General features: G+C 47.7%; 13 protein-coding genes and 1 long non-coding RNA gene across 44 annotated transcripts; 7 read left to right on the forward strand and 7 right to left on the reverse strand.

Moving 5' to 3' along the window:
* The first annotated feature begins 15,928 nt into the window (after window positions 1-15,928).
* Window positions 15,929-31,751, forward strand: MRPS18A (mitochondrial ribosomal protein S18A). The gene is made up of 6 exons (XM_027601451.2): window positions 15,929-16,067; window positions 23,019-23,050; window positions 25,438-25,545; window positions 27,955-28,078; window positions 28,307-28,376; window positions 31,345-31,751. Exons 1-6 carry the CDS (start codon window positions 15,953-15,955, stop codon window positions 31,487-31,489), a joined length of 594 nt encoding a protein of 197 aa, XP_027457252.2. The 5' UTR covers window positions 15,929-15,952; the 3' UTR covers window positions 31,490-31,751.
* Window positions 31,752-32,164: 413 nt separating this feature from the next.
* On the reverse strand, window positions 32,165-45,004 carry RSPH9 (radial spoke head component 9). 2 transcript variants are annotated; one of them, XM_027601448.1, is made up of 5 exons: window positions 44,591-44,859; window positions 41,373-41,538; window positions 39,228-39,357; window positions 38,618-38,764; window positions 32,165-32,373 (listed from the first exon to the last, which is right to left on the reverse strand). In XM_027601448.1, exons 1-5 carry the CDS (start codon window positions 44,815-44,817, stop codon window positions 32,213-32,215), a joined length of 831 nt encoding a protein of 276 aa, XP_027457249.1. In that variant the 5' UTR covers window positions 44,818-44,859; the 3' UTR covers window positions 32,165-32,212. The 2 variants fall into 2 exon arrangements, with proteins under 2 accessions (XP_027457249.1, XP_027457250.1); XM_027601449.1 differs by lacking the exon at window positions 41,373-41,538 and having other exon boundaries at window positions 44,591-45,004.
* A 2,760-nt stretch (window positions 45,005-47,764) lies between these two features.
* Window positions 47,765-51,215, reverse strand: LOC113926492 (MAD2L1 binding protein). The gene is made up of 3 exons (XM_027601450.1): window positions 51,101-51,215; window positions 50,326-50,591; window positions 47,765-48,277 (listed from the first exon to the last, which is right to left on the reverse strand). Exons 1-3 carry the CDS (start codon window positions 51,144-51,146, stop codon window positions 47,765-47,767), a joined length of 825 nt encoding a protein of 274 aa, XP_027457251.1. The 5' UTR covers window positions 51,147-51,215.
* Window positions 51,216-56,607: 5,392 nt separating this feature from the next.
* On the forward strand, window positions 56,608-64,270 carry GTPBP2 (GTP binding protein 2). Of its 5 annotated transcripts, XM_027601003.2 has the most exons (13): window positions 56,693-56,826; window positions 57,401-57,504; window positions 58,544-58,570; window positions 58,856-59,040; window positions 59,392-59,500; window positions 59,681-59,878; window positions 60,181-60,355; window positions 60,507-60,726; window positions 61,156-61,291; window positions 61,429-61,487; window positions 62,035-62,206; window positions 62,605-62,769; window positions 63,004-64,262. In XM_027601003.2, the coding sequence occupies exons 2-13, from the start codon at window positions 57,454-57,456 to the stop codon at window positions 63,178-63,180; spliced, it is 1,674 nt and encodes a 557-aa protein (XP_027456804.1). In that variant the 5' UTR covers window positions 56,693-56,826; window positions 57,401-57,453; the 3' UTR covers window positions 63,181-64,262. The 5 variants fall into 5 exon arrangements, with proteins under 5 accessions (XP_027456803.1, XP_027456802.1, XP_027456805.1 ...); XM_027601002.2 differs by lacking the exon at window positions 57,401-57,504 and having other exon boundaries at window positions 56,608-56,826; window positions 63,278-64,268; XM_027601001.2 differs by lacking the exon at window positions 57,401-57,504 and having other exon boundaries at window positions 56,608-56,826; window positions 63,004-64,265.
* A 1,470-nt stretch (window positions 64,271-65,740) lies between these two features.
* Window positions 65,741-102,704, reverse strand: POLH (DNA polymerase eta). Of its 2 annotated transcripts, XM_027600999.1 has the most exons (11): window positions 102,416-102,704; window positions 94,440-94,580; window positions 94,071-94,205; window positions 90,855-91,072; window positions 77,887-78,056; window positions 76,314-76,417; window positions 74,417-74,536; window positions 73,726-73,849; window positions 73,145-73,210; window positions 70,810-70,979; window positions 65,756-68,843 (listed from the first exon to the last, which is right to left on the reverse strand). In XM_027600999.1, the coding sequence occupies exons 2-11, from the start codon at window positions 94,574-94,576 to the stop codon at window positions 67,949-67,951; spliced, it is 2,139 nt and encodes a 712-aa protein (XP_027456800.1). In that variant the 5' UTR covers window positions 94,577-94,580; window positions 102,416-102,704; the 3' UTR covers window positions 65,756-67,948. The 2 variants fall into 2 exon arrangements, with proteins under 2 accessions (XP_027456801.1, XP_027456800.1); XM_027601000.1 differs by lacking the exons at window positions 90,855-91,072; window positions 94,440-94,580; window positions 102,416-102,704 and having other exon boundaries at window positions 65,741-68,843; window positions 94,071-94,188.
* Window positions 102,705-102,781: 77 nt separating this feature from the next.
* On the forward strand, window positions 102,782-155,172 carry XPO5 (exportin 5). Of its 3 annotated transcripts, XM_027600996.1 has the most exons (32): window positions 102,782-103,102; window positions 104,540-104,661; window positions 105,554-105,626; window positions 106,567-106,704; window positions 106,843-107,025; window positions 110,511-110,537; window positions 110,937-111,122; window positions 111,758-111,834; window positions 115,188-115,287; window positions 116,495-116,578; window positions 117,309-117,434; window positions 119,267-119,357; window positions 120,766-120,894; window positions 122,214-122,332; window positions 126,156-126,311; window positions 127,688-127,729; window positions 128,058-128,147; window positions 128,885-129,084; window positions 129,681-129,780; window positions 130,621-130,802; window positions 144,700-144,800; window positions 146,775-146,871; window positions 147,632-147,768; window positions 148,848-148,945; window positions 149,521-149,567; window positions 149,945-150,042; window positions 150,885-150,947; window positions 151,703-151,785; window positions 152,225-152,332; window positions 152,466-152,603; window positions 152,792-152,956; window positions 153,316-155,172. In XM_027600996.1, the coding sequence occupies exons 1-32, from the start codon at window positions 102,998-103,000 to the stop codon at window positions 153,451-153,453; spliced, it is 3,603 nt and encodes a 1,200-aa protein (XP_027456797.1). In that variant the 5' UTR covers window positions 102,782-102,997; the 3' UTR covers window positions 153,454-155,172. The 3 variants fall into 3 exon arrangements, with proteins under 3 accessions (XP_027456797.1, XP_027456798.1, XP_027456799.1); XM_027600997.1 differs by lacking the exon at window positions 110,511-110,537 and having other exon boundaries at window positions 153,316-153,453; XM_027600998.1 differs by lacking the exons at window positions 102,782-103,102; window positions 104,540-104,661; window positions 105,554-105,626; window positions 106,567-106,704; window positions 106,843-107,025 and adding an exon at window positions 107,107-107,213 and having other exon boundaries at window positions 153,316-153,453.
* A 512-nt stretch (window positions 155,173-155,684) lies between these two features.
* Window positions 155,685-159,653, reverse strand: POLR1C (RNA polymerase I and III subunit C). 3 transcript variants are annotated; one of them, XM_027601025.1, is made up of 9 exons: window positions 159,513-159,651; window positions 159,328-159,399; window positions 157,765-157,872; window positions 157,392-157,524; window positions 156,978-157,097; window positions 156,749-156,901; window positions 156,421-156,570; window positions 156,207-156,304; window positions 155,685-156,049 (listed from the first exon to the last, which is right to left on the reverse strand). In XM_027601025.1, exons 1-9 carry the CDS (start codon window positions 159,579-159,581, stop codon window positions 156,008-156,010), a joined length of 945 nt encoding a protein of 314 aa, XP_027456826.1. In that variant the 5' UTR covers window positions 159,582-159,651; the 3' UTR covers window positions 155,685-156,007. The 3 variants fall into 3 exon arrangements, with proteins under 3 accessions (XP_027456826.1, XP_027456827.1, XP_027456825.1); XM_027601024.1 differs by having other exon boundaries at window positions 155,687-156,049; window positions 156,188-156,304; window positions 159,513-159,653; XM_027601026.1 differs by lacking the exon at window positions 156,207-156,304.
* A 98-nt stretch (window positions 159,654-159,751) lies between these two features.
* On the forward strand, window positions 159,752-164,138 carry YIPF3 (Yip1 domain family member 3). The gene is made up of 9 exons (XM_027601023.1): window positions 159,752-159,974; window positions 160,575-160,772; window positions 160,976-161,082; window positions 162,372-162,417; window positions 162,557-162,649; window positions 162,802-162,933; window positions 163,149-163,262; window positions 163,438-163,561; window positions 163,656-164,138. The coding sequence occupies exons 1-9, from the start codon at window positions 159,894-159,896 to the stop codon at window positions 163,802-163,804; spliced, it is 1,044 nt and encodes a 347-aa protein (XP_027456824.1). The 5' UTR covers window positions 159,752-159,893; the 3' UTR covers window positions 163,805-164,138.
* On the reverse strand, window positions 162,581-165,598 carry LOC113926325 (translation initiation factor IF-2-like). Of its 2 annotated transcripts, XM_027601030.1 has the most exons (4): window positions 165,436-165,598; window positions 165,089-165,303; window positions 162,889-162,971; window positions 162,581-162,696 (listed from the first exon to the last, which is right to left on the reverse strand). In XM_027601030.1, exons 1-4 carry the CDS (start codon window positions 165,575-165,577, stop codon window positions 162,690-162,692), a joined length of 447 nt encoding a protein of 148 aa, XP_027456831.1. In that variant the 5' UTR covers window positions 165,578-165,598; the 3' UTR covers window positions 162,581-162,689. The 2 variants fall into 2 exon arrangements, 1 of the variants encoding a protein (XP_027456831.1); XR_003521277.1 differs by lacking the exon at window positions 165,089-165,303 and having other exon boundaries at window positions 165,436-165,541.
* A 428-nt stretch (window positions 165,599-166,026) lies between these two features.
* Window positions 166,027-168,968, forward strand: LRRC73 (leucine rich repeat containing 73). 2 transcript variants are annotated; one of them, XM_027601027.1, is made up of 6 exons: window positions 166,027-166,429; window positions 167,036-167,196; window positions 167,522-167,644; window positions 168,036-168,136; window positions 168,281-168,491; window positions 168,636-168,968. In XM_027601027.1, the coding sequence occupies exons 1-6, from the start codon at window positions 166,158-166,160 to the stop codon at window positions 168,704-168,706; spliced, it is 939 nt and encodes a 312-aa protein (XP_027456828.1). In that variant the 5' UTR covers window positions 166,027-166,157; the 3' UTR covers window positions 168,707-168,968. The 2 variants fall into 2 exon arrangements, with proteins under 2 accessions (XP_027456828.1, XP_027456830.1); XM_027601029.1 differs by lacking the exon at window positions 167,522-167,644.
* Window positions 168,969-169,407: 439 nt separating this feature from the next.
* Window positions 169,408-194,208, reverse strand: TJAP1 (tight junction associated protein 1). 15 transcript variants are annotated; one of them, XM_027601009.2, is made up of 14 exons: window positions 194,147-194,168; window positions 192,859-192,986; window positions 185,225-185,319; window positions 184,452-184,562; window positions 184,231-184,359; window positions 177,164-177,260; window positions 176,309-176,434; window positions 174,456-174,484; window positions 173,538-173,699; window positions 173,228-173,294; window positions 172,934-172,963; window positions 172,073-172,180; window positions 171,886-171,969; window positions 169,408-171,146 (listed from the first exon to the last, which is right to left on the reverse strand). In XM_027601009.2, the coding sequence occupies exons 7-14, from the start codon at window positions 176,405-176,407 to the stop codon at window positions 170,052-170,054; spliced, it is 1,674 nt and encodes a 557-aa protein (XP_027456810.1). In that variant the 5' UTR covers window positions 176,408-176,434; window positions 177,164-177,260; window positions 184,231-184,359; window positions 184,452-184,562; window positions 185,225-185,319; window positions 192,859-192,986; window positions 194,147-194,168; the 3' UTR covers window positions 169,408-170,051. The 15 variants fall into 15 exon arrangements, with proteins under 15 accessions (XP_027456810.1, XP_027456808.1, XP_027456817.1 ...); XM_027601007.2 differs by lacking the exon at window positions 192,859-192,986 and having other exon boundaries at window positions 194,147-194,175; XM_027601016.2 differs by lacking the exons at window positions 184,452-184,562; window positions 192,859-192,986 and having other exon boundaries at window positions 176,309-176,431; window positions 194,147-194,191.
* A 12,471-nt stretch (window positions 194,209-206,679) lies between these two features.
* On the forward strand, window positions 206,680-208,101 carry LOC113926352. The gene is made up of 3 exons (XR_003521290.1): window positions 206,680-206,809; window positions 207,488-207,557; window positions 207,985-208,101. It is a non-coding gene; the product is annotated as an uncharacterized LOC113926352 (long non-coding RNA).
* A 3,646-nt stretch (window positions 208,102-211,747) lies between these two features.
* DLK2 (delta like non-canonical Notch ligand 2) lies at window positions 211,748-216,637 on the forward strand. Its single transcript, XM_027603085.1, has 6 exons — window positions 211,748-211,768; window positions 212,963-213,093; window positions 213,365-213,428; window positions 214,437-214,567; window positions 215,011-215,155; window positions 215,873-216,637. Exons 2-6 carry the CDS (start codon window positions 213,018-213,020, stop codon window positions 216,606-216,608), a joined length of 1,152 nt encoding a protein of 383 aa, XP_027458886.1. The 5' UTR covers window positions 211,748-211,768; window positions 212,963-213,017; the 3' UTR covers window positions 216,609-216,637.
* Window positions 216,638-216,706: 69 nt separating this feature from the next.
* On the reverse strand, window positions 216,707-236,669 carry ABCC10 (ATP binding cassette subfamily C member 10). Of its 5 annotated transcripts, none has more exons than XR_003521583.2 (22): window positions 236,467-236,669; window positions 235,929-236,100; window positions 232,681-233,899; window positions 230,947-231,174; window positions 230,201-230,357; window positions 229,818-229,927; window positions 228,460-228,539; window positions 227,430-227,601; window positions 226,189-226,287; window positions 225,609-225,798; window positions 224,786-224,863; window positions 224,455-224,649; window positions 223,867-224,020; window positions 223,478-223,667; window positions 220,822-221,165; window positions 220,357-220,526; window positions 219,703-219,863; window positions 219,247-219,394; window positions 218,044-218,189; window positions 217,849-217,946; window positions 217,505-217,617; window positions 216,707-217,200 (listed from the first exon to the last, which is right to left on the reverse strand). XR_003521583.2 is itself a non-coding variant. In XM_027603081.2 (22 exons), exons 2-22 carry the CDS (start codon window positions 236,087-236,089, stop codon window positions 217,047-217,049), a joined length of 4,473 nt encoding a protein of 1,490 aa, XP_027458882.2. In that variant the 5' UTR covers window positions 236,090-236,100; window positions 236,467-236,668; the 3' UTR covers window positions 216,710-217,046. The 5 variants fall into 5 exon arrangements, 3 of the variants coding, with proteins under 3 accessions (XP_027458882.2, XP_027458884.2, XP_027458883.2); XR_003521582.2 differs by having other exon boundaries at window positions 218,044-218,164; window positions 219,141-219,394; XM_027603081.2 differs by having other exon boundaries at window positions 216,710-217,200; window positions 219,141-219,394; window positions 236,467-236,668.
* Window positions 236,670-279,076: the final 42,407 nt, after the last annotated feature.

The following is a 279,076-nucleotide window of genomic DNA, read 5'->3' on the forward strand; positions in this document are numbered from 1 at the left end:
CCCTCTGCTTCTCTCTCTCTCTCTCTCTCTGTCTCTCATGAATAAATAAATAAAATCTTTAAAAAAAAAAAAATAAAAATAAAAATCCTGATGCTCAGGCCACAAACTACGCCAAATAAATCAGCATCTCTGAGGCTGAAAACAAGTCAAGAGTAGTTTTTAAAGCTCTCCGAAGGATTTTAAAGGGCAGCTGAGTTTGAGAACCAGTGATGTGGACCAAGCCCTTTATAACCCAGGGAGGAGAACTGCCCAAGGTCACCCAGCGAGGCAGCAGCTAACCTGTGTTGCAGGGCCCAGGGCAGGCCCCCACCTGCCGGGCCCCAGCCCCCACCTGCCGGGCCCCAGCCCCCACCTGCCGGGCCCCAGCCCCCACCCTGCATGTTGCCGTGGGAACTGAGCTAAACCACTGCTACTCCCACAGGGACCTTGGAGTTCTTGGCTCAAGGCTGGCTCAGAGGAAGGAATCCAGGACAAGCTGACAGAGCCCAGAGCCCCCTCACCCCAATGTGCTCTCCTACAAGCAGCCCCTGAGGCTGGATACCTTAGGGTAGAGCCCAGCCTGGAAATTCTCTAGCCCGGGATACCAGCCTGGATTTCACGGGCCCTCAGGGAGACTGCGGGGGGGGGGGGGGGGGGGGGGGTGATGGGTGGGACTTGGGGCAGGGACAGCAAGGAGAGACGTGCTATAGTCACAGGGGAGAGCTGGGGGTGGGGATGGATGACGACTGCCCTGACCCCACCCTGTGGGGCCCCAGGACTCCCCACTCCCTCCACTCCCCACCCTCCTAATGATGCACTGACCCATGCCCTCCACCTCACTGCCCTCACCCTTGGTGGGGAGGCGGCAACAGAAATGCCAGCAGCCTGAAGGCTATCAGATACTGTTTCATTCTGGGGTCTGCCTGGGCTTCATAGGTCCATCTAGGGCCCCACAGGGTCCTGTGTCCAGGCTGCCCTGTCTGGGGGGCACACACAGACAGGAGGATGGACCCTCTCACTGGGAAAAGGGTCGGGGACAGAGTCTGTCCTTCATGGGGCTGCAGGACTGGTAGTATACCCTGATACTCCTTCTTCAAGTCCATTATCAACATAGTGCAGTGAAAGGCCATGGCTAGAAGCATGGACAGTTGCTGGTCCTTGCTCCTCCTTTCCCTGCCTTGAGCAAATTGGCTTCTCAGAACCTCAATTTCTTCATCCATAAAACAGAATATTTGCTACCTGGCAAGTACTTGTGATAATTAAGTGATTAAGTCTGCACACTCCTGAGTGTATAGCAAGCAGGCAATACAAGGTAGCCTTTTATCATTGAAAAATCAAAGCCGATTTGTACACCTGTGTTCATAGCAGCATTAGTCACAACAGTTAAAACATGGGAGCAACCCCAATGTCTGTGATGGATGAATGGAGGAGCAAAATGTGGTCCTTACACACAACGGAATATTACTCAGCCTTCCAAAGGAAGGAAATCCTAACTTACACCGCAACATGGATGAACCTTGCGGACATTATGCTAAGGGGAATAAGCCAGGCACAAAAAGACAAATTGTACTGTGTGACTCCTCTCATATGAGGTACTTGGAGTAATCAACATCATAGAGACAGAAAGTAGAACATACTCACCAGGGACGGAGAGGAAAACAGAATGGGGAATTAGTATTTATAGGGAGAGAGTTTGAGTTTTACAAGATGAAAAGATTTCTGGGGATGGATGGTGGTGATGGTTGCACAGTATCAAGAATGTATTTGATACAGCTGAGCTTTACACTCAGATGTGAAATTTTATGTTATGCATACTTTACCACAATAAAACAAAACATGGGGGAAAACATTCCAAGTCAAACTTGGTGATACAGCTGACTACAGGCCTGAGGGAGGCTGCTCCCAGGGAAGAGCAGACACGCGGCCCTCTCTTTGGGCCTCCCCTTCTGAGATAGATACAGCAGGACAGATGCACAATGAATGAACCCAGGATTTACACCACTAATAAACAGGAAATAATAGATGGGTTTAAATATTTACACGGCATGCAGGCTTCTGGGTGAGGACATGATCAGGGAGGGCAGAGAAGAAGATGGGGAGGAAGGGGTAGGAGCCAGAAGGACAATGTAAGGCTCGGTAAAAAATGGGGGTTGAAGTTGCCCACCAGTGTTTCAAGCACACCCAGGAAAAGAGGGACAGCGACAGGAGGGGAAATGCCTGTCCAGGCTCAGGGGAGTGTGACAGAGGTCTGGGTCCTGCTGCCCCTTCCCTCCACGGAGAACCTTGTTTACTCTGCGAGGCTGGAAGAGAATGTAATCAAATTATGACTCGTTATTCTAAATTACTGTCTCTAGTAGGGAAGGCAGGCAGGCAGGGTGCCTGGAAAAGGCGAAACAAGTTGTTTTCCAGGACACTGTTTGCTCACTCTCCGGCTCCCTCTGTCCCCAAGCCCTTTCCCTCCCTTTCTGCCTCCCCACCCCCCCAATCCTGGCCGCTCCCTCCCTCCTTCCTGGGCTGTACTCCCTATGCCCCCAGCTCCTGGGCAGACTCAGGCAAGGAAGGGAAGCTCAGCCGGTACCCACGGGAATATCCCGTACCCCAGGACTACCTGACCAGCCAATCAGAATTTTTCCAGCCCCACCCCCACCCCACCCCACCCCCGCCTCTCAACCAGAGAGAAAAAATACAATCTATTTCTAGATGGCAGGTCACTGGATTGACTAGGACTCTAACTCTAACTGGCTACTAGGCACTTTAAGCAAGTCATTTGTCCTATCTAGGGCTGGGAGGTCATTCCAGAAAGGGGAACACCCTCTGCTGCCACTTCCTGCCTCCCAGGCCTGGGATGAGACAAGGGGGGACTCCACCATCAGAGACCCTGGGAGCCTGGGAGCCTGAGGTGCATGATACACACAGGCCTTCAAGGGCAAGGGCAGGGGGAGCCGGGGGTCATAGAATGGGCCCGTACCCCTCCCCCGACCCCAGACCCCAGGAACAAGCTGGCCTGGAAGGCGTGAGTTCCATGCCGCAACCCCCCCCCCCCCCCCCGCCCCCAGGGAGAATCCCATCTATCTCCCTCCTCTGCTCAGGGCAAAGGAGAGGAGGGGAGCAGGACACAGGTCCCACTGAAAGGTCAGATGGGCTAGAAAGGGAAAAGGAAAGAAAGCAGTCTCCCTCTCCCTCTCCCTCTAATCGCTGACTTCAGCCACCCAGAGGAGCGAGCAGAGAGTTTGGCTCCACTTCCTCCGCTGGGTTCTCACGTTCCAAGGTTGGCAGCTGTATGGTGATAAATACAACCAAAAATCTTCTCAGGGGTCAAAAGGAAACTGTGAGCAAAGGGGAAAAGTGGCATTTTTTTCCAAACATCAAGTTATATTTTTTGAAGATTTTATTTATTTGTCAGAGAGAGCGAGCCAGCACAAGCAGGGGGAGTGGCAGGAAGAGGGAGAAGCAGACTCCCCGCGGAGCAAGGAGCCCGATATGGGACTGGATCCTGGGACCAGGGATCATGACCTGAGCCGAAAGCAGACACTTAACCAACTGAGCCACCCAGGCGTCCCCCAAACATCAAGTTATGACAGACGTCCCTCTTTCATTCTCTTTCTCTTCATCACACACACACACACACACACACACACACACACACACACACACACACACACACACACACACACATACCAGCCATGCACAGGGCACATACCACGTGGTTATGAGTATCCGTGTCACAGATAGAGTCTAGTTTATATTCTTTTATTATTAATACCCTTAACTTTAATAAATTCACCCTGAAAGCTCACCCAGAAGTTGCCACAAGCCAGGAAGGACGATACTGAGGGAGGGTTGTGACCCTGGGTCCCGCAGTCTTCTCATCTCCCACACCACCCTCCCACCCCACCCCTACCCACCTCCACCTGAAGACAGCCTTCCCGGAAAGGCTTCTGCAGGAACAGCAGGGCCGGAGTGCAGGAAAATAAGCTTGCTCCGCTGGCTCCCAGTCTCTCCCCTCTGCCCATCCTAGCCCCAGCGGACAGAAGAGCAATGGAAGGACATTAGCTCTCGAGTGATGGAACCACAAAGTTAGAGATGAGCTCAGAGACTTTCTACCTGACCTCATTCTTTAAAAAAAAAAAAAAAAGATTGTATTTATTTATTTGAGAGAGAGACAGAGGGAGCATGAGAGGGGGGAGGGTCAGAGGGAGAAGCAGGTTCCCCACTGAACAGGGAGCCCGATGTTAGACTCGATCCCAGGACTCCAGGATCACGACCTGAGCTGAAGGCAATCGCTTTACCAACTGAGCTACCTAAGCACCCTACCTGACCTCATTCTTCAGAGGAGGTCACTGGAGTCAACAGTGGTCCAGGGACACGCCCCAGGTCACACAGCCAGTGAGGGGCAGACCTATCACGGAGACTCAGGTCTCCTGACTCTACTCCTCAGTGGTGACCCCCAGGGGTTCTCCAGCCGCTTCTTTCCTCCCCTCCCACCACCAGGGTCCTCGTCAGCTCGGCCTGCTGCTGGGTGGGTTCACACGCAGACATTCCTTTCTCACAGTTCTGGGAGCTGGGAAGCCCAAGATCAAGGTGCCAACAGATTCGGCTCTTGGTGAGGGTCTGCTTCCTGACTTGCAGATAGTCTCATTCTCACCAGGTCTTCCCAAGGCAGAGGGAGGAAGCTCTGGTGTCTCTTCCTCTTCTTATAAGGGCACTAACCTGAACATTGGGGCTCCACATTCCTGACTCATCTAAACCTAATCACCTTCCAAAGGCCCCTAATACCATCATACTGGGGGTTAGCGCTCCAACATACAAATTGGGAGGGAGAAGGGGGGAATACAAAATTTCGGTCCCAGACAACCGCTCTGTGACTTTTGTCCCCTGCCAGGCCTTTCCAGAACTCTGAGGAAAACCATTCCAAATAGTAGAGCTCCCCAGGGGCCCCTGCCAGCTGGTCCCTCAGGCAGTCCCCCTCTCATCTCGATGCGCATCCCTGGCCTGGGACCCTAGTGACCTCCTGGCCCTCAGATTATGCCCACAGTAAACCAAAGAAAGTCTGAGATTAGGGGAGGGCATGGGAATCACCTCTGGATTCAGAGCAGGCCTTTTAGGCAGAGTTCTGACCACAGCTGGAACCGGGCCCACCCTCAGCCCATCGCACCTGCTGACACCCCAGACATCATTTTTTTATGAGAGGAGAAACTGAGCCTCAGCAAGGTGAAAGGACTGGTCCGGGCTGACCCAGTTGGTCAGCTGCAGTTCTAGAGCCCCCAGCTCTTCCATTCTGGGGTAGATGCCATGAGGCCCTGTTCAGACCCCATTTCAAGATAAAGGACCTATTTTTCCAGCTGCTTAGAGGGCAGCAGGCCGAAAGCCCTGAGCTAGACATTCTCCTGTGGAGAATGTCTAGCGGAAAGGGACCTACATTCAATGCCTCATCATCATTCAAATACAAAGACCTGGCCATCTTGGGGCGCCTGGGTGGCTCAGTCAGTTGAGTGTCTGACTTTGGCTTGGGTCATGATCTCAGGGTCTTGGGATCGGGGCCCCACATCGGGCTCTGTGCTCAGTGGGGAGTCTGCTCCCCCTCTCCCTCTCAACCTCTCTCTCTAATAAAATAAATACAATCTTAAAAAAAAAAAAAAGACCTGGCCCTCTTGTCCCTACTTGAGACAATCCTGAAGGGTCATCCCAGCTTCAGAGCTCGCTGTGGGAGGCTGGGACATTTCACTGAGACCTCATTACAGCTTGCCTCCTTCCTCTGTCCGATCCTCCTTCCTTCCCTCCCTTTAGCAAACATTGGTCCTAAGAGCACTCCCTAAAAAACCCATTGCATGCTAACCTCCGCCTCAGAGTCCACTTCTAAGAAGCCCAATCTGCAACATACTCTGAAGTCAGGTTGCTTTCCATTGTACTGAGAGACCTTGCACCTTACTTAGGAAAATAACCTTACCCAAAGAAAGACAAAAAATAAACAGCTCCATGGGAACATGAAAGATGGCTCCTAACCCTGGCAGAAGTCAGAAGGAAAAGCAAATCCACCAGGTGACAGTCAAGGTATTAAGTGAAGGCTCCAGACACTTGTAAAGACCTGCTGCGGGCTCAGCCGGCCGGGGGAGCAGAGTGTGGAACGCGAGCATTTTGGCAGCATGATGACCACATGAGGGTAAGCGTGAAGTTAGTCGGCAATTAGCCCACCAGACATGAGATTCCACATTCTCCCTCAATCTTGGGCACATTAACAGATGTAGGGTGTTGAGATGGGGGTACCAAAAGCCCAATTATATCCTCTACAGGTCACAGAACATCTGGGGCACTGAGCCCCGCTGAAGGATCCACATTTTTAAGGATGATACTGACCAGCCTCAGCTGCACACCAGGGTCTGGAACTTATGAGAGAAGAACAGGATTTAAGTGTGATAGGACCAAAACTGACTTGGGTGCCAGTGTTGTCTTATAAAAATGTAAATACTATAGTGTAGAAAAGAGTTAGAGGGCATAGGGAGAACCGGCATGTATAAATCACAGCTGGGTGGATGTGGGCTGTCCGAAAATGGAGCCGGTCACCTTGCCTAGCAGTGTGTTCCCCATGGGCTGGAAATGCCCCCTTGAAGCACCTCAGGGATTATGGTCACGGCACAGGCTAGTTGTCCAAGATCCATCCCACCCTTCTTCCTCAGCGTGTAAGAGCACCTCTGATTTTTAGCTGTGCAGGTGGCTGCCCAGAACTAAGGCATCTCTCAGAAGTTCTCACAGCTAAGTACAGCCATAGAACTAAGTTCTGGCAATACAAGGGATATAAGCTGAAGAGTGTGCAACTTCCAGAAGCATCTTTAAAGGATAGCAAGTCGGGCCATTCTTCATTCATTTCTCCTTTCTGCTCCCTAGACTGCATGGGCAGAGTGGCTGGCGCTCAAGCAGTCTTCTAGAACTACAAGATGGCAGAGCAACAAGCTAGACAAAGCCTGGGTCTCTCTCTCCAGAGTCCTTTGCATCTTATTTAAGTCACTGCTCTTGGGGGTTTTCCTCATGCATAGCTGACCCGAATCCTAACTAACACAGTTACTGTGACAAATGGGTGACCATTGACTAATTTTTCTGTCCAGCATTTTCCCTTTATCTTGAAACAGTACTCCCCCTTCTTTGGAGAAACATATCTTCTTTTGCCTTTTCTGCAGCTTCTCCATAGCATTCCCCTGGGGCCTGCCAATCTTAGGATCTCCACCCTGTCTCAAGCCTAGGAACCACCAGCAGCCTTACAGAGAGAAGGAATGAATAATGGCACAATGCAGAGAGAAATAGAGACATGAGAGAAGGAGAGGATGGGCCCCGTGTTTCTGAGTTTCTGGCTCCAGTTGCCCCGAGGCCCCACTGAACCCTGTCTGTCCTGGGTTGGTTATAAGAGGTAGCAAATGGGGGCGCCTGGGTGGCTCAGTTGGTTAAGCAACTGCCTTCGGCTCAGGTCATGATCCTGGAGTCCCGGGATCGAGTCCCTCATCGGGCTCCCTGCTCAGCAGGGAGTCTGCTTCCCCCTCTGACCCTCTTCCCTCTCGTGCTCTCTATCTCTCATTCTCGCTCTCTCAAATAAATAAAATCTTAAAAAAAAAAGAAGTAAAAAAAAAGTGTCTGCCTTCGGCTCAGGTCATGATCCCAGGGTCCTGGGATCGAGTCCCACATGGGGCTCCCTGCTCAGTGGGGAGCCTCTGTCCCTCCCCATGCTTGTGCTTGCTCTCTCCCTCTTTCTCTCTCTGTATCAAATAAATAAATAAAATCTTAAAAAAAAAAAAAGGTAGCAAATGTCCTCCTGTAAGTTTGATGACTCACAGCCCAGAGAGTCCTGGCTCGTGTAGACTAGCCTGGAATCAAGTCACCAGAGGTAGGAGCAGCCTAGCACTGGAGAGGCAGGTAGGCAAGAGAGAATACCCAGAAAGCTCAGATACAGGAAATCCAGGGAGGAAGGAAGGGAGAAGTGGGCTGGGCCTTGAAAGAAGAGAAGGCACCCCTGAAGAGGAACATAGTGAGAGTAAGGGGGCTGGGGGGGGGAATGGGCACAGGGGAGGCTTTGAGAGTCCCTGTGGCAGAAGAGAGGGAAGGGGGAGAGGGAGTGCCACCTCGTGGAAGGCCCCATGTGTGAAGCTGGGACTTTACTTCCCTTGGTCAGCAATTCTCAGATGTTAGTATTCCAGGACTTCTTTAAAAATGCAGATTCAGAAGCCAGTTGCTGGTGACAAGATGCCATCAAGCTGGGAAGAGACCAGGCGTGTTTGGGAAAATTAGACGGGACAGTCAAGTAGATTGGAAAGGGAGGCACAGGGCAAGGAGCAAGGCAAATGGAGGTACTGGAAAAATGACAGAAATGGAGATGGTGAGGAACAGGAGAAATCAGGAGGTAACTTTGAAATGTGCAAAAAGTGTGGAAACTTTGGCGATTGGATGGGGACAGTAGATGGTGACTCTGTGTGCCACAGGGAGACTGACAGAAGTGCTGATAGTTATCAGGAAGGTGGCAGTGGCCTTACTTAGACATGGTGCACATTTATGCTCCTTCAGAAGAACCAAATAGAAATCTCTGTAGAGAGTTGGAGACAGGCTGGAACTCAGGCTGGATCAGGGCTATGGATTTCGGACTTACTGGCATCAGGGTGAGAGCCGAAGGGTCAAAGTGAGTGAGATCTCTGAGTGGGAGCAGAAAGGGAAGGAGGAAGCTAAAGACCAGACTCTCTCACTTTGTGTCTTTATGGAATCCGAATTTTAAAACCAGATGGGACTCCTTACTGAGGGGGAAACGGAGGCTCAGAGAGCATCACTGACTTAAGGTGGCCAGTGGGTAGAGCAGAGCCTCATTTTCAGGCTGCAGCCCTTCCATTTTGCTTTTGTATGTGTCCCCCATGTACAAGCAGGGGACAACATCTGCCCAGGGTGCCATTTTGTCCCTATTCACAAAAATATGCCAATAGTTCCAAAGCGCTCTAAGAGGTAAAAATCTACCCCCCCCCCGCCATGTAAGAATTGGATTCAGGCACCCAGAGAAAGCAATCTGACGAGTTCCTCAACCTGACAGGAATGTGAAGACCCTTTCCGAAGGGGCATCCAGCCCTCTGCACAAAGGTCTAGCCACAGCCAGGATGACTTAATTTGCGAGGACACGGAGTTGAGCAGGTAGCACTGACCCCAACCATTGGCTGAAGCTAGAGTGAGGCTAATGCCAGGTGAGCTCTGGGGGTCCCTACCAGGGTGCACTCACTTGGAGAGGATTCTGGCCTGTGCCCGGGGAATACACACAAAGGGCACGGCAGCCTTTCTCTCCTTCAGCAGTTTTGTCTGGGGCCTCCCTTCCTCTGGCCTCACTCTCCTGAAAGGTTTTGAAGTCCCCTAAAGCCACCTCTCACCAATTTCACTTCTTTCATATATCTCCCCTCCCTCCAGCCGTTGTTCAGGCAGCAGCATGCCCTAGTGATCCAGCATAGAAACGAATCCATTTTGCCTTGTAATTAATCCCTTGTATGTTACGTTGAAGTTACATGATTTTTCTGAACATATTTTATTTTACTAATAAAAAAATGCTTTTTAAAAAGCAGGGGAGGAAGCAAATAGATCCCAGGGCAACTGTCCAGTTCACATAATGTTTTTTTGTCAGACAAGAGCTTCCACCCCTTGAGAGTCTCCCCTGGCGCATGTAATCATTTGTTTGCAAAAGGCACACAGTAGCTGCTCAGTGGATACTTGCTGGCCCAGTGAATCCATGAACAAATAAGGGGATAAGACAAATAACTTGGACAGAATAAAAGTCCCAGCGAAGAAGAGGAGCAACTCTGAAAAACCGATGGAAAACCCTGAATTGCCCAAGACTCTAGACATAGCCTAGTTGTTTCTAGGCCCACTGAGTCAAACAGGGCATGCCTGTAGAGAGGCCACCACCAAGCAAGGGGTTCTTTGCCCAAGGTCTCCTCACCCACCCCCATTCATACCTGTTTGGAGGCAGCAGCCCTGCCAGACCAGCAAGAAACTGCCCCTTTTTTAAAGGTCACAGGAAACACAGGTGAGCAGCCAGGCGAGCCCAAAGCAAGCAGTCCCTGGCCGTCCCCTGCAACCTCTCACGCTCTCCGTTGAGGTATTGTCCCTTCCCTCAACGGCACAAAGCCAGTTGGGGAGGAGGGGCAGCTGCTGCAGATGAAACCAGACCCTTCTTGGGAGGCTTACAGCCTGGGCTCCTGGCCTGGGCAGGGCAGGCCACGTGTTGTTATGGTTGAGTCAACCAGCTGGTTATCAGCAGGGGTTTGTAAGGAAACCACATTAATTAGGAGAAAGCAAACATGACAGTCATTCACTCTGTCAGCCTTTTCCCCTGGCTTCTCTTGCAGCCCCCTCCCACCTTGGTCTCTAGCAGATCAGCTCCCTCCACCTTCCCGCGCCTTTTCACCGCCTCTGTCATTCACAGGGAACATCTGTGTGGCTCTTGGCTCTGACCCATTCTTCCTGGGTGAGGTGGGAGGAAGGCTGGAAGAGCATCTTCATCCACAGCTGGGACCAGAACTTCCTCAGCCCTGAAGCCATAGACAGGCTGACCCACCCACGGTTTCCCAGTTTCTTGTCTTTGCTCTGGCCCCAGCTGGCTGGCCTGGTGGCTGGGAGCAAGTCTCTAGACCAGACTGTTTCTGCTGCTAGTTTAAGTTTCTCTTGGCAAAATGAGCATTTCTGGTCTCATCCCTTGTGAATGTTTCCCCAAACATCTTCATTAGGACAGTTTACTGGGGATGTGAGCTATCTCCAGACTTAAGATATAGGATCCAGGATAAGTAATGGACAAAAGAAGGAAGATTTCCCTGGCAAATGGGGTGGAAGCAAGGGGGCTGGGCTCCTCAGAAGAAGGGATGGATGGGAAATTTTATCAAGCTAAGGAGTGGCTGGTTCAGCATCTCCATGTATCCCAGGGTCACTGCTGCTCTTCAGGGTCCAGAACTGCTAATGTAGATGCAAATAGCTCGCCCCAGGCACCAGAGTGACTCTGCCAACAGCCCCAGAGACGCTGGCTCTTGAAAAAGACCCTTCCTTTGCATAGCAGCCATCATTCAGCAGCCCCCAGAGAAGGGACCTCACTCCCTCTTATTCCACAGCACGGTTTTACTTTAAAAAAAAAAAAAAAAATCCAGGGGCGCCTGGGTGGCTCAGTCGTTAAGCGTCTGCCTTCGGCTCAGGTCATGATCCCAAGGTCCCGGGGTCGAGCCCCGCATCGGGCTCCCTGCTCAGTGGGGAGTCTGCTTCTCCCTCTCTTACTCCCCCTGCTTGTGTTCCCTCTCTCGCTGTGTCTCTCTCTGTCAAATAAATGAATAAAATCTTTAAAAAATAAAAAATTAAAATTAAAAAAAAATCCACGGCGCCTGGGTAGCTCAGTCAGTTAAGCATCCAACTCCTGGTTTTGGCTCAGGTCATGATCTCAGGGTCATGGGATCAAGCCTTGAGTCTGGCTCCATGCTCAGCACAGAGTCTGCTTGAGATTCTCTCTCTCCCTCCCTCCCTCTCCCTCCTCCTCCACCCCTCCTTGAGCTCTCTCTCTCTCAAATAAATAAATAAATAAAATCTTAAAAAAAATTCCACAACACACCCAACTGGGAACAGGGTATGTAAGACTCACTGATGAAATAGAAAATGCTATTTTTGGAATAGGGAGATAGGTCTTAGAAAATATGTTTGAAGTAAAAGCAACTTAAATTCCTAGCAACTGGGGATATGACACTTCCAGACAATGAAATAGTATACAGCCATTTAAAATAATGCTGAGGGACAGAAAAAAAGACCAAATAGAAACTCCAGAAACAGATCTAGACCAGATAAAATGCAATGAGGGAATGTGTGATGCTTTTAATAAATGGTGCCAGGTCAGTTAAATATTCGGAATAAAAATGAAATCTTAATCCCAATCTCAGATCATATAATAAAACAATTCTAGGTGAGTTTTGATCTAATTAAAAGGTAAAACAATACAGTTTTGGGGGAAAAAACATAGAACATCTTCATGATTTTGAAAAGGAAAAAATTTAAATAAGAAACCAAAGGGGCACCTGCTGGCTCAGTTGTTAGTGTGTGACTCTTGATCTCTGGGTCATGAGTTCGAGCCCCAAGTAGGCATGGAGCCTACTTAAAATACCAAAAATGCCAACCACAAAAGAAAAGACTGATAAATTACACTATATTAAACAATTTAAGGGGTGCCTGGGTGGCTCAGCTGGTTAAGTGTCTGCCTTCGGCTCAGGTCATGATCCCAGGGTCCTGGGATCAAGCCCCACATGGGGGTCCCTGCTCAGCAGGGAGTCTGCTTCTCCCTCTGCCCCTCCCCACTGCTCATGCTCTCTCACTCACTCTCTCTCTCAAATAAATAAATAAAATCTTTAAAAAATTTTTAAATACTGCTCACCAAAACAATATCCTACAGAAGCAACTCAGCAAGGAAGGTGACATTTGCTGTACTTATATCCAACAAAGGACAAGTATCCAGAATATATAAAGAACTTCTACAAATCAATAAGAAAAACATAGGCAGGGATGCCTGGGTGGCTCAGTCGGCTAAGCATCTGCCTTCGGCTCAGGTCACGATCTCAGGGTTGTGGGATCAAGTTCTGCATTGGGCTCCTTGCTCAGCAGGGAGCCTGCTCCTCCCTCTTCCTGCTGTTCCTCCTGTATACACCCTCTCCCTCTCTCTCTCTCTCTGTTACAAATAAATAAAAAAATCTTGAAAAAAAATCACTTCATTGAAAAAAAAAATAGAGGCAACCCAATATAAAATGGGCCAAAGACTTGAACAGACATTTTACAAAAGAAAGTATCTAAAATGACATAAACATATGAAAAATGATTCATCTTCATTAGGCATCAGAGAAATGTAAATTAAATACACAATGAAGTCCTATGACATACTCACCAGAATGACCAAGATGAAAAGCACAAAAAATATCAAATATTGATAAGGATGTGGAGCAACAAGAAGTCTTATACACGGGCGCCTGGGTGGCTCAGTTGGTTAAGCGACTGCCTTCGGCTCAGGTCATGATCCTGGAGTCCCAGGATCGAGTCCCGCATTGGGCTCACTGCTCAGCAGGGAGTCTGTTTCTCCCTCTGACCCTCCCCCATCTCATGTGCTTTCTCTCTCATTCTCTCTCTCAAGTAAATAAATAAAATCTTTTTAAAAAAAAAAAAAAGAACTCTTATACACAACTGGTACCAAATAAACTGTTTGGCAGTACCTACTATCTAGTATCTAAGTACATATATACCCTATGATCCAACAGTTCCACTACTATATATATTCCTGAGGGACGTTTGTTCTTGTGTTCACCAAAAATCATACAGAAGAGTGTTCATCGCAGCAAAATTTATAGTAGTCCCAGCTGGAAACTATCCAAATCCTATTAACAAGAGAAAGGATAAATTGTAGTATAACCACAGTGGAACATTATATAGCAATGAGAATGCATAAATAACAAGTATACATAACAATATGGGTGAATCCCACTCATGTGTTGATGAGTAGATGAAAGCAGACACAAAAGAGCACATGCTATGTAGATTCTATTTATACAAAGTTCAAATGCAGGAAAAAGTAAATTATGATGCCAAAAATTAGGATAATGATTACCCTTGAAGAGGGGATAATGTCTGGAAGGGGACACCAGGGGGTCTTCTGAGATGCTATTAATGTTCTACTTGGTGGTGTGGATAGTGTATTTCCTTTGTGAAAATTCACACTGTGAAAAGCACACTGATAATTTGTGTACTTTCTTATACAGGTTATTCTTTATTTAAAATTTTTTTTATTTTTTTTAAGGTTTTTATTTATTTGACAGAGAGATAGAGAGCACAGGTAGGCTGAGCGGCAGGTAGAGGGAGAGGGAGAAGCAGGCTCTCCGCTGAGCAGGGATCCTGATGCAGGGCTCAATCCCAGGACCCTGGGATCATGACCTGAGCTGAAGGCAGCTGCTTAACCGACTGAGCCACCCAGGCGCCCCTAAAAAAAATTTTTTTAAAGCTAGTCACCTGAGCAAAGTCTGGTCTCAAATAATTTTTTTCATGTAGGGACTAATAATAAATAGGTTAAGAAAAATAAGATATTGCAAAGTATTATTTCAGTATTATTTCATTTTGCTAAATATAAATAATGTTTAACTCTGGATTATGGATGATATATATTTTCTTTTTACTTTACTGTTTTATTTTTTCTACAGTAATCACATTATGTCATTGTATAAACTACAAGTTGTTTTCTAAAATAAATTTGATTATAATAAGTCAGGATAAGATAATGAAGAGAGGGTTGGCACTCAAATACTTTAGCTCATTGTGTCCAAAATAAGCTCTTGGTGGAGGCTCTCTTACTGCCCTCGTTGCTACTGGATCATCAGAAGCTGGGGACTTGTAGAGAAACAAGGGATATGGTACAAGCAAGAAGGGCTCAAGGTCATCATACAGAAGGAAAGTGGAAGCTATAGGAAAAGCCAAGCTTTCCTGATCCTGGCCAGGACATCTTGAAAAATACCCCACCAAAACCCTCTCCACGACTCCTAATTCATGTGTCTGTCTCATTCTCCCAGACTGATCTTTCTCTCCAGGATCTGCCTTTGCTGAATGTGATGTTTTAGGATAACCCAATGCCATATTTCTACTGTTTTCCTTGTCTATGGCGATATCACTCAAGCTCCCCATAGAGCAGCCGTTCTGCATCTCCTTAGTCCACCAGGGTGACAGTCCCAACTGGAAGATGGGCTCCTTCCCTCCCCTTTATCAGGAAACATTTAATACTCTGCCATTTAATGAGCCTGATTTTTCCATCTATGAGTCAGGGTAGGATAACTAGAAAATCCCCTTTCAGGTTTATTTTGGAGGGTGGAAAAGAATATCCTATTCACCAAGTGGAAGAATTGAGCTGTGTATATTTCTTATGTAGCTCTAGGGGAGCATCCTATATATCCTGCAAATCCAAAAGAGGGCAAACTGGGCAGTTGTGTTTTCTTTATAGTACTACAAGCTTCTCATTATGAAAGCACATCAAACTTATGAAAAGTACCTAGCACGAGGGCCATCTCAGTAATTGCCTTATTAATTAGCTTTTGTTTATTGAGCACTTAGGTCTTATCTAATCTTCACAACCCTATGAGATAGATTCTACTCATTTGTTGCACTTATTGTGTTTCAGCACTGCATTAATTGCTGAAGATATAAGTCAACAAAAAAAAAAACAGTATCTCTGCCTTCATGGAGTTTACAGTCTGGTGAAGAGACACATATTATACAAATAGAGGTAAAACCCCATTATGCCAAGTACTAAAATGGAGAGTTACCTGGTGCTGAGAGCCAGTAACAGGGAGGTTAAGGAAGACTCTAATGTGGAAGTGAATTTTGACCTGAGCTCTGGGAAATAAGGAGTTTACCAGGTGGCCAAAGAGCAGGTAGAGGAAATAGCTATGCAAAGGCCCTGGGGCCAAAGGTGTTAGGTATAGGAGAATGAAAGACAAGTGTGTTTTTAGGGGGCGCGCGGTGGGGGGGGGGAGACAGAGTGGAGAAGTTAGGAATTAATTCTATCCCAGGTCGGCCTGATACCTGACGTTCCAGAACTAGAGTCCTAACAATCTCAAACTCTACTGTACAGGTCTAGCCTTAGCCATAAGAAGCAGAAAATCCACATCTGACTTGAAGAAAAAGCTTTTAAGTAAATAGGGGTGGTGTAAGCCTGTGAGGGTACGAAAGCGACCTGACACTTCGAGGACCGGCAGACGGGAGCCAGAACACCTGTCCTAGACCCTCCGAACGAAGTACAGGCTTAACACAGAAATCTCTAGGTTTAGCCCTCCGTAGGACAGACTAGGGAAAAGGAAGTGCGAGAGCATCCGAGCGAGAAGCCCACAGCCACACACTTCCTGCTCACCACTGCGGCTGCGCGCGCGCCGTTCCGGAAGCGGAAGTGCACAAGAGGTCACCGTTGGTTTTCAAGATGGCGGCCCTCAATGTGCTGGTGTACAACTGTAGACGGCTGCTCCGTGGGGGCTTTCTGGCTGGCCCGATCGCGACCAGCTGGGCTCGGCTTCCAGCTCGCGGGTTCAGGGAAGGTGAGTCCTGGGTCCCGGTTATCTCCCAAGGTTGAGGAAAAGATCAGTGGAGTTTGCTTTCTCCAGCCCCCGTGGGCTCCCCTCCCTCCCTTTCCTTAGCGCGGTTCTGAAACCCCGGAGATGCTGGCGCTCCGGGGGTGCTTGAAAGCCCTTTCCAGACCTTGACGCTATTATCTTGACCTCCCACGGCTCGCGAGTGTTCTCACTGGTGGGGGCGGGGAGGGACGGAAAGAAAACCTTGCTTAGTTAGCAGGGGCAGGAAGAAACCTGGCCCGGGATTCAGAAAAGTTTTCGGTAGAGGTTAGCGTGTTGGTTTTGCTTTCTGCATTCTCTCAGCCGCCACCTCCTTTGTTAAAATCCCTGGACCATGAGAGAAGGACATGTGGCTGTCCTCCCCAGGGCCTCCCTTTCCAGTTTCTCATCTGAAAATGCTGTGCTCTGATGGCGTCTTTTTCTGCCCCGGCCCCTAGTCTCCCAGAGAGGTGGAAGCTAAGGTGGAAAAGCCTTCGAACAGCTGAAACAGAGACAAATGCTGGATGGTGGTTCTCCTTTTCATTAATCTTAAGCCTTGAAAGGCAGTCTGATTCTAGCCTTGAACTGGGAACTTACAGAAGGCCAAATACTGTACTTCAGACTGTCAAGGGATTCTGAAAAAAGAGAAAATTCAGCTCTTTCCTGAGAAGTTGGGTTCTTTTTTTTTTTTTTTTTTTGAGAAGTTGGGTTCTAAAAAGATGATATGTATACTCTCTAATAAATGCAAGTTAGGTATTTACATGATTAACTACAGGGAGATTTGGTTACCAGAAACAGAAACCCAATTGGAAGTTTTAATGAGGGGAAAGTGTCTTGAACAGGCTTTTAAAAGGATGGAATCTCGCAAAGAGTGAAAAGGTCTGTCAGGACGCAAGCCTTCCTTTGTACACTGCTGGAAGCCAGAATTGATGAATGATGTGCAAAAGAAGTGATGTGGGTTTGTTTGTTTTTAAGATTCTGGCATAGTATTGGCCAGGGTATCCTTTAAAGTTGAGAGGTGCCGAGAGGAAAAGAGGGATCATTGTCAGAGGGAGGAAAAAGATTTTGCTCATTGGATTTGTCTCAGAAAGAAAGCTATTTTAGCTTTCAAACAGCAGTGGCAGACAGGGCTCCTTGTAGGCCCAGGCCCAGCCCAACCAGCTGGACTCGGCCTCATCTGGCAGATTCAGGGGAAGGGAGGGCTGGGTCCCAGTTTGGGGAAATCAAAGAGATATTTCATGAAGAAATGAAAATAGGTATGTTAGAAGAATTTAGCTATGAAAGGAAGATGGAACATATAGTAGAAAGAACAATAAAATCCAGATACTGCCTGGTTAATATTAGATAAACTAATCCATTAATAAAGAAAGGTACCAAAGAGATCATGCTGATGATAGGAAGGACATGGGAAGATGTTTCATCTATACCCTACTGCAAAATAAGCATATACCCGTAACATTTTTGAGGGTATCTATGAAGTGTCAAGCTCTAATAGCTGTAATTTATATATCCATTGTGAAATTCAGAGTTGAAAACAGTTCTTTGCTATGTTCCCAGAGAATGGGGAAGAGGAATAGTTTTTTTGTCTGTTTGTTTACAAAAGAATATTTGAGATTGGAATTTTTTTCAGTTGGAGATTTTGTGAAATGATGGACTGTATAATCAGATGGGTCTTTATTGAACTTCATTCCATAAATACCCGGGGTTGGTAACTCTTCTGCTACTTGCTGTCAGACTAAAAGCTAAATAATTGAATTGATGTGATCTTACATAAAGGCACTACCATATTCTTTATTCTGCTTGAGAACCACCTGTCTTCAAAGCCTTTAAATGAAAAAACTTTGTCTTGGGCGCCTGCGTGGCTCAGTTGGTTAAGCGACTGCCTTCGGCTCAGGTCATGATCCTGGAGTCTCGGGATCGAGTCCCACATCGGGCTCCCTGCTGAGCAGGGAGTCTGCTTCTCCCTCTGACCCTCTTCCCTCTCGTGCTCTCATTCTCTCTCTCAAATAAATAAATAAATCTTTAAAAAAAAAAGAAAGAAAAAACTTTGTCTTGATATATACCTTTTATGTGTAAGGTGTAAAAATATTAAATATGTAGTTAATTTTGACTGCCCAGTCCCAGCTGGTATATTGACACCCAAACAATATTGTACACACAATTTAAAGTTGTGGGCAGGCAGCTGGATGTTTGCTGAAAATTTTCAAGAGCATCAAATAGCATTACTTAATTTTAGTCAGAGTTTATGAGCACCCAGCATTCCGTGCTCTTGCTGTAGAGGACTCTCAGGCTAAAGCAGTGGTTCTCAGTTGGGGGGCAGTTTGTCCCCTAGGGAACATCAGGCAATGTCTAGAAGCATTTTGGGTTGTCACAACTGGTACTCTGGCATCTGGTGGGTAGAGGCCAGGGATGCTGCTCAACTCTTAGAGTGCCCAGGACGTTTCCCCCCCCCCCGCCCCCCGCACCCAAACAAAGGACCACCTGGCCTGAAATGTCAGTTGTGCTGCTATTGAGAAAGCCTGGTTGAAAGTTTGATAAGAGGGACGCACAAAGGCAAGAAGGATAGTGGAAGGAACAAAAGTGAAGGAAGACAAAAAATGGAAATTGGGGGTTTAGTCTGTGCCTGCTGCAAGCACTGTGCTAGGTTTTCCACATACATTTATTCCGTCTTCTCGACAGTCTTTAAAGGCAGATATTACTGACATATTACTGAGGAAATCTGGCCCAGAGGAGTTCAGTAGCTGCCCCGGATCACCCAGCTAGTAAGTGGTGGCATTGGAAGCAGAACCAGCACTCCTCCCTCTCCACCATTAAGACTGCCATGGTCACCATGGGAGGGCTGTCTGTGGTTCTCCCACCTGCAAGCTCTCATCAGTTAATTTGCAGAAGACGGTGTTGTGCTTTTTATGGGAAAGATTGTGTTAGATCTCATTCCTGCCTTCTCACTCTTGGGAGGAAATCTATTTAAACAAAAACACATGTGACTCTCTGAATTAACAGGACTCATCTATCGGAAACTAGTGCAGAGCGTGTTGAAATGAGTAAAGGCTGAAGGGAGTTTTCTTCATCTTTTCCAGTTAGCTGAGGGGCTTTCTGGAGGACCTAGCATTTCAGACAAGGACGCACCTGGCAGGATGGGCAGCCCTGTAGCTAAAAGCTTTGAGAGGGGAGTGTGTGAGTTGGGGGCTTCAAAGACTTCAAGGGACATAGTCCAGAGGAACCTGCTAGTGGAAAAAGCCTAGTGCAGAGGGACATTCCCTCAGAGGTCCCGGGGAAAGAACGGGGTAGGTGATTAGAGAATCAGAAAACTTGAGTAGTAGAATTAAAGATGAACAGAGGGAAGTGGGGAAGGAGTTTGAGAAAAGTAGTCAATGGCCGGAAGTGCAGCCACATGTCCCAAACACACACTCCACTCTCTGGCCCTCCGCCAAGACTTGTGAGTGGCGCCTTTTAGCCATCAGTGACTCCGTTCTGTCATACTCTGCTTGGTACTTGGTTTCCATGGATCCTTTCCAAGAAGGACTTGGTTTCTGGGCACTTCCTGTAGCAGCGCCCTCCACATCATTCATGAGTCCTCCCTTCCTCCTTCACTAAACAGTTGGGTCTTGATACTGCTGCATTTCACTGTGTCTGTGTTTATGTGGCCATCGAGGTCTTTCTGCGTTCACTACAACCTCAGCCCAGCACTGTTTGCTCTAGACTGTTACAATTCAGTTATCTTGGACTCCATCCTAAGCGAGTATTTATTGAAGTACTCAAAGAACCTCTTTACGAGGCATAGACTTTTATTGTACTGAAGTTCCCATACTTGGTTTCGTTCCCTTTTCTCCTCTAAAGACTGTCTTCCTATTCTGTTGTAGCCCTCCACAGTAGGTGGAGGGGGGCTGTACTCCCTGGGGGCTCAGCAAATGTGTTGTCTCACGTGGGACGGGTTATTTGATGTGTATGAGAGAAGTGCCGGTCTTAGAAGATTTGGCCCCTAACTCCAGTTTAGAAACTCCAGTTTCATGTTTTTCCTTGGTTTACATCATAATAGCCATATCTCAGAGCACAAGGGTGATTCCACCTTTTTCTAAACAAATTGTCAGTACCTAAATCTCTTAGTCCAGTTTTTCATGGTTACCCCCATCTTGAGTGGTGAGGAGGCCAGGGGTTTTGACCTGTTTTTGTATGCACACTGGAAAGCAATACTATTTTGATTCCTACCTCCTGTTTTCAGAGGCTTAAAATCTAGGGGCTTCTTGAGGTTCCACCCAGGCCTCCTGCCCCTGCACTGAGACACCGCCCTGATCACTCTCAATCTTGTACGAGTTCTCAGGTCATTCTTTCTGGTTTGACAAATTGTCTGTAGTAGATAAGCATCTGCCTATTGTTTTACCCACTGGCATATAGTTAAGATGATTCACTGGCTCAGGGTTGCTGTGTGGGGAGCTGGCAAACAGTGAAGCTGGCCATAGGCTTTGATCTCTTTTCCAGGGGCCAGTGGAATGACTTCAGGGTTTGGTTCTTTGCCGGGAGTGATGTGTGTTTTGTTAGATTTGTTTACCTCATGGTTAGGACCCAAGTGCCTCCACAGAGAGGGGAACCACATGTTTATCCGCTTTTTGTTTCAGGCCACCTTCTCCTGCTGGCTCGAGTGGTACCAGGAATGTGTCTCTCCTTTTGTTTCCTCCCAGGATTCTTAGAAACCTCCCCCTCACCTGTTGCTGCTTAGATTTGGTTGCCTTCCATCCCTCTCCCAGGTTGGTTTTTTGCGAAGTTTCCGGGGTGCCTGGAAGCCCTGCTTCTGCTCCCCCATGTCTATAGGTTGACATATTCCAGTGACTGTCCCCCCACAACTGTGCTGGCCTCCCGACTGAACACCAGGCTGAGTCTCACCCACATCCCATTTAGGCTGGTCTGTGTTCTGAACAAGTAGATCCGTGTGTGGGGTGACGCATTTTCTTTTACAGGGAGAAAACTAGTTTGTCTTTGAATTGATTAGTTAACTACAGTGTTCTGGAGAAAGCCTTGGGGCCTTTCTGGCCATCGTGGCTTCTTTGTGTGTATCTGGAGTGGAACACTGAGGGGCTCTCAGGTTGGTTGTTTTAGGAGTAATGAGGCTTTATGAATGGCCTTGCGCAGAAAACAAATGGGGGACAATTCCAGGCAGTCCTGTGACCAATTAGGTGTTGGTCACAGAGCTCAGTGATCACAGATGCTGTCGAGGGCCTCCGGTTGGGTTAGAGTTGCCTCACTTTTTTCTTAGACATTCGTTCTCTTTTCTCTCTTTTACTGTTTATTTTTTATTGCAGAAGCAGTACATGTTTATTTTAAAAAACTTCAGAAAATCCAGGCAGGCATAAAGAACAAAGTAAAGATCACGTACCGCCACCACCAAAAGAAAACCAGCATTACCATTTAGGTACACATGTCTGTGTGTGTGCTTATGAGTAGGTTTCCAGGAAAAGTTCCATTACTTTCACTAGATTCTTAACATTAAGAATCTTAGGCTCTTTCTTTTTTTCCTTTCTTTTTTAAAGATTTGTTTATTTTTAGAGAAGAGAGCGCAGGGGGAGGGGCAGAGGGAGAGAGAGAATCTCAAGCAGATTCCCCGGCCGAGCACAGAGCCAGCCGCAGGGCTCGATCTCTACGACCCCGAGATCATGACCTGAGCCAAAACCAAGAGTCCGATGCTCCACCAACTGAGCCACCCAGGCGCCCACTCCCCTCCCCAGAACCTTAGGCTCTTTCTAAGCTGCACTACTTCTTGCCTCACTGAAGCTGAGTAAAACTACTTGTGGGAGCCCGGCTGCTGTTTCGATACGGTGTTTGTATGTAAGGAGACAGTTTGCAGTCTAGCTCTGCCGACCCAGGTTTTGTGTAGCAGTGATTAGCAGTCAGAAGGGGGCCGTGACGACCGTTCCGTGGTCTTGGTGCTAGCTAGCATTGACTGAGCATCTGCTGCGTGCCGGTTCCCACGCTAACCGCAGTGGCTCCGCTCTTTCTAAAGACACTGGAGAACAAGGGGGAATCTCCAAGAGCTTTGTTTGATTATGTTGGCCAAACGTGCGCCATTGGCTTGGTTCTTCCTTGGAATATTCTTAAAGTTACCATTCTTCATCCTGGTGAAGTAAGCTAGGAAATACATACAGCCTGAGGGATGTGTGCAACTTACTGTCCTGCCCTCGTACTCCTCTGGGCAGAGCGCTGAGGGAGCCCCCCTCCGTTTGCACTTGCAGCGTTCTCCTGAGAACTCATCCCGGGCCGGCATCTGCAGGCCCCCTCCCCCCCACCCCGCCCCTACCTGCTCCCGCGTACATGCGTAGCACGGTGCAACCCTGCACGAGCCGCGTGCAGAAGGGCAGAGGATTTAACTCACACAGCTGCCTCTTAGAGCTCTAGCATGGCTCCCCGAGCCGAGTTCTGCGGGTGAGCTGCTCTCACTCCTTATCTGCCCTGGGGCCGCTGGAGCAGCCTTAGTTCAGGCCTGTGTTGGAGACTGCACATTCTTCAGGGTCAGAAGCCATGTTTGTGTGATTCTCGTCATGAAAGGACACACGCAATGGGTACTTTTGAAGGTCTTTTGGATGCTTCCACTTCCACCCAGCTTAACTTTGAGGTCATTATTGCTAGCCACGGGAGGGCAGGATCTTGCCAATTCCCTTCGTTTAGAACCAAGATGAATCTTGGCTTAGAAAGACAAAAACAGCGTAGAGACCCTTAATCCCAGAGAGATGGTATTACCTGGGCATCTAGGCTTGCCCCCACCCAGCCTCGAGGGCAGAGAGCCTTGGCACTTGGAGATGAACCCTGCACGCTTCCTTTCCCAGGTGGGGACCGTGGGAGAGTGCAGACCGAAGGCTCCAATTTTCTGCATGTGTAGAATTTGAGCTGTTATTTGAAACTCCCTGTTCCTTATTAAATGGCTGACCTGATTTTTCCCCTTTATCTCTGTAGTGGTGGAGATCCAAGAAGGGAAGACGACTACAGTAAGTATCATCAAATTGGCCACTTACAACCTCTTTAACTCTTGGAGCTGCTGGGGGGGAGGGGGGAGGAGGGAGGCCAACCCAGACTGGACTCCTGGCATCAGGAGCAACTCCCTCTGTCACCATAAATCCCACAGTCTGACGTTTTTCAAGCTGTGTGCTGTCATGTGGTTGAATCAGGAACAGTCATCATGCCTGGACTGAGGCATCCGTTGTTTGATTAAAGTGGCCTTCTGTATGATAAGGTCTCAGAGGTCTTTGGTGGGGATAAATCAGTTTTCCAAAGAGGAAACCAAGGCAGTGGTGAGACTAGAGAGCCCAAGTAAGTTGACCCATGTCCGGGAGCCTGGACCGAGCTACTCCTTAATGTGATGCCATTAAAAGGTGACACTCTCTGGGCCCTGGGCTCACTGGCTGGCACCCTGGCTTGTCTGTTGGTTAAAAAGCTAGAATGATTCTTCATCCACTTACTCCCCCCTTTCCCTTGTTGGGCCCATCTCACCTCCCTTCCTCGGGGAGTCATGGGGCCTAGATTATCCTATAATCCCTGAAAGACAATGTTGTTTTCACATGGCCTTCCATGCTTCCAGGAAATCTCAGCCACTCCACAGAGCTCCCAGAAGCCTCCGTAACTTCCATGTCAACCAGGGATTTAACCCTTCTGGCAGCCAGCCAAGCTCGGTCCTCCCCCAAAGCAGTCTTAACCCCAGGACGAGCCCTTAGGGTTCCCTCTTTGGGTCTTCCCCAGAATACTCCTCACCTTTTCACTGCTTAGCCTCAAAATGGTTCTTTTCAGGGGGCCCCCACCCCTTTTGGGCACCTCTTTTGGTTCCCTTATTCAAAGCCAAAACAAGCATTCACCCTAGGAACTCCATGCTGGTGGAGAAAAATATATCTGGTCTTTGAGTATGGAGTGTTTCTCATGTGAGGAGGCGTTAGTCTATTTGCAAAATGAACATGGAGACATCGTGGCACCGTGAGACCCACTGGGGGAGGGAAGGCCATCCGTGCCTCCGGGGAGAGCTACCGCTGCGGCTAACCGGGCATTGCTCACTCTCTGGGGTCTCACTTTCTTCATCCATAACATAAGATCATGAATCCTCCTTCACGAGGTCTTGGGGGTGAAATGAGGTGATACGTTTGAACCGTTATTAGCACAGAGCCAGGCATGCAATGGGGAGTCAATAAATGTTAGCCCTGTCCCCCGCCAGGCCCACCGTAACCCCCTCCCAAGACCCAGCGTGCACCTCCACACTTTTTTCCCTAGTGCACTTCGTTTCTGGCATGGCTATGGTGGCCTTGGCAGAAAGTTGGGTCGCAGGACCCTGCACAGCCCCCTTTCCCTTTTGCCAGTTTCTCCCCCAGGAGACAGTATTACTCCCATCCCAAAGCCTCAGACCTGTCCCAACTTCCCTCTCATAATCCATGGCCTCAATCAGCAAGGCTTTCTAAACTCCCCCTCTTGTAATCAGAGCCGCCTCCCAGATCATTGGCTTCTTGCACTTGGTAATTCCAAGGCTGTGTCACAGGATACAGAGCAATGGCGGAGGTCACTACACACGTGGCCTCAGCAGGATTTGAAAGGTGGCATCCAAAATGATAAAAGTGAGGAGGCAGGCAAATATATCTTTCCATGTGTGTTTCTAAAAGAGCAAGCAAAGAAGCAGGCATGCACACAGTACCTGCTTGGAAAGGCGTAGAGCGGGCTCTCTCAGTCTTTGGGGCTGGCTAGGGCTTTGTCGTAGGGGGGCAGCATGGTTAGCAGCTTCCCCGCTGGTTGCCCGGCACACCCCATCCCCTAGCCATGACAGTCAGAAATGTCTTCGACATTGTCCAGTGTCCGCCAGTGGGGGGAGGGGGGAAGGTGGCAAAATCCTGCCTGGTTGGGAACCACTGATACAGACTGGCCTCTGTCAGGTGAAGCTGGAAAGGGCAGTTTCCTCTGAGAAGGACATGGTATGTGGGATGGGAGGGAGACTTCCTTTTCACTGTGTATCCCTGCATCGATGGAAAGTTTCTACCTTGTGCAGGTATTACTTTTTCCCAGAGCGGGAAGCATAATGTTCTGGTGTTTTGTTTTGTTTTGTTTTTGAGGAAGGTAAGGTAGCATTCAGCTGATAGAACAAACCCCTGCCTCTTGCTACCAGCATTGTCTAATTGCCGCGATGCTCGCGTGCCACCAGGTCACGTCTCTATGGCCACCCCGAGGTCCGGTATGCAGTAGCTGCAGAACCACCGCCGCAGGGGAGACGGAGAGACCTATTAGCCACTCCCACAAAGGCCCCCAGAGATTAACTCTCCCGGCATCTCATCATTTGGGGGGTTGCTCAAGGATCTGAGGCTCCACATGCCCTCTCCCTCACTGGCTCGCTTTCTCTTCCTCCTAGATTGAAGGCCGGTTAACAGGGACTCCCAAGGAAAGCCCAAAGCCCCCGAACCCCTCTGGCCAGTGCCCCATCTGCCGGTGGAACCTGAAGCACAAGTATGGCTATGAGGTGAGCTGCATGTCGTGGAGGTTGCCGTCCCTGTCTCACTTCAGCGGCTTCCCCACCCCCCAGCCACTGCTGCATCTCCTGGAACCACCAAAGGCAGAAGCATTTTGTCCAGTGGCTCTCAACCCCGGCTGCCCCAGGGAGCTTTAAAATGCTACTTGGGCCCCACCCGCAGACATTGACTGCGCTTGGTCTGGGTGGAGTCTGGCCATCGTTCATTTTTAAAGCTCCCCAGGTGATTCTACAGTGCTGCCAGGGTCAAGAGTCACTAATCCAGATCATGGCGCTGGTTGCATGCAGTTCAGAGCACCAGGGCCCTGTAACCCCGTCTTGCAGGGTGTGTTCCCCACGGAATGGAATCAGCTCTGGATTGGCTTTCCTCCTTTTATAAGGAGGGGGTATATTTGGAGAGTCCTCACTGTGACCTGGGGACACGTACTGTCTCCTTCCATACCGGAGCGCCAAAGACTCCTGTTTGCTCCAGCTCCTGTAGAGATGTTCCTCTCTCCACGGAAATATGCTGATGGTGACTAAGAATGGGAACCCCCACAGTGCGGGCCTCTGTGTCAGGCACTGTGGTACGCATTTACAGGGCCCTCATTCACTTGGTTTTCACAATATCCCTATGAAGTAGGTACTGTTTTCATCCTTGATTTCCAGACGAGGAACTTCGAGGCATGGGAAGGGTTGATGGACTTGCCTCAGATCACCCAGCTAATATCAGAGCCAGGCTATAAACTCCAGGGGTACAAAACCCAGGCAGAGCCTACTACCCTGACGACTGCTCTCCATCCTCACTAGAAACAGGGCGGGCTTGGGGGAAGGACGCAGCCCTAGAGAAATCCATACTTGTCCTTCAGGGTTCTATTGGTGACATTAAGCACCCTATTTTTAGGTTTCAGGTGATTCAGGCTCTTGGGCCAGTTTGACCTGCAAGTTGTCCCTGTACCGCTCTGTGGAATGGGATGACTAAAGGCAGAGGTCCCGGTCCAGGTGGTGGGAGCAGGAGCGGCCACATGCCCATGGGATCCGAACAGAATGACCCAACTAATCTCCTGGCTGGGAGCCTTGGCTCTGGGCCACCGGGCAGGGAGGGGGTGCTCCTTTCACTCTGCTCCTGGCCCTTCTGCTCATGGCTGCCCGGACTAATAGGAAACCTACAGGCCCCGGGACAGTGTTCACAGCTTCTTGTGACGTAGAAGTTAGTGGGGTCGTGGCCGCACTTAGAATCCCAGCTGAAGATGGGAAGTGAAGTCCACACCTGCCTAACCCACCGTGGTTAGGCACTCTTTCTACCAGCCATTTCCAGGAAATGGACTTGGCTCTATTTATCCAACAGACGAAATCCAATCCCCCCGCACCCCGAGGTAAAGGCTAAAGTTGTTTTCCTTTACCCCTTTCCACTCAGGACAACCGTTAGCCTGAGCTGCACAAAGCTGTCAGCTTGCTTGGCAGCCTACGGTGGGGGGCTGGGGGCTACGGGCCCAGTTTATTAGGTCCTGGATAATCCAATCCAAGTTCTTTTCACCAGATTCTAAAGATTACAGGGGTGGAATTGGGGGCCCCGGGTCCCTCAGGAGCTGTCCAGTGATTAAAACAAATCTGGTAGTTATACAGCGAGGCGCCTGCCAGGGCAGCAGATCAGTTTGTGGGACAGGACTGCGAAGACGGGCATGGCGGCCCCTCGGTGGGCGGGGCGCCTCTCTCCTTGGGGAAGCTGTGGCTTTTGTTTTAACCCCCTCATCCACCGTGAAAGTTGGAAGGGGAAGTGGTCTCTTGGCTTGATTTTGGCTGTGTTTATCCTTGTGCCTTGACTCATCCAAAGCAGTCTGATGGTCCAAAGGAAGCCCCGAGAATCCATTCACATCTGGCCACAGGGGCTTAGAAGATGTGCTCTTAACTTCACCACCCGGATCCTCTCCTCCCCAGCTCGTGTGCTGCCTGGCGCTTGCAGGGGAACTGCAGAGGTGGAGGGGCTGTCTGTGTGGATTCTGGCTTGTAGGCTCTAGGGGTAGAAACCGTAGTGGTTTTTTCCCCCCTTGTGTGGAAATCTATGACACGCCCCCTACCTCGCCCAAGGAGAATAACAGGCCTTTCATTACCAGGAGAGATGCTGCCCATGCTCAAAAGATGAACACTTTTTGAAGAGTTTCTGTTCTGTAATCTCTCAAAGATTCTCATGGAGATGCTGGAAGCCCTTGGGGTTGGAAAATCTACCAACTTGGGATTTAGGTTTTGTTAGGGTAAAAATAGACCTCTGTGTAGAGGGTGTGGTCCCCGGTTGGTTCCCGAGGGAGACGTCAACCCCTCGGGGTGCTGGGGTAGGACGGCCTCCCCTGTAGGCCATGAGGCCCTGGTGCCCCGTTTCAGACGCCCACCGGCTGGCTGACTGCAGTTTTCCGTTTCCCCTAGGACGTTCTGCTACTCAGTCAGTTCCTCCGGCCTTGTGGAGGCATGCTGCCTCGAAGGATCACAGGCCTGTGCCAGGAAGAACACCGTAAGATTGAGGAGTGCGTGAAGATGGCCCACCGAGCAGGTAGAAGGCCCTCTTGGGGCAGAGGGCTACAGGCGCCGTCCCCCCATCCCACCCCTTGCCGGCTGCCCCCTGGTCCAGCCCCTCCTGGAAGAGATAGGAACATCAGAGTCTTTGCCGTACTCACCCCCCCAGTGCCAGCCTCCCACCCCCCTTGGGCTTTCCGTCTACCCCCAAGAGCTGCAGAGAGAGCTGCAAGACCATCCCATACATGCTCTTGTCTCTCCTCAGGTCTCTTCCCAAATCACAGCCTCAGCTTCCTGAAAGGATTTGTTCCGAAGAGCAAACCCCAACTCAACCGGTAAGCAAAGCTGGGTATCGCCACCCGGAGCTTGCTGCAGGCCCTCAGCTCTCACTCTCTGGAGCTCGTCCCACAGCCCAGGAAAGCTAGAGTGCTCCCTTGGCTGTCTGTTCCGTCCCTCCCCGCGTGAGCACCCACCCCCTTCAGCCCCAGCACTGCTGGGTGGATCCTGTGCACACTTCCGTGCGTCTCCCCTGCTGGCCTCAGACTCTCTCCTCTCCCCTTCCCAGCTGGGCACTTAGCACGGGGGCACGAAGGGTAAGGTCTGCCGGTTTTGGGGCACTAGAATGTGCTAATCCCCGGTTTATGACATCACACTGGGTTGCTATGGGAATGTCAGAGCACTCCTACAAACTTTTCAGTATCCCGGCACTGGGGGTTTATTAAGGGCAAAATGAGGCCTTAGAAAGGGGAGGGCTCTTTGGGGTAGGGCCACCACATATAGCTGTGCCCGTCACGCACTGCAGAACTGCAGCCTCCATAGCGTTCCCTAGGGTCGTGCGGTTAACCTGCACAGCTGCCCTAGAGCGGGCTGGGAGGTCCTGGGCTTTTGTAGAGTGGAGGAACGCCCCCAGACCCTGGAATCAGTTGGGCTGCCTTCCAGCCAAAGCAGGGGGGCCCCCTCTGGTGTAGGAGCAGATTCCCATCTCACCCTCAAACAGCCATCCTGCCGTGAGCATCCTGTCCGCCCCCGGCCCCGACAAGACCACACTCACGTCCTCCTGGATCTGCAGTAGCCCCTGCTCGAGAGTAGATCCACGTCTATAGAATTGATTCTGGTCGTGTCCTCTCACTCGCCCTGTCAGCGGCCCCTCCCCTCTTCGGTCTGTCCAGCTGCCACTGTAACTGCTCTCTCTAGGGGACCCAAGATGGCTGAAGCAGGGCAAGACAGCGCCTCCACAGCCAACCTCCAAGGCTGATCCCCAACAAAAATGCAGGCACGGAGGGTGGGGGGCCAGGCAAGTCCAGCTCCGGGTGGCTGGACTGGGGTGCAGGGGCCAGAGTTGGGTCTTCACTGACACCTCACGAGCACCCTGGCCCATGCCCCATCTCCACCTGAACCTCCCACATGCTAGCTGGGCCGTCTGCCAGCAACCTGGGGGAGCAGTGACATATTAACCTCTTCCTGTCTTTCCCGCTTGTGCCCTGACCATTTGGAAGTTGAGCCCACCCTCCCGTCTGACTTGTAAAGAGACAGCAGCAGGCCTAAGGACATAATCCATCCTGCCCTCAGGCCTTTGAAGCAAGGCCAGGCTCCCTCCCATATATCCGGTGTCCTTTAACGTGACACAGGATTGATGATGTGTGGGGGCTCTTGGGTTGCAAAAGGCCACTCTAGGGGGGAGGGGGAGTCCTGGCTACGAAGGAGTGTGATTCTCTTGCATCAAGGGACTTTATGATTCCATCCAGAGGTCCTTGAGCTGCTGTGGACTGGCCCAGGCTCTGCTGGGCCCTAGGGAGCCACACTTCCTCCTTCCTCTGCCCCTTCAGGAGAGGTACGAAGGAGCCTTGGTTCTTCCTAGAGCTGGAGTGTTGCCCCGAGAGCTAACTGGCGACCACTAACCACCGCCCCCCTCCCCCGCAGCTGGCTGTTCCGGGTGGCACAGGCATCAGGCCCAGGGCTAGCTGAAGCCCAGCTTCCCTCCGCTCTCTCCAGGGCAGGGGGAAAACAGCCTGAGGGCAGCAGCTTTGGACAAGCTGGTCAGCCTCGGGCTCTCCCGGGGTCCTTGATCCCACTGCGCGTTCCTTTTAGGGAGCCTGCTCCCACTCTCTGTTTCTTACCCCACCCCCTCTGAAAACTGGGAGATGCCAGCTCGGGGGCCTGCCAGGTGCTCCCCTCACTTCACCTTCACACTTGTTAGCCCGGCACCACCATAGAGAAGCCAGCCGTCGGCCCCACCCACTGCACAGAGGCCTCCCTGTTAGGGGGCATTGACATTGACAGTACACGTGGAGAGTACCCCCCTCCCTGCCCACCTCATACTTGGAGTGTAGGCCAGCACTTCCCACAGCTTTTTACTTCCTCGCAGAGCTGTTCCCTTTGCTCAGGACTGAGAGCAGGAAACCAAGGTCCAGGGAAGGGGAGCTCAGTTGAAATACGTAAATCAGTAGTCATTTTTTTTTTTAGTTTTATCTAAAAATTCTCAACCAAGGTGATTAATTTTTTAAATGAAAAAGTCTTTCATGCGAGGGTCTTTAGTGGCAGCTGGGTTGAGCCCCGGCCTAGAGTGGAGGCAGGAGAGGAGCCTGGCTTTGCCATGGCTGAGCTTTGAGGACGAAGGGTGGGCCTCTCTGGACAGGATCCAAGCTGCATTCTGGATGGAGTAAACCCCAGTCCCAGCCGGCATGAGCCACTTTTCCGGGAACTGTCAGGGCCCTGGCCATCCCCAAAGGAGGCCAAAGGACTGTGGGCGGCAGCCATCTTTCTCCACCCCCCTCCTACTTACAGGAACCTTCCTGGGCTAGGTCTGTACCACGGGCCCTCACCCTTGGCTCCCATTATGAGGGTGAGGGGCAGGGGTCCTACACCAGTGATGGCCGCCCAGGGGAGCTCCTGGAAGGCTGGGGTGACAGAGTGAGCCAAGTGGGGAAGAGGGAAGGATCTCTCCAGGCCTTACATCAGCCTCCTCTCCCCATGACTGAGGCCAGAGAGGAATGATCTGCTTTCTGGGCAGCCTCTTCCTCTGCCTCCTCCCCCAGCAAGTATACACACAAACATTGACAACTCATAAAGATCAAGGGAGCGCGTGGCCCTGGGCTGCCTGACCCTGGCCACACACGCTTGCGGCAGCAAGAGCCCAGCCCATCTGTTTACGGCATGCTTAGCCATTGCTCCCAGGAAAAGCCCCTGCTCCTCGAGAAGGGAAACTGGTGAAAGGCTTTGGCCCGAGGAGACACAACCCATTGTCCCAGCTCCAGCATGCGCCCACCCCCCCAGCCCTCACAGCCACCTCCCTGCCCTCTACAGGTACCTGACCCGCTGGTCTCCACGCTCTGTCAAGCCCATCTATAATAAAGGCCATCGCTGGAACAAAGTGCGCATGGCCGTGGGGTCACCCCTCCTGAAAGACAACGTCTCCTACTCAAGAAAGCCTCTGATGCTGTATCACTGACTGGGAGCAGGGCTCCCTGAGAACGTGACCAGAGCACCCGCACTCCAGCCCCATCCCGCCACGGCGGCCCAGCTCCCCCGGCAGGTGCGAGAGGCGGTGGGGACCGACTTCAGTGCCCCCAGCCCGCCTGGCAACGGCACCGGGACGATGGTCGGGTCCCTGAGCAGCAGCGGTGGTCTCGTGACCGCCGTGGGCCATGCTTAGTGCTGGGGAACAGGAGTTCTCCCCAAAGGAATGTCATCAACCAGGCTCTTAGACTCTGCCACTGGGTGTGTGCTTACTGCCTGGGAAGTGCAGGGGGCTTTAGCCCATTCTAGCCAGTTCTTGAGCACTGAGTCACTCATCTCTTGTGATAGGCCACATGAATGCCAGCAGAGGAAGTTTCCGGGCCAAGTGGGTTCCCATGCCCTGTGTTGACAAGCCCTCAGCTCTTCAGCTTGAGGGCTGTGAGGAGGTGGGTTGGGCTGCCTTCCTCCGAGGGCTCCTGGCCGCCCCCGCCTCCCCAGCCCTTTCCACCCACCATCACCTCTCTCATGAGCACATTCCAGCCTTCCGCCGCTTGCTCTAGAGCTGGGTCTCCCAGCACAATGGCCTGTCATCAGAGCCTGGACACCAGATGGGGGCAGAGGTGTGGACAAGCGGCGGGACAGAACAAACCAAATTCACAGCCATTTATGAAAGTAATGTTTAGACTCTAATACACTCCCCCCAGCTGGCCCCCTCCTACAGCATGAAGGGGAGGTCTATGTTCTTCTCGCCGGTGCCCACGTAGATGTAGCCACAGTTCTTGGTGCGGGGAGCATGGAAGAAGGTGAGGCCTGGCCAGAGCAGGCTGCGCAGCACCACCAGAGTGTTGCCCCTCTCCATCTGGATGCTCCAGGACCCTGGGAGGAGGCGGGCAGGAGGGGAGGCCTAGATGCTGGGGAGCCAGAGCTCTGCCCTCTGCAGAGGCGCCCCAGCCCCTTGGGCAGCCTGGCCCGGGTGCTACGGTTCCACTGGGAAAGGGAAGACAATTTAATTATCCGGCGCTTTACCCCTCCCGATTGCCTTTTAGCCATTTCACTGCTCATTAAAACCACTTCCAGAGGGAGGGCAAAGGAAATGAAAAGAGGTGAAGCACACCCCGCTTCATTTCGTTCCTGTCAGCAAGTCTAGTTAAAGGTTGAATGGGGGAGGAAGCTGAGTCCACAGGCGGGGGAGATGGGGCCCGGCTAGGAGAGGCTCTCCAGGCTTCCCCACTCAATACGAGGGGCAGCCCGTCACCGGTGACCTGCAGTCCTGACGCAGTTTGCCCTTCTTGCCCCTTTGCTCTCTCGTCCCCAGTCCCAGAAGCCTCTGCTCCGAGATGGGATTAGACCTGACCAGGGGCGCACAGAAGTTATGCTGTTTCAGGCCTCCCAGCTCAATAGCCCGACCTGGCAGCTGGCGGACTGGGAGCCATGCTTGGCGGGAGGGGACTTGAGCTGCAGCTAATGAGCCTTTGTCCATGCTGGGTTCTGCCCTGGATTTTTGCTCCCCAGACAGGAGCAGCCCAGCCCGGGGCTGAGTTGTGCAGCCATGAGGACTTGGCGGGAAGGGCCTGATCCAGCTCCAGAACCAAGGGAGGGAGCCCCTGTGTGGGAGGAAGGAGCCTGGGAAAATCGCCTCTGGATGCAGATCTGGAGCTTCTATTCCCCTGCGCACTGAGGCCTCTCCCTGGCCCAGCCGCAGCTCTGCTCCAGGCCCTGCCAGAAAGGCAAATGCTTTGAAGGTTTTGGTGTTGGAACAGCCAGTGATGCGCTGAGGCCTTCATCAGCTGCCAGCTCAGCCCGGCTGCTTGGCTCCCACCACCCCAGCTTCCCACAGGCCTCCTCCCACCATGGCCCACCCTGGTCACTCCACACCCAACAGCCTCACAGCTCCATCCCCACCCACCAGGGGCCACCCTGCATCTGAGAGACCTGACCCCCAGGCGCCCTGGGGCCCCATAGCAGCCCAGTCCTGCTCAGGGTGCCACCACCTGCCCGGGTCAAAGCCAGAGCTTTCCAGGTGCATGTAGGTCAGCCGGCACCAAGTGCCACCACCACCTGTTCAGGAGAAGGTGCAGTGGAAGCCACAGCGTGGCCTTCATCCCACCCCCCAGGCCCACACAGTGCCAGCCAGATGGCATCGAGAAGAGGGCCCCTGGGTTAGCAGAGCTCTGGCTGGGACACTGGGAGGAGGGGCCCTTTCCTGGCCAGAGAAGAGGGCAGTGTTTCCCCTGGCTCCTACAGCATTCCTCTCTGAGCACCTGAGGTCCTCCACTTCCTAGACCTGCCCTCAGAGTTGTAGAGGCCCTACCCCACTGCTTTCCCAGTCGCTCATTACAGAAAACGGATTGCCTGGCGGGGGGAATGGGAGTGAGGGTGTGACAGAACAAAGTGTCCCTGGTGCATGGCATTCAGCTTTTGGCCAGAAGAACAGACCCCAGGACAGTACATTCCCAACCTCCCTACCACCATCCAGTCATCCCCACCAGTGCCCAGAGCTCATCTGGGGACAGTCCCTACCCTCAGAGCCCATAGCCACAACAGCTCTCTTGAACGGAAAGCAGGTCAGGCTCTGCCTCACTTCTCTCCGCCCACCCAGGAAGGCAGCTTGCAACCTGCCTGGGCCCAAATGCCCTGAAAGAAATGAAACCCTGGAGGCCTCGCTCTCGAGTTCACAGTCACCAGCACCTTGGCACACCCTGGCAAGGTCTGACCTTCCCTCGCACAACCTTGGCCACCTCCTACCTCCTGCCTCCAGTAGATGAAGGGGCCCAGGCTCAGCAGGGCACCCCCAGCCCCCACTGAGAGCAAGGGGGAGCTGGCAGGGATGCCAGAGAGAAATGCAGTACCCCCACTGGGGCAAGGGGGCAGCGCCAAGCAAGCTGAAGGAAGTGCCTTCCTTCACTGGTGGTGGCACTTGATGCTGGCTGACCTACATGCACCTGGAAAGCTCTGGCTTTGACCCGGGCAGGTGGTGGCACCCTGAGCTGGCGGCGAACAGAAGTGGCATGTGAGGGGCCAGCCAGCCAACAGTACTGCCTCCCTCCCTCCCTCCCTTGCATTCCTGTCACACTCCTGTCCTCTCCTTGTCCGTGGCTCAGCTGGTCGCCCAGGAAACACACTCGCGCACAGACTCTCAACGTGCCAGGAGTCACGTAGCGTCTACCTGGAGAGCCCGGCACTCGCTGTCACCTTCACCCACTTGTATTGCAATTGCTGGAAAGGCCGGGCCCAGCCACTGCCACCACCTCCTCTCAGACAGGGGAAGCAGCCTCCTGTGGCCCTAGTCTCCCCAAAACTTACCTCCTGCCCTCTGGCAGCCACTCTTCTCTAATGAGCTGTGTTTTGAGGATGTGGTGGGGGGCAAGCAGGTAAATCAGGGATGGAGCCTCTTGGCAGGAAGTCCTCCTGGGTTGCATGGGCCCCAGGGGTCTCATCGGGCTAGTGGAAGCCTCAGGCTAGCCTCAGGCAGGCATGCGCATCATGATTACATTCGCGTGCCCTCCCGGAAGAAAGGCAGCAAAGCTCTGAGATGGCGTTTGGGGGAGAGAGCAAGCCAGACTGGGGATCAGGGCTCTCCAGCCACAGCAGATGGTTTTACACTTTCTCTTCAGACCAGCCCCACACAACTGGTCACACACACAGAAATGGCCATGGGTCACTTCTCAGAGCGGTCACTCCCCCCCTCCACACACACGAGGGCCACAAATTATGGTCAAATCCCCTGACGGAAGAGTGCTCCACTCGATGGGCAAGGCCAGGCCTCCTGGTCCAGAAGGCTAAGCACCTGTCAGCCAGGCTTCCAGGGGGCTGGGTGGGAGGAGCCACCTGCACACACCCCCAAGAGAAAGCTGATCCGCCACCGTGTCCCCCCCCCCCCCCCCCCCCCCCCCCCCCGTCTCCAGTGTTCCTGACTGCCCCATCGCCCTCCTCCTCCTCACCAGGCCTGCAGGCAGGCCCCATGCTGCCCTCTGCTGCCTGAACTGGGCATTGCCGCCTGGCTCCCGAATACTGCAGCCCCGCAGCCCCGGGGTGGGCGGCTCCCGAGATCCGTGGGCTCCAGCCCCTGAGTAGAGTAAGGAGAGAGCCTCTGCCCTCCACCCCACCCCCCACCCGGCTCTGCTTCCCGGGACACCAGTGACGTTGTTCGTGAGACACCTTCTATTTCACATTTCCACTTCCCATCCTGTTTCATGTGACCTTCCCAAACCTCTGTGAGGCAAGGGCAGTGTCTGGTCCGCGAGGGCATCCAGCTACCTGCTCGCTGGCTACCTGCTGAGGAGCACTGAGTGGAGTGCTACCTGGAAGTCTGGCCTGACCTGGTGCTCCCTCTGCCTCACCTGACTGCAGACAGGCTCAGAGAACTCCCGGCTGGCCCTTCGTCCACCAGGATGATGGTTCTGCCCCCAAAGCTACCCACGCTCACAGAACTCTGCAGACCCCAGGGCAAGGCAGGATGGCTCAGGAAGGCATTGGTGGCACCAGGCAACATCCCTCGCCATTCTGTCTGCAACCATGGCTGGTCCAGGAACAAGCTGCTGAGCTGGTCTACCTCCATGGGCACAGAAAACAGAAGTCCCCAGGGCAGGCCCAACCTAAACCATCCCTGCTAACAGGTGAACAAAGTCCCCCTGAACACTTGCCTTCATCCCAGAAAGGAAACATCCTACCCAGGCAGAAAACGACTGTCAAATTCCACTCCTCCAGCCAGTGCTGGTTTTGGCCCCACTTCCGCAGCCACGCCCACTGAGGCTGCTTTGTGCCTTGCAGGCAGCCTCCCAGCAGCTCTTTCTCCTCCTTTACTGGCAGGTAAGGAAGGGAGTCCCGGAGCAAAAATCTGAGTGTGCGCTCTTCCCTGGACCACCCACACTTCCACCACCACCCCCCAACACCACAGCCCCAACCAAGTCATCATGAGGAAAAGCTGGGCCTGACTGCCTGGAGGTTTTCTAATGGTGGCTCTGGGAGGCAGGGAGCTGGAGGCCCAGAAGCTGTGATATTCCCTGAGGCCAGGAGCATCCCCCCTCAGGCCCACACACACAGATGCCAGGAGCCCTCAGCCACCAAGTCTCCAGCACTGAAGGCAAAGTCACACGCCAGGGCAGACTGAACCATCAATTGATCCTTCAGCCATGAGGCCTGCCATATGGGCAGGATGTCTAGGGCCTCAGGCCACTGCAGCTCACCTAGCTCCCAGGCCCAGGTTCTTACCTCCTGATGAATTCACTTGCCGACTAGACACACATCAGGGTGGCCCCAGCATCCTTTCGGAAGATCCCCCAAAGTTCTATAGCTTACAACCCCAGCTGCAGGGAGAGATAGCTACCTCCTGTGCCCCCTTTATCCAAAATGAAAGGGCAGACAGGGTTGCTGGATTCCCTTAGGTAGACTTTGCTGGGTCCCTACACCCCATCTAGCTGGCTTTGGTCTTGGTCCAAAGGCCCTAGCACCCCCCTCCCTGCTCCCACCGCAGAGGTTGAAGCTCCAAAGGTGAGGAGGCACTCTTGGGTCAGTCGCCTACTCAGTCAGCACTGCGGAGGGAGTGCAGCATCCCTGGGCCCTGGAGCATCCGGCTGCAGGTGAGCCCCGGAGCAGGGCTTTCCATCCATGCCCAGATTCAGGGGAGCAGGGCTACAGCCCCCAGATTAGCGGTATGAAGAGAACTTTTCTCAGCCCGCCCCTCAGACCCTGGTGCTGCGTCCCACCACCACAGTGTTGCTGGCTTCCTGTATCCACCAGGGATGTGCAGGCCACTCTGGCTTCTGGCCAGGCTGGGAGCACAGAGTTGGGGGAGATAACGGGAGTCCGGAAAGCGTGTCTTATGGGGGAGAAGTGGCCCAGCCCCTACCAACCTTCTTTATCTCCCCCGCAGGTCCAGGAGCCCCGTTCTATGCTCAGGGAGGTTTGACTTGGGACCCCCACATGGCAGAGGCCAGAGTGGCCATTCCTTGCTGGCAGCCCTTACCCCCTTGGGACCATCGCCCGGCCCCTGAGACACTGCAGGAGCCATGATATGGCCTCCAGATCCCTACCTGGCCCCATTCCATCCTTCTGTGCACCTTATTGTCACAGATCCCACCACCTTGCTGTAGGCCTCCTACCCCTTGGCCTCCTCGGTCCTCTTGGCCTGCCCTGACTCCCCTCTAAGGCCTTTTTGCCACTAAAAACACTAGTAATAATGACTAATTTTCATTTGAGTCCTTACTATGTGGTAGGCCCTGCTAGAAACATCTAAAATACCGTTATTCCCTTTTAGGAATGAGGGAATGGAGGCACAAGGAAAGTGGGGGGTCTGCCCTGGGATCACACAGCTAGTGAGTGGCAGATTTGGGATCCCAGCCACAGCAGGTCCCTGCAGTGCTCAGAAACCCCAAACGTGGGGAGGGAACGAGACAGGGGCACTGTGTTAGCACCCAGGGCCTCGCCCCCACTTGCCCAGAGCCTGGCACCTGTCCTGGCAGACATCCTCCAAGCAAGAGCGTCTTCCCAGGACACACACTTCTCTACTGGCACAGCTCGGGGGAAGGAAATGGGGTCCCTGTGCCCCCACCCCCAACTGCTGGGGGTGTGCCTGGGCCGGCTGGGCCCTGAAAGACCTCTGAGGCTGTACATTTTAAGATTAAAACCTACCATGCACACAGCGGGAAGCAAATGTACAGAACTCATTTCCTTAGCAGGTGGTTTGCCCTTCAGTCGCTCAGCACCCACTCACCAAGCACCGGCTACGTGCCAAGCACTGGATCTATGCCCAAAACTGACAGTTGGGATAGACGTGTGGCTAGTATTTTCCGGGAGGTTTTCAGCGATCTTTGGGAGAGGATCCCCAGCCTGCCTCCTTCAAGACTGGTATGGAAATCAAGAGAGGCACTGAGAGACTTCCTGTGTGTGGAATCACATGGAAGGCAGTGCCTCCTTTTGTCTGCAGACATGAACTGACTGTTTATTATGAGCCGAGCCCTGGATTGGGCCCTGGGGAAGCCCCCACCCTCAGGGAACCCCAGTGAACCACCAGTTCGCACTCAGGCCCTTGGTTCCAATCTCAGAGGAGAATGGCAGGTGGCATGACCCACTGCTCTGACCTAGAGGCAGGTCCAATGTCCTCCAAGTCATAGGCTATTACCTTTGGGGATGTCATGCTCTAAGGAGTCCATGAAGTCCAGGGAGGGGTCCAGGTCAGCCTTCTCAAGCAAGGTCTTGTTCTTCAGCTCAACAGGCTCCCTGAAGTGGAAGTAGGAACTAAGCTTCTTGGCTTCAGACAAGGACAGTCCTAAAAAGAGGAGGTAGGTAGGAAGGAATGGTCGTCCCTAAACCCCACAGCCTCCCTTTCTCCATGCATGAGGACCACATGGAGAGGCCTACAAAGGAGTCAGTCGGATACTGACAGAACTAAAGGGAGAAAAAGGAGTTGTGTTTTGTCGGCCCAGCCTTGCTCCAGACCCTGCGATGAGAAGACACCAAAGAGGAAGAAGGTGGGAAAGGCAGGGAGCCCAGATGGCAAAGCCCTGGCCAAATGCTCTCCTACCCTTAGGCAGAAAAGAGGGTCCAGTGACTGGGCAGCCCATACCAACCACCAATGCCAGGCCATGGAGCACATCCTCCCAAGTGATATGGCCACGGCTGGTCTTTCTCTGAGGAAGTGGGACAGGTTCCCCAGGACTCCCAGAAATGTGTCCGACTATGCTTGGGAAGAGATGCCCTCCTGCCCTTGAGAGGGGCCCTGGAGACCTCACCTTCAAAGGTCCGATTGACATGGATAGGTCCAAAAGGGGTCTTAAAAAGGGCTCCTCGGGGGATGACCGCCACAGCCTTGTCAATCTGGTCAATGACAGACACCAAGCGGGTCTCTTCCTTGATCTGGACCTGAGGAGACAGGAGACAAGCCAACCTGCCAGAGTGCTGTGCCCACTCACCCCTGGTGCAAGAGCCCTCTGCATGACCACCTGACCTGGATCACCACCACGTAGATGCCAAGTCCATGGAAAATCATGTTGGGCAAGCCCTCACCTTTCCTCCTCTCAAGATTCCCTCCCTCCCTCCCTCCCTTCCTTCTCTTCCTTCATTCCTCTGTCTCTCTTTTAAATTGGTAACACATACTGATGGTGCAATATTTAAAACTACAAAAAAAAAAAAAAAAAAAGCAGTCTCTCTCACCCCATCCCTGACCCTCCAACTGCCCTCACTGGAGGCAACCACTGTTAATAGTTTTTTATGTAGTCTTCCAGAAACATACCATCCTATCATCATATGTAAATGTTGCTTACTTTGCCTTTTTAAAATATAAACGTAATCCTGATCACTGTAGAATATTTAGGTAATATAGAAATAGTTCATAATACACTCCACAAAGAATTAAAACCATTCATCATCCACCTTCTAAAGATAATCACTAATAACATATTGGCATACTTCCTTCTATTCTCTTTTCTGTGCATATATTTAAAACAAGAGTCTCAGTTCATATAGTTTCAGATCCTATGCTTTGACTTAACGTCTCTCAAGCACCGCCCCATATTATAACATTTTCATGCAGATGAAATTGGTTACAATCAATATCAAGGGCAACCCTGAATAAAAGGACTTCGCAACAGTGTCTGGAGAAAAGCAGCACTTGACAGGGAAAACGTGTCACCAGGGGCCCTGAGAGTCACTCCGCCACCTATTTCCCAGGAGCTGCCAACTGGAATTTTTACACATTAGATGGAAACGAATGCTTTACACATGCCTAGCCCAGGGCCTTCACATAGGTTGCTTCATTTAACCTGTACAAGATTACGAAGTAGATATAATTATCCCACCATTTCAGAAAATACACCTCAGGGAGGTCGAGTTTGTCAGGTGGGGTGGGGGAGAGGGGTGGAGATGGCAGTTGAGGCATCATAGGCCTCGACTGAGACTTTTGGCCTCACCCAGGTTCAAGTGCACAGGCTGTGTTTTGAACTCCAGGTTTGTCTAGTTTCAAAATTTGCACTCCGTATTTTTTAACCCAACAGTTCCATTTCTAGGAACTGAAACTTCAGAGAGCATACATACGTTGGAAGTGACACCACATACAAGGTCATTCGTTGTGGCACCGCCTGTCAGAGCTACAACTCAGAGACGTCGTGCATTTCCACGACGAAGACACTGGTCTGACTGTGGGACGTTCACACACAGTAAAAACAACAGGGGAGGCTGTTTAGGGTACTGACATTGAAAGAGCTCCAAAAAATATTAGGTGAGAAAAGCAAGATGCAGAACTGTGTGCATAACATCTGCCATTTGTTTTGTCTTAAGATCAAAAGAGACTATGGAGAGGTCAGGTATTTGCTGAGGCTTGTATTTGTATCAAATATCTCCGGAAGTAGAGCTTCTGAAACTTTAATGTGTATTCGAATCCCCTGGGACTATGTTAAAAACTCCGATCCCGATACCAGCTGGAGAGTGTGCATTTCTAACTCCCAGGCCGTGATGATGCTTCTGATCCAGACAGCATTTGCGTAGCAAGACGTGGGCATGCACACATGCGCAAAATGGGTTATGTTAATGTCCCCCAGAAAGAGGACCTGGGGGACTGGCAGACAGGGATGAGAGGGACACTTTGCTAAATTCTTCTCTGTACCTTCAAATTGCAAATCACGTGGATATATTATCCAGTAAAATAAAAATTGATATAAAGACACGAGAGCCTGTGCACATCCCATTACCCCATAGTGCAACACAGACCCCCCTCCCCCAGCCCCCGCCCAGAGCCAGGCTCCCGACAGAGCGGCCCGTCCACTCTCTACCCTGTGGCACAGGAGCTGTGTGGCTTTATGCTATTGCCACCGTAATTTCTATTGGGCTGGGCTCTGGATGGCCCAGGCTCTCTCTGTCCTCCTGCTCTCGTCTTCACTCACCACTACTTCTTCTTCAAAGACCTTTTCGCCCTCACTCATCTTCTGCAGCTCAGTGTGTTCATATTCATGCGAGGGGTCCCCCATGAAGCGGCCCTTCACCACAGATGTCTGTACCACCATATCCTCCGTGGCGGGGGGCAAGAGGCTCCACTCCATGCAGTTCAGGCTGCCAATGACATCCCCATGATCCTGGTTTCCAGGCTTCCTGCCACCACCCCTTCTCTTGAGGATGAAGCCCAAGAAAAATGTTGGGAGTCACACCTCTCCCCTTCCAAGGCCTAAGTGCCTACGGTGCACCCTACCCCCGTGTGTGAGGCAAATTCAAATTTATTCATAAAAGGTCAAGGCCCCAAAAGCTTTGTGCATACCAAAATTCCAAAAGCTTTTTCCTAGATAACTGCACTGTGAGATTCCTGATGAGCTTCTAGAAGCTGAACCTTCCTCAATTACAAGCGCCCCTGTTTTGGTAGGCCCCAAATTCATGCTCCGCCTGCCTACTGAGCCAACAGCACGGCCACAGTTCCCCATTTCTCAGGAAAGCCGGTCCCAGGCTCCAGGACCTGTCTGTCCTCTGAGGTCTCCAGCACTGACCAGCCCAGACCCTTCTTCCCCACTCCTGCCAGGAGAGGGCGTCCTCCCACTCCTCTCTAACCCACTCGGCCTGTTGGGGTAGGCCTGCTCATCTTTCCACCCTTCTAGAACTCTCCACTGGCTCCTTTCTCAACATCAAAACTTCTCAGCTTTCTAAAACAACAGCCCTCAAAGCCATGCCCTGCTAGAAAATAGTCTTTTCCCGTCCCTCACTCCTCTCCTCCAGCTCTGAACAATAATCTCAGAACAACTGGCCCCGTGGAAGCCTTTCCTCCCCTCACCTTCACTCTGCCCACTACACGGTCACTTCTGCCCCTGCCACCCCACAAAACTGCTTAGGAGGACATCCTCAGGACCTAAAAACCAACAAATGCATCTCCCTTCTCTCTCCTCCACTGCCCTAAGCATTCCCAGGGATCTATTCTCACCCCTCTTTTCTCTCTGCAGGTTGGCCCACCCGACTCCCAAGGCCCTAGCTACTGCCTAGTTGGTATCCAGAACCCAACCACCTCTCACCACTTCCACTGTCCCCCGGTGGTCCAAGCCCCTATCTACTCGTACCTAGATACTACGGTAACCTCCTAACTGGTCTCCCCAAATCCATACCTGCTCCCCTTTCAGTCTAGTTCCCACCCAGCTGCCAGATCATGTCTCTGTGTGGAAGCTTCCAAAGACTTCCCATTAAGCCAAGTCCTTGCAATGCCCCACAAAGCCCTCTGGTCCCTTACCTCTCTGACCTCATGTCCTCCAATGTTCCCTCCTCTCCAGCCACACTAGACTCTATGGGTTTCGACCAACACTAAGTACACATCTGCCTCAGGGCCTTTGCGCTTGCCTGGAATTCTCTTCCCTCAGATAAACACAGAGCTCACTCAGTTGCTTCAGGTCTCTTCACATATGTTACCTTATCAGAGAGACTATCTCTGACCGCCCTATTTAAAACAGTACCACATCCTGTATTCTCTAGATCTGCGATCTTTGTGTTTCTTTATTGTCTTCCCTCCCCCCCCACCCCCACACACTATAATAGAGACTCCATGAAGATAAGGACTTTGTCTCATATACCACTGAATTCCTGGTGCCTGGATCAATGGCTGGCACATAGTAGGTGCTGAAGAAATAAAAACTTATAGAATAAAATGAGTCCCAAATCTCTATCTTCAGTCCAGATGTTTTGTCTGGACTCTGGGTTTGTACTTTAATATGCCTCCTTATGACCCTGCCCCGCCCCCCCCCCAAGTCCCCTCATACCAAGTTCAATGGGGCTTTCCTAGTCCTGCTTCCTGAATTCTGTCCAGTGGGTGGCACTAGGACTAACCCAGCCACCTTAGCTTCTCCACCTCCCCCATTCAGGCCCAAGTCTGGCCAGTGCCACCGCTTACATCTTTCCAACCCATCCCCTGACCTACATTCCCTCAGCTACCTCTCCCTTGCAGTCTCCTTCATCTGGATACTGCAACAGTCTCCTGGATGCTCACCCACTTCAGGCCGGCCTGAGCAGGCTCTTCTTGCTTAAGGCCCCTGAATGGCTCTCCAGCTCTCCATAGCCTCTGAACAAATCCCCAGACTCTCCATCCAGTCTATGTAACACCCTGGCCTGCCACTGTCAGGTTTACCTACCTGCTGTTCTCCCAGACACTCCAAGCCTACTCCAGCCAAATTTGCAGAACTTTTCCCTCTAACTGGCATCCTTTCCCCCACACTTTCCTGGGGAACTCCGGATCAGCTTTCAGATCTCTCTTAGCAATTTTTATTTCATTGCTCTCTAGAAGGCCCCCCTCGGTCCCCCCTTGCATACCCCTCTATCCTGGGATTAACACTTTGCTTTAATGGCTGGGTTACATATCCGCCTTCCTTCCTAGGATGTGAATAACTTGGAGACAGGTGAGTCTTAGCCATCTTTATAACCCCAAGTCTACAAAGAATGCCTCCAATCAATGTTGGATTGATGCATGGACAGATAAATGAAGTCTCCAACTCCCTGCGGCCTGAATGGCTTGTTTTGTAAGGTGGTGAACTTCCCAACGTCGCTGGGGGTAGTCAAGAAAGAGGCGGGGTGGCCTTGCAGAGAAGGTAGCGTCTGGGGAATTTCCCCCAGTTCTAAATCCCTCCTCTCCCTTTCTGCATTCGTTCTCTACTTCCTAGAGCGCCTCCTTTTGTGAGCCAACTCCTCCACCGAAGATACTTCTGGACCCGCTTCCAAACAGCACCTCATTACCCTTCAGGGCTTCTGACCCTTCTCCAAGCTGTACTCTTCAGAATGCCAGGCCTGCACCCGGCGTCTACTCCAGGTCCGCATTCTCCGGGACCTTTCACCTTGCTCCGCCTCCGTTCTTGACCCTGCCTGTATTATAAACCCACCTACGTCCAAATTTCTCTCCCCCCGCCCCTGCTCCGCGATGTTCTCAGGGCCCGGCCCCTTAATCCTCACCAGCTTAGTTGCGGCCCCGGCCCCGCCCCCTGGGCCCTTCTCCAGTTGGGTCTCCCCAGACCCGGTCCACCCGCTGCCCGGAGCCCGTCGGCCCCACCCCTTTCGAGTCCTACCACGCCCACCCCTTCCCAGCCGCCCGGTGGCGCCCCCTTCAGGAGCCGGGGACCGCCGCGGCCTGGTAGGCCGTCGCCTCAACCTGTAGAGAGTCTTTCGTGGCGCGAGCTGGTCCTCGCTCAGGCCCTGCGCGATGTAGTAATCGGCGACGAGGCCGAGGATGCGGCCCCAGAAGAGGACCCGATCGTAGCGGTAGTCGCGCTTCAGCAGCGTAAGGGAGGTGAGCAGCGAGGCCCGACGATCGGGGCTGAGGCCCTGCCCGCTGCCGGACGCGAGCTCCAGCGACAGCAGGAGGCTCTCCGCGTCCATTGCGCCCACGGCTCTGATCAACGCCCGCCAGGTTGCTAGGAGAAGCTGTCTCCATGGAGACCTAAAGCTCTGCCCTTCCGTCGGGCAGGAAAGAGTCCACCCACCCGGCCGCCCCCGGCCCCGCCCTCTCGGAACCTCAGGCCGGCCCTACTCCCGACACAACCCTTCTTCCCCCAAGTCTGAGCACACGCGGGCTCCTGTCCTCGGTCCTTCTCGCGTTGGGGACCGCACGTGTTCTGCTGTCACGGTAACGGCGTGGTTTCCCCTAACATAGGTAGCCTACCGTGTGGGATTGAAGGTCCCCAGTTCCATGGATATTTTTGCCTTTTCTGAAAAGCCTTTCCAACAGTTGAATAATTTGAGTCCTCACCGTATATGCAATGAGGGCTTGGGAAGAAAAATAACACAACAGTAACTTTAACTGTATTATTTCACTCCGGTTGTGTCCCTTCTTGGCCTCAGAATTGTGTGAAGAAAAGAATTTGAGATCTTGGCTCTAAGAGTCTAGGAATCTAAGACAATTAACCCCCACCCCAAGCCAGGTCCTACAGAGAGGGGGGGTCCATCGTTCCATTCTCCTCAGTCTTCATGAGATGTCTCTATTCACCCCTTCCATAGGACTATTCCACCCAAGTGACAAATGGAGAACACGGCACTGGGGCAAGGCCCACACCTTGGGGGAGCAGGGTGTGAAGAGAAGTAGAAAAAGGATGACATCACCTGCCACCTACATTTAGCTACCTCGGGCCCCACAACTGTTGCTTTTAGGCCCAAATGGTAGCAACATAGAAAAGGCCAGAACCCTACTGCAGCTGGGGGTCTTCACTCCCTGGTTTAGAGACTACTTCACATCCACCTCCGGAGTCCCCAGCCAAGGTCACACATGTGAACAGATGCCTCAGCAAGCCTGTTGTCAAGGAAAGAGATGGGATGTGTTGATTTTTTTTAAGATTTTATTTATTTGAGAGAGGGAGAGAGAGAAACAGAGAGAGGGCATGAGCAGGGGGGGAGAGGGAGAGAGAAGCAGACTCCCTGCTGAGCAGGGAGCCCAACAGCCTGTCCTTAATATTAACTGACCTTTTCATTTCCGGATTCCTTTGGAGAGGACTCACGCAATCAGAATGACGTGGTCCCCCGTGCCAAGCCAAGAGAGAAATAAGTGTCTAAATTACCCAGATAATTACTTTGTTTTGATTATCTGGGCATTGCTTATGAAGGCTTTTACAATTTGAGGGAGCTGACTTGGCCTAAGGTGTTTTCCATCTCAAAACAATCTGTAACTCCTTTGTCCAAAACTCTTCCTCCGCGTAGAGCCCTCACTCTGTCCATTCCCAAGTAGGATATGGCCCAGTTCCTCTTTTGTAACGCAGTATCCTCAGACCAAAAACCAGCTGAAATTCTAACTGCTGGAATATGCTTCAAGTGGTCACAGTGCCAAAAATCACCCAAACCTTTTGTCCTCACTGATTCCAGATTACCGGCAGCTTCCTTCTCAGGAACCATGGTCTGAAGCCAGAGAAGGGAGTCCTGCAGCTTTCCAATGCTACCACCTTTGGCAGAGTGAGCCTGCTTATTTCAGAGGAAAACCACACAGGCCATACAGCACAATGTACAGTACTCAGCCTCTGGAGCCGGGTGGACTGGGTCAGAATCCAGGTTTCACCACATAGGCAAGTTATTCTATTTCCCAACCCTCATCTGTAAGATGGGAACAACACATACTGTGGAAGGTTGTTACATAAGATAATGTATGTAAAGTGCTTAAAACGCAGTGTAAAATTTAAACATGTTTTATGTTTTCTTAAAACATTCTTCTTAAAACATAAAAAATAGTACATATTTATACTGTCCCCATTTACACACACACACAAACCTGCCGATCTCCAACACCAGCAGGGTAAGGACTCTGTCTTCAACTTGTTTCCAAGAAATAAGCAGGTGTTCTCAGGGACAAAGAGCATCAATGCTTAGCAGTCAGGATGGCAACAAGCCAGAGAGAAGAGCAAGGATCAGGCGGCCAAGTCAGAGGCGCAGCTGAGGGGAAGTGCCGCAGGTGGGAGAGTGCGGTGTGCCTAAGGACAGTGTGACCAACAGGGACTGCCCGCGGCCACCAGACGACGGCAATGCAGACAGGCTAGGCAAAACCCCCGAAGGGGCAGCTGGCCTCAGGAGCTGTTCCCGCAGGTTTGCAGCTTTGCAAAGGCCCTCTCAGTTTTCCTTTCTCAGCCCAATCTCTCAGCCCCTTTTCCTGTGTGACCTTTGGCACACATACCGTAATGATCACAAAAACCCCTATGTGGCAAGGAAAGGAGGTCAAGCTAGCAGGTAGCTGATGAGGACTCTAGTCCCAACTCTGACATCAGAGTGTTACAGAACTTTGGCCAAGTCCCTTCACTTCCCAAATGGGCCTAGGGCTGATGAAGAGAAAGAACCATCAGTAAAAAAAAAAAAAAAATCCTAGAAGCCCTGAAGCATAAGAGGCCAAGGAGAAAGACAAAATACTCTAGTCTTAACCCTGGAAATCTTGAAGCCAAGAGTTACAGGATAATTTAATGCAAATCCATTCATTTTTTTGTATCTAACTTCATTATGTCCCCAGTAAAAATTCTGAAAGGCCACAGCAAAAAGCGTAATAGGGCCACTTCCATAAGAGTGTCTGTCTATGGGCCCACATTTGCTTTCCAACCCAAGCAGAAATGCCTGACCCAGCACCTTCTGGGAAAACCAACCTTTGATTCAAAGAGATGTGTTCAGTGATAATTATGACAGCCACAGCCACAAAACCAGCCCACCAGGAAGTCTGAGGAGGGGAGGCAGGCAGCTGGAAGGACAGAACATTCCTCTCACCAGGAAGCAACTCTATCTCCAAGCAAGAGATGGGTGACTTGATGCCACAGGGGCAAAGATCATTTAAGCCATTGTGTTCACAATGAAGAAGCACCCCCATTCACTCATGGAAGCCTTTAAGTGTCACTGGTGCCTGGAACCAAATGTAATCCTCCCAGGCCGTGGCTGGGATAGAGGGTCTGCCACAGGACAGGGTCACAGTCAGTTTGTGGCCCCGGGTGGGCACTCGGTAGTTGAGCTTGGGTCGAAACCAATCTTCTCCACAGTCCCGGTGCCCCTGTGCCATGACAATGGTGCCCATGAGCGGAGGAGCCTGGAGCTCACTGAAGGCATCAGCCATGAAAATGGCTCGGAATAGACGGCGCAAACAAGCTGCTGTGCTCAGGCTCTGGTCCATGTTGTTGGGGGCCAAGCGGGACAAGTCAAGCTCGTAGAACTCCTTGGGACTTAAGGCACTGCCACCAAGGAGGATAAGCACGCGGGGTACTAATGTCCGAGCAAAGAAACCCTCTAGGTGGCTGAGGACACTCTCCAGTTCTGCCAGGGCTTGTTGACATTTCCTGCTGCTCACCTCAGCGGTGGCCCGAGCTTTCTTCTTCATCGCATCCTCAGCCTGTGAGGACAAAGACCGGTGAAAGGGAAGGACGAGATGGCGGAGGCTAATGCCCTTTGAAGAACCCTGCTGGGATGCAGTATACTTCTGGGACTGGGTTTCCATGGCCATGACACTGGGTTTTTATCAGAGGGCAATATATTTAAAAAGGAAAATGCATTCTTTGTACAAAACCATACTTTTCCCATGCTCAGAACAGCTAAGACGGTACTCTGAAGCAGGAGGGCATCCAGAAATAAGCAACTAAAATAGTCAAGGAGATTTGGTGGCATGGCAGGTGGCAAACTTTGCTGTGCCATGAGTGACAACAGGAAATGAGGATAATCTGGCTTAATAAAGGTGATTTTGGAGTTGGTCTTCCAGTTAAATGTGGAAAATTAAACACATGCTTACTTGTGGTCCCATCTAAAATACTACTAAATGAGATAAAAAGGAAGGGAGAGAGGGGAGAAAGAAAGGGAACTCCTAAGGGCAAAGAGAACTGGGAAGCAGACAAAGGTAACCACAATTTTTGGAAAACAGAAGGCAGATGGAAGAATTCAAGGGAGCTGAATACCAAGTGCTAAAAGAGGGAACCCCCCTTGAAAAGCAAACCAATTCACACTGCAGAACCCCAGAAGGGCTCAGGAATTGACAATTTAAGTACCACAGAAGAATGAACAGAGAGGAACTGAGTGAAAACCCATGTGAGGACCCTTAGATCATCTCCCAATTTCCTCCACCCAGTCTTCTCCAGAGAGAAGACTTTCCATACTGATGTTTCGGGAGTCCTCCAAAGAGACCACTAGGTTCCTACCCAATATCCTCAGAGTGAAGTCTACAGCTCACAAGGCCCAGCCATACACACAGAGCTTTCATTAGTTTATTCTTAAATATTCATCAGACACAGAATAAAAGCCTCTAACATGAAAGTCAGAGACCAAAACAAATAGGAAAAGGAATCCAGAAAAAACTGAGAAACTGAAAAAGAACAGAGTAAAACTTCAAAAATACAATAATTAATATCCTCAAGTAAGAGAAGATCATATAGACATGAAACAACAGGATGGTATAAAAAAGAAACATGGAAAAAATAAGAAAGAGCTCTTAAGACTATGATCACAGGGACGCCTGGGTGACTCAGTTAAGTGTCTGCCTTTGGCTCAGGTCAGGATCCCAGGGTTCTGGGACTGAGCCCCATGTCAGGATCCCTGCTCAGCGGGGGTCTGCTTCTCCCTCTGCCCCTCCCCCTCCCTGACTCATTCTCTGTCTCAAATAATAATTTTTTTTTTTGAAGATTTTATTTACTTATTTGACAAAGAGAGACAGGGAGAGCAGGAACACAAGCAGGGGGAGTGGGAGAGGGAGGAGCAGGCCCCCGCTGAGCAGGGAGCCCGATGCGGGGCTGATAGGACCCTGGGATCACAACCCAAGCCAAAGGCAGACGCTTAATGACTGAGCCACCCAGGCACCCCATAAATAAAAAATCTTAAAAAAAAAAAAAAGACTATGATTGCCAAAGGAAACTATAGAAGTGTTAGAATATAAAGTCAAGGAAGTCCCCTAGTAAGTAAAACATAAAAATAAAGATGGGGGGTGCCTGGGTGGCTCAGTCAGTTAAGCGTCTCCCTTGGGCTCAGGTCATGATTCCAGGGTCCTGGGATCAAGCCCTGCACAGGGCTCCCTGCTCAGCGGGAGGCCTGTTTCTCCCTCTGCCTGCCACTCCCCCTGCTTGTGCTCTATCAAATAAATAAAATCTTTAAAAAAAATTTAAAAAAAAAGACAAAGGGCTGAACATCTGGGGAGAAAAGACATTAAAATTAAAAGGTCAGTTCATCAAGTCCAAATGCAACACAATAGCGGTTTCAGAAAAAGAAAATGAGAAAATGCTGGAGGGTTAGACTATCAAAGACTAGGGTAGGGAGAAACTAAAGCCATGCGGCTGAAACACATTCCTTACAGCTGTTGAGGCTGACAGGGCCTGAAGATTCCTCAGAACCCCTTTTCACCTGCCTACCGTGTACAGTCACAGTCTCCCCACCAGCTTTCTCCCAAAGCCTGTGCCTTACCTGGGTAGAAGGTTTTCGGTAGAAGTGCTTAAGCTGTTCATAGGGCAGAGGCAGTTGTTGGCGCTGGTACATGATATGCTTTAGAAGTTCACAAGTAAACCGACAGCAGCCTTCCTGGCTCACAGGCCCGGGAAACACCACTGGCACCATGCAGTCTCTGGGGCGAAAGGGCTCCGAAAGGTTGGGAGGTTCTTGAGTAGAGGTAGTCTCAAGTAGTTCTATCTGGGGGGCGTGGGTTTCCTCTGACTTCTCATACCATTCCAAATCTAGTAAGTGCGCAGAGGGACAAGAGAGAGACAAAAAATTTTAAAGCCAGTCAGTCTCCTCATTCCCTTGTACTGGGGAGGGGACAGCCCGACACATTCCCTCCGCAAACTCCTTGAGGGTGGTGGCGGGGAGATTCCAGACCCCAGTCGCCTAAGATGATTTAAGTGACGGCGGGATGGGAATGGGGGAGGGAGAACTTCGGACGCCGTGACTAGGGCTCCGCTCAGAAAGTGGAGGCCCTAACCCGGGGAAATTCGTTTACACTAAGTGTAATCAAGCGGGATCCAGAACGCCGCGGAGAGGAAGACAGAGTGGGGACGAACCAATGGGATCCAGGACCGAGGGGGCGATGGAGTCCCTGGAGCCGAGGGGGAGCCAGGAGCGATGCCGGCAAATGGGGGCAAGGAAGACGGGCCAGAGAAAGGGTCATGAGCTAAAAGACTGGATAGCGGAGGTAGGGAAGAAACAGGTCCCCAAGTCTCCCCGACCTCCGGAGCCCAGGCCTTACCAGGTACTGCAGCCCGGCACAGCACTTCCGGCTCCGGAGCCGCCATCACGACCTCCTCCGGCTTCTCCGTGCAGTTTGAATAGGCGCCTCGCGGGGTATCATGGGAAGCCCTTGCCTCCACTTCCGGCTCGACTGGGACGAATGGGAGCGCGGCGCCGCCGCAGTGGTGGAAGCTGGGCAGGGTTGGGATTTGAGCCGGGTGCTCCCTCCGAACACTCCTGCACGGGTTCCGCCGAGCCCTTCCCCCACAGGGACCCCACGCTCTCTCAGCCACTGAGGTCTGCCTTCCAGAGGACACTCGCCCTCACGCACCCATTCTCTCCTGCGTTCCCTCTTCACTGTGCACCTACTTCGTGCCAGGCCCTGTCCTAGGTGCTGGAGCCTCTGGCAAACAAGCAGAAGGCAGTTGCTGTCCTAAGGGGTTTGCTGCCTAGAAATACGATACCATGTGATGAATTATATACCGTGGGGTGTGCACGGGCTGTGGATAGAAGAACCGGCCACCTAAGCTAGAGGGTGTGGAAGCAAGGGGTGATCCCAGAGGAAATGTGCCCAGGAAACTGTGACCTATAGGATGAGTAAAAGTAAAGAGGAGGGCTTAGGTATCCTGGAGACCTTGAGAGACAAGAGCATCCTCCATTCAAGGAATGAAAAGAGTTCAAGGGTGCCTGGGTGGCTCAGTCGGTTGAGTGAGGGACTCTTGTTTTGGGCTCAGGTCATGATCTCAGGGTCAGGACATTAAGTCTGCAAGGGGCTCTGCGCTCAGTGCCAGAGTCTGCTTGAGATTCTCTCTCTCCCTCTCCCCCTGCTCCTCACCCACTCACGCTCTCTCTCTAAATAAATAAAAATTTTTTAAAAAAAGAAAGAAAAGAGTTCAAATTATAAAGAGTTAAGGCTGTGGCAGACAAACAGGATCCAGATCATGGTAAAGCTTTACAAGCCGTGTTAAAAAGTTTGAACTTGATTCCCGTAGGGGGATGGGCAAGCTTTGAAAGCTATCAGTAGGGGAGTGACATGATTAAATTTATAAATTTAATCTCTACACTGGCTGCAGTGTAGAGATTACATTACAAGGAGGATGAGAGAGGAGGCAGGGATTACCAATTAGAGCTGCAGTTTTCCAAGTGTATTGGTGAAAGAGACCTGAACTCTGGTAGTCACGGTGGGGTGGAAAGAAATTGGTGAACCCTAGAGATATTTAGAAGGTCCAATGAGCATGACTTGGTGGTTGATCCCAGGAAGAGGAAAAGGGATAAAGACTACCAAGAAGACAAGCAGGTTTTTTGAGTTTAGCAACTAGATGGCCAGTTGTGCCATTCAATGAAGGAGGGAACACTACAGGAAGACCAGGTTTATTGGTGTGTGGGTATGGAAAAAAGATGAATTCAGTTTTTGACAGGTTGAGTTTGCTGTTCCACTGGACAGTGAAGAGGTATTTAGGAACACCATTAGGAATAGAAATGTGTTTGAGAGTCATTGGTGTAGGAGTGTATAAGATCAGCCAGGGAGGGCACGTAGAATGAGGATGAGCTGGGATCCTAAAGACACTAATGTTTAGGGGATGAATACAGAAAGAGCCTAGGTACTGAGGAGTACCTAGAGAGGTATAAAGAAGAATAGACAAGTGTCAGGTCATGGAGGCCAAGAGGGGTGTGTCTCAGGAGGTAGGGAGCAGAGACCAAACATACTGTAAAAGTACAATGACTAAAATACTGTGGTGTTGGTTCAGGAATGAGCAAATAATGAAATAGGAGAGAGTCCAGAAACAGATCCATGTATATGTAGATCTCAGTATATGATGAGGGTGACTTTCAAAGCAAGTAACTTGAGACAGCTCCTTATGCATTTAAAATAAAAAACATCAAATTAGTTCCTACCGCACATCTTACATAAAGATAAATTCCAAATGAATTGAAGATCTAGGGGCACCTGGGTGGCGCAGTCGGTTAAGTGGCTGCTTCTCAGTTTTGGCTCAGGTCATGATCTCAGGGTCCTGGGATGGAGCCCTGTGTCTGGCCCCAGGCTCAGCAAGGAGTCGGCTTCAGGATTCTCTCTCTCCCTCTGCCCCTCCCCCCGCTCTTGTTCATGCTCCCTCTCTCTCTCTCTAAAGTGAATAAACAAATCTTTTTTTTAAAGATTTTATTTATTTATTTATTTGACAGAGAGAGACTGCAAGAAAGGGACCACAAACAGGGGGAGTGGGAAAGGGAGAAGCAGGCTTCCCGCTGAGCAGGGAGCCCAGGACCCTGGGATCAGGACCTGAGCCGAAGGCAGACGCCTAACAACTGAGCCACTCAGGTGCCCCAAATAAATCTTTTTTGAAAATGGATTGAAGGGGTGCCTGGGTGGTTCAGTCGGTTAAGTGTCTGCCTTTGGCTCAGGTCCTGATCCCAGGATCCTGGGGTCAAGCCCTGAGTCAGGCTCTCTGCTCAGCAGGGAGCCTGCTTCTCCCTCTCCCTTTGTGCCTCCCCTCCACTTGTGCTCACTCTATCTCACTCTCTTTCTCAAATAAATAAGTAAAATCTTTTAAAAAATAAAATGGAGTGGGTCACCTGGGTGGCTCAGTTCATTAAGCGACTGCCTTCAGCTGGGGTCATGATCCTGGAGTCCCAGGATCGAGTCCTGCGTCAGGCTCCCTGCTCGGCAGGGAGTCTGCTTCTCCCTCTGACCCTCCCCCCCCCTTTTTTTAAAGACTGTATTTATTTATTTGACAGAGAGAGACACAGTGAGAGAGGGAACACAAGCAGGGGGAGTGGGAGAGGGAGAAGCAGGCTTCCCGCCAAGCAGGGAGCCCGATGTGGGGCTCGATCCCAGGACCCTGGGATCATGACCGGAGCCGAAGGCAGACACTAAATGACTGAGCCACCCAGGTGCCCCTGACCCTCCCCCCTTTTGTGCTCTCTCTCTTAAATAAATAAATTTAAAAAAATAATAAAATGGATTAAAGATCTAAACATAAAAATAAACCTCCAAACTCCTTGAAGAAAATGCTGGGGAATAATTCATAATCTAGCAGTGGGGTTACCCTAGGCATGACACAAAACCAAGAAAGTATAAATGGAAAGATTGCTACTTTGAATTTATTTTTAAATTTTTTTATTTTTTTATTTCATTATTTATTTGTCAGAGAGAGAGAGAGAACAAGCAGGTGGTGTGGCAGGCAGGGGGATTGGCAGGCAGAGGGAGAAGCAGGCTCCCTGCTGAGCAAGAAGCCCAACTCGGGACTCGATCCCAGGACCCTGAGATCATGACCCAAACCGAAGGCAGACGCTTAACCGAGCCACCCACGTGTCCCTGAATTTAAAACTTATCTAAAGGTACTCTATGCAAAGAATGAATGACTAACTATATACCAGGAAAAATTGTGTGTGTGTGTCTGTGTGTGTATGTGTGTGTGTGTGTGTGTGTGTGTGTGTAATCCCATAGTCAAACACCTCGTAAGCAACTCCTCCAGGAAACCAAACACATCTACCTTCCATCTCCCAGGACCCTGATCTCCTCCTAGACAGTCATCCCTGTTTAGTCTACTCCTCTGCCAGCCTTCACTCCTGTCTGTGGTAAGCTAGGTTGTTCGAGAATGGGATATCAGAATAGGTTATCCCCTCCCATCTCAGAAGAAATTCTCCACTTAGGAGACAAGAGGATTGGGACCGAAGTAAAATTGCATATGTTGGGTGACTGAAAGACACAGGGAGATGAGAGGATGAGTGTTATCAGGCAAGTGCAGCAGGCCCTGGTTATCAAGGGAACACAGAGTTGGTGGTGGTGAGAATGTTGGGGGAATAGTCTTGGCTCTCCTTTCCAACTTCCATCCTTCTTGAGATCTCTTACTGAGTTCCTCAGTCTCAGCCTCTAAGTAGCAGTTTTCCTGGCTGGGTCGTGCCCCTGGCTGGAGTTGACCTCTGCAGCATTACGTTCCTTTCGCTGAATAGGGTGGAAAAGAGAGAAGTCACGTGTGCTTTCAACCACTGAAGACCGCAAAATTGTCTGGATCTGCTGGGCCCTTTTGCAGATTTTGGTCCTTCTGCTTCCACGGCTTTGGGTAGTTATGCCTTGTGGAGAGCAACTGAATGATAAGTAACCCACCCCGCTCCTTGTAGTCTTGAGGGGAAGCCATGGACTCCACCAGGTCTGAACCCCTGAAAGGATCACCAGAGGTAAGTCACTGTTGCTGCTTCTAGTTTTTGGAAGAAAACTGAGACCTGGAGGGAAGGGTCGTTTTATTTCTTGGCTGTATGAGGGCATCTCGATGTTTGCGAAAGAGGGGAAGTGGACATAGGGTGAGTGGTGAATCATGAGACAGCCATGGGGCTAGGAATCGAACCCTGGCGTCCTGACTCCCAGCCCTGCAACACTAACTGCTTCTCCACTCTGCCTTTCCAGTGTCTTGTGCACTGGTTTTCTGTCGCTGAGTGTTTATTCTTTGCCGACTGCAAGAGCCCTAAAAAGCAAGAGAGGCGGCTTGGCGAGAAAGTCAAAAGTCAGTAATCCCCTGGGCCCTTGGCCAAGTTTCTATTGCCGGCCACTTCCCCAGCCACAGCCCTAGCAGTGGCTGACGTAACCCGAGCCCCGGCCCCGCCCCAAGTAGGGGCCAGGCGCCTCCTACCGGCCTGGCTATTTTAAAACTACACTCGCTGTGCCGGGATTGGTTCGGCTTCAAAACAAAGGGGAGGGGTAATACTCGCTACGGGCATCCTTGTAGCCCTCGGGCTGCAAGGCTGGTTTATAGGTTCGGCCCTCGTGTCGGTGGCACCGCGGTGTCTCGGGTTGCTAAAACCAGCCCCCGGAGGGTACCAGCCTGGTAATAAAGTAGTGACTACTGGGTAAAGGTGGCATAATCATGGCAACAATAACAGCCGTAATTAGGCTAACCACCATCTGCCTCCGCCCTGGCATTCGCCCTGACTCACCCCGACGGCACGCCAGCTGTCGGGGAAGAAACTGAGGGAGGGGCGGAGCCAGCCGGCTGGAGGGACCAGTCGCCCTGAACTTTGCAGCTCTCCAAGTCCAAAACCTGTTGTCTGGGATCTCGCTAAGGGGCCAAACCAAGGAGCGCCCACAAAGCTTGATTCTGATGTAAGCTCTCCGCCTCGGGTGACTGCCCCACCCCAGGCCGCGGGTCCCTAAACTTCTCCCGCAAGGAGGCCCTAGGAAAAGACCGGCTCAGAGCAAGGAGATTGGGAGTCAGACTACAGCTCCCCTAGGCCTTTGCGCTCAAAGGCGCACTCCTTGCCTACGCCCCGAAGCCACGCCGCGGCCCCTTGAGCTGCAATGCCTCCTGGGAATTGTAGGGCATGGGGCAGCTCATTTAGGGGAGGTCCCAGGCTTGAGGACTCTATCTCCCGTGGTGCCCCGCGGCTGTTTCTGACGCGACCCCGGGCCAGAGAAGGGCGGGGGCGTGGCCTGCGCAGGGCCCCACCCCGCTCTCCTCTGGCTGGCCGGACGCGGCGGTGGCAGTAGGGGCGGCGGCGGCGGCGGCGGCGGCAGCGGCGGTGGCGGTGGGGGGGAGGGGCCGGGCGGGGGGCTGGTGGCAGCGGCGGATGGACTCGCGGGTATCGGAGCTGTTCGGCGGCTGCTGCCGGCCCGGAGGGGGCCCGGCCGTGGGCGGAACCCTTAAGGCTAGGGGGGCCGGCGGCAGCAGCGGCTGCGGGGGCCCAAAGGGGAAAAAGAAGAACGGAAGGAACAGAGGGGGCAAAGCCAACAACCCTCCGTACTTGCCCCCCGAGGTGAGCCCCATGAGAAGTGGCGGGTGAGGAGAAGAAACCACTCTTTCCGGTCCCGGGACTCCAGGGAGGCGGGGCAGAGGGAATTGATACCCCCTTCCGGTGTCAGAACACTGGGGGGAAGAGGACAACCCTCCCTTCCGGTCCCAGGACCCCTGGGAGGACTTTCCTTCTGGTGTCAGGACCCCAGGGAGGAAGATTGGGGAGGGAGGATTTCCCCCCCATTCTGAACCAGTAACCCCAGGAGGAGAAGTGGCGAAAGGGTATCCCACTCTCATCCCCTTGGAGAGAGCAAAGTAGAATGCCGTGGCTTCATCCTTCTGCAATAGAAGGGAGACTGCATCCTGGGATGAGAAGGCAGCAGTTTTCTAAACTTGTTCCACAGGGGAGGAGGGGAGTACTGGGGAAAAGAGCAATATGTTCTGCCTCGGTCCCTGAGTACACATATACACACACATAAAAACAGATAACAGTCAGGCTTAAGTCCTCTTGCCCTTTGTCCTATGAGGAAGTGGGGATGGCTTCCTGCCCCATTTATCCCTAAGGCAGAGAATAACTGCTGTTTTGTCCCTCTTAGGAAAGGAGGACCGAGGGGGAAGAGCCTAAGCCAGTGGTTATCAAACCCTTAGCATGTATCAGAATCACCTGGATTGCTGCCTCACCCCTGGAGTTTCTGATTCAGTAGGTCAGAGGTGGGCCTGATACTCTGCATTTCTTACAAGTTCCCAGGCAGTGCTAATGCTACTGGTCCTGGGATCACACTTTGAGAACCATTGGCCTAGACCGTCATCCTTGTACCACTTTTCTGAAGCCACCCATCCTAATTCTTCACCTTTAGCAACACGATAAAAAGGAAGGTCTTTGTTAATGGGAAAAGATCTCCCTTTTACTCCATGGGGTAGAGATTGTGGGTGAAGATCTGTTAGAGCCTGGAAGTCAGAGGGCCTTGAAGAGATGGAATGATGACAGGAAGGAAAAAAGAAAAATGGCCAGGGAGGAGGAGTGCCAAAATGCAGGACAGGCAGAACAAGCAAATCTCTTATCCTGTTGCACCCTAGAGGGGAAGGCTCAGGCAACAGGTTGCTTCTGTTGTGGGTCACCTGATAGAGGGAAGATATAGAGGAGGTTGTGTGGGTGGATTCAGGATTTCACCTCAACTGAGGCATGTGAATCTGGTTTCTTCTCTTCATCTCAGCCCCAACTTTGGAGCCCTGCCCCTCATTTTACCTGGGCTAGTCTCTCATCAGGCTTATAGTGACCAGCGCTGAGTTCACCCTTTGGCCCTGGTCCAGAACCTCTTGCAGCCTCTTACTCTTGGTGACATCAGCTAAGAGGGGTGGGCCGGAAAGAAATGGTGTCTCCCAGACCAGTGGCAAAGAATGACCTCAGCAACCCGAACACAGAGGAAATCTGGACCTCTGGGGGCAACAGTTTGAGGCCCCAGGGAGAAGGAAGCGGTGATCTTGCATCTAGGAAGAGTATACCACCAGTAATCAAAGACAGGAGGGACTAGATTTTTGTTTCTGGCTTACACGGGTGACTCACTATATTCTTAGAGGCCTTCAGAGAGGTCCATTGGGAATGAGTAGAGGGTTTGTGTCTAAGCAGGTGCCACTGAGGTTCCTGCTCTCTCAAGGTAGCTGCCTGGGCCCCAGCAGGAATCAGGGAAGTAGAAGTTGGTCAGGACAGTGTGTCAAAACTGCTTTCTGTTTCTTTTCAGGCTGAAGATGGAAACATCGAATATAAAGTGAGTCTTAGGCTGGGGAGGGGCAGGTTGTCCTTGCTGGTACGGGGTGATTTTTTCTGAGATCCTTCCAACCCCATGATGTATAGCAATTTAGGGATATGATTCAGGGTAAAGGCTCTATACCTCATTCTGTTGGAGGGGGACTCACTGTTTGAGGAGACCAGGGATGAGGGGCTTTAAGTGGGAAGGAAAGGTCCTGGTCCTTACAGCAGGACAGGTGGAGCATGTGGGTTTAGGAGGAGCATCTCTGACTTGATTTTCTTATGACACCTCACCTGTCCTAAGCTGAAGCTGGTGAATCCATCCCAGTACCGCTTTGAGCACCTGGTGACACAGATGAAGTGGCGGCTCCAGGAGGGCCGCGGTGAGGCTGTCTACCAGATTGGGGTAGAGGACAATGGGCTGCTGGTGGGGCTGGCTGAGGAGGAGATGCGGGCGTCCCTCAAGACCCTGCACCGGATGGCAGAGAAGTATGCTTCCCAATCCCCATTCTCTTTACCTAACTGGAGCAGACCTGTGAATACCCAGTCACCTTGGGCCTGAGGGGCCAACGAGGGACTTCCCTTCTGCTGCCTGCTCTTGACAAAGGGCTGAAGTGGGGAGGGCTAGTGTTCTGGCTTCCTCCATATTGGACCGAGGCTTTTTTACTCCTTGATTTAAGATTTGTTTGTTTAAAAGGATGTGGAATAGGCTGGAGGGTGGTAGGAAGCGAAGTCGGGTGTTGGGAGGTGTGGGAAGGCCATTTGGTCCAGAGCCAGGTTGGAAGGTGGGGGGCGGGGGAGTACAGGTGAGATGTGGCAGCCGTGGCCTTGCTGTGACAGGGTCGGGGCAGATATCACTGTTCTGCGGGAGCGGGAAGTGGATTATGACAGCGACATGCCCCGGAAGATTACCGAAGTGCTGGTACGAAAAGTCCCTGACAACCAACAGGTGAGCATACACCCTTCCCTTACCTCTCACACCCTTGCTCCCCAGGAGGGTCACTGGCCCAAGAACCTGGGGGTGTCCAGGTCATTATTTGGTTCCCAGGGAGTGTCACTGCCCTTAACCCACCCGTGCGTGGAGAGATGTAAGGGATCGGAGCCCTTACCTCTCGCAATTCATCCACAGTTCCTAGACCTCCGTGTGGCCGTCCTGGGCAATGTGGACTCAGGGAAGTCGACTCTGCTTGGAGTCCTGACCCAGGGAGAGCTGGACAATGGGCGGGGCCGGGCTCGGCTCAACCTTTTCCGCCACCTGCATGAGATTCAGTCTGGCCGAACCTCCAGCATCAGCTTCGAGATCCTGGGCTTTAACAGCAAGGGAGAGGTGCATGCAATCAGCGGGACCCAGTGGGGCCAGACTCTGAGGATGGGATGGTAGTGGTGAAGGACGGAGCCCGAGGACAGAGCCCAAGGGCAGACTTTTTGGAGTAGTGTAGAAGAAGACCCTGAGGGCAGGGAACAAGCTCTGTCTCCTTAGAAAAGAAATGGGGAATCAGCTGAGTTAAATCAGATATGGGGCTCAGGGGTAGAAGGCAGGGTCACCCAGTGACTGGTTTAGGTCCTGGCGACTCTTAAAGGGTTGGGGAGGCTGACAGGGGGCACTGAGAGCCCTGGGCTCTGGGCCAGGTGGTGAATTACAGTGACTCACGGACGGCAGAAGAGATCTGTGAAAGCAGCTCCAAGATGATCACCTTCATCGACCTGGCAGGCCACCACAAGTACCTACACACTACCATCTTCGGCCTCACCTCCTACTGCCCCGACTGCGCCCTGCTGCTCGTCAGTGCTAACACTGGGATTGGTACGGGGCAGGGACGGGGCTGGTGGGGGGTGCTGACTCTCCTACCCTGAGTCTCCTCGAGTCTGGGGGTCAGACGAACTCTCCTGTCCCCCCCTGCGCCCTCCCACGTTCTCACCCCTCTCCTGCTGCCCGCCTTCCTTCTCTGAGGCAGCTGGCACCACAAGGGAGCATCTGGGGCTGGCCTTGGCCCTGAAAGTGCCCTTCTTCATCGTGGTCAGCAAGGTGGACCTGTGTGCCAAGACCACAGTGGAGAGGACAGTACGCCAGCTAGAGCGGGTACTCAAGCAGCCTGGCTGCCACAAAGTCCCCATGCTGGTCACCTCCGAGGATGACGCTGTCACTGCAGCTCAGCAGTTCGCCCAGTCACCCAAGTAAGCCTTCCTCACCCCAGAGCCCTGATCCATGGGGGAGGCTGCCGCGTGGCGTCCCACCCCGGGACAAGACCAGTTCTGGCTCAGTTCTGTGGTTTTTCCGGTTGGGATTGTGGGAGGGAGTTTGTGCTAGCCAGCCTGGAGGATTGCTGGTGCCTGGGACCCAGGAGACAAAGTGCTATGCCAGGCATTCGCTGTCTCCCTTGGGCTCCGGGATGAGCCTTGTGAGCCACATTCCTTGACTGGCTCACAGAGAAAGGACTCAGAGCTCCTGACAAGGTCAGCAGATAGGAGAGAGGTGCCCCTGCCCACTCCCCGCCCGTCCCCCCCGCCGCCGCCCCAGAAGCTCCCCGTTGCATGCAGGGAGCTCTAGCCTCTGCTTCCTATTAGAAGCTTCCTCATCTGTCCATTCCATGCCTCCCTCTACAGCGTCACTCCTATCTTCACGCTCTCCAGCGTGTCTGGAGAGAGTCTGGACCTGCTTAAAGTCTTTCTGAATATCTTGCCACCACTCACCAACAGCAAAGAGCAGGAGGAACTCATGCAGCAGCTGACGGAATTCCAGGTAATTGGCCGCCTAAACGGGCAGTGAGTTGGAGAACTGGGAGGGACTAATTCTGACCGAGGCCTGGGCCTGTTTAGAGATTTTGGACTTGCCAGCCCTACTTGGCTGGCTGTTGATAGCGTTTTCTTTGGCTTCAGGTGGATGAAATCTACACAGTACCAGAGGTGGGGACGGTTGTTGGAGGGACACTTTCCAGGTGAGTTGCTTTGCTTGCTCCCCACCCCCTTCAGCCCTCACACAGCCATACACTCCATCATGGCCTTAAGGAGACCTTGGAGTTGTACAGAGCCATCTAAATGACGTGCTTGTTTCCGGATTGGGCTTTCACCATGAGAAGAGCTGGAGAAAGCTAGTCTGTTGACTCAGGAGGGAAGAAATAGTATTGCCGCTAACTAGAAATCTCCAGGCTCCGGAGGGAGAAGTGTGGGTCTTGAACCTCAGTTGTATGCACCTGACATCACTTCCACATAGGGAAATGAGAGATCCCTTAAGACTTTTTTCAAAGCAGAGGGTGTGTTTAGTGTCAAAGCTGCAACTACCTCTCACCGTCACTACTGGCCTTTCCAGGTATCAGCCATTAGAGTCTGAAGCTTGAACTGGGGCCTCCTCCCCTGCCCCCCCTTCCCCCAACCGAGGGAGTCCGCTTAGAAGGGAAAGAATGTTCTGGGTGACCCTCGCAGAGAAGCAGGCTGTGGGGGGGGGGTGCTAAACTGACACCATGCCACCTGCCCTCTGGGCCGCAGTGGGATTTGCCGTGAGGGGGACCAGCTGGTGGTGGGCCCCACGGACGACGGCTGCTTCCTGGAGCTGAGAGTGTGCAGCATCCAGCGCAACCGCTCTGCCTGTCGTGTGCTGCGAGCTGGTCAGGCTGCTACGTTGGCCCTCGGGGACTTTGACCGTGCACTTCTTCGCAAGGTAAGGTGGGAGGATGGGTTGGAGAGGGAACCCAAAGAGAAGTGCCTGGGAGACTGGCTGCTTGAATGAGAAGCACCTAAGATGCTTCAGAGGAACTCAAAGGAAATAGTCTCTAGCCCAAGAAGCTGGTTACATAGACTGTATGAAAAAGGCTTGGAATACTGAGAGTACTTAAATATGGATCGTTGCCCAGGAGCCTAGAAATACTAAGCATTAGAAGAAGGATTAGAGGGATAAGGAAGGGTTCTAAGTGGAGGGTTTTGAATATTGTCTTCTGAGGTCTTTGTGTTTGAAGTCCTAGAGGAAGAGGTTCAGGAGCTGAAGAGGGTGTGACGGTGGTGGGGGAGGGAGAGATTAATGCAAGGTCTGCCCTTGGTCTGGGGGCTGTGCCTCCGCAGGGCATGGTGATGGTGAGCCCCGAGATGAATCCCACCATCTGCTCAGTGTTCGAGGCAGAGATAGTCCTCCTGTTCCATGCCACCACGTTCCGGCGAGGCTTCCAGGTGACAGTACACGTGGGCAACGTACGTCAGACAGCAGTGGTGGAAAAGATCCATGCCAAGGTGAGAGGGACCCAGCCATGCCGTTTTTCCAGGGAAAAGTTAGAATTCTTCTGCCTCCAGAAAGGAAGGAGGCCTGGCCCAGACTCACAGAGAACTCCCTGATCCCACAAAGGGGACAGAGCCCCACTCTGGGTGGGTAGAAGGCTGATAGGCCCCTGAGGGTGGAGAGCCAAGGCTGGCAGAGAATGGGATGGGAGGCACTGTCCAGGACGAGTGACGGCGTATCTGCTGCAGGACAAGCTGCGGACAGGGGAGAAGGCAGTGGTACGTTTCCGCTTCCTGAAACACCCAGAGTACCTGAAGGTGGGCGCCAAGCTGCTGTTCCGGGAGGGTGTCACCAAGGGCATCGGCCATGTCACCGATGTACAAGCCATTGCAGCAGGAGAGGCCCAGGCCAACATGGGCTTCTGAACTCCTCCAGGCAGGCACAGCTCCATTCCTGTCCCTACAATACATAAGGTGACTTCTGGCCATGCTGCCCACTGTTGGCGGCTCTGTGTGTTAATAGGCAAGGGAGAGACCGGTGCTCTCTGCCCCATGCTCCCTGCCACCTTTCTGGAGAGGTGCCAAGCTCGGTGTGGCCAGGGAGGGGCGGTCCTGAGGGAGAAGACAGGAGAATTCAGGGCAGTGCTCAGCAGCTGTGTGCCCACCTGGTTGGCTCATCAACCCTGGCAACCCCATGGCCTGTCTACTGGAGGGAGCTGACCACCGCCACCTTGGCCCCACTGTCGAGACTGGGCATGATTCGCCGGTGTGGTCCCTGCACTTCAGGAATTGTCTCAACAACTGGGGGTGGTCCTCGAAAGCACTCCTTTTTCTATACCTCTTCTCAAGGCCATGTAAGTTGCCCATCTCTACTTGACTGTGGACAAAAGACATTTGCTCCTGGCCATCTGGTGGCCTAGGGTCTGAAGAAATGGCACAGGGACAGAGCTCCCACCTTGTGCTGAGACATGAGGTCTGTTCCTCAGCTGTGTCTCCTTTCCCTTTTTCACTCAAGGGCCATTTCCCATTTCTCTGCTCATAGGCCCCACAGGTGCTATTTGTCGTGCTGGCCCAGGCGTGGGGCTGCCAAGCTCAGGTTTGGCATACCGAAGGTCAGCTGCATGTCAATCGGTCTTGTCCCCTCCTCTGCAGTGATTTGTTGGTTTTAATAATGGATCAGTGTTTTACTTTCCCAGACGAGTGACTGGGGACCTGACCCACAGCTCCTCATCCTGCCACCCTTTTCCCCCACTTCCTGCTCCCATGTAAGTCCTCCCTCTGTTGCAGGGAACCTGGAGGAAAGGGAAAGATGTTGCCATATTTCCTACTCTTTTAGGGCATGGACTCCCTCCTTTCCCTTTGTTAATGTCCTGGGTTCCCCGGACTCAGGGATTTGTTGGTTCAGGTTTCTCTGCATATATGTGTGTGTGTGTGTGTGTGTGTGTGTGTACACACACACACACACACACATCTATACATCCACACACACAGATATATACATATATATTTAAATACACACGTATATATTGTACAGAATAAAAAATGTTTTATTGAATACACTGTGCTTATGCTTAAGATACGGGCTCAGCTTCCAGAGCTAGATTCCTCTTCAGGATCAGACAAGTGAAACCCTAACACTGCTGAGTCCTGAATGGGGAAAGAACCCATCTGGTGTCTCACTCACCATTTTTCCTTTCCTCTCCTTCCCATGCGATCAGTGTTCTGGTATTGTGACCTGGCTATTCTGGCCTATTTGCATAGTTCTAGGAGTGAGCAGAATAGAAAGTGGAACTGCCGTCTTTTCAGCTGAGATAGGTAACCACCCCACCTTTGAGGAGGTGGCCCCCTGCTGTGGTCACAGTGGTGAGGAGACCGCTCCTGTGCCTGTCAGAGATTTGGAGATTAGCATGCCAGCTACTTAATGATGAAGAATGGATTTTAGAGTCATGGTAATCTGGCCCTCAGCCTTTCCCTAGCAATGCAAAATAGCCTGAAGTGAAGTTTACATAGCCTAAACTGGCTTCTTGGAGCTCTGAGGGCCACCCAGCAAAACCTTAGTCCTTTCTTCCTGTTTGTGTTCGGAGTACCTGTCATGTTTTATGGGACTGCGTTCTGAGTACTGATCCTTACCAAAGAAACTTGATGATAAATGTGGCCCAAGGTCCCATGAGGCATTCTGTCTCCAGGGTTTTTTTTGTTTGTTTGTTTTTAAGAGGGAGAGTGCGAGCCAGCGAGCAGCCGGGTTGGTTGTTGGGCAGGGGGGCGGACGGAGAGAGAAGAAAATCTCCCAAGCTGGGCCTGACACAGGGCTTGATCTCAAGACCCCAAGATGATGACGTGAGCTGAAATCAAGAGTGGGAAGCTGAACCGACTGAGCCACCCAGGCGCCCCCATCTCCAGGGTTTTAAAGTAGTAGCTTCTCTAACTATCCAAGCTCTGCTGTTTTTAAAAAAATGTCACTGGCTTAACTTGCTACTGTAGAAGCCTGTGGTTGAAGAACTTCCCCTTCCTCCTGTGTTGGGGACTAAGAGCTCTTTACTTCCTTCTGTGCCGTTGCTGATAAACAGCCATGAGAGTAGGTTGTATTCAGCAAAAAGGTACTATAGCTTTTCACCCAACACTGACTTTTGCATGTCCGTCTGCTGTCCCCTCCACAGGCTAACTGTCAGTATGCTGGGGCAGGGTTGGCATTTCCAAGAAAACAGAAGGCGTGCTGCTGGTATTGTCGTGACTAGTTACCCATTCCCCCCGTCTTGGCCTCTAGAAGTCCAATGAAACCAGAGTTTCTACCACATTGCTTTTCTATATGACTCTTTCCAATCAAAGTGTTCAAATTTGTTCCACTTAATCTGTATAGTAACCGAAGGAGAGTATTGCTTCATTTTAGGTTTTTGGTTTTTTTTTTTTTTTTTTTACTTTTCACTGGATTAAGAAAGGAAATTTTAGAAAATTATCTCAGTACTTATTTTTTTAAAGATTTTATTCATTTATTTGTCAGAGAGCACACACAAGTTGGGGGCGGGGGGCAGGCAGAGAGAGCAGCAGGCGAGACTCGATCCCAGGACTGAGGGATCATGACCTGAGCTGAAGGCAGGCGCTTTTACCGACTGAGCCACGCAGGTGTCCCATGATACCAGTATTTAGTAAGACATCTTCAGGAACCAGTGAGTTATACCTTGATACATTAATGGAACATTTAGGAGGATAGAAAGATGTATAAAGCAGCCCCCCTAGCACCACACCAGTGGCATGTACATTTTTACTCCCAGTTCCAGTAATCCATCTAAAATTATTTACTACATATGTTTCATCCAGTGAATCTCAAGCACCTATTATGTGCAAGGCACTGTGAAGAATTCTTGCCCTCAAGAAACTACAAATCTACTAGTAGGAAAGGGCCAGGTACACGGTATTCAACTGCTACAAGAGGAAAATATTTTTGAATGAAGAAGTAATTTTCTGCTACACTCAGCATTCTTCAAATGCTGCCCCCTTCTTCAAACCAAATACAGACCCCACAATTTATAAATAAGTTTGAAAAGCAGTTGGTTTGTGTATTATGTATGAGAGGAGGGATACGTACACCATTCTTCTACTCACTTCCCCCAACACCACCTAGTTCAATTCATCTTCAGTTGAGTTCTCTGTGTAACACAAGGTTTCCCATATCAAAAAAGCTGATTTTCCACATAGAAGAATGCAGATTAAGAACACAGTACTATAAACACGGACAAGTGCAGAAAGCTACAATAAACCCTAAGCTAAATATTCAGACATCAGAAGGGAAGAGAGGAACATGCCAGTGACCCTGAAAGCCAAGCACTACCTCTTAAGTTTGTACTTTAGGGTTTAAGTAAATGTCATTGCCCTCTACAAACCTGGCTGGCCACGGCATCTTCTAGATCAGTATTTCTCAAACACCCTGGAGAATCCTGTTAAAATACAGATTCTGATTCAGTAGGAATGGGGGTAAGGCTGGGACTTTTTTTTTTTTTTTAAAGATTTTATTTATTCGACAGAGACAGCGAGAGAGGGAACACAAGCAGGGGGAGTGGGAGAGCGAGAAGCAGGCTTCCCGCAGAGCAGGGAGCCCAATGCGGGGCTCGATCCCAGGACCCCAGCACCCCAGCACCCCAGCTGGGATTGCGACCTGAGCCGAAGGCAGACGCCTAACGATTGAGCCACCCAGGCGCCCCAAGGCTAAGACAATTTCTAACAAGTTCCCTGATGACCCTGATGCTGCTGTTCTTCAAAATCACACTCAGCCTAGGAAGATTCTAGAGATGATCTAGTTCTGAGCATGACTTACCCAATCTAAACAGAGTTCCTGAACTGGTCCATTAACAATCTCATTCTACACTAGACCAAATGCAAGAGGTAGAAGGGCCAGTGGCTAAAACTGTGGCCATAACAGGATTTACTTGTATGAAATGCAGTATTTATTGAGTAGCTTCTGTGTACAGAGCCCTACCCTAAACTAGTTATCACTTTAGGGTTTCAGGTCTTCACCTCATGTTCTCAAACCTCACATTTTGGTCAAAGCATTACCTGAACTGCCCCCGTCACAAAGCTTGGGGAAAATTTCAAAAAAAAAACGTTTTTTTTCTTAGTTCCTATTTTGTGCCATCTTTAAGCCACGCACTTTAAATACACTGTCCTTAATCTCCCATAATCTGTAAGGTTTATCAGTTGAGGAAAGTGCCTCTCCTAGGCTTCGAGGCCCACACATTTGTACTCTGACACCGCCTCCCTAAACTCTGATGATTAAAAACTCAAAGCAGGGGTGCCTGGGTGGCTCAGTTGGTTAAGTGACTGCCTTCGGCTCAGATCATGATCCTGGAGTCTCAGGATTGGGTCCCACATCAGGCTCCCTGCTCAGCGGGGAGTCTGCTTCTCCCTCTGACCCTCCCTGCTCTCATGCTCTCTCTCTCTCTCATTCTCTCTAATAAATAAAATCTTAAAAAACTCAAAGCAGTGATAATCTGCAAGATAAGTTAGTTTTTACATCTCTGTCGGCAATGGAATTGGGATCCATGCATGTGAAGAGATGGGAGTTTCAACTCCGCATCTAACTGGATTATTTCTCTTACTAAAAATTTCATAAAGTTACAGATTTCCTTGCGAAGTGAGCATATTTCCACCTCCTAGTTTACAGGTAAACTATTAAAACCCTGCAACAAGCCTGAGGGCAGCACTAGTGTGTTAATGGCTTAAAAAATGATTCCAATGTCTGCATGCCCTCAGGCCTAGGGCGTTTATTACTGGAGGCTGAAGGGCTCTTGGGATTTCTTTTGCTTTGAGGAGAACTGGCAGGAACAGCCTGTGAGTTTGAGGAGTGGGGCTGCAAAAAGGATTTCTGCAACTCCAATGCAAAATGATAGTCCATATGTTCTGGCATCTCCCATACAGGTACCAGAGAGCCACACTTCTCACAGGGCACTTGGTCCTCAGCTGCCATAGGAATTGGGGTAGTAGTTGATTTCTGAGCCACCTCCAGAGCAGAGCTGGAAGTTAAAGAAGCAAGCCTGCTTGGGCTGTTCTGGGCCAAATCTATCTCTGTAGGAGTTGTTTTAGAGGATCCTAGCTTCAATGCTGCTTGACAGACAGGGGTGCAGTCTGGACACTCCGCTGGAAGACAGTTTGTTAACTCTTTACAGCTGGACTGTGGATTTTGTGGAGTGAAGAAAACTGAAGGATTATTAGGCTGTTTCTGTGTTAGAAGTAGACTCTTCAGCTTAAAGAAGGGCTCAGTTCCCGTAATACGACTGGTTTGGAAAGGTAAGGAGGGCTTGGATGGTGAATTGCTCATGGGGGCCTGGGTAGTGGCAGTAAGAGATGACAGTGAAGCTTCTTTGACTTTCTGCTTTTCTGCAGCTTTTTGGAAGAATGATTCCAGAGAAGTGGTTGCTTTCTTAGTGGCTGTCACTGCTGGGCCACATCCCTGGGTCTTAGCTTCTGGACTGGTAACTGGCACCTTTGGCAGAGAACTTGGGTCGTTGCTCAAGAAGGTGGTGATGTCTGTGCAAGATGAAGGGGCAGGGGCAGAGAATTTGGTAGCACAGAGGAAGAGCATTGTGAGGGGAGGGGACCTGTATAGAAAGTAAAGGAACAAGATTAGCACTAGGTCATATACGTAGTTTGTAAATGACTTGGGATTATGATTCTGCCACAAGAGGAAACTATTACTGCAGTGTTCTTAAATATTAGGGCATCAGATTAGTACAGATTCAGTAGACCTGGAATAGGCAGAGAATATGCCTTCCTAACAAGTTCCTAGGTGATGCTGATGTTGCTGGCTTAGGACCACATCTTGAGAACTGCTGACTTGGTGAACATCTAACCAGGTCAGACATATATAAAATGGGTCCCCTGACAGCTAGGTATTCATAAGGTATATCAGAAGATACATAAGAACAGTTATAATTTAGGATTGAGGCAAGAAATTTTAGTCAGGTCAACAAAAAAGCTTTAGAATATTTAGATTGGGAATTCTCTTGATAAAATCCTGTTACCCATTCTGTTTTTAAAGAGGGCACCACTGTTATAACCCTCATTCTGACAGACTTTCAACTCGAATTTCTAGAGAATGAAATCCCACAACTGGAATTACCTAACCTAGTCTCAGAAACATTTCAAGAAATGCCTGCCATAGAGTTACTCATTATGTCTAATTACTCAAATAATTTTCACATTAGTTGAATTTCAGAAGATAAAACATGCTTTTATATACAGATTAGTCTCTCAATGAGGTAAAGAGTAAATGCTGTTTTAAAACTGTTATGACAGTATCTCACTATCCCCTGGTTTCATGCTTTTGGACACTTATAATCAGATCATTTTGATGCTTCCCTGTCAACAGATTTCACACTCCTGTAAATATTAGAGTCTGTCAACTTATAAGGTTTCATATGAACACAGTATCATATTTATCTTTTAGTTCAGTGAAACTGTTCAATATGTGAAAATAAACACATATACCAGGAAGTAAAAGTTAAATAAAATATTCCACACAAAGAACAAAAGATTCCAGCTTTAGAGACCCCATCATATTGTAGGTCTGCACATACAGTAGGATCCACAGAGTTAGATAAGCAATAACTTAGGTGTTCAATGAATATTTAGTTGACACAATATCACATTAGTTTCAGGTTAAACTTTTATTTTTTATAATCCAGTATAGATCTATAAGTAAACAACCAATTTGTTTTTTTAATTTCTTTTTTAAAGATTTTATTTATTTATTTGAGAGAGAATGAGAGAGAGCACGAGAGGGAAGAGGGTCAGAGGGAGAAGCAGACTCCCTGCTGAGCAAGGAGCGCGATGTGGGACTCGATCCCGGGACTCCAGGATCATGACCTGAGCTGAAGGCAGTCGCTTAACCAACTGAGCCACCCAGGCGCCCTAAACAACAAATTTGTTTCTCACATAATTATATTTGCATTGTGAATAGAAATACTTTTTTCAATGTAACAGGCTATGTTAAATAAAGGATTCCAATACTGAAAATCATTAATATCTGAGCAATAAATAAACACGTTCCAATGATATATTTGGTTATTTTTCATTACCAAATGAAGTGAAATTTAATATGACATTTGGTATTATGCCAGTGGAGCTTGTAATTGAGTTGGGATGTTAGATTGAGATTATCAATAAATATAGGTCGCTTTCATTATCAAGGAAGATAGTTTTAAGATGAACAATCAAGTGTTGAGAGAGAAGTTCCCAAGTGTATCCTTGAAACTTGAGTTCCATACTCACACATGCAATAGGTTGTTCCCTCTGAGTGCAGCAAAGGTAGGGCTAATATTGGTTTACTTTGCCCCTGGAACCCACCCCGGAGAACTGGAATGCACCAGATGTCGGCACAGAAGCTCTAGTTGAGCTGCCTTAGTTCTGGTGTTTCTGTTGTGTTCTGCCGTTCCTCTCCAGGGTAGGTCCTACTAGCAAGAGTCACCAAGAACCTGCCCCAACTAGAAAGCTATATACCCACGAAGTTTAGACCAAGTTAGGGTACAAGTGTCTTCTGAGAAAACAAGCTAGAATTCAACTCACCAGTCAGTTTTGATCCCTGAAGTGTTACAGTTCCTGATGACGGCAAACGCGTCGTGGCTCATCTTGTGAGCGTCATAGCGGGTAAGGGCACAGCAGCGGCGCACGCTGCTGAGACGTCTGTCTCCTTGTACACGAATGCTCACAGCCAACTGGGTGGCCACCCTGTCATTCTGTGGGTATAAAAGGATTGAGACCAGAACTAAAGTTCTTGTGAGCATCTGGATTCTATATACTGAACTGTGTAAGAGGAAATTAAGAACCAGGGTGACAGAATGGTTTGGAAAAAATCACGCTTAATTAATACTTTAGACAGTGATATGACAAGGATCTTATACGTCCAGAATTACTTTTGGCATAAAGTCCTTTTAAGCTTAAAGACATAAATTTCCAGGGATCCCTACTGTGTTGCATTAGATACAAAGTGGGAAGAAAAGCCCCACTTGAAGGCTTTTGAAGCCTTATGAAGCCTTATAAAGATAAATGAGAACAGAGCGACACCTAGTGAGCAAAGGCAAGGAGGCCCGTAACAACTGGGATCCTCTCCCTCTTTATGTGGCCCACCAAAGAACAAACGTTCACCACCACCAATTCAGCTAACAAGGGGCAAACAGGTGGTTGTGGGTGATTTCTGACAGTGTACAGCTGACTTGTAGGACTCCTATATGTGGAAACACGAGAGAACATACCAAACAATACCATCAGGAAAGTGAAAAAACCCTCAGAATGGAAGAAAATATTTGCAAATGATTTGTCTGACAAGGGACTTAGACCCCAGAATATAGAACTCTAAAAACTCAATGATGAAGACACAAATAAACCACTTCAAAAATGGGCAAAGGATCTTGACAAATTTCTCCAAAGAAGATAAGAAAATGGCCAACAAGCACCTGAAAACCTTATCCACTAGTATGTTAAAATAAGAAAAAGACAGTAACAAGGATATAGTGAAATTAAACCCTTTTTACATTGCTGGGAATGTAACACAGTACAGCAACAGTCTGGTAGTTCTTCAAAATGCTAAATATAGTTACCATGTGAACCAGCAATTCTAATCCTAGGCACACACCCAAGAGAAAGGAAACATGTCTACACAAATATCCGTACATTGATGTTCATAGCAACACTGTTCATAATAGCCAAAAAGTGGAAACAACTCAAATATCCATTCACTGATGAATGGATAAACAAAATATGGCATATCCATACAATAAAATATTATTCATTCATAAAAGGAAAAAAGATACTGATACATGTTACACTATGAGTGAGTCTTGAAACTATTATGTTAACCAAAAGATTTGAAGCCAGCCAAAAGGCCACATACTGCTTTAGTCCACTTACAGGGAATGTCCAGAATAGTAAGTCTATGAAAACAAAGCACACTAGCGGTTGCCTAGAAATGTTCTTGATTATGGAATGGTTGAAACACTTCTGGAATATACTAAGTTCAAACTACGAGCTGTATACTGTAAATGGGTGAATTTTATGGTATGTAAAATATATACCAATAAAGCTATTTTTTAAAGATTTTTTTTAATTTACTTATTTGAGAGAGAGAACAAGAGAGATGGAGAGGGAGAAGGGGCTCGATCCCAGGACCCCAGGATCATGACCTGAGCCGAACGCAGATGCTTAATTGAATGAGCCACTCAGGCACCCCAATAAAGCTTTTTTTTTTTTTTTAAGGAAAGGATAAACTAATCATCAGATGTCAAATCTTTGACTTCATACTCTATCTCTAAAACTGCCAGTAATTCTCTGTCACTTGGACTATATTTAAGTTGCAATAATTTACAGTCTAATCCCTGAATGCCCTTTTTAATGGCTCTGTATTCTGATGAAGATCCGCTGTATATTCAGGATTGCAGGAGGGGTTAGATAAGAAATATACAAAAGAGTAGAGGCAAATAGTAATGAGGGGGATGAGGTAGTCGTATGTTCACAGTTCTAGGCTTTCAAAGATCATGTTGAGTTTTATGGGAGTTCTGTGGAAGAAGATAAAAGATTTCTTAAAATTTCCTAGTCTAGGGGCGCCTGAGTGGCTCAGTCGTCAAGCGTCTGCCTTCGGCTCAGGTCATGATCCCAGGGTTCTGGGATCGAGCCCCACATCGGGCTCCCTGCTCGGCAGGAAGCCTGCTTCTCCCTCTCCCACTCCCCCTGCTTGTGTTCCCTCTCTCGCTGTATCTCTCTCTGTCAAATTTAAAAATATATATATTAAAAAAAAAATGTCCTAGTCTGGTATCTTTTTGTATCTTTGTCTCTACTTCTCCAGGTAATTAACAACTGGTAATTAAATCCCAAAGCTCACCCCAAGAATAAAGAAAGAAAATCTTACATCATCTCGGTCCTTGGTTAGTCTCTCCTCTAGTTCATGGGCTAATTGCAAAAGCCACCATTGTACCTAAAAAAGTGTTGAGACTTTAATCTTTCATTTAAAAATTCTAGGTTTGTTATAGTACTAGATGGAGGATTTGTTCAGTTCTCCCACAAATATAACTGTACAATAAAATCTCCCCCATAACCAAGGGATCACCAGATCATAGAAATTTTCTGACCTGCCCTAGCTCAAGATTTTCATTTTCTTTTCCAGCTGGCATGCCATCAGGTGAACTTCAGGCATGTTTCAGCTCTGAGAAAAAAGAACACATACAAACTTGGGGCATAATATCCCAGGCCTTCCAAGTTACCACTACTCAAAAACTGAGTAATTCCATTTCAAACTTCAGTTAGTTCCATTTTATTTCTTTTTGGGTGGAAAAAATAAATCAAGCTCCATTTTCAACACACACAAAAAAAGACCTTCATACTTTACAACCGAAAGGTCCCATCTAAATTATTAAACTTTCTGCAGTTGCCAAAACCTACCCACTAATCCCTGTAAAAGAGGCAATGTTCTCATCAAGAATGCCTGCCTACCTGTTCGCGAGTAGCCAGGGCCGTCTTTCCTGGGAAGTTCTTGCCGCAGCCAATGGTTTTAGGTAGTTTCCTGGGTTTAACTGGTTCATGTTCAATCCCACGGCACATGGCATATAGCCAAGATCTAATAAAAGCAGCAAAAAAACTTTAAGGTGAAAGCAAATGCTTATTTTTGTTAAAATAAAATACCTACATTGCGCTACCCTTTTATCTCCTTCATGGAAAAGGAAAAATATGTCCAAAATTAAGTATACTTCACCTCTGACAGAATCCTTGCCCTTCCCAAAGAATTCTAGTGCAATATATTGCCAAGGAGAGGAACACTTGGTTATGCTTTTTTAAAGTCAAGTCATCATTTGTATTTTTGGAAAAGTACCGAGCAAACCACTGATTCATATCCCCAAGTTTTTTGGTACTTACTTACAAAGATTTTAAGGGAATTGTCAGCATTTTAGCACACAAAAATGATGTATATACCCAAGCCTATCAACCTATTTAGGTAAATGAAAAACTACTCTAGACTGACAGGCCACAGTGATTTAATATTTTAAAGCAAAAGGACCAGTGATATTACCTCGAGGAACAAATGTTAACTTAAAGATAGGTCTAAATTTTACTGGATGCTTTTGTCCATATTTGAATTTAGCATCTCCATAAAGGTTATGATTGAAAAGTATTAGGAATCACTTACCCATTCTTCTGCCCAAAATGACTCTGGAGCTGGGATTCAGTGAACTGAGTCAGTTCACCCATGTATTCCACCCCCAGGATTTCGATGACAGAGGCACCTAGCTTTCCTCCAAGATTACGGCTAACAAAAGAGATAAAGAATTTATAGGTCACATCATAAATATCTGGTTAGCAGCAGACATAAGAAATTTTGCTTGTGTAAATAGCTCTCCAGAGGATTCAGGGAAAATCAGAGCACATATTGGTCAGTCCTGTAAACTATTAATTTTCTAGTATAAGACTGAATGATTCTGGAAATTCAAATACTCTGGGAGTTAGGACCTGGGAAGATTAACAATAGCATAAACAAAAGGTTAAAGTCGTTGATTAGGGGCACCTGGGTGGCTCAGTCGTTAAGCGTCTGCCTTCGGCTCAGGTCATGATCCCAGGGTCCTGGGATCGAGCCCCGCATCAGGCTCCCTGCTCCACAGGAAGCCTGCTTCTCCCTCTCCCACTCCCCCTGCTGTGTTCCCTCTCTCACTGTGTCTCTCTCTGTCAAATAAATAAATAAAATCTTTAAAAAAATATATAAAGTCGTTGATTAGTTTTCAAGTCAACTGTATATAAAACTTCCAATTGTACAGGATCTACTGTCCCATTGAGGGATTAAAATTCTAACCCCAGGGGCACCTGGGTGATTGAGCCAGTTAAGCGTCTGCCTTTGGCTCAGGTCCTGATCCCAGGGTCCTGGGATTGAGCCCGGAGTTGGGCTCTCTGCTCAGTGGGGAGGCCTGCTTCTCCCTCTACCTGCCACTCCCCCTGCTTGTGCTCTCTCTTTCTCTGTCAAATAAAATCTTAAAAAAAAAAAAAAGAATATAATAATAATTCTTAAGCTTGGCCTTTGAGGCTTCCTATAATCTGTCCTCAACCTACCTTTTCAGTCCTATTTCTAGCACCTATCTTCTTCATTTTGGTCCGGTTAAACTAGTTTATGTCCCAGCTCACTGAAAATACCTTATACTTTTCCCCTCTTTGTGTTCAAAACATTATTGAAATCAGAATTGCTCATCAATTCTCATCTGACAAAACAAAATCTCTTGTCTTTTTCATAAATCCTCAGATTTCTCTTCTATGGACTCTGGTAACTACCCATACAACTCATTTAGCAACTACTCATGTACAGTCCTTTTTTTTTTTTTTAAGATTTTATTTATTTATTTGACACTAATAGAGAGAGCCAGAGAGTACAAGCCGGGGGAGGGGAGGACTGGCAGAGGGAGAGGGAGAAGCAGCCCCCCTCCCCCAGCTGAGCAGGCAGCCCCATGTGGGCTAGATGTGGGGCTGGAATCATGACCTGAGCCGAAGGCAGATGCTTAACTAACTGAGCCACCCAGGCGTTTCACTCATGTACAGTCTTGATAGCACTTTCACTGTTGCTTTCAACTGTTAACATCTTGTCCCTTCCACAATATTATACACCCTTGCCAAGGACCCACATTGGTATGCATAGCCTAGTTATTCATTTTATTTGGCTTTTTCTCTCATACCTAGTTTGGGAGCAGTTCAGCAGCCCTGAACACCTTGATATCATATTAGAAGAAAAATAGGAAGTAAAATTTCTATTTGTTTTGTTATTTAGTAACAGACATGAATAAAAAGGCTAGAGGGAAATTAAATATACAGCTAAAAACCAGTTCATTTTTAAAATTCAGGATTAAGTAATTTCCACAGATAATCCAGAATTGAAGTTTCATTAGGGAAAAAAGTCTGTGTTTTTCAAAATCTCCTGTGTTATCTCCCTTCTTCTTTCCTGGCTACCTACTTTTCCTGGCTCTAGTCTTTCATAAGGAACAGAAAAAACCAGAGAGTGCCCTCACAAAGTATATGAGTGAAATTGAAGGTACTCCCTGAATACTTACATTTTGCTAATAGGCATTTGGCTGAAGAGCTGTGGGACTGACCCATGTGAGACCAGGGTCTGGTGGTTGGGCTTGTTTAGTCCACAGGCCAGTTTTGCCAGGACCTGGAGCATGGAAAGCATAAAAACTTCATTACTGACAACCTCACCCCCACAGAGAGTTCGTGAATATTAACACACACACACACACAAACCAGGCACAGCTTAAGGGCTGTAACTAATGGTTTCCACATTAAAACCAAAAACAAAACCAGAAACTCAAGACATCTCTAAACCTTGGTATCCCACAACATCCTCAGTGGAAACTATGACCCATTATCAGCATCCTCATTATTCTTTCCACATCTTCTATTCTCAGTTTTCCTTTAGTCATTTTTTCCATCCCCATCTATTCCTTAAGGTTCTCCCACTTCAAGAGGGTAAAAAGCCCAGAGAAGCTGCAGAAGAAACTTCTATAAGATGCATTTCTTAGCGTGTCCATATAAAAATGCTGAAACCAACCTGTTTTACCCTACTCCATTTATTATTTATATTTCTTGATTAATGGTTAGTCCATTTTGAGTCCTGGATTTAACACAGTTTACCATAATTTAAGTTTCTGTCATACGAGATTGGACTCAAAACCACCCTCCAATAGCAAACATCTTATGCTAGAAACAAGGCTTCAAAATTAAAAAAAAAAAAACAAAACTTAAATCCTTGAGAATTCTTTTTTTTTTAAAGATTTTATTTATTTGAGAGAGAGAATGAGATAGAGAGCATGAGAGGGGGGAGGGTCCGAGGGAGAAGCAGACTCCCTGCCGAGCAGGGAGCCCGATGTGGGACTCGATCTCGGGACTCCAGGATCATGACCTGAGCCAAAGGCAGTTGCTTAACCAACTGAGCCACCCAGGCGCCCTTGAGAACTCTTTTGAAAGAATAAGGTGCTTCAGTGGTATCATTTCACAAATTATAATTGGTAGGAAAAGTATAAAATCATCCTTTAAATTCACTGGAGAAATTCTCTGGAACTTCTACTAGGCAATATTTAGTCTCATGTAAATTACTACAGTGGGACTTTGGTTTCCCCTCCCTTCACCCAATCAGAAAAATATTCTAAAACTCTGTGGGATAGTTTGGCAATTGGAGGAAGAGGGAAAAGGCAGTAACCAGGAATAATCAGCCACTGCCCAATTATTGAGCCTAGTCAGAAGGGGACGAAGATCCCAGACCCTGACTGTACTTTAATAAGAAAACCAGTTATTCTGCCCCTGGATTATTGACAATTGTCTGTATTCCCTAAATCAAAATAGTGGTCCAAATTAATAAAATTTTATTATTCCATCTTTCTTATTCCTCATTAGAAAAGAGGGAATAGGCAAAAGCCTAAAATACTCAGGCAATACCACAAAGATAGTGAGATAATACTAGGATATTCAGCAAGTGAAATAGATTTGTATATAAAATTCAAAGATTAACATTAACCTCCTTTCTATAGATAGTTCAGTCATTAAGGAAATATTTTGGATACAACTATATAGATAAGCATTTTCTGCAGATTTTTCAGATTGCTTCTTAGGAAAGTACATGTTCACCTTATTGTGTGAAATTCCAGCTGAACACTGAAAACCCGTCTCCTTCTCTATGGCTGCTCTCATTTCCTCCACAATCACGGCTCCAACAGTGAGCTGCAGGTCTGGAGAGGTGGTGTTATCAATCTGAAGAGACTCAAGCCATTGAAATAAGCCTCGTTTTCGCGTCTCCTCTGAAAAAATTGAAAGATTGTATTTAGACATTTTTTTAAAGTCAGGATTTTATGTTATCATACAAAAATGCTTCCTTTTCACAGTACTTTAGATATGTACGTTTTTTTTTTCTTTTTATTTAAGAGAGAGAGACACAGAGAGAGCATGAGTGGGGAGAGGGAGACGCATAGGAAGAAGCAGTCTCCCCACTGAGCATGGAGCCAGATGTGGGGCTCGATCCCAGGACCCCAAGATCACGAAGTCAGACACAACCAACTGAGCCATCCAGGTGCCCCGATATGTACGTTTTCAGACACAAAAGAATGGCAGTCGCTTAGACTTCTGGGTACTCAAAAGAGAGATCCATTTCTCCTTCCTATCAATTCTAGCAGCCTTAGCTTCAGCATAGGCTGAAACTTATAATATGCAACAAATATTTTATATTGTCTTTCATGATCAATGATTTTAAAGTACATCTGTTTTCTCTCTCTGGCTTTCTGGAACTTTCTTCCTCCAACTTTCCCTTGTACTCCCCCCACCCACAAGAATTCTGTTATTCACTTAGAAAATATTCAGAATTAACTCACGCTTCAAAATAAATGTATTTATATATTTTTAGAGACTGGGTCTCCTGGTGAGTAGCTAAAATTCTGGTGAGACACTAGTTTTATTCTTTTTTTGTTTTTAAGATTTTATTTATTTGACAGAGCGAGAGAGGGAACACAAGCGGGGGAGTGGGAGAGGGAAGAGCAGGCTTCCCGCCGAGCAGAGAGCCCGATGCAGGGCTGGATCCCAGGACCCTGGGATCATGACCTGAGCCTAAGGCAGACGCTTAACGACTGAGCCACCCAGGCGCCCCTAGTTTTATTCTCCTGACAAGCTACTGAAATTAGATATAGCTTTGGACTCAGGGCCTTGAAAATATCTTACTATCGAATTTAGAACTAGTCAGTTTTGAAAAAGCCTAAAAAATGATTATAAAGCAAGGGAGGTAAGTATATAGAAAATCTAGACATGTTGGTTTAGAGACAGTAATGAGGTATGAACAAGGCAAGAAAAATACACTCAAATTACTGTGGAGAGGTACAGAGGATTCCCAATACACAGAAGAGGAAGACGAGCACAGAGTAGTATTTCCCAGCTCCGGACGACTGCCGCTTCTCTCCTTTGCTGGCTTACCTTCTTCCTCTAACACTCTAGCAGATACTGAGCAACATTCTCTGATCTGCATATATGCTTTTTTCTCTTGGTGAACTGGTACTGGCTTACGTTTCAGTTTGCTTATGCTGAGTACATACAAATCTTAATCTCTATTCTCAAACTTTTAAACTCTAATCCCTTATCTCTACCTCCCCACAGAATACCTCTTCTTGAATTTTTCATTATAGTTTCAAACTATAGTTCACTATACTTTCTAAACATAACGAAAATCAATCTTTATTATGTTCTTTCTCAAATATTCTCTTTCCCAAACAACTCATTTCTTTTTCTTTTTTTTTTTTTTAAGTAGGTTCCATGCCCAGGATGGAACCCAACACAGGGCTTGAACTCACAACCCTGAGATCAAGACCTGAGCTGAGATCAAGAGTTGGATGCTTAACCAACTAAGCCACCCAGGCACCCCACAACTCCCTATTTCTAGTAAAGGTTTGAAATTCAAATAATAATGGCTTCCTTTCTCTCATTCCCATTTAGTCAACCAAACCCACTTCAAAGTATTTCATATATCCATTGCAACCCACACTATTTTGTTCAGCTTTTCTTCATTCCTGCCCAGACCACCTTAACTCCCAAATCACCCTCTCTCTGAATGCATTTTACACAATGCCCATGAATGAAATATTCTTAAATACCAATGTCATCCATCTTATCCCCTGTTCAAAACTGATGTTAGGGTGCCTGGATGGCTCAGTTGGTTAGGTGTCTGCCTTCGGCTCAGGTCATGATCCCAGGGTCCTGGGATCAAGTCCTGCATTGGGCTCCTTGCTTGGCAGGGAGCCTGCTTCTCCCTCTCCCTCTGCCTGCCGCTCCCCCCTGCTTGTGCTCTAATAGATAAAATCCTAAAAAAGTAAAACTGATGTTAGCTCTCTCATACCTATAGAATAAAGTACCAACTCTCTAAACTGGCATTGAAGACCATCTGGCTTTTTCAATTCATGTTCCACTAATCTCAAATTTGTTATATCCTTACAATTTCCTGAACATATGATGTCTCAACTTTAAGATATCACTTATTCTATTTCCCTGCTCTTATTTAACTCTGATCTCCCCTTTGCTTAAATAAATATTATTTATACTTTAGGGCTTATTCAAGCCTCATCTATCATGTGGTCTTCTCCAACTAGTCTAGCTAACTTTGGGGCGCTCCCATTAAAGTCCTTTAGCTCTTATCTGTAACACCTACAGCCTAATTGTTAAAAGAATATTCTGTAGTCAGTGTTCAAATATTGACTTTACCACTATGTGACTTTGAACAAGTTCCATAATTCTCTAAGTTTCAGTTTCATGGTCTGTGACATGAGCTTGAGTACTGTATCTCATAGGATTATTGTGAGGAATTATATATATGTGTGTGTGTATAATCTTATATAAAGCTCCTTAGCACAATGCCTTGCATATATTAACAACAGTAAAAATAACACCCTTCTTTTAAAGCCACTTATTATTTATTAGGTTTGGGAAACAAAAAAATATGAATTTATTGAAATTGTGGGGTTTTGGGGGCATTTTCCCCAACTACTAGAGCTAAATTTTCTCTGCTTTAGATTTCTTCATTATTGCTTTCCCAGATTAAGTAATGTTACAATCCTGTTACTCTATATCCAGGTCAGTTGAACAGGTCCACAAAAGATAAACAGCATTTATTTGTTTCCTTCTCTAGTTGATAAGAAGAATCTATACTATTTTGGTTTTTCTCTGACACACCGAAGGGGACTAGAGGGAGAAAATTCCGGCAGTTTTTGGTGTAAAATGCCCACTAGAAGTGAGAGACTTCCCTTTTCATATTGAATTATCTGAGTAGCTTTGTGGAAACCAATTGACCAAAAAAAATGTGGTAATCTATTTGTGTACTTTCTATTCTGTACCATGGATCTGTCTCATCTTATACCAATACTACACTACCCTAGTTACTGTAGATTTATAGTTAAATAATTTTTTTTAAAGATTTTATTTATTTATTCATGAGAGAGAGAGAGAGAAGCAGAGGGAGAAGCAGGCTCCCAAGGAGCAGGGAGCCCGATGCGGGACTCGATCCCAGGACCCTGGGATCATGACCTGAGCCGAAGGCAGACGCTTAACCATCTGAGCCACCCAGGCGCCCAATAATTTTTTTTTTTGAGTAGGCACCATACCCAGTGTGGAGCCCAACATGGGGTTTGAACTCATGACCCTGAGATCAAGACCTCAGCTGAGATCAGGAGTTGGACACTTAACCGACTGAGCCACCCAGGTGCCCCATAAATTTACAATTAAATTTTAAAACCAGATAGTGTTTAAGTCTTCTTAGTTCTTTTTCAAAGTTGTTTGGCTATCCCACATCCTTTGCATTTCCATACAAATTTTCAAGTCAGTTTGGCAAGTTCTACAAAATCCTGCTGAGTCTAGAAGGGAATGCAATGAATCTTAGATCAATTTGGGGCAACTTGAGCTCTAATAACATTTAGTCTTTTGATCCATAAGCATGGTATGTCTTTCCATTTATTTCATCTTTTTAAATTTCTCAGGAATGTTTTAGTTTTTTGGTGTTTTTGACAGAATGAGAGAACACAAGTGAGGTGAGGGGCAGAGGACGAGGTAGACATCCCGCTGAGCAGGGAGCCCGAAGCGGGGCTCGATCCTGGGACTCCAGGATTATGACCTGAGCTGAAGGCAGCCGCTTAACTGACCGAGCCACCAGGCGCCCTTGTTTTATAGTTTTTATGGAACTAGTTTTTCGTATATATATGTATATATATGTAAATATATTTCTCTAATAATTTCATGATTGTAATGCTATTGCAAATAATGTCTTTTTAAATTTCAATTTCCCGTTTTAAATTTTAGTGTGTAGAAATGCTATTGATTTTTGCGTACTGACTTCGTCCCCTACAACCTTGCTAATCTTACTGCATTTTTTGGCAGGGGGGGGACAAGGATAGATTCCTTAGGATTTTCTACAAACACAATCATGTCACCTGCAAAGTTTACTTCTTCCTTCACATCTGAATATCTTTTATTTCCCCTTCTGTTCTGATTGCAGTCTTGTACCTCCAGTACAATGATGAACAGAACCAGCATAAGAGTTAGCATTGATGAGTTCTGCTAAAACTTTGGGGTTAAACTGATAAACCTCTAGCTATTTTCCACAATTCCAGGTACTATAACTACAAAAGAGAAGTTACTGTACTGATAATAAGTGTGCTTTCCTCTATGCTATGAGCTGATTAGTGTCTTCCAAGCTACCTCTCGTTGGCAGAATTTGGTCCCCATTTTCTTGCTGGTTGTCAGCAGAGGGCAACTCTCAGAGCCTAGCCATGGGGGCCTTCTCCAAGGCCCTCTCAGAATATGGCAGCTTAGGGCGCCTGGGTGGCTCAGTTGGTTAAGCGACTGCCTTCGGCTCAGGTCATGATCCTGGAGTCCCCGGATCGAGGCCCGCATCGGGCTCCCTGCTCAGCAGGGAGTCTGCTTCTCTCTCTCCCACTCCCCCTGCTTGTGTTCCCTCTCTCACTGTTGTCTCCCTCTGTCAAATAAATATATAAAATCTTTAAAAAAAAAAAAAAAGATGCTCATTATATGCTTAGAAAGAAATAAATTAAGAGCAAAGGGAGGAGATAACTAAGGAGTTCCTTAGCTGATACAAACTACTTACAAAATGGCCCTGAAAGGAAACTTTTCACTCTGGCAGTTTTTGAGTATTATTTTTAAGTAATCCTACCAATTAAATCTTTCCACACACATAACTATTTCAGAAACAGAAAATAAGTTGTAAACCCAGTATGGCTGATCAGGATTGCCAGGTTTGTATTAAGAGGCACAGCAAAGTTGAACAGAAACTTCAGTATCAAAACATCAAAAATACCTGGCTTCCTTACAGGTTTGAAATATGTCACATCCATGAAAAATAATTTCTGGAAGAAGATTATACACACTTAGATCAGCTGATTTCTGTTATCGCTTTTTTTGGTTGCACACATCATATGAAGACTCAGGAATATAATATGAAATATCATACACCATTTACTAGGCATTGCACTGTTTTGAACACTATCAATAAAAAGATGGTTTCATCTGGAAACTTAATACTTAAACTGGACACACTAAAGCAATAGTTACATAAGACATACAGAAATAAGCCTTCTTTATAAACCTCTGCATTTTTAATAAAAATGTACATAGGTAAAAAAAATCGATGTAGAAGAAAGAGGAGCATGTCCATTTGAGTTGAGGTAACATTTGCCACCAGTGAAGGTATATACCATAATCTTCAGCCACAGAGCTCTTTTGACAATGAGTTACAGCCAAAAATACCAATGTAATGTGTAGTTAACAGTTCTTACTCTGAGGTATGTGGTTTTCAGAGGGTCTGTGAATCTCCTGAAAACTGCCCACAAAACTGTCTTATGTGTAGATATGTATTTTTCTGAAGCAAGCAAGGGTCCATAGCTTTCAAAAAATTTTCAAAAGGGGATACAGCCCTCAAAAAACCCTTAAAGAACCAATGATTTTAAAGCATTATAAAACCAATTCCAAGTGTTTTAAAGCATTAGCCACAGTAAAATGTGGTACACAAGACTAAGACCAAAGAAAACCTTCTTTCTTCCTTTTTTTTTTAATTTATTTGAGATAGAACGCGCAAAAGAGAGAGCACAAGTTGGGGTGCAGAGCGAGAGGGAGAAGCAGGCTCCTGGGGCTCAATCCCAGAATCCTGAGATCATGATCTGAGCCGAAGGCAGATGCTTTTTTTTCCCCAGATTTTATTTATTTACGGGAGACAGCACGCACACATGAGCAAGGGGGAGGGGCAGAGGCATAGGGATCCTTCTGGGACCCTATGACCTGAGCTGAAGCCAGATGCTTAACCAACTGAGCCACCCAGGCACCCCTGATCATTACATTTCTGACTCTGGTCCCAGACTAATAAAGAAAAGAAAATCATGACATATTTCATCACCAAATGTTTATGTATTATAACTGCCTCCTTTAAGTGGCACATTTTGTTTGTTTTTAAGATTTTATTTATTTATTTGAGAGAGAGAGACACAGCAAGAGAGGGAACACAAGCAGGGGAGTGAGAGAGGGAGAAGCAGGCTCCCTGCTGAGCAAGTAGCCTGATGCAGGGCTCAATCCCAGGACCCCAGGATCATGACCTGAGCTGAAGGCAGACTCCCTATCAACTGAGCCACCCAGGTGCCCCTAAGTGGCACATTTTTATTGTCCACTGTATTTTCCTGAAAGAACTGAAGGATTTGCAGCCTCCAGCTTGATAAACTCCGCTATATCAGGATCAGAGAATAAAATAATTCCTCAATTGTCTTTCTCAGAAGCTTCCCTGGGCAGTTCTACTACTACCCTTGAACATATTAAAGGCATATCATACAACTGTTCAACGGCAAAAGGAAACTTTACATCTTACAACTTATTTTAAAACATAGAACCCATGGGAAATTTACCACTTTAACTAGAAGTAAGCTAACTCTCTCTGAGCTTTTTCTAGACAAATCTTTATTGTTTCTACAAGTAATAACAGATTGCCTTAAGGTTCCCCCCCATAAGAAGTTAACTTGCTATAGGTTGGTATCCAGACAGTTTCCTTTTGGTTAATAGCCAGCATGCAAAACTTTTTACTGAAAAAGCACTTCTGAATAAGAACAATGTTACAAAATAATAGTTTCTAAAAAGTACATGTGAAGAGGAGATACACTGTTTTGAACACAGCCTTTATGAAAAGTACTAGAAAATGTCTAGGAAAAACTGTAGGTACCCTGTTAAAAAGCCTCTAACTGCCAAGTTCTTTGCTCTGGGAGATACAGCTGAATTCCAGTTTCATAATATTTGATTAAAAAAATTTAAGACCTGGGGTGCCTGGGTGGCTCAAGACGATTATAGGTGTCTGTCTTTGGCTCAGGTCGAGCCCCACATTGGGCTCCTGGCTCAGTGGGGAGCCCGCTTCTCCCTCTCCCTCTGCCTCTCCCCCTGCTTATGCTCTCTCTCTGTATCTGTGTCTCAAATGAATCAATAAAAAAATCTTTAAAAAAAATTTAAGACCCAGATTCTCTTAGATCTGGTATCTAGAACTATTATAAACTAGTAACCACAAAAGCAAAATTTTTGTTGCCCTAATTTTAATAAAATATTTTTAACCATCAAGTACACTTATTAAAAGCATTTTGATTACAGGACACCTTGTTTTATTGTGCCTTGCTTCAATGTGCTTTTATAAACTGAATTTGTGTCAACCTTGCATGAAGTAAATCCATCGGCACCATTTTCTCAATAGCATTTGCTCACTTTGTATCTCTGTTACATTTTGGTAATCCTCACAATATCTCAAACCTTTTCATCATTGTTATATTTGTTATGGTGTTCTGTGATCAGTGATTACAACTTGCTGAAAGCTCAGGTGGTTAGCATTTTTTAGCACAAAGTTTTTTTAAAATTAAGGTATGTACTTTTAAAATTTTTTTTAAAGATTTTATTTATTTATTTGAGAGAGAGAATGAGATAGAGAGAGAGCATGAGAGGGGGTAGGGTCCGAGGGAGAAGCAGACTCCCTGCTGAGCAGGGAGTCTGATGTAGGACTCGATCCTGGGACTCCAGGATCATGACCTGAGCCGAAGGCAGTCGCTTAACCAACTGAGCCACTCAGGAGCCCTAAGGTATGTACTTTTAAAGGCATAACACTATGGTGCCTGGATGGCTCAGTCGGTTAAGCGTCCAACTCTTGATCTCAGGGTCATAAGCTCAAGCCCTGTGTTGGGCTCCACACTGGGTGTGAAGCCTACTTATAAACAAACAAACAAATAAATAAATAACACTACTGTACACTTAATAAGACTACAGTGTAGTGTAAACATAACTTCTATATGCACTAGGAAACCAAAAAATTAACCTGATTCACTTTACTGAGATATTTCCTTTATTGTGGATTGTTGGTAACCAAACCTGAAATATCTCTGAGGTATGCCTATATATCACAAGTTTTTGTCAGGTAGGTAAAGATGAACTTACTAAAAAAAAAAAAAAAAATCACTTGTCATTCCCCTACACATCAATAACCAAGCATAAAATAGGAAAAAAAAAAAGTTAAAAATAGCAATAAAAAAATTAAAGCATCTAGGAACTAACACAACACATGAATGCATTAGACCTTTGTAAAAAAAAAAGTAAAGCTTTAATAAATATATAATTGGACACTCACACAATATAGAATTTTGATCCCCATTTCACACCCTATAGACACACACACAATGGATAGTAAATCCAAATGTGAAAAGCAAAACAATAAAGCTTCTAAAAAAAGAGAATTGCTTCGTAACCTTGAGGTAGGTAAGTACTTCTTAAATAACACATAAAAAATGCTATCCATAAAGAAAAAAAAAGATACATGGACCAAATTAAAATTAAGAACCTCTGTTCAGGGGCGCCTGGGTGGCTCAGTCGTTAAGCGTCTGCCTTCCGCTCAGGTCATGATCCCAGGGTCCTGGGATCGAGCCCCACATCGGGCTCCCTGCTCCGCGGGAAGCCTGCTTCTCCCTCTCCCACTCGCCCTGCTTGTGTTCCTGCTCTCGCTATGTCTCTCTCTGTCAAATAAATAAATAAAATCTTAAAAAAAAAAAAAACTCTGTTCATCAAAAGCCACCAGTAAGAGAATGAAAAAAAAAGGCAATGACCAGAAGATATTTGCAATACGTATATTAATAAAGGATTCATTTCCAGACTATACAAAGAAGTCCTACAGATGAATGAGACAAGATAATCCAACAACAAAAAAATGGGCAAAAGATTTAAATAGGTACTTAATGAAAGAAGATATCAAAATGGTGAATAAACTTACAAAAGGTGCTCAACTTAAGACCAGTGACAAACAAACTAAAACCAGTGACATCACTACACACCCATCAAAATGGCTAAAATGCAAAAGAGGAAAAAAGCAAATGCTGAAAAGGATGTGAAACAACTGGAACTTTCATATATGCTACTAGTGAGACTATAATTTGGTACAACCATTTTGGAAAACTGTTTGCCAGTACCTACTAAGGCTGACTATAAGCAAACTAAAGCTGGTTTTAGGCAAATTCTACAATTGAACACTTCTAATCATATACCCAACAGAAATACATATATTTGTTCACCAAAGATATTTATAAGAATGTTCATAGCAGCACTATTCTTAGTAGCCCCAAATTGGAAACAACCCAAACATCCAACAGCAGAAAGGATAATTTGTGGTATATTCATGTAATGTAATACTACACAGTAATGAGAATAAACAAACTCAACTATATACAACAGAATGGATGAATCTCACAAAGACAGTGTTGACCAAATGAAGCCAGACTTAAATATACACTGAATGATTTCAATTTTATAAAGTTCAAAAATAAACTAAATAGAAATCAGGACAGTGGTTACTGTAGAATGGGAAGAGGAATGGATAGTGACTGGAAATGTAGGCAGGTGTTCCTTCTAATGTTCTGGTTTTGTTTTTTGATTTGGGTGGTTCTTAAAAAGGTGGGTTTACTTTGTGAAAATTAGTTATGGAATACAATTACGATTTGTACACTTTATGTGTATTATATCAAATAAAGGTGTAGATGAGAAAGAAAAAGGAAAATATACTGGATTACAGATCTCAGAAGAAGTAAAAATACTACAACAGCTAAAACTTTCTAGCTTAAAAAACACAAAACATTAAAAGGGACACAAATGAAGACCTAAAAATTGGTGATATGTTTATGGATGGCATAAATTAACATTAAGATAATTATCCTCTCTGGGGTGCCTGGGTGGCTTAGTTGGTTGAGAGTCTGACTCTTGATCTCAACTCAGGTCTTGGTATCAGGGTTGTGAGTTTAAACCTCGTGCCAGGCTCCACATGGCATAGAGCCTACTTATAAAAAAAAAAAAGATAACTATCTTCTGTAATATATAAATTCAATGTAATCTCATCACAATTTTTTGAGTTCAGCTAATGTATTCTAAAATGCACACTAAGCAACAAAGGCACATATATAGCTAAGACAATTTTGAACAGCAAAAGCAGAGTCCTTACCAAATATACTACAAACAGTAATAAAAAAAAAAGTGTGTTTCTGGAGCAGGAGCAGACAGACAAATGGGATACTATAGAAATTGACCCAGGGGCATCTGGGTGGCTCAGTCGTTAAGAGTCTGCCTTTGGCTCAGGTCATGATCCCGGGGTCCTGGGATGGAACCCCGCACTGGGCTCCCGCTCAGCGGGAGGACTGCTTCTCCCCCCCCACTCCCCCTGCTTGTATTCCTGCTCTTGCTTTGTCTCTCTGTCAAATAAATAAATAAAATTTAAAAAAAAAAAGAGAGAAAAGAAAAAAGGAATTGACCCAGTTATATACATGTGAAGTTGGGAAAGAATGGATTATTTAATAAGTAATTGTTCGGAAGAAGGGCTCTATAATTATAAGAACATTAAAAAATAAAAATAGTAAGAATAAGATTTTTATTTATAAACTCAAATAAAAAGGTGAACTCCACAGTCAAAAAAACCTAAAAATAAATTGTAAGACAAATAAAAGAAGTGTAGAAAAATGTCTTCATGAACTTCTAGTAGAAATGGATGTCTAAAACAAGATTCAAAATGCATAAACCATAAGGTGAAAAATTGATGGACTAGAAGAATTTTGTTCAACAAAGTATAGCATAAACAAAGTTCGTGGATGACAGATTTGGGAGAAGATATTTGCAATGTCAAAAATAGAAAAGGGAGTAATAACTGCAATATACAAGGAACTCTTGCAAAAAAAAGAAAGGGCAGGAAATCCAATGATAATTTGGGTAAAGATTGTAAGTAAGCAATTCACAAAAGTAGAAACTCAATTAGCTAACAAGTATATGAAGAAATGCTCAACTTCAATTGGTAAATAGAGAAATATAAATTTAAACAAACCAAAAACATGAAATACCAAATCACAGACCTGTACCCCTGAAACAAACAATACATTTCATATTAAAAAAAAAAAAAAAGAATACAGGAACCAACTTGAAAAGAAGGCATTGCAAAATTCAGGCCAAATTGAGCACTGAAATTAGTAATAGTAATAATGGATTGTAACCCAATGAATAAAATAAGTTGTGAGTTCATTAAATAAATCAATTGATAAAAAACAAACATGAAATACTACTTTATAGCCATCACATTGAAAATATTTTTAAACATTAGAAAATAGCAATTGCTGGTGAGGATATGAGGGCAACAGGAATTCTTGTGTACTTCAGGAGTAGGGTAACTGTTACAGCCATTCTGGGAAATGATTTGGCAGTATTTAGTGACACTAAGTATGTATATGCCTTATGACCTAACAGTCCACTCCTAAAAACATTTCTCAGAGAAACCCCTGCATCGGTTCAAAAGAGGATGAATGAGGATATTTATCATATAAACAGTAAAAAATCAGAAATAACAAATGAGTGCATCACTAGTAGACTGGTCTGTAAACATGATAGGTCCATACCATGGATTATGCTACAATTAAAAGCAATCAATTACACATAAATACAACTACATGGGAAGATTTATAAAATCACTGAAGGAAAATTAAGAAAAAGAATGAGATCTACACTGTATGTTGACTATACTGGAATTAAAATTAAAAAAATAAAAAAACAAGAATAAGATCTGTAACACAGTACTATCTTTTAATTAAAAAGCACAAATTTTAAAATCACATTACACAAAGCAACACTGTACAATTTGTAAAGACATACAAATTTAAAAAGATACACCAAACACATCAGTGGGTGCGAGAAGGTGGGTTGTGTAGGGAGGGAGTGGGGGGAAATCACTATGAAGGGGAAAGGAAAATAAATGAGAGAGGCACTGCACAGCCCACTGATATTTTACTATACATTTTTTAAAAAGATTTTTTATTTGAGAGAGAGAGAGAGAACACACAAGCAGGGGTGGGAGGAAAGAAGGGGCAGAGGGAGAGGAAAAAGCAAGCTGCCCACTGAGCAGGGAGCCCTGCATGGGGCGACTCCGGGATTATAACCTGAGATGAAGGCAGACAGTTAACTGACTGAGCCACCCGGGCGCCCCAATATTTTACTATAAATTGATCAGAAATTCTGAGTGACTCAACCCCTGTACTTGAGATCCCCCTTAAAAAAACTTAAATCATAGGGGCGCCTGGGTGGCGCAGTGGTTAGGCGTCTGCCTTTGGCTCAGGTCATGATCTCAAGGTCCTGGGACTGAGCCCCACATCAAGCTCCCTGCTCTGCGGGAAGCCTGCTTCTCCCTCTCCTGCTCCCCCTGCTTGTGCAGGGGGAGCAAATCTTAAAAAAACTTAAATGATGAAGAAACCAAGTTACTGCATTATAAATTAACCTACAAATGACAGAAGTGCTCAGTCACCTGCTCTAGTTTTTATCTAAATAGAAACTTGATTTCATACAGATTTCACAGCTTCTCAACATCCAGATACCTGGAAACATAAGAGAATCTGTATATCCTTCCATGCGAGTCCTTGTGATTCATTCAGGTTGTAGTTTAAGTTTCCTTTCAATCAATCCAAGAAGAATCAGCGTGACCAAGCAAAGCAGATTCCAAAGGCAGGAAGCAGAAGCATATGACGCTATGGAAGTACCTTTCTGATCAGTCCCTTCTGCTGTTGTAGGGCCTTGGGGCAACCCTTCAATGTAGGTGGTTGGCAACAGCTCAGCTGAGATAGGTTGACCTTGTAGCTTTTGTAGTCTCTCTTGTACAGCACTGGTCAGGTCTATATAAGCCTCATCAATGCTGCCACGTTCAATCCCAGCAAAACGAGACATTATCCCCATCACTTCCACACTGGCTTCCCGGTACCTAAAAAGTGTAAGGATTATCATATGGGTAGGCAATAAATGAAGGCAACATTGAGACTGTCAGCCCCCATTCCCTCCATCTCATAATGGGATCATATATATAACCAGTGTAAGGTCTCCTTAAAGGGAGGAATGGCTTGGCAGAAATGAGGTAACCCAAATGAAGGGGTCAATGAACAGGCAGTTGGTCAATAACACAAGCAAAGAAAAAGAACCATGGAAGCAAACATGTTTAGTGACTCTAGCACTATGAAGGTGGAAAGCATCCAGACCATAAACATGTTTTTGTGGATCTCTCCACAGAGAAAGAAATGGTTCAAACTTGCTGAACTACATTTTACTAAGATCATCTATTCTTGTTGTTATTTTCATATACCCACTATGTATTTTCTGCTTCACCTTTTGTCTTCAAATAAGACATAATTTACAGGAAACACTGCCCTGATTCATGAACCCAAGTATCTGGTCTTTCTCAAGACAGTATTTTTCACTATAAATTAACAAAGTGACATATGGATTTTATACTTCAGTCAACAGTGAGTTGGATCAATATGTGAGCTGGTTCTTGCTACATATATACACATACGCACACACACACACATCCAACCAACCAAGTCCAATCACTTCACTTCTGGGTATACTAACATTCAAATAATCAAATTGAAGATAAATGCCTAGAATGTGGTGACAGCCTTCCCCAGGGGATACCAATTTCACCATATACCTTCTATTTAAACCATAACAAGCAGCTCTTCTGGCTGTAGATAGCTAGTTTCCTATGGCAATATGTGCATATTTTCTTTGCTTTGAACCTGCTATGGAATTTAAAGTAAGTTCTTTGTTCCTGATAAATCTATCATAAAAATGGGAACTCTCTTAAAAACTAGTATAATTATTGTTCTAAAACATCCTCAAAAGAATTAGAGAAATATTTGGGGTGCCTGGGTGGCTCAGTCATTAAGTGTCCGCCTTCGGCTCAGGTCATGATCCCAGGGTGCTGGGATCAAGTCCCACATCGGGCTCCCTCCTCGGTGGGAAGCCTGCTTCTTCCTCTCCCACTCCTGCTGCTTGTGTTCCTGCTCTCGCTGTGTCTGTCAGATAAATGAAATCTTTAAAAAAAAAAAAAAGAATTAGAGAAATATTTGTCTTTTTTTTTCTTTTAATCATTACTTGTGCTGGAAAGAGGATAGTCAGACCTCAAAGGAAATAAAAGAGTACAAGCATGTGCAAGAGCATGAGAACATGTTACACACACACAAAGAGTGAGGAAAGAATACCTTATTGCAGTAGTCGGTGTTCCTTCACAGCCTCCTGCACAAATTACTCCAAAGTATCTTAATAATATTTGATAAAATTTATGTGTATACATTTCTGCAAATCATATTTTATAACTTGGTATCACAAGTTAATTATTAAAAAAATAATTTTAAATTGCCAGGTCTTTTTTTTTTTTTAAGATTTTCATTTATTTATTTGAGAGAGAGAGAGCACATGAGAGGGGGGAGGGTCAGAGGGAGAAGCAGACTCCCTGCCGAGCAGGGAGCCTGATGCAGGACTCGATCCCGGGACTCCAGGATCATGACCTGAGCCGAAGGCAGTCGCTTAACCAACTGAGCCACCCAGGCGCCCATAAATTGCCAGGTCTTAATAATTCTGGTCTATACACTAACTCCTAAATTTGGTAAAACTGGCTTTGTTCATTATTTGATGAAGATTTTTTATTATTATTTATTTATTTATTTGTCAGAGACAGACAGAACACAAGCAGGGAGAGCGGTAGGCAGAGGCAGAGGGAGAAGCAGGCTCCCTGCCAAGCGAGGAGCTCAACGTGGGACTCGATCCCAGAACCCTGGAATCATGACCTTTGCCAAAGGCAGATGCTTAACCAACTGAGCCACCCAGGTGTCCCATTTGATGAAGATTTTAAAATGAAAATAAATGATCCAGTTTAAAGCATGCAGCTTTTCAAAATCATTCTCGTAAGCCAACTATATTTCTGGGAAGTTACACTGTCTTTACCAGCATAAAATTCTATTCAATGCAGTGTAGCATATGTCCATTAGCTGAATTAATTTTACTTTAGGATTAAGATACTAATTTTCAGTCAAATCCGTCTTCTCTTCTGACAGTAACTCCAAGGTGAAGTTGCTTATGGCATACCACCTTTAGACTTGTAATTCATAGGTGAATTCTCAAATCTTAAGTCCGATCATGATCCCTACACACCACACATGGTAGAATATACTGTGAGAATGTAGCTACTGAAATCTAAAAACCCCCTGAATCCTCAGCTTTATAGTTCCTAGCTGTGTGAACTTGTATTACTTAACCTCTCTAAACTTGTTTCTTCGTGGATGTAGGAGGTGGGTAATACTAGAACCTATCTTATAATAATGTGAGATTTAAGAGATCTTGCCTATGGAGAGCTTGTAGAGGCGGGCATAGGACAAATGCTCAATATATATTATCTATAAGGATTATTATAATGGCTGGAGCTTGTACTTACCTCTAACTTAGCTATGCCCATATAGACTAATGTCCTACAATTTGGGGAGCGACAGCTCACTTCAAACACAGAGGTAATCTCGTTTGAGATTGTTCAGTTCTAGCAAGTAATTCTAGACACTGCACTATAATGTCAGTTTAACTCATCCCTCTCTGGAAAAACTTAGTTTCAGTCAATTTAATTACTTCAAACATTTCAGACTTTTGGCCTAAGAACATGGAAATTGGTATTAAGTTCTAACCATAACACCAATTCTTAAACAATTAAGGAACTGAAAGGGTATTAAGAGCAGCAGTTGTTATGGGCTGTAATGACGGCACTGTTCCTGAAACATAGTTTCAAAATCTATTTTCATTTCAGAGAGTAAAGCTGGCTGTCCAAAGGAACTTTGTCAGGTGTTAATTATACAAAACAAATTTGAAACATCAGTTCCTAGCCTGAAAGAATATTATTTCCAATTCTTCCATTCCCCTAAACAATCTTTTCTTCTTACTTGGTGAGGTTAGCCTTCCCATGGGACTCACGAACTTGTACCAGTAGAAGATCTGGACATAACTTCTTAGCATCATCTGCCCACATGCTTCTAGTGACCCCAAATGCACGAGCTTCATAACTCACTGCAACTATTCTAAGGTTAGGAAAAAAAAAAGAGAAACAGAAAAATATTACACGATCACAAACAAAAATAACTAAAATTTAACTGAACGGGCTATAAACATAATAGTAGAAACTTCTAGGTCACAGATGCCACTATTCCATCTCAAACAGAGCAGTTCAGAAATCTCAAAAACAGGACCTAACATACTGCCATGTATTCTTATAGAATAAAATGGCTGACAGTTACAATAACTATGATACATACCCACCACCCTTCCATGATTTGTACTGTACAACCGCACAAGGTTTATTCCTCAAATGAGGATTTTGCCGCTGTTCCACTTGAACAAAAAAACAGTCCATGTCCAGTAGGGCAACTACCCGGTCCTGTCCAGTTGCCATTTTTCTGTAAGACAATATTTTATGGTCAGAAAAGACACCTAATCCAAAGTGCTAAGGAAAACTGTTATTTCTGTTCTTCCACAGTTGAGTTATCATGAGCATGGATATTAACAAGAATGAAATAGGCATTTTCATATACTGCTGGTAGAAGAATAATAAATAAATTGGTACAATTTTAGGAAGGTAGTAAAGCTTAGTCATCATGTCACCTTAGTCTTCTGTAATTTGTGACAGTTCCTCAGTCTTCCCTATTTTTCACGACCTTGACACTTTTGAAGACAACTAGTCCGTTACTTTGAGAATCTCTATCAATTTTGGCTTGTCCAGTGTTTCCTCTTGATTAGATTAAGGCTATACATTTTTGGCAAGAATATTATGGAAGTGATATACTCTTCTAAGTATATCATATTGAAGAGGTACATTACATCAAAATGTGTTATTACTCGTAGTGTTAACCATGATCATTTAGTTGTGATAGTGTTTGCCAGGTTTCTCACTGTAAAATTATTTTTACTTTTGTAATTATTATCTTAGGGGAGATACTTTGAGATTATGCAAATATCCTGGTTTTCCGCAAACTTTCAACCATTAAGCACCTATCAGTGGGTCTTGCCTGTAACACTTTACAGTGTTCTAATGGTGATCTTCTATCCATTTATGTAAACTTTTGAAGACAAAAGAAAATACTACATACTATTCATATAAAAACATAGATAAAGGTATGAATGGTAGATTGGAAGAACAAACCTTATATACTTGATGGTGGATACAGAATAATGTTCTCATATAGCATTGTCAAAAAAAAAAAAATCTGGAAGAAGGAATGTAAACTAAAGAAGTGGCTCCCAACTTTGCTGCAGATTAGAAGCACTTTTTTTAAAGTAAGTGCTATGCTCAACGTGGGGCTTGAACTTACAACCCCAAGATTGAGTCGCATGCTCTATGAACTGAGCCAGCCAGGTGCCCCCCAACCTAACAACATTTAAATAATATTGATATCTGGCTTCTACCACCAGACATCCTAATTTAATTGGTATGAGTGTGTTTGTGCCATCTCAACCTATCGATAGTAATGCTATCAGCTAGAAATGGCTGGGGGCACTTACCTGGGCTCCAGTGAGCTTCCCACAGACATCTCCCCTTTCCAAAGGAAAAGATACAACTGACTGACCCTTGTAGTTCTTAATGTGATTGCAAGACACCCGTCAGCAATAACCATCAGGAAACTGAAAAAATAAACGTTTATTACTTACAGGACTAGAAACTACACAGCACACCTGGAGCCACACGATGAGGTCAGAGAGAAAAAGAATTTTACCTTATGTAATCAAGCTGGCTAAAAGAGAATTATTTAAAAATAAGTTTAAAAAGTGAATTATTGGGGCACCTGGGTGGCTCAGTCCGTTAAGCGTCTGCCTTCGGCTCAGGTCATGATCCCAGGGTCCTGGGATCAAGTCCCGCATCGGGCTCCCTGCTCAACGGGGAGCCTGCCTCTCCCTCTGCCTGCCGCTCCCCCTACTTGTGCTCTCTCTCTCTCTGACAAATAAATCAAATAAAATCTTTTAAAAAAAAAAATAAAAAATAAAAATAAAAAGTGAATTATTATAAGGGTTTTTAAAAATAAGCTTTAATATCGGGATGCCTGGGTGGCTCAGTCAGTTAAACACCTCCCTTTGGCTCGGGTCATGATTCCAGGATCCTGGGATCGAGTCCCACATCCAGCTCCTTGCTCAAGCCTGCTTCTCCCTCTCCCTGCCACTCCCCCTGCTGTGTACTGACAAAAATCTTATTTAAAAAAATAAGCTTTAATATCAATAGTGTATTTGTGTAAACAAAAATTTAATTTTCCTTCATCTGCTACGAAGGGTGTTTTCTTGAACTATTGGTCTGCTCAATTTTTCTTTACCTTTTTAAGTAATCTGCCTAGAAAACAAAAGATTGTTTCATCAAAATAATTTCCTGTGTTTCATGTTATCTTTATCAAGTCATTCATTACCATAGAAAATGGAGTCTTTTCTATTAAGAGCTAAAGTGTTGTGTTTTTTTTTTTACAACTATGTAACTTGCTGTATTTGCTTGCAAAGTCTTTGTCACTTTGATTAAATGGACAACTAAGTATTGTTTCACAATGACCTGTGATCCTATTTAATCAAGGGGTTTCAACCTTTTTGATATTTTTGACAAACTTTCCCCCAAAATCAAATTCTAAATTAAGTCTTTTTGACCTCAAACTAACTGAAGTTTTTCAGAGGGCCCATGGAACATCTCAAAAGATTTGTTCTCTATAAAAAGACAGATGTTAAACTAATTAGACTTACAGATGTCTTTTTCAAAGTCTGCCTTATGCCACTTCACTCTTATGAAATACCCACATTAGTACCTCTTTTCTCTAACAGAAAGAAATCTGAAGAGGATTTTTCGCTTTTATAGAAAAAGATGAAAAGTGAAAATAGTGTTCGTTGTTTGTTTTACAAAGAGCCATTACAGAAGCTGCACACACTCCATTCCTCAAGAATAGCACCAAGCTCCTTCGCCAGAAACTACACTCAGCATCTCAATACCAAACAGCCATAACTTTGTGGACTATGTGAGCATATGAGCTTTCTCTTTATTTATTTTGTGGATCCGATGGCAAAATGTGTCCTAAGGTATCAGAAAAGTTTGAGAGGTTATTTTTTAGGTCTGAGAATGCTCAAAAACTTTTCCATATAAACAAATGGTAACTGCTTTTTTGCTTTAAACCACTTTGGCCTATGGGGTGCCTGGGTGGCTCAGTCGGTTAAGCATCTGCCTCAGGTCATGGTCCCAGGGTCCTGGGATAGAGTCCTGAATGGGGCTCCCTGCTCAGCGGGGAGCCTGCTTATCCCTCTCCTCCCTGCTTGTGCTCTCTCTTGCTATCTCTGTCTCTCTCCCTCAAATAAATAAATAAAATCTTAAAAAAAAAAAAAAAGAGGAACGCTCTACTTTTAGATAGTGGGGTTAACCTGTATGATATGTTAAATTATGTGGGAAGCAGTATCAAATATGAAATAATGCTAAACCTTCTTTATGCATATCCTTGTATGGAAATTTAAGTGTTCAAGAAACTATATGAAATTCCTAAAATTCTGATATATTATCAATCTTAATTCCAATGATCATTTTGAAAAATTATCATTTTTAAATGTTATGTGTCACTTGGGGTGCCATGGCTCAGTCGGTTAAGTGACTCTTGGTTTCAGCTTGGGTGGTGATCTCAGGGTTGTGAGACTGGCCCCATGTTGGGCTCTGGGCGTGGAGTCCACTTGGGATTCTCTCTCTCCCTCTGCCCCTCTCCCTCTCTAAAAAATGTTATGTGTCACAGAAATACCAAATTTCCTTGCCAAATGCATTATAATGAACTCTCAGGATCTTTAACTATGGACATTTTTAAGTCTTTTGTCATTTAGAGTTGTTTGCAAATGTGTTTCATCTTCAGAAATTTACATAAAGGACACAGATAAGTACTCTAGAATACAGGTTCTGATAACTTTTAGATCATACCACTGAACGGGGTAACTGATAGGACACTAATAGAGAAAGTGATAGTTTCATAAAACTGTTAACAAAAAATCAACAAGAATTCCATGGGACTGAATGCACTGATAAGGATGATTCTAATTTTTATGACTTTTTGTATGAAACATTGTTGGTTCTTTAATGTTGTTTTTTTCCAGTTTTAAAAAACCTCTTTTCTTAAGCTACCTCTGACTTGTAGCAATTTGGTAAAGTATACTTTTGAGAACACAGATGAAACAATTACTTTTTCTCCCTACCTGATTCCTCCAGAACTAAAAAATGTCAGTGAATATTCTTATTTTCGAAGGAATATAATTATCTGCATAATCTGTTCATCTTGTAACCGGACACAAAGGGAAACATTGGTTATATTACCCAGACTTTCAGTGAAATGTCATATTTGAGAAAGACATATACAGATATAGTAGTTAAGGAACTAAGGTTGACTTTATGGAGCCAATAAAGCCCCTCGAAAAATCAGCCTGCTACCTTGCTTACAGAGTTCCCAATAGCCTTCCTAAAAGGAAGGTCACTTCCTAGCAAGCCCAGGAACCTTAGGGTATTTTAGCAACCTCAAGAAAAGAGGAATTCACCCAAATTTATAGGTATTGCAGGCAAGACCTACTGGCAGGTTTCTGGATTGGCTTCCTGGCCTTGAGAGGCTTTTATAAATTCAATCTGAGATTCCTTATGAAAAGTTCCAGCAAAGCAGACTTAAAAGTCTGTGTGGTCAATTCTTGTTGCAATTATGTAAATTCTTACTGCAATTATGTAAATAATCAGCCAAATTTAATGAGATTAAACTTATTTTACAAACAAATTAGCCTTACTTTGACTATCTGATAGAAATGGAGGTGACTGTAAGACAAAGAATGTTTTAGTAATATACCTTTGTGAATATCAGATTCTATTGCTGTTGTCTTTGAGGTTTTGTTTTCCACCTCTAAACTGAACTAGATCCTGAATTCTTCTAGTTTCCTCCAATATTTTTTTTTAAGATTTTATTTATTTATTTGACAGAGAGAGAGACAGCGAGAGAGAGAGAACACAAGCAGGGGAAGTGGCCGAGCAGGGAGCCCGATGCGGGGCTCGATCCCAGGACTCTGGGATCTCAACCTGAGCTGAAGGCAGATGCCCAACGACTAAGTCACCAGGCGCCCCAGAGTGTCCTCCAATATTTGGCTACAACTCTCCAAACTAACATTTCCAAGTGTTATCCCACCCTTCTGACTTAGAAACACTGAGAACTAAAATAGCCCTTTCCCAAAGCCATGCAAGCTGAAGTGGGATTTGATGTAAACTTAAGAGAAATCACCACAATAGTTCGTGTATAGACAATTTTTGTGCCTGTTACTGTGTGGGCCACTCAGAAAAGATCACCAGAGACATTCAAACTGTAAACCAGGAAAATCTAAGATTGCCACTGTCTGCCCTCACTCCATCTGAAGATGCTTTGAGCCTGACATCTAGAAATCTTCTCAACTGGCTGCCTTCAGAACTCAAAAACTAGGATTAATAATCTCCTCCAAACATTAACCTTTGTTTTTATTTCTTTTGTTTCCATAGACACACCTCTCATTAAATGCCTGAAGCAAATACTTCCACCATGTAGGCCTGTTAAAATAGAGACAGCAGGCCCAAAATGGAGTCACTTATACTAAGCCCATGTCACCAAACCAAGACTGAATACCTAATCTCAATTTTAGCCCCTCCCAATCTGTAATCTTAACCTGTCAGTCTGGAATTTCCTGGTCAGCACTAGTGCCCTGCCTTCCCCCAAAGAAAGGTGGCCTTGCTTGAAACAATCCACTCTAACAGTAACTTTCTTGTCATGCCCACTTCTGCCTCTAAAAGTCTTTCATTTTGTACAGCTCTTAGGAGTTTCTTTTTGTTAGATGGGATGCTGCCCAATTCATAACCCTTGAATAAAGCCAGTAAGATCTTTAAATTTACTCAGTTGCTGTTTTTTGTTTTTGTTTTAAACAGGCTTAACTTGGGGAACCCACCTGCATGACCACCTTCTGAAATGAGACACAATCTTTTAATTATTCTCAGGACTAAGAAACTGGTTCCATTGAATATGAAACAATCTAGCAACTCAGGACAGGCTCAAACCTACTTATACTATATGGCTGAAGATGTTAAAATACTTCACAATATTACCCAAATCCTTGAACAGATTTCCAGGGCTAGCTAAATAGTCAGTATCACTGACCTATTTTCATGGCTGGACCCTTTCAAGTTTGGGACAACAGCTAGAGACTGGATTTCAAACTATGGCCTGTATAATTATTTATATAAATATAACTTTTAACATACCAGCTGTCCAGGTAGTTAAAGTCCTCATCATTGACTCTGGCATCACAGGGTAGATTATTATGTAAACCCTGACAGTTCTCCCCCATCCCCTTTTCATAAGGGAGATGCCTGATTTAAGCTTGGATTGCTGAGGCATCTGCTTCCAAGATGACTATCTTGAATAAACACATAGCCAGCCAAATGACTAGATAAAGTGCCAGACCACCTCTCCCAACTAAGACTCCTTTGTTTTAGAGTTCTTGGTTGATTTCAATAACTGGCCATTTTTTGGGTGCTTGGTTTTTTGTTTTCCATTTTCTCTCTTCCTGTACTTTAAATTCCCATTTTTTTTTTTTTTTTTTTTTTACGATTTTATTTGATTGAGAGAGGGGACCGGGGGGGAGGGAGGCACGGACGGGGAGAAGAGAGGGAGAAGCAGACTCCCAACTGATCAGGGAGCCCCCCACAGGGCTCAATCCCAGGATCCCGAGATCATGAGGCAGACACTTAACCGACTGAGCCACCCAGGCTGCCCCTCCTGCTCTTCTTTTTTAAATTCACCGATGAAACTCTTGATCGCCACCCTCAATCCCAGTAAAAGCAGAACCCCGGGCCTGTGCTAGCTTGCTCCCTCTCTACCTATAACTGTGCTGTGTGCCCAACTGGTTTGTCTTGTGAGCTCCAGGGCTTACAAGGAATAAACTTTTTTTTTCTTTCAAAGTTTCCTGAGGGTCACTGCTAAAGGGTGTCCTGCAATCATACTAAGAACCATAAGAACACTGGTTTGGAAAGAGATGTCTGTGGGAAGCTCAATGGAGCCCAGGTGAGTGCCCCCAAACATTTCTAACCATAGCATTACGATCACTAGGCTGAGATAGCACAAAACACATCCATACCAATTAAATTAGGATGTCTGGTGGTAGAAGCAAAATATCAATGTTACTTAAATATTATTTTATTTAAATTTATTATTTTAAATCATTATTATTAACAGACCAAGAGGGCACAAAACAGGGTGTGACCTGGGCATTGTGATTTTTAAAAGCTCTCCAGGCAGTTCTAGTATGTAGCAGAGATCGGAAACTGACTTAAAGTAAATAAGATACTTATGCAAACACCAGTAATTCATGACTTAAATATGAGAAACATAGGTTATACAGTTGGGTAAGCACCAGACTGTATTAAAAAAGGTCAACAATTAACATTCACCTTGAGAAAAGTGGCAGGCAACTAAGAATGACAGATTACTGGAAAGAAAACAATGAATAAAAAATCTGAGTAATCAAGGCATTAATTCCTTATAAATTCCACTCACTGAAAACTGGAAGAATGTGTAACTTTAAACATTTGTAAGTTAAAACCATAACATGTCAGAAATCACCCTACTTGAAAGGAAGTGGTTTTTGTGTTGCACTGTAACAGATAATGCCAGAAAATAGTAAACACAGTTTCTCACACACATACACCCACATCCACCCCCACCCCCACCCCGGAAGTACCATGCTAGATGCAAATAGCAGAAAATGTAGTTTGAATAGGAAGCAGTGATTTAAGTCCAGCGAACATTTTACTGAGTAAACGAACACAAAACCCAATATGCAAACTTCAACAGATAATGAAGTTGCTGAAGTGTTCAATTTATGTATTATGCTGGAGAAAGCAAGAGCTTTTTAAAGAGGGAATAATGAAATACACTCGCTGCCAAAAACCCCCCTTCCCGAATAAGGCTTACACTGTTTTCAAGTCTTATATGCAGCACTTCAAATGATCCAAACTGCACAAGCCTTCAATAATTGTAATTATTCATCTAGCGAATATGCCGTTTTCCCACAAGAAAATTCCTCTTAGGGGACCATACCGGGGCCTTACGTCTCAGTAAGCATGCGTTTGTTTCACCGAATTTGGGTCCAACGTCACCACCAGCCACTGCTACAGCATAAAACCAATAGCCAAAATATTAAAAGTCTGAAAACAGCGATGCCGAACGGTTCTAAATTCTCTTACCAATGTAGCAAGCACCTGGAAAAACTGCCAACCACCGACGCCAAAGATGCCGGGCTCGCTGTCCACTGGAAGGAAGATGAAGGGGTCCTGAATATCTGCCCCCTTTCGGGACAGGACCAGTCGGCTTCGAGAGATTTATTCCCCGTGACGCCGGAGAAACGGACCAGAGTTCACGGACGACCCTTGAACCGGTGGCCTCCCGCACTACCCCGCGGGTCTAGGGAAGGTTTGCTCGTCTCAGCAGCCAGCCCTCAGAACGCAGATTAGACAGCGCGCGCAGCAAAAAAAGCCGTTGACGCGCCTGCGCACTGCTGCCCTTCCGTCCTCCGCTCCGCCCACTGAGAAGCAACCGTCACCCCGGAGCCGCCACTTCCGCGGGCGCGTGCGCAGTGGCGAGTCGGGCGCGTGCGCAACCCCCGATCCTTCCAGGCTGGAGCTTCTGCAGCTCACGCTCCTCCTCCAGCTCCCCACCCCCCAGCGAGCCGCGGCCCGGTACCAGCGTGTGGTCCCGCGAGGGGAGCGGTCGGTACCTCGTGCTCCAGAGACTGCCGTCGTCCGCACTCGTGGCGCGTGGCATTAGCCATGGCGATGGATCAGGTGAACGCGTTGTGTGAGCAGCTGGTGAAAGCGGTGACGGTCATGATGGACCCCAGCTCCACCCAGCGCTACCGGCTGGAAGCCCTCAAGGTAGACGGGGTCTGGCGCCCCGGGCCTGCCCCAAGACCCTCCCCCAACCCCATTGGTCATCCCCCGCAGCCCAAAGCCCTGCTGGTTTCCCGCCCACGCAGCCCTTGGACTCCTACCCCAACCCTGGGGGGCCTTAGCCTTTCCCCTCCCCGCCCTCCGCGCCTCTTCTCACTCCGGGCTTTCTCTGCTAACCGCGCCTCCCCTTCTCTCGGGACCCTCCGGTTCCTTGCTGCTTCTCATCTCATTACCACTTCCCACTGCCCTGTCCTCTCCTTTCCCCACTTCTGTTCAGTCTTAGCCCGCACCACAGCCGACTGCTTCTATTTTATTACCCCAAGCCCCACATCCCCTAGCCTTCCGTGGCGCACGTGCCCATCACGTCCCCAACATCAGCTACATTCTTGACGGTCTCCCCTGCATTAAACGTTTCCTTGCACCCTCCTGACCCGTCCTAATCGAGCTCCGGCCCCCTAGTGCCACTTTATTTACATTCTTACACCTCTCACTAATCCTCTTCTGTGTCTTGGGTTATTTCTGGGCTAATTCTCACACACCCTCCCCCCATGTTCTTTTACTGTGTTCTATTCTCAGGCTATTTTGCGCAAAGATGAACTACCACTTACTTTGCATTTTAACAAGGGCACTTTGGTTTCCTGAAAGTAGTTATCTTGAATCCGGATGCTCAGCTCCTGGGACTGACTCTTGTGTTGCAGTTTGGGAGTGCTAATACAAATTGGGATGCTAATAAAATATGAACTTATTCCCACATCAAACTATGTGTGTAGGATGTGAGAGATGACCATTAAGAAAAACACTTGTGCATATATATTTTCTAAAGTTGTTATTCAGTTAAGTGCTGTGTATGTTTTAAATGATGTAACTTTATAAAGTAGAGTGAACATCATTTGGGGAAAACTTTATTTTTAAAAACATACAGATGTCTGCCACGGGATTTGGAATGAGAAACAGTTGGGTTCTATTTGTTTTTTTGCTATAAAATATTAAAGATATACACAAAAGCAAAGGGAATAAATACTACAATGATCTTGTATATACCCCTCACCTAAATTCGGGAGTTATAAAGATTTTGCCACATTTGATTTATTCCTTTCCGCCACCTAATTTTTTTTAAAGCAAATCCTAGAAATTGTCATTTCATCCCCTGTATACTTCAGGGGTATATCTCTAACAAATAATTTTTTTACTCCTTTAGGTCAGACTATTTTCAACATTATTTGGCCATAGCATGGAAAATTTATAACTATCAAAGTGAAAGGAATGTTTATTAGTTCTTTATTCATATACTATTGGTCTAGATTCTGCAGTTTAAAAATATAGCTCGGGTTGGGGTTCCGTAAGATGAAGTTTTTTAAATTTTTTTTTTAATCCCCACTCTCTCTTGCCTCCTAAGGGAAATACTAACTTTTTTTGTTTCAGTTTTGTGAAGAGTTTAAAGAAAAGTGCCCTATCTGTGTCCCCTGTGGCTTGAGGTTGGCTGAGAAAACACAAATTGCCATCGTCCGACATTTTGGCCTTCAAATCCTGGAACACGTTGTCAAGTAAGGAGCTTTTGGACAGTACCACCAAAGTCTGTGAGAGAGCAAATCTTTATTTCTTGTATAACTCATAGGGATAATCTTTAGGTGAGTAGGAAAGAACAATGTCCAAGAAGAGAGGAGTGATCCCCAAGAGATTATCACAGCTCAAGAGCACTCTTATTTAAGACTTAACCTTCCTCTTCTTCAGTTTTTTCCTCCATGTAAAATACATGGTACATTCTAAGCATTCTACATATATTATCTGATAGTGGTTCAGTCAGTGTTTAATGAGCTCCTACTGTATGCCAGCAGAGCTCAGTCTTTTTAGAATAATGCAGTGTATAGGTAATTATATCTCTGATTAGGCATTGGTGCTTTTAATTTAAGTTTGAGTGTGTTCTTTCTCTGAATGGCAAATCTGAAGCAGGATTATATGAGAAAAACTGAAAACCCTTCCTAACTTGAGTCTCCTATCCCTCGCATCTATCAGAAGAATCAGCTTTTAAGACTTAGCCATAGTTTTGTGGAATTGTGTTATTCATAAGCCAGGACCAGAAAAAGAGGAGTTAGTGGTATCACCATTGTATTTTCTGAAAAGCAGCTGCAGTTGTCCCAGGTGTATATTTGCTTTTGATCTATCAGTAAAATCAAGAGGAAAAGCTAATCTGTGCACAAATCCTGTGTGAATTTCAAGTAGTGGACCACTTCCTATATAGAACTTTTTCCCAAGAATTTTTCTGTTGTCAACATTTCAGTTGAATATAGAGTGTTCTTGTCCATTCTTTGAAGGGTAGAAAATCAAAAGTATAATTTCTTGGTGAAATCACTAGCATAATATAACACAGAATCAAAGCTAGTCTCTTATGAAGACTTCTAATGTGGTTCTCTTGACCTTACACATTTTGGTGGCCAGGTTTCGATGGAACAGCATGTCTCGATTGGAGAAGGTCTATCTGAAGAACAGTGTCATGGAGCTGATTGCAAATGTAAGGAATGATTGGTTGGAACACTTGTGTTTCAGAGGTAGTTTAGACTAAGGGTGACTTCTTTAGCATTTATGTAAAAATTAACTAGTTCTACATAGGTCAAACCGCATGCTCAACAGGGCAGAGAAAATGAAACATTGTCAGCAAATGAACAAGATTATTAGATCTAAATTAGATTGCACTTTGCTGTTTGTTTCCTTTTATTCCAAACCGAATTACTGTATGATTTTAACAGTACAAAATATGCAGTATGAATTAGTATCAAGAATTAGAATATGACTTTAAACATGCCTAAAATCCACAGCCTTTTTTCTTTTTTTTTTACAAATGGCATGAAAAGTTGAATTCCCACCTTTTCCTCTCCAAAGTTGAGTGACTTTAATAGAAAAAAATTCCCTTCAAAATTATTAATCAACTTAGGATTTGTATTTTGCTGGTTCTTGGGAAACCTGATAGAAATCCTAATTCATTAATCTTCCTATCAGACTCCAGAAGAACAAAGTCCCAGGGATAGTTTTTTTGGCCTTATAATGCTAGAGCTATCTGTAAAATACTTAGTTTTGCTTCTCTAAACTCTCTTATTTTATCAGCTTCTTCTTGTCCTTCTTTCTGTACTCTTCTCCCTTGGCGCTCTTACAAAGTGAAACAGTCAGGCTGAGAGTCTCTTCAGTTTGTAAAGGAAAACAACAATGTCTTCCTTGCTCTGTGCGACACTTTATTAGCTGATGCCACCCTTACTTAAGCTTTAAGGGAGGAAAATGGTTAGTGAGAATACAAGACAAGTGACTCAGACCTGGAGAGCAGGTTTGTTTACCCCGTTTAGTTTAAGAGCAAGCCTGCTGAGGAGTTGTGTACACTTTCACAGCACAGGGGTTTTGGGTTTTTGGGGTTTCTTAAATTCAGTCTTGCAAACCTCTTACTATCTCTTACTCTTTTTCAGGGAACACTGGATATTTTGGAAGAAGAGAACCATATTAAAGATGTTTTGTCTCGAATTGTAGTAGAAATGATCAAGCGGGAGTGGCCACAGCACTGGCCTGATATGCTAATAGAACTGGACACCCTTTCCAAACAAGGGGTATGAAATATAACTATACTAGTTCAGTTAATTTGGGGAGCTGTTCTGGAGTTTGTTTTGTCAATAGAAAAGAGCTTTTGGGCCTACCTATATTGAAAAAGAAGTTTCAGTTTAATTAGCTTATTTCTATTGATACAGGAAACACAGACAGAATTAGTGATGTTTATCCTTTTACGACTGGCAGAGGATGTAGTGACCTTTCAGACACTACCCCCTCAAAGAAGAAGGGATATCCAGCAAACATTAACCCAGAACATGGAAAAGATCTTCAGTTTTCTACTTAACACGCTTCAAGAAAATGTAAACAAGTACCGACAAGTGGTAAGGTCTACCCCACCTCCCCAAAGTTCTATTTTCTAATATGAGTGGTTTTGTTGTTTGTTTTTTGAAGTTAAAATAATCTATCAGCAAGGCATTAGGATGTCTAGTTCAGCAAAAGGAAACCATTTTTTAAGCAAAAGAGAAACAGATGACGGGAAGAACTGGAACTAATTTTCCAAGAAACTCAGGTCAGTGAGTTCCCATGTTAAAAAAGAATCCTTTATAGTAGGAAGCTTCTTAAAACAGTATAAAAATGGTTAATTCTTAATATTTAAAGTATTTAAAACCCGGATTTCTGGTAGGTCAGGGTAACATCCCTGTTAAATTTTGATGCCATATTTAGTCCTGGTCCCTTTTGCAGGAAATTGCCAGGTTTTATTTATCTTGACCACACGATTCTTGGTACAGATTTCCCCTGCTACCTGAAAGAAGAGCGTTCCCTTGAAATCTTTTGTAAGCCCAAATAGCATAGAATGAAGAAGAAATTACCATTAATTTATATGGAATAATTTTTGAACATTCCCACATCCAAAAAATAACCTCTCCTTAGCTTTTCTGACACCTTAGGGACACATCTTGCTAACAGGTACACAAAGTAAGTCAAGATAAAGTACAGATGCTCCCAGACACAGTTCAAAGCTATGGCAGCTTCATGCTGAGACGCTGAGTGTAGTTCCTGGGAAAGGAACTTAGTGGTGCTTTTGTAAGGTCTTGCTGTAAAACAAGTACTGAAAGCTATTTTCGCTTTTTGCCTTTCTTTAAAGTAAAAGCAGAAAATCCTCTTCAGATTTCTTTCAGTTAAAGAAAACAGGTACTAATGTGGGTCTTGTGAAAAATCAAAGTTTCATAACACAGACTTACAAAAAGTGGGAAATACCTGTATTTTATTCTTTCTGGGAAGGTATTCTGCAGAAGAGGGCAAGCCAGATACTGTGTTTCCAACCATTGTCATTTTTAACAGTGAGCTTTCAGAAGAAAGCCATGTGAAAATTAATCTAGTACAGTGGTTCTCAGCAAGGGACAGTTTTGTCCCCCATGTTATCACAGCTGGGGGGTTGCTGCTGGCATGTAGTGGGTAGAGGCCAGGCATACTGCCACTAAACATTCTGTAACACACACAGTTGTTCCTCTACAATAAAGAATTATCCAACCCAAATGCCAGTAGTATTGAGGTTGAAAAACCCTGATCTAAGGATGCCTGGGTGGCTCAGTCAGTTAAGCCATCCAACTCTTGATTTCAGCTTAGGTCGTGATCTCAGGGTCAGGAGATTGAGCCCCACATTGGGCGCCTCACTGAGCGTGGAGCCTGCTTAAGATTCTCTCTCTCCCTATCCCTCTGCCCCTCTTACCCCACTTAAAAAATAAAAGAAAAAGAAAAACCCTGATCTAGAATTCTTATATGTGCTTATTCACAAAATAGGATTAATTAAAATTAGTTATTTTTTTACGCCCCTGGCAGTTTTTTTTCTTTAAAGATTTTATTTATTTGACAGAGAGAGGGATCACGAGTAGGCAGAGTGGCAGGGAGAGGGAGAAGCAGGCTGCCTGCTAAGCAGAGAGCCTGATGTAGGGCTCAATCCCAGTACCCTGGGATCATGACCTGAGCCGAAGGCTGACGCTTAACCAACTGAGCCACCCAGAAGCCCCAGGCCCCTGGCAATTTTTAGAGAAGTAATAGATACTAACACAAATGATGGGAGGGTACTTTGAGCTGTTGGGGTGGGGAGAACTCAGAGTAAGTACCTAATATATGCCATATACTTGTTTGCACTTTAGGTGTTACTTAATCTTCAGAACAATGCTAAGAGTCAGAAAGTATAGTCTCCATTTTATGGATGAAGAAAACAAGGTCCAGAGAATAATTATTGAAGATCCCCTAATAAATGGTTGTGGTGGACTTCAAGTCCCATTCTATAATGGCCTATTTCCCCCAGAATATCTCCCCAAGATTTTTCAAAAGAAAATGTCAGGGAAATACTTGCACTTAAAAACTTAGGTGTATTGAGGGTGAAGGAGGTATTTTTTTTCCTTTTCACCTAGGAGATTTAATCTGTGGGAGAAGGGGGACAAATTATGACTCCTTAGATGCCCCAGCAGTTCTAGCTAGCATGCCTGTGCAGGGCTGATGAGTGATGGTCTGAGATGTTAGAAACACATCCGCTGCGGTGTTTTTCTTTAGCTTCAGTTTCAGTTCCCTTCATCTGTTAAACCAGACTACCTCTTGTGTCCAAGACCAGAGCACACCAGGAGCTGTCTTGTGTACGTGGAACAATGTCTTTTGCTTGAGAAGTTGCATCCCTTCTTCCATTCCTTCTCTCCTTTCCTCCCTTCTCTCTTTCAATCTCAGCTTCTTACTCCCTTCCCTTCCCCTTCTCACCTTCCATCCCTTCACCTTCCCAGTTGAGGGGTAGGTTGAATGGTAAACAGTGACAGGATGAGTAGGCTCACTGTCCCTGTCCAGTGACCTGGGCCCTGGTCCAAGGGGACCTACAGGATCGGAGTGGGAGTGAAAAATTGTTGGAGAGGAAAGACTGGACTTGGTTCTTGTCACTTGGATTCCTTTTCCTTCTTGGGCAGCATCAGTAGATGCTGGTGTGAGAGGGTTCTCCTCCTCTCTGCCCATTAACACCTCTATTCCGTCACTGATGATGAAGGCTTAATACTTGTCCTTTATTAACAAACGTATTTTTTAAAAGTTGAGAAGAGGAATTATAGAACAAATCCTTTATAGTCCTAATGGCAGTGAGTTTTTCAGGTGCTTCAAAAGTTGTTTTTCCTGCTTCTGTTCCCCTTCACCTGTCTTGAGGAGTTATTCTTCATTTTAATTTCAGAAGTTTTTTTGGAAAATATTAGTTTTGTACATGTAAATTATAAGCATTGTGTAATATTTATGGAATTTGAAGTATAAGGGTAGAAATCAGTTATAATTGTACATAAAATGAATGGACATTTTTATCTGCTCAGCATGTAATATTTTTGTGTGTGTGATTTTCCTGTGTTATGTTCATACATACGTGGTCATAAATTATGTTCATTTAACTTTGTCTCCCTTTTTTCCATTTATATTACATCATTTCAGTATTCTTTTGCTAGTTATAATTTGTCTTTATTTGAATATGAAAAAATGCTCATACTCTGTTTTGAATTATATTTCTTTGATCCCTAGCAGTGTGGAGCCTTACTTATTCATCTACTATTTCTTTCTAAACAGTGTGCTTTGAAACTGTCTTTGTGGACTTAATGTTGTAACAAATTTGTGTAAGCTCTTTAGATACTAATTTTTTGTCATACTGCTAAAATTCAAATAACCTGTCCTTCTTAGGGGAAAATAGCTAAATGTTCTTAGTGCAGTTGTATTCTTTTCAAGGTTAAAAGTTGAGTCTGTATTTAAAATCATTATTCAAGGGACTTTATTAAGTGGGTGGAAAGTTACATAGCCTTTTGCTCATTAAAAACATTGGATCCTTATACTTCTTTTCTTTCAGAAGACAGATAATTCTCAGGAGTCAAAGGTAAGAGCTCTTGTGGAGTTGGAAGGAGACTTCTTTGAGGCTTTCAGGTACAGAGATGCATATACCTAGTGGAGGGTAACCTCAACCTTGGTTTAGGTGATCACTGAGCAATGGTAGAAGGGAGTTAGAATTGCCATATTTCCAGTTTATCAGAGGAGATGAAATGGCCACATGCGCCAGTATGATTTCATTGACAGACACTGAGAATGCTGTTGTTTGAGAAGTTGTGCATCAAAAGAAGACCTTTGAGTGCTCTGTCTGGCTGTTACATGAGTACATTCTTTTAAAAAAAATTGTTTTCTTTTTAGAATTAGAGAATAGGAGGAGCTAAGGTATAACCACAGCCTCTTTGTCTGTTAGTGAGGACTTAATGATTAAAAGTTATTTCTTTCCACGCAGGCCCAAGCAAACTGTCGAGTAGGAGTCGCAGCGCTGAATACTCTAGCAGGCTACATTGACTGGGTGTCCATGAGTCATATTACTGCTGAAAACTGTAAGCTCTTAGAGATGCTCTGCCTGCTTCTGAATGAACAGGAACTTCAGTTGGGAGCAGCTGAGTGTCTTCTCATTGCAGTCAGCAGAAAAGTAAGTTACCACTTCAAACTGACTTTTATCCTCAGAGTCTCTACGGGGTGTGAATGTGTGTCTAATTGTACCTTGTGGCAGGAAGACATTGGAAAGTTTGGGATTTATTTTTACCTGACACCAATTTAATTATCTGCCGCCAACCTCTTTGGACTGTAGTTTGCCTGTATTCTAGGGATCCATCGGCAGCATATACAGAGATTTGTTGGGCTACCTTATTTTTGAAATCCCTATGAATCTTGGCACTTCACACCAAAGAAACAAGATGAAAGTAATACTGAAATTTAGAACTCAGTGTTATGTCAAAGAATCTTAGGTGGTAGCTACACTGGCTTTATATTGGCCTGGGCTAACAAATGGGACTGTGACTCTTTTCTCTATAGGAATATTATCTTTAGATGTAATTTACTTTGTTTTCATATCAGCGTTATTGCCCAACACATTTAAAAATAGAAGAGTTAGAAATCCAGTTTTGATTTTAAAGAATTGGCCTTTTTTCCAGTGTTTAGTTTGCCCTGGGACTGTGAGAAATTATGAAGTGAGTATATTTCATTATATAGGTATAGAAGATGTTAGTATTTGGAGGCTCTTAATAACAGTTTGTATTATGTGTGTTTCCCTAAAATTGGTTCTAGGGCAAGCTGGAAGACCGGAAGCCCTTGATGGTCTTATTTGGGGATGTTGCCATGCACTATATACTCTCTGCTGCACAGTGAGTATCTACTCTTCTATGTGTTTGCTGATTTCTTGGTCATTTCTGTAGTTTATACCGATATATCTGAAGTTCCTATCTGAATATTGGCAGTCAGTTGACAGTGTTTTTAATTTGAAAGGCAGTCTTTTTTTTTTTTTTAAGATTTTATTTATTTATTTGACAGAGAGAGACACAGCGAGAGAGGGAACACAAGCAGGGGGAGTGGGAGAGGGAGAAGCAGGCTTCCCGCCGAGCAGAGAGCCCGATGTGGGGCTCGATCCCAGGACCCTGGGATCATGACCTGAGCCAAAGGCAGACGCTTAACGACAGCCACCCAGGCGCCCCTGAAAGGCAGTCTTAAAGGAACTTTTTAACCTTTTTAAAGACCTTAGGGTGGAAAGAAGTTGTGGCCGTTGACTCTATACCCAGTCACTTTCACAGTTTTCCCCATTCTTCCCAGACAGCTCATCTCCTTGATTCTCTTTGCTTCTGGTGATCCCCAAGCCTCCTAGTAGCACTGGTGCCTAGGCCTGAGAATGCTCTGATCTTCTGGACCAGAGTCTGCCCCAGGGCCTGCCTTGACTGCAGAACTCCACGCTGCTCCCTCCTCTCCTGCTCAAAGTAATCAATGCCTGAAGTGCTGAGGCTCTTGGAAGCAGCAGGAACAGTGTGTTCGATGAGAAATGTATGCATGGGACCTGCAAACACATTCTGTGTCCTAAAATAATGGCTTCCATTTTCTTTCATTTTTAATTGCTTTGGAAAATACTTGACCATTTCCTGATAGTGTTTCTTACTAGGAAGGCAGGTAGAACTGTACTACAAAGACAGTTAAAGCTGTCATAGCATCTTTTTTTTTTTTTTTGGATAACTCTTCTCTTAGTCCCAGCGACAAATGAAAAGATATGAGATACACTTGTATTACTTAAAATCTCTTACTCTCCATTCCGACACAGCTTTTATGATGGCTTTCTTTTCTCTGCAGACTAGCTCTGTTTTTAAGGGATCCTTTTAATTAAATTCATAACATGTCTTTTGGATGGCCACTGTAGTTGACTGTTCCCCAGGCCCATTTCTTAGTTCCATGGAAACCATGACATTCACACTGAGGTGTCCCATCTCTGTTGTGTTACTTACTGGTATTGGTTAGTAAAGCTATGATTCGAATCAGGCAATCAGACTAGAGTCCTGCACTAGAAACTGTAATGCCGTATTGTCCCTCAACATGGCTAGAGGCCAGGTCTTCTTACCCCGAGGCCCATGCTTTTTACATTATACTCTGCCTCAGGAACACAGCTAATATGACTGCTGTACACACTAGTTATTACTAATTCTTACTAGTGTGAATAGTCCTGCGTCATTTCAGGTCAGGTTTTGTCACCAAATAAGTTTTTTTTGTTTTTTTTAGGGATGCCTGGGTGGCTCAGTCAGTTAAGCATCTGCCTTCAGCTCAGGTCATGATGCCAGGGGCCTGGGGTCGAGTCATGCATTGGGCTCCATGCTCAGCGGGGAGCCTGCTTCTCCTTCTGCCTCTGCCACTCCCCTGGCTTGTGCTCTCTCTCTCTGACAAATAAATAAATAAAATCTTTAAAAAAAAAAAAGATTTATTTTTATGAGAGAGAGCATGCGTGCACATGGTGGGAGAGGGGAGGAGCAGAGGGAGAAGCAGACTCCCCCATGAGCCGGGAACCCAATGCAGGACTTGATCCCAGGACCTGGAGATCATGACCTGAGTCGAAGGTAGACACTTAACCGACTGAGCCACCCAAGCGCCCCTTTTTTAAAGTTATTTGGATTCTAAAATAGTAGCTAAGGGATTACAGATCTGAACTAAATGACTTTGAGAAGCAACACACAAAGTTATGTTTTTTTTTTTTTGAAGATTTACATTTTTAAGAGCAATTTCAGGTTCACAGCAAAATTCAGCAAAGGTGCAGAGCTTTCCCATGCCTCTCCACATGCATAGCCTCTCTCATTACCAACATCCCCAAGCAAAGTGGTACATTTGTTACAATTGATGAACCTACACTGACACATTATAGTCATCCAAAGTCTATAGTTTACTTTAGGGTTTACTCTTGGTGTTGTACTTCTGTGGGTTTCAACAAATGTGTAATAACATGTATCCATTACAGTATCTTACAGAGTATTTTCACTGGCCGAAAAATCCTCATTGCTCTACCTATTCATCTCTCCTCTCCCACCCCAGCATCTGGCAACAACTGATCTGATCTTTTTACTTTGTCCATAGTTTTGCCTTTTCCAGAATGTCATATAGTTGGAATCATATAACCTTTTCAGATTGACTTCTTTCTGTTGGTAACGTGCATTTAGAGTTTTCCCATGTGTTTTTATGGCCTTTGATAGCTCATTCTTTGTTAGCAGTGAATAATAATATCCCATTGTCTGGTTGTACCAGTTTATTCATTCACCTATCAAAAGACATCTTGGTTGCCGGTTATAAATCTGCAATAAACACCTAGGTTTAACATGTTATAAACACGCAGGTCTTTGTGTAAACGTGTTTTCAGCTCCTTTGGGTAAATACTAAGAAGCATGATTGCTGGATTATTAAGAGTATGCTTAGTTTTGTAAGAAACTCAAATTGTCTTCAAAATGGTATAGCCATTTTGCATTCTCACCCGCAATGAATGAGAGTCCCTATTGCTCCACATCCTCCACCACCATTTGGTGGTTCAGTGGTCTGGATTTTGGCCATTCTAATAGGTGTGAGTGGTATCTTATTTCAATTTGCAATTTCCTGATGACATACGAGGTGGAGCATCTTATCATATGTTTATTTGTCATCTGTTTATCTTTGGTGAGATGTCTGTTAAGCTTTTTGGCCTATGTTTTAATCAAGTTGTTTTCTTATTGTTGAGTTTTAGGAGTTCTTATATATTTTGAATAACAGCCCTTTTTTAGATGTGACTTTTGCAGATATTTGCTCCCAGTCTGTGGCTTGTCTTTTCTTTCTCTTGATTATAGCCCTTTTAATTTTGTCAGTGGTGTAAGGAATTGTTACGTGCTTTCCTATGCATCGCTCTTTAAGTCCTCCCTGGGTATCAACGAATGCCTATAAGTATATGCATTGTTGTATGCAGTCATGCTTAGAGTTTACATTATTAATCCAAAATACTCAAGGACCATATAATGTGCAGAACTAGAGTGCTTCTTTGAGGGGTAAGATTGCATTGAACCCTGTTCCTCATTGATCCTTCAGTGTTTGGTTTGAGTTTTTTTGGTTTTTTAATTTTAATAATCAACAGAAATTTGAATGTTGAAGCACAGACCACATACAGCTCCATTTGGTGGGAATCTTTTTGGTTCTCTGGATGTGCAACTAATTACACTATTTTCTCATCTTACAGGACTGCTGATGGAGGAGGCTTGGTAGAAAAACACTATGTCTTCCTGAAGAGACTCTGTCAGGTGTTGTGTGCTCTGGGCAATCAGCTATGTGCATTACTGGTGAGCACTTACTTTCTGGAGAGTTTCAGGGCCATTTGAACAGAGCATTTAGAAAGTTATATTTGTATAATGAGTGGAACATGCCATTAATTTTAGCCTTGTGGAGCATTGCCCTACAGGTTATTTCATACAATTTTATAGATTAAGTTATTGTAACAGGGTTTGAATGATGTGTAAATGTCTTTTAACAAGTCAGTTATTGATGTTAACAGGAAACATCCACATCTGTTATTCCATAAAGTCAACATTACTATTCTTGTGAATTTTGGTACTTATAGAACATCAGTTTGCTGAATGCATTACCCTTTAGAGTCCTATTAGATCGTGAAATATTATGTGTTTGAATAAAGAACCCTTTTCCCAAATTTAAAGGATTGTATTATTGATCATATAAGAAAACTTTAGTGTGATTGACCTAGAAATACCTGTCTTAAGGGAAATATTTAATAACTCATAAGTTGAGAGATAGGACATTGCTACAGACATTTGCGTCTGATGTTATGCCTTTTTATGGTGGTTTGAATGGCTAGAGAGGATAGAGCTTCAGACATATGATGTATACCATCAAGTGGTTATTTAATAGATTTGGTCACAGAGATATGAATAGACTAGGTGTGAAGAAATAATACAGATTTTTTCTTTCTGTGATTTCTGAAATGAATGCTCTTTTTCATTTTAGTATTTGACTACAGAATGAGTTTTAATGATGATGATTAAGGAGGTAAAGCACCTTTCCTCTTTTTAGCCCTTGAATTGATGCCTTCCTTAGGTCACAAGGAAGTATAAAGTCCTTTCAAAACTAAAATTTGTGAGGGTTTAAGTTCTGTACAGTTGACCCTTGAACGACACAGGTTTGAACTGCATGGGTCCACTTAGATACATATTTTTTGATAAATAATGCAGTTCTGTAAATGTATTTTCTTTCTTAGAATTTTCTTAATAACTTTTTTTTTTTAGCTTCCTTTATTGTAAGGACACAGTATGTAATATTTATATGAAATACATGTTGATCAGTTTATGTTATCAATAAGGCCTCCGGTCTGTAGGAGGCTGTTAGTTAAGTTTTGGGGGAATGAAAAGTTATATGTGGATTTTTGACCCTTAGCCCCCGTGTTCAAGAGTCAGCTGTGTTTGTTACCCTACTCCTCCCACTATCCTCTTCCCCCCCCATCAATGTCACTGATGGAGTGGTCTTTCTGTCCCTCAGGGTGTGGATTCTGATGTAGAAACACCAGCAAACTTTGGAAAATACCTGGAATCTTTTCTTGCTTTCACAACCCATCCAAGTCAGGTAAACGTTATGTAGGCAACGTCTGAAAATTTTAGTTAGGTAAACCAAAATCAAGCACTATGGCTTGAAATAATTAGCCAGCTCAGTGTTTAAATTCCTGACTCTTAAGGCCCTAGGAAATAACTATAGTGTGATTTCATTAAGAGAATTGTTGAGTCGTCTTCCTGAGCCAAGTGTTGCACCATCTAGGTCAACAGCTTTTTCCCTCAGCTAATGTTCTGCTGATAGTCAGATGTGAGGTGTGTTCTGGGTGCTTTGCTGCCAAAGGCATTTTAAATGCAAAAGTCTAATTGATTGTGTTATAAAATTAATTTCACACATTCAAGGTTTTCCTTGTAGTACCACCCTGAGATTCCCATATCCTTTTTTGCCCTTAAAGTGGTAGAGGGGTACCTGGCTGGCTCAGTCGGTAGAGCATGCAACTCCTTTTCTCCAGGTTGTTCCAGCTCCACACTGGGCATAGAGCTTACATAGAATAAAAAAGAAGAAAAAGTGGTAGAGCTCGGCTGACACTCCAGGAATTACACCTGACCCATACTCTGTCTTAACAGACAGTCATTACTGATAGAGTACAATATGGACAGTTTCAAAGTACTATAGAGATTTATTTCCATGAAAAAATATTGTTGATAATTGCTGGGCTAAGTAATAATCTTGGTTATATAAAATCCAAATCCTTAAACTGAGGTTTTTCTTTTTTTCCGCCCCCCCCCCCCCCCGCCCTCTTTAGTTTCTACGCTCTTCAACTCAAATGACTTGGGGGGCCCTTTTCCGGCATGAGATCCTATCCCGTGACCCTTTGCTATTAGCAATAATACCAAAATATCTTCGTGCTTCTATGACTAACTTGGTCAAGGTAGGCAATGGGAATCAAAATGTGGAATGGGAGTGCCTGGGTGGCTTAGTCGGTTCAGCGTCTCGATTTCAGTTCAGGTCATGATCTTAGGGTGTGGGATCGAGCCCCACATTGGGCTCTGCGCTCAACAGGGAGTCTCCTTGGGATTCTGTTTCTCCTGCCCCTTCCCCTGCTCACTCGCTCATGCTCTCTCAGATAAATCTTAAAAAACAAAACAGGGCGGCTGCCTTCGGCTCAGGTTATGATCCCAGGGTCCTGGGATCGAGGCCCGCATCGGGCTCCCTGCTCGGCAGAGAGCCTGCTTCTCTCTCTCCCTTTGTCTGCCGCTCTGCCTACTTGTGCTCTCTCTGTATCTCTGTTAAATAAATAAATAAAAGTCTTTAAAACGAAACAAAATGTGGAATGTAAGTGAATACACATAATAAGACTTAGATTGGCATTACTGACAGCCCATTTTGGTCACCAAGATCCCATCGTTAGGCATGTTATTCTCTTATTCACCAAGAAGAAGGTAGTCCAAACTGGTTATTATATACACTTTCTCATATTTGGAGCACCTCTATACAAAGTACTGGGCTAGGTGCTAGGAAGAAGAACAAGAGCTGTGACCCATGACCATGCAGTGGGATAATGCTTTTCCCAATTTAAAAGCAGGCAGGTTGGGGGCACCTGGGTGGCTCAGGTGGTTAAGCGTCTGCCTTCGGCTCGGGTCATGATCTCAGGGTTCTGGGATCGAGCCCCACATCGGGCTCCCTGCTCAGTGGGGAGCCTGCTTCTCCTTCTCCCTCCGCTACTCCCTCTGCTTGTGCTCTCTTGCTCTCTCCGTCAAATAAATAAATAAAATCTTAAAAAAAAGAACTTGGGTGCAGGAGCTCATGCATTTCAGTCTAATAATAGTAATAGTAATAAAAGCAGGCAGGGTGGAGCCAAGATTCCAAGATGAAGTCCTATGTGATTATTTGTGAAGGTCTAGTGAGGGTCTGAAGGTGAGTGAGAAGGGAGGACGGAAAGTGGAAGCAAATTGCTCACCACTTCAGTAGAATTGCTAGTGAATTCCCTGAGATCTGCTAAGGCCTCTTGCAGCTAACAGATGCTTAATCTTGATTTGTAAAAGTCAGAGAATGGCACCTATATAAGGGTCCTCTTATTTCTTCAAGGAATACACCTAGCACTTGGCACCCTGTTCTCATTCTCTGCCATGGTCTTCAGGACTTTTTGAGTGGAACATGCAAAGTTCCATGCTTATTCCCAGGGTTCAGCATTGAAGGACACAGATCGTTCTCAATTCTTTTCTTGCTTATTGCATGCTGTATATTAGCATTTTGATTTGGGACAGGTTTATACTTAGATACTGTAAACAAATTCCAGAACTTAATTCTCCCTGAGGAATCTGGAGGAGAACATCAAATGAGTTTTCTCTTTTCTACCACTTTCGGAATTATTGGAACTAGGAGAAAACTGTGGACTTGGGGTAGACCAGAAGCAGTTATTTATTATAGACGATCTCATACAAACCCTTAACTCGGGGCGCCTGGGTGGCTCAGATGGTTAAGCGTCTGCCTTCGGCTCAGGTCATGATCCCGGGGTCCTGGGATCGAGCCCCACATCGGGCTCCTGGCTCAGCGAGGAGCCTGCGTCTCCCTCTGCCTCTCTCCCTGCTCATGCTTTCTCTCTCTCTCTATCTCTGTGTCTCAAATGAATAAATAAAATCTTAAAAAAAACAAAAAACCCTTAACTCTTCTTAAATTAAAAAGTGCTTGAGCTCCTAGAGTTTAAACCTCTTTGGGTAGGTCTGTTTTTTTCCCCTACCCAAATTATCTTTCTCTTTGCAGATGGGCTTTCCTTCTAAAACAGACAGCCCTAGCTGTGAATACTCTCGGTTTGATTTTGATAGTGATGAGGACTTCAATGCTTTCTTCAACTGTAAGTGATAGTAGCCTGGAATTTCTGCCAGTCATCTGAGAATGGCATCTAGTGTTAGGAATCATGGTGCCTGACCCTTAGGGTTCTATATTAAAGGGCCCAAGATCTGGACAAGCAGCCTGTTTAATCTCTAGTTTCACATTGCAGCAGGGACTGGGATAGCGCTCATTCTAGGTGTAGTATTCTCTCTTGTGTGTGCATTACACGCACACACATGCATGCGCACATACACAGCCTTTGGACTTTGGTGTTTAGGCATAGTAACTATATGTAAGGCACTTGAATTTTTTTATACCTAGGATTAAATACTACCTTACCTTGCTGGTCTTCTAAAAAAGGAAAATCCCACATTCTGATAACCTAATTCTGTTCAGGGTTTTTTGTAGTCTGGCTGGTCCCCCCTTCCGTTTTTTTTTTTTTTTAAATAACATCTTTATGAGATACAATTTGTTTACCACAGAATTCACCCATTTATAGTATACAATTCAGTGGTTTTTTCTATTTTCAGAGTTGTGCAACTATTGCCACAATTTGCGGACATTTTCATGACCCCAAGAATCTCTGTCAGCCATCCCCAGTCCCCTCATCCCTCCCAGCTCCAGGCAAACCAGTAATCCACTGTTTCTACATTTCACTTACTCTGAACATTTCATATAAACAGATTATATGATATATGGTCTTTTGTAACTGCCTTCTTTCACTTAGGGTTATGTCTTTAAAATTCACCCATATTGTGGCATGTATCAGTACTTTGTTTCTTTTTATCACCAATATTTCATTGTTTGGGTGTACCACATTTTATTCATCCATTTCATAAGTTGGATATTTGAGTTGTTTCTACTTCTTAGCTGTTGAGAATAATGCTGCTATTGGGGTGCCTGGCTGGCTCAGTCAGTAGAGTATACAACTCTTGATCTTGGAGTCGTGAGTTCAAGCCCCTCATTGGGCCTAGAGCTTACTTTAAAAAAAAAAAAAAGGAATAATGCTGCTGTACCATTTATGTACAAGTTGAGTGGACAGACGTTTTTATTTCTCTTGGGTATATGTCTGTATTCGATCATATAGCAATGTCACGTTTAATGTTTTGAGGAACTGCCAGGCTGTTTTCCACAGCAGCCACACTGTTAACATCTGTACCAACCTAATCTTTTATTAATTCCAACAGAAATGGGAGACCGCTTTTACTTTGCCTCTGAGAGGATTGAGCTGGTAGGGCGGCTTCCAGAGACAATTTACTTTTGAAAATTTCTGAATTGGTTAATATTTATTGAACATGTGTTACATTCAAAGCGTAAATCTGCAGAACAGAGTTTCTTTGAACGTTTTACTCCTGGGATGGATAAATGAATGAACATTAACTATGTACCTCTTATCTGGAAGTTACTGATTTATGTCTTTCTCTTGGCAGCCTCCCGGGCCCAACAAGGAGAGGTAATGAGGTTAGCATGTCGTTTGGATCCTAAGACTAGCTTCCAGATGGCTGGGGAGTGGCTAAAGTATCAGCTTTCAACTTCTGTTGATACTGGATCCATGAACTGTAAGGTTTTTTTTAATTTCTAAACATTAGTGAAGTATTATATCAAATATACCTAGGAAATAAGCCTTGTAAGCCACACTTCAGAACAGCATGCTAATAAGCATTAGAAAATGATCTGTTTAAATTGGGGTAAAATCATGTCCCTGTCAGTCTTGCCCTCATTTTTCTTCCCTAACAGAATGAACCAGTTGCTCATTGTTGATTATATTACTTCACTGTTGGCACCATCTTATCAAATTGCATGTCTAGACTTTTTAAAGCTTTTCTACCAAATTCTCGCATAGAACCACTCCTAAACTTAGAAAGAATGCCTTGTTAACAAGTCAGGCATAATAGGAGCACTACAGGGACTTTCTCTTTCACTCAGCCACCTCAAAGCCTTTGGAAATGCTGCTTTGTACAAAATCAAAATAACACTTCTGTACCAAATGCATAAGCCAGGTAACTTCTCTGTACTGCATCTGTCTATTGGCTTATTAATTAATGCATGCTGTGGGTGACAGGATTTAATAAAACAGGAGAAGGTATAAGTCACTCCTTTAGAAAGGCTCCATATTTATGGTCAGTTACCAGCTACACTAGTTACTTGGCATTCATAGGATTTAACATTTTGTTTTGGGTATTCATAACTGACTCTAAAGGTCCATGGTATCTGGTAATTTGAATGTTTGTGGAGGCCCACATATGTTGCACCAAGGTAAAGCTAGTAAATAGGAGCACTATATGGAAGGAAGAAAAGTAATTTATAAATCCTTTTGCTTGTGCCTTGCTGTTTGAGTGATGGGCTTTGCTGATACTTACGAACTTGGAGGGTGGCACAGTTCTCTAGAACTTGCAGTTGTCATGAGGCTACTGGATATGAAGTAGCATTTTGTTATCTTATGTCAGGTTTTGTTTCTGTTTTTTTTTGAAAGGATTCTTTATGGTCTCAAATATCTTAATTATTTAGATTTTCATGGACAGGTTATAAAGGAGAGGAAGGGGGAGATTAATTGATATTTATCAATTGCTTGTGTTTCTTGATGCTTACGTGTGTATTCTCATTCAATATTCAGAATCGTTTTACAGGTAGGACTCACAGAGGGAATTCTGATGGCTCATTGTTAGAGGTAGAGGCAGCATAGGCCCCTCATCTACTTTTAGTTCTTTTCTTTCCCTCAGGCTGAGAGGGATTAGTTTATCCTAGTCCTTCAACTGTGAACTTAAGTGATCTCTGAGTCCCCACTAAGTCCCCATTGTCTCTGTATCTTCTGTGATCCTGCAGTTGTGTGTGTGTGTGTGTGTTTATGTTTGTGTTTTAAAACCCTGTTCTCCTGCAGCTGGAACTGGAGAAGGCAGCCTCTGCTCCATCTTCTCATCTTCATTCGTGCAGTGGGAAGCCATGACTTTTTTTTTGGAAAGTGTGGTCAACCAGATGTTTCGGACACTAGATAAAGAAGTAAGTAACTGTTTCCTATACTCATTGCATAATGATTTTGATCTTTTTTTTTTTTTAAGATTTTATTTATTTATTTGACGGAGAGAGATACACAGCGAGAGAGGGAACACAAGCAGGGGGAGTGGGAGAGGGAGAGCAGGCTCCCTGCTGAGCAAGGAGCCCGATGTGGGCTCAATCCCAGGACCCTGGGATCATGACCTGAGCCGAAGGCAGACGCTCAACCAACTGAGCCACCCAGGCACCCCGATTTTGATCTTTTTAAAACTGACAGAGGGATAGGAAAATCTGTGGACATGCGTCTCACAGAGGAGGAAATGGAAAATCAGAGAGGTTAAATAACATACTCAAGTTCAAATTGCAGGTCTGACTCTAAGCCTACAATGGTCAGTATTCATTTTAAGCGGATAATAAGATAAGCCTGTTCATATAGTGAAGCACAGGTAGAACAACTTTTGCAGGGAGGACAGCAGTGGTAATCTTGAGTTGGAAAATCTTTGGAGATGTTTCCCATTATTAAGCATCCTTTTCAGTTTATGGTACATAGACCCAATATTCATGTTAGCTGATCTGTGTCCTCTTCCCTGAATAATCTGAATAAAGTGGTCTTGTTTTTGTATGCTTCATGTGACCTATTACCCTTCTCTTATCTACCCTAGATGGAGCTGTAATTAATTGGGTTAAAATCATTGGACCGCTCGTTTCAGGGTGATTACATCTTAGTATATTCCAGGTTAGTTGTAGGAAAAATCTAAATCCCTTGAAGATAAGTGGGATACAGTGCTTTTCCTCACAAAAGGCATATTAACAAATTAGATCTTAGAGTCACTAACTTCATCTGCTTATATATTGATTTGAGTTTGAAATGATGGTATTCACAGTTTGTTCCAAAATTTAGGTAGGAAATCCTACTTGGATCCTGCATTTTTTACTAAATAAGCCCTTTTTCAGGTTTAAGTGGGACTATCTAATCAAGAAAGCCCTTTACTGAATCAAGGGAAATGGCCCTGGAGTTTCTTTTCCTGACATTTTTTAAGTTAGACAGCTTGATAGATCCAAATACTTGGATATGATGCTGTTAGAAAGCAAGAGAATGAAATGGTCAGGATTTGTCAGGTGTTTGTCTTTAAAACATATGAAAGGACTGGCAGTATTGTGGGGGGTAGAGGGTACCTAGTTGGTTGTAGGCTGGATTGTATGATATGTCCTTGAATATGATGGTATTTGGTCAACATGCAAAATATTAGTTGGTCAGAAGGTACAAAAAGTTTGGATTGTATATAAGAGAAAGATGTGGGCTGGAGACAAAGCAAATTAGAAACTGAGTAGGAGTCAGAATAATTGGTGGGAGAAAAACAGTAGAACGAAATTCTTTTTTCCTCAGGAGAATCCTAGATTGTAGTATTTAGGCTTCTGTTAGTGACTTAAAGTAAACCTCTGACTCTCAAACCATTTCTCTTCACCAAATTTAAATGGGTCAGAATGAAGCATTCCTAATCAAGAGAAGTGAGTTTTTGGTGAATGTATATATGATGAAATTATTCACTACTTGGTAAGGAAGCTGTAATACTTTATATGTCCCAGGAGTGTGCAAGTGACAGAACTCAGCCTGTCACATTCCCACTTGCTGCTCTCAGTTTCTGACTCTGCATAGTATTGTCTAGTCCAGCAGTCTTGCACACTGCTCACTCGGCACCCTCAGTCCCCACCCTCACCCAGGGTCTGTCAATAGCTCAGCTGGTAGCCTGTGAAAGAGTTTGATCAAGAGGTTCTTTGGCTAAAAGAGGGTTTTGTTTTGTTTTGTTTTGTTTTGTTGTTTTTTTTTTTTTAAGGTGTTCTGGAGTTTTTTTTTTTTTAAGATTTTATTTATTTATTCATGAGAGACACAGAGAGAGAGAGAGCGAGAGAGAGGCAGAGGGAGAAGCAGGCTCCCAAGGAGCAGGGAGCCCGATGCGGGACTCGATCCCAGGACCCTGGGATCATGACCTGAGCCGAAGGCAGATGCTTAACCATCTGAGCCACCCAGGCGCCCTTGTTTTGTTTTGTTTTTAAGATGTTATTTATTTATTTGAGAAAGAAAGAAGGCACACAGAGGGGAAGAGAGAGAAGCAGGCTCCCTGCTGAGCAGGGAGCCCGATGTAGGGCTCAATCCTAGGACCTTGGGATCATGACCTGAGCCAAAGGCAGACACTTAACCAACTGAGCCACCCAGGCATCCCTTAAGATTTTATTTATTTGAGAGAAAGAGAGAGAGGGAGCACAAGTTGGGGGAGGGGCAGAGGGACAAGCAGAGTCTCCAATGAGCAGGGAGCCCAACATGGAGCTTGATCCCAGGACCCTGAGATCATGACCTGCGCTGAAGTCAGACACTTAACCGACTGAACCACCTAGGCTCCCACTAAGAGTTTTTTGAAAACCCATTTCTCTCATTTGTAGTGGCATTAGCTGAGCTGCTAGCTTATATTTCCGGAAGACTTACTTTAACAATGGATTAATACAGGGAATAGCTTTGGAGAGGGAAAGAAATCACATTTTGAAGAAGATGAGGATTGATTTGCCTCAGATAGCAAGATATGAAGCTACGATATTTTTATAGGCAGTGTGGTACTGACATCAGATGCAGCTTATCGGGACAAAATAGCCCAGAAACAACCTGGAGCATATATAAGCATCCAAAGAAATCGAGAAGGATTGGATCATTTAATAAATAGCATTAGAGAAAATTAACTGAGGAAAGGTCCCTATGTCTAAAAACAATGGAAGTAATCACAAAAAAGTGAATGGGTTTAACTACTTTTTTTAAAAACATATCATAAAATAAACTTTGAAAGGCAAACTTGGAAAAGTATTTGCAATAAATATGATGGGATTAATAGTCTTACTGTAAAAAACTTGTATTTCCTAAACAGTGCTTTTTGAGTACAATTGATGTCACAACTTGGGAGACTAATTTGACAACATCTAGTTGAAGATGCTTAGCCTTATAACCCAGCAACTTCACTTCTAAGTCTGTACTCTGAAGAAACCCCTGCATATGCACTGAGCAACCAACATTCTATAAAATCCTTATGTGTTGAGCCAGTGAAAAAACTTAATAACCTTCTGTAGATTGTACAGAATAGATGATAATATGTTTATAGAGCAGTGAAGGGGAACTAGGATATACTATGAATAAGTATGAGTCTCATAACCATGATGGTGACCCCAAACAGCAAGCTACAAAAATAAACATACACAATTCTGTGTAATCGGGAATATGTACATATGTGGCAGAAGTATACAGAAATGATGGAGTCCTTGAAATTGTGAGCATCAAATTCAGGATAGTGGCCACCTCTAGGTCTGAAGAGGAGGGTACATACACAAAGCAACCACTCTGTTGGTAACATTGTACATCTCAAAGTGGTCACATGGAGATTTAAGTATTACACCTTTCTAAAGGTCTGGAATATTTCACAATAAGATTTTCTTCTTTATAAATTAATAAAAACACAGTATATAAAACCATATATGGCGGGCGCCTGGGTGGCTCAGTTGGTTGAGTGTCTGCCTTCGGCTCAGGTCATGATCCTGGAGTCCCGGGATCGAGTCCCACATCAGGCTCCCTGCTCAGCGGGGAGTCTGCTTCTCCCTCTGACCCTCCTCACTCTCATGTGCTGTCTCTCTCATTCTCTCTCTTTCAAATAAATAAATAATAAATCTTTAAAAAAAAAAAAAACCATGTGTGGCAACCATATTGCATATTTATAAACCATATCCTAAAGGAAGTTTTACTGAAAGTGCTCATCAGCCATGTCAGCATCCTTTTTCATTGTCTGTATTTCAGGCAGTTCCTGTTAATGATGGAATAGAGCTGTTGCAAATGGTCCTGAACTTTGACACCAAGGATCCTCTCATCCTGTCCTGTGTCCTCACTAATGTCTCAGCACTCTTTCCATTTGTCACCTACAGACCAGAGTTCCTGCCCCAGGTCTTCTCTAAGGTAAATTCCATCTCCTTTGTAAACTTTGAGTATTTTTGAACTAATTATTTTTTGTGATTGTTTTTGAGAGTTTTTGAGACAAGCTGATAAACAGTCATTTATTCATTCATCACCTATTCAGTACTTACTGTGGATCAGCCTTACTTAACCCTCAGGCGTTCTGTTTGGAAATAAAATTACATAAACAGTTGTTGTACCCATGTGGCATTATAATTAATAGACGAGTATCCTGAGAAGTGGAAAAGAATACCTAAAGAGGGTATCAGTGTGCTCTCAGTTTATTCAAAGGGGATTTGTAAGAGGAATGGTTAGTGTGGACGGTTTTTGGGTTTCCAGTTTAGGTGAGTAGTAGAAAACTACCTGAGTGAGAATAGTGGAATCAGTAAGAATGAGGAGGGAGGGATGAGTTCAGTTTGGGAATACTACATTTGAAGTATATGTAGAACATCTACGAGAAGATACTTACAATAAATTGGCTATTTGAGGTTAAAGGTCTAGAGTCTGGAAAATTACAGTATTAAGGTGGCATCATCATAGAAGTGCCTAGAGCAGAGTCGAAGCCCTAGGAAAGAGGGTGATGTGTATGTAGAGTTAGACATGTGGCTCAAGCAGGGAACCCTGGGGATTATCATGGGAGCGAGGGGCAAAGAATGAGACTTCCCCAAAGAAGAATAAAGATAGAGCCAGAGAAATGAGAAAATGTTGTGTTACAGAGGTCGGTAGAACTTCAAAAAGGTAGACTCATTTGTTGCAACAGAAATTCTCTAAGAACTGGGGAATATCTATTGGGTTTCTTTCTTTTTTTTTTTTTAAGATTTTATTTATGAGAGAAAGAGTGCACGGGGGGGAGGGGCAGAGGGAGGGAGAAGCAGACTTAGCAGGGAGCTCAACGAGGGGCTCGATCCCAGGACCCTGAGATCATGACCTGAGCTGAAGGCAGACGCTTAACCAACTGAGCCACCCAGGCGTCCCTCCATTGGGTTTCTTGATTAGACCTTTGTTAAGAGTATAATTCTATCCTGGTGACTAGCACAGTAGTCACGCTGTATTAGGTAAAAAAGTGCGTGAGAAGTGACACAGTGGAACCAGAGAGGGTATCGCCATGGCTGAGTGTTTGGCTGATGGCTTGGATTGTTCGGGGATTCTGTGACCTCTGCCTTTGTAAAATGTTTGATGGTAAAGTTGTGAATCTCAAGCCTCTTGTAGAGTTCTCTGAGAAAATGAGCATCTGAAACTTCGTAACACCAATTGAAAACCCTTTCATTAGTATATTGTTTATACTTTCGAGATTTTGTTGGAAACTTGATGCACACTACTATTTAAAAGCATTTTCTGCATTTGGTCCTGATGAGTGACCTTTTCTTTCTTACCCTTAGCTATTTTCATCTGTCACTTTTGAAACTGTTGAAGAAAGTAAGGTAAGACCATTAAATCAACCAACAAATCCTAACTTCTGGAGAGCAAAAGTACAAATGCGTAACACCTAAGTCTAGATTTTTTTTTTATAGGTAGAAGGGGTTAGTAACAGCAGGAGATGGTCATATGTTACAGTGTTTTGTACCAGAGATATTCTAAGGCGAAAACAGTGAACATGTGGATTCATGGTGACTATAAATGTCACTCCATTAAACTCCCACATTGTGAAAATTGTGAATTTGCCTCTGAAGGAAGTATTTTATGTGTTCTATGCAGCATCTGTAAGTTTTATTAAAAGTGGCTCCAGGTTTGTTGACTATGTCTTCCCAGGCCCCCAGAACCCGGGCAGTGAGAAATGTGAGGAGACACGCCTGTTCGTCCATCATCAAGACTTGTCGTGACTACCCCCAGCTCGTACTGGTAAGCTGCTGGCCTCCAACCAAGTAGCCACTGAGACCTGTCGAGTTTAGTTACATTCCTCTGTAAATCCAGCCCTAATTATACCTCAAGTAAATAGAAAACTAGGAACTGTAGCTTTGCTTCAAATAAGCATTCTTGAGTTGGTGCCTTCTTCCTCTCCTACTTAGTAGTGGAATTAAAAATGCAAATATATTCCCTCAAAATGAGTAGTTCTTTTCCATGTAGATGGCCAAGTTTTTCCTGTCAGTGTACACATCTTTCCTATTTGATGTTTACTGCCAAATGGTGTGCCTAATCTTGAGAGAAGCCAGATGCAAATCCCAACCTTTTTTGGAGGGTTTCTATAGGAAATTTAGCACTATTCCAGATAGAAATTAGCCAAAAATTTCTTCTCTGAATACAGAGCAGTTACGTGTCTCCCTGACATATATAAACTAATCTTTGTCTGTGGATATACTATAAAATAGAAGTAGAAAAAAAGACCTATTGTTTTCACAGCTGTAGCATGGGAAAGTACAATTACCCAAACACCCGAGACAAGAACCACCTTCTGCCTAAATTGCCTTACTTGTTCAGGCAAAAGAACAATGTTATAACTAAATTACTTAAGTGACAGTCTTATAGGCCTGACCTTCCTAGGAATGCCTTGATTCTCTCTCCACCTTCCTTGAGTGACCCACCTCTCCTTAAAAATCAGACCTTCACCACCTTTGGGTTTTTTTCTTTGTAATCTGCAGCCCAATTTTGACATGCTTTATAACCATGTGAAGCAACTCCTCTCCAATGAGTTACTCTTGACACAAATGGAGAAGTGTGCCCTCATGGAAGCCCTGGTTCTCATTAGCAACCAATTCAAGAACTACGAGCGTCAGAAGGTGTTCCTAGAGGAGCTGATGGCACCAGTGGCCAGCATCTGGCTTTCTGAAGACATGCACAGGTTAGAGGAGAGCCTTTGCGCCAGACCCTCACTGCACCCGGGCACCCCTTCTGTATTTGAAGAGCTGTGCCCCGGGTGGCAGTGTAAGGATATCACAGTGTGATGGCCCCATCGGTGACATCTGAAGTTCTCCAAAAGCAGTCTTTTATTCTAATTGCTGAGACTATCATCTTGCGGTCCGAGGTGTAGGGAGAGGGAAGAAATGAGTAAAGATGGTCAGTATGGTTGGGAGGCCACAGAGTGCCTGCAGTGTCTGTATTGTAGCACCAGCCCACATAGAGACATGAGAACAGCCAGGAGGGGCCACACACTCACTGTGCCCATGTAGCATTCTCCAGCCTGCTCTCCAGTCCCTTTTGCTAATGACGTTTATATAGCATTCTCCAGCCTGCTCTCTAGTCCTTTTTGCTAATGACATTTCAGAAGTGGGAAGAGAAGTTTCAGCCTTCAAATGATAGCAGACAGTATGATTAAATTCCTCTCACCGTAACGAGTGCTCTTTGGGGCCAAATAACCATAGCTTATTAGCTTTTGTGGAAGAAACCGTCTGTGCTTCGAATCATGGTATGACTCGTCTTTCCCACTCCAACCTTCAGAGTGCTGTCAGATGTTGATGCTTTTATTGCCTATGTGGGTGCCGATCGGAAGAGCTGTGACCCAGGCCCGGAGGATCCCTGTGGTCTAAACCGCGCACGAGTGAGTAAGCCTCTCCTGGGAATGGGGCGCTGCAGTGGCCACAGGTAGGAGGAGGGTGTTACCATCGGTAGATCTCTTACAGCTTTACGTTTTTCCTGCGTGCGTGAGGAGTCTGGGAGTCTCCACTTCCCTAAGTCTCTCCTTTCTTTTCTTTAGTCTTGAGTTCTTGCGTTAGTTCCCACAGCAGAGCAGATGGTCTTTTCGAAGTCATTATTTTGGCTTTAAGGATCCCTAAATAGCTCTGAAGACTGAAGGTATAATGAGGAATTGGGTCAGCAGTGTGCGTCCTTCCTGCCACGGCTGTCTGGCATGTAGTGTCCTAAAGGTGGTCTAACTTGTAAACCTGAGATTCTTCAGTTCTGTGCTATTTAAATAAGTATTCTTCCTGGCTCCAGTATGGCAGAAGTCTTACTGATTAACCTGGCGGGGAGTAGGCTGGTTGAGAGTACCATGAGTGAGGATTAGGACAAGAAGTGTCAAGGCCCAAGCTGGAGGGTCCAAGGTCAGCCAAAAACAAGATGAAATGTTGGCGGTCTAAGCATTTGGTTGTGAAGCAGCATCCAGGCCACCTTTTCATTGGGATCCTTCAAGAGGGTCACTGCAGCCCTTGGAAGGACAGCCTCATGTAAAGGAAACTTCAAGAGCCTACCCCTGGTGCTGAAGATGGCAATGAAAGGACCCCTCTTAGACTGACCCTAAAAGAAGGAACAGGATGGGGCGGGGTCTTTTCCTTCTCTCTGGCCTGTGGTATCATATTTGCTGTAACCTTGCGTATGTGTAATAACACTTTTGATTTTTCTTCCTCTTTATGTTTACCTTTTATTCTACGTTTTTCTGTAGATGAGCTTTTGTGTATATAGCATTCTGGGTGTTGTGAAACGAACTTGCTGGCCTACTGACCTAGAAGAGGCCAAAGCTGGGGGATTCGTGGTGGGTTATACGCCCAGTGGAAATCCAATCTTCCGTAACCCCTGCACAGAACAGATCCTGAAACTTCTTGACAATTTGCTTGCTCTTATAAGGTGAGTCGGAATAATGGGTTTTCTGTTGTTTTATTTTTTTTACCTTAAGAATCTCAAAAGTGTAATCTGTTGTTATTTCTTCAGGTCATGGTGGTTAGTAAATGAGGGATTAGTGCTTGTTTCTTTCTCGACTGGGGTCCCTTTTTTTTTAGAAATAACAGTAGTTCTCACTCCCGTAAGTCTTGCGTTCCAAGTGAACACATGACGACTGATCCCCAGATGGCTTTTCTCATTTGGAGCCTCTTCTCTATGTTCCTCCCCTACTTCCTTATACGTTATCCCTACTTTTTACTTTAGGTTTTATTTGTCCAAACTTTTGCCACTAAAGGAGTTGTTCATTGGGAGCAGGACAGTTGCTTTCTTAGTGGTGCTTCTCTGATATTCAGATGAGCTCACCTGAATTTATCAATAACAACTCTACCTGCCAATGGACCAGACATACAGTGGCTCTGATCATGCCCAAGGAAGGCATGATACGTGTTCCACCTCTGTTTCCTAGGTCTTTAATTCTCAAAGCTGAGTCCTCAGACCAGCAGCAGCAGTCACCTAAGAGCTTGTTTGAAATGCAGAGTTGGAACCCCACCCCAGACATACTAGTTCAGAATCTGCATTTTTAACAAGATCTCCACGTGGTTTCTGCTTACATTAAAGGTTTAGAGTCACTGTTACAAATCACATGAACTAATGTATTCAAGTGGAAGTGGGCCAGGCCTACTCTTGTTCGTTACCTGAGGTGTTTGATGATTCAGGGACACACTACAGAGAAAAGTAGGCAGTGGCTAGAATTTAGTTCTTACTGGCCAAAGCAAGGTTTGATTCTTTTTTATTTCATTTATTTATTTTTTTAAAGATTTTATTCACTTATTTTGAGAGAGAGCGAGTGAGCAAGCAAGGGGAAGGGGCAGAAGGAGAGGGAGAAGCAGCCTCCCAGAGGAGCAGGGAGCCCAACTCGAGACTTCTTTCCGGGACCCTGGGATCATGACCTGGGCCGAAGGCAGACGCTTGACTGACTGAGCCACCCAGGCGCCCCTTGATTCTTTTTTAGCTCTCATAGTATTTCTGAGTTACAGGCTAGAGCTCTGTTCCAGTGGGTTTTGGCCTCTTACCCAGGGTGGAAGAGCAGCATCTCAACTGGGCAAACCAAATTACTCATGTCCCTGGGACGCTGTACTAGAAGCAGACTCCTTAGATCATCAGCTTAAGAATCCAAGGGTTTAAGTTAAGGTTGACCAAATTGGAGAGCTGGAGTGTCTGAAAGAGTGGTCACTGGGGATCTGTGGAAAAAGGCCTTATTTCGTTCTGATTTCAAAAGGAAGAAAGACAGGGGTGTCTGGGTGGCTCAGTCGTTAAGCGTCTGCCTTCGGCTCAGGTTGTGATCCCAGGGTCCTGGGATCGAGCCCCACATCGGGCTCCTTGCTCGGCAGGAAGCCTGCTTCTCCCTCTCCCACTCTCCCTGCTTGTGTTCCTTCTCTCACTGTGTCTCTCTCTGTCAAATGAATAAATAAAATCTTTAAAAAAAAAGAAGAAGAAGAAGAAAGACATTTCAATAAAGAAGCATGGTTTGCATATTGAGAGGGTAGTAAATATTTAGTCAAGGAAAGGTTTGCTTCCATATTGATGTTTTTAAAACCAGAAGGTTCTTCTGTAGCTTAGAAAAAAGTGTGTGATGGAGTCAGGTAGCAACATACTATCTTTTTAGGCTTGTGGTCAGAGTCCATGTGGTGGGAACCCAGACCTGGAAAGAAAGTTCATTCCTGGTTGGGCGAAACCACAAGAATGGTATGGTTGCCATCTTGTTACTTTTCTAAGAGTTCAGTGTTTTTGGAAAATCCTGAAGTCAATCAGAAGATATTTTGAAAAATGTTCACCAGTTATGGAGCAGTTTGATTCTTTATATAATGTACATCTGGAGCTATTAGAGTTTTGTCTTGTTTTTATAGTAACTTTCATCTTGAAGTATAATGTAAGGGCACAAATAGATCTAAGGAAAGGACAGGAATTATGAGTGCATGGAGCTGAATTTTCGCAAAGGAGACACATCCCTGCGATCAGCACCCAGATCAACAAACAACCTTAGCAAACACTTCTTTCAAGTCATTACCTGCCCCTTAGGGGTAACCACTGTTCTGACCTTTCCACATTTTGCCTGGTTTTCTGAGTTTTAATAAATGTAGTCAGAAGCATGTAGGCCTTCATGTCTGGCTTCTCTTGCTCAATAATAGGTTTGCGAGAGTCATCCGAGTTCTTGCGTGTCGTGGTTTGTTCATTCGCATTGCTGGCATGGTAGTCTGTTGTGTAATTACTCGGTCACTTACTTATTCATTTAGAACTGGTGGACTCCTCAATAGTTTCCAGCATTTTATTGTTACAGATAGTGCAGTCATGCTGCTGTTAGCATTCTTGTAAATGTCTTCTGGGGCATGCATAATTTCTGCTGGGTTGGAATAGAATCCTACATGTAAGGGTAGAATTCCTGGTTTATGAGGTACGCCTATTTTCCGTTTTACAGATAGAACTAAATAGTTTTCTAAATTGGTGTACTAATTTACATTCCCAGAAGTTGGGTATTGGAGCTGTGAGTTTTAACTCCTTGTCAAACAGTCTGATAACACAAGCCACATGTGTCTGGCTATCAAGCACTTGAAATGTGACTAGTTTGAAATGAGATAAGCTGTAAGTGTAAAATACACATTAGATTTCAAAAACTTAGTACACAGAAGGAATATAAAATACCTTGTTAATAATTTTTTATATTGATGTTGAAATTTTGGGGGTTTTTTTTGTTTGTTTTGCTGCATTGGGTTAAATAGAATTAATATGACCTTTTTTTTTTTTTTAAGCTTGGCTGGCTAAAAAATTTTATGTATTTATTTTTTAAAAGATTTTACTTATTTATTTGAGAGAGAGAGAGTGCGCGCAAACGCACGCATGTGCACTCACACAGGAGCAGGGGGAGGGGCAGAGAAGCAGGCTCCCCGCCGAGCAGGGAGCCCAACGTGGGGGCTCGATCCCAGGACCCTGGGATCATGACCTGAGCCGAAGGCAGACACTTAACCGACTGAGCCACCCAGGCGCTCTGGCTAGAAAATTTTAATTGGCTTATGTGGCTTATATTATATTTCTGTTGGATAATGTTCCTAGTGGGTCAGATGGAGGACAGATATGGGGAGCAGAACTTGGGTTCTCAAAAGGTGCATTGTCATTATTGTCTGTTTAGAAAGATAACAGCTTTTCTGTTAATTAGAAGTTTGTTACATTGTATATGTATGTCCTCCAATTTATTGAAATCTTATATGTGAACTCTTGTTTAACGTAGTGATTATACTCAGCTGTTATTGCTGAGAATATTTCACATAGGTACAGATCATACAAAACTTGAAACTTCTATTAGCTGGTTGTCTTTTTCTTTGCCGAGCAATAACTAGTTTTCTCTTAATGTAGAAGCACAGAACCCTGCCTTGCAAGTGTGTCAGGAAAAGTGATATTTTAGGAGCCTAAACATTGCTAGGAGTTGTGGATGTCCCTGCTACAAGCTCCTGACTGGAAATCAGAGATAGTGAAACAATATATACTCTGAATCCTCTTGCTGCTGCTTTTGAGTTAGAAATAGAGCCCTAGGGTACCACCATCTTCTTGAGCAGGAGGAGGGGAGACCATAAGGAATACAAGATTCTTTTGTAGTGTTAAGGATGTTTGATCAAGGATGTGTTAATAATACCTGTTTTTTAAATTTATTAAATTATATTTTGAGGTCACAATCACAATTAAAGGATAAAAAAACAGATAGCTTGTCTGCTCCCTGTCCAATTTAAGACTGAATTTCTTCTCAGTAAGAACTGATTTTATCAGAGATCACTTCATAGTATTAACCATCTTCCCAAACACCAAGAAAGACTTAAATTAGAAACTAAAAAGATGGCAGGGGCGCCTGGGTGGCGCAAGTGTGGATCAAGTCCCACATTGGGCTCCCTGCTCAGCGGGGAGTCTGATTCTCTCTCTGCCGTACCCCCTGCTTGTGCACGGGCGCTCGCTCTTTCTCTCTGTCAAAGAAAGAAACTAAAAATAGGTGGCAAATTGCAGTTTTTCAAAGTAAGTGGGTCCTTTTACCAAATCTTGGTCTCCACACAGCAGTGTAGGTAAAGGCTAAGGCAGAGTTTTGGATGGCCTCACAAAATAGTGAGCAAACTGAATCCAGCAGCATGATCAAGAGATTAAACACCATGACAAGTGGGATTTAGCCCAGGGATGTAAGAGTACTTCAGCATACGAAAGTAAAGTAGTGTAATACACCATATTAATAGAACAAAGGGGGCGCCTGGGTGGCTCAGTCGTTAAGTGTCTGCCTTCAGCTCAGGTCATGATCCCAGGGTCCTGGGATCAAGTCCCACATTGGGCTCCCTGCTCGGCAGGAAACCTGCTTCTCCCTCTCCCACTCCCCCTGCTTGTGTTCCCTCTCTCGCTCTCTCTGTCAAATAAATAAATAAAATCTTAAAAAAAAAAATAGAACAAAGGAAAAAGCCTACCTGATCATCTGAATTGACACAGAAAAGGCATTTGGCAAAAATCTAAATTTAACACCCTTTGATGATAAAAACACTCAGCAAACTACAAGTAGAAGGGAATTTGCTCAACATGAAAAATGATTCTTAGGAAAACTCCATAGCTTATATCCTACTCAGGGGTGAAAGATGGAGAGCTTTCCCCCTACCACCAGTAACATGACAAGGATGCCCAATTCCAGGGCGCCTGGGTGGCTCAGTTGTTAAGCGTCCGCCTTCAGCTCAGGTCATGATCCCAGGGTCCTGGGATTGACTCCCGCATCGGGCTCCCTGCTCGGCGGGAAGCCTGCTTCTCCCTCTCCCACTCCCCCTGCTTGTGTTCTCTCTCTCGCTATCTCTCTCTCTGTCAAATAAATAAATAAAATCTTGAAAAAAAACCCCAGGATGCCCAATTCCACTGCTATTCGACATTGTGTACTGCAAGTCCCAGAGGGATAATTAAGGCAAGAAAAAGAAATAAAGGCATCCAAATTGGAAAAGAGGTAAAACTATCTCCATTCACAAATGACGTAGAAAATACCCCAAACTCACAGAAAAAGATATTACTGATAATAAGCAAATTTAACAAAGTTACAGGATACAAGATCAACATACAAAAATCAGTTGTTTTTGTACATCAGCAATGAATAATACCAGAAGAAAATAATTCCATTTATAATAGCATCAAAAGAATAAAGTATATAGGAATAAATTTAAACAAGGAAAAGAAAGACTTATTATACACTGAGCACTACAAAACATTCCTGAAATTAAAAACAATCTAAATAAAGGGAAAAGCATCCCATATTCATGAATTAGAAAATTTAATTTTGTTGAGGTGGAAAACTACCCAAAGCAAACTACAGATTCAATGCAATCCCTACTAAAATTCCAATTTCTAATGGACTTTTTTGTAGAACTGGAAAAGTAGGGTCTTCAGATTAATAATGGAATTGTAAGGGGCCCCAGAAAGCTAAAACAACCTTGAAAAAGAACAAAGTTAGGGGACTCAAACTTCTCAATCTCAACTCACTACAAAGCTACAGATATCAAGTTAATTTGGTGCTGCCATAAGGATAGACATAGACAACCCAGTCAAAAGACTTGGATAGACATTTCTCCAAAGAAGATAGACAAATGACCAACAAGCCCATGAAAAGATGCTCATCATCATTAGACATTAGGGAAGTGCAAATAAAAACTAGATCACTTCACACCCAAAAGAATGGTTATAATAAATAGTAATAATAATTTTTTAAGAAACAAAATTCTGGGGCGCCTGGGTGGCTCAGTCAGTTAAGTGCCTACCTTTGGCTCAGGTCATGATCTCGGTCCTGGGATTGAGCCCAGTATTGGGCTCCCTGCTGAGCAGGGAGCCTGCTTCTCCCTCTCCCTCTGCCCCTCCCCCTACTCGTGTTCTCACTCGCTCTGCTCTCTCAAATAAATAATCTTTAAAAAAGAAACAAAATTATGGGGCACCTGGGTGGCTCAGTCAGTTAAGCGTCTGACTCTTGATTTCAGCTCAGGTCATGATCCCAGAGTCGTGAGAATGAGCCCTGTGTTGTGCTCCATGCTGGGTGTGAAGCCTGCTTAAGATTCCTTTTCCCTCTATGCCTCACCACGCCCTGCCCCCATCCCCCAAAAATTGTATAAGTTGGCAAGATGAGGAGAAACTGGAACCCTTGTACATTGCTGGTGGGGAACGTGAAATGGTTCAACTGCTATGGAAAAAAGAAAATGGTTAATTTTTCAGAAATTTAATTATAGAATTACCACATGACCTAGCATTTCCACTCTTGCACATATACCCAAAAGAACTGCCAATAGGTACACAAACAAATACTTGCCGACGAATGTTCTCCCAGCACTCTATCACAATAGCCAGTCGGTGGAAACTCAGATACTCAGCCCTAAGAAGGAATGAAGTATTGTTAACATGCTATAATGTAGAAGAACCTCAAAACCATTATGCTAAGTGAAAGATGCCAGACACAGAAGGCCACATATTGTATAATTCCATTTATATGGAATATCTAGAATAGATAAATCCATAGAGACAGTAAACTTGTGTTGCCAGAAGCTGGAGGAAGGGAGAAATGGAGATTAACTGCTGCTACTTAACTGTTCCTACTTAATGGCTATGGGGTGGGGGGATGGAGGATGTGACTTGCCGTTGGCCCTTGTCGTTCCCTGCTCAGAGACTTCCCTGAAGTTTCACATATTAAAAGTTGAGGGGCACCTGGGTGGCTCAAACAGTGAAGCATCTGCCTTCGGCTCAGGTCATGATCCCGGGGTCCTGGGATTGAGTCCGGAATTGGGCTCCCTGCTCGGCGGGGAGTCTGCTTCTCCCTCTCTGCCAGCTTACGTGCGAGCGTACTCTCACTTTCTCTCTCAAATAAATCAGTCTTTAAAAAAAAAAAAAAGAGCTAGTGCTTGGACAACATTGTGATATCTTAAATAGCACTGAATTATATATACTTTTTAAGATTTTATTTATTTGAGGTATTTTCTCAAATCTCAGTCATTTTCTAAGGCTGCTTTATTTTAATATCAAAACTAGACTTTGTGTTTCTTCAATAAACATCAGTTCTTACTAATGTACAGCATTCTGCTGAGAACCAAATGAAATCATTACTCTGAAAACCCTTTGTAAACCATAGGATAGTAGGTAAATCTTTGATGGCTTCATTAAATAGCCTTCAGGAGCATTGAGGAGAGAGCATTTAACTCTGATGGAGAAAATGGAGGGTCAGCTAACAATGGAGTTGAAGTCTGAAGGTTTATTAGTCAATTGAGGCAAAGAAGAGGAAAGGTGAGGGGAATAGCATGAGCAAAGGTAAGCAAGAGGATGGCACACTTAGAAACAAGGTGGGGGTTGATACACTCATATGCACACTAGGGTCATAGCCCTCTTCCTGTACCAAGGCAGGGGTAGAGAAGACTGTGTCCTTAGCTGTGACCTGTGGTCGTTACTTAATTTATCTGAGCTTCCTGAGCCTAGGTGTGGCCAGGAGTCACTAAGCCATGGGCATGAACACACACTAATAGCATTGTTGAAGTCCTGCTTAATGCAGTTGTGCCCCCAGGGTTGTGCTCATTTCCTAGAAGAGTTAACACAGAAGACTCTCCATTTTTTTTTTTTTAAGATTTTATTTTTAAGTAATCCCTACATCTGATATGGGGCTTGAACTTTTACAAGCCCGAGGTCAAGAGTGTCAGGCGCTACTGACTGAGCCAGCCAGGAGCCCCCAGAAAGGTCTCTATCTTAAAATCATTGGCAACTACGTGAGCTGCAACTACTCAAAGTAACAACCTTACTTCAGTTTCCTTTTTTCATCTGTTACATGGGGAGAATAAAACTCACCAACCCCAGAGGATTGTTGTGAATGAGACAAAACTTGGGGGGGGCCCTGCACAAGGCACTGGTTTGCATCTCGTCCTCACAGTAAAAGCTAGTTATCTGGTAACAGAATGTTCCAAAGTACTAGAATCCAGGTCAGGAAGCTTAACACAGCCTTTTGGAATCATGGAGAAGAGTGAATGAGAGAAGGTACAGTGTAATTTCAGGACTGTAGAAGGAAATAGGTTATGAATTCACATTATCCAGTGGGATACTGGTGAATAGTAGTTCAGAATATGGTTTGGAATAAGAACATGCCTCATCTGATTCCCGAAGATGGTACATAGCCCTCCAGTTAAGAGTCTGGCCAGCTAAAAACAAAAAAAAAACCTAGTCCTAAAATATGCTACTAATCAAAAAGGAATTTACTTTGATTCTTTGAAAAACTTAAACAGATGAATGGCAAAATACGTTTGCTTAGTTGTCAATAAGACAAGGAGTTCATACCGTATTCCACAGAGGAGGCAAAACTAGACATTGACAGTGCCAAAGAGGACAAGTTAGGCATAAAAGCACTTGTAAACACAGATGTAGAAATTACAAATAAGAAATTACTAATCCGGGGGTGCCTGGGTGGCTCAGTTGGTCAAGTGGCTGCTTTCGGCTCAGGTCATGATCCCGGGTTCCTGGGATTGAGTCCTGCATCAGGCTTCTTGCTCAATGGGGAGCCTGCTTCTCCCTCTGCGTGCTGCGCCCCCTTGCGCATGCGTGCTTGCTCTTGCTCTGTCTCTCTCTCTCTCTCTCTCTCTCTGACAAATAAATCTTTGGGAAAAAGAAAAAAACTACCGATCCATTGTTAGATCTTAAAATAGTAACTAATTTCTTAACATCATCAAATGTCCCATCAGTGTGCAAATAGTCCCCAAAATATTTTAGGTGTTTTTTTGTTTGTTTGTTTGACTCAGGATCCAAACTAGGTCTGTTCGTAGTGTTTGAGATGTCTTTGATGTCTAAATTTGTTATTTGCCCTGTCTTTTCAGTTTATTTGGTGAAAAAACTAGCTTTGTACTTGTACGGTTTCCCCTAGTTTGGATTTTGCTGACTGCATCTCTTAGTCAGCTTTACTTTATATTTCTTATAAATAATTAGATCTAGAGCAGGGGTTGGCAAACCACAGCCCAAGGGCCAAGTACGGGTCTCTGCATATTTTATAAATAAAGTTTTATTGGAGCACGCCATGCCCATTCATTCACTTATTGCCTATGGCTGCTATTGTGCTTCAGCAGCAGAGTGGCATATTCAGGAGAGAAAGCATATGGCTGGTTAAGTCTACAATATATTCTATCTGACTCCTGGTCTATAAAATTAATCTGATACTAGTCGTTTTTGAGTAGAAATCTTTCTTAGGTGATGATGGGTTCAGTGCAATGGTAAAAGTGTCTTAGAGTGTGTGTGACAGACTGATTTATGACAAAAGTAATGACCGAAGTAATGTAAGTCAGTGAAAAAGAAGCCTAAATTATTTAACGCATCATGCAGGGACAGTTGGCTTTCTCGGATGGAGTTGGGGGGGAGTGGATTCCTACCTGTCATCATACAGAAAAAGAACTTTAAATAGATTAATACACTAAAGACTCCTAGACTGTATTTATGGTATCAGGATAGTGAATGAGGGGCGCCTGGGTGGCTCAGTCGTTAAGCATCTGCCTTCGGCTCAGGTCATGATCCCAGGGTCCTGGGATCGAGTCCCACATCGGGCTCCCTGCTCCGCGGGAGGCCTGCTTCTCCCTCTCCCACTCGCCCTGCTTGTGTTCCTGCTCTCGCTGTCTCTCTCTCTGTCAAATAAATAAATAAAATCTTTTAAAAAAAGAAATGGATAGTCAATGAGTTCTTAAGACACAAGAAGAACAAACCATGGTGAAGGTCAGTACATTTGCGTTAAAACTAAAGCCCAGGAAGATTGGCAGGGTAAGAAGCTCTAGGAAATCTGTCAGCCCATCTAGATAACAGTTGTACTGGCAGAATCTGATTTTGGAACTCTGGAATCTTGAAGGCTTGCAACTTCCCCAGGAAGACTTGAATGGTAAATTGTGGGTAATTTAAGTCAGTATTGGCTCTTAGCACAATAGCAGCTACCTAGCCCCCAGCCCCTTGGCAGGCAGCTGTGCACGTGTTCTTGGAGCAGCGGCCCCAGTTCACTAAATATTGGAGATCTGTGCTCTGATCACTGATTGCTACTTCTGATCACACCAGTGCAGACACAGACATTGTTGCAAGCCTCTTCCCCTCCTGCTGAAGTAACATTCAGGAGATTTAAAAGGCCATTGTCCCCCTCCCCTTTCATTTTTCAACTTTTCCCCTTTTGTGAGCCAGACTTTAAAGTTTAGGGCATTCCAGAACAATTGCATATATGGAGATAATTAAAAAGTGGTTGTGCATACCCAGGGAAAGGCTCAGAAAAGACCTGAGAAAACATTTAAGTTTATACCTCAGTGGGTCTTTGGCCCAGAGACAGCCTACAACAATCAAAAAAATCAGTATGGGGAAGAAGAATATGATTTTCAGAGTTACCACATCATTAGACTCAAATGTCCAGTGTTCAACCAAAAATCAGAAGGCATGTACAGAAAGTATGACCCGTTCAAAGAAAAAAATAAATCAACAGAAACTATCTCTGAAAAAGATCTAAATGTCAAGCCTACTAGACAGACTTTGTTATTTTTAGAGAGAGCATGCGCGAGTGGGGTGAGGGAAGGGCAGAGGAAGAAGGAGAGCATTTTTTTTTTTTAAGATTCCATTAATTTATTTGACAGCATAAGTAAGCAGAGCAGCAGGGAGAGGGAGAAGCAGAGTCCCCACTGAGCAGAGAGCCTGAGACGCTGGGGTCCATCCCAGGACCCTGGGATCATAGCCAGAGTGGAAAGCAGATGCTTAACTGACTGAGAAAGGGCAGTGGGGGGGGGGGGGGGGTGGATCTTAAGCAGGCTCCATGCTCAGTGCGACCCTGAGATCATGACCAGAGCCAAAATTAAGTCAGATGCCTAACCAACTGAACCACCCAGGCACCCCTAAACAAAGACTTTATTTTTTTAAAAGATTTTATTTATCTATTAGAGCGCGGGGGGCGGATAGCGGAGAGAGAGAGGCAGGCTCCCTGCTGAGCAAGGAGCCCAATGCAGGGCTCAATCCCAGGACCCCGGGATCATGACCTGAGCCGAAGGCAGACGCTTAACCAACTGAGCCACCCAGGCGTCCCTAGACAAAGATTTTAAAACAACGGTTTTAAAGATGCTCAAAGAACTAAAAGAAGATGTGGAGAAAGTCAAGAAAACAATGTGAACAAAATGGAAATATCTATAAAGGAATAGAAAACCTAACAGGAAACCAAAAAGAAATTCTGGAGCTGAAAAAGTACAATAACAAATGAAAATTCACTAGAGGGATTCAAAGGCAGATTTCCAGAGCAGAAGAAAGTAAGTTCCTGGCTGCCTCAGTCAGAGGAGCATGTGACTCTTGATCTTGAGGTTGTGAGATCAAGCCCCCCATTGGGTGTAGAGATTACTAAAAATAAATAATTTTAAAAAAAATCAAGATAGGATAATGGAAATTAATGAGGCTGACGAACAGAAAAAAAAGATTGAAGAGAAGCTAACAGCCTAAGGAGTATGCGGGTCACTATCAAGCAGATACTAATAAGAATTGTGGGAGTGCACAGTTGTGGGAATATAAAATGGGACAGCTGCAAAAAAACAGTTGGATAGTTCCTCAAGAAAATAAAAATATCGTATGATCTAGCAATTCCAGTTCTGGGTTCTCAAAAGAATTGAAAGCAGGGTCTCAAGAGTTATTGATACACTCAAGTTCATAGCAGCATCATTTATACTAGCTAAAACGTGGAAGCAGGGGTGCCTGGCTGGTTCACTTGGAGGAGCATGGGCCTCTTGATTTCAGGGTTGTGAGTTTGAGCCCCACATTGGGCGTAGAGATTGCTTAAAAATAAAATCTTAAAAAAAAAAGTGGAAGCAACCCAAGTGTCCGTTGATGGATGAATGTGATATTTACATACAGTAGAATATTTTTCAGCCTTTAAAAGGAAGACAGTTCTTCAATATGCTACAACATGGATGAACCTTGAGGACAGTGTGCTAAATGATATAAGCCAGTCACAGAAGGACAATCCTACAGGATTTTACTTACACAAGATGCCAAATATGGTCACAATCCTAAAATCAGAAAGTATGATGGTGCTTGCCAGGATCTGGGGGAAGGAGGAATGGGATGCTACTGTTTAATAGGTATAGAGTTGCAGTTTTATGAGACAAAAAATAGGGGATGGATAGATGGTTGCACAACAGTCTGAGTGTATTTGTACCACTGAACTGTATACTTAAAAGTGATAAATTTTATGTTATATGAATTTTAACCACAGTGGAAAAAACGGGGCATAAAGCCTATTGGAAATATTAGTATAAGCAAGTCACGCCACAGACCAGAAGACACGTGCAGCACATGAGTTGCGAAGCACAAGTATCCAACAATTCTACGTGTTTCTGTCTACCATAGAGAAACTCACACATGTGCACAAGAACTCTGCAGAAAAGCTCATTGCTAGAAAAGGGGACAAACTTACTAGCCCTCAGGGAGGTGGGGAGATGAACTAGAATTAATTAAGTGGCATTCTAAAAGTTGAAATGATTGTACTGAGTGTACATGGTTAGATTTAAAAAAAACAGTGTTGAGTGTTTTTTAATTTAAATAAGCATGGTCTGAAATTATCTGTTCGGTGTGCATCTGAAATATTTAACCCTGCTGGTGTTTTTTTTGTAACTTTTGTATTTTGTACAATTTTTATTTTTTTGTAACTTTCCCTATGTTTGAAATGTTTTATAATTAACTTTTCAACAAAAAACAGGTAGTTACACTCCCTGGCTGTAGATTGTTGGTGGTGCCATTGCTGGGGGCGGCAGGAGGAGGGGCTGACAGCTGTGGATGGCAGGTAGCTCAGGTCCATAGTCATTGCTCCTTAGTTCTACACAGCCAGTGACTGCTCAGGTAAGGCATTTTGGTCTTCTGTTGGGAACTGTGACTCTTCTTCCAGGAGGCAGAAGCAACTGTCAGAGCATTGTAGGGTCCAGGCTCTTAGAATGAATACCAGACATCTGAAAGTGAGGGCATTTCATTACCTGCTCTGTGTTCCCGCCTGTGAAAGCACAGAGCCTCTGACATTTCCTCCTTTCTCACCAGCAGTCTGCAAACTGGGAGTGCCCAGGCATTGTCTCAGATTTAAAAGAATTTCCCTTTTGGGGTGCCTGGGTTGCTCAGTTGGTTGGGCATCTGATTCTTGTTTCCCTTCAGGTCATGATCCTCAGGGTCATGGGATCGAGCCCTGCACTGGGCTCTTCCCTGGGCATGGAGTCTGCTTGGGATTCTCTCTCTCCATCTCTCTCTGCCCCTCGCCCCACTCGCATGCATGGCGTGTACAGGCTCTCTCTCCCTCTCTTTAAAATAAGTAAGTCTTGGGGTGCCTGGGTGGTTCAGTCATTAGGCATCTGCCTTTGGCTCAGGTCGTGATCTCAGGGTCCTGGGATCGAGTCCCAAGTCGGGCTCCCCACTCATTGGGAAGCCTGCTTCTCCCTCTGCCTCTGCTGCTCCCCCTGCTGTGTGCTCTCTCTCTGTGTCAAATAAATTAAATCTTTAAAAAAATAAAAAAAATTTTAAAAAGTCTTTTAAAAAAATAATTTCTATTTCTGGCTTTAGATTGTGCTGTCATCCAGCTGTCTCAGGATTTGCTTCTCATCTTGATTGCTTTTGGGTTTTGAATACTATACAGCCTAATAGTCTATTCCCATTTCCAGGGAAACATTTAAGTATTTGTATCTTATTTCCCCTCTGGGGAGTACCGTTGGCCAGGAGATCTGTCTATGTGGATGTGTAGTATCACTGAATTATGGGGTGAAACCCATTCTTTCCTTGTGCAGCTGACTAGGAAATGTTCACATAGCATCCTTATTTCTTGCAGAACTCACAATACTTTATATGCACAAGAAATGCTGGCCAAGATGGCAGAGCCTTTCACAAAAGCTCTGGATATGCTTGAAGCGGAGAAATCTGCAATTTTAGGTAAGAAATCTAACCTGTTTTTCTTTCCTTGAAGTTTACCTTACCTCTAATGGACTCCTCCAGCAGCGTTGGGGTGCCTGTGTCACTGTCAGCTCCTCCTCGCCTGACACCACCTCAGCTGTCTGTTTCTCTGTGCAGCTCCCGCAGGGTCTCTGGGAACAAGTGCATTGACTTCATTATCTTGGGTCTTCCAAGGCAGTTGTTCCCCTCTGCCACCCCCCTCCGCACTGTGTTAACCCTTCCAGGTAGAAGGGTGTGTCAGAGCCTTTAGATTATAAATAAACCATGGTCTTTTTGACCTGAAGGATATTAGCAGACTTTTCCTGCTTTCACATATGAAAAAAAAAGTGTTAAGTCAGTTAAACTCTTAAATAAATAAATCTTGGGGCACCTGGGTGGCTCAGTTGTTAAGCATCTGCCTTTGGCTCAGGTCATGATCCAGGGTCCTGGGATTGAGCCCTGCATCAGGCTCCCTGCTCCACAGGAGGCCTGCTTCTCCCTCTCCCACTCCCCCTGCTTGTGTTCCCTCTCTCACTGTGTCTCTCTCTGTCAAATAAATAAGTAAATCTTAAAAGCAGTTAAGCTCAAATAGCTTTAATTAGCGGTATATTATATATATATATATAATCAAAAACCTTAAAGGAATAGATTCTAAACCATGTTTCCCAGTTGTTACCTTGATTCAAATGCTGCTTTAACTCATTTTTCCCATTAGCAAATAACTATGCAATCCTGTGATATGTGCTGGGAAGGAAAGTGGCCATGTGTTAATTGGGAAACCTCACCCATGTTGGAGAGGAGTCAAAGGACTGCCTCCTAGTAGAGACTTGAAGGATAAGTAGGAAGGAGCTCATCAGGCTGGGGGCAAGAGAAGATGTTGAGCCTTCTCGGCAGATAGAAAGGCAGGTATAAGACGCTGCGGCATGCAGGAAAGAGGTATATCCAGGGAATAGGGAGGGGTGTCTCACATGACTGGAACACACAGAGCGAGGCAGTGGTTAGAAGTTAAAGCCAGAGACATCCAGTTGCCTAAACCCTGTACCCATCTCTGGAGCTTTGTGCTGGCTCACCATCACAGCCCCCACAGTATCTCTTCATTCCTAGCCATAACCTCTGCCTGGGCCTGGCTGTGAGTAAGCAGGCCAGTGAGCATTCCTCGGCTGTGACATTCATGAAAAGAAGGGTGTCAGTTGGCCTTTCTGGAGCTCTGGAGTCTGACTCGGCCTACCTGGTCCTGGGCCTTTCCTTTTGGCATCACATCACTGCACGTTACAGAAAATAATAAAAATAGAACTTCCAAGAAATGTCTTGCAATTACTATAAAAAATAGCTGTTGCTTCACCACCCATTCCCACTCCCCTACTCTGCCATTCAGTTATTCAAATTAAACCAGGAATTCCTGCTATAGAAATAGATGTTCACCCAAAACATACTAGAATGGACAAACAGTTCCCTCTGTCAGCTTCCAGCCATGAGCAAGACTTGGAATAAAAACTGCCTCTGATGAGAAGTCTAGATCTTTTGGCTCTTACAAATCTCTGTCGTACTGTGATTAGTGGGTTTCATTATGATCTGCTTTACATATTGGGCTTTTGCATAAAATGTTGCTTGAAAAAGAGGTTCCCCAACTTAAAAAAGGGAGGGCGGCATCCCTGGTGCTTTATGGAGAGATCATTTTGAGCTGTCACCGTGTCTTTTGGTACAAGTACCATCTGAAGAAACCCATGCAAAAAGTTGGGGCGCCCAGGCCTGGTCTGAAGTCCTGGGTACTGAAATAGCTTCCCCCTTTCTCTACCAAAACAGTGTTGTAGCAGTCACTTCGAGGGGAGCTCTTAGCACCTCCATCTGGTAGAAGACATGGCCAGCTGCTTCGCATTTATGGCAGTTGTCACCCCCACCCCCAAAACTCATCTGCCTGCCATAGGGTCTCCTTGGCAGCAGAAGAGCGTGTTCCCGACCCATCTCTCTCTGTAGGCTTACCTCAACCTCTCTTGGAACTGAATGACTCTCCTGTCTACAAAACGGTCTTGGAAAGAATGCAGCGTTTCTTCTGCACTCTCTATGAAAACTGGTAAGAAACCGATGCTGTTTCTCTCTGGTCTCTTTTTGGACATACGTAGTATAGGAATGCCATGGATAGGGCTTCTGATGTAGACATCTAGTATACGGGTAAGGTGGGGCCAAAATTTGACAGGAAGCCAATGATTCTAGTGTCACACCGAAGTGATTTGGCTGGCTTTCTTGCATTTGCTTTTCTATAATTGTCATATGTGTCTCCGCCCTAGCCATGACTTGAGATTTTATGCCTAACTTGTCTGTTTCTGGTGCATAAAATGCTGAGACCACAGTATAAGATCCAGTGAGTGAGGCTGCATTTTCTCAGAACTCTCACTACTCAGCTACTTTGAATAGGACTCTGGAGGCCACTAGCCAGACTTTGTCTTTGGCTCCTGGTTGTAGGATGGGGAGGTAACTGGCCCTCCCGTAGCACACCACACCCCAGATACTGTCCTCACTCACCCAGTGCTCCGGTCAGCCAGGCTAACCAAAAGAGACTGTTTGTTGTAAATCCATATTGCTTATGAAGTAATGAAGGCTACTGTTGATCTCGGGTGCCAACATCTGTCTTTAAAAAGATGCTAAATCTACTATCAAGTTCCCTTAAAGGCGGGTGAGGGGTGCGTTACTGATTGAGCTGAAGGTCTCTTACGAACCAAATGCAATTGCTTTTCTAGCTGAGAAGTCTTAGCATAGGCTAGAAATTCCTGGGGCATTCGGGGCTGGCAGGGACAAAGGTGGGGTTTGTCACTGGCTGTGATTTTCCCTTACAGTTTCCATATTCTCGGGAAGGCGGGTCCTTCCATGCAGCAGGACTTCTACACTGTGGAGCACCTTGCTACTCAGCTCCTCAGCTCGGCCTTTGTCAACTTGAACAATATTCCTGACTACCGACTCAGACCCATGCTTCATATCCTTTCCAAAGTCCCTAGATAACCCAAAACCCAAAGGGCCGGAGGGTTGCAGACAGGAGCAGCTTTCAGGCACCAGAGGAGACAGAGCTGAGCAGGTGGAATAGATGGGCTCATTTACCCAAGTGTGTGATAACTACAGGAAATGGACGAGAAGGTTGGCAGAAATGCAGGAAAAACAGGAGGGCAGGCCAGCGGGGCTGGAAAGTGTTCTCCTTAGGGGTAAATCTTGACCATCCGACTTCTTGGAAATAGGAAAGATAAAGGTTTTTTTGGCTTTTTTTTTTTTTTTTAAGATTTTATTTATTTGAGAGAGAGAGAATGAGAGATAGAGAGCACGAGAGGGAAGAGGGTCAGAGGGAGAAGCAGACTCCCTGCTGAGCAGGGAGCCCGATGTGGGACTCGATCCCAGGACTCCAGGATCATGACCTGAGCCGAAGGCAGTCACTTAACCAACTGAGCCACCCAGGCACCCATTTTTTTGGCTTTTTAATCTCTTTTCTGCATCCTGTTGGGTGCTTCCTCTCATACTTCATTCTCATTTGGACCCTTTTTTTTTTTTCCCTTTAAGTGTTTTTGAGAGTATCTTTCTTCTCTGAAGTTATAAGGAGACTAGCAAAGGAGAGTGTTCCCCCTCTTTTTTCCTTCTGGGCAAATAAGTGTCTGTAATGGGCAGCCTAGTATCCATTCCTGAGCAGCCCGGGGTTTTGGAAAAGAGCTTGAAGATTTTTGCCTTTTTTTTTTTTTTAAGATTTTATTGATTTATTAGAGCACAAGTGGAGGGGAGGGGCAGAGTGAGAGGGAAAAACAGACTCCCTGCTGAGCAGGGAACCCGATGCGGGACTCTATCCCAGGACCCTAGGATCATGACCAGAGCTGAAGGCAGACGCTTCACCGACTGAGCCACCCAGCCGCCCCACATTTTCGCCTATTAACACAGAATGTCCTTGGCATCTTGCAGGTCCTTTGGGGGTTGACTCTGCCCATAGGGATATCCTGCTATGTGGCAGGACAGGGGTGCCTTAGAATGAGAGGGGTCTGTGCTCATGTGCTAAAACTTCTTAACCCGCCGCGCCATGGGTCTTTGTGAAGCCTCTGGTGCTCTTCTGTCCCCCGGAGCACTACGAAGCCCTGGTGTCTCCAATCCTTGGACCTCTTTTCACCTACCTCCACATGGTAAGAGATCGGTCAGAAAGGGGAGCAAAGAGGACTCTTAGGCAGGTTGGCCTCTCATGAGTCTTGCAAGTCAGGAGTTCCTGAAAGTGTTGTCTCCTGGCCCTGTCCAGAGGGCCGTGCAGCGGTCCCAACACAGCAGGCTTTGCTTGCTGCAGCAGATTGAGCACCCCCCAAGAACTAAACTGATTCAGTTGCCCATGAAGACCTGCAGACTCCAGTTCTGCTCCTGACCTCCAGTTAACTGAGGAGAGGTGGTCGGGGAGTGCCTTCCCTGGGTCTCTTTCCCTGACTGTGGGATTAAGCAAAAGGACCAGCTAGGTGAACAGTGTCCAGAGAGACCTGGGAATTCTACAGTATCATTGATTCTTTCCAAGCATAGGATACCCTGTCCTCGTCATGGGCGCGGGAGAGGTTCTAGAAACCGCATCTGCTGGTTTAACCTTGTGGGGCTTCCCAGGGCTCTGTCATTGAGACCTAGAATCCTCCTCGGCTCATTCTAATCATGAAGTGGACCTTAGATATTATGTTTCAACCTCCTCCCCACTATCAGCATTATTTCCCTTTTGTTTTCCCAGAGGCTTTCCCAGAAATGGCAAGTCATCAACCAGAGGAGCCTGCTGTGGTAAGGAGCGTCTCTGCTTTTGGTGGAAAACGCTGCCAATCTGGGCTAGGAAGCAGCAGGTTATGGCCGTCCTCAGCCTAGATGGTAGACTGCTTGTCTGTGACCGTTAGGCATACTCCGGTCAAGCCTTTATTGGGGGAATCTTCAGCTGCCTGAGGAGGGTGCTGACAACCTTACCCACCAGTACCTCTAGCCAACTGGGTATAATGTCTGCCTCAGGGGATCATTGTTGTCCCATTCCCAGCATTTGTGTGGAATGTAGACCAGAGGAAGCCAGGAGAAGGAAGTCAGCACAGGGGGTGTGGTTAGGGTCACTGTTTTCCTTGTCATTCCCTCTTTTGCACTCCCATGGAACTTGGCCCCCTGCTTTCCTGCAGTGGGGAAGATGACACTGCAGATGACAACCCAGAGTCTCAAGAGATGTTAGAAGAACAACTGGTGAGGATGTTAACCCGAGAAGTCATGGACCTAATCAGTAAGTGGCATGTGGGACATAGGGGTAGTAGAGAAGACTTTTTCTGGAAAAAGAACTGGTCGCTCACCCAATCCCATTAAGGCATGTTTACAGCATTACTGACAGATCGATTAAGAAATAATTAACTAGATAGAAGCCAGGTAGTCCTTAAATCAACTTAAGGACATTCTATGAATTGTAAACTGTATTGTATTTGCATTTGTAAGACCAGAATATGCGGGAATGGTCTAAAATAGGAGAAATTTGGATTACTAGTAGGAGTAACTTCCTAGTTTTGTCAAAATAGGGAAAAAAAAATTTTTTTTAAAGATTTTATTTATTTATTTGACAGAGACACAGCAAGAGAGGGAACACAAGCAGAGGGTGTGGGGGAGGGAGAAGCAGGCTCCCCGCTGAGCAGGGAGCCCGATGTGGGGCTCAATCCCAGAACCCTGGGATCATGACCTGAGCCGAAGGCAGATGCTTAACGACTAAGCCACCCAGGCGCCCCAAAATGGGGAAAATTTTTAAAACTTGGACATGAAGGTGGCTAATTTTCTTTTTTCTTTTTTGGTCATTCATTTGTTTGAGATCCATAGCAGACCAAATCCATATCAGCCATTCTCTCCTGGTCACCTACTCTCAGAAAATTCTGTCATTTCCCTCTAGTTAATTGAACTTAAAGGGGACCAGAGCAGTCTGGTCAAACACCTCTGTTTCTGCTGGTGAAGGTGATTTTGTGCCTGGACAGTGCCCCACTTTCCCCCATCTTCATCTGCCCTGAAGACCATTCGGGATTTATTGGCCAGAGGTGGCTGTTATATGGTGGCAGTAAGCCCAGTAACCCCAGTTTCTTGCTTTAGCGGTGTGCTGTGTTTCAAAGAAAAGTGCTGACCACGGTACTGCACCCCCTACAGATGGAGATGGTAAGTGAGCCTGCTGTGTGGCCTTCCAGAGGTCTGCCCTTAGATTCCGAAATACTGTCCCTTCTGTATCCAGGTCAGGTCGTGTAGAAACGGTTTCCCCAGCAGTCGGCGCTGGGGGAGATGTCCGCCTGGCTTATCTCTCTGCTGGCCCTCTTGCTGTATTCCTCCAGCATACTCCCACCGGAGAGCCTTTGCACTTGCTGTTTCCTCTACTAGAATAACTTTTCTCCTAACTGTATCCATGGCCTGTCCCTTTGCCTCATTCACATGTCACCTCTGAAAGGTCTTCCATGACCAGCTTAGAAAAACTAGCCCCCCGGCCAGCCACTGTGTGTCCTTCCTTTGCTCTGTTTTTCTTCATAGCACTTAGCACTGCCTGACATTGTTTTACTTCATGTATTCCCTGTTTCCCTAACTAGGATGTAAACTCCCATCAGGGAAGGGACTTCATCCTCTTCCTGTTACATCCCCAGGAACTTAGTCAGTGCCTGCTACAGTGGGGTCTTCAAATACTTCAACCACAAAAGATCCTCAGTGTTCACAGCTTTTTGAGTAACTATTCAGAGAATCTGCTGTTTCCCACTATTTTTCAAACTTCAGCCAGGTGCATCTCTAGACCTGCCATGGGCAGGGGCTTCTGCGCCTCTCAGGCAGCTGGTGGGGGCAGCCCGGGGTACTCAGCTTTCCCTTACGTGGTGGCCTGCTCTTCTCTGTTCCGAAAGGGTGGAGCTTAACATTCTCCTCTCTGCTTACAGATGAAGAAATGATGGCCACAGAGGTCGCCCCCTCCACCATGACGGAGCTCACAGATCTGGGCAAATGCCTAATGAAGCATGAGGTGGGTAGAGGGGGCAGGGGAGGTTTTTCTGTTTTCCGGGTATGGCGCCAGCTTCCACTTTTCTCAACCTGTGATGCCATCAAAGAATTCTTTTAGGTAATGCCGCTTTGTATGGGTTAAGCTCCTGGTTCCTAAAGCCCCCAGAAAACAGTGGGAGAGGTCAAGGTGTCTCCCATGCCGGCATGGGCAAAGGCTTTCAGAAAAACACACGGGCACGTTATGGTGTTCAGCCCCGCCCCCTGGCCTGAGCTCGGTCTCCTTACACATAGGTTTTCTCTTCTGTATGGATTGTTTTTTAGAGAGAGGGAATAAGCTCGTCTTCAGTAGCTGCTTTTATCACGTTCCTGTTTACCTATGAGAACTCCAGCTCCTTGTGTATAGGCCTACTCAGAAAATTGTGTTCATTTTCTCATTGTAATCCTTCATCCTTTCCCGCTAGGATGTTTGTACGGCGCTCTTAATTACAGCCTTCAATTCCCTTGCCTGGAAGGATACTCTGTCCTGCCAGAGGACGACCACCCAGCTCTGCTGGCCTCTGCTCAAACAAGTATGGTTATTCACCCCTTCTTCTCACCCCTTACGAGAGGCTGGGGCCATGAGGATTCAATCGGTTGGAAGAATTGGGGTGCTGGGGCTCTCTGAGGGTACCCCTTTGGCCCTGAGCACAGTTGTGTCCCCAGGTGCTGTCAGGGACACTGCTCGCAGATGCTGTCACATGGCTTTTCACCAGCGTGCTGAAGGGCTTACAGACGCACGGGCAGCACGACGGCTGCATGGCTTCCCTGGTGCACCTGGCCTTCCAGATCTACGAGGCGCTGGTGAGTCAGACAGCACGGAGGCCGGGTGCGCTGCAGCTTCAGCCCTCGGGGCCTGCTCCCAGACAGTGGAGCCGTCATAAAAGCCGGCAGCTGGTGCCGCCCCGAGACATGGGTGTGGCGGGGGATGGGGAAGGTGGCAGGGCCCCGATCTGCATCATGGCATGGTTTTCTGTACCCCCACTCCACAGCGTCCCAGATACCTGGAGATCAGAGCTGTGATGGAGCAGATCCCGGACATACAGAAGGACTCTCTGGACCAGTTTGACTGCAAGCTGTTGAACCCCTCTCTGCAGAAAGTGGCTGACAAGCGCCGGAAGGACCAATTCAAACGCCTCATCGCTGGCTGCATCGGGGTAGGTCACGCGCCTCCCGTAATGCCCCCCTGGTGCTCCCAGCCGGCTGGACTCACCCTTGTGGTCTTCTTAGACTGTGTGTCTGTGCAGACCAGAGACCAGCTGAAGTCATGGTCTTTCTTTTAATTTTTTTTAATAGATTTTATTTATTTATTTGTCAGAGAGAGCACAGGCAGAGGGAGAGGGAGAAGCAGGCCTCCCGCGGAGCAGGGAGCCCGATGCGGGGCTCGATCCCAGGACCCCGGGATCATGACCTGAGCCGAAGGCAGACGCTTAACCGACTGAGCCACCCAGGCGCCCTGTCATGACAGCCCGCTCCTCAGGGCCCAGCATCAGTTCTTCTCATTTGTTTTCCACAGAAACCCTTAGGAGAGCAGTTCCGAAAAGAAGTTCACATTAAGAATCTTCCCTCACTTTTCAAAAAAACGAAGCCCATGCTGGAGACGGAGGTGCTGGACAACGAGGAGGGCGGCCTGGCCACCATCTTTGAACCCTGAATCAAACTTTTGGGCATTCTTCCTCGGCCTTTATTGTCATCTCTTCTTCCCCTTTGTAGCTAACGTCTAGGCCCCTCTCCACTGCCACCTCACTCTGCACCACTGTCAGCCTGGAGAGAGGTCCAGGTCTGGAGCTGGAGAGAGGGGGCCCGGGGCAGGGCAGAAGTAACAATACCTAAGGTATCAAGAAAGGGAGTTTGTGCTCACACCATTCCGTCTAGATCTCCCGGCTATCTCTCCTTCTACTTGGAGTTTCCACTTTTCCACGAAAGAAAAGCTAGAGCAGACTGGCCCTACCCCCCAAGCCCTCCCACCCCCATGTAGCCATACACCTGTGTAGAACGGTAACTTGGGGTGCTGACACCCAACACTGCGACTAGCCAGGCTTGCACAGGGGCTCGGTCCGCACTGCTTGTGCCAGAGAGTTCCTCCTGGGCCACTGCAAGTCCCACTGAGCCCCCCTACTGCTGGGCTGGCAGAGAACCTTCCCCGTCCCCGAGGGGCATGTCTGGGTCAGGTGCTGAGTGCTGAACTGAATGTGACCAGTTCCCTGTCTCTGTTTTGAGCAAGAATCTGGTCACCTGAAGGGATTCCCCAGTCCAGGCTGCCGCCAAGCTCTGGATGCAGTGTCGAGTGGAGTACCATCAGGGACCACAGCTGGGCCAGGATCTGGAGTACTTTCTGACATCCCCTTAGAGTTCACATGTATTCCCACGTATTCCGTGCAGTCCCTCAGCGCGGTTTCCCCAGCCCCAGGATCCACTCAGGCATAAGAGCCACGGTACCCTATCTAGTGTCATGTGATGCCATTGGCATCGGAGGATAATGTAGACCAGCTAGGCTCTGTCTGTGACGAGCAGCTAACAAAGTCACTGGTCTCTTCTCGGACTAGTTGGGTCCAGGTGCCTTCAAAAATCTCATGGTCTTTCAGGTCCCTGGTCACTCTCATGGACCATTTCCAAAAGAACATATGCCTTCCTATCACAACCTGTATTGTGAGGCTTCACTCTGTTCTAGAGGTCACTGGATGGCCCTGTAAGCAGAGGGGACACGAATGCAGGACCCTAGCCTTGAGTCCCTGCTGGCCATAGACAGCCTTAATCCGTACAGAAACCAGATAGAGCATCTGTGTTCTGTAGGAGGAGGCCTGTCATCCGTGCAGCCCATTGACACGAGGGTTTCGGGGGGTACCGAGCAGAACGGCCTGGGCGCAAGCTACAGCTGTGAGCTAGTGGCACCCGGGCAGGGTTGGAGAGAGGCGAGCCTGCGGAAACAGGACTTGGGGGTCCTGTGGAGCTGTTTCTGTGGCACAGATTTGCCCCATGCCCTCTTCCTGAGTGGTGCTTTGGGCCGCTTCCTGTCCACTGTGAAGGCCGCCTCCAAGTAGGTTTCCCTGCAAACCTGATGGCTGCCTACTTCTCTCTCTGGTTGGGGCTGTGGAGGGCATAGTGGTATTTATTGTGCTGTAAGATTTTTAACATCCTGTGACTTCATGCTATAAGTTTTCTATTGTTTATAGAACTTTTTGTAGAAACATTAACTCTAAAGCACATCTGCATGTCAGTAAAGATCTCAGTTTCATACAGAAAGGGCCCCATCTGCCTTTTTCAAACCAGTGACCTCTACTGTCACTGCTCATGAGCATATCCTGCCCAAGAGGACTGGACAGGAAGAGCTGTGACTGATGGACCAGCTTTCTCAAACAGTATGCCAGCCAGAAAAAGATTTCTATTCCCAACAGACCTAGACCAGGCTGCCCATACCAATGTCCTGGCATCCTCTGTGGCCACTGGGCTAGACTCGGAGGGACTGTCCAAAGACTTTTTTTTTTTTTAAGATCTTATTTTTAAGTAATCTCTACACCCAGTGTGGGGCTTGAATTTACAATCCTGAGATCAAGTGTCACCTGCTCTACTGACTGAGCCAGCCAGGCACCCACCCTTGTGTGACACTTGATAGGGTGATCTGATGGCTGTGGACCATCCTTTTTCCTCAGACACCCACTCTGGTGATGATCCAGGAAATGGTAAGTGTCACACAGTATCTTTCTGTGGCCCAGCTGAGCCCCCAGAAACCACCTCAATTTGGCATTTCTCTTAAGGCTTCAGACGGACCTGGCCCTGACCTGCAGTGACACCTGAACCCAGTGTTCCCAAGGGCTAAATGATGCCAAACCTCTTCTAAGGGGAGGCCCCATATTTTGGGGCTAAAACCCAGGAAGTAGTCTCTGACAAAAGGATTTTTATTCTGGATGTGAATTTATTTACACAAAGGCCTTACGAAGGCACGAGGTCACATTTTTGTGGCACATTCAACAAAATGTATTGACTGAAAATAAGGCTAGAATTGTCCCAGAAAACCCCAGGATCTCCAGTCACACTGGACTCTGGGGCAGTCCTGTGAGGGCAGGTCAGGACCTGAAATCTTCGGCTTGGCTCAGGAGCAGCCCAGCCGTGCCAAGAAGTCCGGTGCAAACCTCAGTCCATCTGAACTGCATCCAGTTCATCCAAGAACCGCCGGCACTTCCCCATCAGTACCTTGATGGCTTCTCTCACTAGCACGTCTGGTGGCAGCACCCCTGTTGACTCGACAGAGACTAGAAAGCAGAGAGACCCTTGAGCCCAGGTGGGCTTGCACCAGCTCCTGTGCTATGTCACTGCCTGCTTCTGATCTGGACTCCGCACGGAGGCTGCAGTGCCACACACCTGTTCTGCACCCCCAACCCAATACTCACAGATGTAGTGGTCACGAACCCGAGCAAGTCGTACAAGCTTCTTTAGCTTCTCGTTCCGGAATACTTCCCTGCTGAAGGTATCTAGCCGGGGATTGGCAACTCTAGCCACTTTTTTACCTAATGAAAACAAACTATGTTCTAAATACACGAGCCCCGAGCTTTTCTTTCTGCTACCTACGCAGAAAATATACTTTAGGTCCTGACCTGAATGCATGGCATCCCAGATGTCCTACCTTGGACTTCTTGCACTTCAATGACCCCAGGTGAGAAGCACCGGCTCAGCTCCTCCGCTGCCTCCCCTTCCACAGGCTCAAGCAGGGTGATGTCCGGCAGGAGCCTGTAACTGGCTGTTGCCACAGGTGAAAACTTGGCATGATCTTTGCCTGGAGGGAAGACTGAAATCAGAGCCTGCGGGGACACCTTCACGTTAGACAAGCCCCTAAGAGCAGAGGCCCACTGGCTTTCTGCCTGTCAGGACCCCTCAGCCGAGCCCCTTAGTCACACCTCGCCCCACTGTAGTCACACTACCCTCCTGCCCCAGGCAGCCCGCAGGGTTCTTACCAATGCCCTTGACACAGTGCATGAGCAGGTCAATCTCCTGGCCAGGCCGCAGTTGGGCAATGAGAATATCATCGTGCACTGGCCTGATGGTGCCCTCTGGGAAGAGGTCAGCCTGATTCCCCAGGGGCACCCATGTCATGTGCCTGGTGTACACTGGAGAAAGCACATCAGGAAAACCTCAGTCCTAGCATCCAGCAAGGGGTGGGCCTTCTTGCTCACTACTACTCACCTTTGTGGTTCACATAGAGTTCGTTGGGGTCAGAGGAATCTTTAGCGGCATGGGGGTTCCGCGTGCACCTGACCTGAAGCCGAAACTGCAGGGTATCTATCTCTGTGCCTTCTTCATCTCCTGAACAAAAGATGGAAGTGGCAACTCTTACTAACAACTAGAATGTTTGAGTGCCAGGCACTACACTGCGTGCATTACTCTACATTGACCATTTAATCCTATGGATGAATTTCAGAAGGCTAAGGGCAAGTGTTCACACAGATCCCAACAACTGATGTAACAAAACATTAGTAACTTGCTCACGGTCATACAGTAGCCCATCCAGGATTTGAAAAGAGGCCACATGACTCTAGAATCAACTTTGGAAGAGCGCTATTCCCATTTTGCCACAATTTCATTTTCTCAAACACTGACCTTGGTTCCGATACTCAAAAAGACGGGGATCAGCATGAATGGGAATGAGCCCCAAGCGATGAGCAAGGATCTCATCCTGAACAATGGATGTGTTGTTGTACACGAGGACCTTTTCCACAGCCATGGTTGGCACCTGCCCAAGAAAACAATCATTCAGCTACAGAGACCCTACAGACTCCCCATTTACTCCCACTTCCTGACATGGGGGGACCTCTTCCTTAATGAAAAGTTTATGAGGAATGAGCAGGAGAAATGCTCAGCAAAACTGCAAGAAAACTAAAGGAAAGGGGCAACTTGAGAATTCTCCAAGTAAGGTGATGACACAATTTCCCATGCAACTCCACCCTTTGCCACTGTGCCCACTGATAAATACCTCAGCTAATAAAATGCGTCGAAAAGCATTGGCAATGGCTGCATCAATTCCCACCATGTCAAACTCCAATGAGTTTTCATCCAGGTGCACCACATCCACACGGAAATTCTGCAGGGACAGAAAATGCACTAAATGAAGCTTTCTCTCTGTGGAGTCAGTACCCTCCCCCTGGGTAATGCCCCCCAGTGTTCTCACTCACCCAAGAACCTCCCTTTGGCCAGATGTCCCTCATAGAAGTTCCTTTCTCCCCCAATCCTTTATTATAATAGTTTCTTGAAAAGTTTCCCTGTTTTTATCCTCTATTCATTTAAAATCCTCTGTAATATGGCCTCCAGCCAGACCATACACAGAGACTCTTCCACTAGAGAACAGGCTTCCATACCGCTTCATCTAGTTGGCACTACTCAATCCTTATCTTACTAGACTCCTCTGTTGCATTCGGCATTGATAGAATCCCTCCATTTTCAAAGTCTGCCTTGGTTTCTGAGCACTAATTTGGTTCTCTTCCTCCTCCTGAATCCTTCTAAATTCACTATCTTCTACCCACTCCATAAATGTCACTATTTCCCAGATTTTTGTCTCTCTCCAAAGTGACCTCAATCACACTCATGGTTTTAACAACTACATGTACTGAAAACTTCCAAATTTATCTCACTTCTGATCTCATTTCAAACACACGTTCTACTAGCCTGCTAGATTCCTCCACATACAGGAAACTTAATGCAGCATCATTCCCCTTCCCCAGACCTATTTCTCATCAGTAAATGGCACCACCATCCATTAAAGCAGTTCCTCCAGCTAGGTCATTTTACACTCACTCCCTCCTCACAGCCGACATCAAAGCAATGACCAAATTTACCTTCTATCTCCCCTTTGCTCTATTTTCCTGATTATAATCTTAGTTCATGCCTTCAATCTCCGCTCCTGTATGCAATCCTATCACAAATCTGACTGCCCTATCTGATCTTTGATTCATTCTCTCCCAGCCATTAAGGCTGCAAATCAGATCACATCTGCTTCAGAGCTCTTCCAGAAGCTCCCTATCACGTGACTACAGTGTCTAAGATGCACTTGGTTCTTGCCTATCACTCATGCTAGCACTTTACATTCTAGCAATAATAAACTGCTAGGACATTCCCAGAACACAGTTCACAAAGCCTTTATCATTTAGCTTCTAAGTCTTAGTTTCTCCTCCCCCTCCCCTGTTCTCAAATTTTACTCATCGTGCAGGGTTCAATTCAGAAGTCCTCTTCAGTAAGTAAATCTTCCAGACCGCTGCCCCGCTTTCCATTCTAGATTAAGTGCGTCTGCGGGATCACCCCACCCCCGATTGTCCTTATCGCTACGAACCACCTTTACCACATTATACTGAAATCATTTATGTGCGCTCTTCAACAAAATTAAACGGCTTGTTCGCACAGAGTTGAAACCGCGTACACGAAGCTCCTAACACGTTGCTCAATAAACGATTTATGAACCGAACGAACCCCAAGGGCTGGTTCCACAACACAGGCTGCTCAGATCACAGGGTCCGTTCCTAATACCCTCTCCAGCCCCACCCACCTTCTCGAAGCGGTCCTGGTCCCAGGCATCATCATAGCCCGAATAGTTACCGGGAAAGTCGGTGGTATGAACCTAGAGCAAAAAGAGACGAGTCTGTCTGCGAAGGGGCAGGTAGGACAAGCCCGCCCCAACTCATCCCTGTTCCACTCTCTTTTCTCTTCCCGAGCTCAAGGCCACAGGCTTACATTGCGAACCCCGAACTCCCCTAGAACCACGCGGGTCCGCATTTCTTGCACCGCCCGGGCTGCCGCCATCTTCAACCCCTCCACGTGACTGGGACAGCAAAACTGGCGCTTGCGTCCCAGCCGCCCTCTTCCGTCTCCGTGGCAACGCGGGGCCTCCCGGATTGTTAAATATCGCGAGACTCTGTCCAGTCTGCGTCCACGTCCCCAGCTTCCGGAAGTCAGGTTTAGCCAAACATCCGGGTTTCTCCTTTTTGCGTTCCGGCTGAACCCACCTCTCTTTCTCGCCCCTAGACATCTCCCTCCTTCAGGGCCGCGTCTCTCCCACTCCTCCTCCGCGCGCGGAACTAGCGCGGGCTTCAGCGACGGGAGCCCTCGAGGGACATGGCAACTACGGCGGCGCCGGCCGGCGGCGCCCGAAGCGGGGCTGGCCCGGAATGGGGAGGGTTCGAAGAAAACATCCAGGTAATCGCCCCCAAGGCTCCGGCTGCTAGCAGCCCCAGGGCTGGCAGCCGTCCTGAAGTGTGGAGCTTGGAAGTCAGCTCCATTTGCAACACTTGTTCTCTCCTTTGGCTCTTGGTGTACACGAAAGGCTGTGGGACTAGTGCTGACCTGAAAGGTCCAGACTGGTACTCCAGCCAGAGGGCCTCTGTCTCTGGGCCCCCCTGCTCTTGCTTTCGAGACAAGTTTGTTGATCGGGGTCGGGCGTGGCGAGGGAGTGGGCGGTATTCACTGGCACTGGCTAAAACCATGCTGTGTGCACAGCCTTATTTGGGGGATGGAAAAGACAAAGGAAATGGGCACTTTTGCGGCCCTCTGAGGATTTGATAGGGAAGGTAGCAGAAAGATATATATGCAAGACAGGGACTAGGTTTCCCAGGCTAGAAAAGAGAGCCAGACAACCAAAGGTTCTGGGAACAAATGAGAGGGAGAGAGCGGCGTGATATCGGAGATTCCAAGCCATACCCCGGCAGTGGGAGAGGAAAGTCCTGAAAGCTGGGAGGAACAGAGGAAGACGTGCGGATGGAGAAGATCCTGCACTCTAGAAGCCGTCTGTCTTCACAGGGTGGGGGCTCAGCTGTCATTGACATGGAGAACATGGATGATACGTCAGGCTCCAGCTTCGAGGATATGGGTGAGCTGCATCAACGACTGCGGGAGGAAGAAGTAGATGCTGATGCAGCCGCTGCCGAAGAAGAGGATGGGGAGTTCCTGGGCATGAAGGGCTTTAAGGGACAGCTGAGCCGGCAGGTGGCGGATCAGGTAAGCACGACTGAATCCCTAGTAGGTGGGAAAGTAGACCTAGGCAGGCCCCAAGTGCTGGAGTTGGTGTTGAAGTTCACCCCACGTCGTCTAACCCAACAGAACCATGTAGAAGGCCAACAGAAAAAAAGAGCAACAGGGACTGTAGCCAAGAATCTCTCTCACAGTACCTACCCACCCCACTTCTGTCTTCCTTACTCCAGATGTGGCAGGCAGGGAAGAGACAAGCCTCCAGGGCCTTCAGCTTGTACGCCAACATTGACATCCTGAGACCGTACTTTGATGTGGAGCCGGCCCAGGTGCGAAGCAGGTGAGAATCCTTCTCCTGATAGAAGCTGCCCTCCTCACACCTAGTCCTTCATCCATACTACAGCCAGCTACCAAGCCCTGAGGCTCCCCTTATCATTGCACCTGTCCCCCAGCTGCACCATCACTCTTAACCGGTCACAGAACAGGACGTGGTGGTAACACATTGCCTTCCTCCTCCTCTTTATCTAGCAGACTACTCTCGTTCCCTCAACACGCAGCTCAAATGTCGCCTCCTCTGTTCCCCATTCCTCGACCCCCATCCCCAGCTTGTCCTCTCCTGGTGATCCTAGAGAACTCTGTGCTTTCCTCTAACAGATGACGCCTCAGCAGTGCTGTGCTCTCTTATTCCTGGGGCTGGCTCCCCAGAGACCGCCTCAAAAACGAGCTCTGTTTTATTTTTATATTCCCAGCACTGGAACAGTCTCTGAACCAGAATTATCAGTGCTTAGTTGTTGAATGACTTTTCGAGAAGTGGATCTGATTTTGGTTTGGTTCTTTGTTCATCCTTTAAGCAATGCTCATCAGACACCCAGTACCACTTAGCAGCTATTTATTGAGCATTTGCTCTGTGCTGGGCACCGTAATGGTTCTGTGTCATGGAAGACAGAGGGTGAAGATAGATGGGAGCCTTGCCCTCCAGTGCCATTACAATTCAGCACTCATTTGCTCTGATGGGATCCACAGGAAGGACACCTGACCCAGAGTAGACTAGAGGGTGGGACAGGGCAGATTTCCCAGAGGAGGTAAGATCTAGCCAAAATCCAAGGTACATTATTAGGAGCTGGCTACTTAAGGAGAGTGGGGAAAAGTGACTTGTACTTTTATTCTTTCTGTATGGGGTTTTCATACCACTTCAAGGCTATTTTTCAAGAAAATGGTCAGCGGTGCTCTGAGGAATGGTAAGCAGGAAGAGACAGGAGACACACTGGTTCCCTCAAGTAAGACCTTTCCCAGGGCTCTGCCATCACAGCCCTGAATTCTGGGCATTCTCTGCTGAGGTTGGCCTGTCTTTTAAAGGGGAGCAGGCCAAATAGGTAAATCGTCAAGTGCTCTCCCAAGGCCCCGGGCAGGCTTTCTGAGTTCTCCGTGCATGGTATCAGAAGGTTGTCCTTCCTGGGAGCATTTTTAGGGACAGGGAGGTGATCTCCTCATTCCTTGTCTGTCTTTACTCCGTCTTCTCCCTTTACCATCCAGCACGTTCTGTGGAGTTAGAGGTGAATAGGATTCAGGCCCTCCAGAACCTCATAGCCTAGTGCCGCCTTGGCTCTCATCTCTCCTCTCCTCTCCCAGGCTCCTGGAGTCCATGATCCCGATCAAGATGGTCAACTTCCCCCAGGTGAATACCCAAGGTAGCATGTCTGGAAGAGCCAGGGGAGGCATGAGGGCAGAGGGTGGGGCCACCAGGCAGAGCCTAGGAAGACATAAACAGAAGAGCCATTGTACCCTCCAGCCTGAATGAGTTGGTATATTGACAGAAAATCGCAGGTGAACTCTACGGACCTCTCATGTTGGTCTTCACGCTGGTTGCCATCCTCCTCCATGGGATGAAGACATCTGACACCATTATCGTAAGCAGGACAAAGGATTTTGGGGGGTGGCTGAACTAAATCAAAAGCTGCCCAAGGAGAGGATGGTGGAGTGAGGTCGAAGCAGCCCCTGAGGAAAGCCCTGGGTGAGGCCGAGAGCCCTCCCAGGACTAAGCAGAGCCTTCACCCCACAGCGAGAGGGCACCCTGATGGGCACAGCCATTGGCACCTGCTTTGGCTACTGGCTGGGCGTCTCATCCTTCATTTACTTCCTCGCCTACCTGTGCAACGCCCAGATCACCATGCTCCAGATGCTGGCACTGCTGGTAAGGACGAGTCCAGCCTGGTGGCGGGCAAGGGTAATCTTAAAAAAAAAAAAAAGAGTAGCTAGGCCTTGGTCTGTATCTCTCCTGGGGTCCCAGGGGCTGGAATGGGATGAGCTGGCCAGTGGATCATTTCTTTCTCAGGGTCCTCCTGAGAGCTCAAAGGCCAGCCCAGCCTGAGTGATTTTAGTGACTTTCCTCTCTGCCCTGTTTCCTAGGGCTATGGCCTCTTTGGGCACTGCATTGTCCTGTTCGTCACCTATAACATCCACCTCCATGCCCTCTTCTACGTCTTCTGGTTGCTGGTGGGTGGGCTGTCTACCCTCCGCATGGTAAGCTGGGCAAGAGGGTCGCCAGGTGTGGGCTGACCTCCTGGGGAGTTCGGGAAAACAGCCCAGAGCTTGGGCCAAACCCCGCAGAGGGCTCTGAACACTCTGGGCAGGAGTGTCTTCTCCACACTGCTCACTTCGGAGCTGGGCCCTCTGAGTTGTATTCCTGTGGCCCTAGGTGGCAGTGTTGGTGTCACGGACTGTAGGCCCCACACAGCGGCTGCTGCTCTGTGGCACCCTGGCCGCCCTGCACATGCTCTTCCTGCTCTATCTGCATTTTGCCTACCACAAGGTGGTAGAGGGTGAGTGACAGGAGGACCCGGGTGGGGAAGGGAAGCAGCCTCGGAGAACAGCGCCAGGCCAACTGTCGCTCACCCCCAGTCCTCTTGCTTTCAGGGATCCTGGACACACTGGAGGGCCCCGACATCCCGCCCATGCAGAGGGTCCCCCGAGACATCCCTGCTGCGCTCCCTGCTGCTAGGCTCTCTGCCATCGTGCTCAACGCCACAGCCAAGGCTGTCGCGGTGACCTTGCAGTCACACTGACCCCACCTGAGACCCTTGGCCGGCCCCCATTTCCCCATCTCCGGAGCACAGGAAGATTAAAGAACAGTACTGATGCCGTGTGTCTCTTTGATGGGGTCTGCAGCTGCCTCTGAGCTGTAGCCGCTTAAGCCAACTCCTTGACGCCTGTGGGTCTTCTGAAGGGCGCAAGCCCTGGAACCTCTGGCCAGGACTGCAGGGCTCTGCAGCCAGTGCAGAAAGTGGCTCAGCTCCTCTGAGGCCCTCTCTCCACCTCCTCTTTCCTCCCTCTTTATCTCCCCCACGTTGTCTTGCTAAATATAGACTTGGTAATTAAAATACTGATTGAAGTTTGGAACTGCAGCTGCCATTCCAGTGGTCCTCCTTGCCACCTTACTTCCTGTACACTTTCCTGTTCTCCTGTCACTGGCCATAATGTCACGTGTTCTCTTCTTGATACCCTCATCCAGGCAGGATGAAGGTGGGACAGCCCAGACTACACTGAAAGCAGAGACTGAGTATGGAAACTGTCCCTATGGGCAGGGAACACCCGCCTCACGGAGTGGCGGGGAGGCCTCAAACACAGGAACCATAAGTCTGATGGAGGAGCGCACCCAGCTTGAGTGGGCTCAGCCTCACTCTGGGGACACCAATGGAACAATGACAATTGGTCAAAAACGCCCAGATTCAGCCCCATGTCGTTACAAGGCCCTTACACGTGGGCCATTGCGCAGGGATAATTTTCCTGTGGGAGCTCACATTTGAAGCCAAACTTGCCTGTGTCCTGGTTATACTGGGGCCAAAGGAACAAAGCGGTCATCAGGAGTTTTCTCTGTCCTTCCTCTCCAAGAGTGCTGTTCACTCTTAAAAACCACCAACACCCCACCATCCATTTACTCTGCTCCACTTAAGTCAGGTGGTTAATGAAATAGAACTTTTGATCTCCCTTCACTACGCGTATGCTTTTTTTTTTTTTAATCCTAGTAAATCTGGGTCAGCATCTTTTCCTCCTAGCAAAGGGCCTAAGAAAGACGTGCCCTTCATTTGTCCTGGGTGATCCGATGTTATGTGAGGACCCCACACCGTAACACCAGTGGACAAAGTGCGAACAGCACTACCCGCACCATGCAGTGTACCCTTCCTGAAAGTTCCAGCCCCATTAACAACGGCCGCCACCACTTCAGGTCGCTGATCCTAGCACTCTCTTTCGTGGGGCTACCCCAGTGTCACACTGAGAGCCCCGAGGCATCTGTCGCCGGCACCTGGGGAAAGGGTGGCACCAGCACCCTGCGCCTACTTGCGGCTCACCTGCCCCAGGAACGCTTCGGGGTTCTTCCGCCCCGTGGCCCCTGGGACCTCCGCTGCGGGGCCGCCATCTTGGCGAGGGGCACGCGGGGACGTCCTCCTGGGCTGGACCTCCCCCCACGTCCCGCGCGCGCACGCGCCGCGGCCCGGATCACTGGGCTCCAAACCCGACGGGACGCCGTGCGCGGGACGCGGGCGAAGACAGCGAGGGTCTGGCCCTTAGGAAGAGGGAACGACGGGAGAATGGGCCGAAGCAGCCGGGAACAGTCTCAAATGCCATCTCCACGTGACGTGCCTCCATGCTCCCCGCCACACCCCCTGCTCGTCCCCGGCCTCTGCCCACTACCTACATTCCGAGTACCGTCTGGGCCCACGCCCAGGGGAAGAGCGGCCCCCACCGCTCCCGAACGCCGGGTGTGCGCAGACCCCCGCGCCGCGTGGCCTAGGCCGGGCAGGGGGCGGGGCGAGCGGCGGTGACGCGGCCGTTGCCATGGGAACCCGCCGCCCGCTCAGGCGCAGGAGCCCGAGCCGGAGCTGCCGCCCGCCGCCGGCTGCCCCGCTGCCCGTCCGCCCGTTTCGGGCTCTCCCTGCGGGGAGGTAGGGGAGCCGGGCTGGAGGAGGGGAGGGAGCAGATTTGGCTTCCGAGCCGAGACCGGTCCCGCATGTCCTGAGCCGAGGCTCCGCAGCCGCCGCCCCGACCGCGAGGAACGAGAACAAGCGCGGAAACACTGCGCGCCTGGCCCCGGACCGCGCGCCCCGGACCGCCGCCCAGACACGGACGGGACGGTCCGCCCCGGCCCCAGCGCCGCGCGGTCTCGGCCCGGCCGGCGACCTCGGCGCCTCCGCAACCGCCGCCGGCTCCGGCCAGGGCCCCGACGCTCTTCGCCGCCCCCACCCCCGCCGCCGCCACCCCCGCCGCGGCCGCCGCCGCCCGCGCCTCTGCCACCGCCTCTGCCCCCGCTCCGTCCGCGACCCCTGCCCAGGCCCCGGCCCCAGCCCCGACCCCGCCCTCGGCCCCGCCAACCTCGGCCGCGGCCCGCGCCCCGGCCCTGGAGGCCCAGCCGTGGGTACGATGCTGCCCAGCTCCATCCAGATTTCGGGGGAGCCGCTGTCCGGCGCCGAGGTGCGGGACATCTGCCGCGGCCTGCGCGACAACGCCGTGCGCCTGCTCTCACTGCGCGGCTGCCGCCTCTGCGACCGTGACTTCGGCCGCATCTGCCGGGCCCTGGCCGGGGCCACGTCCCTGGCGCAGCTCAACCTTAACCTAGGCGTCGTGTCCAGTCCCGGCCGCATCAAGCAGCTGGCGGAGGCGCTGCGGACCAACCGCTCCATCCAGTCCCTCTTGTGAGTGCGCTCCTTCGCAAGGGGGTCCCGGGCACTGCAGCCCTCTTCACGCGCCCGCCGCCACCGCCTGTTCCCCCGCACACCTTCCTGTAGCTGTCTCCGCACCAGCCTGTCTTCTCACCCCTGGACACCGCCGCCTCCCTCTACCCATGCCTCCATGACACCCTTACCTCTGGACTTTGCACAAGCGGCCCCACCCCAAATGAGATGGGGTACCCACCCCTTTCCGGCAGGGCACCTGTACCTCCCCACCTAATCACCGGCATTGACTTCTTGGGGGAAGCTCCCCCGGTCTCAAGCAGGAACTCCCCTGGGGACTAGACCCCTGCCCCTGCATTCTGCCCACTGAAGGCTCCCAGTCCACCAGCCACACACCCCTTCTCTTTGCTCTGTCCTGGATGCCAATCCCTGCCCCAGAAAAGAAACCAAATTCCCCTTCTACCTGTGTTTTTGGGATCTAGAATTTTCTTTCTCCCCAAGGCTTCTCCCAAGTGCTGTGACAAGTGCCCTCCTCACCTCTAGGGCTCACATAAGGGAAGGGGCTGCATCCCCTACAGGTAGGGCTGATGACTGCAGTAATCTCTGCTCTCCCGTCTCACCCACCAGCCTGCATGGGAGCCCCCTGACAGATGCAGGGCTGGCCTTGCTGAACCCAGCGCTGGCCCTCCACCCTGCCCTTGTGGCTCTGGACCTGGGGGACTGCATGCTGGGTGATGAAGCCATCAACCTCATCTGTGGCCTCCTTCCCCCAGATGGAGCCAAGTCAGGTGAGCAAGAGGCCCTGCTGAGGACACGGGCTGGTGTGGCCTTGATAAAAAGCTAGGTGCAGAGGGCAGGGGGTGTGACCCGGAGCTGAGGGCTCTGACTGTGGGTGAGAATGTTTATCAGAAGGATTGGGGGCTGAGCAGAATGGAGACTCAGGCATCCAGCCTGCGGTGGGCAGGGGAAGGCAGGGGTCTCTCATGGCCCAGGAGCTCTGTGGCGGGGTGGGGTGGCTCTCAGCCACCAGGGACACCCCAGAGATCCAGGGCAGGGGAGGGGCTTGAAGAGGGCCTGACCTCCATCCTGGCTTCTCACTTTGATGCTGCCCAGGCTTGAAGGAGCTGACGCTGAGTGCCAACCCTGGCATCACCCCTAAGGGCTGGAGCCGCCTCGCGATTGCGGTGGCCCACAGCTCCCAGGTCCGCGTCCTCAATCTGGACTACAACCCCCTGGGTGAGACTCAAGGAAGCCCCCTGCGAGTCTCACCATCCCACCCCCATCCAAGAACTTGGGACCATTGTTTGCCGTGGTAACCCCCCTCCCACTGGGGCAGGGAGAAAGGAGGGGGGATGTGGGAGGGAGTGGAGAAGCCACTTGTGTGGAGGACCAGATGGCCACCAGGTACATGAAAGTATCCCATCACCACTCCTGGGCCTGGCTTGCTTCACCCGTTCACTCCCCAGTCACGGTGCCCCGCCCCTCGGCCGCCTACCAAACGTCAGCGTTAGCTGGCCCGAGGGTGGAATCTAGGGTCCTTAGGGCATGGGGGAGGCCTCGGAGAGGAAAGGTGAGCAGGCCCGCTCACGACTGCAGGTGACCGTGCGCATGTGTGCCGCCTCCCCAGGTGACCACGTGGCAGGGATGCTGGCTGTAGCTGTGGCCTCCAGCCGCACCTTAGAGGTCCTAGACTTGGAGGGCACGGGGCTTACCAACCAGTCAGCTCAGGTGAGACGTCTTCGTGCTTGGGGGGCGGAAGGGGGGCTAGAGGTGGGGGTGCAGGTGAGCCCATGTGTCTGCAGACACACCAACGGGCTGGCAGCTTGCGGCCTTAACTGTGTTCGTCCTTTTGCGTCCTCTTCCCCACCTCAGACCCTGCTGGACATGGTAGAAAATTACCCCACGGCCTTGCGGAGCCTGGTGCTGGCGGAGAACAGCATTAGCCCAGAGCTGCAGCAACAGATCTGTGATCTGCTCTCCGACGGAGAGGAGGAGGAGGAGTTGGCGGGAGGGGCCGGCGACACGCAGGAACCTGACAGAGGGCGGGGGCCTGCTGCCCAGCCGTCCTGGGTGTGCCCCGGTGGTAAGAGCCCCCCGGGGTCGAGCAGAGCCAGGTCCAGAAGAGGCTTGGGACCAGGGAGGGTGCGTTTGCGAAAGCCAGGCCGCCTCCCACCTCTGTCCCTGGTGGAGTGAATGGTGGTCTGAACGGCCCTCTGCCCTTCCACAGAACCCAGCTCTCAGATGGTACTCGTGACTTCAGGACTAGGCGACAGTCTGTTGGCCGAGACCGAGATGTGACTCTCCACTTGGGCTTCTGCGCATCATTGTGTGTTGTCTCTGTCCCCAGCACCTTGCCCCGGATATCAGGGTCAGGCCCTGGGGGCCTGGGAGGGAGGGGTGGGTGCCGGGGGCTCTGGTAGCTCCTGGCCCGGCAGTGACGGGAAGCTCTGGAAGCTGACTAAGCAACAGCCTCGGGCGCACTCGAACCCAAGGCAACGTCTCTGGACTTGTCAGCCGCTCTGGCTGCAACCCGCTGGCTCGGAAGAGATTTTCTGAACAACCTGGCGTGTGGCTGTGGTCCCTGGGGGGCGGGGCAGCAGGGGAGGAATTGGAACTATTAGACGCTAGGGGGCAGTGCCGCTCCACAGCTCAAGCTCCAGGCAGCATCCACCGGGCCCCAAATGTCAAACAGGTCTGGCTCAGGTCTGACTTGTAGGACCTGGGATTCTGGGGTGACACCTTATATAGGCCCCGAGAAGGATCATAACTAAGGTAAAGAGCTCACCTCCAGAGGTTGGACTGGACCCCACCTCGAGGAGAGACTCAGGGGCCCTGCCGAGGTTACTTGAGGTACACCTTCTCCCACTACGGCCACATACACCCCAGGCAGAGCGTGGCAGGGAGGACTCATCAGGGAAGAGCAGAACTTGGCTAGGACTGGGAATGCTCAAGAATGGGGAGGAGAATGGCACAAGGAAAATCAGTAACAAATGAGGCCGTATCAGTAAAATAATTTTAATTTTAAAATAGTCATCGATGTGAAAACTTCCCAAAGCTGGGAGTAACAGTCTAGAGCCAAGGTTGGGAGGGGGCCAGGCCTCACCTAGAGCCCAGCTTGAGGCCCCTGAATCCCTCCCTCTCCTCCCTTCCAGAGGGAGGATGGACACAGCGGAGGCGAGCCCTGAGTGAGTCCCCTCTCTCATCCCCCAAGGGCCCCTTGAAGGCAACAGCTCGTGCAGAGGACTTGAGAGGAGGAAAGCAGGCAGAAAACAGAAATTAGAGGTTAATAATCCCAAAGACACCGCCCTCCCACCCCCAGAAAACAAACAAGAAAACAATTTGTGGGTATGAAAGGGAGATGGAGGATGAACACCTGATGTAACAGACCCCTCAGTGCCCGGAAGAAGGGTCTTGAGCCCCAGCTGCATGTTACCTTTGGGGAGCACATATTCCAAGAAAAAAAGGGAAAAGCTACGAGGCAAGCTGGTGCCAGTCATAGTCAACGCAGCTACAAGGCCCGGTGTGGCCGGCCCTGCCCCCGCCCCCCGCCCCGCACAAGGAGCAGAGCCGAGCTGGCCTGAGAGAGGAGGGCTCCAGGGGGGCCGGTCCCAGCGCAGCGGTGGCAGGAAGGCAGGCGGAGGCCCTAGTTGAGCAGGTTGCCCTGCTCCTGGGCCTGGGTCAGGCTATCCTTGCGGTGCAGGTGGTGTACCCCCATCCTCTTGGGGCTGCGCTGGGGGCGGCTGGAGCTGGGGAGGGCCCAGGCCCTGCCCTCAGTGTGGGAAGTGACAGGCCCCTCCTCTGTGCCACTATCACTGGGCAGCAGACTCTGGCGTTCTTCCTCAGGGCTGACGGGCAGGTTCAGCTCTTCCTCCTCCTCCCTGGGAGGGCCAGAGTCAGCTTCCGTGGGCAGCAAGAGCCCACTCTCACCAGGTGGGGAAGAAGGCGCCAGAACCTCATCTCTGTCAGTGGGGCTCAGAGCAAAATGGCGCTGCAGGTCCGGGAGTGCATCGCGTCCAAAGGCTGTGCGCTGGGTCACAGCGGCTGGGGCCGGGGTGCGGTCCACAAATGCCCGCTGCCAGCTGGCGAGCAGGTCCTCCTCCGAGCTGGCAGAGCTGGCTGGGGCGCTGCGTGCTGGGGGGAGGGGGCTGGGCTCGTGGTGGGGCGAGGCCTGGGCCGAGGCGGGGCTGCTGGGCACTGGGCTGGGGCGGGCCCGCTCCCCGCCCTCCTCCACCAGGCTCAAGGAAATGGCCTGGCGGGTAGCGTAAGTGCAGTTGGGCAGAGGGCTGTTGCGGGGGATTCGCACCTTATCCTCAGAGAACTCTATTACCTTGCGGCCAGGATACAGCGGGTATGGTGGAGATGGGGTGGGGTAGGGGCTCAGCTTCTCGAAGGCTGGCAGGGGCACCTCCTCCTCTGGGGAGGCCCCAGCAGTGCCCAGAGAGCGGCATTCTCCATTGGGTTGCGGGGGGGGGCTGCCAGGGGCCGGGGGACTGGCTGGGTCACCTGGGCCACCCCCACTCATGTCCACGTGCACAAAGACATCCTCAGCCAAGGGGCGCCCGGCACTGCCCGACTGCGCCGAATTGAGCAGCAGAGACTCTGGCTTCTCTAACACTCGGGCAATGACCGACGTGGGTACCACAGCCCCCGGGGCCAGGCTAGGGGCGGGGCCCGGGCCAGCAGCTTCTTGACCACTGTGCAGGTGTTTCCGGACCATGTCCTGTAGCTCACAGGGCAGCTGGGGCAAAAGAGCGGGAGAAGGGAAGAGAGACATGAAGGCTCCCGGCCTCAGAGCAGAAACGACCCCCACGCCCGCCCGAGCAGCACCGCGCAGGCCTCACACCAGGCCGGGGGGGGGGGGGAGGGGGGATGGCCTCATTTCACAGACCCTCTGATGCTCAGCAGGGGCCAAACGACTTGAAGAGTCTGAGGAACGCACCCAGCATCTGATCCCAGAGCGCCAAGGCCCATGCGCTCTCAAACGCCCCCTCCCTCCATCTCAGCTGTGGATTCTGCCCAAACCAGACAGAAGTCTGAGGACCCATATTGGCCAGCGGCCTCGGGAGAGCCTCTGCTCCTTCTACAGACCCCATCAGCCTCGGGCCGAGGCTCTGGACTCTATATGTAGAGTTCGCCTCCTGGGGGAAGGCGGTCAGTTGGGCCTAATCCCCTCTCAATATGCTTACAGCTGATGGCCACCCCCACCTGCCGGCACGGGATCCCGAAATGGGGCGCCTCTCTCCCTGCCTCTGTTCCAGAAATACCAGCCGGGCCAGCCCCCACCCTAGCGATGGTCCCGACGGCACACGAACACTGACCAGTGGCAGAGCTGACTGACTTGAGAGGAGACATGCAGGCGAGGGAAAGGCAAAGCAGAAAGGGGGAGTCGAGGCAGGACAGAGTGAGGTATCAAACCCCGAGCAAGAGAAGTCCTAAGGGGGCAGGGCTTGCGTCGGCGGGGAGGGTGTTCCGCTCACATCGGCGAACTTGTGGTTGCGGAAGTGGGACTTGTTGCACTTGAGGAGCTGCACAGCCAGGTTGCAGTCCAGCCGGTACCGCTCCTGCAGATACAGGAGGGCGTCACTGGCCAGCCGCGCTCCAGACAGCGGGGCTGCGCCAGGGCCAAGGCAGCCGCAGGCGGGAGGGCCCCCGTGGAGCACGTACGTTGAGTTCCTCCAGCTTGTTGATGGTGTTCTTGGCGTCCAGCAGCTTATTGGTCAGCTCCACGATCTCCCAGTCCAGCGTCTTCCTATCCATCTCAGCTTTCTTGATCTGAGGCACAAAACTCATGTGAACCTCGCCCCCACCCCAGCCGGCCTTCCTCCCCTTCGCCTCCTCCCAGCCCAGAGACACAGGAAGCCACAGGTGCTGGGGCAGCCAAGGCAGACGGAATAGACAGACAATGGACAGACAGAAGGAGACCAGCCACCTCTCCTGTTCTCCGGGCTGGCTCGGGGTGGGGGCTTTCTGAACAAGACCTGCTGCCACCGGGGCCCAGGACAGAGGCCGTACGAGAGCTGTCCATCAAGGGGCTCTACACGGCAGGTCAGGCAGCCGGACCTGAGAAGGAGTAAGTGTGCAAACCCAGGGGCCAAAGCCTACGTGTGGAGCGCTTTCCAGGCTCAGGCTAGGAAGAGGGAGGAAGGGTGGGGCTGGGTGGCAGCTGGGGGCGCCTGTGAGATTATCTAGTTGAGCCAGGAGGGAGCAGCAGGCCTCTGATCTTCAGTTCAGGGACTGGCGCCCCTTCCCCGCGCCCCCACCCCCCCCAGCCAAATGGCTTGGGCTTGTTGCCACCACAGCCGAGAAGCCGTGAGCGTTCAGTGGTGACATCAACCAGTACCTCTGCCTGAGCCAAGAGCCAGCTCCGCAGCTGTCCCCCAGGAGGGAGGCACTGTACCGAGCGGGCCTCACGTAAGGAGGAGGAAAGCAGGGGGCAGAGGCAAAGGGCCGGGGCCCCAGCAACCCCAGATCTCAGCTGAGGGGGAGGCCAGGGCAAGGAAGAAAACACACAAACTCAGACGCAACTGCAAAGATCCAGCTGTGGCTAAGAGAGGCCTGACAGGAGAGGGCAGCGGCGGCAGCAGCGGCGTGAGGGGAAGACGGGAGAGAAGAGAAACAGTGTGAGCACTGAGACAGTCCCGCCTCGCACAGCACACACTGCGGTCCCCTGCCTGCCACTGTCCCGCCCCCTCCCCAAGCCCCAGGGCACAGTGGCACTCCCCGGGCAAGTCCCAGCCCCCTGCTATGCTGTGGGCACAGTGCCAGCCAAAGTGCCCCCATGCGCCCCCCAACTCCCCCACCCCGGCCCGGGCAGGTTACCAGCGTGTGCAGCTTGTCCTCCAGCTCCTGGTTGGTCCTCTGAGAGGCTGTGTAGCTGTTCTGAAGCCTGTGGAGGAACACAAGGCCGACCCCTGGGTCAAGATCTGCTCTTCAGGCCCTCCTCAGCCCCTCCCTGATATGGGATGTGGGGCAGGTCATTCTCCTCCCAGAGCTTCGGTTTCCCCATCAGAATCAGAAATGATCTCTGAGCCTTCGTCCCGCTAACCTCCTATGAACAGGGCAGGCAGGGGGGGCGGGGGGGGAGAGGAGGTATATGCGTGCACGGACGCCTGGCCCCTCGTTTTCACACCTGCGGAACTTGTCCTTAAACTTGTCCAGCTCCTCGCGGCTCTGGCCCAGCTCCAGCTCCAAGCAGTCCTGCCCGATCTCCAGCTCACGCTCCAGGGCCTCGGTGCGCCTGGTGGCTGATGCCAGGCGCCGACGGAGCTCCTCATTCTCCTGCTGCAAGAGCCTGGTGGGGTGAGGGGTCAAGGGCAGAGGGGCATCCGCGTTAAGATGGGCCAGCCCTGGAGCCCCAGGCTGGGCTCAAGAAGCTTGAAGGAGTAGGTGTGACATGAGCACAGGCAATGGGGGGCAGGGCAAGGGACTCCCTGAGAAGGAGTCCGAGTCTGGGGCAGCATATTCCATACGCCTGCTGGGCCTGAGAACACAGTCTGGCTGTGGGGGGGGGGGGGGGGCGGGGAGCGTAGAATCCACCCCCACCCACGAAGAAGAATGAGAAGACAGAACTGGTGTGGGGGGTAAGACTCCCCAGTCTGTCTCTGGTTACAGCCTAAGCCAGCCGGCCACCACGCCCTCCAGCTCCAGTTTCCCCACTGCACAATCAGGCTGCTCCACGGTTAGTCTCTTAGAAACCCAGCCCAGCACTGACCTCCTTTCCAAAGGCCTGACAGGGCTGACTGAAAGGGCTGCAGGGAGGCAGCTGGTACAGGAGGACCAGGAGCTGGGGAAGGGCTCCTTGGTAAGAGCAGGCCCCTCCGAGCACCTACCTCCTCGGTCCCAGGTTCTCTTGGAGCCCATGGAACAAAAACTCTTTCCAGAAGGAATATCCACATCAAGCCTCCTCCCAGAGTCCCTAAATACCCCACCCAACCTTTACTTCTGCCTAATCCAATGAAAAGCCCCGGAGGTACCAACAGCCTTGCCTGGAGCTAAGAGGGAAGTGCTGAGGCAAGGCAGGGCAGGCTCTCGGGCAGCAGATACTCACTTCATCCTCTCCGCATCAGTCAGGGGTTCCTGGGCACAAAAGAATGGAAGCTTGAGGCTCAGCCCTAGACCACTGGCCCACGCTGCTTGCCCACCCTCCAAAGAGCCCTGGAAAGGGCCATTTCTGAAGCCCAAACAATCTCACAGAAGTGGGCCCTGTTAGATGGAGGCAATCCAGTAACGCCTGGACAAGCCTAGATCACTCTTTCCCATGCCAACCAGAAGGTTTATGAACCCCTTCCAACATTCACCCTTACCCACACCACTTCTAACCCCTCTCGTAATTCCAGAGCAAGTTGCAAATGAGTCCTCGTACGCATGCTACATTTCCCAGGGATAAAGGGAGCCTCCCAGCTGTTCCCTGGGCTCCTAGTGAGCCCTGCAGGCATGGCAGAGATCTTCCAGAGAGGTGAAGAAGCCAAGCGAGCTACAGTAGGGTTCTGAGCTCTCACAAAGCCCCCCTGGCCCCTGGAGGAAGATGGAGCAGTATCAGGCCCTTCCAGGGGCTCAGAAGGAAAAGAGCCTCTGGGGGCGCCTGGGTGGCTCAGTTGGTTAGGCGAATGCCTTCGGCTCAGGTCATGATCCTGGAGTCCCGGGATCGAGTCCCACATCGGGCTCCCTGCTCGGCGGGGAGTCTGCTTCTCCCTCTGACCCTCCCCCGTCTCATGTGCTCTCTCCCTCTCTCTCATTCTCTCTCTCTCAAATGAATAAATAAAATCTTTAAAAAAAAAAAAAGAAAGAAAGAAAGAAAGAGCCTCTGGGCTAGTCCTGACTGAGAGGAGTGACATGTCTTATCCTTGTGCTGCTTGGAGCCTCCTGCCCCATCCTCCCCAAGCCCCCACGCTGGTCACAGCCCAAGAGCCAGAGCTCAGCCAGCCACAGAGCAGGGAAACATCAAGAGGCCCACTCCAAATGGAGCCGACTGCTTCAGAATGCCAATCACAGGCCGGAAAATGAGGTGGGTGGCCCGGACCATGGGCTTTAGAGCCAGTGACACCTGGATTTGATCCCATTCTACCACACTCTGCTTGTACTAACCTTGCTCAGCCTTAGTGTCCTCATCTACAAAACCAAGGGAATGCCCACAGGATGGCACCTAGCACAATACCTGGCCTTCTTATTGAATGTTCCCTGAACTGAAAACGGGCAAGTCCCAGCATCCCTGCCCTGACCTGGACCAGAGCAGACCATGGTATGCCTGATGCTCAGCGGGTACGGAGGCTCTCTCGAGTTCTGTAAACGTGCTCTATGTGCGGCAACAGGGTGGGGAGAAGCAGCCAGGTGAATTGACTGCAACACTCATGTCCTCCTGAGAGGAAACTGAATGAGGAAGGACAGCCGGTTTGGAGACTGTTTCACGGTGGTCCAAAGAAGGCCTCCTAAGAACCTAACACAGCTCCTGGCAGGGAGTGTGTCCTTCACAAATGTTAGCCAGACCAGGCAAAGCTGGAGAAAGGGCCGGACTTCCGGGGACAGCAAAGAACAGCTGGTCTGGTGGGAAGAAGCCGGAGCACCACCTCCTCCACACAGTCCCAGCCTCCCGCGCATGAGGACCCCTCAGTCTGGTAGGCTGCCTCTTGCAGGAAGAACAATACCGCCTGGGAGCACTTCCGTTGAGCCATAAAGACTCTGGGGTTCCATGACGTGGGGACATGTGCTCACAGCCGTCCTATAAGCCTGCATTGCCCCCACCAGCAGGGCTGCCGCTAGGAGCCCCCAAGCGTAAATCAGCAATGCCATACTCACACCCCCACTCAGGGGCCCAGAAGTCCCCTCAGGTGGGAGATGTCAGTCAGACACCCAGCCTCAGGGGCGTGCGTCTGCCAGCCAGGGTAGGAGTATGAGTCTTCTGACCTCCTGCTCCAGCCGGGATCCTGGAACCTCCAGCCGCAACTCCCGGTGCTCAGGTGGTGCCTTACGGTACGGTTTCCTAGCAGGCGCTGCACTGGTCATTCTGAGAGGGGAGGGCTCCTCAACCTGCTGTGGGGAAGCCAGGGAGGAGGCGGCTCAGAGATGTGGGCGAGAGGCCTGTGGACTGAGGGAAAAAGGCCAGTAAAAGGGACATAGGTAGGAGCCACCGGGCACGCAGACAGGCCTGGGCCATTGCTGGGGTCATGAGAAACCTGGACTCTGGTGTATCGGTGCCCATGGGTCAGGGGAGTGCTGAAGGGGACAAGGGCCCAATGCGACCAGATGGGTGGGAAAGGCAGGGCCCACAGCTTGGGCACCAGGAAAAGTGGGCTATAGCCTAGGAGGGGGACAAGGTATCTAAGAGCGGCCCACTGCTCACCTCTGTGGGCTTACAAAAGTGCCTCAGAGGGAAAAACTGTTCCCGCTCCATCGGTTTCCTTAACTCTACACTGGGGATGAGGAGAGCACCAATTTCATAGACCTGTTGTGAAGATTACATAAGCCACTAACTACAGTCACCTGGCACTTACGAGACGTTCCATACGTGTGGGCTCAGAAAAACCCCAGAAAGCAAAAAAACAAATAAGCCCCCAGTAACCAGAAATTAAGGGTTTGAAGATGCTCCCCCAACCCAGGCCCCTCGGGTCCTCCCAGCTTGAGAGTCCTAGAGGCCAAGCCTCTCTGGCCTCCACCACTCTCTCTTCACCAGCCCCCACCACGAGGGGCCACCTGCCTGCCCCCTGGCCCACCAGCCTCTCCGGAAGGGGGCCGAGGGGTGCAGGCCCCCCAGGGACATACCGTCTAGTGACTGTCGGCAGCTCTGTTCCGCTGTCCCACAGTTAGCCCTCGGCTCTCCGCATCCTGCGGCCCCTCCACTTCCTCTAGCCAACAGCTCCTGAAACCGGAGAAGGGAAGAAAGTGGAAACCAGGTGTCAGCCGCGGGTCTGTCAGGGCCCTCAGCCGGCCTACCCAGTCCAGGACTGGGAAGCCCCCCAGGGAGAACCAGGCAGAAAAGCCATGGCCCAGGGAATCTGGGGAAAGCAGCGGACGCAGGAGAGGACCAGAAGCACGGGGCTCCTTTCTCCACGAAAGCGGTGGTCACAGGCCCAGACGACACACAGGCATGTCTCGTATGTGCTCATGGCCTCAGCTTACCACATGCCTGATCTGGGATAGGTCTGGACCTCCTGTCCCTATCCTACCCCACACCTGTCCTGTTCACCTCCCAGGCCTCGCAGAGTCTGGAAACTAAGAGATCTGCGGAACACGGCTTGCGGAAGAGAACACCAGGAAAAAGCCTAGTAGAGACTGAGAAGCTGCTGGCAAAAGTTCCTAGCAATGTTTCCAGGAGTCCAAAGACAACTTCCATGTATAACGGTTTTAAACAGACTTTGCAACGAAGAAGGGTAGGCCCAGGAGAGAAAAATCTGAAAAAGCAGCAGTTAGAGCAATGACTGAGCAATCTCAGCGAGGGTGATTTTGGGGTCCCCCATCTCCCTCACCTGCCCCTTCCCAGATCCCTGGCCACGTGTGAAGGGCTATCACAACGGAGGGGAGAGCTAGTGGCAGCTAGTGGGGAGAGGCCAAGGATGCTGCTGAACACCCTGCCACACACAGGACAGCGCCCCACGATGAAGAATTATCAGCACACAATGTTGACAGCACCCGGGCTGAGAAACTCCGGTGCAGAAGGCCCGAGCCTGGGGAGCTGAGACACTGGGCTCCAGGCTATGCTGCTTCTGACACACCGTGTGGCCCCGGCTCAGTCCCTCATTGGTCCCTCTTCCACACAGAGGGGGCCAGACTGAGTGACCTGTGAGGCCCCCGCTTGGGTTCTGGGCGGGCCGGGCTCTGCCCCTCCTGTAATGAGCCGGGCCGCAGCACGGGGGCAGTAACCACCACAGGGACCTGTGGAGGCAGTAACCTTAGGCGGCTTCGGGCATAAGCAATCTTCCCGCCGCTATCCTCCTAAACAGAGCTGGGGGCCGAGGGAAGCCTTGCGGGCTAAAGCATGTGTCCCTGCTGTCGGGACATGCCCTGGCCACAACTCCTGTCACATTCCAACAGAGCCTGGGGCAGGAAGAACGGTGAGGGGGTAGGGAGGGCGGGCAAGCAGGAGTGGCCTCCCTCCTCCGTCTGGGCAGCCTGGCCTCTGGTTGGGGTTCTGGGGGGAGCTGGGGCACGGCAGCAGGCACGAGCCGCCAACCTCCACCCCTCTGATGGTGAGGCGGACATGTCCCCACAGGGCACAAGCAGCGTGCTGTGCCGAGCTGACTCCTTGCACAGGAATCCGGGCGAGCCCAAAAGGACAGCACATTCCTGGGGGGTGGGGGAGCAAACAAGTCACCCCCGCAGGTTCCCCGGGGCTACCCCTCCTGTGGGCCGCAGGGCGTGAGCTCCTATGGCCTAGGGGAGAGGCCCAGAAAGTTCCAAGCCAGCCTGCATAGCTGGGTGCTGATAGTCAGAGGATGTTAAGTGCGGGATACATGAGTTAGAAAAGGGGACAGCCAGAGACGCGGAGTAAGAGATACAGGAAGCCAAGAACTTCTGCAAAATCCGGGGGTGGGGGCGGGGGGGCTCCAGAGTTGGGCCTGCTCCCTTCCCCATCTGCACCCCCATCAGCTGCGTAGTCCCCTTCTCCCGGCAGGCCATGCTTCGGACCCCCTCGATTCTCAGCCTCTTTTCCTCAGCCCTATTCTTGCTAATACCCACTCTGGCCTCCAGCTACCAGGACACTTGAATGGATGGCAGGCGGGCATGCAGGGAGCACACAGACACGCTCAGGTACCTGGGGATCCTCCCTGAAGGAGAGGGGCCTTCACTCCATGCCCCACAGCCCTAGCTCTACTTGTCACAGATCCTGCCTCACCTTGATGTCAAGTCTCTACTCCCTAGCCTCACACCACATACTCCCAGGGCTTTCCTGGCCAGATAACCTGGCTTGCTGAGGGACGGTGTGGAAGTGGCTAGCAGGGAGATGGGGGAGTACTGAAAACACGACGCTCTGGGATGAATGGTGCCAGCAATGGCAGGCAGTTATCTAGCGTGGCCAGAGCCTACTCTTTCCATACTCATCAGAGCCACAAGAAAGGAGCCACTCCCAACCAAGGAAGCAGAAGGCAAGGCCCACTAAGGAGACAGTCTGCAAAAGAGCCTGCAGTGTCACCAGCACAAGCCCAGGAGGGAGAGTCTGTCTCACTCTCACTCCCTGCCCCACGTCCATAAATACCAGTACATGTTGGGGCCCTAGCTCCAACTCCTGAGATGTGCTAAGTGCCCCAGATCCAGCCCACGGTGGCGGGAGGGGGGCCGAGAGCGGGGAGACAATTCCAGCACTGAACAGGAATGCGATGGGCCTGACAGGCCACTGTCCTTGACTGGAAGCACAGCAAGGCAGGACAGACCCTGGAGGGAGAGCCATGCCAGGGGCGCTGGAGAACAAAGCGAGAAGACACCAGGCCCACAGCCAGGAGAAGCTAAAAGGCGAGCTGCAAGACAGCAGAGCAGTCCCACCGGCAAGACCCAACCACGAGGTGCGGCCTCCACCGGCCACATCTCTTTCACCCAAAGATTCCCATGTTGCCCTGGAGTGGTTTCAGCCAAAGGAGGGCTCCCAAACCCCTGTCAAGAAGAAGAAGTCCCCAGGGAAAGCAGCTGGAGAACTCAGAATGGGATACAGGCCACGATAAGCAAGCAAGCGGCCTTTGAGGTCTCTTGGCCTCTGGCTGCTAAGCTGGCTCCAGAACACCTCCAAGAAAATGGTCTTTTGGAAGATCTAAAAATTGACCAAGAAGAATCCCACTCCCACTCCTCACCCCAAACTACCTGAGCTTCAAGGAACTGGGGGCAGAGGACTCGGCGTGTGGCGCTACCAGATCATGTGCTGGGTCTGCACTACGACAGCTGTGCGTGGGGAGAAAGGCTGAGGCCTAGGTGAAAACCTCTGGCTGACCCAGGTCAGCAGTGCCTGAGGGAGACACGCAGAGCAGCCTGGAGAAGGGAAAGCGAAGGGAAAGCAAAGGGAAAGGGGCTCTCCTCAAGGGCCCCCGCGCCCCGAGCCCCGCCTCCCCGTTCCTCCTCTGCATAGCATTCATTCTTCACTCACTCAAACTCCCGTTCAGAGAGCCTCCCCGGGCTCTGCTGGGGCAAAGAGGGGGGTGAGAGCTTCCTAATTGCCATGTTGCAATCTGCCAGTCAGTGCAGGCCGCCTGTTGCCGCCTGCCCTGTATTAAATACCTTCTCCCTGATTACAGCCCATGGGGCACGATTAGCTGCCTCGAGAGAACAAAGTCTACTTTCATTAGAAATGGGACTCAGCACGCACAGCAAACCTGCACTGTGAACCCCCTGAACAGCTGAGCAGAGAGTGTAGTCAGAGGCAGATATAAGGAAAGCTGTGCACCAGACGCAGTAGCCTTTAATCAAAGGACAAAAAAACTTGCCAAGCATCCCTCTTTACCCAGGAGATGGGACTCACACCTGCTCCCTTTTGTGGATAAGTGCCCGGATGTGACCCGGGGCTGCCACCACGGTCCGGGGTCACCGCTGCTAGAGATGGAGCAGGGTAAGGAGAAACCTTCAGAATTCAGATTTTCTCCAAAGCATATATCCTCACGCCCACTCTCTGCACACACCCACAGGAGGTGACAGCAAGAAGGTTCAAGCCCAAGAGCTCAGGGCGCCCTCTCCCTTCTGCTATCTTTTCTGTGGGTCTGCCCGGGACAAAGTCAAAGGTTCAGGAGAGGAGGGGAGGTCCGAGCCTCCAGCGTCGTCCCTGCGGAAGGAAACGGGAGTGAAACCAAAATGGGTGCGGCTCCGTGGCTTTTCACACTTCAGTCTGCCCCCACTGGAGGCCTCCAGCTGCCCAAGTCCTGCACTACAACCTCACTCCACCCGCCCTGGTTCCCCTGCCTTGCCCTAGGGAGCCCAGCTGCCTCCCCTGGTCACCACATCACCCACACTCTGTAAGAAATTATGGCCCCAACAGTTTATCTGGGCTCAGACCATTTCCGAACCTACTGATAACGCCTTTCTTCTCACAGCTGTCACTGATTCAAGCAAGTGAGGGACCATCAGGGAGAGGCCACACATTACCAGAAAAATCATTAAAGCTCTTCCTAATTCACCTGAAGAAAGTCAAACAAAATCACTCAATTAGCAATCACTACCGCTTTAAGAATGAGAGGAAACCGGCCCTTTTCCAGAACACTCCAGCTGTGCTTTATGCTGCCTTAATTCCCCCGTGGAACCCAGCACGACACAAATAAGTAACAAAAATAAACACAGGCCCTTCCTAAAGCCGCTCATCAATGGCTAAAACATGAATGTCTGGTCACACAGGGCCTAGTGCCTCCTCTGTGGGAATCATCCTCGGCTGTAAGCCTGGATAGAGAGCCTGAACTCCGCAGGCCTGGAGGAAGCTGAGCCTTTGGGGGCAGGGCACGCTCCTGTCATACAAGCCTGGCTGCCTCTCAAGGCTCTGAAATTCAGGGTCTGCATCCAACTGAGACCCAAGAAACACGAACCATCACCCTGCAAGGGCCAGCCCTGTAGCCAGGCAACCCAGCAGAGGCTCTGGAGATTGCCTGCAAGGAGGGCCCCCCCCCCCAACCACCATTAATACAGCCCCGCTCCCCCAGCATGGCGAGCCCATCCCACCAAAGCTGGCTGGGTTCAGCCCTCCCCCACATCGCCCCCCAGGTGCCCCTCCTGCTTGCTGCCAGCCCCCGGTTTCCGGCACGCAGCTGTTCCTGAGGTACATGAGCAAAGCCTTCAGCAATCCTGGGCGCGTGGCAGGCAAGCAGCCAGCAGAGCATGGGGTGGGGCCCTGGGCAGGCTCTGCTCTGGGCCGATGACTAGGCTGGGAGATGCCAGGCTGTGCCCAGACCAGCCCTGCTGCCCCTCCAGCAGCCATGCCTGCCACCCCTCTGGGCAAGTACAACCTCACCCTCTTGGGACAAGCTGCCTGCGGCCCTGACCTGGCCCCCTGCCTACTCTAAGCGGTACCGACTGACAGGTTTTTTAAAAAGTGGGTGGGAATTATTCTGCCCCAGAGTAAGCCTGAGGACTCCAAACTAGTGCTAGGGACCTTCGAGAGCTCACCTGGCTCCCACCTGAGCAAATACCTCAAGTCTATCCAGCTGGCCTCTCACTCAAGCAAACACCTGACAGGAACAAAGGGACTGAAGACAACTATTGATGATGATCCAAGGAACCTCCCCTAAATAAAGGGAGGGACAAATGTCCCCAAGATCAACCAGCACTTGACAGTAGTCCCCATGCCATCGCCTAAGGAAAGGCAAGGTAAGGGGTGGCCCGCTGCAGGCCCCTCTTGTTTTCCAGGTCAGAGCCCAGCCACCAGGCACCCCTCCAGCTTGCTACTCCCAACTCAGGGTCCCCACACATCCAGGCAGCCCTTACACCCTCTCACATTTACACATTCCCACCCCATACGAGCAGGAAGCTCCCTGCTTCTCCCTCCTGGCCCAAGGGAAACAGCCCACCCAGAGGGCCTTCGGATCCCAAGTCCCCCTCTCCCCCCCCCCCACCAGCCTACCCAGTACTGCACTGACTCCAGAGGCTGGAGCCAGAGAAGCTAAGGAGTTACCTGTGCGGAACACCAGGGAGCCCCGAGCAATTGGCCTTCCTGCCACCCCCAGAGTCCCCTTCTCCTTTCCAACCCTGGAAGGAGAAGGGAGTCTGGCGGGAGCTTCTCTACGGCAGGCTGTTCACCAGTCTCCCAGTCTGAGGCCAAGGCCTCTCGCAGGCCCACTGTGAAGTCCAAAGCTAGGTCCCGCCTGCTCTGGCAGAGGTGCCCTTCCAGCTCTTCTTGGTTAAAGTCCACCTGAAGCTCCACACATGGAAGGCGGTGGGGGGCCAAACTCCACCCACTCCACCTACCAGAGCAACGGGTGCCACGAGCTACATCTCAAGTGAGTACCTGGTTCCGGACTCTACCTTTCAGCTTCACTCTCTGCCCAGGGAGGTTCCCACAGCCAGACCACGGTTTTCCTCAATCCCCACCACCAACCTTAAGGAAAACCTTGCAGTTGATCCTAAATGATTATCCTGGGGTGAGAATAATGGGGACACCATTCAATCTTCCCCACTTGAGAAAGGGAAGCAACTATCCAGTCAAGAAGAAAACTCCCCTCCCACTCTGGCTCCATCTGTCTCTGAGGTGTGAAACAGAGCATGGTCACTGCAAGATAGTCTCAAATTCCATAATGCTGAAAGCAGATTGAACAGAAACGCTAACCAATCGTTTTAAGGGAGAGCTAGGCAGAACGGTACTGACTGAGGGGAGCTTGGGGTCGGCAGAGGCCAGCAGCAGGCTGGCAGATGGGCAGGCGTCTGTGCATAGGAAATCCCCCTCTCTGGGCCTTAGAGAAGATACACACACACACACACACACAGAGAAGATACACACACACACACACACACACAGAGAAGATACACACACACACACACAGAAGATACACACACACACACACACAGAGAAGATACACACACACACACAGAGAAGATACACACACACACACAGAGAAGATACACACACAGAGAAGATACACAGAGTACACACACACACACACACACACACACACACACACACACACACACACACACACACACACACACACACACACACACACACACACACACACACACACACACACACACACACACACACCACAGCAAGGAGACTGGGAAGATGGAGGGACAGCCGTAAGGGCAAGAGAACAGAGGAGGCATGAGGTAAGCTAAGGGGAGGAGGCAGCCAGGCTGGCTGGGGGAGGGTTGGGGGGTGACAGAGGCACTGCTAGTGGTACCCCCAGGGCAGGTTAGCTGGCCCAGGTCAGACTCACAGGGTTAGTGTCTTCTCCCCAACCAGCCAGCTCTCCTGGTTAGCACGGTTAGCGACAGACTCATGGCAGACGCCCTCCAGGCACTCCATATAAACAGACAGCTTGGTTGAGAGCAGCCCAACTCCGGAGCTGCAAAGAGAGAGCAGAAGGAATGCCAAGCTGCAAGATGCCTGAGGGTACACACTGGGCTCTTCTGACAGGGGAAGCGCCTCCAGACTTACCACTAGACCCTCGGGGGCCTTCTCCCATCCACAGATCATGCCAGGCGGAAGGGCAGCACGCCCCCAGCCCACCAGTGAGTCCAGCTGGCTGACCCCAGGTGACAGGGCTCTCTGGTTGGTCAACACAGAGAAGAGAGCTATGGTGGAAGGGGGCACCTGCCAGAGGGCCGCTCCCCTGCCTTGCCTTCTCTCTGGACACCGCTGCCAGGCCGCACCACAGCTCCGAAGGTGGGGCTGTCAGAATAAAGCCGGCCACCGCTGCCGCTGCCACCCACCCCGGGCCTGTGCCAGCAGAGCCCACCCCGCCACCACCCACGGGCTCCGAGGCAAGGGGCCAGGAGAGGACTGGCACAGGGATCAGAGGCTGCGACAAGAAGTGCATCGAAGGCACCATACAATGGGGCAGTGTGTGACCCGGCCCAGAGCTGGGCCAGCCGCGGGAAGGGGTGGCACGCTGCCACCTTGCAGTTTCTGACAAGCCAGGAGAATGGCACTTCCCAGGGAGCTGGCCCCAGAGGAGCCCAGAGAGCAAGGATAAAGGCCGTGCTGCAGCCAGGCTCCTCGTGCACCCAGCAGCGACCATGCCACCCGCTCAGAACAAGCAGGGCCCAAAGAGGGAACAGCAGAAAACATCTCTCCCAAAGCCTCCAGAACCACCCTAGGGGAAGTGAGCCCCCGTGGCTTAGAGATCTCAAGACAAATGGAGCCACAGCGGCGGAGTCCCAGAAACCCCACAAGATGTGACCCCTGGAGTGGCAGGAGAGGACACCTACAGCAAATATAGCAGCAAGTACTGCTTGTGCTCATAGAGGAGGGCAGCATGTTGGCAAGGAAAAACCAGAAGGATTCCTCTTCTGTCTGGAAAGCCCTGTGGATGAGATGACGACTCAGGGTGGAGGGAGAAGAGCGACCACCCTGGCACCACACAGGGGCCTGGCCCATCTCCCAAGCCTAGGTTTATCATTCCCAACTGCCTACTCCCGGGGCTCCCTGTAGTACTCTGACAACAGCCCCAGAGCCCAAAAGGCCAAGGCCTGACCCCGGAGGGGGAGATAACCACCGAGAAGAGAGAACAACTCTTCCTACAGGCTCTGACCTCTTCCCTAGACTGATAAGAATTCACGGCCATTGACAGGCTCCCTTCAGAATCCTCGCCCCCAAATAAAACCGAAAAACACCAGCCAGGTCTGGTTTGCTTTCAAAACACAGAGCAGCAAGTAACCTAGGTAAAGCCAAGGTTTCAGAAACCAGGGACTGTTTGTGCGCTGAAGCAGAGGTTGAGAAATCAGGTGAGTTTACTCCCTTCCCGGCCGCAGCGCCCAGAAGCGCAGAGGGGAGAAACGCCTATGAGGTGGAAGCGGTAGTGTCCACGCCATGTTTAGAACCATCCCAGTTCCCACTCAGGGCACTCCTGCCAGACAACTTCATCGCAGCGTAAAAAACTGCCCCTCAGAGATAACCAGCAGGCCTGGTGTGGCGAGAACCTCTAGTAAAGATTCTCCGACCCTCCCAAGGACCCAGCCCCAGAGGAAGCCCCTGAGCTGGGAAGGAGGTTCCAACAGGGGCTGCTTGACCCCAGGTAAAGTGTTAGGTGAACAAAGCAAGCTGAAGAACAGCATGGACTACTACTGAGTTGTGTTTTAGTACAAGAGATACATGAGGAATGTCTAGAAGCACAAAAAAAAGGTTAGAAGGAGACAGGATAGTTCCCTGTCTCTAGGAAAGGGGCTTAGACAGGAGCAGTGGGGGAAGAAAGGGAGGGAGGTCTTTTCACTTTTTCTTTTGCATATGTTTCTATATGGCTGGTATTTTATGCAAGGACACATATTATGCTTATGACGAAAACAGCATTCCTGGACAAACAGACAAAACCCCTCCGTGTGCACTGTGCTTTACCATCCCGGAAGCGCTTCCCTGCCATTGTATGTCCTTTGATCCTGGTGGCCCAGTGAGGCCCACAGAACAGGTTGAGTTCTCCCATTCTGAAGGGACAGAGAAGACAAGTGACTTGCCCAAGACCACAGACAGAACTGGGATAGAACTCTGTTTCCAATCCCAGGGCAAAGCATGGAAAGCAGCCTCCTCTAGGGAGCCACAGGAAAGCCCTGACGATTCTGCCCTGATGTAAAGGCCCTCCAAGGCTTCTGAGACTGAAGTCCGCGCGGGGTTGCCTGGGAAGGTGCAGAGGCCTGTTCGGTACCCCAAATGATAAACCCAGCGTTCTGTGCTGCTGTTAGCTGAGTGAGGCGCAAGGCGAGGCCAGCACAGTCTAGACTGACTTCCCAGCCCCACCCTCAGGGACGTCCCCCCACAGTTCACTGGGAAAGCAGAGCTCTTCACAAATGGGGGGTCGTGTCCTTTCCGGCTCCTAAAGGTCACCTCGCAGACAGCTGGCACTTACGAGATAGTAACTAACGAGAGGTCCCACTCTCACACTCACGGCCAGTGCAGGAGACTCAGCCCCTCTGAAGCCTAAATGTACCCAGCACAACCCCGTCCTGCTGGCCTCACCCCATCTCCTCTCAAATCGGCTAAACATATGAAGCAGCTAACCAGCCCTGCCAGGACGCCATCGGCAAAGATATGCCACACTCACCATGCACTCCCACACTGAGAGGCAAGGGGTAGAGCCCAGGGAAAACTCCATCACAACACTTTCTGGTACTTGTCTCGTCCTTTTGACTCGTGTAAGCATTAACAAGGTTGTATTGGGTCCTGGCTGTGAGCAGGGAGCACACCCAGACAACGAGCAAAACGGCCAGAAAAGCAAGCAGGTTATGGGGCACTCACAGGAACTTAATGAGTAACAAAGAGGATGCCAGCAGTCAGACTTGTTGGAAGATGGTGGTTAGCAAGAAAATATACCGGTGTGTGCTTCAACCTCTGCTGCTGGCTTACGGATGTGTTCTAGAACATAAGGAGGCTAAAAAGGGAAACAGCTGAAGCCAAGCACCTGGAAGATCACTGAACCACATTAACTCAACTCTAGACAATAATTAGTACTGCTATTGCTAATACTCTCACCTTTTGTTTACGCAGGACCTTGCTTCCTAAGAGTTCAAAGCAGGTCGGACCTGCTTTCGTTTCAAGAAGGAAGGACCGGTTTGGGTCACATAGTAACCAGGATTGCTCAGCACCTACCACGGAGGGCCTCTAAGAAGCTTCCCGAGTTAAAAGATCTTGCCCCGAGTGTGGGAGAGACAGGTTAACAGCCACTTGCAAATACAGTTTGGTACATGCTTTGAGAGCCCAGAGGAGAGGCAGCTGGCTGGGGCAGGGGTTCAAGGACCAGACGAGAAGGCTGCCCTCTGAAAAACTCAAACCTATCTTCCTCATCTGGACTGTAAACTCAAACTGGAGCACACCTGGCATTATACAATTAAGAGGTCTAGACTTCTGGAGACACACTCCTCGGGTGTTTGTTGGGAACTGGTGCCCTAAGAACTACCCCCATAAACTACACTAAAAACAAAAAGACAAAGAAGGGACAGTGAACTCCCAGCTACCAGCCCTATTTCTGGGGAGCATCTGAGTTAAGTCCCGTTTTGTGACACAAGATCATCAAAACCCTAAGAAAACTAGGGCCAAGAAGTCCAGCTTCCTGAATGCCTAGATGTGTTCTATCAGCTTCACCCAACATTTTTCCAATCCATAAAACACCAGGGAACATGAATCCTCAAACACCCCATCCAGTCATCCACAGCCTGAACTACATTACAAATCTACCACTTACCTGCCCCCACCTATAGCCACCAAGGTCACCGCCAACCTCACGTAAAGGGGATCCATCAAAGGAGTCATTACAACACAAAAGATGGGGAGAAATATCAACTATTTTGCACAGGCTACTCATTGACGATGTCCCTAGTCTCAGCTTTTATACTGCTTCATTATAAAGAGACTCTTCCAATTTTACTCCCACCTCAAAAAGGCTCCTGGCTACCTGGCAGAAATCAAAAGGCTCATTCTAGCTTGAATAAACAAAGCCTTTTTCTTATTGTGTTTTCCAGAATGGCATTCATTTACTAAGCAAATATTAACTGAGTATCCTTCATGTGACAGGTGCCCTGCTACACACCATGAACTCATTATCTCTAATGCTCGATACTCCTACAAAAAAGATAATGTCACCTTCATTGTACAGGCGACAAGACCAAAAGTCCTACTAGCTAAGCAATTTGTCCAGAGTCACACAGCTGGTAAGTCGCAGAATCAAGATTTCAACCAGGTCAGCCTCGCTCCAAAATCTGACTCTATCACCCGCTCACCCCACTCCCAACTCCCCATCCGCTCCCCACCTCATCCCATGGTCAGGGAGGGTTTCTCCTCTACAGAGGGTCAGCTCAGTGAAAGAGGCCAGCAAGTAAACAGAGAAATCACCATAAAACATGGTAAATGCCAGAACTGAGGCTGCTCATTGGAAGACAATTCTCACAGCAGCTTGGAAGTCAGACTGAAATGGGGAGAGACAGCCCACCACATTTCATGTGTTCTACATGCCCCACCGCAACATAAAGTGCCTATTCAGTTCCTTGCACTATCCTAAAGGGTAGAATACAATAATGATTAAGACATGGCCCCTGTTATCTGGGCACTTACAGTCATGGGAGAGTCAGACAAGTAAACAGACAATCACAACGCAGCCTAAGTGTTAACACAGAAGCACAGAGGAAAGGCACGAAAGGAGTGGGGACCCCAAATTAAGAGACATTTAAACTGAGATCAAAGGACAAAGAGGTTGGGGGGGGCTCCTGACTGGCTCAGTCGGTAGAGCATGTGACTCTTGATCTTGGGGTTGTAGTTTGAGCCCCACACTGGGTGTAGAGACTACTTAAAAATAAAATCTTTAAAATAAATAAATAAAGGACAAAAAGGTAGGTAAGGAGTGGAGGGTGCAGCACATTCCAAACAGCAGGGCTGGCAAGTGCAAAGGCCCAGAAGCTAGAGAGAATTAGTTCACAGAGCTGCTAATCCGTGGGGCGCCTGGGTGGCTTGGTTGGTTGGGCAGCTGCCTTCGGCTCAGGTCATGATCCCGAGGTCCTGGGATCAAGCCCCACTTTGGGCTCCCTGCTCAACAGGGTAGTCTACTTCTCCCTCTCCTTCTGACCCTTCCCCCACTTGTGCTCTCTCTCTCTCTCTCTCACTCTATGTCAAATAAATAAATAAAATCTTAAAAAAAAAAAAAGAGGCTGAATCCAGGTGAGAAACGAAGGCCGGGTTTACCCAGAGGTCCCTGGCACTCAGGATATGGCGGTGAGGAAAAGGTGAAGGGATTAGATGCAAAGATTACACTTGAATAAGGGGTGTTAAGAGAAGAAATGGACTTCGTGAACAACAAAACCAGAACAGTAAAGGCAGAGAACCGGATCCAAATCTATCAGCCTCAGCCTGCAGTTCAATCATCTGCTAAAAGGAGACTTGAATCCAGAAAGTCTAAGGACTTCTACCAAAACACAAAGGTGTACTTTATGGAGATGACACGTTTCAGCATGCTGACTGCAGCACAAATCGAGATAAAGTACATTATCCGGACAACATATGGCTCCTCAGTTAATGGCGGAGGGGAACAGACACTGACAGATACTAACTTCCAAAATCTCACGTGCCACAAGTGGAAAAAGGTCATTCGAGGGCTGGCTCGGAATTTCCCAGAAAGAGCCCTAAGTACTGAGCCCCCTATTCCCCTGAAATCTGCTCAGACATCAGGCGCGTGCCTACTCTCATGGCAAGGTAGAGAGTCATTTACTAAAGAAAAAGATGGGCCCTGAGGGCATGTTAAATAGACAGGACGTGACTCAGAAGGAGGGGAAGAGTGATTCTTAAGTGCCGGGCAAAGGGAAGCCAGTCAATCAAACCATGGGCACACCTCTGCCCTGAGGCTGCATGTGGGCCTCCGGCTTGGCTAAAGAGAAAGAGACTGGCAAGCGCTGAGCCAGGACCTTCCTCGATAGACCACAGGAGCTTCCACAGGAGCGTCCACAGGAGCACATCTGTTTTCCACTTTCCCCTCAAGCTGGAGGGCCAGCGCTGCTTAAAATGCCACCTATTGTGGTTTTTTTGTGTAGTCTGCTACCTATTTTTAAAACAAAGATGAGGGGCGCCTGGGTGGCTCAGTCGTAGAACGTCTGCCTTGGGCTCCGGTCATGATCCCGGGGTCCTGGGATCAAGCCCCGCATCGGGCTCCCTGCTTGGCAGGAAGCCTGCTTCTCCCTCTCCCACTCCCCCTGCTTGTGTTCCCTCTCTCGCTGTGTCTCTCTCTGTCAAATAAATAAATAAAATCTTTAAAAAAATAAATAAATAAAACAAAGATGACATCCAGATTGTCTATGAATTTAACACTATGGCTACTTCAGCTATTCCTGTCAGTAATCAAAGTCAGAAATGAGCCTTTTATTTATGTCTACATTAATACACACACACCCCCTTAATGTATGCTAAGGGTGGCTTTTCATGTCAGTCTGCTCACCCAACCCAGGTCCAAGGTTTTCCAAAGGGCAGTCACCACGCTGAATCATGAAGAGAGAGTCCAGATTTGGCTACCAGGGCAGTGGGCTCCCTCCCACAGTCCCTGCACCAGTTTTTATATCTGAGGAGAGAGTTGTGATGAAGAGCTCAGCTCCTAAAACATTTTTTAAATAAATCAAAAAAGTTTACTACAATCTAACCATCATGACAAACAAGAGATACAAATTGCCACTAGGCATATTTAATAAAGAGTTAATTTCATACCAAATCAAAAAAAAAGGAAGCTCAATTGCTGAAGCCAGATAGTTTGGGTTCAAATCTCAGCTCTGCCCCTTACTAGCTGGGTGACCTTGAACAAATTAACCACTCTGTATCTCTATTTACTCATCTGTAAAATGGGGACAATGGAAGTATTTGCTTGTAGGGGATGAAATTGGGGCACCTGGGTGGCTCAGTCGTTAAGCGTCTGCCTTCAGCTCAGGTCATGATCCCAGGGTCCTGGGATTGAGCATCGCATCGGGCTCCCTGCTCAGCGGGAAGCCTGCTTCTCCCTCTCCCACTCCCCCTGCTTGTGTTCCCTCTCTCGCTGTGTCTCTCTCTGTCAAATAAATAAAATCTTTTAAAAAAATTTAAATTAGTTAATACATTTAAAGCACTTACAACAGTGCCAGACACAGAATGTGCTCAATAAGCACTACTATTGTTATAGCTCAACTACAAAGATAACTCTAAAACCTCACTTCAAACAGGAAATCATGAGCATTTTAACATCAGTTTAAATAGTTCAACGAAGATGTTCTCACTACATGCAAAATCTATACTATTCAAAAGCTGTGCCCTATCTCTCTAACAACAAGACAGAAGCTCAAACCAGTACAGGGCCTCCACAGACAGACACCAGGTTCAATCATGAAGAAGTTAGTGCTGAGATCTGACCAGCATAGTAACACCAAATATGTATGGAGTGTCAGTCACTGTTCTAAATACAACAATGTATTTATTTAACCCTCAAAACAACCTTATGAGATGGGTACTCTTACCATCTCCATTTGATTGATGAGAAAGCTGAGGTAAAGAGAGCTATACAATTTCTAAAGGTCACAGAGCTACAAATAGCAAAGCCAGAATTTGAACTAGGAATTCTGGCTCCAGAATCAGTGCTCTTAACCCCTATGTGTGCTCCCCACACTGCCCTTGCTGATCACAACTCTAAGGAGGCATCCACAAATTGCCCTCAGGAAGAGAAAGCTCCCAACCTTCTAGAGTCACAGCTAAATAATACCAGTTTTTCTGATACCTGAAGGTATTGAAGCTGGCCTAGTAACAGTGATTTGGGTTGGTCTGTCTATAACAAGCCTTTTGGGAGGGCGCAGTCAGGGAGCAGGAGATGGTTAGTGAGGAGTCCTAGATCAAACTAGACCTCACAATCCAATCATGGAGGAGAGACCAGTCATGAAACAAGCTTCTGTAAAAAGCCTGCCCCCAACTCTGGCTTGGGCATAACCACAGGGCATCAAAGGAAGTGAGTACCATATGCACTGCACTTTGTGGCTCCAAACCCCTTTCCTTTTCTCTAACCCCAAATCCACTATCTCTTAAGCCATGCTTAGTTTGGTTAGTGAAACTGATTTTTTTTTTTTTAATGTGGTTTGACGGGGAGAATACAAAGGAAGAAAAGAAAGCTATTAGAAAAGGTGTACCATCCTTTCCTTCCAGCACCACACTGATCCAGACTGTAAAGCAGTTCTCAAATATCAGGGATCTCAGAGACAGAGAGTGATACAATAAATATTCCCAGGGCCTTACACCAGTCAACTCGACCCCTTACCATAAACTGATCTGGGTTTCTTCTCCCTAACCTCAACCTGCTTTTCCTCCTTCACTAACCCCACCTACCCACCAAATCCACAACCCCAAAGAAACACTAATGAGCCCTTCTTACCAAAAGATAGCTCAAAAGGAGACCTGCTGCAAAAGTGAATTCAGGAGTTGGTGACAGAAGGCAAACTTTTTCTCATGATCCGCCCCCATCTGTCACCCATAAATCTCTACTTCAGGTAGGATGCCAAACTGAAGATGTGATGGGGAGACCGAAAAAGATACAGTGAGCATGTAGGAAACTGCTTGTGACAGGGATGTGTTAAAGCACTTTCAGCCTTGGGACGCCTGGGTGGCTCAGTCGGTTGAGCGGCTGCCTTCAGCTCGGGTCACGATCCCAGGGTCCTGGGATCGAGTCCCGCATCAGGCTCCCTGCTCAGCGGGAAGCCTGCTTCTCCCTCTGCCTGCCGCTCCCCCTGCTTGTGCTCTCGCTCACTCTCTCTCACCTATGCTCTCTCTCTCTCTCTCTCTCTCTAGCAAATAAATAAATAAAATCTTTAAAAAAAAAAAAAAGCACTTTCAGCCTCATCTCTAGGCCCTTGACCGTGTTTACTTGTACAGGTGACGGCACACAAGGCTCAATGCTACACCCAATTCTCAAAAATCAGTGTGCAATCTAAACAAAACACTAACTTACCACAGGCAAAGGGGAACCGCTATAGAAGAGAGCCCTTTTCAGATTAAATATTTCTCAGTATCTCTCTGAGGCCATGCATCCTGCTTGCAGGGAGCATGCCAGCCTGTCATTGGAGGCCACCTTACTCGCTCTGGGGTTGAGCTCGGGCAGGTCGCTACCTCTTTTTTACAAGCAGGTACTGTGATTTCTTCCAGTCCCTGGGGCCCCTGAGTCTTCAGCTGAAATTGGGGCAGATGCTATAGGAACCCTGGAAAGGCTGATCTAAGTCTGCAGAAGGGTCATCTGACTCTAGTTTCCTCCATACCAAACCTGCCCAGCATCCTCCAGGTCTCTCTTCCCCCCTCCCCACTATCCTCCTCCATGGGAAAGACCTCTTTCCTACCCGCCCAGTACAGTCGGGCCTCGGCCACAAGCTCCAGGCTTCTGTACTCTCGGTTTAGAAATTCCCCTCCAATCTGTGACTGCTTTTCCAGGGCCTGCAAACCTACTTGTGCTCCCCCCGCCATGGACCCCTCCCCCAGGGCCGCCGCTGGATCCTAGGCCCCCTCCCCTCCGCCCCATCTCCCTCTTTTTTTTCCCCACCTCCAACCTTCCAACATCCCATTTCTTCTTAACCCCGGAGCTAGTCCCTCCTCCGCCCCTACTCCGCGATAGTGTCCCCACGATCCCCCCCAACTCTAGCCTCCCGGCCGACTACTCCAATCCCACAACAAACTTTCTGCCGCTGCCCGCTGCCTTCACGCCGCCATCTTGCCGCGGGGCAGGCCGGGTAGTGGCCACGGCCGCGGGAATCCCCACGCACCGGGCGCCGTGCGTCATCGGGGGCGTGGCTAGGGGCGTGGTTTCGGGTTGGGGAATTAGGGCACCGGGTAATTGAGGAAAGATGGGGATCTCCTAAGAGCAGGATTTGGAGGCCTGGCCGCTGGAGAAGGAAGGAGGTGTCATGCGTAAGGCAAGAAATGAAGAGTGAAGAAAGATTCTGGTACTAAAAGAAAGAGAGAGAAAGAAAAAAGCAAGGAAGGAAGGAAGAAAAAGAAAAAGCAAAGAGAGAAAGAAAAAGAGAAAGGAAGAAAAGAAAGAAAGAAAAGACAAAAAAGAAAAGACAAAAATATAGTGGAATAGTGCTAGCACTGGTTCCCTGTCATCCAAAGGATAAAAGCAACTTCTCAGTTTGCCAAGCGGAGGTCTGTATGACCTCTTCCACCTCCACCAGACTAATTTTCCACCTCTCCCAGAGATTTCAGGTTCCCAATTATCTTGTATTTTCAGGCCATCAGTCCTCAAAATGTCCAAGCCCTCTCCTCCCCTTTTATAATCAATTCCTGTGCCTCCTTCAGCCCTCAGCTCAAAATGTCACCTCCTCCAGAAAGCCTTCCTCAGGCCCCAAGACTGGACTTGGTGCTCCTTTTGCTGGGCATCTCTAGGCACTTGCATATAACTTCATTGTAGTTATCCTATGCTATAATTATTTATTTAAATAGTGCATCCCTCACCAAGCTGCTGCTCCTTCAGGGCAAAAACTGTCTGATTGTATGTTCATATTCCCTAGCAGGTGCCTGGCACACAGTAAATGCTTAATGGATAAATAGCATGGCATCTCCAATGCACTAAGCATAGTCAGGGCTTTTAGGTTTGCTGTTCCCTGTGCCTGGAATGTTCTTCCCCCAGATACTCACTCCCATTAGAGTCTCTGCTCAAATGTCACTATGTTAGAGAAGCCTTCCCTGGCCACCCTGTCTAAAACAGCATCCCCAGTCACTCACCCTTACCCTGCTTTAATGTTTCCTTTTACAGTACTCATCATTATCTGATATTTGTTTATTGACCATCTCCCACTATAGTGCAAACTCCAGAGATCTAGGACTTTTTCTCATTCATCTCTGTCTCCCCAGTGTCTAAAACAATGCCAGGCATAGTAGGTATTTAATAAACATTTATTGAATGAATAAATGGCATGGAGATGAGTGATAGAAGGATTTTGGAATATAATGTGGGGAAGAGGGGTTGAAAATACTACAGAATAGGGAAATGCATCGGTGGAAGTTACAGGCCCCCAGGGCCAGAGTTGGCCCTCTCAGGACTGGTAGCAAAGACAGAAGCCAGGCTCAGCAAAGGAGGGAGTAGAATGAGAGCTGGGTGGAACTCTGGAGGTGGGTACTCAGGGAGCAGAGCCCTCCTGGGAAAGCCATTGTTCAGGTGGAGGGAATGGGCTGGGCTGGAGACCGACGTTTACTCAGATCTAAAGACAACATCCACCCCGAGCCCAGGCCTCTCTTGGCCAGATGGTTCCGGAGACGCCTTAGCATCTGTTCCTCTGTAAATTATCCAGTGCTCCCTCCTGCCTGTCCTCTCTAGTGACAGCTGGAACAATTGTCCAGGAATTCCATCTGCTCTCCTGTCCTTCCCTCCACAGCTCATCAACATTTCAGAACGGAGAGGTATCCCATTTCCCTGGGGCTAGGGATGGGAGCTGGGTCTGTCTCTTGATGGAGCTGGCCTCAAGCCCTCACTTCTCCACGAACACACACAAATAAAACCTTGGCAGAGATTCCTAGGGTCAGTCACCTTTATTTGCCATCCTGTCCATGCGTTTCAATCTCATACAACTTTTTTTATTGTTAATTTTATAAAATCACACTAAATGAATCAGTCATACTGGTTCTTGCAGAGCTTAAAATAAGGGCTCCCAATCATTACACATCTCCACGTGGTTCCCCTTGAGTTGCCCATACAGTACTTTCAAAATGTGGCATTCATTATGCTGTAAGAGCACAAACTCAGATTTTTTTGAAATATGACTTTTACCATTTACTAAAAGAAATTTGTGTGAGAAAGAAATGAGGAAGATGGCTTTCTTTTCTAAATATATATAACCTTCAGATCCCCTCTCTATGTTTCCAGAAATTGTTTTGGGATCCACAGCAGGATCACAGGCCTATGGACTTTCAGGTAAACAAACTTATGGTGTATAAATTTGAAAAATGATCCAAGTTTATATTTTTTGAACAGAAAAATTGTCAGTAAACATAAACATACTTTTTTAAAGAGAGAATTTTTTTTTTTTTTTAATTTAAGGTTGGGGGAGACAGGGAGGGGCAGAGGGAGAGAGAGAGAGAATCTTAAGCAGGCTCCATGCCCAGGTGAAGCCCAATGCAGGGCTCGATCTCACAATACTGAGCCTAAATCAAGAATCAGATGCTTGGGGCGCCTGGGTGGCTCAGTCGTTAAGCGTCTGCCTTCGGCTCAGGTCGTGGTCCCAGGGTCCTGGGATCGAGCCCCGCATCGGGCTCCCTGCTCAGCGGGAGGCCTGCTTCTCCCTCTCCCACTCCCTCTGCTTGTGTTCCCTCTCTCGCTGTCTCTGTCTATCAAATAAGTAAATAAAATCTTAAAAAAAAAAAAAAGAATCAGATGCTTAACCAACTGAGCGACCCAGGCATCCCAACATAAACATACCTTTGAAAAGAAAGGGAGTCACAGTCCTCCAGAGCTTTAAGCTTTTAGGATATGTGAGATTAAGTTCTTTTTGAATGAAAGATGAAGAGGCTGGTTTACTTCATCACTCCTCACTCCATGGAGGTAAAAATGCACATGTGTAAGCCTATATATTCATTAGGCCACAATTACATCTTTGTTCACCATCACTTAAGAGACCTGTGAAGAAGGGACTAAGATTAAAGACCCTTTCTCATGGGGCGCCCGGGTGGCTTGGTTGAGCATCCAATTCTTGATTTTGGCTCAGGTCCTGATCTTGGGGTCCTGGGATCAGGCCCTGCATCGGACTCTGTGCCCAGCAAGGAGTCTGCTTCTTTCCCTGCCCCTCCCCATGCATGCTCGCTGGCTCTCTCTCTCTCAAATAAATAAATAAATCTTAAAAATAAATAAATAGATAGATACAGACATACATAGATAACCTCTTCTAGGCTTTCAGGGTTTTACAGAGTAGATGCAATTTGCAGAAGAGTCAGTTTCACTACATTTTGATGACGGTTTTCATATGATTGTGCCTTGGTGTCCATGGGGCAGTGGGGATGCAGGGCCTACCTATACCAGCATGATCAAGTATTTCCCAGCACACAATCCACCTAGATCCAAGCATTCTTTTACCTGATTTCATTTATGTAGACCTAGTCTCCCAGCTGGAATGGATGTATTAGTGTGTTCTGGGGTTGGCCTGACAGACTGCATAGGCGGAGGAGGGGCTTGGACTAGAAGTGCCATCTTGGACAAAGACAGCAATTTGAGCTCCAGGTATTGGAGGAAACTGCTGGAGAAAGACTTAAAACTGTCTTGCACTCAGCCCCAGAATCTCTTGAACTGTTCATCATGATAGCTAGAAGGGCCATTGGCCATATGCAGCTTCTTTGGTTGCAATTGACATTATGTACTAATAGTTTGAAGACAGGAGGCTGCCTATATTCTTATTTATGACCCTGGCTGGACATGCTGGACCCTATTTACATGGTTCTTTGGAGAATGATTTCAAAAGTTCAGGAGGTGATAACTTAGTCTGCTTTCCAAATTTAAATAATACATATTTCCTAATTCTTCTATTAATAGAAATCCACAACTGCCACCCTGGTGGATAAGCTTTTATTATATGTAAATGTCTTTTTCCTAACTCAAGATGTTGAATTTGATGGGAGCCTAAGAAATGTCATTTTATTTTTTTAAAGATTTTATTTATTTATTTATTTGAAAGAGAGAGCATGTGCAAGCACACACACAAGCTGAGGGAGGGGCAGAGGGAGAGGGAGAAGCAGGCTCCCCACTGAGCAGAGAACCCGATGCAATGTGAGGCTGGATCCCAGGACCCTGGGATCATGACCTGAGCCGAAGGCAGATGCCTAACCAACTAAGCCACCCAGGCGCCCCAGAAATATCATTTTAAAGACTTTGAAACTTGGTGAGATCTTGCATTCTTTAATATTCTTAAAGCCACTTAACTCTTGGAAAATACTTAATGAAGGTAGGAATTCAAATAAATATTTCTACACCCATATATGCAATAATGCTCTTCATAGCAGCATTATTACAACAGCCAGAAGGTGGAAGCAACCCAAGTGTCCATCAGTGGATAAATGGATAAACAAAATGTGGTATACACATACAGGAATATTTTTCAGCCATAAAAAGGAAGGAGATTCTGACACATGCTACAACAGAATGAATCTTGAGGATGTTATGCTAAGTGCAATAAGCCAGTCAAAAAAGGGCAAGTACTATATGATTCTTCTCATATGAGGTAGTACCTAGAATAGCCAAATTCTTAGAGACTGAAAATAGAATGGTGGTTGCCAAGTGGTGGGGCAAAGGGGAATAGGGAGTTAGTGTTTAATGAGTACAGGGTTTAATGAAAAAGTTCTGGAGCTGGATATTAGTGATGGTTGTCCAACACCGTGAATGTTGGTAATCAGTGTCAGTGCCACTGAACTATACACTTATATTTTTTTAAGGATTATTTATTTATTTGAGGGGGGGAGCAGGAGCAGAGGGAGAGGGACAAGCAGACTCTGCATTGAGCATGGAGCCCGACACGGGGCTCGATCCCAGGACCCTGAGATCATGATCTGAGCCGAAATCAAGAGTTGGACACTCAACCAACTGAGCCACCCAGGATCCCCTGAACTGTACACTTAAAAATGATTCAAATGGTGCGACGCCTGGGTGGCTCCATCTTGTTTTCTGGCTTCTGGTGGAGTCTCATCTCTCCCAACTCTGAGGCGGGGACCCCCTGGGGCAGACTTTAGGTCTCTCCCTTCAGACTTTGGGTACCCTGAGGTGCAATCCTGTGCCTCCCCTCTCAGATTTCAATTTTGAGTCCTGGGGAAGCTCAGAAAGTGCAGCAGAAACAGCTTGTCTCTGTCTTCTGGATGGTACTGGGACCCTTTTGTCAGGCCCTGCTTCACTCTGGGCCAGGAGGGACTGGCCAGTTCTGCGGCCCCCAGTCTCTTTGTTAAATCAGCACCTGAAACTTGGCCACTTCTCAGCTAACCCCAAAGCACACAGTCAGTGTCGGCCTTGCCCAGCTTCTTCCCTTTCCATGAGCAGGTATCTCCTGGTGCCCCAAGCCTGGCATCCAAGGGCCTGAGACCTGGCACTCCAGCCCATGAGGCACACAGTAGGCCCTGCCAACATACACATACACACACACACACACACACACACACACACACACACACACACGAATCACACACAGCCAAAAGCTGAGGCACAATGGCTGGTAAGGATTTCAGCCATTGAGCAACTGGCTCCAACTCCTTCTGTGAGGTTGGAGTGAGGGTGGAGGACAGGAAACAACCAGTGGGGAGGACATGCCCAAAGGCCCTGCTCTGGCAGAAAGTCTCGGTGGAAGGTGGCCTACTTGGACATGCTTGACTGCTTCTCTGTACCAGCTCAGCTCCCACTTGCAACCTCCCCTTGATGGGCTGGCCAGACTGGCTTGGAGAGATGGTAGCAGGACAAAACCATCAGGTAGCTGATTGGCCCTTAGCTGGTGAGGACTGGGACCAGGCCTGCATGCCCCTGGGTCTCCATGAGGTCCAGGGCCCGCAGGTGTGTCTGGTCCCCCTTAATTTGGAGTGTGTGGCAGTGAGTGGGTGTGCCTGCCCTACTAGTCTATAAGCTGTTTGAAGTCAGGGTCCAGCACTTTTTTTCATTCAGATTAATTCATTCGCTCACTTAAAGAATGCTTATTTAGCTTCTGGGGTCCACTTCTAACCTCTGACCACAGTGCTGACTATCATGCTAGGCTCCGACAGGGATGAGGAGAGATATTTGTTAGTGGGTCAATGAATGTGTGAATGAATGAGTGCCTAAACTTGCTCCCCAGTTTCTTGTCTCTGCACCCTCATTTTGTCTTGGTAATACGCATAACTCGTTGTTTGGAAAGGAGGCTAGGGAGAGAAGGGGGTAATGTGAGAACCCACCCCTCAGGTGAGCAGCAGAGAGGCCGAGAAAGAGGAATCCATGTGCCTGGGGGCCCTGGAGGAGGGATTTATTGGCAGGTGCTCAGGAAAGAAATGCTAGGAAAGTGGAGAACCCCCACAGGCTTGGGAGAATGGGGTGTTCTAGAGCAGGAGTTTACCATTCGGGTCTGGATCAAAGCCAGAAATGAACCTCATATATCTATCAGCACCCCACCCAAAACAGAGGCCACTATTAAGGTAGGCTTAGGAGAACAGAACCGTAAAGTCATCAGGCTTCCTGACCAATCCACTGCCAAAGTCCTCCCTAATTTGTACCATGAAGCAAAAATTAAAGCTAAGAGTTAGCTAGCATCAGCCAGGGGGGCTCTCACCACCACACAGCCTGTACCAGTCACTTCTCCCAAGAATAAGACAGTGTTTAAGAGCAGGGTCTCTGAAGTAGACTGCCTGGGTTCATATCTTGGCTCTATCACTTAACTAGCTGCCTGGACATAGGCAAATGACTGAAGTTCTCTGTGCTTCAGTTTTCCTATCTGTAAAACAGGTTAAGCATAGTACCTACCTCACAGCGTTGTTGTGAGGCTCAAATGCATTCATGCACGTAAAGTACTTAGAAGAGTGCCTGGTGCATGGGATACCCATCTATTTACCAACAAGGCCCTTGGGGCTCAGAAAAGCTAGATGTCTCCTGAAGGTCACCCAGCTATGGATGATGGAGCAGTCTATGGTACTCTTGCCTTGACATCACACAGCTTGGAGAGAAGCAGGAGCGATCCTGGGCTGCTCGGAGCCAGGCAGTGAGTGGACAAGGGTGGAGTAAGAACACTCATCTTCAAGGCACTTTGGAGAATGGATGCATGGGAGAAAGGGGTGGGCCCGGGGTCCCTACGAGGGACCTCGTAGGAAATGCTTGTCATGAGTCTGGCGTAGTGAGGAAGGTGTTGACAAGACTGGGGCAGTGGGATAGAAAGCTCCCCGACAACTTCTAGGGAGCAGCTGGAACAGGGGAGTGGGAAAAAGAGAGGAGTCAGGGATGGCCTCAAGGTTTTAAGCCTCAGTTACCCAGAGAATAGCAGGATCTCTGCCAGAAACAGGTGATTGGTCCTGAGGATTCTTGGAAATCCAAGCAGTGAGACAAGCCCCTCTTTCTTGGGGGATTGTTAAATGGGGGAAGCAGGGGCGCCCGGGTGGCTCAGTCGTTAAGTGTCTGCTTTCAGCTCAGGTCATGATCCCAGGGTCCTGGGACTGAGTCCTGCATCGGGCTCCCTGCTCCGCGGGAAGCCTGCTTCTCCCTCTCCCACTCCCCCTGCTTGTGTTCCCTCTCTCACTGTGTCTCTCTCTGTCAAATAAATAAATAAAATCTTGAAAAAATAAATAAATAAATGGGGGAAGCAGTGTGTGTTAGAAGCTGTTTTGCAGAGACTAAATGCTGCCTGTTATGCCAAGGGGTTTCCACCCCTTGTAGTAGATGGGTTCTCAAAGATACTGGATCAGGGGCGCCCAGGTGGCTCTGTTGGTTGAGTGTCCAACTCTAGATTTTGGTTCAGGTCATGATCTCAGGGTCCTAGGATCAAGCCCCATGTCAGGCTCCGGGCTCTGTGCTCAGCACAGTATCTGTGCTCCTCCTGTTCTCTCTCCCTTTCTTAGATAAATGAATAAAATCTTAAAAAATATATATATACTGGATCAGAGGGGTGCCTGGCCGGCTCAGTCAGAGGAGCATGCAACTCTTGATCTCGGGGTCATGAGTTTGAGCCCCAAGTTGGATGTAGAGATTACTTAAATAAATAAAACTTAAAAAAAACCAAACAGTTGCTAAGAGACAAACTCAGCATAGCTCAGAACAGCCCAGTTCAACTTCCCATCATTGATCTAGTCACCAACCCTCTCCCTACTCCAGGGTAGGAAACAGACTTTACCAGGGACCTCCAAAGCCTCAGCAACCACTCACCCCAGGCCCTACTCTCCTGCCTCCGGTTAACACACCTGCACTTTCACACACACTATCTCCTTCTCTCCTTACAGCCGCCCCAATGGGGAGTAAGGCTGGCACTATTCTCTGCATTTTACAGATGAGGAAATTGAGGCCCAAAAATGTTATGAGATTTTCTCAGACATCACACAGCCAATGTCAATCAGTGACCAAATTCCAAATCCTGTTAATTTTACTTCAGTACACCACACCTCCACTTTAAGATATCTCAAGCAGATTGGGGCCAGAGGCCCAGGGACATCCCTTGACATCCAAGGGCATTAGCTTTCTCTCTGGGAGTAACAGAATGGTGGGATAATGACCTAGTATTAAGGAGGCAGTGAAAATGGACAGTTGAAGCTGTGGCAACATTATAGATAAGCACTAAACATCAGGGTTGGAACCACTCTTAGAGACCATGGAATTAATGCCTACTGTTTACAAGGGAAACTTAGGCCCAGAAAGAAGGGACTTGCCCACTGAATACCTCTGACACTTTGTCATCCCTTTGCTCCAGTTATTTATCACTGCACATAACAAATTACTTCAAAATTTAATGGTTTAAGACAACAATTTTTGGGGCGCCTGGGTGGCTCAGTCATTAAGCATCTGCCTTCGGCTCAGGTCATGATCCCAGGGTCCTGGGATCGAGCTCCTCATCGGGCTCCCTGCTCTGTGGGAAGCCTGCTTCTCCCTCTCCCACTCCCTCTGCTTGTGTTCCCTCTCTCCCTGTGTCTCTCTCTGTCAAATAAATAAATAAAATCTTAAAAAAAAAGACAACCATAATTTTTTTTAAAGATTTTTATTTATTTAAGAGAGAGTGAGAGAGAGCATGAGAGGAGAGAGGGTTGGAGGGAGAAGCAGATTCCCTGCTGAGCAGGGAGCCCAACGTGGGACTCGATCCCGGGACTCCGGGATCATGACCTGAGCCGGAGGCAGTCGCCTAGCCAACTGAGCCACCCAGGCACCCACAACAATAATTTTTTTATCTCCCAGATTCCCGTGAGTCAGGGATTTAGGAAGGGCTCAGCTGGGCAGTTCTTTTTTTTTTTTAAGATTTATTTATTTAGGGGCGCCTGGGTGGCTCAGATGGTTGGGCGTCTGCCTTCGGCTCAGGTCATGATCCCGGGGTCCTGGGATCGAGTCCCACATCGGGCTCCCTGCTCAGCGGGAGCCTGCTTCTCCCTCTGCTTCTCTCTCTCTCTCTCCCTCTCTCTCCCTCTGTCTCTCATGAATAAATAAATAAAATCTTTAAAAAAAAAAAGTTTTATTTATTTAGTTAGACACACACACACGCACGCACGCATGCACACGAGTTGGGGGAGGGGCAGAGGGAGAGGGAGAGAGAGAGAATCTCACACAGACTCCATGCTGAGCGTGGAGTCCGACTCGGGGCTCAATCCCCCCGACCCTGAGATCATGTGACCTGAGCTGAAACCGAGAGTCAGACGCTTAACCGACTGACCACCCAGGTGCCCCTCAGCTGAGCAGTTCTGACTTTGTCCCTCATGAATAAAACTGTGGTCAGTCAGCGGCTGGAGCTGAAACAGTAGGACCTGGAGCACTCATGGGCTGCCTGGGCCTCTCTCTTTCTCCACAGTCTCAGGTCTTCTCTCTGTGGCCTCTCCACTGGGGCGAGTTTGGGCTTCCTCACAGTGACCTCAGAGCGATCACACGGATTACATGGCAGCTCTGGTCTCCAAAGGCAAGTGTCTCAAGAGAATCACATCAAACCTGGATCATCTTTTGTGACTTAACCCCAGAAGTCACAGGGCATCACTTCTACCACAGTTACAAGCCTGCCTGAGGTCAAGGGAGGGGAACAAAGAACTTACCTCTCAAAGGGAGGAATGTCAAAGTCACATTAGAAGAGCATGTGGGGTGGGAGATCTATGGTAGCCATCTTTGGAAAATACCCTCTGCCACCCCCCATGCATAATTGCCTAGATCAATAGCATGGCAGGGGAGCAAGCAGGCCTGGGTCTGAACCATGGCTTCATCACCAGCTAGCTCTGTCACCTTGGGGGAGTCACCTAAGCCCTTGTTCAATTCTCCTCCCTCATCCATAAAACTGAAATAATAGTAATGTCTGTCTTGCAGGGCTGTGGTGAGGATGCAAGGGAAGGGCCTGGCCCAGAGAAAGTTTGTTTTTTCTTCTTCTGGGTTATGAGAAAGCACTGAGCACACCATCAACCAAAATCCTTCCTCCTGCCCATGAAACAGACTCAAATCTCAATAAACACAGAAACTGAGACAAATAAGAGTGCAAATTCAGTGCCAAACAGTACAAGATGTGGCATGATAAATCAAGAGCTGCCTATAGCAGTAAACAAAACAAAGCTGGGGCCCCTGGCTGGCTCTTCGAGAAAACAGGCAACTCTTGATCTCGGTATTGTGAGTTTGAGCCCTACATTGGGTGTAGGGATTACTTAAATAAATAAACAAAAACTTTAAAAAATCTTAAAACAGGGGCGCTTGGGTGGTTAAGTCGTTAAGCGTCTGCCTTCGGCTCAGGTCATGATCTCAGGGTCCTGGGATCGAATCCTACTTCGGGCTCCCTGCTCAGTGGGAAGCCTGCTTCTGCCTCTCCCTTTGCCTGCTGCTCCTTCTGCTTGCACTCTCTCTGTCAAATAAATAAATAAAATCCTAAAAGAAAAACTTAAAACAAACAAAGCCCTTGCCCTCATGGAATGAAAGGAACCTATCAACATGTAAATATATGCTAATAGATATGTATGTCAGGTAGAGAAAAGTGCTGTAAAGAAAAATAAAGTAGGATAAGGGAAATATGCCGGAGTGAGGGTGGGATTATTACATAGGGTGATCAGGGTGGGCCTCTTTACTACAATGAAACTTGAACAGAGAACTGAATAAAATAAGCGAGTGAGCTGTGAAAAGATCTGGGTAAGAGCATTCCAGGCAGAGGAAACAGCTAGTGCAAACGTCCTGAAGCAGGGGATACGCTTGATGTTCAATAATCAACACAGAGGCGAGTTTGGCTGGAACAGAGTAACGAGGGAAAGTATAGGGGATAAAGCCGGAGGGGATCCACTGGAAGGTTTTGAGCAGAGATATGACATAATCTAACTTCCATCTTTTAAATAAACTCTTTATTTTCAAATAAATTTAGATATACAATAAAGCTGCAAAGATAATAAAGAATGTACGATTCACCCAGATTCCCCTAGTGTTAGCCATTACTGTGATACATTTGTCAAGCTGAAGAAGCCAACAGCGGTACCCTAGTGTAAACTCAACTCCAGACTTAATTCAGACTTCACCTGTTATTTCACTAATGATTTTTTTTAAGATTTTTTTATTTATTCATTTGAGACACAGAGATACAGAGAAAGAGAGAGAGAGAGAAAGCAGGAGCACGGGGGAGAGGCAGAGGGAGAAGCAGGCTCCCTGCTGAGCCAGAAGCCGGACGTGGGGCTCGATCCCAGGACCCTGGGATCATGACCCAAGCCGAAGGCAGATGCTTAACCATCTGAGCCACCCAGGCGCCCCTCACTAATGATCTTTTTCTGTTTCAGAATCTGATTTAGGATTTAGTGCACCACATCACATTTTGCTGGCTTCTTATTTTATCAGGATCACCCCGGCTACTACATGATAACAAAAGACCCATTAAGAAAGAAGCTGTTGGGCGCCTGGGTGGCTCAGATGGTTAAGCGTCTGCCTTCAGCTCAGGTCATGATCCCAGGGTCCTGGGATCGAGTCCCGCATCGGGCTCCCTGCTCCTTGGGAGCCTGCTTCTCCCTCTGCCTCTCTCTCTCTCTCTCTCTCTCTCTCTTTCTCTCTCTGTCTCTCATGAATAAATAAATAAAATCTTAAAAAAAAAAAAGAAAGAAGCTGTTGCAGTAGGGGCGCCTGGGTGGCTCAGTTGGTTAGGCATCCGACTTTTGATTTCGGCTCAGGTCAGGATCTCGGGATTGTGGGATCGAGCCCTGTGTCAGGTTCTGTGCTCCGGGTAGAGTCTGCTTGTCCCTCTCCCTCTGCTCCTCCCCCTGTGCTCTCTCTCTCTCTCTCTCTCTCTCATAAATAAATAAAATCTCTGAAGAAGAAGAAGAAGCAGCTGTTGCAGTAGTCCAGGCAAGAGATGATGGGGCTTGGACCAGATGTCAGAGGTCAGATTGTGAAATGTGGTCAAGTTCTGGATGAACTTGAAGGCAGAGCCGACAGGATTTGCAGGATGTGAGATGTGAGAGCCAAAGGAGAGGTAAGTACAACACCAAGGACTTTGGTCTCAAACAATGAATAGATGAAATAGCCATTTACTGATCTCAGTAGACTGACGTAGGAAGCCTCCTGTTTGAGGCTGGAAGTCAGGAGTTTGCATTTGGACAGGCTAAGTTCAAGTTGTCTGTGGGCAATCCAAGGGGAGGTGTCAAGTAGGCCATCGGATACATGAGTCTGGATTTCAAGGAGAAATCCTGGCTGGAAACATGAACTCGGGAAATAGGAACTCAGCTTCTAGGTAGGCCTTAATTAGGACTCCATTAGGCTGAATGAGATCATGACCGGAGTGAGTGAAGGTAGAAAAGAGGTCTGAGGGTCGAGCCCTGAGATGTGGAAGAAGTTGGAAGCACGAAGAAAAAGCAAAGGAGACCGGAGGGGAAGCTGTTGAAGTAGGTGGAAAAGCCAGTGAGAGGGATCCTAGAAGCCCGGGTGACAGCTGTGTCAGACGCAGCTTTACCCGGCCACCGGGCCACCGAGATGAGGACACTGACAAGAGTTATTCCGGTGGTAGGGGTGGGGTGAGAGGGTTCAAGAGAACATGAGAGAAGAGGTAAAGACAGAAAGCGCAGACAAATATTTTTCAAGAGTTTTTAGTAAAGGGGAGCAGAGAAATGTAGCTGGAAGAGAATATGGGATTGAAGGAGGACATTTATTTTAAGATGGGCGAGAGGTTGCTGGAAGTGATCCCATAGCAGACTGACGATGCGGCGGAGATGGGGGAGAACTGGGGAGCCCTGTAGTTACACAGGGAGAAGGATGGAAACTAGTACCCACGTGGAGGGGCTCACCTCGGTAAGAACGCAGGCAGTGCATCTATGGTAACAGGAGGGAGGGCAGGGTTTATGGAAACAGCTGCATGTAGGCGATAGAAGCCCGTGGAAATTCTCTTCAGACTGCTTCTATTTTCTCCATGAAGTTGGAAGCAAGACCACCAGCAGGGTGAGGAGAAAGGAGGCGTGGTTGGACTTTGGAGGACAGAGGAGAAGGTAAAGACAGCTTTCCGGGGGGCGTGGGAGAACGCACAGAATGAGGAAATGCAGGAGCATTGGAGGTTAACGCAAAGGACCTTTGAGGGGCATGAATTTAAGGGGAGACAAGTCAGCCTGGAGACATGTTCTTTCCAGCCACGTTCAGCTGCTTGGGTGCAGGCTGGAGAAGGCACAGGGATGGAGTTTTGCCAGATGAATACAATGGGAGAAAGGGGCAAGGGACAGATGATAATAATAAATCATGGAATCAGAGCTGGGTCAGGAGGGAAGGGTGGTTGGGGAGAGGGGATCAACCAAAAGGAGGTAGTATCAATGGAGAAGAGACAGGGCCAATTTAGGCACCGGAGGCACCATGCCTGAGGCTCACGATATTTTTAGGGGCCCACAGAATGTGTTTTTTTTAATTAATTTATTTATTTGTCAGAGAGAATGAGAGAGAGCACGCGCTCAAGCAGGGGGAGCGACAGGCAGAGGGAGAAGCAGGCTCCCCACTGAGCAAGCAGCCGGAACCGAACCGCTGAGGGAGTCGATCCCGGGACCCTGGGATCATGACGTGGGCCAAAGGCAGATGCTTAACCGATTTAGCCACCCAGGCATCCTCCCACAAAATGTTTTAATTTTAATTTATTTTAAAATCAGAAGAAAAAGATGAATATAATAAAAATGAATATATAATGTCAAATCCAGCCTGGATTGTATTCATCTCTTTACCAATGCGATTATAAAATATAATTTTTTTTTGGTAACTGATTTATTTTTGTTTTTTATTTTTTAAGTAGGCTCCATGCCCAATGCAGGGCTTGAACTCATGAGTCTCATGCTCTACTGACTGAGTCAGCCAGGTGCCCCATAAAATATAATTTTTAATATCTTTTTGCCGAGAGGCCCATGAAGATGAAGTGCCCAGAGCCCACAAAAATTGTAATGTGGCCCTTAAAGTGATCCCAGTGGATCTAATTCAATATTTGCTAAATGTAATCTAAATCTAGAATTGTTTGAGTCCAGGTACTAGAGGGCATGGGCTGAAAACAAGAGTTGGTAATAAGAAAGTGTGATACTTAAAACTGAGATTATGAAGTGCATGAAACTACTGATAGTAACAAAGTTTTAGTGACCATCCTTCCCGTTGGCGGAGAAGAAAAAAATCAAGGAAATGGGAAGCTGGTTTTATCAGTCATCTATTGCCATGTTAACAAACTACTCCTAAATTGAGTGGCTTAAAACAACGACCATTCATCTGCTCACAGTTTGATAATATGGGCTGGGCTCTGCTAAGCAATTCTTCCGCTGCTCTCGCCTAGGCTCATCCATGTGGCTGTGGTCATCTGGAAGCTTGACTGGGGCTGGGTAATAGGACCTCATGTGTCTGGTGGTGGCTGGCCAGGGCACCTCAGCTCTCCTCCATGGGGCTTCTCGTCTTCCAGTAGGGCCAGACCAGACTTCTTTACGTCATGAATTTTCTAAGAGGACAAAGGGGCAGGATGCAAGATCTCTTGAGGTCCAGACTCCGGGGACTCACACAGTGTCATTTCTGCCACATTCTGTTACTCAAAGCAAGTTATAAGGCCAGCCCAGATTCAAGGGGTTACAGAAACAGATTCCACTTGCCGGGAGAAGTGGCAAAATCACTGCCAAGGGTCATGTGGGGCAAGAGCCAGTGTGGCGACCATCTTTGCAAACAAACTGTTAATGCGTATTGGAAGAATTGCCTATGTGATACTAAATCATCAAGAATCACCAAAAATTGGATGCCTGGGTGGCTCAGTTGGTTAAGCGACTGCCTTCGGCTCAGGTCATGATCCTGGAGTCCCGGGATCGAGTCCCGCATCGGGCTCCCTGCTGAACAGGGAGTCTGCTTCTCCCTCTGACCCTCCGCCCTCTCAAGCTCTCTCTATCTCATTCTCTCTCTCAAATAAATAAATAAAATATTAAAAAAAAAAGAATCACCAAAAATTTGAGGCAAATGGGAGTAAAGAGAGTGACAATAAGCCAGGTGCTAAAATCTTCAAAGCATAAGGGAGGCGGGAGTGATGTAATCTGATGCCATCAACTCCCAGAGCTTCAAATATCTACTGTTTCATCAGTGAATGTCAATGAATCTCATTAAGGAAAAGCACTGTTCATTTTTCACAACTTCTTTGACTCAGTCACTCATCAATTTAGACTCTATCTTAAGAAAGGAACCTAAACCATGGAAAAAAACTATAGGCATGATAATCTGTGGCCCTACTATTTATCTGGGAGCCATACCCCCAGTGCCTATGATGCTGTCTGGCACATAGTACTAGCACATGGGTGCTCAGTAAATATTTGTTGAATGAATTTATAATGGCAAAAACAGAAACAACAGAAATATCCAATAGTGAAAGCTAGGTTAAATAAAAATGATGGTCTATTAATGGAATGTCACACCGCCATAAAAAAACTATGCTTTGGAGGACCATCAATATATGACATACAGTAAAAAAAAAAAAAAAAAAAAAAAAGGATAGGGCGCCTGGGCGGTTCAGTCGGTTGCGCAACCGACTCTTGATCTCAGGGTTATGAGTTCAAACCCTGCATTGGGCTCCATGTTGGGTGTGGAGCCTACTTTAAAAAAAAAAAAAAAGCAGGATACATTACAGGTACCGTATAAAAACACCTGGACAGGAAAAGAGTTCAAAACAACGAGTGGTTTTATCATGCCAAGAGGATCATGAGTGATTTTTTCTTTTTGTTTTATCCTAAACATTTTTTAATATCATGGAATTTCTTTTCTCTTTTTAAAAGATTTTATTTATTTATTTGAGAGAGAGAGCATGAGTGGTGGGGCAGAGGAAGAGGGACAAGCAGACTCCCTGCTCACAGGGAGCCCACGGTGGGGTGGGGGGGCGGGTGGCTGGACCCCAGGACACCAACATCATGACCTAAGAGGAATGCAGACCCTTAACCAGCTGAACCACCCAGGTGCCCCGAATTTCTTTTACAATAATAAAAAAAGTCGTACACATCCATTGTGGAAAAGGGGGAAATGCTGAAAAGCATCAATTAAGAAAAAAAATAGAGGCTGAGTTGGTTGGGCATTAGACTCTTGTTTTCCACTCAGGTCATGATCTCAGGGTCCTGGGATCAAGCCCTCCCCTTGGGCTCCTCATTCAGCCAGGAGTCGGCTTGAGGATTCTCTCTCCCTCTGCCCCTCCCCCCACTCACGTTCTCCCTCTCTCTCACAAATAAATAAATAAATCTTTTCTAAAAAAGTCTATAATTCCATCATTCGGGAAAAAAAATCACTGCCAACATTGAGAAAGGTTTTTCTTTGTTCTTGCTCCCTTCCACACACCCTTAACATATTCTTAGCTCTTTGGACATCTTCAGACTCAAAAGGTGATTTTTAGTAGTCATATAGTGTTTACATACCATAATCTATTTGGCCTACGGTAATTTCGGACAGTATAGGTCGTTTGCAATATTTCATTAAAAACAAACAAACAAAACAAAACAAAAAAACAACCAAACAAATGATTAGAGCCACGCCGTCACTCAAATTCAGAAAGCTCTTCAGAAAAGAGGTGATCAGAGTTTCGGGGAAGTTGGCTAGAGAGGTGGGGTGGGTGTGGCTATTATGGCCAACGGTGGCTGCAAGAAAAATTAGTCCGCCCTTGTGTGTGTTGGTGGCGTCTGTAGGCAGCTGCTCTGCATGGGCTAGGGACCCCTCCTTCCAATGTTTTGAAATTAAAGATAGGGAACTCTTGATCTGAAGGACTAGAAGATGGGCAGTGGCATTCCTGCCTTCTGCCCTCTTGCCCTACGAGACAAGGAATTGTTTTCTGTCCTTGTCTTGCACGGGTGTCTCTTAGCCATTAACCTGGAGTAGTCCTCCCCCACTCCCCTCCCCCCCCAACTCTCTCAGTCTGAGCTCTGGGTTTGGGCAATTGACCATTAGCCCGAGATCAGGAACGGATGTGATCAGGGTATAGAAGTGTGAACCTGGGAGGTACCTCTACAGAGTCGGGGGCGTTCCCAGTTCAGGGAGGTTTCCCAGTAGTGGTCGCAGAAAGGAATGGGGTGGAAAAGACAGTCTTGACGGAGCGAGGGATGGGGCGGGGGGAAGCGGTGCGCCAGGCTGATCCTTAGATAGGCATGGGTCGATCCTGGAAGGCTGTGGATGGCAATGAAGAGAGAAAGAAGAGGAGGGCGTGGAGGAGGAGAGGAGCACACAGACGAAGCAGGTGATGTAGGATGTACAAACGGAGGAGGCGTGGGCTGGTGACAGGAGGAGGGCCTGGAGCCGCAAGGGTGCCCTGAGCGTGGTTGGGATATAAAAGAGAAGCGTGATGGGAAGCTGACTGGCGAGAGCAGAGGTGGGGCACAGGATGAGGGGCGCGGGTCAGGACAGCAGGGATGCAAGATGGGAGAATAACGGCTGTGCACATTCGGCCGGCACTTGGCAGTCGGCTCCCTTTTAGATTCCCCTAATTTCCTCCTTTCGTTGAAGAAAGCGAGGGTCGGAGGGGTTAGGTGGCAGCGGAGGGTGGGGCCCCAGGTGGCGCGGGGGCGCGGGGGAACAGGCGAGCGCAGGGGCGAGGTGTGAGCCTTGCGTCGCCGGGTTGAGGGGGGAGGGCGCCGGACGCGGGCGGGTGGGGGGCGGGCCGGCGGCAGCTCCGGGAGGGGGGAGGCGGGCTCCGCCGGCACACGCCGCCCCTGGCAGGCGGCCTGAGCGCGCGCGAGGAACCGCCGCCGCAGCCGCCGCTCGGGGTCGCCTTGAGCCCCAGATTCCCGAGCGCTCCGCTCGCATGGCAGCCGCCTCGGCGCCGGTCCCCGCGGCCCGCTAGGGGCGGCCCCGCGCCCCGGCCCCTCGGCGGAGCCCGTCGGATCCGGCCCCGCTCTGCGTCCCGGGGCGCGCTGCCTCCCAGCCCGAGGTGAGGACCGCGAGGGCTGGGGCGCGCGGGGCTAGGGGCGCTCTGGGGATTCCAGGCCGCGGCGACCGAGATGGGAAGGGGACGTGGGAGCATGTCCGGGGGGGTGGGGTGGGGTGGGGGCGGGGGAGTCGAGGTGGGAGGCGGAGACTGCTCGCTGCCGGGAACCGACCCCCGCGTCCCCTCCGTGCCCAAGGCCGCCTCTCGGCGCTGTCCCCATTCCCGCGGAGTCCTCCGTGCGAACTGCGTTCCCAGTCCGGGCCCCTTCGGCGCCTGGACCTCGTTCGGCGCTGCCCATCCTTCGCCTCCTTCCTACAGAGCCCGCTCCGGGGCTCCTGTCTCCAGTCCCCTCTCCTGCTCAGCCTTCCCCTCCTCCGCCCTCCCGCTGCCCCCACCTCCTTCTTCTGTCCGGACGCCCCTCTTCCCCCTGGGCTCCCGTCACTCGGAACCGGAATCCGTGCCACCATCTCCGGGTCCGGCCGCCTCCCAGCCTGTGCCGTCCCACAGGTGTCCGCACGTCCAGCCGTCCATCCGTCCGTCCCTCCTGGGGCCGGCGCTGACCATGCCCAGCGGCTGCCGCTGTCTGCATCTCGTGTGCCTGTTGTGCATCCTGGGGGCACCCGTTCAGCCTGCCCGAGGTGAGCGCGCCCCCGGGCTCAGGTCGCGGCCCTGCCCGGCCATCCTTCGCTAGCGCGTTGACCTCTGCCGGCTAGAGACGGCACTGCAGCCGCTCGACCCGCGGGGTTGACCCAGACCCAAGGAGTCCCCTTGCAATGAGGAGTCTCTGTTCTGCCCTAGCCCGGAGCTGAGCCCAGCCAATGACTGAGACCCCGCATCCTCCGAGCCCGGCGTCTCAGGGAGCCGAACCCTGACCCGGGCTCACCCCTCCCACCTCAATCTCTTTTGCAGCGGATGACTGCAGCTCCCACTGTGACCTGGCCCACGGCTGCTGTGCGCCGGACGGCTCCTGCAGGTATCTCTCTCTCTCTCTCTCTCTCTCCCTCTCCCTCACGTGCTCCCAAACCCTTTGCTGCCCATTTCCCAGCAGGTCCACACCCACAACCAGGTCAAGCCCCAGGGCAGAGTGTCTAGGGGCTTAAGGCCCTGCCATCCCCTCATGGCCACAGGGCAGACTGGCCAGCTTCTGCCTGGCCCCCAGTTCCGCTCTGCTTTGCCTTTCTTTTGCTTCTTCTTGCTTATGCCTCCCCACTCCCAACTCCTTTACTCTCCCAAGGCTGATCCAGGAATTCTGAAACGTTCCTCCTCAGGATACCAGGAGAAAGACCTGAAGCTTGAGAGAGTTTGGAGATTGGGGACCATGAGGAAAGGGGGAGATAAAAATATACAGAGAACGGGTTTAGCCTGGGAAAGAAAGGCTGCGGGAGGGTTGCTGGGGAGACACACTTACAAAAGAGGATCTTTCTTGATGAATTTGAGTAGTTGACTCACGGGAGTGGGGTTGGGCAAATTCTGGAGCAGGAGAAAAATGTGTCCGGACATTAAGGAAAGGAGCTGACAGGGCAAGGTGCTGGAGGGGCCGGCTGTGTTTGGGACACTCTGAAATAGTTTAGGTCTTTGTCCTGGAATTAGGATGGGAAGAGGGTCCTTATGACCTTTCAAGGTCACTCTTTTTAAACTGGTTCTGAGCACCTCAGACATGCCAGGAATGGTACTGGGGTTATTTACAAATGTCATCTTAATTTCTTCCTCAACCCAGCCCAACCCAAACCATTACAGATGAGAACACTGAGGCCCGGAAAGGTTAGACAAAGCGCAGAACGAGGACTTGAATGCTGGTATCTGAGGGTCTGATTCCGTGTGTACATCCTATGACCTTGTACAACCCTATACCTACCTGGAGTAGGCCTGCTTTCCCTTAGGGGTTCTCAGATGTCCTGTTTTCTAGAAGCTCTGGTCTTGCCTCCTCCATTTCCTCAGATCCCCCTCCCCAGAGCCCCGCCCCTGTGCTTCTCCCCATCAGGTGTGACCCGGGCTGGGAAGGGCTGCACTGTGAGCGCTGTGTAAGAATGCCTGGCTGCCAGCACGGGACCTGCCACCAGCCCTGGCAGTGCATCTGTCATACTGGCTGGGCAGGCAAGTTCTGTGACAAAGGTAGGGGAGCAGAGAGGGTTGCTGTTGGGCTGGGGCCCAGTGTGTCTTGGGAGAACATCCATCCATATTTATCGAGCACCTAATGTGCCTGGCTTACACCCCCCAATACATGGTATTTTGTCCTTTTAGACTTCGTGCCTGTTACCTAAGTTGGTTCTCAACATAATCCTGTGAGGTGGGCAAGGCAGCTGTCAAAAACGTACTCCTTTTACAGCTGTGGAAACTGAGACCCACAGACGAGATACGACTTGCCCAGTAACTTTGAGGCCGACTGACAGTGCCAGGGCCAGGAACCTCCTGACTCCCAATTCAGTGTTGTTGGTTTCCCCCACTACACCATACACGCTCTGGGTGGGTTTGTAGTACGGGTCATGGGCCTGGGGGGCAGGTCTGGGTGCCAGGTGTGAGGGACTCTCCTTGAGCCTTCCCGGTCTCCTCTGCAGATGAGCACATCTGTACCACGCAGACCCCCTGTCGGAATGGAGGCCAGTGCGTCTATGACGGGGGCGGCGAGTACCACTGTGTGTGCCCACCAGGCTTCCACGGGCGTGACTGCGAGCGCAAGGCTGGACCCTGTGAGCAGGCAGGGTGAGTACTGGCCCGTGGGTGGGTGGGAGGGAGGTTATGGGAGAAGCTGGTGGCAGAAGAGAGAGGGAGTGTAGAGAGGGTGGTGGTGAAGAACTAGGTCTGAGGGTCAGAAGTCCCTCCCGGGAGTACCCAACAACAAAACCCCAGCCTGCCAAAGTGTCCCTAGTTCAGGGTTTCTCAACTTTTTGGGTACCATTTGAACCATTTCTCCAACAACAAAGATCTGTAGGAGCTGGAGGGGTACCGCATCAATATGTGATTGCTCTGGGTGGGAAGGTGGGTGTGGGGAGGCTGAGCACCTAGGCTTCCCCTAGTCCCCTCGGGAAAGCCAGCTTGAAGCTCCATCCACAAGGCAGCTTTCTGCCTCACTTGTGAATTAGGAAACAGGGCTGGCAGGGCTGGACTTGTCCTTATTTCAGCCTCAGGCTTGAGAACCTTCAAGGAGAATAATAGCACACTTGCCTTTGAGCTTTGCCTTTGGGCCAGGCCCCATGCTAACTGCCTGACATTGGACTATCTCATTTAACCCTCACAATTTGGGAAGCCAGGAGACTATTCTTATTCTCATTTTTAAAACAAGGCATTCAAGGCTCAGAGAGAGGAGCTCATGGTGACAAAGCCAGAAAGGTGTAGAAGGGCGGCAGTGGTCAGGATGCCGACCTGGGCTACCCTGAAGGTGCGAGCTGGCCTCAGTGACCTCTTTCGCTCCCACTGCAGCTCCCCGTGCCGGAATGGCGGGCAGTGCCAGGACGACCAGGGCTTTGCTCTCAACTTCACCTGCCGCTGTTTGGCGGGCTTTGTGGGTGCCCGGTGTGAGGTCAATGTCGACGACTGTCTGATGCGGCCTTGTGCCAATGGCGCCACCTGTCTGGATGGCATAAACCGCTTCTCTTGCCTCTGCCCTGAGGGCTTTGCTGGACGCTTCTGCACCATCAACCTGGATGACTGTGCCAGCCGTCCTTGCCAGAGAGGGGCCCGCTGTCGGGACCGTGTCCACGACTTTGACTGTCTCTGCCCCAGTGGCTACGGTGGCAAGACTTGTGAGCTCATCTTACGGGTCCCAGATGCCGCCACCACAGCGGACACCCCCCCGGGGCCCACCCCGGCTATGGTGGTACCTGCCACAGGGCCTGCCCCCCACAGCGTGGGGGCGGGTCTGCTGCGCATCTCAGTGAAGGAGGTGGTACGGAGGCAAGAGGTGGGCCTGGGCGCGTCTAGCCTGGTGGCCGTGGTGGTGTTTGGGGCCCTCACTGCCGCCCTGGTCCTGTCCACCATGTTGCTGACCCTGAGGGCCTGGCGCCGGGGTGTCTGTCCCCCTGGACCCTGCTGCTGCCCTGCTCCACACTATGCCCCGGCACGCCAGGACCAGGAATGTCAGGTTAGCATGCTGCCGGCAGGGCTCCCCCTGTCGCCCGACCTGCCTCTGGAGCCTGGAAAGACCACAGCACTGTGATGGAGGTGGGGGCTTTCCGGCCCCCACCTTCACCTCCTCAGCTTCTCGGACTGGAGTAGGCCTTTTTCTGCTGCTCCTCTCCTGGGGTACAAACAGAGGGACCTCAGCCTCACACCAGAAATACTATTTTTTTAATACATAGAATGTAAGATGGAAATTTTATCCAATAAAACTATGAAAGTGCACCTGCCTGGAGTCCCAGCTGCGAGAGGACCAGAGTGGAGGCCTGGTTCTGGAGAAGCCTCAGGACTCTGCCCCACCCCCCATGAGAACATGGTTTCTGAAGAACCCAGGGTACCCTCCTCCCCTCTGGGGAGTGAGGGAGAGGTAGAGCCACAAAGGAGAATGTAAACAAGCAGCTGGCACCCCTGCACCTGCTCAGGAGTGGCTAAGACAGAGGGGAGACCCTGTAGGACAGGGGGGTCGGGCTCAGGACCCTCAGCGAGAGGAGTGGGATCCCTGCTGGCAGCTCTGCAGCAGCTGCTGGAACAGTGAGTGGGGCTGGCTGCGGAGGGCGGCGGGGGAGTCCAGCTCCACGACCCTCCCTGCTTGCAGCACCAGCACCCGGTCAGAGTTCAGGATCGTGTTGAGCCTGTGTGAGAGAGGGCAATCAGTGCAAGGGGATGGAGGGCAAGGCCCTAAAGAAGAAAGCTGACCTGCTCTTCCCTCTTCTCCTCACCCTGGACAGCACAGAGCTGCCCCCGCAGGCTTTAGCCCCTGGCTCTGTGCTAGGGGAGGACTGCAGATACCCGCAGACCTGGAGAACAAGGAGCTTAGATTCATCGGGGGTTGGAATCTCTAGAGCCCTGACCCGTGGGGTCCCTGAAAAGAAGGGAGGCTCTGGGTTCATGTCACTGTAGCCCCTGATTAGATTCTCCCTCTGGATGCTTGCACACCTGTGGGCAATGGTCAGCACTGTCTTGTTGGCAAAACGTTTGCAGATGGTCTGCTGGAGCAGCTGGTCTGTCTTCTGGTCCACGCTTGCCGTGGCCTCATCGATACACAGGATCTGGAACATGCGCAGAGGGTTGGGGAGGGGAGGGAGGAAGAGGGTTAACCTTGACTCCTACCCAAGCACCAGGCCCCACCTCCTGGCCCAGCCAGCCTACAACTCCCCACCTCCAGCTCTAAAAGGAAAACTAACTTAGTGCCCCGAAACCTCTCCCCAACCCACTTCTTCACCCTGACTGTCCCCTGCCTTCTTCCTGGCCCCCTTGAATGTCTCTTCCTATTGCCTTACCTTGGCATCCGTGAGGAGAGCTCTAGCCAGACACAGCAGCTGCCTCTGCCCCAGGGATAAGCTCCGGCCCCCCTCACTCACCTCACCATCCAGACCACCTGCAAGGAACAGCATCTTCACTCCCGGGGTACCAGACCTCTCCCCGATCCCTCCCTGCTCCCTCTTGCCACCCTTCAGGGTAGGGCCTAGACTCACCCATGGACATAATCACGTCGCTCAGGTGACACTGCTCCAGGGCCTGCCACAGGGCCCTGTCCTCATGTAGGCCCCGGGGATCCAGGTTTTCCCGAACAGTCCCACTGAACAAAAAGGGTTCCTGGGGGATGACAGCCAGCTGGGATCTGGGGGCGGTGGGTGAAGGAGGGAACAGGACATGGGGTCTAGAATGGAGATGTGGCCACTTCTGTTCTGAGCTCAGGTTTTTAGCAGGCATTTCCAGGAAAAGCTTGGGGGTAAGACCTGAACAACCCCCCACCCCCCGCTCCCCAGTTGGGCAGCCATGTACCTAGAACTGTGCCAGTGCTACAAGAAATATCAAAGACACCAAAGGCCTTGACTCTATCCTCAAAGAGCTTACATCTCAGTGAGGTACAAAACAGGAGGGGGCTAAACTGTGTGGGCCCAACTCCAGCAGCTGCTGGGGCAGCAGTGGCAAGGAATGACCAATGAATGGGGAGCGGTCACTTCAAGGTCAGAGGCGGGCCTGGAATTGGATCCTGAGGAGCTATATGGTTGGGCTATAAGGTAAGGCCACCACAGGGAAGAAGCTAAGGCAGGAAGAGTAGGGCCGGGGCTTGGGATCAGCCATGGGCTTTAGGACAGAGCTGCCCCACCTCGTGCATGTCACGGGACTCAGCAAAAATGATACTAGGTAAACCTGGAGGTGGGGGTAGGGAGATGATTAGGCCCCGAAGAGGCCACTTGTGGCCGGGGACAACCAGCCCAGGTCCCAAGCTGTCCCAAGCACGGCCTGCTGAGCCTCAGGGCTGAGGACATCAGTATGGGGCACTGCCCCTGGAAGACTCTGGCTCAGGAGGCAGTGAGTGGCAGTCTTGAGCAGAGATTGTATAAGGCAAAGCTGGAAAGGTGGGCCTGGGTCAGACTGCAGACCTTGAGCCCACAGCTATGAGTCTGGACCCCGGTACTAGGAGCTTGCTGTCCTCACCTGCTAGTTCTGTCCTCCATCCTGCCCTGAACTGGCCCTGGCCGCCCTGAGTTGATATAAAGCCTTCCTAGCTGGACCTTCCTCCAAGGGCCAGTAGTCTGGTTCCCTTCCTCTCCCTCCCCCAGACCTGAGTTCAGCCAGCTCCAGCTGGCTGGTGTCCACACCGTCCAGCAGCACTCGCCCCGAACTGGGTTCCAGCAGCCGGAAGAGCACCAACAACAGGGAAGACTTGCCAGAGCCAGTGCGGCCCACGATGCCCAACTTCTCTCCAGGCTGCACACGGAAGGTCACCCCATCCAGGGCATTCGGCAGCCCTGGCCGGTACACCAGCACCACATCCTGGAACTCCACACTCCCCTGGGTCAGCCAGCCGATGCCCAGCTGGTGGGGTCCGTGGTGGGGAGAGAGAGGGAGATGGGTGAGGAGGGGGAGGGGTGATGGGGAGTGGAAAAGGGGGAGAAGGAGAAAGGGTTGGCGCAAGAGGAAAGGGCACGTGCAGCAGAGGTGGGGCCCCCTGGACGGACACAGAGATGAGGGGCACCGGGAAGAGGGTGGGATCACACGGCGACATGGGAGGAGCTGAGAAAGACAGTGAGGAACAAAAGGAAAGGAACTAGGGGAGGTGGGGACTGTCAGGAGGGTCCTCTGGGGTTCCGGTGCCCAGGCCCGGGGTGGGGGTGCAGGCCTACCTGTGGCAGCTGGCCCTGGGGCTCTTGGGGCAGGTCACAGGAGTACTCCTCCAGCCGCTCGACGCTCACCAGCATGGTTTCCGTCTGCGTGAAGCTGCTCACCAGGCCCGAGAGCAGGCCCGTCAGGGACAGGGCATAGGACAGTGACAGGCCCACCAGTCCTAGGGCAGAGAAGCACAAGCCGCTAGGGGATGCCTGGACACTGGGATGCATGTGGGCGCGCAAGTGGAGCAGAACGGGAGAATTCCAAGCTGCAGACTGCGGGCATGTAAAGGAAGCCAACAGAGAAGCAGGAAGATGCCCGGAACCCAGAAGGAGACCACAGGAAGTGAGCCACCAGGGAGAGCAGTGGGCCTGGAGAGCCTTCGAGGGAAAGCAATGGAAGATGGGCTGGGCAGAGTGGTGGGGATGGGGCGGAGCAGGGAAGGGGTGAAGATCGGAAGACCTGTTCTAGTCCCAGACCCCCCACACCTGGCAAGTTTCTCCCCGGGACTCAGTTTCCTCAACTCTAAAATGGAGGCGATGACCATCACAACACATCCTCACAGGACCCCTGGGTGGGAGGTGAAATGTTGCAGGGAGAGTGCAGGGAGAGGTCTGGGGCAGGGGACTGACATGCTTCTGAGGTGAGAGTGAGGCTCCCCGGGGTGGCACCTGGGTCGGCGAGGCCCTGCTGGTGCTGCACCAGGGCAACGGCCGCGATGGCGCTGACCACCGTGGCCCCCATGAGCTGTAGCCGGATATCCAGCCACTGCATGGTGGCACCGGCGGCAAACTGGCACCTCTGGTTTAGCTCCAGGAGTCTCTGGTTCTCCTCCTCAAACCTGGGAGAGACCAGGAGGGAAGTGAGGCCACTCCATCGCTACACTGACCCACGCAGACTCCTTCCCCGCAGAACGCGTCTCTCTTGGAGCTGACCTACACCCCTGGGGCTGTACAGAAGGGTCCAGAGGGGCCAGTGTTCTGCCTACTCACCCCTATCCCATTTTTCTGTGTCCTTCCTCTGCCCCTAGGGCACGCATCCACCCTTCCCTTCTCGGGAGACCTGCCCCCCACCCTGACCCCGTGCCCTTCTTCCCCCCCTGCCCCTGCTATGGCGGGCAGGCAGACGTCACCCACCTGCAGGCGGCCCCTGCGGCCCGGAGCACGGGGAGGCCAGCCAGGGTGTCGGCCAGATGGCTGTAGAGGGGTGACAGGGTGAGGCTGCCAAGGCGCCGCAGCTCCCGTGAGGAGGCCCTGTAGTGGCGCTGCACATGGTAGTAGGAGATGCTCAGGGGCGGCAGCAGCAGTAGCAGCCAGGGCAGCCCGGCGCCCAGCACGGCCAGGAGGCCCAGCAGGCCAGCGGCATTGGCCAGCAAGATGTTGAGCATGAAGGGCAGGCTGTCATCGGCACAGGCCACGTCTGAGGAGAAGCGGTTGAGGATGCGGCCGGTGGGCGTGGAGGCGAAGAAAGTCACTGGTGCCTGGCGGGGGTGGGGGGGGTGGTGGTTGGGCAAGGGCCGGGCCTGGGGACAGCCCTGGCGGGGGAGGAGGCATGGGAGGAGGCGTGGGAGGGGAGGCCCAAAGTAGAGAACAGGAGAGGAGGCAAGTGTCCCCAGAGGTTGGGGGCAGAGAGAAGGGGCTGGAGGCGCTCGGAGGGAGACTCTCCCAGGGCGGGAAAGATGGAGACTCTCCCATCCGTCTGGCCAGTGGTGACCCTGAGAGGCCATGCTGGCCATTCCTCTACCTCTGTGCTAGACAGGCCTACTCCCCTTTCCAGGGCAGGGAGCCAGTCTCTCTCCAGAAGAAGGGGACTTGAGGCCAATGAGTGGGATTTAGTTGGAGGTCAGGAGGATCATCCCAATTGCCCGTGGCTGGACAGCAGTCTCAGTCAGTATGATCTCATGGCTAAGCACTGAGGCTCTGGAATCAGACTGCCCCTCGGATTCTAGCCCTGCCACCTACTGGATGGGAGACCCCAGGCAAGGAGCTTCATCTCTTTTTTTTTTTTTTTTAAAGATTTTATTTATTTATTCATGAGAGACAGAGAGAGAGAGAGAGAGAGAGAGAGAGAGAGAGAGAGAGAGAGAGAGGCAGAAGGAGAAGCAGGATCCCCTCTGAGCAGGGAGCCCAATGCGGGACCTGATCCCAGGACCCTGGGATCATGACCTGAGCTGAAGGCAGACGCTTAACCATCTGAGCCACCCAGGCGCCCAGGAGCTTCATCTCTTAAAGGGCCCTGTTCCTCATCTCCAAAACAGGGATAACAACACAACTGCAGCTCCCAGGCGGCTGGCAGGATTGAGAGCCACATATACAGCAGGCCGGTGCTTAGCATAGTCTGCCTGGCCCAGAGTTCAGGGCTCAGCAGCCACCAGCTGTTTAGATTGTTCCTGGGAGGGACCGTCTCAGAGAGAGCCCATCCCCTTCCTCACCTTCTCCATCCCCCAGCTCTCTCCCTGTACTTGGGGAATAATCCTCTTAGGGCAGGGGACGAGGGCAAAGGACTTTTGGAAACACTGCCTAATGCCAATTTATAAGAACTGAATTCCTGGGGCGCCTGGGTGGCTCAGTCGTTAAGCGTCTGCCTTCGGCTCAGGTCATGATTCCAGGTCCTGGGATCGAGCCCCGCATCGGGCTCCCTGCTCCGCGGGAAGCCTGCTTCTCCCTCTCCCACTCCCCCTGCTTGTGTTCCCTCTCTCGCTGTGTCTCTCTCTGTCAAATAAATAAATAAATAAATAAATAAAAAAGAACTGAATTCCTTCACAGCCTGAAGAGGCCCTGGTCCCGGAGGAGAGGCAGAATAGTGGGCAGCTTGCTCCCTGACAGGCAACGGGAAGGTTCCCAGCCTGGCTCTCCACGGAACTAGCCTTGCCCAGGTCACTTACACTCTCAGAGCCTCAGTTTCCTTATCTGTAAAATGGGGATAATAGTACCTACCTCACAGAGGTTTATGAGGCCCTGATAAGATAACGGGCAAGAGGGGCCCCTGACCGGCTCCGTTGGTGGAGCGCAGCTGAGACTCTTGATCTTAGGGTTGTGAGTTCAAGCCCCACACTGGGTGTAGAGATTACTTAAAAAATAAAAATTAAAAAAAAAAGGATAATGGACAAGAAAGGGCTTTATAATAATAACAACATCATTAACAGTAATTGCTAATTGAGTATTTAGTGTGTGCCCGGCACTATCCTAAGTACTTTCCATGTACTAATTAATTTAATCCTCATAATAAGTCTATGGGGTCAGCAACAGACTAGACACGCACATAGCAACAGGGATGGATCTTAGAAACAGCCCTAAATAAAAATTGTAAGAAATGAATAAAAACACCGGCACACAAAACATAGGCATTTTGCAAAATAAAACCAAACACAAACACAAAGGTACATTACTAAACACACTTAGAACGGTTGCTTATCAAGGAAAAGAGGGGAAAAGGAAATAGGGTACGCAGATAAAAGGGAATGGATAAATAAATAAAATTAAAAAGGGATCTTGCATGATCTAAGGGGTGTCCCATGTCCCGTGAGTAAGAGGTGAGTAATTCAGGCCAGAACAAAAGTGACTCTGAGCAAGCTTCTCTTCTCCCCATTTTACAGATGAGAAAGCTACAGGCTTAAGGAGCTGGGTTTGAACCCAGGCAGCCGCTCCGCTCTCGGCCTCTCCAGGTCTCAAGCTGCGAAATGCTGCACCCACCTGGGAGGGCTGTCTTCTCCTGAGGGCTAGGAGGTAGGATGGGGCCCCCGACGGGGCTCAGGTGCTGGGAGGGCTCCCCCGTGCCCCCCAATCCCCTCACCATAAGGACTCGACACAGCAGGCGGCGATGCAGGGTGGCGGCCGCTTGGAGGGTGCCCGCTGCAAAGAGCACTGCCCGGAGAAGCGTGCACAGGGAGTTGATACCAGCAATGGTTGCGTAGACGGTGAGGTAGAAACGGATATCTGAGGAGCCATTGGGGGCGGCTTTCGGCAGTGGGAACACTGAAGTGCTGGGGGGTGAGGAGGGGGCTGTGGATAACCAAAAGAAGGGGCCCCCCGGGGGTCCCTTCCCCTCCCCCATACCGCAGCTCTCCCCACCAGAAGACACACCCCCTGGAACCCCGGCCTCCCCCCCCCCCCCGCCCCCCGCAGTCCCTGCCTGGCCACCCCTCCAAGGGCGCCAGGCTTGCTCAAGCCCCAGCCACTCACTAGAGGCTTCCGGGGGAGAAGAGGAGCAGCTGGGCAGAGAGGAGCCCTGTGGATCCCGGGCTGGTGGGGGCTGGCGCCTCCTGGGAGCTATTCTTGTCGGCCTTCAGCTGGGAGATCCAGTGGGAGAGCCACCAGTCAGCAGCGTTCCTCGTGGCTGGGTGGGGATGGGGAGGGAAAAGCTGTGAGAGAGACTACTCATCCCTTTGTTCCTTTCCAACAGCCCCTTCCTCTGTCCTTGACTCTCGTCTTCTTCACCCGCCCTGGCCCTCTCCACCTTGCCACTGTCCCATGTCCTCCCATGCCCCTAGCGTGCACTTCTTTCCTTGGCCCCTCACCCTTTAGCTCTGAGGAATGCATGATCTGGAATTTGCATATTGGGAGCTAGCTGTGGGGGCCGATTCGGAAGATGGCTATAGAGCGCACCCCTCGGGTCCCTGGGACTCTCTGAGAATTGGGGGCTTGCCTCTCATCCCAGCTGCTGCCCATGCCCGGGGAGGCTCAGGGCTTTGTGGCAATCAGTACAGGGCGATGGCTGTGACAGGGACCTCGGGCTGCAGTGGGATGAGGGGCTCGGGGGTTCACTCCTACCTTGCATGAGGAGCAACGAGAGGAGGATGGCTAGGGCCAGGCCCCAGCCCACGGCCCCCCAGTACGCTCGGTACACGTGCAAGGCCACGGCACCCTCCTTCGTGCTTTCCTCCTGCAGCAGGCAGCCACACGTGTTCTCTTCCCCTCCCAGCGCCTCCTTTGTTTTCTCCAGGTCCCCAGCTGACTGCACTGTGGCTGTGAGGATGCAAGGGGAGGGCAGGGCGTGGATTAAGTTTGCGGGATGACAGCTCAGGGTTTCAGACAGACAGGAAAACGAATCTCTACGGTGTGGTGGTGAAGGGCAAGGCCTTTCCTCAGCCCTGAGCCATACCTGAGTCAGCCTCTTGTCCATCCTCAGCCCAGGCTGTGGGGACAGCCTGGACCAATGGCAAGATCTCAGAGGGAGGCCCTGGAAGGTAGCAGGGAGATCATCGGGAGCCTGTCCTGGGTGTATACTATATGCTCTGCCTTTCTCATTGAGTGGGCCAGTCCACCTCCCATTCTCTTTGGACCCCTTCCCTGACCCTCCCTAGCAGGGCCCTGCCCCGGACCCCCCCGACTCTGAGCAGGACCCTCAAGTCCATCCCTCTGTGTCTGCAGTCCAACCAGCTCAGACAGAACACGTTCACCCCTATAAGGAGAGTCACAGCCACCCAAGAGCACTCTGTCCAGAGTCACCTCTTGTTACTGCAGAGCTTTCTCCTCATGCTTCACGACGTTGCTAACACTCTGGTGGAGCCTCATTTCCTCCTGGTTCTCTCCCAGTGAACTTGCAGAGAGTTATGTCCCTCTGGATATTAATCCATCAGTGGTGGGCTTTTTGTTTATTTTTGTTTGTATTTTTAATAAAAAGACTGTTCTAAACCTGACTGCTGTCTCTTCTCTAAGGACATCACTGTTCCCAGAGATCCTGGGCCTCTGTCACACAGCCCAAGTCCCAAATCCCCTGGCATTGCACCAGTGTGCTCTTTTCTCTCTCTGGCCTCACACCCGTTCTGTGGAGGCAGGACAGGGTCTCCCGTGAGACAGGAGGAGGACAGGGCCCAGGCCACACATGGAAGGGGTGGCAGAGTCTACCTCTGACAATTCAGAGTCACACCTGGGCAGACAGCTCCTTCCCTTGGCTGGGCTCCCACCCTGGCGGCCCCCATTACCAGCCCGAACAAGGCGCCCGGCCTCCATCAGCAGCACCACATCCGCCTTCGCCAGGTACTCGATCCGGTGAGTGCAGAGCAGCCTGGTGGTGTGGCTCAGCACTCCCAGGATGCACCTATGCAGCAGGTGGTTGGCCACGTCTGCATCCACAGCGGCCAGAGGGTCATCGAGGAGATAGAGCTCCTTTTCCTAGGAAGAGGTGGGGACACCATGGGCACCAAGTCCCAGGTCCTCTGGTCAGAACCCAGCCCTCTTCCAGGACACGATCTTGAGGCAGTCAGAGAAGACAGTTGAGAGGAACTCTGGGGACCACCCCTAGAGCAGTAGAGAAGCAGGTGAGAATGGAGGGTGAACTCCCCTCCAGTCAAGCAAGGCCAGTGCTCAGCTTTACTGGGTCCCAGTGTTTCAAGTCACATATGTTTTTTATAGGGTGTTTAATTCTGCCTCCAATCTGCAAAAGGGAGATGGATGGCCAAGCGACCAACACCTCAGGAACATGAAGGGGGGAAGGAAAGAAACCAGATGCTGAGGAAAACATCCCTCCCTCCAAGACTGCAGACTCCCCCATTTTTAATTTACCTGGTAGACAGCACGAGCAAGGGCAATCCGGGCCCGCTGTCCCCCGCTGAGGGTCACACCCTTCTCCCCCACCTCTGTCTGGTCGCCAGCAGGCAAGATCTGATAGGACAGGCGCCCCAGCATTGGTCAGTGGTCTCCCCAATACCTTCTACTCCATCCCTTTGCAGGGAAGAGGTGGAGGGGGTCAAGAGAGCCAGGAAGCTTGAGGAGAGTGGACTTGAATTTGGGGTGAGTGAGCCACAGGGGATAATGTGTAATTCCAACAGTCCAATCCCCGCGACAACCTTATGAAGTTGGTATTATTTCTCTTTCACAGATGAGACCAAAGTTCCGGGTGACTCCCTTGGCCCAGGTTGTCCCACAGCTAGTAAGCTGGCAGGACATGTAGATTCTTAGCCACCCCGACACACTCACTGTCCTGCCTTTCTAAAGGCCAGGATGAGGGTGGGCAAATCCAATGTGAAAGCTTTCACAGGTCTTTATACAAGGACTGTACCCCAAGCCTTCGTGTGGCCTCAGGAGCGGTCTCCTTAGCTCAGGGGGACCCACACCAGCGGAAGCACCTCTGGTCTACCAGACTGTGAGTCCCCCTGAGGGAAAAGCTTGGTAATTCACCTCTTTTCTTAGTGCCTAGATCTGCTCCCAGTATCCGACAGGCATTTGAGAAATGCTTGCTCTAGAAACAAATGATACATGGGTATAGGGTACCCCATAGTGAAAGTGAAGGTCTTCTTTTCCAGGGAAGTCCCACATTTACTTGGACAGGGCAGTGGTGAGGACAGTCCTGCAGGGGACATAGGGGATTGAGTGGGGAGGCCATGGTGATCTGGAATCTCACTCCCCTAAATTTAGTACTCTGGACATAGGGGATCTAATGGACTTGCCTAGAGTAACCTTGACTCTGAAGCCTCCCCAGTGGGAGGTGGGGGAGAGCCTCTTGAATCAGAACCACTAGCCCAACCTACTTAGAGCTAAAGCCTCCAAGGGAACCCTAGCCTAGCGGCCTCAGAGTTCCCCTGGCTGCTGTGTGGAACTCCCCATCACCACCATCCCTCTGGGGCCTCCTCGGAAAGGGGAACCACACACTGGACACTCTGGGAGGGCCAAGCCTGACAACAGCAAGTCTTAGGTTGATGGTGCCCGAGCAGAAGCAACCCCTTCCCAGGGAAGCGAGTCTCTGACTTGAGGTGTCAGAACACGGGGAAGCAGGCAGCCAGGAGGCCTCAGGGCCAGGTACTCACGCAGAGGTCATCACTGAGGGCGCAGGCCTCCAGCACTTCCTTGTACAGCTGGGCATCAAATGTCTTTCCAAAGAGAATGTTTTCTCGGATGGTGGCAAACTGGATCCAGGGTTCCTGGGTGGCCAGGCCAAAGCCTTTGGACAGCCCCCACACTGCCACCTGCCCACGCAGCCTGCAGAGAGCCAGGCCAGCAGCATGTGGGGGCCAGCTCCCAACGGGGTCCTGCCATAACCAGCCCCTGGCCTCCCAGAAGCCTCTCCAGACTGCTGTCTTCGATGTCAGGTCCCCCTTCATGTCACATGGGTCTCTGGATGGGCAGCCACTGGGGCTGAGGGGTCCTAACGAGGCTGGAGGCTCATTCTGGACTGGGAAGGGAAGAAATTGCTCTTTGGCTACGGGCAAGCGCCTGTCAGATCTGGATGTGCTCAGAAGCTCAGAGGTAAGCATGGCTGCCACCATGCACTCATTCATCCTCACTGTAAAGAAGGCCCTCCTTTGGGGCATCTGGGTGGCTCAGTTGGTTAAGCGACTGCCTTCGGCTCAGGTCATGATCCTGGAGTCCCAGGATCGAGTCCCTCATCGGGCTCCCTGCTCAGCAGGGAGTCTGCTTCTCCCTCTGACCCTCCCCCCTCTCATGTGCTCTCTCTCTCATTCTCTCTCAAATAAATAAATCAAATCTTTAAAAAAAAAAAAAAAGAAGGCCCTCCTTCATCCCTCTGCTCCTCCCTGGATCCCTCCCCGCATAACCACATTTTCTGAAAGAGGAGCTTTTGCGGGATGTTTCCATTCATTTCTTTACTCGCTATTATAGCACTCACAACATTCTGGTGTGCGGATTATGATAACTCACTTTCTTGACTGCCTTCCCCTTTCCAGACTGAAAACTCTCCCAAGAAAGGGACAAGGTCTTGTTCATCTCTGACCCTTGGCATCCCTGGACCCTAAAACGGCGTCCACCACATGGTAGGGGCTAGGCAAGTGTTTGCTGAAGGTCAAAGCTGAGGACAGGGGGGTCCTAGAGGTTACTAACCTGTGGAGCTCCCCAGCAATGGCGGCCAGCAGCGAGCTCTTCCCACAGCCCACCTTCCCCACGATACCCACCAAGGCACCCTGCAAAGAAGCCAAACAGTAACATCAGGTCTCCCTCCTGAGGCCCTGGGCTGCCAATCCTTCCACAGAAGCTTCTCTCTAGGTCCCAGTTAGTCTGTAAGGAAAGAATTCTCCAGCCCACAAACTGAGCTGTACCTCACTGGGTGACACCATGTAGGACCCAGAGAAGTACAGTGCTTTTCTAGAAACAGGTGGGGTTCTCAGAAGCTCTGTCTGTGATGCCCCCAATCTGTCAGCCAGGATTGACCCATCTCCAAGGGGCACCAGACCAAGCTGAGACCCTCCCCTGGGAATTCTCCCTCTTTCTGGCGGTAGCCTGCAAGTGGGAGGGCTCTCTGCAGTCACAGCTTCTGCTCAGTAGAGAGCGGGTCCACCGAAAGAGAAGTATGAGGCAGATACAGAGAAAAGCAGACAGAAGGAGAGCTCTTCGAGTCACATCCTGATTCTGGGCTGCTGCTGAGATCCAGCTGCATGCATGCCTTTGAATTCTGCAATTCATCTCTATATCCTTATTATAAATTCTTGTTTGCTTAAGCTAGCTCCAGTGGGTTTCTATGACTTATATCCAAAAAAGCCCCAACTGACAACATTAGTAAAATTCCTTTGAAAAATTCCAGCCTTGTCTTGCCTGAACTAAGAAGAAAAACAAAATATACAGCCCATGCCAGAAATGTGAGCCAAATGTGGTAGAGATGAGAGAACGCTGAGTTGAGCTGTGGGGCAAAGGGTTGGACAGGGGTCAGGGGAGAGGGAAAACTCAGGCCTGGGGTAAACACTGTCCTGCCAGGAATATTCTTTCAAGTGTTTGACGATGTATGATGTATATACGGTGGTGTGAGTCACAGGGTGTGATCCCTTTTCAGCATGCTAAATAAAGGATTATCTACCCCATTTGCAAAATCCTTCTCAGAAGAGGCTGCTGGGCCTTTCCCCTGGTCCCCAGCCTGGGGCAGATGCTGAATAAGCTCTGGGGTCTGTTCTGAACTTGCTGGCCTTGGAGGGACAATGGAGAGACAGATGTACTTGTTGGCCTGGACAAGGTGGATACAGTGGTCTAAAGACCAGGGAGAAAGTAGACGACTCTGAGAACACTGTGCTAAGTGGGATGATGTCCAGAGAGGAGCTCAGAACCTGCTCACTAGAGCCCCTCCAGTCTTTCTCTTGGTACTTCGAGTTGCAGTCCATCTAGCTATGATGGGCCCTGGGCGTGTTTATCTGTCACTGAGTCTGTAGCTCTCATTCACCTGGGGACTCCCCGAGGTGGTCTAACCAACAAACCTTCTTCACTTCGAGGTGACTGATGAAGGTCTCCTGGCTGCTCCCAACCGGGTCCCAGGAGAACAGGGCTTCATGCAGCTCCAACATTGTAGATGGATCTGTGGGGGGATCTGAAGAGGGAAAAAGCCACTTGATGTGGGCTTCTCAGGCACAACCTCCCTACTTGGGGAGGGTAAACCAGGAGTGTGTCGTTGGCTTGCCTGTCCTGTATCTACCGGCCCAGGGCTAAGTCAGCCTTTGTCCTGGTCTGAGGGTTCTCCCCCACTTGCTCTGCCTGAATTCTGGGGCCTCTGGCTCTTCTTGCCAGCACCTGTGTACAGCACCCTAGGGGCTACAGCTCCCTCCTCACCTGTGCCGGGCTCTTCCCTCTAGCTCCCCATTACCTGGGCTATAGTAGACTTGGGGGCTGTGGTTGGGAAGGTCAAGGAAACGCTGGATCCGGTCCAAGGACACTTTGGCCTCCAGGAGGCCATTAATCACCCAAGGGAAGTTGTTGAGGGGAAGAATGAGCATGCGCACCAGTGCCAATGCCGTGAACACCTAAGTAGGGCAGAAGGGGGATGAAGCATCACCTGAAGTCCTGCTCTATGAGTGGCCCTGGGGACAGGGGAGTGGAGGGAAGAATGGGGCAGCAGCGGAACTGAGGGGTTGGCAGGAAAATCCTTGGGTTAGAGACGGCAAAGGGAGCCACCTCAGAACCCTAGAAATTCCAGATGTTCCTCCAGAGATCCAGGTTGCCCCTCGATAAGCACACAGTCCAGGCGCATGCTGAGACTTTTGAAGTAAACCATCGTCTGGCCCTGGCCAGGGCCAGCACTGGATCATGGATTTTTTTCCCCAAGTCATCGAAATGAAGGTAAGGGGACCTAACATGGAGCCTGGAGCTAAAGTCAAGGAGGAAGGAAGAGAGGGACAAAAGGAATTCCTTCACAGAGGAAAGGGTTGTATATCCGAGGCCCCAGAAATTTCAGCGAATTCCGCCTGGGTTGGGAAAGGTTAAGGCAGCCAGAGATCCTCCTTCCCAGCAGCCCCGAGGGACTGAGCCCCCCTCCCAACTCCACTGCATTCTCCTTGCTGCTGCCTCTCTCCACACTTTCCTACAGCCATCCCCTCCTCTCCTGGCCCTCACCTTGGTGGCCGTGAGCTGGTGCCCCATGAGGACATAGGTGATGAAGAGGACAATGGAGATGACAACTGGCAGGGCGGCCCACAGGTACACACAGGCTGCATCCAGGTATTTGATGACCGAGAGTCGCCCCAGTTCGCGAGCTCGGCAGGCTTCTACTCGGGCCCCCAGCGCCTGCTCCCACCCGAAGAACTTGATGACCCGAATGCCACTCAGCAGCTCTGTTATGAGCTAGGGATGGAGACAAGAGAGCATTGTGAAGTGGAGACCCTGCTACTGTGTGTCCATTCTCTGAGCGCCCAGATATTCTGTACTTCCCTAGCCCCCTCCCTTCTTCATCTCAGCCCTTTCTGGAAATCCTGCCGTCAAATCTCCTTCAGCCCTGAGTTGCTTCTCCTGCCAGTCTTTTACTTCTCCTCCATGTGTGCTCCTGAGCGGGGACCAAGTCAGAGCTGGAATCACCCCACCTTCCTAGGAGAGGAAGTGGTAAAAATACAGGGGGGTTACCACACTGGGGTAAAAGCACTCCTTCCGTAAGATGAGGGACTAAGGACTCTTTCCCAAAGCCAGAAGTAGAGGGCTTCGGGAGCTAGTCGCCAGCCTGGCCCATGGCTTGGGTGGGATGGGAACTATTCCTGTAGGAGCATACAGGTGTAGGAGGCCCACACCACAGCCCAGGGTCAGACGAGTCCAGAAAAGAAGGGCAAGGGCTAGAGGAACTCCTTGCATCCCCACATTCACACATCCCCAGCCTGCAAGCCAGCGAGGCACCGGGAGCCTAGTCTGTAGCTGTCGTGGGTAGGGGAAAAGGGCCTGGGCCATAACTAACTATGAGGGACCTGTTAGCACTCTGAGCTAGCCCCATAAGAGGCTGACAACTATGCTGTGTGGATCGCCAGGACTGCCATCCCCCAGTCACTGCAGAACCCAGGAGGGACTCAGCCAGACCCTCAACACCTATAGCTGGCCCAGGCAGACCTACTCCCTTCCCCACAGCCCACCCCTTAGAGGTAGCTGGGGTTCTCCTAGGCCTCTCCACATGTGGCTATGGGACGGTCTCTGCCCTAGACGAAGAGGTAGAAGACTCGTGTCCGGACACTAATACTAAAAGCCCATTTGGTCCCAGACAGGCTGCTTCCTACCTCCCAGGGCTGCCACTTAGGGCTGCATGAGCTAATACTATAGTATTACTAACAGGTCATGCTTATTTAGTGCTTACTTTGTGTCTGGCCCCATACCCAGAGTTACCTCATACCATCCTCACGACAACCCTATGAAGCAAGCTATTATTACGGTCATTTCCCCAGATGAGGAGACAGAGGGCCAGAGATTAAGCGACTTGTCTGAGGTGATTAAACTAGTAGGTAGAAGAGTTGGGATATGAACCCATGTCTTTTGGGCGCCTGGGTGGCTCAGTTGTTAAGCGTCTGCCTTTGGCTCAGGTCATGATCCCAGGGTCCTAGGATCGAGTCCCGCGTCGGGCTCCCTGCTCAGCAGGAAGCCTGCTTCTCCCTCTCTGCCACTCCCCCTGCTTGTGTTCCCTCTCTCGCTGTGTCTCTGTCAAATAAATAAATAAAATCTTAAAAAAAAAAAAAAATGAACCATTGTCTTTCTCCAGTCTGAGCTCTTAACTTCTAGATCATGCTCACACCCTCGGGCACTGGGCATGGGAGGACCTGGGGACCAGGATGCTGGGTGGGGTCTCCGGATTGCTGAGGGACCCTAAGCAGCCCTCACCTTCACCCGCGCATCCTTGTGCTGTAGCATCTCCTGGTTGCTGGCCATAATGCGGGTGGCAATCACTTTGTTGACAGGGACCAGCAGCAGTGCCAGGATCAGACCACCCACGAAGGCCACACCCACCTGCTGGTGCAGCAGGTAGAGGGTGATGGCCAGCTGCAGGGGCAGGCCCCAGGCTTCATGGAAGCTCCCAGCAAAGTTGAGCAGCCGCTCAGAGTCAGTGCCCAGTAGATTCAGGGCCTCCCCGGCAGGAGGGCGTCTCGGCCCCAGCTCTAAAGCCTTTCGGTACAGAATATTCAGCACAGCCCCCCGTGCCTGAAGCGTCACCTTCCGTATCTCATACCCGTACTGATTCTGCAGCACAGCGCCCAGTACGGCCCCACCAGCTAGCCCCAGGGCATAGAGCAGTCCATTGCTCAGCGGCTCCTGCCCCTCCTCCAGGAAGCCCACCAGGAGGGAAAGCAGCAAGGGCCCTGAGAATCCCAGCATGGTCCCCACCAGCTTCAGTAGTCCAAGCGCCAGGTAGTAGTGGCCAAAGGCCTTATACAGGGCCCTCCACAGCCGGGCCCCTTCCTGCCAGTGTGCCTGGAAGGCACGAGCCAAGTAGATTGGGTGCAGCCTGCGTGGGAGGCGGCAAGTGTCCTGGGGCTGCCGGAGCTCTCCACGGGCCCCTCGGGCCAGCAAGGGTGCCAGCCAGGCGTAGGAAAAGCGTGACAGCCAACTCTCCCCATCTTCAGCTACCTCAGGCTCCCGTCCCTGAGACAGGAGGGGCTCTGGGGCCCAGGGCTCCCGTGGCCCCCCGGGGACTGCCCAGCCCAGTCCATAGGCCAAGAGCGCAGCCAGCTGCAGGATGAGAAAGCACAGGCGGGAGAGCGGTCCTGGGAGAAGCGGGGGCAGAAGTGTGCCTCGCTGGCAGTGCCATAGCAGGGTCAAAACCAGGGCCGGGGCTGGCAGGAAGGCAGCCAGAGCCAAGGCCAAAGGTCCCCGGGAGTATCTGTGAGGGGAATGAGCCAAGGCCCACAAGGCCAGGCAGTGGCTGATCCAGGCCACTGCCGCCACCCCCTCTGCCAGCACTTCTAGCCCTACGGGCCCTGGGCCTGCCCCAGGTGGCAAAGTGACTGGAAGGAGGTCTAGCAGTGGAAGGACGGAGAGCAGGAAGGAGGCTGTGAGTCGGAGGCGCCAGCCGGGCCCGCAGTGCAGGATGTAACCTGGATTCCTAGGGACAAGGGGGCAAAAGAAAAGGAGGCACATAATGGCTGACTGAGGGCCAGACACACCTCTAATAACTCACTTACCTAGAGGTAATCAGCTCCTTTTCCTGCCTTTATACCTTACTTCTATCCCATTTTACCCTGAAATGCAGGGCTTTTCCTCCAGGAAGTCTTCCTGGCACAACCTAATCTGTTTTCCAATCTACCCATACCATTTCTGATCATTCTTTTGCCACAGAAACTAACAATTTTTAGTTAAGGATGTCTGGAAGGTGCAGACTAATTAGAAGAAAAAAAATCCTAAGTTTTCATACAGATAACAACCAAGAGATGAGTATTCATTTTTATAAAAGTATCTACCTAAAATAACCCTTAAATTCATCCAAGGCACTATTAGATGAATAAAAAACTTGACTTATATACGGCTTCTACACTCTAATACAATAGCCTAAATTTTATGAAGCCTCAGAATATTCTACTCTCTTTCCAACGGTTGTAGAAGGTGGTATAGATCATATTTGTGACTCCATTCACTGAACAAAAACCTCTTTTTAGTTTTGTCTCTATCTTCCTGGCATGCAAAAAATGTTTTCAGTCAACAAAAGGGCGATCTGTCTACTTTAAAAATCAAGTACAGGATAATACACCTGTAGCAGTGAATATTAGAACGCCTTGAAGGTTTACATAATGAGAAGACTAAATCTATTGTTCCCTTTGTTGGCAGGGCTGGGGTACTGAAAAAGTTTAATCCTAAATTAAAATGCTTTGGATTTCCTCTAAAAAGTCCAGTTAATCACAGTAATGTGGAACGGTTTATACTGGGATAAAAGCTAACCTTTAAGAATCTTATTTCCTAAGATGTGGGGACAAAACACTGGGCCCTTGGAGGCCCCAAGTTGGCCATCATCCAGTCTTCTTATGCCCCTGGGTAAGGTTTCCTTCCCTCTTGCATTTCATTTTCCTTATCAGTACGGTGAGCAGGGAGGAGCCTGGACCCAGAGTCCTCTCAGGTCCTTTCCTGTCTGAGGTTCTGGATCTCTCTAACCATTTTCAGCAATATACAAAAAGTCTGATAAGTGAAGTGCAAAAACCGCAATTTCTATTGATTATGTGATGGTCTTTCTTGCCTGCTCCTTAGACTGTGGGTTCCCGGAAGCACTGTGTCTATTTTTAAATACATACTCCTCTGAGCAGGCTTTGGGTGTTTATGCTAACTGATTAACCCTCCCTAGACTCCTGCCTCATTCTATGTAAAAGGCAAATCAGGATTCCCCCCAGACCAAGCAGATCCCAAGCTTCTCCTCCTCAAGGAAGGGATTCATCAGCCCCCTGATTCATCTTGGATAGGGACACATTCCATCTATCAGACTAGGGACTCCAAAAGGCAGAGCCTAGACTTCTCTCCTGCCTTGTCAGTAGCCAGAGTGAATAACTTCAGACATATCTAGCCATACAGAAAATAAATACAAAATCAAGGGGAGTTTGATACTTGCATGGTAGAGCCCCAAACCTAGGAAGATTAAGGTTTTGATTTTGCTCTTCTCTTCTACCTACTGCTTCTTTTCCAGCTGTGTACATATACTTCTCTTAGTCTAGGGAACGCGGAGTTTTCATGGATGGAAGTGGTGAGAAACTGGTCCTACAACTACAACAGAAGCTATCCTTTCTGGCTGAAAACCTTTTGTCAGCCAATTTTGCCTCCAATCATGACAGCTGTGTTTGGGCATCTGAAAATCTACAGACGTTATGCTTTCTATCACGCATCCGGCCTTTAAAAAAGTACCAGGCACTGCGCTATATGCTTTAATGCATTATCTGATTTAAACCTCCCAACAATGCTATGAGGCTCAGAGAAGATAGGTAACTCAACCCAAAACGGCCACGCTGCTGCAAGGTGCTAATGCGCAGATTTTATTCTATTTTTGCCCCACTCCACAGACCTCACTATTCTGGTTACTCTACCGCGGAGATGTGGGTTTCGGCTGAGATCCGCAGGCACACATGGACAGATGTCTTGCACCTACTTTTACCCACCTCGGAGAGCCCCAGTGGCAGGCACTGAGCACGGCGAGGAGCGCATGGGGCAGGGCGCCAAGCACCAGCTGGGTGAAGCAGTGGCCCGTGGTGTCCCCCTCCCACACCGGCAGCGGCTGCAACACACTGGTCTTGCACAGTTGGGCCAGGAACCGCTCCATGGCAGCTTCTCCTAAGAGGATAGCCGAGAGTGGAGGGAGGAAAGGGTCCTCCCAGAGAGGGAGAAATCCGTATTCCCAACTGCGAGGTCCAGGTAGGGAGCCGGCACCCGGTGGGACCCAGCGGGGACGCAGACCCGGAAGCCGGGCTGGTGTGGGCGGGCCCTGCCAGCCGAGTCTCCCCGCCTCCAACCCCGCCCCCAGAACCGGCACCTCCCCTCGCTTGGGCCCCGAGGCCAGACCCCGCCCATTCTCGCGTTACCTCTACGGGAAGTGGTTTGGCTCCTCGGAGCTGGCCGATTTCTGGACTGGTCACCTACCCGGCCTCGCTTCTCCCCCTCTCGCGGTGTTTCCGTCCCCAGAGATCCGGAACGTCTTACCTGAAGGAGCTGCTTGCCACCGGATCCCAAGATCCCGAGCACTGACTGGTGAACGCAGAAGAGCCTGCTGCTGGGTTTAGGGTGCTAGCCAGGCTCGCCTGGCACCCCCTATAGGCGGGATGACCTCTCGGGCACCGTTCGCCCCGTCCCTCCGCCGGGCTTCCGCGCGCGTGCGCGCTTCTCCGCTGTGCCCAGGGTCTCAAAGAGCCGGCGCGCTGCTGCCGGCGCTTCCTTGTGCTGGGTTTATGCTGTACCTTATTTGCATAGGAACTGATGTCAGCTCTAGTGGCACGTCATTTATACACGCTCAGGTAGAGTACTCGCTCCCATCTGTCTCCTGTTTACTAGCAGGCACGTGCATTGCACTAATTCTTAAAAGCTTACCGAACTGAGAAGCCAGACGTGCGTGCTCCACGGACAGATAATGCCACTTGGGGACACTTAGGCCATGTCCTTCTTTACTCCAGGGCTTCATGGCTTTGGGGAAGTTACCTGACCTCTTTGAACTTCAGGAGTTTTTTTGTCCGTGCAAAGTGGGCAATACCAATACCAAGATACTGATGAGAGAGTTGAATAAAATGTTTAGGGCAATTGACTTGCTGAGAGTAGTCCCACAATAAAATACATTTTAGAAAAGCAGTGGGAAGAACATAAACTTTGTAGTTAGATGGACCTGGCTTTAAATCCTGACTCCACCAATATTTAGCAGTGTGATCTTTGGCAAGTGGCTTCTTCATATTAGTTTTATTATCCGTTTATTGGACATGGTATTGGTACCTTACGAAAGTATGTCAGCATCCTAAGAAAAACAGCTCAACAACTATAATTATCCCATTTAATCTCAGTAAGAAACCTGGTATCTCTAATGTCAGGTATTAGTATTCCTATTTTTACAAATTAAGAAATATAGATTTGAACAGAAGCAAGGTAACTTTAGGCTTCTAGGAGCTACCTAATTGCCCACTGTGACTTCTGTGCTAAGAGCCATAGGAAATATTGTCACTGGGACAGATGAACAGACTCAGGTTATAATAGATGCAGGAGCACTTGCTGTCTTTCCTAGTCTGCTAACGAACCCCAAAACCGAGGAAGTTATGTGGACAATGTCAAACATCACAGTTGGTCGCCGGGACCAGATACAGCAAGCTGTGAATCGTGGATTAGTCCCATTCCTCGTTGGTGTTCTCTCTCATGCAGACTTTAAGACACCAAAGGAAGCTGTCTGGGCTGTGACCAACTATACGAGTAGTGGAACAGTTGAACAGATTGTATACCTCATTCATGGTGGCATAATAGAACCATCGATGAACCTCTTAACTGCAAAAGATACCAAATTATTCTGGTTATTCTGGATGCCATTTCAAACATCTTTCAGGCTGCTGAGAAATTAGGTGAAACTGGCAAACTTAGTATAATGATTGAAGAATGTGGAGGTTTGGACAAAATTGAAGCTCTGCAAAACCATGAAAATGAGCCTCTGTACGAAGCTTCATTAAACTTGATTGAGAAGTGTTACTCTGTAGAGGGAGAGGAAAATCAGAATGTTGTGCCAGAAACTACCTCTGAAGGCTATATGTTCCAGGTTCAGGATGGCACTCCTGGGACCTTTAGCTTTTAGATGGTACAGCCGAGGCAGAAAGTTGTTTGTTGTGTACTCTGGTAGAAGTTTGTCTTACTCTTTCTCTACTAGGAACTCTTCTTAAATGTGTTTTGTTACTGTAGCACTTTTTACAATGAAACTATACTTGACTAGTTCCAAACTGTGCAAACTATATGAAGCTCCTCCTCTCAGTGGGTTTCTTATTTCTATGTGGAATCTCCTATGTTGCAGTGTCCTGTAAATAAAGATTAGATTCCGAAAAAAAGAAAAGAAAAAAGAAATGTAGATTTGTGAGGCACCTGGATGGCTCAGTCCGTTAAGCGTCAGATTCTTGATTTCTGCTCAGGTCATGATATCGAGGTCCTGAAATCGAGCCCTGAGTTGGGCTGTGCGCTGAGCATGGAGCCTGCTTAAGATTCTCTCGCTCCCCTTCACCCCCCCCCAGGCTCTCTCTCTCTCTCTCTCTCTCTCTAAAAAAAGAAAGAGAGAGAGAAAGAAAGAAAGAAAATAACAAAATGTAGATTTGCATTTCACAACTGCTAATAATTAATGGATCATTTAGGCTATAACTGTCAATGACTGCTGACTCACAAAAAGAGAGACAACCAGACATTGTATGCTTCCTGGTGAAAAAATATTCTTGTCAAAAAAATCTAACTTGAGGGCGCCTGGGTGGCTTAGTCGGTTAGGCAACTGCCTTCGGCTCGGGTCATGATCCTGGAGTCCAGGGATCGGGTCCCGCATCGGGCTCCCAGGGAGCCTGCTTCTCCCTCTGACCCTCCCCCCTCTCATGTACTCTCTCTCTCATTCTCACTCTCTCAAAAATAAATACATCTTTAAAAAAAAATGAATCAAGCCCCTCTAATTATCTACTGGCAAGAAATACAGGAGACAGTTAAGCAATACTACAGGGCTATTTGCAAGTGAGCAGCTGTTTGCAAACTTACATTAGCCACTGGAGACAAATACATCATCCCATCCAGAGGTCTGAGCTAAAGGGTATTTCATTGCCTCTATCCAAGCAGGATGGGGTGAAGTGAAGTGTGGAAATCTAAGTGCCAGAGGACAAGAGGGCTCTTTAGAGAGGCCACTTCTAAAAAGAGGATAAGAGGAACAGTTAACGCTTCTGTTAAAGATTACTCCTCCTCCGCCACCTTCTGCCCCAACCCGGGGTCAACTAGGTGCTCAGGCACAATGGGAGAGCCCAAGTTCCCACTGCCCATCTGAAGAAGGTGGTGCAGAATTCGGCCCCCTCATTTTTTTTTAAGATTTTATTTATTTATTTAACAGAGAGAGACACAGCGAGAGAGGGAACACAAGCAGGGGGAGTGGGAGAGGGAGAAGCAGGCTTCCTGCAGACCCTGGGATCATGGACCCTGGGATTATGACCTTAGCCAAAGGCAGTCGCTTAACGACTAAGCCACCCAGGCGCCCCGAAGCCCCCTCATTTGCATAACACTCTAATGCCCTAATTTTCAATAGGAAGTTTGGCAAAGGAGTCACACTACTGACAGGGTAATTTCTGACTGTTACAAACAACCAAATAATTTACATTTTCCCAGAGGAGGGAAGATCATTTGAAACAAATAATCTCTCCAGTCCGTGTCATTTGACCCCTTAATTTCATCCAGTTTCCCAGAGAAATTTTACACCATGGTTTCTAAAAAATGAAGCTAAAAGTATAAATTTGTCTTCTTCCTTACACTTTAGGGAGTGGTTGGTAAGTGGAGCGACCACCAGGTGCGAATACGAGGTGAAGTGAGAGAAGAGGAAGTCATTGGTCACTAGATAATTCACATTCCATAGAGTAAGGATGGCCAAATTCTCCAAAATTTGGATGGCTAAAGGAAGATTGTACAACTTTGAAAACTGACTTCAGACTCATCCAGATCTGATGTGACCCATCCACCTTAAAAATTAAACAAAGGTTATGGAGCAGTAAATGAGTATATTCAGGAATAGCAGAGGAGGTGCAATTCAGGACACCCAAATGATGGCGAACCCTAGGCACGTGCAGAGAACAGAGGAGGACAGGGTCCTTTTATAGAGGAAAGGAGGACTCTGGAAGGGGTGGTTTTGAACACAAATCCACTGGAGGAAAATGAGCATTTGAAGTGGCTGCAGGTGAGGGCAGCTTACTGTTGCTGGGCCGGGAGGAAACCTTCCTTCTTCCTACTGAGCTCTGCAAGCTTCCATGAGTCGTGGTGCATGAGCCCCCCCCCCCTGCTTCGTGGCTTCCCTATTCCGTTTTGAAGGAGGTTTCCTTTATTCATTTTCACAGAACTGAGCATGGGTGCCCAAGCACTCACAGAGATAGAGGGAGTGGGTGTGAGCAGATTCAACTGCGTGCCTAGGAGGGGCTGGGAGGGAAGAGAATGCAGTAGAGGTACTCCTGAGGAATGAAGAAGAGCTTTCTCAGATGGTAGCTTCCCAAGGAAATAGGTCCTGTCTCCCAGGTCCCCTCTTGGCTTGCTTTCTCCTTGCTGCTTGCACTTTGCTCCACAGTTATCAGCAAGGTGATTTGCTGGAGAGTAAAGGGGCAAGTGTGGCTACTGCTGAATCTGCGCAAGTTTCTCGCCTCACCCAGGTGTTCATCCCACCCACATCTTCTTCATGCCAGGTCACATTTGAGAAGTCACTTGAGTGGTGCTAGTCTGAAGGCTTGGAAGGGAATAGGAACTAGGAAGGCAATAGGAACTAAGGCTGCCCAACCCACCGGTCATCGGCTTCTCTTTCCCAAAGATGATCTTTCATATGAATGAAATCATACAATATGTGGCCTTTTGTGTCTGGCTTCTTTCACTTTGCATAATGTTTTTGAGGTTCACCAGTGTTGTGGTATATATTGATAGTTCATTCTTCTTTTATTTATTTTTTTAAAAGATTTGTTTATTATTTTAGAGGTGGGGGAAAGAGAGAGTAGGGTTGGGGGGGAGAGGAAGAGAGAGAGAGAAGCTCAAGCCGACTCTGCACTGAGCACAGAGCCTGACGCATGCTCAGTCTCATGACCCTAAGATCACGACCTGAACCAAACCAAGAGTTGGACACTTAACCAACTGTGCCACCCAGGGGCCCCCATTCTTCTTTTATAAAACAGCCTTACTGGGGCACCTGGGTGGCTCAGATGGTTAAGCCTCTGCCTTTGGCTCAGGCCATGATCTCCAGGTCCTGGGATTGAGCTCCCAGTTCAGTGGGGAATCTGCTTCTCCCTATCCCTCTGCCTCTCCCCCAGCTTGTGCTCTGTCTCTTTCTCTCAAATGAATAAATAAAATCTTTAACGAAAAAAACTAGCCTTATTGAGAGAGAATTCACATAAACAATTCATTCAAATTGTACCACTTCAAGTGTACAATTCAGTGGTTTTGACTGTATTCCCATATATATTCAATCATCACCACAGTGAACTTTAGAACATTTTCATCACCTCAAAAAGAAACACTTTAAATATCTAAAGTACTTAAGTAAACCCTAAAGTACCCTTTAGCTATCCATCTTTTATTCATCACCTCCTCTCGCCCCCCCCCCCCACCAGCCCTACTCTACCTGTCTGTATAGATTTAGCTATTTTAGACTTTCAGGCACCATATATGTGAACTTTTGTGACTGACTTGTTTTCACCTAGCATAATGTTTTCAGTGTTCATGCAAGTTGTAGCGTGTATCAGTACTTCATTCCTTACTTCCTTTTATTGTGGTAAAATGCACATATCATAGAATTTACCATTTTAAACACTTTAACTGTCCATACAGTTCAGTGGTATTAAGTACATTGACATTGTTGTCCAGCCATCACCACTATCTATCTATGCTACTTTTTCCATCTTCCCAAACTGAAGCTCTATACCTATTACATGCTAGTTCTGCATTCCTCCTCTCTCCAACCCCTGGCAGCCACTATTCTGTTTTATCTCTATAAATTTGAATAGTCTAGGTATTTTATACAAGTGGAATCATACAAATTTGTCTTTTTGTGACTAGCCTATTCCACTTAACCTTTTTTTTTTTTTAACTTTCATTTCTGGGTTGTTCATTGCAAGTGTATAAAAATATAATTTTTTAAAATATTGATCTTGGGACACCTGGCTGGCTCAGTTGGAAGAATATGTGACTCTTGATCTGTGGGTAGTAAGTTCGAGCCCCACTTTGGGTGTAGAAGTTACTTAAATAAATAATCTTTTAAAAAATACTGATCTTGTATCCTACAATCTTGCTGAACTAGTTTCTTAGTTATAATAATCTCTGGTGGATTCCTTGGATTTCTTATTTACACAATCGTGTCACCTGTAAAAGAGATAGTCTTCTTCCTTTCCAATTTGGATGACTTTTATTTCTTTTCCTTGCCCAGTTGCCCTGGCTAGCCCCTCCAGTACAATGTTGAATAGAAGTGGTGAGAGCAGAGATCCTAATCTTGTTCCTGATCTTAGGGGTAAAGCATTCAGTCTTTCACCATTAAGTATGATATTAGCTGTGTGGGTTTGATTTTTTTTTTTTTTTAATGCAGGGCTTGAACTCACAACCATGAGATCAAGACCTAAGCCAAGATCAAGAGTCAGACACTTAAGCAACTGAGCCACCCAGGCACCTCAGCTATGTGTTTTTAATTGAAGACCTTTATCAGGTTGAGGAAGTTCCCTTCTTTTTTTTTTTTTGGAGGTCTCATTTATTTATTTTTAAAGATTTTATTTATTCATTTGAGACACAGAGATAGAGAGAGAGAGCATGAGCAGGGAGAGAGGCAGAGGGAGAGGGAGAAGCAGGCTCCCTGCTGAGCTGGGAGCCTGATGTGGGGCTTGATCCCAGGACCCCGGGATCATGACCTGAGCCGAAGGCAGACGCTTAACCATCTGAGCCACCCAGGCACCCTGAGGAAGTTCCCTTCTATTCCTAATTTGTTGAGTGTTTTTTATCATGAAAGAGTGTTGGGTTTTGTCAAATTCTTCTTTGTATATTGAGATGATCATGTCATTTTTTTCTATTCTAGTAACAGAATGTATTACATGAATTGATTTTCAGATGTTGAACCATCCTGGCATTGTAGTGCTTTCCTTTTTATTCCTGAATGGTATTCCATTGTATGGATATACCACATTTTGTACATCCATTCATCCATTGAAGGATATTTGGGTTGTTTCCAGTTTGGGCTATTATGAATAACACTGCTATAAACGTTCATGTAAAAGTCTTTGTGTGGACATAGGTTTTCATTTCTCTTGGGTAGATACGTAGTTGTGAAATTGCTAGATCTTATGCTAAATTTATGTTTATCCTTTTAAGAAACTGACAGACTATTTTCCAAGGTTGCTGTGCGTTTTATATTCTCCATGTCTGAGATTTCCTGTTTTTTCACATCTGGGCCAGCACTTTTTTTTTTTAAGTTTTAAAAATACAATTATTTATTTTAGGAAGAGTGAGAGTGTGTGTGAGTGGGGGTGGGGCACAGGGAGAGACTCTCAAGCAGACTCCTCGCTGAGCACAGAGCCCAGCACGGGGCTCTGTCCCATGACCCATTAGATCACAACCTGAGCTGAAACTAAGAGTTAGCGCTCAGCTGACTGAGCCACCCAGGCACCCCAGATTAGTTTTAAAATTATTAATAATAACATTTCTTTTTAGATTTTTACAGATTAAAGACATTTTAATTAAAGACACTTAGGGACATATGAAAACATACAAAAATACACAATCAATATCTAAAATTCCATTTCATAGAGATAACCATTGCTAATTTCCTCTTCGTGGGCCAGCACTTTTGTTTCTCTTTTTTTAAAGATTTTATTTATTTATTTGACACAGAGAGACACAGCGAGAGAGGGAGCACAAGCAAGGGGAGTGGGAGAGAGAGAGAAGCAGATTCCCGCGGAGCAGGGAGCCCGATGTGGGGCTCGATCCCAGGACCCTGGGATCAGGACCTGAGCCGACGGCAGACGCTTAACGACTGAGCCACCCAGGCGCCCCTTAATTGTTTCTCTTTTTAATTTTAGTCATTCCAGTGGTGCAAAATGGTATCTCATTGTGGTTTCTTTTTTCTTCATTGTGGTTTTAATATGCATTTCCCTGATGGATAATGATATTGAACATTTTTTCAACTGCTTATTTTCTTTTTTAAAAAAATATTTTATTTATTTATTTGAGAGAGAGAGAAAGAGAGCATGAGAGGGAGAAGCAGACTCCCTGCTAAGCAGGGACCCTGACGTGGGGCTCGATCCCAGGATGCTGAGATTATGACCTGGGTCAAAGGCAGATGCCTAACCAACTGAGCCACCCAGGTGCCCCTCAACTGCTTATTTCCATGTGCTTTTTAGCCATTCATATATCTTCTTTGGTGAAATGTGTATTGAATTCTTTTGCCCATTTTTAAATTGTGTTGTTTTGACAAGACCTATGTTTTAATAGCATTGTACAGTGACAGATGGTAGCTACGCTTGTGGTCAACATAGCATAATATATAGACTTGTGGAATCACTGTGTTGCGTGCCTGAGACTAATGTAACATTATGTGTCAACCATACTTCAATAATAATAATAAAAAGAAAGAATGTACATGTTGGATATGGTATGGTAAAGTCAGTATAACCACAGGAGGGGAGGCAAATGAGGCTTGAGAGGAAGAATTTTTTTTTTCTTAAGTAGGCTCCGTGCCCATTGTGGATCTCTTGAGATCAAGAGTCACTGCTCTACTGACCGAGCCAGCCAGGTACCCCAAAAGGAAGAAAATCATTATACTCCCATATCCTAGAGAGAGGTCACTGCACACTACGCAGGGCCACATAGCAAGTACCGGTATTGATCAGAAGGTAGAGCCTCATCCATGGCCCTTACTGGGCTTTCCATGGAAAAGACAAGGCAGGATGAACAGTTTAGGACTGGCTAGTTTTGAAATAATTTTGGTCAGCTGTGGTCCCTAGTTACCTGGTACTGGGATCTGGAATCATTTAGGGCAAGGGAAATACAGTTTACCCTTGAGCAGCGTGGAGGTTAGGGGCACCAGCACACCCTGTCTCCCACCCTGTGCACAGTCAAAAATCTGCATATACTTTTGACTCCCCCCAAATTTTACTAATAGCGTACTGATGACTGGATGCCATACCACTAACATAAACAGTCAACTAACACATATTTTGTATGTTATATATTTTATATACTGTATTCTTACAATAAAGTAAGCTAGAGAAAAAGAAAATGTTATTGAGAAAATAGAAGACTGAGAAAGTACCTTTATAGTACTGTAGTATATTTATTGAAAAAAATCCATTTATAAGCGGACCCGCACGGTTCAAACCCGTGTTGTTCAAGGACCAACCACACTGGCTTAGTGTGTGAGAGTTAGATCAGAAGGTAGTTGGGAGTATAAACTCTGAATTGATTGGTAGGCATACGAAAGGCGTGCTTGTAGGCTACTCTGGGAGGGGCAGTCTCTCCCCAGCCAGAAAGGTTTTTTTAACGTCATAATGTCAAATATACATCAAAATGTCGTAATTTACAGAACATTTAAAAAATATTTACAATACATCATGTTTATCTTATGACATATTTTAAATACATTTTTTTTTTTGGTCAAAGTCTCAGAGCTGTATGTTTTTAACTCATTCAATCTACGGAAAGTGTCTGCTAAATGTATTGACAAAGTCTGTCCTCTGTCAAATACTTTGTCTTCCAATTGAAATAAACAGGTTAAAGATGGCCCTGTAGTAACAACAATATCTCATTCTGAAGTTTAACGGCTAAGTAGCCTGAGAAGATATGGTTTCTTGCCACGAATTTATCCTTGAACAAAATAAAGTGACTTTATCTGCTGTATTTCTTACCTACATTCTGTTTGCTTTGTTCTCGTGGGACCCTCCCTCAGGAGGAGCTTTGATAGTAGAGAGCAGAAGAGTGGAGGTTAGTAGGTGAAAATTTCTTTTATCCTTTCACCTGTTGATGGAAATTTGGATAGTTTCATTTGTTTGACACTGCTTCCTAATGCACAGAGAAAATTAAGGCACTCACTACCACACCTACCACTGAAAGCATCTGTACACTTACACTCTGTCTGCCCTTCTCCTGCTACAGCTGGACCGTCTCTGCTCCCAAGGCCAAGTCCTTGAGTTGGGTTTTAGATCTCTTCTCTCCACTGCTCAGGGACACTGCACCTGCCAGCCGTGCACCCCTCTGTTTTTAGTTTGTCCTGTTCCCGTCATCTCCATTAGCAAATATATAAGGCTATGTGATCTTTCACTGTAATTGTGCTCATTGTTCATGGTATTGTTAGACATAATTTATAGGCATAACAGGGCTTGTAATAAACATGAAAATGAAATATTAAAGTATAAGGTAGCAAATGATAATGTGCTAAGTTTCATGGCTTATTTTTTTTTTTTGAGAGAGAGAGAGAGAGAATGACAGAGAGAGAGAGAATGAGAGGGGGGAGGGTCAGAGGGAGAAGCAAACTCCCTGCTAAGCAGGGAGCCGGATGTGGGACTCGCCAGGATCATGACCTGAGCCGAAAGGCAGTCGCTTAACCAACTGAGCCACCAGGCGCCCTCATGGCTTATTTAAAATAGAAGTTTAGAAGATAGGGCACCTGGGTGGCTCAGTCGTTAAGCGTCTGCCTTCGGCTCAGGTCATGATCCCAGGGTCCTGGGATCGAGCCCCACATCGGGCTCCCTGCTCAGCGGGAAGCTTGCTTCTCCCTCTCCCACTCCCCTTGCTTGTGTTCCTGCTCTCACTATGTCTCTTTCTGTCAAATAAATAAATGAAATCTTTTAAAAAAAAAGAAGTTTGGAAGGTAGATAAGTGTGGTTTTAAGTGGTATAGAGAAACAGAATGGAGGACAGCTTTTCAACATGCTATATTTGTCAGAGTTCTCAGTCGCAAGCAATGGAAATAGATTCTGATTTTTTAAGTTAAGCTATAGATAGCTCACAGAATCACTGGGAAAGCTGGAGAACCAGGCTCAGAGCCTAAATGGCTAAAACCACAGCCAAAAATCACTCCATAAACACTGATTGGTGAGATACTACTGTCCACTAGATGTCACACCTTATACCGCTGACACCGTCGGGCTGAGAACCGAGCTCCACAGGACTGCCAGGGAAACTGCCAAGAACACCATTCCATTGATTCTGCTTCTTTCCACCAGTAAATCCAGAGTCAAAGTCTACCATACCTGCATCTGATCAGCCCAGCCCAGCCCAGGTCAGTGCCAGAACCCGTTGCAGAAGGGGCTGGGAAAGCACATACCTGGCATTTTCAGCTTCTAGAGTGACAGGTGAGGTCTGCATAAGATTCATACGTTGGGAGGGGCGCCTGGGTGGCTCAGTTGGTTAAGCGACTGCCTTCGGCTCAGGTCATGATCCTGGAGTCTCAGGATCGAGTCCCGCTTCGGGCTCCCTGCTCAGCAGGGAGTATGTTTCTCCCTCTGACCCTCCCCCATCTCATGCTCTCTCTATCTCATTCTCTCTCTCAAATAAATAAATAAATAAAATATTAAAAAAAAAAGATTGAGGGGTGCCTGGCTGGCTCAGTTGGTGGAATGTGCAACTCTTGATTTCGGGGTTGTGAGGGCAAGCCCCACGTTGGGTGCAGAGATTACTTAAAAATAAAATCTTAGGGGGGCGCTTGGGTGGCTCAGTCGTTGGGCGTCTGCCTTCGGCTCGGGTCATGATCCTGGGGTCCTGGGATCGAGCCCCGCATCGGGCTCCCTGCTCAGCGGGAAGGCTGCTTCTCCCTCTCCTGCTCTCCCTGCTTGTGTTCCCTCTCTCGCTGTGTCTCTCTCTCTCAAATAAATAAATAAAATCTTTAAAAATAAATAAATAAATAAATAAATAAATAAATAAATAAATAAAATCTTAGGGACACCTGGATGGTTCAGTCGGTTAAGCGTCTGCCTTCTGCTCAGGTCAGGGTCCTGGGATTGAGCCCTGCATCGGGCTCCTTGCTCAGTGGGGAGCCTGTTTCTCCCTCTGCCTGCCGCTCCCCCTGCTTGTGCTCTCTCTCTCTCTGTCTGACAAATAAAATCTTTAAAAAATATTGAAAATGTTTGCCTCTGTTAATCATCACAAAAACAAAACGTGTTTTTTTTTTTTTAAGATTATTTGAGAGAGAACAAAAGTGAGAGAGATCACAGAGGAGAAGGAGAAGCCGACTTGCCTCTGAGTGGAGAGCCCCATATGGGGCTCGATCGCAGGAGCCTGGGACCATGACCCCAGCCAAAGGCAGACGCTTAACCGACTGAGCCACCCAGGCACCTCATACAATGTGTGTGGTTTTTTTTTTAAAGATTTATTTATTTATTTATTTGAGAGAGAGAGAGAATGAGAGACAGAGAGCACAAGAGGGAAGAGGGTCAGAGGGAGAAGCAGACTCCCCGCCGAGCAGGGAGCCCGATGTGGGACTCGATCCCGGGACTCCAGGATCATGACCTGAGCCGAAGGCAGTCGCTTAACCAACTGAGCCACCCAGGTGCCCCACAATGTGTTTTGATTTCTCATGAAGATAAACATCTTTCAGTGTTTTGTTTTATTTTGTTTTGGACACTTGTATTCCTCTTGTGAACTGCCTATTCATATATTTTGCTTATTTTTCTACTGAGGTGTTTTTCTCCCAGGAATTACAGGTGCTTTTCACTGATTACTGGTGTTAACCCTTTACCTGTCGTATGTGTTGCAAATATTTATTCCCAGTTTATTGTCTTTAGACTCTGTTTATGGTGTCTTTTGCAATACAATTTTAAATTTTACATTGTTAAGTGTGTCTTTTCCTTCTTGCGTCAGAAAGTTGCTCTCATCCTAAAGTTATACAAATATTTGCCATGATTTTCCTCTAATATTTTTATTATTTTATCTGGATCTTCTTTAATCCACATGGCCTGTCAGTTAAGTTAACGTGTGCAAGTATTTCTTGAGTAGAATTGCTGGGTCATTGGTTCCCAAGTGTTCAAATTCACAAGATGGTGTCATGTTGTTTTGCCAAGTAGTTGAACCAAATTACACTCCCATTAGGAGTGGTTAAGAATTTCATAAATTTTCTGATACTGGGCATTATGAGACTTCTTAATTTTTAAGAAACTGGTGGCTATAGGTAGTATCTCATACAATCTTTTAAAAATCCTTTTTGTTTTTGTTCATTCAGATATAATTTACATACACATATGTATGCACAGATCTCAAATGTTTGAGTAGTTATGACAAGTATATACTATCATCACCCTAATCAAATTCTAGAACATTTTCATCACCCCAGAAAGTTCCCTCCTACCGCTTTCTAATCAATTCATGGCCCCGCATAGAGGCAACCAAAATTCTGGTTCGTATCACCATGGATTGATTTTGCTAGCTTCCGCATTTTATGTAAGTACAGCATGGATTGTTTTGTGTCTGGCTTCTTTTCTTTAGCATCCTTTTTTAATTTTTTTTTTATGTTATGTTAGTCACCATACATTACATCATTCGTTTTTGACGTAGTGTTCCATGATTCATTGTTTGCATATAACACCCAGTGCTCCTTTCAATACATGCCCTCCTTAATACCCATCACCAGGCTAACCCATCCCTCCACCCCCTCCCCTCTAAAACCCTCAGTTTGTTTCTCAGAGGCCATAGTCTTTCATGGTTCGTCTCTCCGTCTGATTTCCACCCCCTTCATTTTTCCCTTCCTACTATCTTCTTTTTTTTTTTAACATATAATGTATTATTTGTTTCAGAGATACAGGTCTGTGATTCATCAGTCTTACACAATTCACAGCGCTCACCATAGCACATACCTTCCCCAACGCCTATCACTCAGGCACCCCATTCCTCCCACAACAATCCTCAGTTTGTTTCCTGAGATTAAGAATTCTTCATATCAGTGAGCTCATATGATACTTGTCTCTCTCTGACTGACTTATTTTGCTTAGCATAATACCCTCTAGTTCCATCCACATTGTTGCAAATGGCAAGATTTCGTTTTTTTTTTTGATGGCTGCATAATATTCCAGTGTGTGTGTGTGTGTGTGTGTGTGTGTGTGTGTGTACCACATCTTCTTTATCCATTCATCTGTTGATGGACATCTTGGCTCTTTCCATAGTTTGGTTATTGTGGACATTGCTGCTATAAACATTGGGGTGCACATACCCCTTTGGATCAGTACATTTGTATCTTTGGAGTAAATATCTTTGGAGCAATTGCACTACCCAGTAGTGCAATTGCTGGGTCGTAGGGTAGCTCTATTTTCAAGTTTTTGAGGAACCTCCATACTGTTTTCCAGAGTGGTTGCACCAGCTTGCATTCCCACCAACAGTGTAAGAGGGTTCCCCTTTCTCTGCATCCTCGCCAACACCTGTCGTTTCCTGACTTATTAATTTTAGCTATTCTGACTGGTGTGAGGTGGTATCTCATTGAGGTTTTGATTTGATTTCCCTGATGCCGAGTGCTGTTGAACACTTTTTCATGTATCTGTTGGCCATTTGGATGTCTTCTTTGCAGAAATGTCTGTTCATGTCTTCTGCCCATTTCTTAATTGGATTCTTTATTCTTTGGGTGTTGAGTTTGATAAATTCTTTATAGATTTTGGATACTAGCTCTTTATCTGATATGTCATTTACAAATATCTTCTCCCATTCTGTCGGTTGTCTTTTGTTTTGTTGACTGTTTCCTTTGTTGTGCAAAAGCTTTTTTTTTTAAATTTATTTGAGAGAGAGAGAATGAGAGATAGAGAGCACGAGAGGTGGGAGGGTCAGAGGGAGAAGCAGCCTCCCAGCTGAGCAGGGAGCCCGATGTGGGACTTGATCCCTGGACTCCGGGATCATGACCTGAGCCGAAGGCAGTCGCTTAACCAACTGAGCCACCCAGGCGCCCTCCCTCAATTCATTTTTGACACTAACTACCTAGAGTAAGTTTGGACTCTACAGGTTTAAGGGCTTAATCTCCCAAAACTGCCCTGCCTGCAAACACCCCTCGAAAGTTCCAAGTTACTACCTGCACTTCTGACCAACTGGCTATAACTTGTGAGGGTTCTCACAACTTCCACCTCAGATTCAATAATTTGCTGGAATGGCTCACAGAACTGAAGAAAATCCTTTATTTACTATTACTGGCTTATTATAAGGGACACAACTCAGGGTTAGCCAAATGGAAGAGACACATAGGACAAGATGTGGGGTGAGGGACAAGGAGCTTCCTCTGGGCATGCTACCCTCCCAGCACTTTGATGTGGTCACCAATTTGGAAGCTCTCCCAAAGCCATCATTTAGGGGTTCCATTATTTAAGCATGATTGATTAAATCATTGGCCATTGGGAATTAACTCAATCTCCAGCTCCTCTCCCCTTCCTGGAGGTGAGGAGTGGACGATGGGACTGAAAGTTCCAACCCTCTAATGAAGTCCTGGTCTTTTGGCAACCAACCCCTTCCCCCACCCCAAGCCATTTATAGGTTCCCAGCCACTAGTCATCTCATTAGCATATAAAGATACTCTTATCACTCAGATGATTACAAGGGTTTTAGAAATTCTGTGCCAGGAACTGGGGACAAAGACCAAACATATTTCTTCCTTCCTTTTTTTGTATGATTCTGTAAGGAATCTACGCGAGTTCCTTCCTTAGTGGGTCAGAAACTGCACCAGGTTGAGTTAATTTAGGGTTAGGATGAGTATTTAGATAGGGAAGGCTTGTAATTTGTAGTGGTGGCATAAGGTTGTGCATGTGCATAAGGAAACATGCCTACACACATTGTATGTTATGTAAATGAGGCTTGTGTTCCTCCTTGGGTGGAGATTTTAGTATTATAATGAGATAAAAGTAGTTGTCAATCATTCCATGGTCATTCCGTGGTCTTTCCATGGTCTATCTGTGCAGGTGTGAGTCAGGGTTAAGTTCAAACTGGTCTGGGCCATCTGGGCTGGTTGGAGGTCTTGTCAAGGCAGTCGTTATTGCTCCATGGGCAGTTTTGCTTTCCATTTGCTTGAGTTAAGAGATAAGCTGGAAAGAAGAGGTTAAAGAAAAAGTGGGACAAAGGTCGGTGAGTACAAGCAGGTGGGCAGTAAAGATCAGGTCTTGGGGACTAGCTCGTGACAATGTCATTTAAATTTATTTTTGTTGGGCTTGTGAGTGGCTCAGTTGGTTAAGCATCTGCCTTCAGCTCAGGTCATGATCCCAGGGTCCTGGGATCGAGCCCCACATTGGCCTCCCTGCTCAGTAGAGATCTTGCTTCTCCCTCTCCCTCTGCAGCTCCCTCTGCCACTCCCCCTACTTGTGCTCTCTCTCTCTCTGTCAAATAAATAAATAGTCTTTAAAAAAAAAATTATTTTTGTCAACAAGTTGTAAACAAAGGAAATACAGAGATAATACATAATTTTAGTACTTATTTTGATAAAATACATTTATGCTCTCAAACATAAGTATAATTGTTCTATAAGTACATTGATTGCATTTATTTTTTTAATTGCAGCTTTATCGAGGTAGTTGAAAAAAAACTTGTAAGACATTTAAAATGTACATCATGGTGTTTTGATATATGGATACATTGTGAAGGGAACCCCCATCTAGTTAATTAACACATCCATCACCTCACATATTTATCTTTTTTTTATGATAACATTTAAGTTCTCTCAGCAAATTTCAATTATACAATATAGTGTAATCAAATGCAGTCACCATGTTTTACATTAGACCCTCAGAACTTTATTTATTTAATAACTGAAAGTTTTTAACTTTTCACCAACCTCTCCCTACCTCCTGCTCCCATCCCCCACCCCCACTTCTACCTCTGGCAAACACTTTTTTATTCTCTCTTTCTGAGTTCGATTTTCCCCCCCAACACCTAAGTGACACCATGCAGTATTTATCTTTCTCTGGTTTGTTTCACATAGCATAATGCCCTCAAGGTCTGTCCATGCTGTTGCAAGTGGCAGGATTTCCTTCTTTCTCATGGCTGCATAATATTCCACGTATATAGAATCACATCTTTATTCATCCATTGATGGACACTTAGCTTGTTTCTCTATCTTGGCTACTGTGAATAATGCTGCAGTGAACATGGGAATGCAGTTATCTCTTTGATATCCTGTTTTCATTTCCTTTGGATTTATATCCAGAAGTGGGATTGCTGGATCATATGGTGGTTCTATTTTTAATTTTTGGAGGAAACTTCATGCTGTTTTCCATAGTGGTGGCAGCAATTTACATTCCCACCAATGGTGCACAAGAATTCCATTTTCTCCATATTCTCAACCACACTTATCTCTTTTTTTTTTTAAAGATTTTATTTATTTATTTCACAGAGAGAAAGCACAAGCAGGGGGAGGAGCAGGCAGGGAGAAGGAGGCTCCCCACCGAGCAAGGAGACTGATGCAGGAGTCAATCCCAGGACCCTGGCATAACGACCTGAGCTAAAGGCGGACACTTAACCGACTGAGCCATGCCATGCGTCCCTCTTGGCTTTTTTGATGATAGCCGTTTTAATAGGCGTGAGGTGGTATCTCATTGTGATTTTGATTTGCATTTCCCTGATGATTAGTGATGTTGAGCACCTTTTCATGTACCTGTTGGCCAGTTGTATGTCTTCTTGGGAAAAATGTCTACTCAGTTTCTCTGCTCATTTTTAATTCAGATTTTTTTTTTTTTGCTCTTAAGTTATATGGGTCCTTTTATAATATGAATATTAATCTCTTATTGAAGCGGAGAGCTAGGTTCTTGTCTCATGGAGTTGAAGAGTGAATCTTGCAGAAAAGGAGAGTGAGCAAAGTGATAGAGTTTAATTAAGGATATAGAGAAAGCTCTCAGGGGTGAGAAGGATCCCGACAGGGTTGCCACTGAGGGCTTTAGGGTTGCTCTCTTATTGAAGGCTAACCAGGGAACTTAAATCTTTTTCTTTTTTTTAAGATTTTATTTATTTATTTTGACAGAGAGAGAGAGACAGTGAGAGAGGGAACACAAGCAGGGGGAGTGGGAGAGGGAGAAGCAGGCTTCCCACTGAGCAGGGAGCCCGATGTGGGGCTCGATCCCAGGACCCTGGGATCATGACCTGAGCCGAAGGCAGACGCTTAACGACTGAGCCACCCAGGCGCCCCAGAACTTAAATCTTTTTGACTTCTCTACTGGCGGCACCACTGATTAAGGACTAGTGATAACATCTTTAATGGCTTACTCCTTTTTAGGGACTGGTTATTTTCTGTTGACCACAGGAGACTGTCATAAATAAGCCCCCTAGGTCAGGGTGGTCTGGTGTGTTCCTTTTTCTCTGGTTTCCTTATACCTCTGCGTTTTGGGGATTTCTGTGAGCCTGATCACATAGCCCCTTATCTATCTCTCCCTACCTAGCCCCACCTGTCCCTTACTCATTATCAGATAAATAATTTGTAATTATTTTCTCCCATTCTGTAGTTTGCCCTTTTCAATTTATTGTTTCCCTTGCTCTGTAGAAGCTCTTCAGTTTGATGTAGTCTCACTTGTTTATTTCAGCTTCTGATGCCTTTGCTTTTGGTGTCAAATCCAAAAAATCATTGCCAAGACCAATATCAACCAGCTTACCCCCTATGTCTTCTAAGAGTTTTATGATTTTAGGTCTTATGTTCATCTTTAATCCATTTTGAATGGATTTTTATGTGTGGTGAGAGATAGGGGTCTAGTTTCATTCTTTTGCATGTGATGATCCAGTTTTCCCAACACAATTTACTGAAAAGACTGTTCTTTCCCCATTGTATGTTCCTGGCTCCTTTGTTATAAATTAACTGACCATATATGCATGCGTTTATTTGTGGGGTCTCTATTCTGTTCCTTTGATCTAGGTGTCTATTTTTATGTCAGTGCCACACTGTTTTGATTACAAAGGCTTTGTAATATATTTTGTAATCTATATCTATATTTTTAAAGATTTATCCATTTATTTGAGAGAGAGAGAGTGGGGAAGGAGGGGCAGAGGGAGAGGGAGAGAGAAACTCAAGCAAACTCCTCATTAAGTGCGGAGCCCAACATGGGGCCTGATTTCACAACCCCGAGATCATGACCTGAGCCAGTGAAACCAAGAGTGGGCCACTCAACCAAGTGCGCCACCCAGGTGCCCCTATTTTGTAATATATTTTGAAATCAAGAGGTGTGATGCCTCTAGCTTTGTTCTTCTTTCTCAAGATTGCTTTGGCTATTTGGGGTCTTTCATGGTTCCATACAAATTTTAGGATTTTTTGTTCTATTTCTGTGAAAAATGCCATTGGAATTTTGATAGGGATTGCATTGAATCTGTAGGTTGCTTTGGGTAGTATGGGCATTTTAACAGTATCAGTTCTTCCAATCGATGAGCACAGAATATTTTCCCATTGGGCGCCTGGGTGGCTCAGATGGTTAAGCGTCTGCCTTCGGCTCAGGTCATGATCCCAGAGTCCTGGGATCGAGTCCCGCATTGGGCTCCCTGCTCAGTGGGGAGCCTGCTTCTCTCTCTCTCTCTCTCTCTGTCTCTTGTGAATAAATAAATAAAATCTTAAAAAAATTTTTTCCCATTTATTTGCGTCTTCTTCAATTTCTATCATCAGTGACTTATAATTTTTAGTATACAGATCTTTCACCTCTTTGGTTAAATTTATTCATAGGTAATTTATTCTTTTTGATGCAAAAAGTATCCTAGTGGGGTCAAGTAGTATTTCATGGTTGTTTTCTTTTTTTTCTTAAAGATTTTATTTATTTACTTGACAGAGAGAAACACAGTGAGAGAGGGAACACAAGCAGGGGAGTGGGAGAGGGAGAAGCAGGCTTCCCGCCGAGCAAGGAGCCCGATGCGGGGCTCGATCCCAGGACTCTGGGATCATGACCTGAGCCGAAGGCAGATGCTTAACGACTGAGCCACCCAGGTGCCCCGTATTTCATGGTTTTGATTTGCATTTCCTCAGTGACTAATGATGTTGAGCATCTTTTTGATGTAGTTTGAAGGTTGGGATTTGGAGCTGATGGCCAAAAAAGAATTCTTGAGCCATCTTTGGTGCAAATAGGTGGTTTTATTAAAGCACGGGAACAAGACCCGTGGGCAGAAAGAGCTGCTGCCCTGGGGTTGTGAGGGGTGGCTGATTATATACTTGGGAGTTGGGGGAGGTAAGGAAAAGGGGGGTTTCAAAAGGATTTTTGTATGTTAAAGAAGACTCACAGGATACCAGAGGCCTTGCCATTGTCAAGTTGTTTTTCCTTCTAGTAGGGCATTAACAGTAAGATAGTTGGGAGCTTCCTGGAGCTACCTTACACTTTGCCCACTTCAAGTGTCTGTCAATGGGCTGCAGATTATAAGGACATTTCATTTTATCTACATTCCCTTCTGGAAGCTAGGCCATTGATAGAAATGCTTTGTCCTTGTAAATTGCTAAGACTTTTGTAAACTGAGGGAGACTTCTGTCCTGCGGGACTGTGATCTCTATCAGTTAACCATTTGTTTTTCCTTTAGGGCAGCCAGGAGTACCTGAGGAATGTCACACATACCACATGGGGGGAGGGAGGTGTAGGGTGTCAGCTTCTGCTTTGTTCTCAGCTAGCCTTCTGCTCCCTCATCAGAATCATGTAGTATGGACTCTTGGGCCTGATTTCTTCCGTTCGGCACAATGTTTTGGAGATCTATCCACATTCTCTTATATATGTTAGTGGCTCATTCCTTTTTGTTGTGAGTAGTAATCCAGCGTTTAGATATATCACGTTCAGGTAATTTTTGAGATAAGATTTCTGCATATTACAGGACAGAGAAAAAGGAGTCAATGAACAGGAGAAGAGGAGAGTCACTAACATGGAAGGTTAATATGGTAGATTTCTGCTGTATATTCCTTATTAAAGAAAATCTTTCCATCTGTTTCTTCAGTCTGTTAAATCTTGATTTAACGGACTGAATTTCACTTTTAATGCTAACTAATGAAATGCCAGAGCCTGGCCTTTAAAAGCAAGTCTCGGGGTGCCTGGGTAGCTCAGTCGGTTAAGTGTCTGCCTTCAGCTCAGGTCATGATCTCAGGGTCTTGGGGGGCTCCCTGCTCAGTGGGGAGACTGCTTCTCCCTCTCTCTCTGCCTGCCACTTCCCTCTGCTTGTGCTCTCCCTCTCCAGCTACCTCCTGCTTGTGTTCTCTCTCTCACTGTCAAATAAATAAAATCATTTTTTAAGATTTTAAGATTATATTTTAAGATTATATTTTAAGATTAAATCTTAAAAAATGATTTTATTTATTTATTTGAGAGAGAGAGAATGAGAGAGAGAGAGAGCACAAGAGGGGGGAAGGTCAGAGGGAGAAGCAGACTCCCTGCTGAGCAGGGAGCCCGATGTGGGACTCGATCCCGCGACTCCAGGATCATGACCTGAGCCAAAGGCAGTCGCTTAACCAACTGAGCCACCCAGGCGTCCAATAAATAAAATCTTAAAAAAAAAAAATGTCAGTCTTGTTTTCCATTTCCATTTGTGCCAATTGGAGACTTGGTGATGATAACTATTATCAACTTGCTATGTTCTCTCTTAATTTAAATATGTCCTTGGAAGTGTAATTTGAATAAAGGGGTCATAAAAGACTTTTATCCTGGGAAAATCACTTACAAAATAAACCTATAGTTCTTAATAGTTTTCTTACTTGATCATATGTTTGATTTATTGCCCTAATAATATTGTGCTAATTGCTATTTTTATGTTCCTAAACACTGCAAATACTCTAAGTATAAATACTGTCTCCTCGGGCGCCTGGGTGGCTCAGTCGTTAAGCGTCTGCCTTCAGCTCAGGTCATGATCCCAGGGTCCTGGGTTCGAGTCCCGCATCGGGCTCCCTGCTCCGCGGGAAGCCTGCTTCTCCCTCTCCCACTCCCCCTGCTTGTGTTCCCTCTCTCACTGTGTCTCTCACTGTCAAATAAATAAAATCTTTAAAAAAATAAAAAATAAATAAATACTGTCTCCTCAAATCAGAAGAGGATGATTGGCATAATGCAAAACATAAAAACTCCTAACTGTGCTAGGTTCTTTTATTTTCACAAGAAGGTTGAGTCTGGTAAATTAGTACCAAAGAATGAGAATAATTGTGAAAGAAGCGCCCTCCAGAGGCAGGAAAGCAATTAGAATCATTTACCGTTCCAAGAGTATGTGGTTACAAAATTACACAATCACATGTGCTAAGAAAACAGTTCATTTTCTCTGAGTGATCAAATCTTCACAAGCCCAATACCACTAGTGTGTTGGTACCTTAAACTTGCCAATTAATAGAATCTCTGTGTCTTTCGGTTTCAACAGATTCTTTGTGGCAAAACAATTCCTTCAGGCAAATTCTAAGGTCTTGAGATTGTCTCCTCCTCTTCTTTCTGATATGTCTTCTGGAGTGTGCAATGGCTGTATGACCTCCTGGTAAATGGGGAGAGAGAGTCTTAGATCTGCTTTCACAGGGTCTCTGGCACCCCCGGTTTCTGAAGTAGTTTTCCTTTTCTGCCTTTCTGATCACTGGGGAACCTTGTTGGCTACTGCCCTTGAAGTCTGCATGTGATGAAGAGTTGGTCTAATCTCTTGGTTCAGTTATGACTCAGCGGTACCTCCACCGATAACTGTCTCATATGGGCTCCTTTTGGCTCTAAGGATCTCTCTGAGTCTCACTCATGTCCTGGAACGATCCTTCAAGATTCAAGCTGAAACACGATTCTTCTGAAACACTGTGGGGTCTCAGGAAACTTCGGAAGCTGTTTCATGCCCTCTTTACCTAGTTAGGGCACATTACCACGTCTACATTTTTACGCATGGCAAGGGAGGAAGGTGAATAGAGATGCAAGTCACCCACCTCTTAAATCTCTGAAAGTCCAAGTTCTTTGCCTTACCTTTGACTTCCCCTTCTTCCCTGACTCAGGAATTTTTTTTTTAAAGAAAGATTTTGTTTATTTACTTGAGAGAGAGAGTATAGAGGGAGAGGGAGAAGTAGACTCCCAGATGAGCAGGAAGCCCGACGTGGGGCTCGATTCCAGGACCCCAGGATCAGGACCTGAGCCAAAGGCAGACACTCAACCAAATGAGCCACCCAGGTGCCCCTAAAAAAGCAATTTTAAAATGCAAGAGTTGATTAAGACATCAAAAGATGCCATTAAGAAAGTAAGAAGGCAGAAAAAAAAAAAGTAAGAAGGCAAGCCACTGTATGGAAGAAACTATGTGTGACACATATAGCTGACAAATGACTTGGCAGAATATATGAAGAATTCTTAAAAATGGTTAAGTGTCATGAGGATGCTATGAAAGCGCGCACACAAGTTGTGTCTTTCCACAATGTCAGCTTTATCCAATCATAAAGCAAAGTTAAATCACAATGGGGGCACCTGGGTGGCTCAGTCATTAAGCATCTGCCTGTGGCTCAGGTGATGATCCCAGGATCCTGGGATCGAGCCCCGCATCGGGCTCCCTGCTCTGCGGGAAGTGTGCTTCTCCCTCTCCCACTCTCCCTGCTTGTGTTCCCTCTCGCTCTGTGTCTCTCTCTGTCAAATAAATAAATAAAATCTTTTTAAAAAAGAAACTTTAAAGATTTTTTTTATTAATTTGAGACAGATACAGAGAGAGAGAGAGAGCATGAGCAGGGAGAGAGGCAGAGGGAGAAGCAGGCTCCCCGCTGAGCCAGGAGCCCGATGTGGGGCTCGATCCCAGGACCCTGGGATCATGACCTGAGCCGAAGGCAGACGCTTAACCATCTGAGCCACCCAGGTGCCCCTAAAAAAGAAACTTTAAATCACAACTATAAAGCAAGTTCAGGATTCCAAACTCAATGACATTTCACCATATGATTAAACTTGGCTTCCTACACAGCACACAGAGCAGGACAGAAGACAAACCAAACAACAAACAAGATAACAGAAGGGTGCAGTAAGTGAACGAACCAAATGCGAAGTCTGTCTGTGGGTGCGCAGTTGAGATAAGGCCTTGGTCTGGTCCAGTCAGCCCTTGGCCCTCACTGCTTCTGATGTTCAAGCAGGGAAGGATCTTGGTTCTGTTTGGAGATCAATCGGGCAGAGCGTTCCATGGCAGTTGCCTTTTTTTTTTTAAGATTTTATTTATTTATTTGAGAGAGAGAGAAACAGCATGAGAGGGGAGAGGGTCAGAGGGAGAAGCAGGCTCCCTGCTGAGCCGGGAGCCTGATGTGGGACTCGATCCCAGGACTCCAGGATCATGACCTGAGCCGAAGGCAGTCGCTCAACCAACTGAGCCACCCAGGCACCCGTCAGTTGTCTTTTTTAAATGGTCAGACATAGAGGGGTCATGTCTGAAGAGTCTAACAGTTTGCTGCCCAAATCCTTTCCTTTTTACCTTTTTAAAGGGATTTAATTGGTCTCGGGTCCCCACAGACCTCCTCTGGTTCTGCTCGTTATCAGTTCTGGGATGTCAGCTGACGTGGGTCCCAGCAATATCTCCTAGCTGCAGTACCTTTAACTGCTTGCGTCGTTGCTTGACCCAGGCTCCTGCTTGACATGAGAAACTCCATTCTGTTCTCTACAATAAGAAAAAGGGGCTCCTGGGTGGCTAAGTTGGTTAGGCGGCCAGCTCTTTATTTCGGCTCAGGTCAGGATCTCAGGGTCCTGGGATCAAGCCCCGAGTGGGGCTCTGCGCTCTGCGGGGAATCTGAAGATTCTCTCTCTCCCTCTGCCCCTCCTCCTGCTTGCACTCTCTTGCTCTCTCTCTCTTTCCCTAAAATAAATCTTTAAAAATAATTGAAAGAAAAGAGAGACAGGGGCGCCTGGGTGGCTCAGTCGTTAAGCGTCTGCCTTTGGCTCAGTTCATGATCCCAGGGTCCTGGGATCAAGTTCCGCATCGGGCTCCTTGTTCAGTGAGGAGCCTGCTTCTCCCTCTCCCTCTGCTGCTCCCCCTGCTTGTGCTCTCTCTCTCTCTGACAAATAAATAAACAAAAATCTTTAAGAAAAAAAAAGAAAAAGAGAGACAATCCAATGGAAAAGTAGGCAGGAAAATTAAGCAGGCAATTCACAAGGGGATATGTGAATGACTGATAAACATATGAAAAGATGTACCATTTTATTTTTATTTTTTATTTATTTATTTTTAAAGATTTTATTTATTTATTTGACAGAGACAGAGATAGCGAGGGCAGGAACACAAGCGGCGGGAGTGGGAGAGGGAGAAGCAGGCTTCCCACCAAGGAGGGAGCCCGATGTGGGACTCGATCCCAGGACCCTGGAATCATGACCTGAGCCGAAGGCAGACACTTAACGACCGAGCCACCCAGGTGCCCTATTTTTATTTTTTTTAAAGATTTTATAGCTATAATGCTCACATGCTGCTGGTATGTGAAGTTCAAGAATAGGACAAACTAATCAAGGTATTAGAAGTCAGAATAGCGGTTTCATCTTTTTTTTTAAATTTATAGTTTAATTTAATTTAATTTAATTTTTAAGATTTTATTTATTTATTTGACAGAGGGAGAGAGACCGAGAGCACAAGCAGGGAGAGGGAGAAGCAGGCTCCTCACTGAGCAGGGAGCCCGGATGCGGGACTCGATCCCAGGACCCTGGGATCATGACCTGAGTCGAAGGCAGACGCTTAACTGACTGAGCCACCCAGGCGCCCCTGATTTCATCTTGAGGGGAGCGTTACTGAAAAAGGAGGTGTGCAAAGAGGATATTGTGATGGTGAAGTCTTTTTCTTGGGCTTCATTAAGAGAAAATAGATGTAATACATAACCATATGCATTTATCATATCATCTCTTGGTTACATAAATTCTCTGGCTCATGCCACAATTTAGTACATAGGGGTTTTGACCATCTTACCCATCCCACAAGACTTCTTGCCAGATGTGATATAATAAATATGTACTTGATCTCTGCCCTCATTCCTAACACAGAGCTTCTAAAACCCATGTAATTTCCTGAGTAATGGGGTTATAGGAGCATCTTACACAGAGCTCTGAAATCCCTTGGAATTTCCTGGATGATTAGAATGCCTTTAGTTCTAATGAGGTGACTCTTGGTAGGCTCCTGGATAGGGGCTGGTCACCAGAAAGACCGAGCCATGATTAAAAGTTTGGAACTTTCAGCCCATCCTCTGGAGAATGAGAGGGGATGAGGCTGAGTTAGTAATCAACCCATGTGATGAAGTCTCCGTAAAAAGCCCTGAACCACAGGGTTTAGAGAGCTTCCAGGTTGGTGAACACATCATGTACCAGAAATGTAGCACCACGTGCTCAGGATCCTTCTGGATCCATTCCTATGTGTCCCTTCCATCTGGCTGGTTATTTGTATCCTTTATAATAAACCAATAATAGTTAAGTAAAGTTTTTCTCTGAGTACTATGAGCTATTATAGCAAATTATCAAACCTGAGAAGGGGGGGCACCTGGGTGGCTCAGTCGGTTAAGCATCTGCCTTGGGCTCCGGTCATGATCCCGGGGTCCTGGGATCCAGCCCTGAGTCAGGCTCCCTGCTCCGCGGGGAGCCTGCTTCTCCCTCTCCCTCTCCCTCTGCCCCTCCACCCTCCATTCATGCTTGCTCTCTTTCTCAAATAAATAAATAAATAAAATAAAATAAAACAGCAAGTGCCTTACATGCTTTAGGAAACACATGTATACCAAAGGGCTGGGAGACTAAAGTACAAAGGGCTTTCACTTCATTGAGCTATTTTGTGGTTTTGCATACAGGCATCCCCTCCAAAATGAAGGACAAATTGCTTTACTTGTACTATCTACCACTAAATGAAAAAAACAAAGAGACAACACTCAGATGAGTTTAGAGACAGTGTTTACCATATTTAGGTGTACTACTCTGATCTCCTTACCTGGTCACCAAAATGAAGCCATGTTTGAGTGGGACTCAGGAAGGGAAGCTTCTCCAGCTGGTCCAGTCTGCAGTGCAGCCTGGTCCTTATGATCCCTTGATGTGCACAGTGTTTGTGGCAGAGGTCCTGTGTGGAGCCTGTGGAGAGTTCTGACAGGAGAATGGAAACAGAGACCCTTGCCCGTGACCTTTGACAAAGAAATATTTTCTCTTTGAGAATCAGCTCACGGCTTGCTGCTGGGCTATGGACACAGAATTACTGTGGACCTCAAGCTGCTCATCACGAGCTCTGTCGTCCTCCTAAACATGAAGCGGGTATCACCAAATAGAAATGATCTGTACAAGGTGATGCTTGAGCAGATCCTGAAGCCACAAGCGGCTCACAGTACCCATACCCTATCTCTGCTGTGTTACTGCTTCCATCACTATGACCTGATGTGCCCTGTTAGCAGTTGGCTATGGTAGAAAGACATCAATATTAGTTTGTAGCCGCCTTTACCTGATATGCAGGCATTAGAAAGATATGGACTGGGGTGCCTGGGTGGCTCAGTCGTTAAGCATCTGCCTTCGGCTCAGGTCATGATCCCGGGGTCCTGGGATTGAGCTCCACATCGGGCTCCCTGCTCCCGCGGGGAGCCTGCTTCTCCCTCTCCCTCTGCTGCTCCCCCTGCTTGTGCTCTCTCTCCCTCTCTCTGACAAATAAATAAATAAAATCTTAAAAAAAATGGGGGGTAGCTTGGAGAGGAAGAATATAGATGAAACTCTCAGAAGGGTCCCGAATGTGAGACTATCTGTCAGGCTTCAGTTGCAGACTGCAGATATCACTCTATCTAGTTGAAGGGAAAAGGGATTTACTATCAGGGATTAGGTGGCTTATACAATATTTGGAAGGGTTAGAGGAATAAGTTTTACATGGGACTTGTAAGAGCAACTTCCTGCCCCTAGAATCTCACCGATTCGGCTATGATTGGGTAAGCTATGGTTGCCACCACAGGAAACAATCAAATTAGTGAACTAGTAACCACAAAGCTGGTTTCTCAGTCATGATCCACAGCAGCAAAGTAGATAATTTGCCCTCTGCCTCCTGTGTACTTAACTCAGTGAGTTCAGTTTTAAATTCAAGTCTCATGTAAGTGCAAGACTGACAGATTCTCTTGGGGTGCCTGGGTGGCTCAGTCAGTTAAGCATCTGCCTTCACCTCAGATCGTGATCTCAGGGTCCTGGGATCAAGCCCCACGTCATCAGGCTCTCGGGGCTCTCAGGGCTCTCGGGGCTCTCTGTTTGGTGGGGAGTCTCTTTCTCCCTCTCCCTCTGCCTGTCACTCCACCTGCTCGTGTGTGCACTCTCTCTCTGTCAAATAAATAAAATCTTAAAAAAAAAAGATAGATTCTCCATCACATCTGGAACCCTAACTGCAACAGGATTTAAGACTTAGTTTTAGCTTTTCTGACTGTGAGGAAAGGCACACTAAAAGGGGGTTGGAATGTGTGTTGAGCAAACAATCTACTGTAGTGAGAATATTTATGTCCCAGGTGTAGAAGAGGCTCTAAACAATCTAAACAGGTGGACAACATGACCTGTTCTGTGAATGGTGTCCAGCCTCAACCCTAGTTAGCCCAGAGCTTGCTCTAAGAGCTCATGAACAAAGGGGTCATGGGGTGATTGGTGGGGGTTATGCAAGGGCTCAACAATATGGACTTTCTCATACTAAGATGGACTTGGCTAGTGCCAACTTGGACCCCTTAGGAGGGGGCACTAATGTCCTCACTGTAGAAGAAACCTATTTTGGATTTCTATATATTTTCCCTGCCTACCATACTTTTGCCAGCACCACCATCCAGGAAGTTATGGGATGCCTTATATATCAAGATGACATTCCACACATCACTGCTTTTGATCAAGGGAATTCACAGTGAAAGTAGGGCAGTCGGGATACACAAATTAACCCTTATGGTACTCCTTTGTCTTATCATGTATTCTAGCTGGCCTTATAAAATAGACCTATTGAAGTCTTAGTTATTTTGCCAACCAGAAGACAACATCTTGTAATATTAGAGTGCTATACGATAGAATGTGCCATGTGCTCTACACCAGTGACCAACTATAATGGAGCTATTTTTCTCATACCCAGAATTCATAAGTGGTGCCTCTTAAAAGTACATTTGTATCTGTAAGAAATCACCACAAACTTAGTGGCCCAAAACAACACATTTATGGTCTTACAGTTCTGGAGGTCAGAAGTCTGAAACGGTTCTCACTGAGCTAAAATCAAATGACATTATGGCTGTATGACTTGGAGGTTCTAGGGGCAAACCTGTTTCCTTGCCTTTTCTGACTTCTAGAGACTGCCCACATTCCTTGGCTCATGGCCCCCTTCCATTTTCTTTCTTCCTTCCTTTCTTTCTTTCTTTCTTTTCTTTTTTTTTTTTTAAGATTTTATTTATTTATTTGACAGAGAGAGACACAGCGAGAGCAGGAACACAAGCAGGGGAGAGGGTCAGAGGGAGAAGCAGGCTTCCGGCCGAGCAGGGAGCCCGATGTGGGACTCGATCCCAGGACCCTGGGATCATGACCTGAGCTGAAGGCAGACGCTTAACGACTGAGCCACCTAGGCGCCGCTATTTATTTATTTTTTATTTTAATTCCAGTATAGTTAACATACAGTGTTATATTAGTTTTAGGTGTACAATATAGTGATTCAACAATTCCATACACCACCCTGTGCTCATCACAGCAAGCACACTCCTTAATCCCCATCAACTATTTCCCGCATGCTCCCACCCACCTCCCCTCCGGTAACCATCAGTTTGTTCTCCAAAGTTAGGAGTCTGTTTCTTGGTTTGTCTCTCTCTCTCTTTTCTTTGCTCATTTGTTTTGTTTCTTAAATTCCACATATAAGTGAAATCATATGGCATTTGTCTTTCTTTGATTTACTTCACTTGGCATTGTACTCTCTAGCTCCATCCATGTCATTGCAAATGGCAAAAGAGAAATAAAAATAAAAATAAACTATTGGGACTACATCAAAATAAAAAGCTTCTGCACAGTAAAGGAAACAACAAAACTAAAAGGCAACCTACTGAATGCAAGAAGATACTTGCAAATTATATGTCCAATAAAGGGTTAATACACAAACTATATAAAGAACTTCTACAACTCAACACCCCAGAAACAAATAATCCAATTAAAAAATGGGCAGAAGACATGAAGAGACATTTCTCCAAAGAAGACATACAGCTGGCCAAAGGCACATGAAAAGATGTTCAACATCATCCATCATCAGGGAAATGCAAATCAAAAACCACAATGAGATATCACCTCACACCTGTCAGAATGGCTAAAATCAAAAAAGATAAGAAACAACAAATGTTGGCAAGAATGTAGAGAAAAAAGAATGCTCTTGCACTGTTGGTGGGAATGCAAATGGGTGCAGCCACTGTAGAAACTTTTTACGGAGTTTCCTCAAAAAGTTAAAAATAGAACTACCCTACAATCCAGCAATCACACTACTGGGTATTTACCCCCAAAATACAAAAACACTAATTCAAAGGGATACATGCACACATATGTTTATAGCAGCATTATTTACAATAGCCAAATTATGGAAGCGACCCCTTCCATTTTCAAAGCGAGTAATGGCTGGTCAACTCTTTTTCAGGCTTCATCATTGAAATTGAATCTCCTGCCTCCCTCTTTCATTTATAACGTAAACACTTGTGATTACATTGGGCCCCTGGATAATCTAGGACACTCTCCCCATCTCAAGGTCAACTGATTAACAATCTTAATGCCATCTGCGGCCTTGATCCCTCATGCCATGCAACCTAACATATTCACAAGTTTTAGGGATTAAGACAAAGCCATCTTTGGGGACCATTATTCTGCCTACCACATCATCAACTCTGTGCTCTGCTAGTAGGAAAGGTTTGGTTTGACCAAGTTGGCACATTAGAGAGGGCCAGGTTGCCACTTCGCCATTTTGGACTCCTCATTGCAGTGGGCCAACAGGGAAAAGTAAAGTTTCCAGCGTTGACTAGAATCATTAATCCTAATTTTCAAGGAGAAATAAGTTTGTGACTACAAGATGGGGTCAAGAGGCATATGGATGGGACCCAGAGGGCCCCCAGGGGTACATCCTTACACAGCCATGACCAGTACTAGAAGTTAATGAAAGACTCCTTCAACTTCTAATATAAGCAGGACCACCAAGGGCTTGGATCCCTCAGAAATGAGATTTGGGACACACCCTGGATGAAAATTAACCGGCTGAAGTTCTGCCTAAAGGCATAGAGAACATGGACCAATTAGAGAGGGCAGAAGTCATAAATACCCACAGCCTTACACCATCTGTTGTGGAAATGAGAATTGTAGTCTCCACCCATATTTCCTTCCTCAATTTTTACTAAATATATTCATCTATCTAAATTAATTTCTCTCCCTGCTCAGCGGGGAACCTGCTTCTCCCTCTCCCACACTCCCCCTGCTTGTGTTCCTGCTCTCTCTGTCTCTCTCTCTGTCAAATAAATAAATAAAATCTTTTAAAAAAATAAAAAATAATAAATTAATTTCTCTTTTCTTTGAATTCCTTTCCCACTTAAAAAAAAAAGTTTATTTATTTTCATAATCTCTGCACCCAACATGGGGCTCGAACTCATGACCCTGAAATCAAGAGTCACATGCGGGGCGCCTGGGTGGCTCAGTCATTGAGCGGCTTCCTTCGGCTCGGGTCATGATCCCAGGGTCCTGGGATCGAGTCCCACATCGGGCTCCCCGCTCAGCAGGGAGTCTGCTTCTCCCTCTGTCCCTCTTCCCTCTCGCGCTCTCTATCTCTCATTCTCTCTCTCTCAAATAAATAAATAAAATCTTTAAAAAAATAAAATAAAATAAAATAAAATCTTAAAGGGGCACCTGGGTGGCTCAGTTGTTGGGCATCTGTCTTTGGCTCGGGTCATGATCCCAGGGTCCTGGGATGGAGCCCCGCATCGGGCTCCCTGCTCCGCGGGAAGCCTGCTTCTCCCTCTCCCACTCCCCCTGCTTGTGTTCCCTCTCTCACTGTGTCTCTCTCTGTCAAATAAATAAATAAAATCTTAAAAAAAAAAGTCACATGCTCTTCCGAATGAGCCAGCCAAGTGCCCCTATTTTCCCACTTTTTGAAAAACATAAATGCCATAATTGGTGATTGATTGATAACTTTACAAGTTAGTTTACAGAAATAGAGGATGAGCCTGGGCAGAACTAGGAGGGAAGAAGTGGGCATCAGCCTACAGTAGACTTGGAGCTGGATGCAGTGACTGTTGAAACCTGAGGTTGTCTTTTTGGGATGAGAGAGTGAATGATTTCATTTGTTTAAAGAATATCTAGGGGCACCTGTGTGGCTCAGTCAGTTAAGCATCCAACTTCAGCTCAGGTCAGGATCTCAGGGTCCTGGGATTGAGCCCTGTGTAGAGAGCTCAGTGGGGAGTTGGCTTGTCCCTCTGCCCCCACCGACCCTGCTTGTGCTTGTATGCACACGCCCTCTCGCTCTCAAATAAAATAAAATCTTTTTTTAATTCTTTTTTAAGGATTTTATTTATTTGTTGGAGAGCGAGAGCACGTGAGCACAAGCGGGGGAGCAGGGGGAGAGGGAGAAGCAGGCTCTCCACTGAGCAGGGAGCCTGACTTGGGGTTCCATCCCAGGACCCCAGGATGATGACCTGAGCCAAATGCAGACACTTAACTGACTGAGCCATCCAGGCATCCCTAAAATAAAATCTTTTAAAAAAAGAGAGAGAATATCTAAAATGTGTCAGAATTACTTTTTGGAAGACTAAGTATAGGAGAAGAATGTATGTGGATAGCAAGCAACAGGAGGGATTTTTGGAGACTTGTTCTGTATATTTCTCATCAATACTGTGAACTGCACAATTTACTTTCAATCATTTTATTTCCAGCTTAAGTTAGCCAAGAGTTGAAACTTCTTACTTACACCTAAAAACCCTGATGGACACAGCCTCCCAGCCTGCTTTATCCCTCCCCCTCTCTCTTCACACCTATCAGTTTCTTCTTCCTAAAACACAGAAAGGATAAGATCACCTTATTTCGTCATGCAGAAACCTCCAAAGGGTTCTCCACTACTGACAGGGAAAATTCTAGACTCCCTAGTCTGAGGTGCAAGGTTCTCACCAGGCTGATGCCAAGCTGGCTTTCCAAATGTGTCTGCCTGCTGCCTTCTAAAAATCCAGCATTCAAGTGAGATTGTCTTTTGGGTGCCCAGCGAATCACTAAGAACATTGCAATGTAACCTTTTCTCAGGACAAAGGAGTATAGCCTTTGACCATCCAGTCCTCAAAGAGGTCTCCATACACAGAACTCTTGTTTGTGACAATTGGACTTAATGATTCACCACCTCATGATGTATGTATTTTTTATTGTATTTCAAGATTCCAACTACCCCCATGGTGACATCAGTCTGTACTTTCTAATTGATTAAGTTCTTCTTTCCAGCTTATCTCTTAACTCAGGCAAAAGACCCTGCAGGCAAAGCAACGCCCCCCACCCCTCCCGCCCAAGCAATAACGGCTGCCCTGAGCCGGCGAGACCCTGCGTCAGTGACTCCAAGACAGCGGTCCACCTGCCCTTTCCCGCCCACCTGCACGTACCCACTGACCTCTGTCCCCCACTTTCCTTTTCTAAACCTGGAAATATTTTCGGCACTTTGGAGACAGTCTTTGAGATGCCAGTCCGTGGTCTCCCTGGTGGTGGCCTCACCGAAATAATTCCTTTCGTGTTTCACCACCACTCGTTTCTCTGCCTTTGGGATTTTGTTGGCAGCGAGTGGCTGAAACTACTAGTCTGTTTGGGAACCCCCCCGAGCCAGAGACTCTTGCACCCCTGCGCCCGGCTACAATATCTTGAACCACCACAGAAAAAAACCCGAACAAACAAAAAGCAAAAAAATACCTCCAAAACCCTATGAGCTTTTCAAAGCTAGGAACCATGTCTTATTCATCATTGTAGAACAAAACCTAACTGTGTTCCTGGCCGCTATTATTATTAGAGTTTTAAAACAATTCAAGAATATTTAACTTTTTTTTTCTTTTTGCAAGTAACAGCACCGATTTGAGCTGGTTTAAACTAAAAATGGAATCAATTAGATGGTGTGATGGTTAATTTGATGTGTCAACCTGGCTCAGCCATGGTGCCCAAATATTTAGACAAACAATATTCTGGAGGTCTTTGTGCAAGTGTTTTTTTGGATGAGATTTACATTTAAATTGGTGAATTTTGAGTAAAGCATATTACTTCCATAATGTGGGTGGCCCTCATGCAATCAGTTGAAGGCCTTAGTAGAACAAAGTGATATCCCCAAGCAAGAAGAAATTCTGCCAGCAGACAGCCTTCAGACTTGAGTGCAGCTCTTCCCCAGGTCTCCAGCTGCTGGCCTACCCTGCAGACTTTGGACTTGCCAAGCCATCACAATTGCATGAGCCAATTCCTTAAAATAAATCTCTATATATATCCGCATCCTGTTGGTTCTGTTTCTCTGGAGAATCCTGACTAATACAGAAGTTATTAGGTTATTGTGTGTGGTATGAAATGTATTTGGCCTTTTCCCCCAATTTCTAGCACAAAGTCCCTAAAACCCCTGGAATTTCCTGATAGGAGTGTCTTTGGTTATTCACAAGGAGCCCCTAATGAGCACACTTGAGTTTATGACAATAAGGTGACTGAGGGTGGGACCTTAGATAGCCTTAAAATGGGGCTGGTCATCAGAAAGACCAAGTGATTAGAAAGTTGAAACTTTCAGCCCCACCCACTGACCTCAGGGAAGGGGAAGGAGAAGAGCTGCAGATTAAATTCTATAAACTCGTTGAAGATTTTATTTACTTGGGGGCCTGGGTGGCTCAGTCAGTTAAACATTTGCCTTCCCTTAAGATCGTGATCCTGGGGCCCTGGGATCGAGTCCCGAATGGGGCTCCCTGCTCAGCGGGGAGTCTCCTTCTCCCTCTGCCCCTACCCCCTGCTCATGATCTCTCTCTCTCTTTCTCTCTCTCGGATAAATAAATAAAATCTTAAAAAAAAGAGAGATTTTATTTATTTGCCATAGAGAGAGAGAGAGTGCCTACAAGCAGGGGGGAGGGGTAGAGGAAGAAGCAGACTCCCTGCTGAGCCAAGAGCCCGATTGGAGACTCAATCCCAGGACCCTGGGATCATGACCTGAGCTGAAGGCAGACGCTTAACAGACTACCAACTGTGCCATGCAGGCACCCCTCTATAAACTCTTTAATTAGGAGATTTGATCAGCTTCCAGGTTGGTAAAATTATCTATAAGCTGGGAGGGTGGCACACCCCAGTTCCATGAAGACAGAACCTCTTGTGCTCAGGACCCTTCTGGACCTCACTCTTAAGTACCCCTTCATCTGGCTGTTCATCTGTATCACCTGTAATATCCTTTATAATAAACTGGTAAATGTAAGGAAGTGTTCCCCTCAGCTTTGTGAGCCATTCTAATAAGTTATCGAATCTGAGGAGGGAGTTATAGGGCCCCCTGGTTTATGGCCAGTCAGAAGCCCAGGTGACAACCTGGACTTGTGAATGGCATCTGACGTGGGGGCAGTTTTGTGGGATGGAGCCCTTAACCCATGGGCCCATGGGATCTGACACCATCTGTAGGTGGACAGTGTCAGAATGGAGTTAAATTTGTAGGACATTCAGTTGGTGTCCTTAAGAATTGGAGAATTGCTTAGTGGTGTTGGAAAAGAGTTATCCAGGATTAATTCCAGAGTTATGTCATGAAATCCCACTAAATTTTTATTTTTAAATTATTATTATTTTTATTTTAATTAGGCTCCATGCCCAATGTGGGGCTTGAACTCCTGACCCTGAGATTAAGAGTAACATGCTCTACCAACTGAGCCTACTAGGTGCCCCTACTACTAAATTTTTAATAGCTAGATCTTTAAAAGAAAAAGAGCCAGGATAACTTCTGGAATATAAGCATCTAGAGTTACTTAGACCATTGCCACTGATGTGACTTAGCTTGTAACAGTTCTGTTCATTGGTGTCTCTCACTGTTAAAACTCCCAGGAGAGATGAAGTGATTGGCTCACTAGAATCAGATACTTATCTATGTTTCAATCAACTCTGACCACAGAACACAGACATGGTTGGGAATAACATACCTCTTTGGGGTTTCCAGAGAAGGATTAATCACTGTGAAGACCACAACAAATTATGGTATACTATGTGAAGAATATTATAATTTCATTTCTCAAGCTACTATTTCTTGGTCCCAACTTGACCATAAGCTCTTTGAGGACAAGAAAGTTGAGGTGTAATTATTAATTCCTCGGCACTTACCCCACAACAACTAATAATCTAAAGGAGATCCAACCTATTATGTCTGCTTCTGAGATTCGTTCTAGCCATGGGACTGATGAACCAGTGGCAAGGACCTGATAAACTAGTCTAGGGACCATCCTTGGGAAAGAACTCATTCTAAGTGAGTAGCATGTCTGACAGATAAACTTTGACTCCTGACAAAGTCTCTGTGATGATGATTAGTTTTATGTGTCAACTTGACTGGGCCATAAGGTGCCCAGATATCTGGTCAAAAATTATTATAGCCTTGGGGCGCCTGGCTCAGTCGTTGGGGTCTGCCTTTTGCTCAAGTCGTGGTCCCGGGGTCCTGGGATTGAGCCCCACTCATGTGAGCACCTGGGTGGCTTAGTTGGTTAAGCGTCCGACTCTTGGTTTCTGCTCAGGTCATGATCTCAGGGTCCTGGAATCGAGCCCCGTGTTGGGTTCCATGCTCAGCAGGGAGTCTACTTGAAGATTCTCTGTCTCTGCCCCTCTCCCTACTCACGTTCTCTCTCTCTCTCTAAAATAAAATAAATACATCTTAAGAAAAAAGAAAAAAAGAATCTCTGAGCTTGTCATGTGCACCAGGGTAAGGAGGTTGTCCAGGCAAGGGTAGCCTGGGATTGGAGTTAGAGCCCCTGAGGGAAAGGAGAGCTTCTATTAATGTGGTGGCCCTATGTGGGCTGTCATAGGAGGGTGTTCACATTGAGGGCCTGACAGCATCAGCCTGAAACAGGATGTCAGAGTCCAAGTAGAGGGAGAAGGGTATCTATCTGTACAGGGGAAGGGATGGTGATGGAAGTGGGAGACTGGTTACATCCAGAGAGGCTGATCTATAAGTAAAGTTATTAAGGATCCAAGTTTCTCAGTGTCGCAGAAGAGAGTAACAAATATAAAAAGGGAGGAAATAAAATTGAGCCCTGTGGAGTTATACTGTAATTAGAGATATCTTTGTGAACTCACATTATTCAAGAAGGAATAGATAGATAGGTAGGTAGATAGATAGAAAGAAAGATAAGATAGGTAGATATGTAAATATATGTATGTATATACATGTATATATGTGTGTATTACATACATACATTTTCTGGTTCTGTGCACTGGGAAGGCCAGGAAGTGGTGACACCCCAATCACAATGAACACACCTACAGCATAGCTCTTGGATTCTAAACATTATTTCTCACTGAAGGGAGCCAGGACTTCTTGCAGGAGCGGCTGACTCCACCACTGGAAAGAAGGAAAGTACAAGCTAAGCTGAACATCTTGTCGTGCCCGAAAGGAAGTACTCAAAGAATAATGGAAATGTGTCAGAAGAACACAGAATGGGCTCTCACTGGTCAAACTGGAGACAATTTGAGGATCAAAATAAATAATTGTAGTAACAGATTATTGCTCATTGAATATAATCGGAAACCACAAGTCTTAGTGGAAAGAAGAATGAGTGGATTATATGATGAACAGGACATTGAGAGTTTCAAATGCTTCTCCGCAAAATACTTCCAAATTCCTAAAGAAAAAAGAAATTTCACAGTAGATGAGCCTGGCAGATAGCACCTTCATCAAGTTGATGAAAGTACAAACTTTTCAGCACTGGGAAAGAACATCTGAAGTCTCGCACCACCTGACAGGATGCAATGAGAGGAACATATCGTCCCTTCTCTAGTATTCCTACCAAGGATGCATAACCTGAATCCAACCACAAGGAAATCCCAGCAAAGCCAAATTGAGGCACATAAAATAACTGGCCTATAATCTTTTAAAATGTCAAGTCATGAATATCAAGCAAAGGATGAACTGTTCCTGATGAATAAGACTAAAGAGATATAAAAATGAAATGCAGTGTATGATTATGATATGGATCTTTTGGGGACAACCAGAGACTCTCGAACAGAGTCTGAGAATTAAGTGGTAGTTATAGATCAATGTTAATTTGTATTGTATTGGAGTTATGTAAGACAATGTCCTTATTTTAGGCAACACCTACTGACGTACCCAGGAACAGTGGGGTAGCAATTTGCTCTCAAACCATTCGAGGACAAATACAAGCTCTATAAATTGTATAACTTGCAACTTGTTTCCCAACCTTATGTCAGGAATGGATTACAAGTGTGTCTAGAAGTTATTCTTCTTAGTCCTGGAGCAAGAATAGGTGGAGATTTAGGTAGGTAGGTGACTGGAGCGGACAGAGCCAAAGACAATGAAACATGTAAATGTTGGGAAACACTAGATAAAGGACTCCCTCTGCCTAGAAGGCTTTTTACTCTGCATTTCTTCTACCTCTTACTCACCTTCAGAACTCAACACCATCACTTATTTGGGAAGCCCTCCTTAACCTCTCTGATCACGTTAGATCTCTTTACTCTATGTTCTCAGACCATCCCGTGCCTTTCCTTCATTGTATTTATCACAGTTGTAATTTTATGTTTATCTATGTCTCCTAGCTGACCTTAAGGTGTATGAGAGCAGGGTCTTCATCTCCTCTTCCTCCTCCTTTTTACAAACTTTTAAAATTGAAACCTAACATACAGAACAGTACAAAATCTTAAATGTATAGCTTGATGAATTGTCACAAAGTAAACACATCTTGGTCAAGAAATAGAACATTCCTAGGATTCCAGAAGCCCCCCTCCTATAACCATCGAACTTCAAACATCATAATTAATTTTGCCTGCTTTTTGAACCCAGTATAAACAAAATCAGTTTGTATTTTTTGTGTGTCTGGCTTCTTTGATGCAACATTGTATCTGTGAAATTCATATAGTTATTGCAAACAGCTGTAGTCTATTTTTTGCATTGCTATATGGTATTCCATTGTATGAACATACTATAATGTGTTCATTATATAGTGATATTTTGACTATTACAAATAATGCCATAAGAATGTCTTTGTGTCATTTTTATTGTGGGAAAACACACAGAGTATTTAACCTTTTAGCCATTTTTAAGTGTAGGATTCAGAGGCATTAAGAATACTCACATTGTTGTGCAACTATCACCACCATCCATTTCCAGAACTTTTTCTGTACATGTCTTTTTGATGAACATACGTGCATATTTTTAATGGGCATATATCTTAGAAATGCTGGGTCATAGAATATGTTCAACTTTAGTAAGTACTGCCAAACAGTTCTCCAAAGTGGTTGTACCAATTTACATGCCCACCAGCCCTGTCTGAGAGTTCTCATGGGTCTATGCCCTTGTTTACACTTGGTATTATTAATCTCTTAATTATTCTTTTTTTTCCCTTTCTCCTTCAGAGACAGACTGTGTGTGTGCATGTGAGCAGGGGTGGGGAGAGTGGGGGGTGGGGAGGAGGGGCAGAGGGAGAGGGAGAGAGAGAAACCCAAGCAGGCTCTATACCCAGTGTGGAGCCCAACTCCAGGCTCCATCTCAGAAACCTGAGATCATGACCCGAGGCAAAATCAAGTCAGAAGCTCAACCCAGGCACCCTGGTCTTTTAATTATTCTGGTAAGTATTTAGTATAGTGTATCTTTTTCCATTTCTGTGATAACTAAGATGGTTTAGCATACTTTTTTTGCATTTTTTTTTTTAAGAGAGGGAGAGGGTGGGAGGAGCAGAGGGAGAATCTTAAGCAGGCTCCATGCCCAGTGCAGAGCCAGACATGGGCCTTGATCCCACAACCCTGAGTTCATGATCTGAACCCAGATCAAGAGTCAAGCCCTTAACTGACTAAGCAACCCAGGTGCCCCACACCTTTTCACATATTTAATAGCCATTGGATAGCTGCTTTTGTTAAATGACTGTTCAAGTCCTTTGCCCATTTTTAATTGGATTGCCTATATTTTTCTTATTGATGTACAAGTTTTTTATATATTCTAGTACAAGCACTCTGTTGGTTAAATATTTTGCAAATATAATCCCTCATTCCATGACTTATGTTTTCACTCTCCTTAATGGTGTCTTCTAATTGACCAAAGTTTCTAATCTTAAAGATATATTTATTTGGGCACCTGGGTGGCTCAGTCGTTAAGCGTCTGCCTTCGGCTCAGGTCATGATCCCAGGGTCCTGGGATCGAGTCCCACATCGGGCTCCCTGCTCCGTGGGAAGCCTGCTTCTCCCTCTCCCACTCCCCCTGCTTGTGTTCCTGCTCTCACTGTCTCTCTCTGTCAAATAAATAAATAAAATCTTAAAAAATAAAAAAAGATATATGTATTTATTTGTTTATTTTAGAGAGTAGGGGAGGAGCAGAGGGAGACAGAGAGAGAATCCTGAAGCAGACTGGCCACTGAGCGAGGATTCCAATGTGGGTCTCAATCCCAGGACCCCAAGATCATGACCTGAGCCAAAATCAAGAGTCAGCCGCTTAACCAACTGGGCCATCCAGGCACCCCCAAAGTTTCTAAAAGTTTCCTTTAATACAGTCTTATTTACCAGTTGTTTCATTTACAGTTAGTGCTTTTTGTGTCCTATTTAAGAAATCTTTCTTTACTTATTGAAAGTCATGAAGATTTTCTCTTATGTTAGCTTCTAGAAATTTAATTGTTTTATCTTTTTTTTTAAGATTTTATTTATTTATTTGACAGAGAGAGAGATAGCAAGAGCAGGAACACAGGGCGCCTGGGTGGCTCAGTTGGTTAAGCGACTGCCTTCGGCTCAGGTCATGATCCTGGAGTCCCGGGATCGAGTCCCACATCGGGCTCCCTGCTCGGCGGGGAATCTGCTTCTCCCTCTGACCCTCTTCCCTCTCGTGCTCTCTGTCTCTCTCTCTCTCTCTCAAATAAATAAATAAAATCTTTAAAAAAAAAAAAAAAGAGCAGGAACACAAGCAGAGGGAGTGGGAGAGGGAGAAGCAGGCTTCCCACGTAGCAGGGAGCCCAATGCAGGGCTCGATCCCAGGACGCTGGGACCATGACCCAAGCCGAAGGCAGGTGCCCAATGACTGAGCCACCCAGGTACCCCTAATTGTTTTATCTTCTACAATCTAAAATTTATATGTAGATGATGAACCTGGAATTAATTTTTTTAAATTTTTATTGTTATGTTAATCACCATACGTTACATCATTAGCTTTTAATGTAATGTTCCATGATTCATTGTTTGCACATAATACCCAGTGCTCCACGCAGAACGTGCCCTCTTTTTTTTTTTCAAGTACTCAATAATTTATTTTTAAGCTAAGTGTGCCTATTACTTGAAATGTGGAAGACTGCTTCGGCATAAAAAGAATCACACTTCAAACTAAATAACGAATGTGTTATTTCTCTCCTAATTTTTAAAATATGAACATTCTGTAATTCAATCATGGGGCCTTTACTTCCAGGTGACTTCTTCACTGGGTCTCAATTCCCTTTTAAACAACAAACTCTTGTTCCGGAAGGCAGTCAGCTTTTCATCATTCTTTCCATCTAGATAACATCCAAGGACAAACCCCATGGGGAAAGTATATGTACACAGTGGTCACGAACAATCTGAATTACGTTCATCCTGAGTGCTGCGGCCTTGATGCCAAAAATGACCCCATGACCAAGGGCAGTGACGACCCAACCACCGGCGCCGGCGGAAGCTGCGGCCTTGGGCAGAACATGCCCTCTTTAATACCCATCACCAGGCTAACCCATCCCCCCATCCCCCTCCCCTCTAGAACCCTCAGTTTGTTTTTCAGAGTCCATCATCTTTCATGTTTGTCTCCCTCTCCGATTTCCCCCCCTTCATTCTTCCCCTCCTGCTATCTTCTTCTTTTTTTTCTTCACATATATTGCATTATTTGTTTCAGAGGTACAGATCTGTGATTCAACAGTCTTGCACAATTCACAGCACTCACCATAGCACATACCCTCCCCAATGTCTATCACCCAGCCACCCCCTCCCTCCCACCCCCCACCACTCCAGCAACCCTCAGTTTGTTTCCTGAGATTAAGAATTCCTCATATCATTGAGGTCATATGATACATGTCTTTCTCTGATTGACTTATTTCACTCAGCATAACACCCTCCAGTTCCATCCACGTCGTTGCAAATGGCAAGATCTCTTTCCTTTTGATGGCTGCATAATATTCCATTGTGTATATATACCACATCTTCTTTATCCATTCATCTGTCGATGGACATCTTGGCTCTTTCCACAGTTTGGCTATTGTGGACATTGCTGCTATAAACATTGGGGTGCACATACCCCTTCGGATCCCTACATTTGTATCTTTGTGGTAAATACCCAGTAGTGCAATTGCTGGATTGTATGGTAGCTCTATTTTCAACTTTTTGAGGAACCTCCATACTGTTCAACCTGGAATTAATTTTTGTTTATGGTATTACATAAAGGTCAAGATTCATTTTTTCCCTGTAGTTATATACCCAGCACCATTTATTGAAAATATCTTCTGTTCCCCAGTGCATGCAGTGCCACTTTTGTCCTAAATCAAGCATGGATTTGTTCCTGGACTCTGAATTGTACTCATTGGTCTATTTGTCTCATTGTGTCACTATCACACAATTTTAATTTATAGCTTTCTATTTTTTTTTAAAGATTTTATTTATTTATTTGAGAGAGGGAATGAGATAGAGAGGGCATGAGAGGGGGGTGGTCAGAGGGAGAAGCAGACTCCCTGCTGAGCAGGGAGCCCAATGCGGGACTCGATCCGGGGACTCCAGGATCATGACCTGAGCCGAAGGCAGTCGCCTAACCAACTGAGCCACCCAGGCACCCTAATTTATAGCTTTCTAATAAGTCTTTCTTCCTTCCTTTCTTTCTTTCTTTTTTTTTTATAAATAGATTTTTTTTAAAGATTTTATTTATTTATTTGAGAGAGAGAGAATGAGAGACAGAAAGCACGAGAGGGAAGAGGGTCAAAGGGAGAAGCAGACTCCCCGCTGAGCAGGGAGCCCGATGTGGGACTCGATCCCGGGACTCCAGGATCATGACCTGAGCCGAAGGCAGTCGCTTAACCAACTGAGCCACCCAGGTGCCCCCTTTCTTTCTTTCTATCTTTCTTTTAGTAACTCTCTATTTCCAAT

This window comes from Zalophus californianus, chromosome 7 (assembly GCF_009762305.2).
Source record: "Zalophus californianus isolate mZalCal1 chromosome 7, mZalCal1.pri.v2, whole genome shotgun sequence".
Taxonomy (NCBI): domain Eukaryota; kingdom Metazoa; phylum Chordata; class Mammalia; order Carnivora; family Otariidae; genus Zalophus; species Zalophus californianus.

Bases quoted from the DNA above. Each gene is read 5' to 3' on its own strand.
- POLR1C (XM_027601024.1), bottom strand. From the start codon at position 159,581: ATGGCGGCAGCCCGGGCGGTGCAAGAAATGCGGACCCGCGTGGTTCTA. The intron at 159,400-159,512 runs GTAAGCCTGTGG...TTTTTGCTCTAG, and splicing joins GGGAGTTCGGGGTTCGCAAT to GTTCATACCACCGACTTTCC. The intron at 156,305-156,420 runs GTAGGACATCTG...TGTTTTCATTAG, and splicing joins TGAAGTGCAAGAAGTCCAAG to GTAAAAAAGTGGCTAGAGTT.
- LOC113926325 (XM_027601030.1), bottom strand. From the start codon at position 165,577: ATGGCAACGGCCGCGTCACCGCCGCTCGCCCCGCCCCCTGCCCGGCCT. The intron at 165,304-165,435 runs GTAGGTAGTGGG...CCTCTTCCTAAG, and splicing joins GCCCAGACGGTACTCGGAAT to GGCCAGACCCTCGCTGTCTT. The intron at 162,972-165,088 runs GTGAGCCGCAAG...TTTTTTTTTAAG, and splicing joins CCGAAGCGTTCCTGGGGCAG to ATTACCCTTGCCCGCCACCA.
- LOC113926492 (XM_027601450.1), bottom strand. From the start codon at position 51,146: ATGGCGGCTCCGGAGCCGGAAGTGCTGTGCCGGGCTGCAGTACCTG. The intron at 50,592-51,100 runs GTAAGGCCTGGG...CGCACTTACTAG, and splicing joins GTGCCGGGCTGCAGTACCTG to ATTTGGAATGGTATGAGAAG. The intron at 48,278-50,325 runs GTAAGGCACAGG...TTGTCCTCACAG, and splicing joins ACCGAAAACCTTCTACCCAG to GCTGAGGATGCGATGAAGAA.
- DLK2 (XM_027603085.1), top strand. From the start codon at position 213,018: ATGCCCAGCGGCTGCCGCTGTCTGCATCTCGTGTGCCTGTTGTGCATC. The intron at 214,568-215,010 runs GTAGGGGAGCAG...TCTCCTCTGCAG, and splicing joins AGGCAAGTTCTGTGACAAAG to ATGAGCACATCTGTACCACG. The intron at 215,156-215,872 runs GTGAGTACTGGC...CTCCCACTGCAG, and splicing joins GGACCCTGTGAGCAGGCAGG to CTCCCCGTGCCGGAATGGCG.
- RSPH9 (XM_027601448.1), bottom strand. From the start codon at position 44,817: ATGGACGCGGAGAGCCTCCTGCTGTCGCTGGAGCTCGCGTCCGGCAGC. The intron at 38,765-39,227 runs GTGAGGTCTCCA...TCCTCTTTTTAG, and splicing joins TGTCAATCGGACCTTTGAAG to GACTGTCCTTGTCTGAAGCC. The intron at 32,374-38,617 runs GTAATAGCCTAT...GCCTCCTCCCAG, and splicing joins AGAGCATGACATCCCCAAAG to GGTCCTGGAGCATCCAGATG.
- LRRC73 (XM_027601027.1), top strand. From the start codon at position 166,158: ATGCTGCCCAGCTCCATCCAGATTTCGGGGGAGCCGCTGTCCGGCGCC. The intron at 167,645-168,035 runs GTGAGACTCAAG...CCGCCTCCCCAG, and splicing joins TCTGGACTACAACCCCCTGG to GTGACCACGTGGCAGGGATG. The intron at 168,137-168,280 runs GTGAGACGTCTT...TCCCCACCTCAG, and splicing joins TTACCAACCAGTCAGCTCAG to ACCCTGCTGGACATGGTAGA.
- MRPS18A (XM_027601451.2), top strand. From the start codon at position 15,953: ATGGCGGCCCTCAATGTGCTGGTGTACAACTGTAGACGGCTGCTCCGT. The intron at 25,546-27,954 runs GTGAGCTGCATG...CGTTTCCCCTAG, and splicing joins AGCACAAGTATGGCTATGAG to GACGTTCTGCTACTCAGTCA. The intron at 28,079-28,306 runs GTAGAAGGCCCT...GTCTCTCCTCAG, and splicing joins GAAGATGGCCCACCGAGCAG to GTCTCTTCCCAAATCACAGC.
- ABCC10 (XM_027603081.2), bottom strand. From the start codon at position 236,089: ATGGAGCGGTTCCTGGCCCAACTGTGCAAGACCAGTGTGTTGCAGCCG. The intron at 224,864-225,608 runs GTAATGGGGGCC...GCTACCTTCCAG, and splicing joins CGGGCGCCTTGTTCGGGCTG to GGCCTCCCTCTGAGATCTTG. The intron at 217,947-218,043 runs GTGAGTCTAGGC...TGTTCCTTGCAG, and splicing joins CGACGTGATTATGTCCATGG to GTGGTCTGGATGGTGAGGTG.
- POLH (XM_027600999.1), bottom strand. From the start codon at position 94,576: ATGGCAACTGGACAGGACCGGGTAGTTGCCCTACTGGACATGGACTGT. The intron at 74,537-76,313 runs GTAAGTATTCAG...CTCTTTTGTTAG, and splicing joins CAAATGCCTATTAGCAAAAT to CCGTAATCTTGGAGGAAAGC. The intron at 70,980-73,144 runs GTAAGATTTTCT...TTATACCCACAG, and splicing joins TAACCAAGGACCGAGATGAT to AATGACAGGGTGGCCACCCA.
- GTPBP2 (XM_027601001.2), top strand. From the start codon at position 56,641: ATGGACTCGCGGGTATCGGAGCTGTTCGGCGGCTGCTGCCGGCCCGGA. The intron at 58,571-58,855 runs GTGAGTCTTAGG...ACCTGTCCTAAG, and splicing joins ATGGAAACATCGAATATAAA to CTGAAGCTGGTGAATCCATC. The intron at 61,292-61,428 runs GTAATTGGCCGC...CTTTGGCTTCAG, and splicing joins AGCAGCTGACGGAATTCCAG to GTGGATGAAATCTACACAGT.
- XPO5 (XM_027600996.1), top strand. From the start codon at position 102,998: ATGGCGATGGATCAGGTGAACGCGTTGTGTGAGCAGCTGGTGAAAGCG. The intron at 103,103-104,539 runs GTAGACGGGGTC...TTTTTGTTTCAG, and splicing joins ACCGGCTGGAAGCCCTCAAG to TTTTGTGAAGAGTTTAAAGA. The intron at 119,358-120,765 runs GTAAGTGATAGT...TTCTCTTGGCAG, and splicing joins CTTCAATGCTTTCTTCAACT to CCTCCCGGGCCCAACAAGGA.
- TJAP1 (XM_027601012.2), bottom strand. From the start codon at position 176,407: ATGACCAGTGCAGCGCCTGCTAGGAAACCGTACCGTAAGGCACCACCT. The intron at 172,181-172,933 runs GTTGCGTCTGAG...TTTGTGCCTCAG, and splicing joins GCCACAGCTGGATCTTTGCA to ATCAAGAAAGCTGAGATGGA. The intron at 171,970-172,072 runs GTACGTGCTCCA...CTGTATCTGCAG, and splicing joins ACAAGCTGGAGGAACTCAAC to GAGCGGTACCGGCTGGACTG.
- YIPF3 (XM_027601023.1), top strand. From the start codon at position 159,894: ATGGCAACTACGGCGGCGCCGGCCGGCGGCGCCCGAAGCGGGGCTGGC. The intron at 160,773-160,975 runs GTAAGCACGACT...TCCTTACTCCAG, and splicing joins GCCGGCAGGTGGCGGATCAG to ATGTGGCAGGCAGGGAAGAG. The intron at 163,562-163,655 runs GTGAGTGACAGG...TCTTGCTTTCAG, and splicing joins CTACCACAAGGTGGTAGAGG to GGATCCTGGACACACTGGAG.